The 261049-nt window shown below is 32.4% G+C and overlaps 3 protein-coding genes and 3 long non-coding RNA genes across 11 annotated transcripts; 2 read left to right on the top strand and 4 right to left on the bottom strand.

The window, feature by feature from the left end:
- Positions 1 to 8422: 8422 nt before the first annotated feature.
- On the bottom strand, positions 8423 to 18748 carry LOC143071231 (uncharacterized). Its single transcript, XM_076245412.1, has 3 exons — positions 18616 to 18748; positions 8916 to 9267; positions 8423 to 8601 (listed from the first exon to the last, which is right to left on the bottom strand). The coding sequence occupies exons 2-3, from the start codon at positions 9249 to 9251 to the stop codon at positions 8590 to 8592; spliced, it is 348 nt and encodes a 115-aa protein (XP_076101527.1). The 5' UTR covers positions 9252 to 9267; positions 18616 to 18748; the 3' UTR covers positions 8423 to 8589.
- Positions 18749 to 27609: 8861 nt separating this feature from the next.
- Positions 27610 to 29424, bottom strand: LOC143071230 (uncharacterized). The gene is made up of 3 exons (XM_076245411.1): positions 29268 to 29424; positions 28242 to 28593; positions 27610 to 27785 (listed from the first exon to the last, which is right to left on the bottom strand). The coding sequence occupies exons 2-3, from the start codon at positions 28575 to 28577 to the stop codon at positions 27774 to 27776; spliced, it is 348 nt and encodes a 115-aa protein (XP_076101526.1). The 5' UTR covers positions 28578 to 28593; positions 29268 to 29424; the 3' UTR covers positions 27610 to 27773.
- A 28030-nt stretch (positions 29425 to 57454) lies between these two features.
- Positions 57455 to 69462, bottom strand: LOC143070470 (uncharacterized). Its single transcript, XR_012976535.1, has 3 exons — positions 69297 to 69462; positions 63606 to 63675; positions 57455 to 57829 (listed from the first exon to the last, which is right to left on the bottom strand). It is a non-coding gene; the product is annotated as an uncharacterized LOC143070470 (long non-coding RNA).
- Positions 69463 to 82672: 13210 nt separating this feature from the next.
- Positions 82673 to 87415, top strand: LOC143071243 (uncharacterized). Its single transcript, XR_012976832.1, has 3 exons — positions 82673 to 82823; positions 84781 to 84967; positions 87178 to 87415. It is a non-coding gene; the product is annotated as an uncharacterized LOC143071243 (long non-coding RNA).
- A 23196-nt stretch (positions 87416 to 110611) lies between these two features.
- Positions 110612 to 259310, top strand: LOC143071239 (vitamin D3 receptor-like). 6 transcript variants are annotated; one of them, XM_076245433.1, is made up of 6 exons: positions 110612 to 110825; positions 150379 to 150425; positions 213147 to 213184; positions 248771 to 248984; positions 253999 to 254180; positions 255034 to 259310. In XM_076245433.1, exons 1-6 carry the CDS (start codon positions 110789 to 110791, stop codon positions 255830 to 255832), a joined length of 1317 nt encoding a protein of 438 aa, XP_076101548.1. In that variant the 5' UTR covers positions 110612 to 110788; the 3' UTR covers positions 255833 to 259310. The 6 variants fall into 6 exon arrangements, with proteins under 6 accessions (XP_076101548.1, XP_076101549.1, XP_076101551.1 ...); XM_076245434.1 differs by lacking the exons at positions 110612 to 110825; positions 150379 to 150425 and adding an exon at positions 164848 to 164966; XM_076245436.1 differs by lacking the exons at positions 110612 to 110825; positions 150379 to 150425 and adding an exon at positions 178318 to 178504.
- LOC143071242 (uncharacterized) lies at positions 180189 to 233264 on the bottom strand. Its single transcript, XR_012976831.1, has 5 exons — positions 233084 to 233264; positions 220359 to 220474; positions 204490 to 204589; positions 195211 to 195380; positions 180189 to 180479 (listed from the first exon to the last, which is right to left on the bottom strand). It is a non-coding gene; the product is annotated as an uncharacterized LOC143071242 (long non-coding RNA).
- Positions 259311 to 261049: the final 1739 nt, after the last annotated feature.

Below are 261049 nucleotides of genomic sequence, written 5' to 3'. Positions count from 1 at the left end.
GGTCTGAATGGGGAAATTTAATATTATGCCTAGTTGTAGAGAGAATGCCACTCTTTGAGGAGTTCATAGTTGGTCTACTGAAAGGCAAAGTTTCTGCTCCTATCCAATAATTCCTCGTTTTCCAATGCATGGCATTTTCAAATTTCCAGACCTTCGTCCTGTACAACACCTATTACAGGACTAAGCTCCCTGTTGTGTTTATTGTAAACTAGAACACACCCGCGAAATCGCGGGCATTCAAAGCGTAGTTTAAAGTATGTAAAGTGTTGTTGGAAGAATTTTGTAAAATATTTAATGACTGGAGAATTTCAGCAAAAGTATCATAAGTCATAGGTTATTGGGGACAGGAAAATGTTTTTTTTTTTTTATCCCTCCTCCTTTATTTCCAATATTCCCATTTTTTGGTTTTCTATCAATTTCAATATGAACATATATTTAGTATGTTATGAACATTCAAGTAAGGAGACTGTAATTCAGTGGTTGCTGTTTGTTTATGTGTTACATATTTGTTTTTCGTTAATTTTTTTGTACATAAATAAGGCCGCTAGTTTTCTGGTTTGAATTGTTTTACATTGTCAGTTCGGGGCCTTTTAAAGCTGAGTATGGGCTTTGCTCGTTGTTGAAGGTCGTATGGTAACCTATAATTGTTAATATCTGTGTCATATTGGAGTTTTCTATCAATTTCAATATGAACATACATTTAGCATGTTATGAACATTCAAGTAAGGAGCCTGTAATTCAGTGGTTGTTGTTTGTTTATGTGTTACATATTTGTTTTTCGTTCATTTTTTTGTACATAAATTAGGCTGCTAGTTTTCTGGTTTGAATTGTTTTACATTGTCAGTTCGGGGCCTTTTAAAGCTGAGTATGGGCTTTGCTCGTTGTTGAAGGTCGTACGGTAACCTATAATTGTTAATATCTGTGTCATATTGGTCTCTTGTGGAGAGTTGTCTCAACATGGCAATCATACCACATCTTCTTTTTTTGTAATCAATGATTTTTGTAAAAGATTTAATGACTGGAGAATTTCAGAAAAGGTATCAAAAGTTCACATGAATATTTTTAGCGCTTATCTGTATATTATGAACATTCATTACTATATAAATATAGTGTATTTACTTTCAATTCTAAGTTTACTAATCGATCCATACTGGTCATTGATATAGTATACAGACCCTCTCTATTTAATAAACTCTGTGACTGCCGTGGATAGTAAACTTGAAAATGATAGCAGATAGAATTCTGAAAATACACTTTATTCTTTGTATATGTACGTTCAAAGTATATAGAAAAACGCAAACCGGAAGTCTAATCTTACTTAAAATTTCGTCCAATGACGGGACAATATCCGGATGCCTTTTTTCTCGTTTTTCTCCAAAAATAACTCAATCTGAATAATCATATGAATGGATGACAAATGGCACTATGCACTGTACCTATAGGACACAGAGGCGTGTTGATCAATTAATTGTGGAAAGAAGAGAAGCGACACCCAAAATGAGGTCTTCTCGTTTAATAGTATAGATAATCAATTTGTTTTTTGTTTTTTTTTTGTTCTAAACTTGCATAAATATTTTACACTGGATGTTTAAAAATCAATCTATCAAATAGCTTCCAGTAGTTTTGAGTACTCTCAGATCTACATGTACGTGTAATGACCACAATTATTCAAATTCCTAAGCAGGTAGGGATTTTACAGTAGAGCGGGATATAAAGAAATATGAATTTCTTGAATTTTTAATTTTAAAGTTAGTATGAACAGAACAGAACTTTTGCATTAGGTATCGACTATGTGTGTATGTGTTTGTGTGGCTAGGGTGAAGGTTTAAGAATCAAAATATTGATGGTTGGTGTCTTTCTAGCCAAAAGGATAGTGTTATTATATAGTAATATCAGTGTTTACGTGCACGTGCCTATCTTTTTAATGAAGGATCGTCAATATGTACTATTTAAACGTATATATCGATCATAACGGAATAGATTTGAAAATACCAAACAGGGTGTACTGCTTAATTAAAGGGATACGCGGATCTATGCTGGGCAGTACATATTGTAAATATTTTTTTTTTAATATTTGATTTTCCAATTGTACTGCGTTATTTAATTCACCATTCAAATGTTATGGCAGAGACATATATTATAATAATAATATTGTATTATATGTCTCTGGTTATGGTAAATTATTCTTAATTCTTCAAACTTTTCATCATGTATATTATAATTATCATGATTAAATAACCAGAAAATTGAATATTTTTGTGTATAAAATTTTCCAGCCAAAACGCTGAAATCCGTTTTCCGTCGGGGGGCTTCGCCCACCTGAACCCCCTACCAGGCCTCTGCCGATTTGTGCCTACAGTTGAATGAATACCTAGCTACGCCCCTGACATCAATATTGCAACCACCACAGAACAACTCAAATTTTTGTTTGTTCACTCAACTTGTTGCTGAAACCATATGTCTAGTGAAACTCAATTTGATCAGAATGGTCCCCTATGAGCTTATTTAGAAATGTGTTGAAAGTGTTCTCTTTTTAGATTCAGGTCTGTTTGTTTTTGAAGTGATTTTTGTTTGTATGCTAATTCAAATGATATTTTCATGTATATATTATATTAATTTATTTTGCTCAATAAATTATGTTAATTTATTTGTATTTGGTTTTTCAATTAGAAGAAAAATTGCTCACATTCCTCAACATTCATATATATATATTCATCTAGAATATTTTACCGAAGTTACTTTCATACAGGAAAAATTACTGCAAGCACCACCAATGTCCTCAGCCGTGGCCATCTGACATCATGAGTTTCGACCCCTAGCTCAGTACATTCTCAGGATGGGGAGGGGGTCTACAGTGATAGTGGTGATCAATCACTGCTCACTGGTGGTAGGGTTCCGTCTCTCTTCGTCCATATCCAGAAAGACGCTTTCTCTGCTGCTTGGCCCAATTTCTGGAATTGCTGCTCTTCTATGCCAATCAGTCACTCCTACTGCAGAAAACAATATCAACACTGACTTTGCAGGGAAGCCTCTGCAGCCAAACTCATTAGTAAAGTTCCATGTCTGCCATCCTCTATTTCTGCCAACAGTCCATCATACTTTGTCCCCTTTCTTTCATTGGCTTCACCACATCTCTCCTCCCAGGGAACTGTCAGCAGTCTACAATTGCTACTTTTCTACTGCCGGATGACCACACAAACTCAGTGGATCTTGATAGGTTTGTTTCTAGTGTATTTTGCATCTTTCCTCTTTTCTCTTAAGTAAGTCCCCGGAGTACATGGTTGTGTCGTCATGTATATCTCCCCTGTTTAAAAGCGATATTGCAGCCTGATAGTACATGTTACATAAATTAACTTATTGTATGAATTTATGTTTGGCAATAGGTTGAATGATTATCATCATATTTCAGGAAATAAGCTTGTTGTGGCTTGTCAGCCAATTTCAGGCCTTAACCTTATGCCTAGGATTTACTGACTTAATGCCTAATTACATTGGCGCTTTTTCTTTTGGCAGTGGCTATTTGACCGGCACCGGCAAAATAGCAAATATGCTATTTAGCCGGCTCTAATTAAATTATATCTCACTGGAATTAATAGGTAAGAATAATAATTAAATATCAAATTTTATATTTAAAAACTTTTGTTATGTACTATTACTCATATAAACACTTTTATTACGAAAATTATGAAAAGGAACATTTTGTTCAGCTGTGGAAAAGGGATGCACCTACCATCAAAACCATGAAATGTCGAGCACCAAACAGAAACATGAATGAAAAATTAGTATATGGGCAATTGAAATTATGTTGTGTACAAGGAGGAAAAGATCACAAGAGTGCATCCTCGGGTAAGTGTATGATTTAAAGGTAATAAGTTGGCAACCATATAAGTAAAATATATATAGGATAAAAGATTTGAAACAGGGTATAGATGATACGAAGGGTTGATTGGTTGTTGATTACTTAATGTCCAGTGGCAAATATTTCATGCATGTTCAGGACGATGATACTATGGATATTGTTAGAACAAAAGCAGGAGGGCAATTTAAATCATATAACATGTATAAGTAAAATATATATAGGATAAAAGATTTGAAACAGAGTATAAAGATAAAGGTAAAGATATTTTATTTCCTAATCATAGGGCTCATAACAAGCATGTAATCACATAAAGTAAAAAAAAGTATAGAAGATACTAGGAGTTGATTGATTGTTGATCACTTAATGTCCAGTGGCAAATATGTCATGCATGTTCAGGACGATGATACTATGGATATTGTTATAAACCAGAATTTATTTAAGTTCTTACCAAGACAGCGGCAATTATCTGGCGAAGAGAGAAAAGATGTTGAAACTATGCTTAAAGTGAAGGCTAACAAGAAAATGGCCCAAAGAAAAAGATAGTGTTGAAATCTTCACAACATAAAATCAGAAATGAAAAAGAAGTCTACATCTGAGAAGACGGACTTAGAACAAATGTATGACATTCTATCTTCGAGCTGTTCTGAATCAGTAGTCGAATGAACACAACAAGCTGCAAGCAATATTTTTTCAAGACAGACACATGAGGATTGCATTTGATAGTTACCCGAAAGTAATACCGGTAGATGCTACTTATAAGACAAATAGTCTAAGAATGCCACGCTACTTAATAATCAATGTAGACGGGAATGGACAAAGTGAAATAGTTGATATATGTTCTTGCTTAAAGAGGAGGAGGAATTTATACTTTCACTAGTTATTGAACAATTCAAACTAAAGAACAAAAACTGGGAAAATATACAAATTATATTAATAACTGACAAAGACATGACCAAAAGGAATGTATTGGGGAAAGCTATACCTCAGGCTAAGCTGCAGTAGTGTTTGTTTCATGTTTTACGGAATTTTAGACGAGAAGTTTCAATCAAAAAATTGGTGATAACAGTTCCAAGGTGAGAAAATTAAAGCATTAAAAATCATGCAGAAGATAGTCTACTCAAAATCAGAGGATGAATATCAATCTTTTTACAAAGAACTTTGTGAAGAACAGTGGCGGATCCAGAAATTTTCATAAGTGGGGGCCCACTGACTGACCTAAGAGGGGCCCACTCCAGTCACGCTTCAGTGATTCCCTATATAAGCAACCAAATTTTTTCCCAAAAAGGGGGGCCAAAAGAGGACTGTTTCAGCATTCTCTAATGATTCACCTGAATATAAATATCAAGAGTTGGTGACACCATTTGCTTGGGCATATATCCTGAAACAGTTTTCACTCAGGTCTGATGTAAAACTGGAGCAGAAAGAGAGTGATGATAGAGAAATTATATGTTTTCAAGCTTTTAATTAATATTATAAAGTTATGAATTATTTATTTATGAACATCTTCAATATTTTATTTTTCACTGTACTGTATTTTTAATGCTTGATATTGTGATAAAATGATTTTAAATTATTATTAAGATTTTTTATTCTCTACTAATCACATCAATGAACAGTTTTATTCAGTGCCGGCTAAATAGCAAATTTGCTATTTTGCCGGTGCCGGTCAAATAGTAAATTTGCTATTTAGCCGGTGCCGGTCAAATAGCCACTGCCTTTTCTTTTCCCTGGACGCTTTTTCTTTTCCCGGGCGCTTTTTATTAGGACCGGATCTGGTATTGTTTTTTTTTTTTTTTTTTTGTATTATTGCCAATGAGACAACTATAATTATATCCAACAGGGTTCGATATGTAGCGGATTAATAGATCACCACATGGTATTTAACAATGAACAAACCTATACCGTAAAATCCGTAAAGTCAACTGTAAAATGCGCCGAAATGACACAATGTGAAACTATTAAAAAAAAAGACTTTCTAATATGACAAAACAATAAATGAAGGGAAAAATTGTGACAGTCTGCAACCAACGACAACCGTTGAATTTTAGGCTTCTGACTTATTACAAGCATACATGTTATAATTATAGAAGTTTGCGAGCGCTCCGATCTTCTCTAAACCTTGGGTGGTAGTGTAACAGGCTTACAGCAGAACATATTAACAAACTGTAATAATCAGTTGGAAATGGCTTCACACATAAAATCGACACAAATACAACTTATGAATGAATGAATTTTACCAGAGACATATATACACATACATATATGTCTCTGATTTTACATAAAGAAAAAGACACGAAGAGCCAATCTAAGAGTACAAATATATATACTAAGGTACTGGTGAGTTCACTTGGTTCATTTACAACTGATTGACCATTACAAGATTGATATATATTGGTCATCAAATGGTTTTATGACACATTTAATCATTGCTATCACCAGAGGCAGTCATATATATCGCCAATAAATATCATTAATAATCATAACACGTTCTCTTTATTAATATCTACATGGCGATTTCGTGACAAACAGGATCCCGAATTTTGAAGGAAACAATATATCTTAGTCTGCGGTTTTCGTGTATTGTAATAGATTGGATGGTTGGTGTCAACGTATATTTAACGGTTCGAAAGAGAAAAACTTTCGTGAACTATTATAACTTGAAATACTACACGATCAACCATACGAAGATGCATATTTTGGCTGTCGACGTATTATGGTAGACGTTGTCTCCACGTCTCACACTGAAGTCATACATAAATCTGTGAACATGACTTGCTATTTTTTCTTACGCATTAAATTGCAGAACTTTGATTTTAAAATGAATTTCGTTTTCTTCGTTCTAAAGTTGGGAATTTATGAAATTTCTTTTTTAAAAGCATCTTAATACGTTACACACAATATAAAAGTAAAAACATGAAAATCGAATATTTCAATAAAAGTAAAACAGCTGTACCATGACGGTGCAATTTCGACATTATAAAGTATTTTGAAATAGTTCCGAATCGAAAAAAGTGAAATTAAACAAAAACGTTTCAGATATAAAATTAGGTCATCTTAAAAGGAGTAGGTCCGGTAAGGACCGATTTCGGCCTCAAATTTCAGGTTCATCTGACGAAAAATTATGACCACTTTTTAAACACTTAAGTGTCTATTTCATTTGAATCAATTAGTTTATGTGAAAGATTTTAACTGATTTAGTCATTTAAAACGATCCGATTCGAGCTCAAATATGAAAAATCTCCCAAATATGCCGCAAAATGTCACTTTTCAGATGGTTTTTGTCAAAAATGAAAGTGGCCGCATCCGTGTTCATCCTCAACCTTTATATATGTTATGTATTATCATAAAATACAACTTACATTTCAATATTAAGGATGAACACGAATGCGGCCACTTTCGTTTTACACGAAAACCGTCTAAAATTTAACTAAAATGCTAAAATTGTGAAGATTTCAGTAATTTAGCATGACTTAATGGTGCTAGCACCCAATATACGTGCATTGTATTGTCGAAAACAGCCCATATTTATGTAACAAAAGCATTCTACTGTCCAATAAATAACTAAAAGTTTACATTTTAACAATTTTGTAAAACTGCTATATTTTGGGGCCAAAAAAGGGTCTTACTGGACCTACTCCTTTGAAAATTACATTTTTAGGCATACGCAAATAAGTACAAGTTGAAACAAGGTAAGGGTTGACTGGCCCTTCAGACCACAATTCCAGTTTTTGATAATTTGGCGGTGTTTGAAGTACACATATACGTAGTTGTAGGTCCACGATTTATATAAAAAAAGGGGATAGAAAGTCTAAGAAAATCTATACATTAATAATATAGTTAGCTCTCTAGGAGCACCCGGTTTCCCCTCCCTCCTTAATCATCATCTGGTGCGTGATATTGATATCGTCTCCCATGAAAGAGTCCTTCAGACTAGCATTGCTGAATAAGCAAAAAAAATAATTGATAAAGGGAATCCTTCGATTTTAAAACGTTAGTAAAATTGAGGACAAAACATTGAATCGAGTTCAATCCTTGAAAGATTGAAAAGTTTCTGAATACCAGATCAAAGATTGAAACTATCTTCTACTGGAATGTAGAACTGCGTTTACCAAGCTTTATTTCATAACATCATTTACTGAATGAATACCTCTGCTAGTTATTCTGATATATAGCACAGGAATAGTGGAGAAAAAACTAATACATTTGTTACTGAACACAGTAACTTGTCTCTGTTTTAAAAAGACTATATTTATGTTAGTTGGACTCTATTGGAGGTCTCTGTTTGATAGTTATCTCATTGGACAAGACAGCCTGTCACGTGATAGTGTTACTATTTGGAAAACAAAGACACTCTATCGGCAATGTACTACATGTTCGCTTGATAAAATTAAATAAATATGATTACATGAATTTGCATAAACAAATAAATGAGACAACAACCAAACAAGATAACAAGACCAAGAAAAACATCGAAATATTAACATAAATCTGCAATCGTATACATATGTGTTAACTGTGTGTCAAGCTCCCGGCTAGGTAAATTAAAAAAGATAAAACCATTCGAAGGTTGTAAATGTTTTATTTACAATGACAAGTGTAATGATAAATGAAAGTGTTCATATCGGTCTTTTGTCACGTCTTTGGCATTTGGTCGGTTTTCATTTGTTTTCCCTAGTGCTGGCTTTTTGGTTTGTGGAATTCATATTTTAACCAGTAAGTGCAGTATTTGTCTAGTACCCTCCCTGTAAAGAGAAAAATACATGTGTGTTAATAACAATAAGTGCGAGTATGCCTTACAAACTTGATATAAAACACTGTTAATACTTATGAAATAAATAAAATCTAGAGATTTACGTTCTTCTAATCTCTTCTCATTTCAATTATTATTAAATGAAAATATCCAGATGATTTAAGCATTAAAAACTGTGATTATTCATAGAATCTACCTAAATTATTAGATCGTTTTCTGCTAAAAAGAAAAGTAATTTAATTTCATCGAGTTCTTATATATCAGTCTTAAGGGTCAAATTGGTGTAATGAAATATATTATGTTTACCTTTCCGTATCCTTTTCCGTAACCACCTCCGTATCCGCCTCCGTATCCACCTCCGTATCCACCTCCGTAACCACCGAATCCACCTCCGTATCCGCCTCCGTATCCACCAAGTCCTCCGTATCCGCCTCCATAACTTCCGATTCCTCCGTATCCACCTCCGTATCCACCTAGACCTCCGTATCCTCCTCCGTATCCACCAAAGCCTCCATATCCACCTCCGTATCCCCCACCATAACCTCCGAATCCACCTCCGTATCCTTTACCGTAACCACCTTTGTAGTAGGTGCAGTTAGCAACAGCCACCAAAAGTGCGAGGAGAACGAATCCTTTGATCATTGTGAAAAATTAACTGCTGAAAAAATAAAAAAACAAGAAAATATAGCCCATAACATTGACTGCGATACAAGTTCTTTAATATTTTATACGTACACAGGGTCAGGTTTACAAAGGGTATTTTAATAAATACTTTGAAAGGGAGGGGGACGGGACTTTAATTTTCGGTCGGAATGGACAGGAAACCGGTTTATTAAGGTGGCTCGGCCCTTTACCAATGCGCATATTTTAACGCATGTTTCTTACGACGAGTGCCTTGGAAACGGTCGCTTTAAGGGGTCTTCTCAAAAATAGCTTTGACGACCTTGAAACGCGGGCGTGTATGAAAGCACCCTTGACGATGTAAACAAGTGACGCTAAACGTTCTTCAAAACAGGAAATACGAACGGTCAGAAATTCACAGTGCTTTCTTCATTTTTCGCATAAAAGTTTAAAAGGAGAAAAATATACATGATTTAAGCATAACATTAAAAAAAAAGAATATATAAATACTGACAAAGTCACATGTATGACGTCGACGGTATTTGGTGCCGCTTCGCTCCCAAAACGCATTCTCATCTTACACGGTCGCCTCTTGGGTCCGTTCGTACCATATTTTGAATTCACTTAAATACCAGTTGAATTAAATGATGTCGTGGATATTTATTTTTGAAAATGTTTTGCCAATGACGCAATGATTAACTGTAAACAAATGATAGCGATGTAAACAACTTCATGTCATCGTACAGCTTTCAAAAACAGGTAAACTTGTGACCCGTATCAGAGACATATATGTGTATATATGTCTCTGCCCGTATAGTATGGGTTAAAACATCGGGGCGGGTTTGTTATCATGATATAATCCGTTTGGCGTTTTATAACAGTTTGTTTCTGTCATAAATATATTTAAAACTTGAAATATCTTTATTTCCAGGGGCGGATGCAGGAATTTTCGAAAGGGGGGGTGCTAACCCAGGGCAAAGGGGGGTGCAGGGGGGGGTGCAAAACATATGTCCCGATACAAATGCATTGATCGGCAAAAATAAAGGGGGGGGTGCGCACCCCCGGAACCCCCCCCCCCCCCCCCCCCCCTGGATCCGCCACTGAATTTCCAAGTATTTTTAGGAGTTTATTCCCGAGTATGCGATATATTTTTCCACTGCAAAATTTTGATAATTATAGTTATACCAAAACAAATTTGAACATGTCAATTTTCTAACAGACTTAATATATTTGTTCAGGGGCCAGCTGAAGGACGCCTCCGGGTGCGGGAATTTCTCGCTACATTGAAGACCTGTTGGTGACCGTCTGCTGTTGTTTTTTATTTGGTCGGGTTGTTGTCTCTTTGACACATTCCCCATTTCCATTCTCAATTTTATTAATACTTAACATTTTCATTTAAAGATATGTTTACCTGCACGAAAATCATCTGATAATTTTTCTCGTATCACAATTCCATGATTTCCGGAACACTAGACTTAGTCCTATAATCTAAGACATCGGGACCAATGTTTTCTATTTTTATGATACTTTTCTATTACTTATTTTGTGAATTGTTATTTTGTTGATTTGCAATTTTCTGTTGTATCTATCAATATGTCAACCGAGTTCATATTAAAAAAAAAAGAAATATCAGCATTAAAACTAAAATAATTGAATCAGAGCACTGAATGTTATTAAAATAGACTAATGGATCCAGCAACGATCAATCGGGCGGATCCAGTCATTTTAAAAGGGGGTTCCCAACCCAGGACAAAAAGGGGGTGTTCCAACTATATTTCCCCATTCAAAGGCATTGATCGTCCAAAAAAGGGGGAACCCGGAACCCTCCCCCTGGATCCATCACTGTCAAAAGTAAACGGGACTGGCCTAGTATTCCGACCTTATATATCGGTCTATGATATAATTCCTAAATACTGCATGCTTTGCGGAGAACCGCAAAATTTTTGGTTTCACCATGTCGGGATTTTGCTAGGACATACACCCGCATCGTGCCGGGCAGTCTCAAACACTACTAAAGACTTTATATATAAAAAAAAATCTATACTACTACTAGGTTCAGGAAAAGTTTGGATTGTAATTTAAAAGCTACTCCCTGAAGAACGCTATCTTAGCCGGTGATGTTGGCAAACTTTAACTTTAATCTTAATTTTTGAAATGCTTTTTTAAAAGGTAAGCTAATAAGGAAAGTTCTTGATTAAAACAAATGATCACAAATATAGTTGAGTGATGTCAATGCGGCAAAAAAATGTGAATGACAATTTTGTTTGTGAACACTGATTTGATCTTACCGTGGCAAAGAAATGCATAACTAATCATCGATCTATGCGTGATGATAAAAGGAGATAATGTTTTTTTTTATTTATAATATTGAATTTTAAATATGAACTTTGGTGGATAGTTGTTTTATTGGCAATCATACCACATCTGCTTATTTTCATATCGTATGGTTAACATAGAAATATGACTAATCTGACAGATGACCCCTTGATTATACAGGGTGTTCAAACAGCTGGATGTATACATACGAAGCCTCGTAGGGTAAAAAGGGGGAATTTTGCCTACACATGCACCAAGCGTAATTGTCCATTCGGTTTTTTTTATGGCAGTCCATAAATCTAGCTCCCGTCTTACTTTGCATAACTTTCATAATTGATACTTATCTGCATGTTCTCATCCGTATTATGCTTGAAATACTTGCCAGTGATCATTCAGTATGCACAACTTTAATTTTCATTATGTGCAGTCATATAAAAAAAACGTAATTTCTGGGACTTTTATTTGTTTGACTATGTGGTATATCAGTTTATAGTAATTGTTGAAGTCCGTACGGGGACATAATTGTTATCTTCTATGTAAATTGGTCTCTGGTGAAGAGTTGCATCATAAACAATGACACCCCATCTTCCTATTTCTATACCCTACACAAGGAAGTGGCGCAGGGTATAACATTTTTGACCCGTCCGTCCGTCCATCAGCCAGTCTATCAGTCCTGTTTCTTGTCATCACAACTCCTCTCAAACCGCCCAACAAAATTTCAGAAAACCTTTTTAGATAATAAGGACATACTATGCAGATGTGCATATCGACAAGAAATTATGATTCAAACTTTTTCTAGGAGTTATGCCCCTTTGAACTTATTTCCTTCAATATACTACTGCAAGTTTGTCATCGCATCTCCTCTCAAACCGCACAATAAAATTTTATGAAACCTTTTTAGATAAGGACATACTATTTAGATATACATATTTTTTTTTCTAGGAGTAAGGCCCCTTTGAACCTATTTGCTTCAATATACTACTGCAACAGTTTTTCACTGCATCTCCTCTCAAACCGCACAACAGAATTTCATAAAACCTTTTTAGATAATAAGGACATACCATGTAGATGTGCATATCGACAGGAAATTACGAATTATTTTTCTAGGAGTTATGCCCCTTTGAACTTATTTGCTGCAGTATACAACTGCAAACAGCTTGTCATCGAAACTCCTCTGAAACCACACAACAGAATTTCATGAAACTTTGTAGATAATAAGGACATACTATGTAGATGTGCATATCAACAGGAAATTATCGTGATTTAATTTTTTTTTCTTAGTTATTTTATTTCTCTAGTGGCAATGTGGGGACTGACTGCCAAAGCGGGGCTGGCTTCAGTTATTTGCAATATAATCCACCAATTAGCCCCCACCCTATGTCGGACTCTGTAACAATCATGCCATCAACCAAATATTTTGAAACATATTTAGAATTCAAGAAACAGACAAGTCCATGAAAATGAGGTTAAGTTCAGATAAACCCTGCAAGACAGACATATTTGTTATTCATTTATTATTTTGTACATAAATCACCCATTAGTTTTCTCATTTTAAATGTTTTAAATTGTTCATTTGTCATTTTGAGATCTTTAAAACCAACTATGCAGAATATGTTTTACTCATTGTTGAAGTCCATATGGTGACCTACAGGTATAGTTATTTCTGTGTTATTTGGTCTGTTGTGTCTCATTTACAATCATATCACATCCTCTCATTTGATATTTTAATTTGTGATAAGACATTTAATAATCATTTTATACACCAAATATACATGAAGATGACCTATTGATTACACAATATTGACTACTACATGTACCTATTAGTATTTATTATTTTTGAGTATATGTCCGACATGCTGACGACGGACAGTCAATGGTATACCATAATATGTCCTGAAAACTGGTGTTAAAAAAAAGGCTCAACTAAATCAAATTTTTGAAACGTGATTGATTTTATTCCTCTAATATCTATGAGATCAAATTTATAAAACATCTATTAACATAATTAATTTCAATGTACTAGTATACATGTACGAATTGTTGCCATTTATACATCATGTACATGTACAATCATTAGCTGATCAGCTCTATATTTTCTTTATTTTTATTCTCCTTCACTGTTTTATTTATAAGAGTAGACTCATATATATGATCTGTATTCATCATTGGGACAGGTAGCTATATATATAGGTGAAGTAGGTCCTTTTGATTATATTTTTTAAAAAGGATTTTGACAGCACTAAAGCATATACATGTAGTTCCAATTTATAGTTGATCTTAGCTCCTTAAAAGGATTGTGGCAACATATATTGCATATATACATGTAGAATGTTGTTCTTAAGTTTCAGCACTTTACGCATAGCTTCCGGTTGCAAGACTAGAATATGATACTGGCTTCTCATGAAATTCTGTCAGTACTTTGCCAATAGTTTCCAAGTAAAGTTGAACATTCCAAGCTCACTCCTTCCATTTGCAATGTACATGTACAAATGTACTTGCAGCCTGAAATTAAATATCAGAGTAATTCTGTCAGAAAATCAACAATTATTGACATTCAAAAGCATATAGATGTAGACTAGTTCATAATGGTAATGTGTCCATGGGACACAGATGAGCAGCCGCTTGCATATAAAGGATGAAAAGGGTGACACCACCCAAATTTGTACTTGATCTGAGTGTTGTTGTAGTAAGCATTGCATTTAAGTTTCAGAACATTTGGATGAAGCAAACTTGTGTTAAAGAAAGGAACAAAATTTCAGCATTTTTTTAATTTGTAAAGGGGCATAACTCTAGAAAAGTAAAAGCGACCCCACCAAAAATTCAAACTTCATGTGTGTTTGTTGGTACAATGTAGTAAGCATATATATATGCAATAATTGTGTATTAGTTTCATAACGTTGGTAGAGGCAAACTGAAATTGGAGAACAGAAACCAAATTTGGGAGGTACATGCAAGTTTGATAAGACTGACAATGCAAGGGTAACCTTAAAAGAACTAAAATGGTCTAAATTAATATGTGTTTATTTGATAATAGGTTCGTTTTCATTTATTTTTGTTTTCCCTTGAGAAAACATAAAATATTTTTTTATAATTTAATTTGGTTGAATATACATGTACATTTGTATATCGAATTTCTGAACAGAAAATAATGAAAATGAGACACAAAAAAAATATAACCAAAAAATAAACCTGTGATAATACTGCTTCTATTGGTACCAGGATGCTTAAAATCAATCCAAAATTATTTTTTTTTGAAAAAATGTATACACCTATAGTTGTTTTAATGTCTGTGTCATTTTGGTCTTTTGTGGATAGCATACCTGTCAACTCACCCGTTTTTTGCGGGTGACACCCGTTATTTTCACCTCTCACCCGGGAGTTTTTCTTTACCCGGCGGGTCCCGGGAATTTCTAACATTACCCGTTTCACCCGGATTTCTGACCGGAATTGTTTCCGGTATTTAGAAGTAATACGACCTTCGGTTTTATCGGTCTTTTTCGATGTAACCAAAAGTCAAAATGTAGGACTGTTGTTTACCTGAGCTACGTAACGATATGAAGAGACAACAAAGCTACAAGATGAGTTCAGTGACTATCAGTTGACCCCATTAGATGAACTTCCACTTTGCACTTCCCCTGAAACTGACATTGGTACATTTTGGGGAGAAATGTCCAAGTTGCATGACATTTTTATTAACAAGCCAAAATTTTTTGTTTTGTCAAAACTTGCTAAAACATTACTGGTTTTGCCAAACAGCAATGCAGACAGTGAGAGGGCATTTTCTTTAGTAAAGAAAATAGCTACAGAGTTTAGGGCTGATCTTAATAAGGATACACTGTGTGCTCTTCTTTCTTGTGAAATGAATACACATTTGCATTGCTATGAACTGAAACAAAGTGCAGTTCTTTTAAAGAATGCCAAGTCTACTACTATGGAATATAACAATAGTCTGAAATAAACTTGTATACATGTTCTAACTGTTTCATATACATATTGACTATATAAATTATATGTAAACATATTTTTGTTCTTCAATTGAGCCTGCAAAATGTCGTACGCGTTATGACCTGAGATTTTTTTTCTCAATGCAGGTCATGACCTGACTTTTCATTTTCAGAGGTTGACAGGTATGGGATAGTTGTCTCATTGGCAATTGTACCACATCTTCTTTTTTATATTATATACAATATATATGAACAGCTAAAAATCTCAAGTGACAAATACTTATGGCCGCATTCTGTACATGTTTAACCCTGATACTTCTATTACTAGACCTTAAGACATTTTTGTATACCTAACAGAATAAGGGGGGGGGGGGGGGGGGGTTAATGGTAAACAAATTGTGATTGATAAAGATGAATCCTTCGTTTGCCTCCTACTGTAGGGTTCATCATTTACAAATCAGCCTAGGCCAATTATATCATATTCTCAAGAAAATAAAGAAGTCAATCAAACCCCAGACCTTAATAGAGGGGTGGACAGGGGTAAGGAGACAGGGGAATGAGGGATCAGGGAAAAGGGGGTATCTTTGAAATATATTTTGTCTTGGGGCAAGGAGATGGAAGAATTGAAGTAAAAAGGAGGGGGGGTTTAGAGTAAAATGGGAAGGGAAATATAGTTGGGGTCAAGGAGTAGAAACTGTCCCGATGGAAGTTATGGGGTACCCCACATACATATGACCCTAGTCCGAGATTTCTCTGACGTCCAACGGTTGTTTTGCCAGACAAGCTGGGGCTAATCTCGGACTAATATGAACCTAACTTGGCTACGAAATAAGTTATTAAAAATGATGATTAAAAAAGACTAATTCATTGACACTAACCATTGCTAACGGTAGCGTAAAAATGACAGTAGATGTCATCCCTTCCTCTTCGGCCGTTTGCACACGGATATTTTGCAAAACTGGCCAGACATGTTTACAACTTGTCTGTAAAAGGTAAAATAAACACATAAATAAGATACCAGCTATAACGATCTATAATATTAAACATGGAACAGAAATTGAGCCCGTGCAAGGTTTCAGCCGCAGTGATTTTCAACAGTAGTGAGTATTTTGAGACAACCCCCAAGTTTGTATTTTTCGTTATACTGATAACATTTGGCTGCCTAATATATCGAAATCTATGTTTTCTTATGTAATAACTCTACCTTCATCGTTGTATATTCGCCACAATGTCTGTTATGCATGTACATGGTCGTATTCATCAATATAGTATGCTGCTCGGCAATGGCGACCTTGAAATTCCTCTGGTCCGATAATGGCGCCAAATTAGAGGGAAGCAACTCGCGCCAGACAAAATTACCGTATTTCACCAAAATAATCAAAATTTCACTTTTTGATAACAAACAGTAATACGATAACCACATTTATATTCAGCAATCGTTTATTGATATAATTACAAACATTATTTTATTAAAGCCATCAATAAAGAATTCACAATTAAGTAATTAATGGAGTGCAATGAAATCAGACCTTATGGGGTAGAGGGGTTAAACAAAAGCTCGTAACTTTTTTAAAAGCCTGGTGACCCCGATTTTATTTTACCTTAAAATGTTCGAAAAGTTCATAGCTTTGACATATCTGTTTTTAAAAAAAATCTACCGGGGAAATTTTACGAAAAATCGATTAAACCAATATTTTTTGCCTTAAACTAAAATTAGAAAATGCAAAATTTAGACATTAATCTGAAAATAAAAGGATTTTTAAGTCAAAAACAACCAAGGGAAAGGTTTACATTTCAAATTCTACTGTTTTTTCACATAAAAATCATACTGACTTGGTTTTAAAAGTCTTTGAATTTGATGTAACGGTTATTGTTGGAAGGGTGGGCATGTTTGGAAATAGGGTCAAAATCGCACATTTCGCTTCAATTTGAGGAGAAAACGAGCCTGGTGACCCCCTTTTTTCTTTGCATTTTTGGATTCAGCATAAAAAAATCTACAGAATATGTGAAAATAAAAAAATTCTACCGGGGGTCACTATTGGGGTGAGCCACCTTAAGGGTCCGGTTTACCCAGGTTTTACTGTAAATAGTAACAAGACTTAAGTTTAAATTGTTTAAGTTTATGTCACAGACAGAAGTTTAAATTTATATCACAGAAATTTCAAACTGCAGAAAATGGAAAAAGCTACTTTAAAAACCTGTATGTCATATGTGAATAATGAAAAGACAACATTACACAAGCAAGTTTGATTTACATTTAGGTGCAACTCAACAGAGGTACAGTGAATATACAAATTAACGAATGTACTCAAGATTGCTTGTACTGAAGTATCCGTGCACAAAAAGGCAATTGCATTTTTATATTAGAACTTTATTTCAGAACTAAAGTGATGCATTGTTTAACGTATTTGCGAAATTTTGTCAATAAGACAATACATTTTTTAACATTTATAAAAATAAACACACACATCTCTTTGCATCATTCTATTTAATGTTTAAAGAATCAAACAAAGTTTCTGTTCATTTATAATAAACACACCAGGCGCGGATCCAGCCATTTTAAAAGGGGTTCCCAACCCAAAGTAAAGGGGAGGTCCAACTGTATGCTCCCTCTCAAAATGCGTTGATTGGCAAAAAAAAAGGGGGGGTTCCATCCCCGGAACCCCCTGGATCCGCCACTGAACACACTGATAGTTTTAGTACATGAATATGGGCAGCTTATATATTTATCAAGACAACTTAAATTCTTCAGAAATTGAACAGAAAGAAAATTGAATAATGACGAATTTAATAAATAATAACTTTTCTTTATAGATTGCAGTTAAACAAGAAATAATTCGATTTCAGATTTTTAAAAAGTTAATGAAAACCTCGTATGTGAATGGATTTGTCAAGTAACATGCAATAATTATGCTGTAGTGTTCTGTTGGTGGCTTAGATACTCAGTTTCACCCTAAAAAGCTACAAGTTATAATGCACGTTTCTTTCGTGCAGTTTTCCCATAAGAATTTTTTGTTCTGTTTTTAAACTATAATTATTGATAGAGCCTTACCATTACAAACGGTAAAAAAATTGATGCTACAACAATAAAAATTGACCAAGAGATATATATTAAGAAAACTTACCTTTAGTCTAGATATACTTTCTGCGGAAGGCGAACGCTGAATGTTCAAATCATAATTGTGACTTCTTTATATAGCAAGTCCGAAAGAAGAACATTGACTGATGATTGATGTGTACTCGTGCGACGGACTTACCTAATCAGCTTGTAAACAACATCGTCCTGAGTAATTGTCTGGGACATTAAATGTCGAAATTAATTGTTTGTCCATCATCATCTATCATAATTTCACGTCAATAAAATATTAATTTCAATACAAAGAAATGATCATATCCTTTTGTTAACCGACCCTTCTCATTTAAAATAACTTATATGCATTACACAGTTGCAAGGGTTCCGCGGAACCTAGTGTCTCGCTTTCTTTTGTTGTTCTCTATGTTATCAATGTGATAGGGGAATGCTCATAGAGATTTACATTTAATGAAATAAAACGTTTGAAAAGTATGAAAAAATATGCTTGTAAAAAACGGATACAGTATACTTCTGTCCAAGTTTGGTAAAAATCCAGGATGGTTTATGAATCTCATAAATGATTTAAAAAAATAACTACAGACTGTATGTAATATCAACTGGAAGAAAAGTCCATTTATAAGTGATAATAGTACCTATGCAAAAGTAGCTGTGTAAACAAGCTTCTGTCCAAGTTTTATTCAAATCCAGGATAATTTAAGAAAGTTATTAAAAAATGCAAACTTTAACCACAGATTGAATGTAATGGTAACTGGTAAAGTCCATTTATAAGTAGGATTTTTTTTACAAAATTTATTTCTGGATACTATTTTATGATCATAAATAATCTTCTGTCCAAGTTTGGTAAAAATCCATGAGAGTTTAAGAAAGTTATTAAAATTTCAAAACCAGACAACGACGACGAGGACGACACCGACGACGGAATATAGGATCGCAAATGTCTTGCTTTTGCGACAAAAGTTGCAGGCTCCACAACAATTATAGACAAAGACAATATCTTATTTAAGTCTCACCTCTTCATAATCATTATATAAAACATATAAATAGTTAATAAAACAATTTCATAAAACATACAAGAGCCCACTCTAAAAATAGTTATGAGAGACTAAAATGTATATTGCATTATTTACACTAAAATTAGCTATATAAAATACTTTTTCTTTTCAGTAAAATGTCATTGCAGATTTTGGCAGTATAAAAGTACATATTTTCATCTATGAATAAAAAATTTAATTTATCGTCATCAGACAATTGCATAAAATTAACATTGAATAGAGATGCTTAATAAAACTAATAACAACGCAGATCTTCATACACAGGATAATTCATTAATACATGTTTTTCATCTTCAATTAAAAGATTTTCATTACAAATGCTGTCAGTATAACAAATTCTATTTTCAACTAAAAGACCTTCATAACTTCAAGTCCTAATTTTCAAAGGAACAGTACCACTTCTAAATTTGGCATATGCACTCCTATATTTACCAGGTATGTTTTTTAATAAATAATTCTCTTCACCAAATTCATTTTCAAACAGTCTGTAAGTACGTAGTTTACTACGCTCGTTTGACATTAAATCAACATACCGGTCATTGCTCTTTAAATCTATTTAACAGATATTCTCAATATTTTTTATAACATGTTTATCAATAATTGAATTAGTGTTATAAAAATGTTTCATATCAACTTCTTTAAACTTTGTGTGTACTCTGAAATTCCAAACTTTTTTGACCATTTTATTATTACACATTTTCATAAATCTACTATAAGTTGTCCATTGTTTTACAATACAAAGGCATCCAACCCATATCACCATATTGGGCTAAATTAGGTGTGTACTTTCCAACACCCATAAAAAACCGCATTGCCCTATTTTTTACAGCATTTATACATGAATATACTTTACTTTATTGATTTTTGTGTTGACCTTATGCTCAGACCGGAGCGAAGAGGATAAGTAAGTAAGTATACTTTACTTTATACCATATTGCAGCACCATATTGCAGCACCATATTCAATAACAGACATAACAAGAGTGTCGAAAAGCTTAGTAAAAGTAGAATATTCAAAACCACCATTTGCTTTGCATTTAGCAATTAGCAAACGGCCTAATGATCTGCTGGGTGATTTTGCCACAATTTTCGCAATCTCGTTATAACCCAAAAACTCATTTAATGATAAACCAAGATACATATATTTTGATACAATATCTACCTTGTTTCCGTTCAACATAATTTCAAAATTTGTTTGTGTCCCAGATTGTGTTCTTAAATGAACAATTTTAACTTGTCCATATTTACAACTAAGTCATTTACATTACACCATATACTTAAAACATCTAATATTCTTTGAAGGACGTTTTCATTTTCGGCTAATAATACTACATCATCTGCATATAATATTATACAAATCAATTCACCATTTATATTTATACCAATATCTAATCTCTTAATGTCATCAACTAAGTTATTTATGAGATATTATATAATAACTGCGATAATAGGCAGCCTGGTTTTAGGCCAGAATTTACTCCAAATCAATCAGTCAAATTGCCATTTATCTTGACACAGCATTTAACATTATAATAGAAAGAATGTAAAGCATTTAACATTATAATAGAAAGAATGTAAAGCATTGAACATTATAATAGAAAGAATGTAACGCATTGAACATTATATTAGAAAGGTAGAAACTTAAATAAGCATATGTGATCAGCAAGACAGGATCTATAATTAAGACATCATGCATGGGTGAACTCGTCCGACGACTCCTTAATAGATTTTTTGTCCTTTTATAACATTTATTTGTCGCATTTTGCTTAAGATGATATAAATAGATAAATAGATATAGGAAGATGTGGTATGAGTGCTAATGAGACAACTCTCCATCCAAGTCTGTCACAATTCATAAAAGTAAACCATTATAGGTCAATGTACGGCCTTTAACACGAAGCCTTGGCTCACACCGAACAGCAAGCTAAAAAGGACCCCCAAATTACCAGTGTAAAACCATTCAAACGGGAAAACCAACGATCTAATATATATAAATAGTCAGTTTAAATCCCAGAAATGATCAGCAAGTCGAGATCTACTAACAAGTCAAATCTTGCCGATATCGTTAATAGACTGTCACTCTTACAAGAGTGATTGCCCCTAAATGAGGATATGTTTTATCCTCTTATGTGTTTTGAGCAAATACTAAAGAAATTATATAGAAACTAAACGGTATAAATGATCAGCATTTCATTATCAACAAAACAGATTTTTTTCTCTTAGTTGTATCCAATGTTGAAGAGCGTCCTTTGTTGAATATGCACATGTACCTACTGTGAACGACACGGGCTCTTTAGAGCCTCTAGTCTAGTTGACTTTTGTTGTCTAGAAATAGGATAGAAAAATAAGTAACAAAACGATATTTCGTCCCAGGAGTAGATTGCCAGAGAGCTCTGTGTTTGGCAAACTTTAAACCTTTCGGAATTATGGGTCTTCAATGCACTTCAATTTGGTACTTTATTTAGCCTTTTTAACTTTTTTTATTCAAGCGTCACTGATGCGTCTTATGTAGACGAAACTCACGTCTGGCGTACAGAACTTAATCCCAGTATCTATATTTGATAGGTTAAGCCTCGGTCACACCTTACCGGATAGCTCGAACGGACGCCTAACGGATAACGTTTTTTTCAATCCGTTCATGTCCGTTAGACGTTCGTTCTTATCCGTTAGACGTCCGTCCATATCCGTTGCATGTCCGTTAAGCGTACGTTTTATCCGTCGGCGTCCGTTCTGTCCGGTGGAAAATTTTGAGCATGTTCAAAACTTTGAACGGACGTCCAACGGATAAAATGTCCGTTGAACGGACGTTAGGCGTCCGTTTTGTACGGTACTCGTCCGTTTCGTTTCCGTTTTGTATCCGTTACGTGTCCGTTATACATCCGTTGGTGGTCTGGAAGATAAATTCACCAACGGACTTCTACCGGACGTTTAACGGATAAAACGGATGTTGAACGGATGAGAAACGGATTTCTACCGGACGTATAACAGATAAAACGGATGATGAACGGATCTGAAACGGATAAATGCAAATTGAACATTTCGCGTCAGAAATGCCAATTATTGGTATGTCAGATTTCTTAAGGTTCATGAATTCTTATTATTCATAATCGATCTTAGAGTATAGGCACGTCTTCACAATCAAGCAGTTCTTATTCAGGCCAGACACTGCCCTTTGGCGGCATTTTGAAGAATAAACCAAAACCAGTTACTCAGAAACATTTTGAATATAATGCGATTTACATGTATTATTATTGTCGCCTTTGATTTTTCCGTATATCTTGTTCATCCGTTTTATCAGGTACGCTTCCGTTAGGTGTCCGTTTTATGCGGTACTCATCCGTTGGATGTACGTTCGACATCCGTTCTGTACGGTTCGTGTCCGTTTCTCGTACGTTGAATATCAGGTGTGTGTCCGTTGTGCATCCGTTACACGTCCGTTTTATTCGGTCAGTACATCAACGGACTCCCAACGAATAACAATTTTGTCAACGGACAACTTTTATTTTCATCCGTTAGGCGTCCGTTCGTGCTATCCGGTAAGGTGTGACCGAGGCTTTAAGAGTAGGGACCACAATCTATGTGGTTTTGGTATGATTGTCTACCATTTGAATCTCCGTGGAGCTCACTTCATGCCTTGTTTAGAATGCTGAATAGTTTCAGTTTAGTTTAGTTTAGTGTTTATGTAACTCAGTACTATATATAGATATACGAAGATGTGGTGTGAGTGCCAATGAGAGAACTCTCCATCCAAGTCACAATTTATAAAAGTAAACCATTATAGGTGTAAGTACGGTCTTCAACACGGAGCCTTTGGCTTACATCGAACAGCAAGCTATAAAGGGCCCGCAAAATTAGTAGACTTGTAAAACCATTCAAACGTGATAACCAACGGTCTAATCCATATAAAAAACAAAAAAACGAGAAACACTTATGGACCACATCAACAAACGACAACTTCTGAACATAAGACTCCTGACTTAGGACAGGTGCAAACAATTGCAGCGAGTTTAAACGCTTTAATGGTACCAATCCTTCCGAATGACTTTTTTCAGAAAACAGTAGTGTAACATCACAACATAGAAAGACACACTATGAAATATCAATTGAAATGGCTTAACTAAATCAAAAGACATATTAACACAAGTGAATATACACTGACCGAATAAATTTGATCTATGATACAATGTGAATACAAAATCCAAATAAACTATATAGATTGTAGGCTTATTTGTCTGTCGAAACTACACAAACTTAAAAACGCTTTGATAGAACTTGATTTATAATTTTTTTTTTCGAAATGAAGTATGTAGTTCATACATTTTAAAGAAGAATCTGGTATTTCCCCCATCTTTCTCCCGTTTACATCCATTTATCTGTTTGATAAGACTTAGTGTTACCAGGACAAAATCTTATTTAAGACATTTTTATCTGTCACCTGATGACGACCTTGTTAGCTTTGCCGGTGTGCTGAGAAGGGTGTGTAACTATATCTTAACAGTCAACATATCCGACTTTTTCATTTGTCAAACAGTCTATTTTCCGACACCTCCTTTAGTCGACAGCCCAAAAGTTGACCAACAAGACTGTTTTGGCTTATCAACCCCTTTTTCTAGATTTTTTTGACGACAGGCAAAACAATAGTGTCTTTTTCATTTTTATCTTTAAATGGGGAATAATTTCCATATGACGAGCCTTTAAATATCTCCAGCAAATTAACCCAGTGGATAAATTGGCGAACTCATCACTTTATCTTCAAATATGTCGAGCAAATGCAATTTATAAAGAGACAATCACATTGCAATGACAACAATTTCTAACTTGGTACAGACGCAAAATTGTTTTCGGAAGAATGAAAATAGTTTTGTTCGAGGTTGTCATGTGAAAACAGGATTCCTGTAAAGACAAAACACACACACACACACATACAGAAAGTAGAACAGCCTGAGGGTTAATGAACACACACACACACACACACACACACACACACACACACACACACACACACACACACACACACACACACACACACACACACACTAAATTAACCTGAATGTACTAATAATCAATTCCTCCAAAAGTACTCTAACATCAATTGACAGTACCGAAGGACAAGCAAACCAAATATTAACGAGGAATGCTTGAAGTTCAGGATGTAAATACTGATAAAGAACTGCAAATTTAGAAATTATTGCGATGATTTTATAAATGCGAAAAATGCAAAATTAATATTTTACAGCGGAGAAAAAAGTAAAAGAAATGACACTGACTGTGATGCTTAAGGTAAAAATAACTGCCATGTCATTGCTGGTTCTAGTGAGGATTTTAATAGCGTTTTTCAATAAGATAAAATTGAGAATGGAAATGGGGAATGTGTCAAAGAGACAACAACCCGACCAAATAAAAAACAACAGCAGAGGGTCACCAACAGGTCTTCAATGTAGCGAGAAATTCCCGCACCCGGAGGCGTCCTTCAGCTGGCCCCTAAACAAATATATACTAGTCCAGTGATAATGAACGCCATACTAATTTCCAAATTGTACACAAGAAACTAAAATTAAAATAATACAAGACTAACAAAGGCCAGAGGCGCCTGACTTGGGACAGGCGCAAAAATGCGGTGGGGTTAAACATGTTTATGAGATCTCAACCCTCCCCCTATACCTCTAACCAATGTAGAAAAGTAAACAAGAGCTTATTTTAATCTTCAGACGGACTCCCCGTGCATGACTGCTTGCATCCGAGACCTGCATATCCTACTTGTGTTTCATTCAAGATATGACTGCATTATTATTGTTGGTTCTAAAGAATATTTTAATGCTTTTGTACATTGATGATTATACCAAGCTTTGTCCTCATAAATGCTTGTATCCAAAGATCACTGGGCTTTGATTTATTCAAAATTGAATCCCTATTATTGCTTCATGCAAAACATGACTGTCTCATCATTGCTTGTTCGTGGGAAAATGTTTTTTTTTCTTCAAAATTGAATCTTCATATTCTTTTGATGTCTCATGCAAACTACCACTGCATTGCTACTGTTTATTCATTAGAACAAGACTTTAATAGAATGTTTACGCTAATGTTAAACTATAGACCCCAATTGCTCAGCCCCATTGATCCCTTGACCTTTATTTATACAGACTTGAAACATGACGAGTCAGACAATATGACTGCCTACTGCTGGTTCTTGAATGTTATTTTAAGCCCTTCCTCTAAAGCCTATATTAAAACTTAACGTTAACCTCAAGTTCTTAGACCCCATGCATAGACATATTGACCACCCATGAGAAAGAAAAAAATCATGGATCACCATGTATACAAATAATACACTTTTATCCTTTAGCACTTAACAGGGGTTCAATAGATTCCTGACTATATACCGGTACTATGGAATATAGAATGAGGAGATGTGGTATAATTGCCAACTGACGCAGATCACAACCAACTACAAAATGTATATATATACAATAAGATAAGAATTTAATTAATCTAATCAAGAACCCATAAAGGGCATCATTTTACAACAATATGCCCAATATGATAGGGAGGAAACAGAAACCTAATTACATACTACAACGTTATGGACAGGATCAGAGCCTAACACAAAATGTGTCTTGTATAACTAATATATCAAATCTCATAATAATAAAAATGTTTTATATATTTTGTTTACATCTGGATTTTATTTCTAAACCTTTAAAGAATAATGTAACTTCGTTGGTAAATGCTCATTTGTGAACAGCCAGAAATATTTTTTATCCATAGGTAGTTCTTTAAAATTAGGACAAGAAGTGTTTACTATATCAAATAATAATTTCCTCTGTTCATTATATAAAGGACAATTTACTGTAAAATGCGTCTCATCTTCAATAGCTTCATACCTATGTATTTTTACTATATCTATCTTTCTCAATTCTAATATCATGAGCACTTATTCTCATTTTACATATATATAGCTCTTCTTATATTAAAATCTTTAATTGATAATACTGTATATATCTCTCAGTGGCGGATTCAGAAATTTTCTTCAGGGGGCCGGGGGAGGGGGCTCTTCCTGACTGCATAAGAGGGATCCCGCTCCAGTAATGCCTCAGTGATTCCCTATATAATCAAAGAAATTTTTCCCATTAAAAGGGGGCGGACAAACTTCCCCCTCATCCCTAAGTCCGCCTCAGAATTCACAGAACGGTCTTAAACAATGAGTACATACCATATCGCATAGTCAGCTATAAAATCCCTGACAAGACAAAATGTGAAATAATTCAACTTGACTAAAAACCGACGGGCCGATTTATGAAATAAACGGCAAAAGAAGACAGTCAGCAACCAAAGACAACCACTGAATGTTAGGCTCCTGACTTTGAACAGGCACTCATATAATAGGGCGGTGTTAAACATTTCTGTGAGCTCTGAAATTTTCTCTTAACCTGTGATAGCAGTATAACAGCAGAAAATATAAACAAACTCAGTGTAAAAATCAGTTTGAACATTAACTAAATTTTATCATCGGTACAAGGACATCATTCATAAAATATAAATCAACATGTATACATATTATACGTTCCGGTATTTCACGTCTAATATGTAATGGTAATATTATTTTCAAAGTACAAACATATCCTCATTCACCTCAAAAGCTAACCAAACCTTTAAACAGACTTATTCAAACGATACTGTTGTCAGGTCATTGAAGCAAGTATTTGTATAGTGACAAACTATTGAATTGAAATTAAATATGGAGGCAGTTGTTTATCCCATATAATTAAAAGATTTGCATAAAAGAATAGATGTGGGCTTGCGTCAATGAGACAACTACAAAACAATCCAAGACAAGACCAAGAAAAAACCTGAATTCCATCTGAGGCTTCTGAAACATATGTGTTTAAAATTGTCCTATTTTCAATTATACACACATATTCATACTATATGTCAAGCACCAGTCTATGTAATTCAAAAATAATATATAACCATTCGAAAGTTGTAAACGTTTTATTTACAATGACAAATGCAATGATAAATGAAAGTGTTCATGTCGGTTTTATGTCACGTATTTGGCATTTGGTCTGTTTTCAATTGTTTCCCCATGTCCTGGCTTTGGGTTTGGAATTCATATTTTAACAAATAAGTTCCCTCCTTGTCTAGTAAAGTCCCTGCAAAAAGAAAGATACACGGGTGTCAATGATAACAATAGCTGCGAGAATGCTTTACAAAATTGATATAATATACTGTTAAAGTAATAATTAAAGAAAAAAAAAAAGAAAATGTCAGGTTTGTATTCTTCTCCAATTTCAAATATTTTGGTATATCCAACTGATTAAAGCATCCTAAAAATAGAATTATTGCTAAAATAAAAAAAAAATAACCTACCGTATCCCATATCTCATGGAAAGACTTAAACTGCGATATTCTTCAAAACAAAAAGACTCAATGAATTTGATATACAAAACGCCAAAAAAATACAATAAGACGGCTTTTCATTATACGGTTTTGATTAATACTTATCTTAATGAAACATTGTATAGAGATTTTCATCGTTTTACAACGAAAAGTTATATAGATTCATGGAGCTCTTATATTTTATATATAATAACATGTGTTATTTTTACCTTTCCGTATCCTTTTCCATAACCACCTCCGTATCCGCCTCCGTAACCACCGAATCCACCTCCGTATCCACCTCCGTATCCGCCTCCGTAACCACCTAGTCCTCCGTATCCACCTCCGTAACCTCCGTATCCACCTCCATAACCTCCGTATCCACCTCCGTATCCACCTAGTCCTCCGTATCCTCCTCCGTATCCACCAATGCCTCCATATCTACCTCCGTATCCACCACCATAACCTCCGAATCCACCTCCGTATCCTTTACCGTAACCACCCTTGTAGTAGGTGCAGTTGGCAACAGCCACCAAAAGTGCGAGGAGAACGAATCCTTTGATCATTGTGAAAAATTAACTACTGAAAAAAATAAAAACAGGAAAATTTAGCCACTAAAATTGAGTGTGGTCTCACATTAACTTATGCATATTAAGGTTGCTTGTACTAAAGTATCCGTGTAAAGAAAGGCAATTTTAATTTTGGAACTAAAGTGATGAAAACGTTTTTATGAACTCAGCCTTATGAAATGTCAATCAGATTCCACCTAAATATTTTTGACATTTACATTTTATTTAGAACAGAACAGAACAGAAGAATCGAATCGAATCGAATCGAATAATCAAATCAAATAAAATCCTTATTGAATATGTAGTCATTAATGCTTCTATTAATTAAAAATATACACAATGAGTTTTTTAGTTTTAATACGGATTGCTTAAATTACATTCAGCTAGAAGCTTTAAACCTCAAGAAATGGAACAGAAAGAAAATTAGATAATAACGAATTAATAGATAAATAATAAATAGTGTAACTGTTGCTAAGACAATCAGAAACTTCACATAGAGCTAAATTTACTGTACATTATTCTTACATCGCAATTTTCTAAAAAGAATTGTCGTTTTTTTTTTTTTTTTTTTCGTGCTTTGAAAATTCCAATTAAATTATTGATAAAGCTTTACCTTAACAAAAAGTAATTTTACTACGGAGAAATTTGCCTTTGACAATGTTATAGATATACAAGAAGAAAACTTACCTTGAGTCTAGATATACTTTCAATGGTAGGTGAACGCTGAATGTTCAAATGATAATTGTGACTTCTTTATATAGCAAGTCCGAAAGAAGAACATTGACTGATGATTGATGTGTACTCGTGCGACGGACTTACCTAATCAGCTTGTAAACAACATCGTCCTGAGTAATTGTCTGAGACATTAAATGTCTAATTTAATTGTTCGTCCATCATCATCCATCTTAATTCATGTCAATAAAATATTAATTTCCACACAAAAAATGATCATATCCTTTGTTACTCGACCCTTCATATTTTTGGTAAATTGATATTAAATTTCGGTTGTTTCCCCTGTATGACTATTGACCTCTTTATTTGGATTGATTATTTCCTTCTTTAACCATTGTTAGACCCACGCAATCTTTTCTGGTTCCTTATGTATTTCTTTTTTTTTAAATAGTTTCCTAAAAATAGAAGGCATTGACATGACTTTCTTCTAAACACTCATTTTTGTTCAGCTGTTTTTAACCAGTATTGTAAATTTCATACCATAATAAGTGGACTCTTTTAAAACTTAATGTATTTACATTGAAGTCTGTCCAAATATCACATTTTATACCATTTGATAAAGAAGTGTAAGATATTTTAGGAGGTACTATTTTTCTAAAATTATGCTACTTTTGTTTATTATTTTTTTATATTTTGTTTTTGCTAATGGTATATATACAACTCGTCTAAACACAGCCATGTATCACCATCATTGATGGCGATCCGATGGACACATCTGTTGTAAAGTTGTCACTGACTCAGACGTACTATATATATATAGAAAAGAAGATGTGCTTTGATTGCCAATGAAACAACCCTCCATAATAGACCCAAATGACACAGATATTAACAACTAGTAGTTTACTTTTATGTAAAAAAAATGTACTTGATATGTACAATATATAATTGAAACCTGATGAGTAATCCTAAAATTTTTACTCCGACAGTACTTGAAACTGCAAGATTAAATTGATATTAAATTTCGGATATATTTTGGATATATTATTAAAAACAAACTAACCAATCTTTACATACACAGTTTGAATTCATCGAGATTTTTTTTAAATGAATTTATATATTTACTTTCATACAATGTAAATATGTAATCTTGCATTAAAAGCATTGTCTGGATAATATCTATCTATATATGTAAGTTAACTACGTTATAGGCATGACAGTTTATACAGACAAAGAAAGGAAATGATGTCAAAAATGTCTTTGCACGAAAACATAAAAACATAATTCGTGCTGTGCACAAAAGGTAAAGATAATATAAAAAAAACATTTATCACTAAATCTGATTTAAGAATTGAGACTTGAAAATTCTTTCATCCCCGTAAAGAGAGAACTGTCAGTTTCAAATCGAGGTACTAAGTAATCAAAGTTTGGAACAACATACATTCATTTATCTTATCATAGTTTCTTTATATATGTTGACTTTAGAAATCATTTGACATAATCCATCATGGTTAGTTCTCTTCAGTCTCTTCTGTAGCAAAACTTCACAGATGGCATTACTGAAAATTCATAAATAAAAAAATTATTCTGAACTATATTTAATAGGACTGAACTTGGACAAAGAACCGGGATTACCGTTTCATCATAAACCTTCGTATTCGACAAGGATATCATGTGTAACCTATATTAAATGATAGCTGCTCTTTAATTTTACTTTTTTTTGTTCGTTCGACGAAGGTAGAACAATTCAAGATCTGTCACTCTTTCCCTTTTAGAAAACCATTACAATACAGCAGGAACAGATATATATATACTGTTCCCAGAATACATATATTAGTTTTGTGAAATGGATATTTATTTTTCTGTTTCTCTGTATGGTAGGTAAATTGTTTATTAAAATGACATATGTAAATCAACATAAATATATATGTTTGTACAAAATATATTCCGACATACAAAATACACCCGGCCCTATGGACCAATGTCTTATGATATGATGATAAACAGAAATTAGTGTTTTCATTTACAAATAATAATATGATTCGTAGCTGTGCCAAAGCGTGTAATCTTATTTTAAATAGACGTAGAAAAGTCTTATACTGTAAATCGCTCGTGTGACCCTTTAACCAGAACTCCTACGTCGTTCGGGTTAATCAGGGTCACCCAAGTTGTGCAGATTAAATCCAATATACCGACTTGCTTGGTCAATAACTATAGTAAACTGTTTGTTTTCTAAGGAAAAGTGATGCTGCTTAGTATGTAGCTATTTTCCTTTAATTGTTCACCATTACAAATCATAGGTACTTGGGGACAGGACACTTTTTTTTTGCCCTCCCCCTTTTTTCCAAAATAATTTTTTTTTTTTTTTGGTTTTCCATTCATTTCAATTATTTTCGTGTTTTACATTACAATATAAACATAAATATACTAAAAATAACTTGTATTTGCTATTTATTATCAATTAGAGCTCTCTATAATAATCAGTGATCGCAGTGGATAGTAAATTACTATCCACTGCGATCACTGATTACTAAAATTGGAATTGACTTTTACTGTAAAACATGAAAATAATTGAAAAAGGGGGAGGGCAAAACCAAATTGTCCTATCCCCAAGTACCTATGTTACAAAAAAAAAATAAAAATCACAAAAATACTGAACTCCGATGAAATTCAAATCGGAAAGTCCCTAATCAAATGGCAAAATCAAAAGCTTAAACACATCAAACGAATGGTAGAAACTGTATAAGTTGCCAAAGTTATTAAATGTACCTCTAGTGTGATGCATCCATATATTGGACATTAATTGTTATGAAAACAACATAATTATACATATATCAAAGACTGTTGAATTTAATGATCGTAAATAATAACTAATGACCTGTCAAGTTCACATTTCATTTGAACGATTAGAAGTCAATGACCTTTCTTGCACTTTTCTCAAACGAAAGGACATCCCACTGAACACTGAACCTTTTAGACTTATTTATTCAAGCCCTAAAAATGGAGAGTTCACTATCCAAAGGACCCAAAATATAGCAGTTTTACAACATAGTTGAAATGTAAACTTTCAGCTATTTATTGGAAAGTAGAATACTTCTGTTACATAAATGTGGGCTTTTCTTTACCATAAATTGCCCATGTATCGGTTACTAGCATCATCAAGTCAAGCAAAATTACGGTAATCTTCACAATATTATCATTTGAGCTAATTTTTAGACGGTTTCCGTCTTAAACCGGAGTCACAAATTGGCCTATAGACTGGCGTGCACCAAATGTAGAGAAAGTTGACAAAGTCGGTATACGTTAGTTGCATGCCAGAGGAACGCTTTAGGCAATCGTTAAACGCGCGTTGTATAAGTTTGAAGTACGTCGAAATACGAAGGTATACGCTTGGTAAGCGCTACAACTCGAAGAATTTTTTATGCAGGAGAGGTCTGGTCTGATTATTTGTAGCATCTGAAATTTGCCCTCTAAGATGGCTCATTTTATGTTTATGTTGGGGAGTTGCTGTCTCGTGGACGTCTTCTTTACTCATATTAATGTGTGATTGGAGTGTTTGGTCAGAACCTATTAAATTAAACCATCAACTATAAAATGATATCCTTTTGTGACCGTGTTAGATGACCGTGTCTCATGTCATTTACGATATATCTTTCAGTTAAATTTACAAACATGACTTGGATTTTCCTATTGTGAATCTGCCTTTTATTTATAAAGAGAGTCAGAAGATACCATGGGGGCATTAAAAATCCGATGGATATAGATAAACGGACAACGCCATGGCAAAATCAAAAGACGAAAAAAAACTTAATAAAACATGACGACTGAGGAACACGGCCTCTATCTAAATATGTGGTGATCTCCGATGATTTGAAAGAGCGAGTAAATCAAGCTGTACTGTGAAAACAAGCTGTGGTGCTCATTGTGAGTACACTTTTGCGATAAGTCTCATCTGGGGATGCAGTGGTGGATCCAGAACCTTTCATAAGGTGGGCTGCTCCCGTCATGCTTTGAACAGTGATTCCCGATATATTCAGTCAAATTTTCCACACCAAACTGGGACCGGGCATGCAGGGTCCCCTGGATTCGCCTATTCGTTGTCATAGTCCAGGAAAGATCCGGTATTGTGGTGAACGACAATTTTAACATATCCATGGTAATTGGTGACACAGATATCAAATTTCAGCCAAGCTTCATTTAAACTGTTGATATTATACTAAGTAGTGCATGTTACGGCTATAAAGCTTCTAGCGTTTTTTTACTACACATAACGATAATTAAGATCAATGTTAAACTTCCGACCTATTTCCATAAATATTGTCTGCATATTTAAAATTACCCAGTCAGTGAGGTTACATCTTAAAAAAAATAAAATTGAAATGGGGAATGTGTCTAAGAGAAACAACCCGACCATAGAGCAGACAACAGCCGAAGGCCACCAATGGATGTTTTAATAACTCAAGCAGTTTCCTTAGAAAGGGTGATCATCTTGAACCATTCCAAAGTTAGAGGATCAACTTCACATAGGGGTCCTCATTATAGAAATGTTCCATCAGCATTTGTCTATTTAAAGCCGACAACTAGCGCGAACAGAAAAAGTGGAAAACATAATTATAAGAAAGAAAAGTGACGTGGAATAAAAATGTGCCATAATATTTGATATCTGATTTTCCGTTTCTTTAAAACTTAAACGCAAAACATGAATTTCAAAAATGAGAAGCAATGTGAGAATTTCGACTGTATTAATCTCCTATACTGCTCGAAGAAGTCTTATAATTTATTACCTGTAACTGACACAGATTGGTTTTCTAAGTCATTTTCTTTCAAGGCATGTTTATGCTCCAAATTCTGAATCCTTTGTAAAAGATTTCGTTCATTTTCTTTAAGTTTTCGTAACTCCTGGTTCTGAAATGTAATTACGTTTTCGAGTTCACTCAACTTTTCCAAGACCGTTCCTATTGAAACCGTGTCATCTTTTGCATAGGCCTGGTAAAAAGATAAAGCAAACAACTCTAAAATAAATAACAACATTACTGTAACAGAATTCTAGAAGTACATGATCTAGAATACACAATTGGCGACCTGACACAATAGATAAGATGAAAATCGTTAGAATTGGGTTAAGTACTTACTATGTTAGTGTGGAACTCTCTCAAGTTGATATTCTGTATGTGCTCGTCCCACAGGCACTTGTCTCAGAAAAAATTCCTATATGCGTGTTATCATGATTTTAATAAGGTACGTATATAGGAAAAAAATTCTGAGACAAGTGCCTGTGGCTCGTCCCCAGTCGGGAACACGTTATTTCAGTGGTTGTCGTTGGTTTATGTCTGTTACATACGTTTTTTCTAACATTGTTTTGATATAGATTATGCCGTAAGGTTTCTTATTGTTTTTTCTTCATATTTTTCGTATCAGGGCTATTTACTTAAAACTGACTATACGGTAGGATTGCCACATGCATTTTTCTAAGAATTATTCCCCCTTATATACCTTATTGTGTTAACTTAAAGTATATTAGGGGGGTGTTCGGAGACAAGTGTCTGTGCAGATTCCCTATTTCCTTGACGTCGTTTGGCATCACTATATATATGTAACAGACAGCAGAGTCAAAGCGTAACTACAAATTGGCCGAAATCATTTCATGCTCACTACAATGATTTTTTTTTATCACATCCATGTATTTTTGTGCACGTCAGTACTATTAATTTAAGATTTACTCTGTATTTCACATTTCTATCGGTATCTATTTTCATGACTGAGTGCTTGTGCATAATGAAAATAAATCAATGATGCACACGTCTTATACGTTCAGGTATTTCACATCCAATCTATTATGGCAATATTCTATACAAAGCACAAAATGTTGTCAGTCACCTTTAAATTGCATCGGAAATAAACACATCTATTATAAAATAATTTGTTTGCATAATACGATACCGTGGTTATGTTCTTCTCATATATTTTATGGTGGTATGATACCACTCCCTTACGGGAGGGATTGTTATGAAACGCCATGACTGCCTTATGTTGATGATCAGCATTATATGCAGTGGTCACACCATTATATGAAGTGGTCACCAGAGGCGGAGGGGGCAGGGGGCCCGGCCCCCCTTTTTGAGAAAAAACAATTGATTGCTTATATAGAGAATCACTGAAGCGTGACGAGATCGGGCCCCCTCGTAGGCAGTCAGTTGTCCCCCACTTATGAAAACTTCTCGATCCGCCACTGGTCACACCAGTATATGCAGAGCTCACAACATTATATGCAGTGGTCCCAACATTATACCCAGTGATCACAACATTATATGCTGTGGTCCCAACATTATTTGCAGTGGTCCCGACATTATATGCAGTGGTCCCAACATTATATGCATTGGTCGCAACATTATATGCAGTGGTCACAACATTATATGTAGTGGTCCCAACATTATATGCAGTGGTCCCAACATGATATGCATTGATTCCAACATTACTATATGTAGTGGTCTCAACATTATCATGACGTTTTTTGTTGATGAAGATGATGATCAGTGATGGTGGTCAGGGGCGGATCCAGTCATTTTGAAAGGGGTCACAACCCAGGATAAAGGGGGGGGTCCAACCACGTGTCCTCATTTAAATGCATTGATCGTCCAAAAAAGGGGGGTTCCAACCCCCTTCTGGATCCGCCAATGGTGGTAGTTCATATTAAGTAAAAAAAAATTGTGAAGAGTCATAAGCAGGATAAAGCGTAAACAAAAAATCTTACTATACCTATTCTAACAGCCTGATTTATAACCATATATTTCAGGTGCTTATTTATTGAAATGTTACAAAAATCTAAGAAGTGGTGGATTCTAGGAAAGTTCATTGCATACAGGAAAATTAAAAATGGGTCCAAAATTTTTTGGCAGACTGCCAGTCTTTACAGGACAGGCAATTTACGGCCCTATAATGCATACTGCATATAATGCTGGGGCCACTGCATATAATTCTGATCATCAACATGCGTTCCATAATATTTATCAAGAAACTATCTACTTTCATTTAGTTAGATGCATGTACACTTTTGTTATTAGTTACCTGTCTATTCTGTCATATATATTGTATTTGATTTGTAATTTGTCCTCATGTAACATATATTTTGTGTCTTAGTGAAAATAAGGAATTAAATTGAATCAAGAGACGTATACGTAAAACACTCCGGACAATAACTTTAGTTTACATGAATGGATCTCTTTGAAATTCAATCAGAAGGTTCAATACCACAAAAGGAAGGTTGGGGTTGATTTTGGGGGTGATGGTCCACCCGTTTAGGAATTAGGGACCAAAACAAGCATTTTTCTACTTTCAGGATAATAACTTGTCTATGAGTATTTCAATTGCTCTGAAATTGTTCCACAATGTTTGATACCACAAGTAGAAGGCTTGGATTCATTTTGAGGGTTATGGTGCCAACAGTTTAGGAATTCAGGGTCAAAAAGGGGTCAAAAACAGACAGTATCAAACTTGAATATTGTGTCCAAATTTGGACCAACTGTTCAGGGTTCAACCTCTGCGGTCGTATCAGGCTGAGCTCAGCAAAGCATTTTATTATAGTTTGTTCTTATGTTGTACTATTTCACCATTGTCAAAGGTTAGGGAGGGATTTGATCCCCTTAACATGTTTATTTACCTTGCGACATTCGGTATCGTTGTATGTGCCTGTCCCAAGTCAGCAGTCTGTAATTCAGTGGTTGTTATTTGTTGATGTGTTATATATTTGTTTTCTCTTAATTTTTTTGTAAATAGATTAGGCTGTTTACTTAGTTTTTCTCTTGTGTGAATTGTTTTACATTTGTCATTCTGGGGCCTTTTATAGCTGTCTATGCGGTATGGGCTTTGCTCGTTATTGAAGGTTGTACAGTGACCTATAGCCCAACTTGGCAAGTCAAAGTGGACTGCAGTTCTTAAACAGTTTACTTAACATTCACAGTTCTTACTTGATAGCTGTTCATAAGCATTCAGTTTACAAATTCAAGGCAATGATTAATTTGCATATAGGCATTCATATAGCATTCCATAGCTGTTTTTTTGGCAGTTTATTTATCCTTCACAGTTATTTAGCAGTTATTGTTGACAAAAAATTTAAATGAGATATCCAAAAACTGATGTCATATTTGAATATTCATGAGAACTGCTACTCTCACAAACATTGCTATACTTTTCAGAAGCACATAGGGATGGATGGACATGTGCATCTTTCCTCACTCAATATACCGCTCTTTATAGCAGGGGTATTAACATAGGTTTTGTCAAATTAATTTTATTTATGAGCCTATTCACACACAAAAAATATAAACAAGTCTAAATTGAAACAAATTTCAAACATGATTGTGTTGGATAAAAACCACAATTTTTATACGACTTTATGTGTGCATGCAAAACAAATTTCTTGGCAGAGGGGTCTAAATACAGCACAAACAACATTTTCCAAAAGACCAAAAAAGTGAAAAAGTATATTTTAACAAAATGCATTTGACTAGCAGGTTGAACAACTCATGTTCTTAAACCCTGCTGACTGCCATTTGCAATTGCCAAATAAACAGCTCACTAGATGTAATAAAATTGATTTAATCAAACAGAAAACAGAAAACAATAAACTTGAGGAAAAGATGGTATACATATACGCACATCTGGCATATTAAATTATAAGCCTGGTACCTTTGATAACTATATATATAACCTTAACTTCTTACCCTCAAATATATAGGCCGTCTATGCAGTATGGGCTTTGCTCATTGTTGAAGGCCGTACGGTGACCCTATACTTAATTTCTGTGTCATTTTGGTCTCTTGTGGAGAGTTGTCTCATTGGCAATCATACATCTTTTTTATATTAACAAACAAATGTTTGAATTGTTTTACATTTGTCATTTCATTGCCTTTTATAGCTGACTATTCAGTATGGGTTTAGCTTTTTGTTGAGGCTGTACCGTGACCTATGGTTGTTTATTTTAGTGTCATTTGGTCTCTTGTGGACAGTTGAGCCTAAATGGCAATTATACCACATCTAATTATTACCAATAACTCAGACAGCTTGAATGACATAGGATCTTAAATTAGTCTTTTTTCCACAAAAAACATTTAACCTTTAAATCCTTAAAGAAAAACACAACACAGACTTATGTTTGTTGACTAGCTCGAGATCAGCAACTGCATATTGTGAGCTGCCATTTAATAAGACAAATTATCAATATAAACATACACTATACAATATGAACTCAATAACTTGTACCAGTACTAGAGAAATAATCTCATGTCAACCTTTTGCATTTGAATAACTATACGTACACCCTATACATTCAGATCTATTATAAGGCATAAATGAATACAATATATATAGTGTTGCTGATAGCCCAGCAAGCAAGGTGGACAACGGGATTATTAAATAATTACATACATGTGTCTTAATATATATATATATATATATATATATATTTATAAGTACGTCTGAGTCAGTGCAACTCTACAACAGATTTATCCATCGATCACCAGCAATGATGGTGATACATGACTGTGTACATTATGTATATACAACTCTTCTAAACATCAACCCAACAATGTTAGATCTGTAAATTTGCTTTCGCAAATTGTTTTGTTCTTCCCTCACCGGGATTCGAACCCATGCTACTAAGATATCGTGACTCATAATCTCCTGCACTGTAGCCATCCCGCTAGACCACACAACCACCTGGGCTTCACAAAAGATAAAGCTTTAGGTGGCCGTGTGTTACCTTTCCTCGTCAGTTTTAATCTAGCGTCGTACTACAGTACATGATACACAAGGCATGGAGATGTTATTGTTACAGATCAGCTCAATTATCTATAGTAAAGGATCTTACAAATTAATGCAAGATACAGTCACAGAAAATAATTATATTTATAAGTACATCTGAGTCAGTGACAACTCTACAACAGATTTATCCATCGGATCACCAGCAATGATGGTGATACATGGCTGTGTACATTATGTTTATCTAAACATCAACTTAACAATGTTAGATCTGTAAATTTGCTTTTGCAAATTTTTTTGTTCTTCCCTCGCCGGGATTCGAACCTATGCTACTGAGATATCGTGACACCTAATGTCTACAGTGCAGGCGATTAGGTGTCACGATATCTCAGTAGCATGGGTTCGGATCCCGGCGAGGGAAGAAAAAAATTTGCGAAAGCAAATTTACAGATCTAACATTGTTAAGTTGATGTTTAGACAAGTTGTATATATATAATGTACACAGCCATGTATCACCATCACTGCTGGTGATCCGATGGATAAATCTGTTATAGAGTTGTCACTGTCTCAGACGTACTTTTAAATATAATTATTTTCTGTGACTGTATCTTGCATTAATTTGTAGGATCCTTTAATATACATAATTGAGCTGATCTGTAACAATAACATCTTCATGCCTTATATATCATGTACTGTAGTACGACGCTAGATTAAAACTGACGAGGAAAGGTAACACACGTGACGGCCACCGAAAGCTTTATTTTTTTGTGAAGTCCAGGTGGTTGTGGGGTCTAGCGGGACGGCTACAGTGCAGGCGATTAGGTGTCACGATATCTCAGTAGCATGGGTTCGAATCCTGGCGAGGGAAGAACAAAAAAAATTGCGAAAGCAAAATTACAAATCTTACATTGTTGGGTTGATGCTTAGACGAGTTGTATATATATATTTATATAAACATATGAAAAAAGCAATAACCACAATTACTACTAATAACAAAAACATTGAAATATTCTATTAGGTACAACTTAGCTAGAAAAAGTAAACCTTGTACGAACAAGAGATATAATATGGTTGACATGAATGTAAACTGAATAACTGAACAAATGAATAACTCAATCATGAACGACCTCGGCGGCCAGGAACAACCAAACAAACCCAATAATGGGAAACTGGAAACCTGGGTCCGACCCAAGGGTCCGGAAACAGTCATATATGCTCCGACCCAATGCGACAAGTCATCTCACGAGAAATACTCGGCAGTGTATTGTTTTGAAAAATATATAAATGCATGTATCAAAGTATATTCATAATATGAATGGAACTTGAATGTTGCCGTCTGCAGCGGGCTAGAAAGTGATAATCTCAGGAAAAAATTTCCCGTTATAATGTTAGTCATGTGTCTTATACCTACTGACGTGAACTTAAAAAAATACTACGCTAGTACCCTATATACAATAATTTCTCCCTTTACTACGAAATATGAGAAATTATACATATTCCAGTATGTTCTGTGGCGGACCAGGAAACCCTATTTTAGGAAACCTGTGTCCTTTTGCCAATGCTAGTGAAACTCTATTGTTTGACCTCACTAGGTAAATGAGAAAAAGAAAAAATAGTTTTGTTTGTAAATATGTAAGTAAAAAAGAAATCTTGTCATTAGGACTACAGCTATAAAATATTTGGTACAAAAAAGTCGAAATACGATTATGTTTGTATATATACTAGCCATTCCACCTACATAAAATTAATCTAATATCAAAATACAAAATTATGCAAATCTTTGTTCTTTAAACATCCCTAAAAATACAATGTTCAAAGTTCAAACTAGAACTAAAATACATAAAGATGTCACTCTACAACCCAAATATTTTGGTGCTAAAATTCCTACGCCTACATGTACATGTATTACACATGCGCAATTCCTGTTATACTTAAATTTATGCCTAGGAAATTATCATACATACAATATACATGAACACAGCTCATAAGCATAAAAATATACACATAAAGAAAATCATTATACATGTAATGATAATTAATGAAATAATTGTTAACTGTGTTTAAAACGAGATAAAATCAATGTAGTGGAAAAATGTTGGAAACCTGTTTTGAAACTATTTGCTTGGAAGAACTGTCTCAGGAGGTATACGTTGGACAGTATAAAAAAGGAGAACTATTCAAAACAAAATACACAATCACATGTAAATATATAAGTTAGAGTATATAAAAAGAAAGTCAACACTCTGGGTAGAAAGTGAACGTTTTCAAACTATTTCCAACCATAAGTCTATGAAACACAAGCAAAATTTAATTATAAAATATATCATGCTACAAAATACCTAAATAACAGCTAATCTGCTTCCACTATATTAAAAATAAATGGGGTCAATGCCTCCATAGGGACACAGATGATGCCCCCACTAGCATATAACGTTATAAAGGGACATAACTCAAGAACTGTAAAAGTGAAGCTGCCAAAATTTGAACTTAATCTGAGTTTAGTGGTAATAGGCAATGTATATATACATTTCATTAAATTTAGTTGAGACAAACTTAAATTAAGAGAACAGAAACGAAAACATTCAGGAATTTTTCCATATGTAAAGGGGCATAACCCTAGAATGGTAATCAAAGTGCTTGCAAGCACAGTGAATGGTAAAGATTGTTTTAATTTACCTATCTTTTAGGGGGAGGTTTTGCATTTACAAAAATTGTAGACAAACAAAGTGAAAACTGTAGAGCTTCAACATTCTGACACCAGGGAGTCCTTATGATGTCAGTTTTAAGATATTGAAATTGTGATGATTTGTTTCTACCAAAGTAAAAGAGTATTTTTATATCCAAACAATAACTAAAATAGCAAAAAGTTTGAATTGTTTGTAAACACACCACTGTTGGAGAAAACTAGTGTATCTTTTTGGTTGGTGTTCAATAGTGTGAAGAAAAGAAGTTCAAGCCTCAAAAGCCAAGTTTCTGGAAATCCATTTTTTTATACATGACCCGAAGACTAAAAATAAAAATCCTCTTTTTGTCAAGTAAACAAATGGGAAAACTTTGAATTCATTCTAAAATTATTAATCCTTTCACTGCTGGTACACTTTTTTTTTCTTTTTCTTTTCAAGATTTTCTAATCTAAAGCTTACTAGGAAACGTACATAAAAATAATGAATTTATCATGTCAAATCTGCAATTTGAATTCAAACTGAAAATTGCCAACTTTTTTCTTCATTTATTTAAAACAATTTTTTTAAAGTTTATAATTCAAAATTGTTAAAAGAAATATTAAGGGTTTCCATTTTCACTTAAACTACTTCATAACAAAATAATTTCTAGTAAAATCTATTTGGTGCCATGAGTAATTATTCTATTTCAAGGATATCATGATTTTTCAAGACCACAAATATTAATTAACAAACTGATATGATTGCAAAGTCTGTTCTTATAAATAACCGATTATTCTGCCCCATCCTCTGACAATTTAATCTGAAAAAAAAATAATTTATTGTATTTTACATTTAAATAAAATTTATTGAAAATAAAAAACACAGTTTGCTTACAAGTTATTTATTCACTTAGTCAATTTAAATATGTAATAATACAGGTACCTTAATTTGCTACTTTTATAGATGAGTGGTCAAATTTCAGACATTTTATACTAGACATTTCAGTTTCTTGGATCTTTCCATCAAATGGAAAGACGTACTTTCTTTTTTGTAAATAAAGACAAACACAAGGGGAGTTTTGAAATTAAAAAAAAATAATACTTGAATAGCATCTCTACATATTAAGTGTGTTTTAAGTTCAATTTGTGAAACAATTCTTTTGAAATAATTCATTTTTATTATATTTTCACGATTTCAGTAAAAAAACCCATCATTTTTAGATGCATATTTATCTAATTTAAAATATATCACTGGTGATTTCTTCAAATTAGCACAAATGATCTTAATACAGGATTCTAGTAAAAAAAACATTATTATTGGCTGTATATTTATCGTATTTAGAAAATTCCATCAGTGATTTCTTCAAATTGGCACAAATAATCTTTAGACATATTCAAGCCTAATGTAATTTTTAAAAAGAGGGTCCATGAATTCATTTTCATGTTAAATCAGTAAAAAAAATGGGTCTTTTCCTGATATGTAACTATTTGACATGGCTAAAAGTAACATTTGACATTAGCGACATCATTACCTCCCCTGTTACTGTATCCTATGCCCTTGATAGCAAACTTATATCAGCCTCTCTATAGATCTTGAGGAACCTTAGCTATCAAAAAGTTAAAAGTAAGTAAAGTTATCGTTTAAAGGAGCAGAAACTAAAATTAATAAAATATTTTACCCTTATAACAATACTTGAGCGTGTGTTGTAGTAATTTATTAGAATGATCTACTAAATGGTGGCGTGATAATTTGCACGTCACAATTTTTAATCAAATTTTGCAGCGGTACTGCTTCCAATTAGCTTCCTTCAGAGTTAATTGCCTCTTATTGGGACCGCTCTGCCAGGGGTACTGCTTCTAATTAGCTTTTGCAGACAGAGGTATATATGTACTGCTTCCAGCTAGCTTCGCAACAAGACAGAGGGTGTGCTCCCAATTAGCTTCACTAAGAGGTACATGCTTCCAATTGGCTTCGCTCAGACAACCATACTACTTCCAGTGTTGTTATGGTACGGATTTGCAAGTCTATACTACTTCTATTGTTGAAATGGTACATAATTGCTTTTAATTGTTGCCAAATTTGCAAAAACATATTTTATTTAACATTCTTAATCCAGTTTAATGTCATACCTACTTTCACTCTCTATTTGTAATTTCTTCTTATGGTGACAAATTGCGAAGAACACATTATCACTTGGGAATTTTGTACTCTTCTGTAGTTTTAATCCTGATGAGGGTTCGGTAGGAACCAAAACTTGTCTATCTTATTAAATAAGACAACCTTTCCATTAGTTGATTACTGTATACCCCTATCTCTTATATTTAATTTTTTTGATAAAAGAAACAATTGTTCATCATTTTATAAGGACTTTCTTAACAGTTATCCCATTTGCAGAGGACATGGGGCATTGACCAGCATATTAACTGTTCTGCTAAGTTTAAAACAAGGTGTTTGATGAATCAAGTTTGATTTAGGCCTTTTTAAAAACTTGAAGCCGATTATTTAATAACTCTCATTTATCATATATGTTTGTCACCAATGTATGAGCAGAACCAAATTATATGAAATATGAAAAGGCTGAAATCTAAAGATTTTATCATAGCTGTTATGTGGTGGTTCTTTTTTTAAGGGAAAGCAGTTTGCTTCTCAGTTTCAAAATAATGAACTTTTCAAAACACTAGTTTATGTTGATAGATGAATAATAAAGGAATCAAAAGAGCAAAAATAATTTAAAGGTCAATGTGCTCATTTCCGAGATACAAACAATTGAATTTTTTGCGGGTAAAAAATTCTCTTTTTTGAGGGTAAAAAATTCTCTCTTGACTTATCATTGCTTTAACATTGACAAGTTTACGTTTTAATGAGACTTTAACAGATGGCTTATCATTATACATGTTAAAGATTTATAAATAGAAAAATGGGGGTCAATTTTTTTTTAAGACTTCAAATGAATAAAACCAGAGAATTCTGAAAATCTGACAAATATCCCAAAACATGACAAGCGAACTTCCTTAATTTCATACATAAAAAAATGTGCTATCAGATTTCAGTTTACTTCTTCAAATTGTATTGAAATCCCTCCTTTACAACGAAATATTTCCAGTAAAATTCCTACACTGGCACAAGTTCTTTTTAATAAGTAATAAAGGGAGATAATCACAAATTCTGATAACCAAGTTGATATTATCCCATTTCACCTTATATTAATAGGGGGCTTGTTATTTTATGCATTACATAAAATGAAATTAAAAGGGTATTTGGGGGGGGGGGGGGGGTGTGCTTCTAAAAAATTGTAATTTTGTCCATCAAATTAAAATTTATGAAGCAATTTTGCCATAAATAATTCTTTCAGGATGGAAATGTTGCAATAGCATACCACACAGTTAGGAAATGGTCAAAGGCGATGCAAGACTAAAAATAAGTTGAGGTCAATTTAGGCTGTAACACATATTTACATATAAAATTGCATATAGAAGGTATTGGAAAGAGAAATTTGTTTCTTTTTGGTTATTTCTATGCTTACTTGACATGATACAAAAAATCTAAGTGCAATAAGACTCTTGCATTGAACTTTTTTTGCAGACAGGGTACTTTAATCTTTAACCTTTATTGAAAAGCACTTTACGCCCATATGGGCCAATGGCTTAAAACATGATACATAATATACAGTTTACATATATAAAGCAATGAAAATTAACAATGGAGACACTTTGAACTATAAGCCTTGTCTTTCTTTAAATCAATATACTACAAGAGATTTTAAATCATGTTAAGGACTCCCTGCCCTCAGTCTTAGTGACTTTTTTAAAAAGGAGCCTAATTTGCAAGTGTCCTGTTTTGTTTCAGGATTGAGGATATGTTTTAATTTATCTATATCATTTAAGTTATTATATTTATTTTTTCATTTAAAAATTCTTTTCTTAATTGTTCATTTATTTTACATTTAAAATGAAACTCATGATGTAGTACATCACAATGTGTACATAGTCTTAAATCTCTGGGAATTTTCCTGTATCTACCAGTTTTTATTAATAAACAGTGGTCACTTATTCGAAATTTACTAATTAGTTGTCTATATTCAAAATTTTGAGAAAGTAGGTATGGTTCAAAGTTATAGCTTTTCTTTATTTTTTTAAAAAGTTGGAGTTTGCTATTCTCTTGTAAATTTAATATTTTATCATTATATAAATTTTCATAGGAGTTTTCTAAATTTTGTTTGTATATTAACCTATTATTTTTATCTTTATTTTGGTTAACAATTTCTAAATCATTTTGACTTCTGACATGATTTACATATGAGTACCAAGAATAAATGCCAGCATTATGTAAAGTTTTTGCCAAATTTAGTGTCTCTTTTAGTAAGGGGCTAGTTTCTTAAATGCAAATTTTATTTTCATTTTTCAGTGGAAATTCCAAAAACTTGCATGTAATTTTATTCTCAACAGGCATATATTTGAACCACTAACTATCCTACAGAAGAAGAAAGTTTCATATGAAAGGAAACGGGTACATTTATCTTTGAAAAGTGCTTTTTTTACAGACTTAAAGTTAACTCTTTAAGATGGAATTCAACTAACTCAATTTTGATGTACATAGCTCCTTATCAGGGAATTTGCAGAATCTACATTTACTGATCAGGGAATTTGCTGAATCTACAATTACTGAACTCATCTCTTAGGCCAAAGAACAGTTATTTTAATGTGCATTTCTTTTACTGTAGACAATAAACACAAATAAAATAAATTACACTTGTTTTGAAATTTTTTAAGGTGTAGTGCACTACTTATGGGACAAATTATATCAAAATTATAGAAAAGGCTATCAGCTCTAACTCAAAATATGGACAATTATATGTTAAGGTGGTCTGTAATTCAATAATATACAAAATTTATCATTACATTAAGTACATATTGTACACAAATTATTGTTTTACAGAAACTATATTATTTTACATTCCCTGAAAGTAATAAAGGTGTTTCATCAATATTCTCCTGTTTTTTGGACTTGTCAAAAATTCAGCCAAAAATGCTTAGCATAACTCAATGCATGAAAAGTTTAAAGGATGCTTTGTTAAACGTACTGCTCAAATTACAGAAGAGAATGTCTAAGTTATATTGGTAAACTTGCACTAAAGAAACTTCTAGTATGAGGCGTTAAGGTGCATTACCTCCCCTTCACAATGTTAAACTTATGATCAATTACAACTGAGTCGAGTACCTGTAGCAATAGGCTTGATTTTTAGTCAAGGTAGTAAATAAGGACTACGTACATATTGCTACATGTAATCTCTTGAATGTATCATTACACCAATTTTGAAAATAATATTTTTGATTTCCATATAAAACCATTGCCATACTTAAATTATTTACAATATTTTTGTTTACAATATTTTTGTTATTTTTAGATTCTCCATTCTTAACCAATCTGTTGAGCCACAAGTAAAAAAAATCCATAGCATTTAATGGTAGAGAGAAAAAGAAAGTTGTGTGAAAATTCAAAACACAATACACTAACCTTAATTAAAACTTCCACTTGTGTTGAAAATGGAGAATCTTTACATTTATTATTTTAGAATTTATCAACTACATTCTTTCTCTTGTTTATGCAAGATTTGTATGAACCGTTCATATTGGAAACTGTTCGGTAGAGTTAGAAAGACCCCAAAGGGAAATATGGTCACTCTTGGTCTTCTGCAGACTGGCAGTAAAATCCTTGCAAGAGAAAGGCGTCTGTTTGGTAGTGCAGGATATACAAATTGGCAGTCATGTCCAGTGTCAGAATGGGGATGTTAAATCTGATGTCTTGTGAAGAGAGAGTGCCACGCTGTCAACATATTAAGAACCTTCACAACATCTCTAAGGAGTATGGAGAATTAATCACATAATTATATCCTTCAGCCACAGTAATACTTATCTGAAAAAGAAATACACTTTTCAATTTTCTGTCATATTTTAAGAAACTGAAATAGGCAAAAAATAGCAAACTGGGAATAACAATTAAAGCAGAGAAACTTTTCAAAATAATATAAGTTATCTACGTTCATATCCGTAGATAATGATATTTTAACACCCTGAAGTACCTCAGTACACCATGAGTCGTAGCCGAAGTGTGTACAGGGTACTGAAGGGTGTTAAAATATTCATATCTACGGATATGAACGTAGATAACGAATTTATCCCTGGTCAGTCCGAATCGGGTGAGTTTTATGAAAATTTGGGTACAAAGTGTAACGTGAAAACAACGTTTTTTTCAATATCTAAAAAAGTTTAATTGAAATTTGGAAATTTTACATATTTTTTACAGGGTGTAGGGTACTACCTTTGGTAGAACCCTACAGGTAGTCAAATATAAGACGTTTTTAATACGGAGACAGAGAAACTGGATTGAGTCAAATTTGGCGCTCAATGTTGTGAAAGTTACGTCATAGATAGTATGCCGTCAACGTGGGTCATTTGCATAGCTGGGTCAGTAGTCCCATTCCTTGAAAATGTGGCAGTCAAGTGATTCATTTAATGAAATGAGTGTAAATGATTGGCATAATAGGACAAAATCGTTAATGAATTAAATATTTAATTACAAACATCATGGATAATCTACAGAATTCAATATTTCACAAGGAGCAATAATGGAACTAAGGAAAACTTGCGTAAAGTTTCCCGGGGTAATGGTTAGCAACGTCCGGGGATATGGGTTAGCAACACCCAGGGGCTATGGGTTTTGTAACGACGTGCGTTAACCAATCAAAATCCTAGATATATACTAAGCCGGGGATAATGATTTTTCCCTTCCTAAAACTTGACAGGTCATTCCAGAAAATATTAAATTGTAAAAAGATTATACAAATCACATGGGAGTTTATACATGATCTTAAATAGAAAATTTTTTAAATCTATAAAAATTATTAGTCCTTTTTTACTTTTAAAAGTCAACTCTAATAGCCATTTCCAAGATCAATCTGTAGGTACAAGCTGGAATGCTAGCCTGAAAAATAAAATGCTTAGTCATTGAAAATAGTAAAAAAGGAATCACTGTTGGTATACTTTATATGTACATTATATATAAAAATATATAAAAATAGATATACAACATTTTAAGGCAGTTGGCTTCTCAGTTTCAAAATAATTAACTTTTCAAAACACTAAAATAAAATTGAGAATGGATATCAAATATATTGATAGGGGATTAATAAAGGAATCAAAAGAGCAAAAAAATATATAGGTCATCGTGCTTGTTTTCGAGATATTAGCCATTGAAATTTTGGCAGGAAAATGTTCTCTCTTGACTTTTTATTATTTACAAGTTAAAGTCCTCAAAAACTATTAAAAAATAATTAAAATGTTATAAGATTTTAACAGACAGAAAAATGGGGGTCACCAGGCTTAATTTGTTAATGCATTCAAATGGATAAAACTAGAGGATTCTGAAAATCTGACCAAAATTCCAAAACATGACAAGCAAGCTTCCTTACGGTAAAAGAAGATGCAGAGAACATAATGTGACAACATCCCAACAACACCTAACAAATACGACACTCTTTCCAACATCTGCAACCTCAAAGAGTGAGAATCCCTCTCAGCCTTGACAGCTTAGGGGGACATTTTGTGTTAATGACATTTTGAAGTTAAATATATGACCTGTACACTAACTTATCTACAAAACCAGTGGCGGATCCAGAACTTTTCATAAGGGAGGGGGGGGGGGGGGGGGGGGGGGCACTGACTGACCTAAAAGTGGGGCATTCCAGTCAAGCTTCAGTGATTCCCTGTATAATCAACCAAATTTTTCCCACCAAAATTGGATCGGCCTATGAAAACACCAATAAAACCAGGCAAAGATCTCTACCTAGTTGAAGTTGACATAGCAAAAAAAAATTTCAATGACCGGTACTATTAAATCAAATGTTAAACAACTGACCAAAAGTTTTCAAGCCCAGTCAGTGATAGCTGATTGTTTCTTTTTATTGACAGTATGATAAAATTTGTTTAAATAGAGGAATTATACGTACTTGTATTTAATAAGATATCTTATACCACAAGTCTTACTCCCCTTCATGAAAACATTGGCACTGTTTTATAACCTAAACAGGAATTAAAATTGACACAAATTATATATTTGACAAATTTGTTAAATTGCCAGCCTAAACTTTTATTAATCTATTCTAAATTCTGATTGCGTAATAGTGAGTTATCTCCCACTGAAAGAAACATTCTTGCTGTTTATTGTACTAGTCTCCCTTTAGGTGAAAAATCTATCAGGATTAACTTTTCATGGTATAAAATTCTATTCGTGTACCAGAAAAACATTTATCAAACTAATAAATATCTTATTTTTGTGTTGTAAACGTGCAAAATATCAAAATATGTTGCCTTACAGATAATCCTTATAGACTTTATCACATTTTTCCTGATAACGTACAGAATTAATTGGTTTGAATATACTTGCATTATTTCTTTCATGACAAAGCCTCGGACTTGGTTGAAGATCTAAGTTAACATCTTCCATGGAGTTGTTACTCATCTGCCATCTGGACTGAAACTTGGACTGGCCAGCTTCTTGAACAAAAACTAAAATTATAAATTAGATTATATTATTAAGACTGCTGTTGGTCAATATAAATGAAATAGACATTCCTTCATGCTTCATATCCTGACCTGCATCAATAGAGCCATTTTGAGCGTCTTATTTGGTGAACAATTGTAATTTTGTTGGTACTTCATTTTGTGGTTTAGCCAAAGCCTGCATACAAGTCTTCACAATGACATCAGTGTGATCAATTCAAAATTTTAGAACCTTTAGTCAACAACAAAAAGCCATTTGACCTCTTTCAACTTTAAGCCTAGTGCACGTTTCTATCCTGTTAACTTGTTTTATGATGATAAAATTTGTTTAAATAGACGAATTATATACGTACTTATATTTAAGATATCGTATACCACAAGTCTTACTCCCCTTCATGAAAACATTGACACTGTTTTATAACCTAAAAAGGAATTAAAATTGACACAAATTATATATTTGACAAATTTGTTAAATTGCCAGCCTAAACTTTTATTAATCTATTCTGTATTCTGATTGCGTAATAGTGAGTTATCTCCCACTAAAAGAAACATTCTTGCTGTTTATTGTACTAGTCTCCCTTGAAGTGAAAAGTTCTGTCAGGATTTACTTTTCACTGGTATAAAATTTTATTCGTCTACCGGAAAAACATTTATCAAACTAATAAACATCTATTTTTGTTTGTTGTAAATGTGCAAAATAACAAAAATGTGTGTTGCCTTATCGCTTATCCTCATAGACTTTATCACATTTTTCCTGATAATGTACAGAATTAATTGGCTTGAATATACTTGCATTATTTCTTTCATGACAAAGCCTCAGACTTGTTTGAAGATCAATGTAATAATTAATCTTCATTCCAGCTGCTATCCTTGCTGCTTTATTGCTTACACGGCAAAGCCTCGGACTTGGTTGAAGATCTAAGTTAACATCTTCCATGGAGTTGCTACTCATCTGCCATCTGGACTGAAACTTGGACTGGCCGGCTTCTTGAACAAAAACTAAAATTATAAATTAGATTATATTTATAAGACTGCTGTTGGCCAATATAAATGAAATAGATATTCCTTCAAGCTTCATATCCTGACCTGCATCAATGGAGCCATTTTTCAGAGTCTTATTTGGTGAACAATTGTAATTTTGTTGGTACTTCATTTCATGGTTTAGCCAAAGCCTGCATACAAGTCTTTACAATGACATCAGTGTGATCAATTCAAAATTTTAGAACCTAAGTCAACAACAAAAAAACATTTGACCTCTTACAACTTTAAGCACAGTGCATGTTTTTTCCCTGTTAACTTATTTTATGATGATAAAATTTGTTTAAAAAGACGAATTATATACGTACTTGTATTTAAGATATCTTATACCACTAGTCTTACTCCCCTTTATGAAAACATTGGCACTCTTTTATAACCTAAACAGGAATTAAAATTGACACAAATTATATATTTGACAAATTTGTTAAATTGCCAGCCTAAACTCTTATTAATCTATTCTGTATTCTGATTGCGTAATAGTGAGTTATCTCCTGATGAAAGAAACATTCTTGCTGTTTATTGTACTAGTCTCCTTCGAAGTAAAAATTCTATCAGGATTTACTTTTCATGGCATTAAATTTTATTTGTGTATACCGGAAAAACATTTATCAAACTGATAAATATCTTTTTTTGTGTTGTAAATGTGCAAAATAACAAAAATGTGTATTGCCTTATAGATAATCCTTATAGATTTTATCACATTTTTCCTGATAATGTACAGAATTAATTGACTTGAATATACTTGCATTATTTCTTTCATGAAAAAGCCTCAGACTTGTTTGAAGATCAATGTAATAATTAATCTTCATTCCAGCTGCTATCCTTGCTGCTTTACTGCTTACATGGCAAAGCCTAGGCCTTGGTTGAAGATCTAAGTAAACATCTTCCATGGAGTTGCTACTCATCTGCCATCTGGACTGAAACTTGGACCTTCCTTTAAGCTTCTTATCCAGATCTGTGTCAATGATGCAATTTTCTGTGTCTTTGCTCTTTTTGCCATTTTTTAACCATTTTCATTTTAACTTTTTTAGCAGTAATATGAAGACTGTTTAATGATAACATCATTAATTCTGAAATTAATGTTTGCAGATAATTATCAGAATGTGGTGGCTAACCAAAACAATCTGATGAATACATTTTGAACAAACAATCTAAACAAAGTCATATTTTCCCAATTAAAATGTAAATAAATATGTAAATAAATATCCAAATTGTCAATATTAAGTCTATTTGTTGTAATAATTAAATTAGAAATTAATGTCATGCATGTTTTATTTCAAATCCTAAATTGGGGGGATCAGTCTATTTACAAATACAATAATTCTTTTAGAATTATATTTCATTAGAGAATAAATTTGAACAAGATATTATCGACAATTTTTTAATAAAATTTCAAGTGGTCTTTCAAAGGAAAAACTGATTTTTATTACCTAAACTTTTTTAAAAAATAGTTTAAATACAATTGTTATGACCAAATACTTACATCATCATTATCTGGTATCTAAAATGAAACCCTCTTTCTCCAGGTGTAGGACTGAACTTTCATCTAGGCTCATCCATCTGTAATACAAACTTAAATCATCTTAATATTTATGAGACAACATTTAGTAAATTGAAAAAAAATATATACTTAACTCTGTGGACAACGTGTCCATCGGGAAAAAACACCATACACCTATAGAAAAAAGAAAGAAAAAAACACCATCCTGGACGCCACCTAGAGGAAACCTGGGCAAAAGGCATACAAACATGCACACAATCTTATCTTAACATACCAGCTGTCCGTTGGATCCTTTGACCCCACCTAGAAGAAACTTGGACAAAAAGGCATACAAACATACACACAATCTTATCTTAACATACCTGTCCGTTGGATCCTTTGACGCCACCTAGAAGAAACTTGGACAAAGAGGCATACAAACATACACACAATCTTATCTTAACATACCTGTCCGTTGGATCCTTTAACGCCACCTAGAAGAAACTTGGACAAAAAGGAATACAAACATAAACACAATCTTATCTTAACATACTTGTCCGTCCAATCCTTTGACGCCACCTAGAGGAAATTTGGACAAAAACAAATACTAACATACACACAAACTTATCTTAACATACCTGTCCGTCCGATCCTTTGATGCCATCTAGAGGAAATTTGGACAAAAAGACATACAAACATGCACACAATCTTATCTTAACATACCTGCTGTTTGATCCTTTGACGCCACCTAGAGGAAATTCAGACAAAAAGGCATACAAACACACAATCTTATCTTAACATACCTGTCCGTCCTATCCTTTGACGCCACCTAGAGAAAACTTGGACAAAAAGGCATATAAACACACAATCTTATCTTAACATACCTGTCCGTCCGATCCTTTGACGCCATCTAGAGGAAATTTGGACAAAAATGCATACAATCACACAATCTTATCTTAACATACCTTTCCGTTGGATCCTTTGACGCCACCTAGAAGAAACTTGGACAAAAAGGCATACAAACATACACAAAATGTTAGCTTAACATACCTGCTGACTAATCCTTTGACACCACCTAGATGAAATTTGGAGAAAAAGGCATACAAACACACAATCTTATCTTAACATACCTGCTGTCTGATCCTTTGATGCCACCTAGAGAAAATTTGGACAAAAAGGCATACAAACACACTATCTTATCTTAACATACCTGTCCGTCCTATCCTTTGACGCCACCTAGAGGAAACTTGGACAAAAAGGCATATAAACACACAATCTTATCTTAACATACCTGTCCATCCGATCCTTTGACGCCATCTAGAGGAAATTTGGACAAAAATGCATACAAACACACAATCTTATCTTAACATACCTTTCCGTTGGATCCTTTGACGCCACCTAGAAGAAACTTGGACAAAAAGGCATACAAACATACACAAAATCTTATCTTAACATACCTGCTGTCTGATCCTTTGATGCCACCTAGAGGAATTTGGACAAAAAGGCATACAAACACACTATCTTATCTTAACATACCTGCTGTCTAATCCTTTGACGCCACCTAGAGGAAATTTGGAGAAAAAGGCATACAAACACACAATCTTATCTTAACATACCTGCTGTCTGATCCTTTGATGCCACCTAGAGGAAACTTGGACAAAAAGGCATATAAACACACAATCTTATCTTAACATACCTGTCCGTCCTATCCTGTGACGCCACCTAGAGGAAACTTGGACAAAAAGGCATATAAACACACAATCTTATCTTAACATACCTGTCCGTCCGATCCTTTGACGCCATCTAGAGGAAATTTGGACAAAAATGCATACAAACACACAATCTTATCTTAACATACCTTTCCGTTGGATCCTTTGACGCCACCTAGAAGAAACTTGGACAAAAAGGCATACAAACATAAACACAATCTTATCTTAACATACCTGCTGTCTGATCCTTTGATGTCACCTAGAGGAAATTTGGACAAAAAGGCATACAAACACACAATCTTATCTTAACATACCTGCTGTCTGATCCTTTGACACCACCTAGAGGAAATTTGGACAAAAAAGGCATACAAACACACAATCTTATCTTAACATACCTGTCCGTCTGATCCTTTGACGCCACCTAGAGGAAATTTGGACAAAAAAGGCATACAAACACACAATCCTATCTTAACATACCTGTCCGTCTGATCCTTTGACGCCACCTAGAGGAAATTTGGACAAAAAGGCATACAATCTTAACATACCTGTCCGTCCGATCCTTTGATGCCACCTAGAGGAAAGTTGGACAAAAAGGCATACAAACATGCACACAATCTTATATTAACATACCTGCTGTTGGATCCTTTGATGCCACCTACAGGAAATTAAGACAAAAAGGCATACAAACACAATCTTATCTTAACATACCTGTCCGTCCTATCCTGTGACGCCACCTAGAGGAAACTTGGACAAAAAGGCATATAAACACACAATCTTATCTTAACATACCTGTCCGTCCAATCCTTTGACGCCATCTAGAGGAAATTTGGACAAAAATGCATACAAACACACAATCTTATCTTAACATACCTTTCCGTTGGATCCTTTGACGCCAACTAGAAGAAACTTGGACAAAAAGGCATACAAACAAACACAATCTTATCTTAACATACCTGCTGCCTAATCCTTTGACACCACCTAGATGAAATTTGGAGAAAAAGGCATACAAACATCTTATCTTAACATACCTGCTGTCTGATCCTTTGATGTCACCTAGAGGAAATTTGGACAAAAAGGCATACAAACACACAATCTTATCTTAACATACCTGCTGTCTGATCCTTTGACACCACCTAGAGGAAATTTGGACAAAAAAGGCATACAAACACACAATCTTATCTTAACATACCTGTCCGTCTGATCCTTTGACGCCACCTAGAGGAAATTTGGACAAAAAAGGCATACAAACACACAATCCTATCTTAACATACCTGTCCGTCTGATCCTTTGACGCCACCTAGAGGAAATTTGGACAAAAAGGCATACAAACACACAATCCTATCTTAACATACCTGTCCGTCCGATCCTTTGATGCCACCTAGAGGAAAGTTGGACAAAAAGGCATACAAACATGCACACAATCTTATATTAACATACCTGCTGTTGGATTCTTTGATGCCACCTACAGGAAATTAAGACAAAAAGGCATACAAACACAATCTTATCTTAACATACCTGTCCGTCCTATCCTTTGACGCCACCTAGAGGAAACTTGGACGAAAAGGCATATAAATACACAATCTTATCTTAACATACCTGTCTGTCTGATCCTTTGACGCCACCTAGAGGAAATTTGGACAAAAATGCATACAAACATACAATCTTATCTTAACATACCTTTCCGTTGGATCCTTTGACAGCACCTAGAGGAAACTTGGACAAAAAGGCATACAAACAGTCACACAATCTTATCTTAACGTACCTGTCCGTTAGATCCTTTGACGCCACCTAGAAGAAACTTGGACAAAAAGGCATACAAACATACACACAATCTTATCTTAATATACCTGCTGTCTGATCCTTTGAGGCCATCTAGAGGAAATTTGGAGAAAAAGGCATAAAAACACACAATCTTATCTTAACATACCTGCTGTCTGATCCTTTGACGCCACCTAGAGGAAATTTGGACAAAAAGGCAAACCAACACACAATCTTATCTTAACATACCTGCCGTCTGATCCTTTGATGCCACCTAGAGGAAATTTGGACAAAAAGGCATACAAACACACAATCTTATCTTAACAAACCTGTCCGTCCGATCCTTTGACGCCACCTAGAGGAAATTTGGACAAAAAAGCATACAGAAACTTGGACAAAAAGGCATACAAACATACACACAATCTTATCTTAACATACCTGTCTGTTGGATCCTTTGACGCCACCTAGGAGAAACTGGGACAAAAACGCATACAAACATACACAATCTTATCTTAACATACCTGTCCGTCTGACACTTGATGGCACCTTGAGGAAACTTGGACAAAAAGGCATAAAACATGCACACAATCTTATCTTAACATACCTACTGTCTGGTCCTTTGACGCCACCTAGAGGAGATTTGGACAAAAAGGCATACAAACACACAATCCTATCATAACATACCTGTCTGTCCGATCCTTTGACGCCACCTAGAGGAAATTTGCATTAAAAGGCATACAAACACACAATCTTATCTTATCATACCTGTCCGTCCGATCCTTTGACGCCACCTAGAAGAAATTTGGACAAAAAGGCATACAAACATGCACACAATCTTATCTTAACAGCTGTTGGATCCTTCGACGCCACCTAGAGGAAATCAAGACAAAAAGGCATACAAACACACAATCTTATCTTAACATACCTGTCCATCCTATCCTTTGACGCCACCTAGAGGAAACCTGGGCAAAAAGGCATACAAACACACAATCTTATCTTAACATACCTGTCCGTCTGATCCTATGACGCCACCTAGAGGAAATTTGGACAAAAATGAATACAAACACACAATCTTATCTTAACATACCTGTCCGTTGGATCCTTTGACGGCACCTAGAGGAAACTTGGACAAAAAGGCATACAACCATGCACACAATCTTATCTTAACATACCTGTCCGTTGGATCCTTTGACGCCGCCTAGAAGAAACTTGGACAAAAAGGCATACAACCATGCACACAATCTTATCTTAACATACCTGTCCGTTGGATCCTTTGACGCCGCCTAGAAGAAACTAGGACAAAAACGCATACAAACATACACACAATCTTATCTTAACATACCTGTCCGTCCAATCCTTTGATGCCACCTAGAGGAAACTTGGACAAAAAGGCATACAAACATGCACACAATCTTATCTTAACATACCTGTCGGTCTGATCTTTTGATGCCACCTAGAGGAAACTTGGACCAAAAGGCATACAAACACACAATCTTATCTTAACATACCTGTCCATCCGATCCTTGAACGCCACCTAGAGGAAACTTGGACAAAAAGACATACAAACATGCACACAATCCTATCAAAACTTACCTCACTGTCTGATCCTGGACATCACCTAAAACATAAAATGAAATAGATAACCATACTTCACTTATAATTCTTTAAAGTAACCCATAGAAAATGGAAATAAAAAAGAAAGAAATACACCTATAGAAAATAGAAAGAAAAAACACCATACATATGAAAACATAAAAATGAAATATACTGAGCCAAAAAAGTTTAGCAACACTTTTTTTTCATTTTTTTTTTGGTTGTTTCTGGATTTTTTTTTTATTAAACATCATTGATATAATCCTTAGTTTTACCTGAACAGTCATACTTTTTGCCAGGTGATTGATTTCATGCCATTTCAGCGTTGCATGTGTAATTGATGTTTTACCGTCTGTACCTGTACTTTTAAAACAAAATTTATGTCAACATGTGGTAAGTTTCGTCTGGCCACAAGAGTAGTGCATTGACTAAGGGTAGCTGCTGGTGTTCCTGCCAATCCTTTATTGATGAACTTAGAACATGGCAGAGAAATTGATTTTGAATAACACTATACTCATTTCCGCATGTTGACCCTCCCGCACTCCATACAAAAAATATCCTAATGAATATGAGTGTTAAACATTCATGTTGCTTCTGACATGTCATTCCATTTTTTTATTATCATTTTTTAATAAAATAAAATTTCATATTTTTGTTGCTGTACATTTTTGGCTCAGTATAGATAAACATACATCACTTTCGATTCTTTGAAGTTACCTATGCTATATATTTTCTATAGGCTATAAAAAATATAAAGAAACTTAAAATCCAATTGTTCAGAGAACAATTGCAGATCTTTCCACAAGTAAGGATAATTTTAATAGTATTCTTAAAATTTTAATTGGATTACCTCCCAAACACTAGCAAATTTACCTCATGATATCGGGATATAGGTATTTAGTCAGATCTTTACACGTACTTGTGATTTGTTTAAAAGCGGTTTTTTTGTTTAAAAACAAACGAAGAAATGTCGAAATGTTCAGAACTTAATTAAATCTGTATTTGGGTAAGATGGTGCAGCATATGATTTTTATTGCTTCTTACACTTTGAGAAGCGAATAATCTTTAGCTACTTTATTTAAATATTGTGTAAAAATGTTAATTATGAGCTATGAAAGTCAAGTGGCTCGAGCATTTATCTGAGGAAGTTTTAAAAAATTGCAAAGAAATATTTTACAGTGGGTTAGCTTTCATTAGTCTTCACTGTTTATAGAATTAACAACTTTTTATTATATTTATAATTAAGAATGATGACATCATTGAAGGTGGATCACGATTGCACGTGCAATTTTATTATATTGATGTGCCATTTGTATGTAAGAGTGAAATTCCGTTGTATTATGTGCCAATTCGAAACAGTTATGCGAGTATTGTCTTCCTATAACAGGTTCATTATTTTATAATTAAGTTTAGGTTTCTGATATAATTTTGAATAATTACAAAATGTATCAATTCTATATATTTCAGTTTTTGTTATTGGGGAATCAAGAACATTGGTGTACGAATGTCATTTCATAAATTTGAAACGTTTAAAATGATAACATACCAATATAAAGAACCGCTTATCATTTTTGAAAAAGACTATAAATCAAAATCAAATTATTGATCGTCCCTTCATGATAGATTGATTGGGAAATGAACCAGAGTTATCTAATGGTAATCACAGAGAGGGACTAGCAAGCAATTTTAAATTGAATCTTATTTAAGGTTAAAACAATTTTCCACTATAAACAAATGTTACTTTATACAAAAATAAGGACTTAATTAGCTAAATCTACAAATTTTATTAGATATTATGAATTTTTATAACAATAGATTAATATGCTACTTACACTGCTTTTAAAGTTTAAGTTGTCTTTTAACCAGAAAAAACCCTTGTCCCCCCTTTTTTGCCCCTTATTGCTTAATGATTTGTTCCATTACCCCTATAACCATCCTTTGTAGTATGGAAACTTGTGGTATCATTTCAGAGAGATTTATACACTTTTAAAAAGATAAGTTATTGATTGAAAACTACCACTAGCGGCTCTTGAGAGCCAGTGTCGCTCACCTTGGATCTATGTGAATATCAAACAAGGGACACAGATGGATTCATGACAAAATTGTGTTTTGGTGATGGTGATGTGTTTGTAGATCTTACTTTATTGAAAATTCTTGCCTCTTAAAATTTTCTTTATCTATAATAAAATTGGCCCTTTAGTAACAGAGGAAAATATTTTGTAATAATTAACAAAATTACCGGTAATGAAAATTGTTGAAAATAGACTATAAAGGGCAATAACTCCTTAAGGGGTCATCTGACTATTTTGGTCATGTTGACTTATTTCTACATCTTACTTTGCTGAACACTATTATATTATATATTATTATTAAACATAGATATTGATTTTTTTAACAATTTAATTCCCTGTCAGATTTGCTCTAAATGCTTTGGTGTCAGAGTTATAAGCCAAAATCTACATTTTACCCCTATGTTCTATTTTTAGCCATGGCAGCCATCTTGGTTAGTTGGCTGTGTCACCGCACACATTTTTTAAACTAGATACCCTAATTATGATTGTGGTTAAGATTGGTTAAATTTGGCCCCGTAGTTGCAGAGGAATTTTTGTGAAAGATTACAAAAATTTACGAAAAATTGGTAAAAAATTACTATAAAGAGCAATAACTCCTTAAGTGGTCAACTGACCATTTAAGTCATGTTGACTTATTTGTAGATCTTTCTTTTCTGAACATAATTGATGTTTGTAGTTTATATCTATCTATAATAATATTCAAGATAATAAATCAAAAACGGCAAAATTTCAGTAAAATTACCAATTCAGGGGCAGTAACCCAACAAGCCCTTGTCCAATTCAACTGAAAATTTCAGGGCAGATAGATCTTGACCTGATAAACAATTTTAATCCATGTAAGTTTGCCTTAAATGCTTTGGTTTCAGAGTTATAAGACAAAATCTACATTTTACCCCTATGTTCTATTCTTAGCCATGGCAGCCATCTTGGTTGGTTGGCCGGGTCACCAGACATACTTTTTAAACTAGATACCCTAATGATGACTGTGGCCAAGTTTGGTTAAATTTGGCCAAGTAGTTTTAGAAGAAGATATTTGTAAAAGCTAATGAAGCTGGACGACACCGGACGCCAAGTGATGAGAAAAGCTCACTTTGACCTTTGGGCCAGGTTAGCTAAAAATGCTTATTTGGGCCCCTTTTTGGCCCCTAACTTATTGAAACCCTTCGAGCAAGAACCCAAAAAACTCAATTCCAGCCTTTCCTTTGTAGTAAGAAACCTTGTAGTATAATTTCAGAGAGATCCATACATGATACACTTATTGTCTGTAAACTAGAAAAATGCTTCTTTTTGGCCCTTTTTTGGCCTCTTATTCCTAAATGTTTAGGGATATTAACCCCAGACTGACACCAAACATTCCCTTCATTATATGGAATCTTGTAGTACAATGTCAGAGAGATCCATACAATTAAACATAAGTTATTGTCCTGAAACTTCAAAAATGCTTGTTTTGGCCCCTTTTTGGCCCTTAATTCCTTGACTGTTTGCCCCATAACCCTAACAAGAAATCCCAACCTTCTACTAAATAGTATGAACATTATGATACAATTTCAGAGTAATTGAAATACTTATACACAACTTATTGTCCTGAAACAAGATAAATGTATGTTTTTGGTCCCAAAAATCAATCCCAACCTTCCTTTTGTGGTTATAAACATTGTGTTACATTTTAGTGATTTCCATGTACTTATACTAAAGTTATTATCTGGAAACCATCCGTCTTTGGACGCCACTGACGACGACGACGACGTGATACCAATATACGACCGCAAAATTTTTTGCAGTCGTATAAAACTTTTACCACAGAGTGAATGTAATGTTTCCTTGCAGAAAAACTTAAGTCCATTTATAAGTAAATGGGAAAAACAGGATATTTTTTTTACCAAAATTTACTTCTGGATACATGTACTATCTTATGACCACAAACAAGCTTCTGTCAAAGTTTGGTAGAAATCCAGGATAGTTTTAGAAAGTTATTAAAATTTCAACAAGAGTGCACACCCTGAAATGTCTCGCCTTATTTACTAATCATTGATATTATGTTGACAGTTCTAAGTATAAAGCTTTAGTACAACTGTCCTATAAACTTAACTTTAACCAGGACAAGAGTGCACACGCTGAAATGTCTTGCCTTCTTTACTAATCATTGATGATAGTCCTAAATATAAAGCTTTATTACAACTGTCACATAAACTTAACCAAGAAAACTAAACATTGACCAACGAACCATGAAAATGAGGTCAAGGTCAGATGAACCATGCCAGGCAGCTAACAATTCTTCCATACAACAAATATAGTTGACCTATTACTTATTGTTTAAGAAAAACAGTCTGACCAAAACACAAAAACTGAACACTGAGCAATAAACTGTGAAAATGAGGTCAAGGTCAAATAAAACCTGTGTGACTGACATAATGATCATACAATATTTCCATACACCAAATATAGTTGACCTATTGCATATAGTATAAGAAAAAAAGACCAAACTCAAAAACGTAACTGTGACCAATGAATCATGTAAATTTGAGGTCAAGGTGAGATGAAACAAGCAAGCTAGACATGTACACCTTACAATAATTCCATACACCAAATATAGTAGACCTATTGCATACAGTATAAGAAAAACAGACCAAAACACAAAAACTTAACTATAACCACTGAACCATGAAAATGAGGTCAAGGTCAGATGACACCTGCCAGTTGGACATGTACACCTTACAGTCCTTCCATACACTGAATATACTAGACCTTTAATTGCTTATAGTATCTGAGATATGGACTTACCACCAAAGCTTAGCCTTGTTCACTGATCCATGAAATGAGGTCAAGGTCATAGTGAAAACTATCTGACTGGCATGAGGACCTTGCAAGGTACGCACAAACCAAATATAGTTATCTCATTACTTATAATAAGGGAGAATTCAAAATTACAAAAAAGTAGTCACTGAACCATGAAAATGAGGTCAAGGACATTGGACATGTGACTGACGGAAACTTCGTAACATGAGGCATCCATATACAAAGTATGAAGCATCCAGATCTTCCCCCTTCTAAAATACAAAATTTTTAAGAAGTTATTTAACGCCACTGCCTCCACAGCCACCTGATCACTATCCCTATGTTGCAGGCTGACTTATGTGTAAATCCTAAAACCAAATTTCAGAAATTCTTGTATTGTAGTTCCTGAGAAAAAAGTGGCGCAAATTTTCAACTTGGCTATTAGGTGTAAAATGATACACGTGTTCGGTAAACAGGAAGTTGCTTAGAGATGAATCTGAAAAGGCATCACTTGGTATAGCTGATATTTACCCCCAAACAATATTTCAGAAATCCTTGTATTGTAGTTCCTGAGAAAAATGAGATGAAAAATATTCATGGGACGGAAGGACTGATGAACTGATGACCGGATCGACAGACAGAGGTAAAACAGTATTACCTACCCCCACCTCCCCTCCTTTTTCAAAAGGGGGAGGGGGGTAAAATGAGTTGTAAAATGTTGATTTCAAGTTATTAGAACATATATTATAGACATTGGGTAACTATAAAGAATTGTATAACTGTATAATATAAATTATAAAATACATTTCATTCGAGTATAAATTTGAAAAAGAAATTTTGGACTAATTTGTAATGATTTTTAAAGCTGCTTCTCCAACTGATTTGAAAACTATTTTTATTATCAAACAAATTTTAACATAGTTTCAAATACAATTGTAATGAGCAAATACTTACATCATTATCTGGCAACTAAAATGAAATCGTCTGCCTGTAGGTGACTGAACTTTCATCTGGGCTCATCCATCTGTAATACAAAATAAAATTATTCTTATATGTACAGAAAACAGTTAGTAATTGAAATAAAAATATACTTAAATCAAAGTATTATGAAGATATCCAAATTGAAAATCAGAAACTTTTCTTTTGTTCTGTTAGACTAAATTAGAGAAAAGATTTCCAATTGTCAATGGTTAGAAAAATTCAGAGTTGACTGCCAAGAGCGCATGATAAGCTGAACGCTTTTTAAAGAATAAAGTTCCATAAGTCCTCAATGTTATAAATTAAAAAAAAAAGAATTAAAGGAGGTTTAATTTAATAGGTAGAAACCTGTCACCAAATTTCATGAAAACTGCTAAAAGCACTTGAGTTATTGTCTGAAAAACGGGAAAATCCCAAATTTTTTATAAATAAAATCTCGTGACTTTTAATATAAAACACAAAATTTAAAATTTATAAAGATTGAAAGAATTAATGCAAATTGGTTAAAGCATTTGAGAGTTAATGTTGGACAAGGTATACCATAATATGTTCCCTGAAATATGAGTAAACAGTCCAACGAGAATTCAAATGATCTAAAATAAAAGTTTTGACATTCATGCATGGCCCATAATTCACAACTTTCAGGAAGTGATATTACAATGAAAGATGACCTGAATATCACTCGGGTAACAAACTTTTAGAAAACATGATATGCTGAAGGCCACAACAAATTAATTTCTAGTTCTTCTTACACTTATCAAAAAAAAGGGTAGCAAGAGAGCGAAAGTTTGTTGGTTTTTTTTTCTTCAAAATTTCATTACGTCTTGGCAGGCTAAAGATTTTTTTTATAGCGACCAATATTATTTTTGAAATATTTAAAAAATAAAATCTATGAAAAATATTTTATGCCACCTACTAACCTCTCAGAGAGATAACGTTTTATAAGCAAGGGTTTTTAATCCACAGAGTTCTGAACTCTGTACACAATGCATCATATTTAACATTCATGGGGGGGGGGGATTTAATAGAAATCAGATCTTTATGTATATGGGATATATTGATCTGTGTTGAAGGTCATACTATGTGTGAACTGTATTGGTTACAAACCTCAACAAATTTGGTCTCTGGTGAAAGTTTGTCTCACTTTCACAATCATACAAATTATTTTTAAAAGATTTAGTACATTGTCAGTTGGATTGATGTGCTACTTCAATTACCACAAACACTTTCTTATCAATTTCCATGCTTTATAACTTTGTAATGATACTAAAAAATATAAATTAAAGTTTGGAGGAAAAAAATTTTCAGATGAACCATGCCAGACAGACATGTACAGCTGACAATTCTTCCATACAACAAATATAGTTGAGGGCCCTCATGGGGTTTTTGATTATGTGATTACTTGGCCGTTTTTTTAATGATTATTTGATTATTAAGCCAAATATTTCATGATTATTTGATTACCTAGGACTGTATTTTTAGTTTATGATTATTTGATTACTAAAGATAAGCAAATATTTAATGATTATGTGATTATATTGGCAAAAAAATGGTGATTATGTGATTACTAGGACCCCCCATGAGGGGCCTCATAGTTAATTGACCTATTGCTTATACATGAAGTTCATGAAAAACAGACCAAAACACAAAAACTTAACAAAGAGCAATAAACCATGAAAAAGAGGTCAAGGTCAGATGAACCATGCCAGACAGACATGAACAGCTGACAATTCTTCCATACAACGAATATAGTTAATCGACCTATTGCTTATACATGAAGTTCATGAAAAACAGACCAAAACACAAAAACTTAACAATGAGCAATAAACCATGAAAAAGAGGTCAAGGTCAGATGAACCATGCCAGACAGACATGTACAACTGACAATTCTTCCATACAACAAATATAGTTAATCCACCTATTGCTTATACATGAAGTTCATGAAAAACAGACCAAAGCACAAAAACTTTACAATGAGCAATAAACCATGAAAAAGAGGTCAAGGTCAGATGAACCATGCCAGACAGGCATGTACAGCTAACAATTATTCCATACAACAAACATAATTGACCTATTGCTTATAGTTTAAGAAAAACAGATCAAAACACAAAAACTTAACAATGAGCAATGGACTGTGAACATGAGGTCAAGGTCAAATAAAAAATGTGCGACTGACATATAGATCATAATATTTCCATACACCAAATATAGTTGACCAATTGCATATAGTATTAGAAAAAAAAGACCAAAACTCAAAAACTTAACTTTGACCACTGAACCATGAAAATGAGGTCAAGGTCATGACACCTGCCAGCTAGACATGTACACCTTACAATTATTCCATACACCAAATGTAGTAGACCTATTGCAAACAGTATAAGAAACTGAACCATGAAAATGACGTCAAGGTCAGATGTTACCTGCCTGAGTTGGACATGTACACCTTACAGTCCTTTCATACATTGAATATGCAACACCTTTTGCTTATAGTATCGGAGATGAGGACTTGACCATCAAAACTTCATCTTCTTCACTGATCCATGAAATGAGGTCAAGGTCAAGTGAAAACTGTCTGACGGGCATGAGGACCTTGGAAGGTACGCACATACCAAATATAGTTATCCTATTACTTATAATAAGAGATAATTTAACATTAGGCAAAAATCTTAACTTTTTATTACACTAGTCACTGAATCATAGAGATTAGGTCAAGGACATTGGACATGTGACTGACAGAAACTTCGTAACATGAGGCATCCATATACAAAGTATGAAGCATCCAAGTCTTCCACCTTCTAAAATATAAAGCTTATTAAGAAGTTAGCTAATGCCACCACCGGATCGCTCACCCCGGCACTATCCCTGTCGAGCTTTCTGCAACAAAAGTTGCAGGCTCGACAAAAACAAGAATGTGCCAAAAGTACATCATTTTCCATGTTCAGTGGACCGTGAAATTGGGGTCAAAACTTTTAATTTGGCATTAAATATAATATCAAAGGTAACCTGTGTACTAAGTTTCAAGTTGATTGGACTTCAACTTCATCAAAAACTACCTTGACCAAAACCTTTAACCTGAAGCGGGACAGATGGATAGATGAACGGAAGGACAAACGAAAAGACGGACGAAGAAAACGGACGCACAGACCAGGAAACATAATGCCCTCCACTATTGTAGGTGGTGCATAAAAAAAGTTAACAAATATAATAGTATCATTGAGGTTCCACTCCAATGCATTGCACTGCCATCATAGGGATTATCTCTTCATCCATATTATATTGTCATCAACACATTGCAAAATCTTCCAAATTATTCAGAGGCGTCAGTGCTTAATATAGTGCCAAATTGTGGACTTCCACTAAGCCTTTAAACATATTGCATTATCAGTCTGATTAAAATTTTGGTTTTATATATTTGAAGACACAGGTTTCTTTTATAAAAATAAGTACTTTTTTCTGAACAGAAACTGCAGCTGTATAAATATGTTGACTCTTACTGAAATTCAGGTGGTTTATTATCAGACAAGAGGAATTTCTTTCGGGAAAGTGTTTACTTTTGTGAAATATAAAATAATTTGAGTTTTAATAAGGCAAGGATTTTTAATTTATTGGTTTATTGATAGACTTTCATGCAGAAATTTCATTCTTTTTTTATTTTTCATTTAAAATTTCTGTCATGAAGGCATGTAAAATAAACTTATCTAGTTCTCCTGAAAAGTTATTTTTGTTGATGACCTGTGCCTTGACATTTTTGTAATTAAAATTGTTCCTTTTCATCTGTTCATTAGGTTAAATTTATAATTTCATAACTATAGCTTGCTTGGCATTTTTAGATAACAGAAATCATATGGAAAAAAAACATGCCAAGTTAATTAATTCAAAATAATGCTTAGCTTACATCACATATTGTGCATGTAGCACATTTCCATAGTGACCATAAAATATGATTTTGTTGTAGCATTCATGTTTTTTGCAGGACCTACACAAATTAATATACAGGTTGCCACCCCCAGGTGGAGATAACCCTTAAATTTGGGACAGTCCATCAGTCAATGGGGTGACATTTTACTAAAAGTTGAAGAAAAACTTAAAAGAGGAAAATTTTTGGACATGTTTTGACCATATAATACCAGATCCAGAACTTATCATAAAGGGGGACTGCTGACCGTCCTAAGGGGGGGGGGGGGACTCCAGTGTTGCTTCAGTGAATCCCTATACAATCAACCAAATCTTTCGAAATGATTAATAACTAGATATCATTGAGATGGGAGCCATCTCTGGGCGCCGCTGTGAATAATGTGCATTAAAAAATTGTATCTTTACCATAGGACATGGGTTTGTCAACTGAAATCAAAGTTTTTGACCTTGACCTTTGACCTAGGAAGTTGTAACTAAATTATGACACACCCTTTGGTGTTGGTTTATAAACATGTCAAGTATAAACTTTGAAATGATAACGGTTCTCAAGATATAGAGCGGACATGATCTTTACCATAGGACATGGGGTTGTCAACTGAAACCAAAGTTTTGACCTTGACCTTTGACCTATGAAGTTGCACATAAATTATGACACACCCTTTGGTGTTGGTTTATATACATGTCAAGTATAAACTTTGAAATGATAACGGTTCTCAAGATATAGAGCGGACACGATCTTTACCATAGGACATGGGGTTGTCAACTGAAACCAAAGTTTTTGACCTTGACCTTTGACCTAGGAAGTTGTACATAAATTATGACATACCCTCTGATATTGGTTTATATACATTTCAGGTATAAACTTTAAAATGATAACGGTTCTCAAGATATAGAGCGGACACAATCTTTACCATAGGACATGGGGTTGTCAACTGAAACCAAAGTTTTTGACCTTGAACTTTGCCCTAGGCAGTCGTTCATAAATTATGACACACCCTCTGGTGTTGGTTCATATACATGTCAAGTATAAACTTTGAAATCATAACGGTTCTCAAGATATAGAGCGGACACGATCTTCACCACAGGACACAGGGTTGTCAACTGAAACCAAAGTTTTTTTACCTTGACCTTTGACCTAGGAAGTTGTACATACATAATGACACGCCCTCTGGTGGTGGTTAATAAACATGTAAAGTATAAAGTATGAAATCATAATGGTTCTCTAGATATGGAGCGGACACAAAGTTAAAGTGTTACGGACAAACGGACGGACGGACAGACTGATCACTATAGGGCGACCCGCCTAAAGGCGGGGCCCTAATTAATAGTTGTCAGTACAACAAAAATGATAGACTCAACTATACAATCCTGTCAAGCACTGAATATGGTTTATACTACATAATACTTTATAGACCTGTTTTTTTTTATTATTTCTATTTATTTCTATGGCATGTTATTTCAACTCGATTTACACCAACAACAAAAAAAAAACTCGATTTACACCAACAACAAAAAAAAAACACGCAGGCCGTGCGGGTCGAGTAGACCCGCCAGGGAAAATATAGTAGTGTAACAAATTGAAAGCAGATTACTGAATTATGAAATTTGAATGTTAAATCTTCTTTATGGATTGTCTTTTTATAAACTCGTTTTCAACAGCCACCAAAATAAACTTGACATTTTGTGCAAAACTTCTATTACTATTCCATTAATTTGTTAACATATTTTCATTAAAGAAAGAATAAAACTTACCTTATGCAAGAGACTTTTCAACCAAAGTGATATGTATCCTAAGTGAACAGCCTGTTTCGTGTAACTAGTAATTCAAAATGAATTCAATGATAAAGTGTTCACAAATTAGAAAAAAAGAACTATTCCGCCAAATCATATAGTGCCCAAAAACATAGCCGTGAGGCATTTTGTCTAATGAACCATGAAGCCTAAATACTATACAGTATTGTGAAATCTGTTCAAGTTAAAAGCACAAGTTTAACCTTTCTGTAGCCATATCAAAAATATACGCCAACTTCTGTTAAGCTGAGTTCACACATTCACGAACTGCCGTCCTTGGCAGAACCATTCCCGATTAAAATTTAGTAAAAGTCTGATCAAGATCCTATGAATCGTGGATGGAAATTCAAACTTTAATTAAAATTTGTAAAAAAAATAATTTAATCACGACAACAATCAGATATTGTCCAGGAAGCGTCGATATTCAACCGTTTCCAAACGAGTGTATCCCGATAATCCCGTTCTAAATCCGCTTATCTTATCTTATCTTATTGTAATCTAGTCTATTGTAATCTGACTAGACAAAATCGGCTGAGTTTCCCCGAATGTTACGGGACGCACCTAACTTTCGGGGTGCTTTGCCGAACTATTCGGACCCTTCCCAGTGGCGGATCCAGGGGGGGGGGGGGGTTCCGGGGGTTTGAACCCCCCTTTTTTTGGCCGATCAATGCATTTGAATGGGAGCATATAGTTGGAACCCCCCTTCCCTTTTACCCTAGGTTGGGAACCCCCCCCCCCCCTTTTTAAAATGGCTGGATCCGCCACTGCTTCCCGACCAGTAGGAATCCGCTACGAACTAAAACGACTGCGTTCAGACAATAATAGGACATTTCCAGATAATTGAGGATACTAATCCGACTTTTTTCACTTTTCGTGTCGTATCGCTGTCTGATCTCAAACGGGAGCAATAATCGGTAATGTGTGAACCCCTCATTAGGTTGGGGTTTTTTTTGGTGATTTTTAGGTGCACATTGTTTTCTTCATCAGTATCAATTAGTGTTCTAGTTTGCAGAAAAACAGCATTTTGAACCATTCCAAGACTGTATTATGAGGTTTTCAGTCCTGAAATGGTCATGTAGGCTGTTCCCTGTTCCACAGAGTAGCAGCTGCAAATTAAAAACTTTTCTTACCCAAACTGTGTAGTTTTTACATGTGTTATATCCAGTATCTTATTATATCTGAAAGAATATTTAAATTACTATATTTTACATTTAATAGATCATGTAGGTACTAATTCATTAACTATATTAAAAGTTTCCATTACCATTGATATTTGTCTGTTAATATGCAGAGAAGGCATCTTAACCTTTTCAAGCAACTGATGATATGAGCTTGAATGGTCTTCGTACACAAACCTCAGTGCTATTTCTTGCTCTTTTTATTTTTGTAATTTTTATTGTTACAGAATTGCCATGCCAAAGGATAGAACCCTGAACCCCTTTATGAATGTAAGCCTAACTGCTAAGAATACTATTAATTTTAATTTGTTGTTTCCTGTTTTTGAAATAAGATTTAAGAAGTGAAATAGAATGAAAAAAGACACCATATATAGACACCATATATAATATGGTGATGATTTATCAAGCAGAATTTCATGTGGTAGACAATCAAAGACCTTCGAAAAGTCCCCTAGAACAGCAGCTATATACTGGTTGTTATCTAACGCTGCACGCTTACCTTCTGGCAGTCGTAACAACTCAGTGTGGTCTGACATCCGTGAATGGCCAGGTCTAAAAGCACACAGATAAGTGAGATGAAAAATATTTTCCAAAAAATTACCAAGTTGAATTTTACACACCTTTTCATAAATTTTAGAAAAAAATGGAAGAACGCTGACAGGCTTTTTATTGTCTTTGTCAAGTTGGTTGTTGTTGTTGTTTTTTTTTTTTTGTAGTGCTGTAATTTGAGCCTGCTTGAGTCTTTCAGGTAATACACCAGTTTCTGAAAATAGCTTTATCAATGTTGTTAACTGCGGCACGATTAAAGGTTTACAATATTTCACTACGTTCTTTTGCATGGACATCAAGTTGGTTACTTATTCCCTATTCCCTATTCGTTACTTATTCCCTATTCCTTATTCGTTACCTATTCGTTATTTATTCCTTATTCGTTTCCTATTCGTTATTTATTCCTTATTCGTTTCCTATTCGTTATTTATTCCTTATTCGTTACCTATTCGTTATTTATTCCTTATTCGTTTCCTATTCGTTACTTATTCCTTATTCCTTATTCGTTACTTATTCGATTTTTGATATCCTTCGGCCCCTTTTTAATTGTTTATATTCTTATCTCTGGTTATAGTTCTAAATTTGTTGAGGTAAAATTACCTTTTTATGATACAGGGTATCAGTCGAGCGCTAAAACGGGTACATATGTTCGATTAGGGTTATTTCACCTCTAAGAACCGACAGTTACCACCAGAGACACAAAAATATTTCTTTTTTAAAGTGTAACGCATAATACACATTTTATAAGCAAATGAGGAACGAATAAGTAACAGAGTATCAGTGTGGCACTGAAACGGGTACATATGCGCTAATTATGTTTTTTTCACCTCAGAGAACACATAATTACCGCCAGAGATATGAAAGCAATCGATAATCGATTTATTTCAAGGTGCAACGTATACCACGCGTATTAAAAGCGAATAAGGAACGAATAAGTAACAGGGTATCAGTCGAGCGCTGGAACGGGTACATATGTTCTATTAGGGTTATTTCACCTCTAAGAATCGGCAGTAACCACCAGAGACACGAAAATATTTCTTTTTAAAATTGGAACGTATAACACACGTTTTATAAGGGAGTAAGTAACAGGATAACAGTGTAGCGCTGAAACGGGTACATAGGCGCTAATAGGGGTTTTCCCCTCTTAGAAAACATAGGTACCACCAGTGACAAGAAAACCATTGAAAATCATTTTCTCAAAGGTGCAACGTATAACAAACTTATGAGACGCGAATAAGAAACGAATAAGTAACAGGGTAACAGTCGAGGTACATACGCGCTTATAGGGTTAAATCACTCCTTAGAACCCAAATTTACCACCAGTGACAAGAACACAATTGAAAATCATTTTCTAAAAGGTGTAACGTATAAAACGCGTGTTAAAAACAAGCCTTAGGTATTAGTCAAGCTCCGAAACGTCGTACACCCCGCTAACATGTTTTATAGCTGACCATGCGGTATGGGCTTTGCTTATTGTTGAAGGCCGTATCGTGACCTATAGTTGTTAATTTCTGTGTCATTTTGGTCTATTGTGGGGAGTTGTCTCATTGGCGATCATACCACATCTTCATTTTTATACAAGCGCTAAAAGGTGATTTCACATCTTCGAACCAAGAACCAGATCTTCAAACATACGAATATAAAACATTTAAAAGGTAGAACGTATAAAAATCAAATAAGAAACAAATAAGTATCGAACATAAAGCAACAGGATCGGTTGAGCACAAACACATTTAAATAGGTCATAAAAAGGTCATTTTACCTCAACAAATTTAGAACTATAACCAGAGATGATCAGAGATAAGAATATAAACAATTAAAAAGGGGGAAGGATATAAAAAATCGAATAAGTAACGAATAAGGAATAAGTAACGAATAGGAAACGAATAAGGAATAAGTAACGAATAGGGAATAGGGAATAAGTAACGAATAGGGAATAGGGAATAAGTAACCAACTTGACGTCAATCAGCGGCATAAAAATTTGTCATCCAGCTCAAGCGTGTGTCTTCCGTATACCTATACGCTACACGCACGTTATACATACGCCATTTAACGCGCTAAAATTTTGTTTATATGGCTAACGATATGTGCATCTAGCCACTTGACCAGTTGACCAGTTGACGACTTGCATATATATTTGATCAAGTTGCACATTTATTATCAAGTTCGACTGAATTTTATTTAAAGGCTTTTTAATAAGGCACTGGCTACGGTTACATGGAAATGTAACAATAATAAAAATATTATTGTTACATCGGAGACTAATTGCCGGAATGCAAAGTTGGGCAAGGAACCGATTAATTACGAATGTAACAATAATTATTGAGGCTACGGTTACATTGTGTTATTGTTACATGAAAAACAGCAATGTACGCTAAATTTATTAAATTTAAATCTTCTTTAGCTGTGTTGCTTAATTCTTTCATATGTACTAATTAATACTTGTAATAATGATAATTAATAAGTATTATTATTATACAAATGATGTTTAAGTAGTTTTGGATGAAAAACTTGGGATGCGTTTGAAACGAAAATGAAACAATATCAAGACACAAATTTCATACAGCTCTATAGCTATAGCTCTATACAAAAGCAACTCTAAAAAATTAATACATCAACTGAAGCAAAGTTTGTTAATTGCTAAGTTGGATACTGAAATCTGAGGTAAACCTAACATCCGTAATGGACGGCAATGCAATCATATTGAAAGACAACATGAAACTACACCACATGCTTTCAACCAAAAGATCGGATGAGAATATCAACATTGCGAGAGTAAAATAGTATTTCTCACCGAAAGCATGGCAAACATTAAAGACCGACCGTGCAAGGGCTGTATAGCCAGTCAAGGTCGTTAAAAACTTCCATTTGTAACATTAAAGATTTCCTGATCTTCTAAAAGGAATATCGCAGAATTGAATTGCACGGTATGCGATACAGACGTTCACAGCGGAGGGTAGGAGGGGTCCTGATCCCGAAATCCCGGGCTTAAAAACATGAAGTCCCGAGGTCCCGAATTAAAAAAAAAATAAATTCCGACATCCCGAAAGATCAATCTCGATATCCCGAGCTTAAAAAAACACCCGATCCCGCATCCCGAAAAAGGTCCTGCCCCCTTATTACTGGTGTGTGATGGCTGCTTGGAGTGGATTCGTCAAAATGATGTGTCGGACTTAAACATGCTCCAAAAACCACTTACTGGATATTTATAAACTGTCATTGTAAATAAAAAAAATAAAGACATTGTATGTATTGTAAATATAAAATAAATGTCTTAAACTTTTATTATTTAGTACATATTACAAGTCCCCATCGTACATTGCTGTTTTTCATGTAACAATAACGCTATGTAACCGTAGCCTCAATAGTTATTGTTACATTCGTAATTAATCAGGTCCTCATCCAACCATGCATTCCGGCATTTAGTCTCCAATGTAACAATAATATTTTTATTATTGTTACATTTCCATGTAACCGTAGCCAGTGCCTTTTAATAATGTCAGATTTGAAAGAAATACATGTGAAGTATATGTAACAAATCTTTTAGTTCAACACAGAATGTTAAAAGACATATAATTGAAAGTGATGATCAATAAGTTGGTAAGCTTTAATTAGTTGGAAAAAAACGTTATAAAATATAATAAAATGTATAATTGTGTACAATAAATTTGTCAAATTTGATACTCATTTAGTCATTGTGAAGGGCATGCATATAATCATTCGCCAACAATAAAGAAATCAAAATTAAGATTGAATATTTTTATACAATGTAATAAAATTATGTGTACATGTGTTAATTACAGTGCTAGTGGAATGTGTATCACCAGCACAATAGTCAGAACTTCTGTGTTGGCGCCATGATTTAGGGGCATAAAGAGTTACACTAGTCCGTCTGTCACGAACGTCCCATAAAAACGGGTTACACTCTTCTTACTTTAATTTGCCTCAACCAAATACTACAAAACTTATACACAATATATAAAAGAAGCTGGTGCATGAGTGCCAATGAGAACTCTCCACAAGAGATTAAATGACACAGAAATTAACAATTATACAATGTAGCCTAGGTCACCACACGGTCTTCAACAATGAGCAAGGTTCATACCGCAAAGTCGGCTATTAAAGGCACCGACATGACAACGTAAAACAATTCAAACGAGAAAACAAACGGACTAATTTATGTACAAAAAATAAACGAAAAACAAGATAGGCACGTGCATATAAAATAAGGCGGGGTTAAACATGTAAGAGGGATCCCAACCCTCCCCCTTATGTGTCATGAGTGCCAATGAGAACTCCCCACGAAAGACCAGATGACACAAACACTAACAACTATAGGTCATATACAGCTTTCAACAATGAGCAAAGTCAATACCGCATATAGTCAGCAATAAAAGGCACTGAAATGACATTGTAAAACAATATTCAAACGAGAAAATAAACGAACAAATTTATGTACAAGAAATGAACGAAAAACAAGTATGTTACACTTAAAAACGACATTCATTGAATTACAGGCTCCTGACTTACCACAGACACATACATACCGAATAAGGCGGGGTTGAACATGTAAGCGGGATCCCCACCTCAACACAAAATCAAATTTGAAATTTTTAAGTGTCACTTTTACCGTTCAAGAGTTATCATGTCCCTTTAAAAACATAAGAAGTGCTGACTCTTTCGTTTCCTTTCTCATAAATAAGTCTGACTCAATCAAATGTTAGTATTCACATTACCCCATAACACAGATCTATTTAGTTCGATATTGGGTCCCGATGGCGTCACTGTTCATGAGTGTTTAGATGTAAAAAGTTGTGGTACGAGTACCAATGATACAAATGTGAACCCGGAGCCTTGAGATAGGAAAACTGCTAAATCTATTGTTTCCGTTCTTTAACTTTAATTTGCCTCAACCAAATGATTTGAAACTTATTCACAATACTTATGGTCACAAAACGGTCAAAATTAAGCGAATACTGCATCTATATGTGAAAGTTTACTCATTGTTTTCACAAGCAGGGGCATCTGTGGTTAATAGACATATTCTACATTTATTTCAGTAATCAGCTTATTTACTTCCATTGAATTCTTCTTTAAATAGACTTAACTTGCGCATTTTTTTTTCAGGATCTCGGTGCAGTTTGGTAACAGACAGTGATATTTCAAGTTGAATGTGACCAACTTAACAAAGTGTTTCACTAGATTGAGCTCTCTGTCTAAGTGTACTTTAAAGGTTCTTAGCCTTGAGTTCAGTTTATTGATATGCGTATACCTTCTGTGTGAATTTTTATGATGTAAAAGCAGACTATCCATACCTACATGTCCATGAAATGAAATCTAAGGTAAAATGATTGAAACATTTTGCATTATCTATCACAACTGGCAGCACACGATGCTACTGAAGCAGTAAATTTTCTTACTTGATATTCGCGGAAATTAAAGGATTTAGTTTCATCTGAACCAAACATTCTTAAAAATTGAGAATGGAAATGTGGAATGTGTAAAAGAGACAGTAACCATGTCAAAAGAGCAGAAAGCAGTCAAAGGCAACTAATGGGTCCTCATAGCTGACTATGCGGTATGGGCTTTGCTCATTGTTGAAGGCCGTACGGTGACCTATAATTGTTAATGTCTGTGTCATTTTGGTCTTTTGTGGATAGTTGTCTCAATGGCAATCATACCACATCTTCTTTTTTTATATCTTCAACAAAGCGAGAAAATCCCTCGCCCAGAGGCGGGCTTCAGATGGCCCTTAACAAAATGTGTACCAGTTCAAACTCCAAATTATAAAATAAACTTACAATTAAAAACATACAAGACTAACAAAAACCAGAGACTCCTGACTTGACGTCAAGGTAATCATACCAAGAGACACATCCAATATGCAAAGGTCAAGAGTCAAAAAGTCATAGTCTGGTCAAGAGATCCTTGTCAAAAAAAAAAAAAAAAAAAAAAAACACACACAGCGGATTTTGAGAAAAGGGTCATCGTGGTACATAAAACTAACAATATATCTATATATCTAATATATCTAAGAAGATGTGGTACGAGTGCCAATCATACAGTTAATTCTCCATTTAATTCAAACAAAATATACAAGTTTTACATTGACCGCAAAGGTCAAGCTCACATGAAGTTTCTCGTGCCAATAGACTCATCATCTTATGACAATACATCTACATACCACATATTCAGAAGCAGGGTCAATTGAAAATTATATTTTGAGGTCAAGGTAATATACCGAGGAATACACTGCAACGTGATGACACACCCAACGTGCATACATGTAGGTCAGGAGTCAAAAAGTCAAAGTCTGATCAAATGTTCCATGTAAAAAATACACACAGCAGTCTTGCACGAAAGCTCATCATGGTACACGTAACAATGTCTTGTGTCATGATGCACTACACATGCAAAATATAGAAAACTTAGGGCAGAGACAGAAATACAAGACACATAACTAAACTCAATTGAATGGTACTTTTATTGCAGGTCACTACATTGCCTTCAACAAAGAATATAAACTCTCGCAACAATGCAAAGTTAAACCCGTCTTTCACTAAAGTTTGAGCAGGATTCTTTGCAACGATTATCTTACCACATATAATTGAGAATCGAGTCGTGCAGTTATGTCAATAAAGTAAAACGGTAAGATTAGACATTAAAACACTAAAAACTAGGGTTTAACATTAATTTTTAACCCAACCATATGATAGTACTATGGTAAACTTATGGAAACACATCATACAGTCATGAAATTGAATATTTGAAATAGTACGACCAGAACAATACAAGACAGAGTTGTAAACAAAAGAAAGTAATGATACATATCGAATTTTTGATCCCAATGCACAAATTAGGAACCGTAGTTTTCATTCAATTTATTTATCTAAAATGTACGCTTGGGTTAAACAATGGAAATTTACACTGTATATTTATATAAACGATCAATCTTGTAAATAAATAAATAAATAATCTTTATTTCAAGAGGATGATCCCATTAGTTAAAACTAATCTTCCTGAGAGTCCTCAAAATAATAATAACATATTTATAAGTACATAGAGTATTATAAAGTTATATTATACACAATATACAACTGTATTTAAATAATAATGAAAAAGCATATTAATTTGCACAATTGATGAAAAATTTGTAACATTTTGTTTTAAAAGATACAAGTGTATTACTCATTTTTATTTCATTTGGTAAACTGTTCCATATTTGAGAACCTGAATATGTAAATGTTTTCTTTAAAAAAATTGTTTTTGGTTTTGGAAGATTTAATAGTTTTTCATCAGCTGAACGTAAGTTATAATTTTGATTATCAGTAAAATGAAAATTTTCTTGTAAATAGTTAGGAACCATACCATTTAATGATTTAAATACAAGTATTACCTTTTGGTATTGAATGCGTTTTTCCATATTTAACCAGTGTAAACTATTAAACAATAAACTGGATGATGTCATTATGTCAGCTTCTACTATAACCCTAGCAGATTTCTTTAATAACTTATTAAGTTTATTTATTCCACTTTCACAACAGCTTCCCCATATATTGCAACAATAATCAAATAATGGCAGAATATAAGCATTAAAATAGATAATACGTATATGCATAGGTAAATATTTTCTTATCTTTTGTAATAAATTGATTCTGTTTGATATAGTACATGACATTTTATCTATCTGCTGATTCCAACTTAGGTTTTTGCAATATATAAACCAAGAAGTTTTTCACAATCTACATTTTCTATTTGTTCATTTGAAATATTGATATCTAAACTGTTTCCAGTTGAACAAAGCCTTTGTTTTGAACCAATAATCATTGATTTACACTTTTTGGCATTTCATTTCATACAATTTTGCAAACACCAGTTTTCAATTACATGAATATCATTTGGAAGGTTAGGAGTTAACTGAAGTAAATTATTACCTTTACAATGTAATGTAGAATCATCTGCATATAAATCTATTAATGAATGTTCTATATTAAGTGATAAATCATTGATATATAAAATAAATAACAGAGGGCCCAGGATAGAACCTTGTGGTACCCCAGTTTTTATGCATTTAGTATTAGACATGACGTTATTGACCTTAACTTGTTGGCTTCGTTCAAACAAGTAAGACTTAAACCAGTCTAGTGTACAATTTGAAACATTATAGTATTCAAGTTTTTTCAATAAAATTATGTGATTAACCAGATCAAAAGCTTTCTTTAAATCTAAAAATATAACTCCGTTTATCTCTCTAGAAAATCGTTCGACTTTAACTAAAACGTATGCGGGTGTGTTTGTAACATACACCCCATAATAGAACGTCCAAGACACGACCCGTACGCGTCTCAGATACGTTCAAGAAACTTTTTCCCTTCGTAGCGTGCATTCCATCTACGTTAGACATGCAAACGCCAGACATACGCAACCATACGTTTGACTTTCTTTAACGCCCGATAAACGCTTAGGTACGCTTCTCGTACGCCAGATATACGCTTTAAGCTCGTTGTGCTCACGTTACAGATATGATTGACAGGTTGAATGCATCTAAAATTACTAGCATTTTGGCAGCGTACATGATTTTTTAACACGCCCGGTGTACGTAGTAGGTACTATACGCTGATGTGTGACGCCGGTATTAAATGGAAGTGGCCGCATTTGTGTTTAGTCTAAAATGTAAATGCAAGTTGTAGTTGATGATAATACACAACATATATAAAGGTTGAGACTGAACACAAATGCGTTCACTTTCATTTTTGACAAAAAAACGTTTGAAAAGTGACATTTTCTGGCATATTTGATAGACTTTTCATATTCAAGCTTGAATTAGAGCGTCTTTAATGACTAAATCAGATCAAATCTTTCGTATACAGTAATTGAATCGAGTGAAGTAGACACTAACGTGTTTAAAAAGTGTCCAAAATCTTTCATCAGATGTACCTGAAAATTTGGGCCAAAATTAGCCCTTACGGGATCTACTCACAATCCAATGAGGATCATTAATAAAAATATCACGTTTTGTATTTATAACTGTCACATTTCAATATAGCATGAAACTTAATCTATATTAGTCCAGTAAAATAAAACATATGCTATTACTGTATAAAGTTCATATTATTTTTGAAAAAAAGAATATTTTTGCTGATTTTTAATCAAAATTGATCGTGAATGATCATTCAACACACTATTTTGATCATGAAAGACAAGGCATGACCTGGTAAAAGAAATGTTGTTTTCTGATTTAAGTCTTTTTTCAACATATTTTTACCATGGCAGATTTTCTTTGTTCATAATTGATCTACATTTTTGTACGTGCACTTTTGTTTGAAGCGTGTTATTACTTACTTCAAACAAGAATTAATGGTTTCATTTTTTGGTGATATATATATACACCCATATTTAGACCTGATATAATCTAAGAGGCAATGATACAAAACAAACAAACAAACAAACACATATTTTTATTTGCCAATCACGGCGCCCAAAATGAGCAGAATAATTACAATATAATTTTCAAACATAATGTGAAGTAAATTAAAAATAGGTTAAACAAAATACATAATATGATTGATTTTGATTTAATTGATTGATATAAAATATTAAAGCAAATGAAGTAGGCAATTTGTAATAATAAAAATATATAATATAATATGACCAAGTGTCTGTTACTCTAGTCCCTTTATTGGACAGCACACCTCATACATTACGGTATACTAATAATTTATCAAATGTAAAAGAAATAACTTATGTAAATGCAAATTTGATCACACATATCATTCTATATCTTTATATAGAGAAATCTAATTTAATATTGTATTAAATCTATTTTAATATTGTATTTCTGTTTATATTTAAAACCTCTAATAATTGACAAATTATTATCAAAATGTTTTTATCTTCGTTTCCCATTAGCCAAATAAAAAGAGATTTGTTATCAAATGTAATATACAATGCTGACGGCATCAACGAATGAGTGAAGCAAGTCTCATACGGGACTGAGTTTTACTGTGCGTATTGTTTGTTTTTTTTCTACATTTGCTATAAGTTATGGGGAGGGTTGATATCTCACAAAACATGTATAATCAACCAAATTTTTTCTTACCTGTCCGCAGTCTTGAACTTCTGTATTTTGTCTTGTATTTAAAGGAAGATCAAAAATATTTTGGTTCATTTATATTGTGACAAACGAGCTGATTTCAACTGCTATACTTGAGAGTTTTAAATCGTAATCAGTGACTAAGCAAAATGATAATGAGCCAGCCCGGGTTTTGTGAAAGAACGTCTCGTCCTTTTTCTCCTTTGGAAAGACATTGAAGCATGTTTTTTTTTTCTCTTTATTTTTACAAAAATCAACAACGTATTTTCTCTTTACACTGCGCATAAAAGTTAATGGAAGACAATCGTCTTAAACCGGTAATGAAAGAAAACGATGATAGTCCGTCGGAAGGGGACGATAAATGGCTGACCCGTGTGAAAAGAGCCATATCTCTTGCACGTTAAAAGACACCCTTGCAGATTTTGAAAAAGAGCAGGCTAATGCCGCTACAAGGCAGCACTTGCACCCGCAAAGTGGAAAGGGATTAATATAAGTTGCAAAACTTGTTTCCCAATCCACTATAAATGAATATGTTCAAACAAGGATTTGTATAGTAACTATACAAATCCTTGGTTCAAACTAATGGAAGATTATGGAAATATGCTGCTTCTGCGATGTGAATTGTGATATTGTAAAATAAATCAAATGAACGATTTAAGCTAGTTAACTAGCATGGTGTGGTGTGGATCAATTTTGTAGCACATATACTTAGATATCCCAAAACATTTATTCGAAAAATGCAAACATATATGGATTCGTTATTATTCGTTGGATACCAATTTTCGTGGATTTCGTTGGTAAAGCTGAACCACGAAATTAAATGTTCAAAGAATGACAAATTTCCTTTATGCAATCTACGCAAAACCGGTGACGAAATTAAATACAAATGAACATTCACGTTTTCCTTAATCCATGAAAACTGGTACCAACAAAAATAAGTGCATCCACAGTAAAACACGTACAAAAAGTTCTAGTATCAGTTTATATATGTTACTTTTTAAAAAAGTTTTTAGAGACTGTAAAGAATATAAATTTTAATCTGCACGTTTTGTATAAATGTTCAAAAAAGAACTAGTTGTATAGAGATTTCTTATTGAAGTGACGGTATGTTTCTATATTTTGTTTATTATTAATTTCTTTATTTCTATTTTCATCTTAATTAAGACCGGCAAAATAGCAAAACTCTGTATAAATCGCTATTTTTCCGGAGCCTGAAAAATAGCCAGTGACCACTGCCTTTCACGAATGATGATGTTGGGAGTTTTTCGACATTTATCAATGGCAAATTAGAGTTATCTCTCTTTATACAACTGACTGATTCTTTAATCCAATTTTAATAAGAGCATTTGGCTTCAGTATGAGAGTTTTCTGTGAAAGTGTGAGCGAATCGGATCTTTCCTTTTTGTTTGATTTTATGCTGCAATTTGGCCTTTTAATGCTGTTTTTAAAAGTTCATATTTGAGATTTCTCTGGGTGAGCTCGAAATATATACCAGGATTATTTCCCGCCATTTCTGAAATCCACATGAAGATGTCTGGCGACCTGAGAGAAACAACACATTCGTCATTACTTAAGCCAAAATGTTTACAATACACTTGTTTACAACACACTTAATACTATAAACCTATGTAAATCATAAACTACATGTTAATCATTATATATGCAGAGTAAGTAATGTGATCACAAGTAAATAAGCCTTGAGAAATCAGGGGAGGTAATTATGACATTGTATATCTTGAACATTTTACCTCCAAAATGGGACATTGATTAAAAAGGATACAAAAACTTGATAAGGGAGCTACCATTTGATTTTTATGGGGTTGAGGGCTAGGATGAAATTTGAAAAAAAGGAGTTTTAAGTTAAAAAAAAAATGGCAGAATGAGCAACTTGGCAAAAAAAGACAAAACAGGATGACTATTTATGTCAAAAAAGGTCAGGATAAACTAAGAAAAAAGAGGCAGGACCGAAAAGAGTGAAAAATAAAAAGGTAGGACAGAGATTTCAACTAAAAAAAAGGCAGGACAAAATTTTTCAACCTAGCCCCCCCTAAAAATCAAATGGTAGCTCCCTAAAGGCCAAACTCGAAAGCACCAGAAAATTTTCCCTGCTTTCTAATATGTTATAATACAGGAGTCGGTTTCACAAAAAAATTTACGACTAAGATTGGTCTTAAGTCGTGAGTTTTTTTGTGAAATAGACTCCAGATTAATAGTCATAAGGGAGCAATCATTTTACTTCTAGGGTTACTGTATGATTCAATGGTCTAATGTCAGCAGGATTGCATATATATAAAAAAGAAGATGTGGTATGATTGCCAATGAGACAACTATCCACAAAAGACCAAAATGACACAGACATTAACAACTATAGGTCACCGTACGGCCTTCAACAATGAGCAAAGCCCATACCGCATAGTCAGCTATAAAAGGCCCCGATAAGACAATGTAAAACAATTCAAACGAGAAAACTATCGGCCTTATTTATGTAAAAAAATGAACGAAAAACAAATATGTAACACATAAACAAATGACAACCACTGAATTACAGGCTCCTGACTTGGGACAGGCACATACACTTTTTCCCATGAAAGTGGGCATGAAGCTGGATTCAGGAATCAGTTTCTTAAAAAAAAACTAACTATTAAGATTTATCATAACTAAGTATTTTTGTGAAATTGATGGACAGAATATTTTTTTATTATTAACCGCTTGGACAAGGATTTTTATAGTAAAAACTATACAATGACATGAATACACCTTATATTTGTCCGCTATTACTGGACATGACACAAATTCCCGTAAAATTTTGACGTCATAATAGAATGGAAAAGGGATTGTTGAATGACGTCAAAAGTTCAAGCAGGACTGATTCTCGGGGTCAAGCGGTAATAGCGATAATGTGTATGGCTAGGCTTGGCATAAATATGTATTTCATTGAAAAAAAGAAACCTTTACCTAATAGTAAACCTTGGACAGAGTTGTACAACATCACAACATAAGAAAGACTATAAAAATCAGTTGAAAAAGGCTTTACTTAATATCACAATGATTCAAATCGCTAAAACAACAAACAAAAACAGTAAAGACACAAAGGGAAGTTCTGAGAGTACTCATAGTAGTTACTGGAAGGTCTGAGAGTACTCATAGTAGTTACTGGAAGGTCTGAGAGTACTCATAGTAGTTACTGGAAAGTCTGAGAGTACTCATAGTAGTTACTGGAAAGTCTGAGAGTACTCATAGTAGTTACTGGAGCTACTTCAAAGGGAAGGTCTGAGAGTACTCATAGTAGTTACTGGAGACACAAAGGGAAGGTCTGAGAGTACTCATAGTAGTTACTGGAAAGCTACTCATAGTAGTTACTGGAAAGTCTGAGAGTACTCATAGTAGTTACTGGAAAGTCTGAGAGTACTCATAGTAGTTACTGGAAACACAAAGGGAAGGTCTGAGAGTACTCATAGTAGTTACTGGAGACACAAAGGGAAGGTCTGAGAGTACTCATAGTAGTTACTGGAAAGCTACTCATAGTAGTTACTGGAAAGTCTGAGAGTACTCATAGTAGTTACTGGAAAGCTACTTCAAAGACCATTGTATTTATAAAAAACTTGAACCATATTAATTTTTCAGAGTTTGTCGTAAAAGATTTAACAGTCACTTGATGGTGTGTAGATATGAATTGTTGGTAAAAGAAAGAGCTCTCATCTTATCATTCCATATGATGAAAACTTCAATGATGAGAAGATGATGCTGATTAGATACAAAGATCAAAGGTCCATAGTTCTGAAAAGTTTCTTTCCTAACCTACATGATCCAGGTAAGACTAACTGTCTAATTGATGAGGATAAAAGTTCTGCTGCCTTCAATGCAATTACGCAATCACAATTTTCTCTCGGACAACACTATTAAATCATTGTGGTCCTATGACTAGTGCAGTTGATCAATGTTTGTCAAGTCATCTAGGAGAACTAACCTGGACAAAAAAATGTGGAATGTAAGATCGTAGAATAACAATATGTCCCCTCTTTTCCATACCAAAACCTATAACCAATAAGATTTTTAAAACTGAAGATCAGTACCCAACATGGTCCCCTAATGGCATTTTGATGCATGGCTGTTGCACATCTAGAGGAAAGATTATGAAGAAGGTGTGGTGCAAAAGTTCCTTTAACAATTAAAACATTGGCAATGATTTTTGTGTTGGTATGACACATGTTTCCTGAATAAGCTTCCATCAGGTAGACATGAGACCAAAATATTTTAAAAATGAGATTGCAAAATTGTAAAACCCAGAAAAACATGAATGTACCCAAATTGTACCCATTTTGATAGTTGTTTCACCTATGTTAATTTATGATCCATACCAAAGTTTCCATTCTGTGTTTATTTTTTAGATGTTTCAAACTTTCCTGATTAACTATTCTACAGTTCCACCAATTTGATTTTACGTCCATATTGAATCATAGAAGAATGGGTCTAGACTGATTTCCAAACAATCCATGATTCTGTAATGAGGAACAGCAGTACCCAAATTGCATCCATGCTTAAATTCACGTACATCCTTAAAAATAGAATATTAGATGTTTTGTTATATTTCTAATTCTTCAAATATTTAGAACAAATTAACATTAGTTCATGCTGTCAATTCATTTTTAACCGGATTTTTGTGACAAAAATGTCGGTTATTGATTTTGGGATGTACGGCGGGCGGGCGGGCGGGCGTCAATCAAATGTTGTCCGTGCATTAACTCATGAACCGTTCAACCAAAGCTTTTAAAATTTTAATATGTTGTTACTGACAACTAAATGAAGGTCAAGTTTAATAATGGCGATTTTGACTTTTACCGTTCAGGAGTTATGGTTCTTGAAAGATTGAAAAATGGAGTTTCCAGTCGTGTCCGTGCATTTACGCATGAACTTCTACCTAAGCTTCCCAAATTTTAATATGTTGTTACTGATGACAAAATGGAGGTCAAGTTCAATAATGACGATTTTGACTTTTACCGTTCAGGAGTTATGGTTCTTGAAAGATTGAAAAATGGTGTTTCCAGTCGTGTCCGTGCATTTTCTCATGAACCATTCAACCAAAGCTTTTTAAATTTTAATATGTTGTTACTGATGGCAAATTAGAGGTCAAGTTCAATAATGACGATTTTGACTTTTACCGTTCAGGAGTTATGGTTCTTGAAAGATTGTGAAATGGCGTTTCCATTCACGTTGTTGCATTTACTCATGAACCATTCAATCTAAGCTTTTCAAATTTTAAGATGTTAATACTGATGACAAAATGGAGGTCAAATTTGATATTGACGATTTTCACTTTCACCATTCATCAGTAATGGTTCTTGTGATATTGCCAGGACACAAATAAATATTTATAAATCCGGTTTGCTGTCGTTGTGACAGCCTCTTGTTTTTTTTAAATTGATGCTCGTAACATATTATATTTGTTCTTTTAAAAAAAAAAAGAATGTTTTGTGGACATTTCATCATCGTTTCCGTAGATTTGACTTTTTCCAGTGAAGAATTTACCTGTTGATCTTAGTGTGAATGTTTTGTGTTATTTAGATATATTAACCTACTTGAAAGACTAGCATAATGTCAAATTATAAAAATTACAATTTCTTTTGTTCAGTCCTTTTCCTTTTAGAAAATTGTGCACTTTTGTTCAATATAAAAAACGGTATCCAATTGAAATAGGAGGGCTACCAGTGTGCTCTTTTAAAAATACAACTAAAAGAGATATGAGATTTTTCACTTTATTCAAACCTAATTGGAACTCAAAAGCTATGATATTTAAGAATTAAACATAAGGGCAATGGGGCCTTTTCAAGCTTCCAAAGAGCAGAAATATAAAATTACAATTAGAGTTATCTCTCTTTGTTTATACATGTAACACATTGAAATGATATTAATTTAAGCAGAAAAATATTTCTATTACAAATGATAAAAACATGAAGGTATCTGTAGGATAGGTATGATTGATGCTGTTGTTTACATTCACTGAGAAATTGATTTTTTTTACAGTTCTATGCAAAAAGGAATGGTTTGTGATTGTATACCAGCTTTTGATGAGAAAAGAAGAGTGTTTTATGTAAAGAGATGGGTCTGTCTGGCAAAGTATTGAATATAATGTATTAAGAACTATTGTACATGTACCTAGAAGTTCTAGATAGTGTCAATCTTACCAGATAACGCTGGTTGTAATCTGTTGTCAGTGTTATATATGTTTACATTCATATACATATAATTGATGCTGTTGATCCTAAAAGAAATTATGTTGTTTTTATTGCGATCTTTATACAGAAAAATTTGAATGGAAAAAAGAATTCCCAATAATTTTTTGAAAATCATGCACCTAATAGTGACCACACTGAATGCTAAATCAAGTAATATTTTATTGTTTTTTTTTTCCCAATTTGATTATAGACCATGTATTATTAGATTCATTAACCAAAACTGATTGCCTTTCTACGAAGGGTTATCAATTGTATACCAGAATGACAAAAACAGTAAGGTACATTTTTATTGTCTGAATATTATTGGAAAATGTTTGTAAGCTTTGGTGTATTTTATGATTTTATGATTTTTTGAGAATTAGTGTCTTGTAAGTTTTGCTATTTTTAACTTTAATGTGTAACCAACATCTTAAAACAGGGTACCTAACCTTTTTCAGACTAAAAAACTAACTAACCCAGGCTGTAGCAAAAAACGTTTGAACAGTTTTAGGCAAACCAAGTTTTAAACATTTCTTTGACTTGTTCAGTAAGGCTGGTTTCAAAAAGACAAATTTCAAAAATGGATTATCTAAATGACCTTTGTCTGCAATATATTGCCATCTTTGATTTTATTCCGTTGTTTATTTCAGGTAGAGGGGAACTTTGTTTTAGGTAGAGGAGAAAGATGGATCAGGTAGGATTTTTACTTTTGTTATATTTATCAATTATATAAATATTTTAGTTAATCTGGCCAAAGGCTAGTTAATCTGACCAAAGGCTAGTTTAAACTTTTGCTATCACTTGCATCCATTGTCTGGCCTCAATAAACTTTTCAAAGATCTTCTTTATAACCAATTGAAGAAAACATTGATATGATTGATCCCTAGGGTGCGTTGAATTGATGATTTTATTTCAATTCAGCAACAAACATGGCCACCATTGCTGAAAATATAACAAAACCATAAATGCAAGTAATTGTCTGATATCTTGAAACAAATTTTTTTTTACTTTGCATGAACCTGATGTTAGTATATGCAGAAAATAATAGAAAACATTTCTGTCAAAAACTTTGGTTTTAGTGAACATCATTCGTGCTTTTAGAGGCATCATCACTTCCATTCAATGTTGAGCAAATGGTTGGAAAACTATGATGCTATATTGCACGAATTATTCAGCAAATTGAATTCTCATAATTGACAATCAGCTGTCATTAGAGAATTGGTATTAAGTACCTACTGAACAAACAATATTTCTAGTTTATCCTGCATAATGGCGATCACTAAGACGCTTGGTGAACGTTAATAGTGCAGGGATACAGGCGATCCCCTCTATATGGTAAATGACGTCATAAAGGCGTGCATTATTAACGAGTTTTTCCCGGTGACTGACAAACTCGAAAGTGGTCTAGTGGATGCTGTGTTTTATGTTGCATTTTTTTAACTGCTTAAACTGTTAATCTTATACATTAAGATTAAATGTGTAGAGACACGTTAACAACTTATGTATTTCTTATTAGATCTAAACTATAGCATAGAGATATGTTATTTGCCATGTTACCATTGTCACAATAATTTTTGTAAGAACAGTTATTTCAGACCATAAATAGTTTTAAAATGGTAAATATTAGTTTTCCAAAAGTGTTTGATTGTTCAAAATTTGTTTGATATAAAATCTAAGGGAGATAACTCGTGTCTCTTTTTGACAAGTATTCTGGAGTAGATAACATCTTGTTAAGCACTGTCAAACATATTACATCACACATCAGAATTACTATAGCTATGATTCATCTGGTTGATTTGACACAGCATATTATATATTATTGAAAGAAAAGGCAGTAAAAATGTATTTCAGTCTAGTGTACTAGTTGTAGGATTCTCATATTTGAGGGGCGTTACCCCTAAAGACGTGAGACAACTACATCTGATTTACATAGAAGATATTAAAGAGCAATTAGTTTTGATAAAACAGGAATAGCGTCATATAATGTTCATATATACTTGATAGAACATTAATGCAGTAAAGTTTTTTTTATGGTATTTTCCTAAAGAAAGAAAAATCCATATATACTTTTATTATATTATTTATGAATAAATGGAAAAATGCCTAACTTGCAGAATGTTGGAGATACCCCAACCCATAGAGTGGATGGTCTGATACAATGAAATTGTTTCTTTATCTGACTGTCCACAACTTAAACTCCAACAACTTAAACTCATTTTCTTCTAATTGTGTCTTTTATAAGGAATGATTTAATATTGAGTTGCACTTAGGGGATTTCATCATCTTTTTTGTTGCTCCCTCAAATACCTTATATCATATACTAAAGAGCATTAAAATGGCACTTATTAGCTCACCTGGCCGAAAGGCCAAGTGAGCTTTTGTCATCACTTGGCGTCCGGCGTCCGTCGTCATTGCGTCGTCCGTCGTCGTGGTCCGGCGTTAACTTTTACAAAAATCTTTTCCTCTGAAACTACTGGGCCAAATTCAACCAAACTTGGCCACAATCATCATTGGGGTATCTAGTTTAAAAAATGTGTCCGGTGACCCGGCCAACCAACCAAGATGGCCACCATGGCTAAAAATAGAACATAGGGGTAAAATGCAGTTTTTGGCTTATAACTCAAAAACCAAAGCATTTAGAGCAAATCTGACAGGGTAATATTGTTCATCAGGTCAAGATCTATCTGCCCTGAAATTTTCAGATGAATCGAACATTTCGTTGTTGGGTTGCTGCCCCTGAAATGGTAATTTTAAGAAAATTTTGCTGTTTTTGGTTATTATCTTGAATATTATTATAGATAGAGATAAACTGTAAACAGCAATAATGTTCAGCAAAGTAAGATATACAAATAAGTCAACATGACCAAAATGGTCAGTTGACCACTTTAGGAGTTATTGCCCTTTATAGTCAATTTTTAACCATTTTTCGTAAATCTTAGTAATCTTTTAGAAAAATCTTCTCCTCTGAAACTACTGGGCCAAAATTAACCAAACTTGGCCATAATCATCATTGGGGTATCTAGTTTAAAAAATGTGTCCGGTGACCCGGCCAACCAACCAAGATGGCCGCCATGGCTAAAAATAGAACATAGGGGTAAAATGCAGTTTTTGGCTTATAACTCAAAAACCAAAGCATTTAGAGCAAATCTGACATCGGGTAAAATTGTTCATCAGGTCAAGATCTATCTGCCCTGAAATTTTCAGATGAATCGGACATTCCGTTGTTGGGTTGCTGCCCCTGAAATGGTAATTTTAAGGAAATTTTGCTGTTTTTGGTTATTATCTTGAATATTATTATAGATAGAGATAAACTGTAACAGCAATAATGTTCAGCAAAGTAAGATATACAAATAAGTCAACTTTACCAAAATGGTCAGTTGACCACTTTAGGAGTTATTGCCCTTTATAGTCAATTTTTAACCATTTTTCGTAAATCTTAGTAATCTTTTAGAAAAATCTTCTCCTCTGAAACTACTGGGCCAAAGGAGTAGGGGCATTAAGGCCTGGTTTTGGCCCAAGAAAATAAAATGTTTGATAACTTTTTTAAATTGGCACATAATCTTTAGAAATGCATAGGGTCAAGAATTATAAATGAAAAACATTAAGATTCTTATGTGATGACGTCACAATTACGTCATAATATGTACTGTTTTCACAAAAACGATGAAAATTCAGAATTTATGCAGTTTTCTATCTTTATTTCTGTTGTGGAAACATCGTGCGCAGCCAAGAAACAACAAAATAATTTAACTGAAGCTTTATTATTACTATTGACAAAATCTCACCAAATATAAAGTTGTTTCTTGGGTGCGCACATACTTTTCCAATCGAAAATATACTCAAAAATTTGATGAAAAACAAGGAAAATCACAAAATTTTACAAAATATGCAAATTAAGGGTTGATTTGTTGCCATGGTAACTTGTTCAATGTCCAAAATTATTTTGTTTTTCTGAATACCTTCTACCTGAGATACTTTTCAGTAATTCAAAAATATGTATGATAATTTTTAAATTTGCAGTAATTTTTGGCCAAATAAGGGCCTTATTGCCCCTACTCCTTTAACCAAACTTAGCCATATTCATCATTGAGCTCAAAAACCAAAGCATTAAGAGCAAATCTGACAGGAAGTAAAATTGTTGATCAGGTCACGATCTATCTGCCCTGGAATTTTCAGATGAATCAGAAAATCGGTTGTTAGGTTGCTGCCCCTGAATTGGTAATTTGAGGAAATTTTGCTGTTTTTTTGTTATTATCTTGAATATTATTATAGATAGAGATAAACTGTAAACAGCAAAAATGTACAGCAAAGTAAGAACTAAAAATAAGTCAGTATGACCAAAATAGTCAATTGACCCCCTAAGGAGTTATTGCCCTTCATAGTCAATTTTTAACAATTTTCTTAAAATTTGAAGATTTTCAATAACATTTTCCACAGAAAGTACTGTTATAGAGAGAGATAATTGTAAGCAGCAAGAATGTTTAGTAAAGTAAGATCTACAAACACATCACCATCACCAAAACACAATTTTGTCATGAATCCATCTGTGTCCATTGTTTAATATTCACATAGACCAAGGTGAGCGACACAGGCTCTTTAGAGCCTCTAGTTTTTATTTCTCTCAATTTTAAATTTGCAGTTCAGGTAGTAGCTGTGCCAGGTTCTCAGAAATGTTTTGATGTATCAATAACAGTTTGATATTTGTGATCCTCTTCTATACTGTTCTGTGGGATTTTTGTAGATTGAGGATTATTTCCATTTTCATGAGTTTGCATACATTCTTAAAGAAAATTGTAATTCTTTGAATATTTAGCTTTGTGGTTCACCTGTACCCAGGACCTGTATCACAACAAGAGTGCACACGCTGAAATGTCTCGCCTTCTATACTAATCATTGATATTATGTTGACAGTCCTAAGTATAAAGCTAAGCTTTATTACAACTGTCACATAAACTTAACATTAACCAAGATAACTAAACAAAGACCAATGAACCTTGAAAATGAGGTCAAGGTCAGATGAACCATGCCAGGCAGACTTTACAGCTAACAATGCTTCTATACAACATATATAGTTGACCCATTACTTATAGTTTAAGAAAAATAGACCAAAACACAAAAACTTAACACTGTGCAATGAACCAGGAAAATGAGGTCACGGTCAAATAAAACCTGCGCGACTGACATAAAGATCATAAAATATTTCCATACACCAAATATAGTTGACCTATGGCATTTAGTATTAGATAAAAAGACCAAAACTCAAAAACTTAACTTTGACCACTGAACCATGAAAATGAGGTCAAGGTCACATGACATCTGCCCGCTAGACATGTACACCTTACAATCATTCCATACAACAAATATAGTAGACCTATTGCATATAGTATGAGAAAAACAGACCATTACACAAAAATTTAACTATAACCACTGAACCATGAAAATGAGGTCAAGGTCAGATGACACCTGCCAGTTGGACATGTACACCTTACAGTCCTTCCATACACTGAATATACTAGCCCTATTGCTTATAGTATCTGAAATATGGACTTGACCACCAAAACTTAACCTTGTTCACTGATCCATGAAAAGTGGTCAAGGTCAAGTGAAAACTGTCTGACAGACATGAGGACCTTGCAAGTACACACATATCAAATATAGTTATCCTATTACCGGTACTTATAATAAGAGAGAATTCAACATTACAAAAAAATTGAACTTTTTTTCAAGTGGTCACTGAACCATGAAAATGAGGTCAAGGACATTGGACATGTGACTGACGGAAACTTCGTAACATGAAACATCTATATACAAAGTATGAAGCATCCAGGTCTTCCACCTTCTAAAATATAAAGCTTTAAAGAAGTGAGCTAACACCGCTGCCGCCGGATCACTATCCCTATGTCGAGCTTTCTGCAACAAAAGTTGCAGGCTCGACAAAAATGAATATCCCAAATTATAAAGAATCCATAGAAGTACAACTCCATGATATTCCCTGATTCATATTGCTATAATTGAAGGCTGGTTTGGCTCAATAAACTACACATATTATAGTGTGTTGACAATATAAAATGTACATGTCAATATAACACAGCTACTGTCCATTTATCATGCTTGATATCAAAATGGTGCTCACAATATTCAAAAGAGTACCATTAACAGAACACTAATGTTAAAACAACTGATTCATTTTTAGCTCACCTGGCCCAAAGGGCCAAGTGAGCTTTTCTCATCACTTTGCGTCCGTCGTCCGTCGTTGTCTGTTACTTTTACAAAAATCTTCTCCTCTAAAACTACTTGGTCAAATTTAACCAAACTTGGCCACAATCATCCTTGGGGTATTTAGTTAAAAAAAATGTGTCCGATGAGCTGGCCATCAAACCAAGATGGCCGCCATGGCTAAAAATAGAACGCCGGGGTAAAATGTATATTTTGGCTTATATCTTTAAAACCAAAGCATTTAGAGCAAATCTGACATGGGGTAAAATTGTTGATCAGGTCAAGATCTATCTGCCCTGAAATTTTCAGACGAATCGGACAACCTGTTGTTGGGTTGCTGCCCCTGAATTGGTAATTTTAAGGAAATTTTGCAGTATTTTGTTATTATCTTGAATACTATTATAGATAGAGATAAACCGTAAACAGCAATAATGTTCAGCAAAATTAGACCTACAAATAAGTCAAACATGACCGTAATTGTCAGTCAACCCCTTAAGGAGTTATTGCCCTTTATAAAATTGAGAAAGGAAATGGTGAATATGTCAAAGCGACAACCACCCGACCATAGAGCAAACAACAGCCGAAGGCAACCAATGGGTCTTCAATGTAGCGAGGATTCCCGCACCCGTAGGTGTCCTTCAGCTGGCCCCTAAAATATGCATAATAGTACAGTGATAATGGACGTCATACTAAACTCCGAATTATACACAAGAAACTAAAATTTAAAATCATACAAGACTAACAAAGGCCAGAGGCTCCTGACTTGGGACAGGCGCAAAATTGCGGCGGGGTTAAACATGTTTATGAGATCTCAACCCTCCCCCTATACCTCTAGCCAATGTAGAAAAGTAAAAGAATAACAATACGCACATTAAAATTCAGTTCAAGAGAAGTCCGAGTCTGATGTCAAAAGATGTAACAAAAGAAAATAAATAAAATGACAATAATACATAAATAACAACAGACTACTAGCAGTTAACTGACAAGCCAGCTCCAGACCTCAATTAAACTGATTGAAAGATTATGTCTTCATCATATGAATATCAGGTACAATCCCTCCCGTTAGGGGTTTAGTATCATACTATCATAAAATATATGAGAAGAACATAACCCGTGTCATGCCAACAACTGTTTTTTTAGAAATAAATGTGTTTAGTTTCGATGCAAAGACCCTATCAGTGAATCAATGTTAAAGCCAAAATATGCAATCTTTAATGACCTGACAACAGTATCGTAACTATATCCCCTTTTAATAAGTCTATTTAAAGGTTTTGTTAGTTTCTGAGGAGAATACTGACATTTTTGTGCTTTATAAAGAATATTTCCATAAAATTTTGGATGTGAAATACCTGAAGGTATAAGATGTCTGCATGTTGAGTTATATTTACGAATTATTTCCTTATACCGGTGATAAAATTTAGTAAATGTTTTGACCAGTTTGTGATATCGAAAACCCTGGTGTAATAATTTTTCAGTAATACATAAATTTCTCTCGCTAAAATCTAATACATTGTTACATACACGAGCGAATCGTACAAGTTGAGATATATAAACACCATAAGATGGTGACAAGGGAATGTCACCATCTAAAAATTGATAATTAACAATAGGAAATGAAAAATCATCTCTTTTATCATAAATTTTTGTATTAAATTATAGTCAATTTTAACAACTTTTTCGTCATTTTTTGTAACTTGTACAAAAATCTTCTTCTCTGAAACTACTGGGCCAAATTTAAACTAACTTGGCCACAATCATAATTGTGGTATATAGTTTTAAAAATGTGTCTGATGACCCCACCTACCAAACAAAATGGCTGACATGGCTAAAATTAGAACATAGTGGTAAAATGAGTTTTTGCATTATATCTTTAAAACTAAGACATTTAGGGCAAATCTTTCAAGATTTAAATGTCCATAAGAATAAGATCTATCCCCTCACAAATTTTCAACCCGTTGTTGGGTTGCTGCCCTTAAATTGGTAATTTTAAGAAAATTTTGCAGTTTTTGGTTTTTATCTTGAATACTATTATAGATAGAGATAAACTGTTAACAGCAATAATGTTCAGCAAAGTAAGATCTACAAATAAGCTAACATGACCAAAATTGTCAGAGAACCCCTTAAGGAGTTATTGTCCTTTATAGTCAATATTGAACAACTTTTTGTCATTTTTGTAACTTGTACAAAAATCTTCTTTTCTAAAACTATGGGCCAAATTAAACCAAACTTGGCCACAATCATTACTAGGGTATCTATTTTGAAAAAGAGTCTAATGACCCCACCTACTAACCAAGATGGCCGACATCAGTAAATACAGTAACAGGTGAGCTACACAGGCTCTTGAGAGCCTCTAGTTTGTTATTATCTTGAATATTATTATAGATAGAGATAAACTGTAAACAGCAATAATGTACAGCAAAGTAAGACCTAAAAATAAGTCAACATGACCAAAATGGTCAATTGACCCCCTAAGGAGTTATTGTCCTTTAGGCCAATTTAAATTAATTGATAGATTTTCATCCCCGCCCGCCCCGATTTTTTTTATTTTTGAAAAAATTACGATTTCCGGATTTCGTTCATTTCGGTTACCGGTAACCGTCGATAATTTCGTTTCATGTAAAACTTCCTGTTTCAAATTTCGGTTATCGTATTCTTACTGAATGATTAAGTCGATATATTCTGCTGATCTATGATGACAACATCATTTACCGAGAATAGAGATTGAATTCGAGAAGGGCGTGAAATATTCGGGTTACGAGTAATACGCTGTGTCCAAGAACGCAAATCGCCGTATGTCAGAAATGACACAAATGTTTGTGAGTAAAACACCTTGGATTTGTTTTATTTATACAATGACTTTGTGTCAAGAAATTTGGACTGTGAATGAAACCCAAAAGCGTAAAAATCGTGGAACACATTTGACTGGAATAAAGAATTTGACATAAGCATGAACTTTTTAGATTGGTGTCAGACCGTATATTGAGTTCAGAAAATCAACAAAAATACGCATTTTTAAGTTATTAATTTCTAGCAAACTCTTAGATTTAACTTTAGCCATGCCTTTCGATTATTTTGTAGAAAAACAGCAAACATCCTGTACCCACGATAGAGTCATTAAACAACTTTATGTTCTACATTGTATTAATTATATTTGCATCTTGCATATTTAAAAGGACCAACCCTATTATTTCAACACTGTTTGAGTTTTCATTTTATTCTGTACTTATCGTACTCGTGTTGCATACCAATGCACTTGCTTCATTTTATAAGGACAACAAAACATTGCTTAGAAAGCAAAATACACTTGATTTAGGTAGTCCAACTGAAAAGAGCATTTCTCCACATTTCTGATGTTTACTATAAAATAGGTTTCTAAAGCGGCAATTACATGTATAATAGTGGTTGCTATAAATCAGAGATATATTATTTACGAATTTGAAAAAGCGGCACCAGCATATGGAGTATATGTGTCTCAATTGATACATTACTTTAGAGCTTAAGCTCAACGTACATTGATTTTGTTGAACGAGGAATACTGCTTTCTCAAAAGTTGATAAGACAGGACTAAGAATCAATCAAATTAAGGTCATCGCTCAAGCAATTTTATGGTCGCAATCATGAGCTGATTGGCCATCATTACAAAACTGTGTCAGAAATCATATCTCAGTGATATTTTTCCTCAGTCATAACAACCTTCCGTCATTACCGAACTGAACAAAGAAATAACATGACGGGTGCCGTATACAGTGCAGGAAATGCTTACCCTTCCAGAGCACCTGATTTCACACCTGGTTTTTTTAATAGTGGAGTTGTTGTTTCCTACTTATTATTTGTAACTGTTGATGTAAATGTCTTTTGGTTTCATGAGTCTTTGGTTACTCATTGGTTTTGATTGTTATTGTCTTATACACGATACCTTATGGATGTATTTACATGATATAAGCTTATTATTACACTTGCATATATGAATAACACGTGACAAGAAGTTTTCAAATGAAATAAAATTTAAAAAATAAAATCCTCCCACTGCCCCATTTTTTTCAAAAATTTGGATGAAAATCTACTAATTAATTTTAGTTGGCCTTATAGTCAATTTTTAACAATTTTCATAAAATTTGTGAATTTTTACTAACATTTTCCACTGAAACTACTGGGCCAAGTAGCAGCAAGAATGTTGAGTACAAACACATCACCATCACCAAAACACAATTTTGTCATGAATCCATCTGCGTCCTTTGTTTAATATTCACATAGACCTAGGTGAGCGACACAGGCTCTTAAGAGCCTCTAGTTACGGATATTTTGTTGCTTCTGAATTTTTTAAACCTTTTCTTTATATTCTATAACCTCTAGGCTAGGTTTTGCTTAAAAAATATCTAAACTATAAAAAAATAATTGATTCGTTTTCATTTTTCAGCACTCAAATGTTTAATTATTTAATTATAGCTTAATTGGGTGTTTGACATGATTATAGGCGTGTTATGTATTTGATAAACATCAAAGGTTGTGTTAAAAGCTGTGTAGACAAGCTTTTTCCTAAAGCTAATACTTCCTAACAGTCAATAATTCATAATAAATATGACCTTTTATACTATTATCTTTTGTAGATTTGGTTAATTACAAAATGGATGAGTTTTTTATGCCCCACCTACGATAGTAGAGGGGCATTATGTTTTCTGGTCTGTGCGTCCGTTCGTCCGTCCGTTCGTTCGTCCGTCCGTTCGTTCGTCCGTTCGTCCGTTCGTCCGTCTGTCCCGCTTCAGGTTAAAGTTTTTGGTCGAGGGAGTTTTTGATGAAGTTGAAGTCCAATCGACTTCAAACTTGGTACACATGTTCCCTATGATATGATCTTTCTAATTTTAATGCCAAATTAGAGATTTCACCCCAATTTTACGGTTCACTGATAGAAAATGATAGTGCAAATTTCAGGTTAAAGTTTTTGGCTTCAGGTTAAAGTTTTTGGTCAAGGTAGTTTTTGATGAAGTTGAAGTCCAATCAACTTGAAACTTAGTATACATGTGCCCTATGATATGATCTTTCTAATTTAAATGCCAAATTAGAGTTTTGACCCCAATTTTACGGTTCACTGAACATAGAAAATGATAGTGCAAATTTCAGGTTAAAGTTTTTGGCTTCAGGTTAAAGTTTTTGGTCAAGGTAGTTTTTGATGAAGTTGAAGTCCAATCAACTTGAAACTTAGTATACATGTGCCCTATGATATGATCTTTCTAATTTAAATGCCAAATTAGAGTTTTGACCCAAATTTTACGGTTCACTGAACATAGAAAATGATAGTGCAAATTTCAGGTTAAAGTTTTTGGTCAAGGTAGTTTTTGATGAAGTTGAAGTCCATTCAACTTGAAACTTAGTATACATGTGCCCTATGATATGATCTTTCTAATTTAAATGCCAAATTAGAGTTTTGACCCCAATTTTACGATTCACTGAACATAGAAAATGATAGTGCAAATTTCAGGTTAAAGTTTTTGGTCAAGGTAGTTTTTGATAAAGTAGAAGTCCAATCAACTTGAAACTTAGTATACATGTTCCCTTTGATAAGATCATTCTAATTTTAATGCCAAATTAGAGAATTTATTCCAATTTCACAGTCCTTTAAACATAGAAAATGATAGTGTGAGTGGGGCATCCGTGTACTGTGGACACATTCTTGTTTAATGACAAATGAACCTGGTCATAAAACATGTAGAAAATGTAATTCATGTTATATGCGAGGTCTCTAAATATTTATTCTTAATATAAACTCCATTGAGCATAAACGAACAAAAAATTCATAAATCATAGTAAATTTTAAAGTGATTTGATATGAATGATGAATTTTTCCCTCCATTTCAGATAACACCATAAATTCTTTATATAATTAAATTATCATAAATTTTACATAACAGGGTTTTTAAATCTTTTTATTTTCTTATTACTGAGAATAACTTGTCATGCAGAACCTTATATGCAAAAATAAATTTAGAATGATAAAACACTAAAAATATCAATTGAGATATAAAATGTTCTCTATGAGGAAAAAACAAACTTGGGCAATGCAAAATTAGATATTGCTGTAAGAAATCATATTGTTTTTGGTCATAGTGTAAAGTACATTATCACTGAATTAGTATATATATTTGTTTAGGGGACAGCTGAAGGACGCCTCCAGGTTCGGGAATTTCTCGCTGCATTGAAGACCTGTTGGTGACCTTCTGCTGTTGTCTGTTCTATGGTCGAGTTGTTGTCTCATTCCCAATTTCCATTCTCAGTTTTACAATCTTATATTTTAAATCTTAATAGCAGATTGTATTTTTAGCTCACCTGGCCCAAAGGGCCAAGTGAGCTTTTCTCATCACTTTGCGTCCGGCGTCCGTCGTCGTCCGGCGTTAGCTTTTACAAAAATCTTCTCCTCTGAAACTACTGGGCCAAATCAAACCAAACTTGGCCAAAATCATCATTGGGGTATCTAGTTTAAAAAATGTGTGGCGTGACCCGGTCAACCAACCAAGATGGCCGCCACAGCTAAAAATAGAACATAGGGGTAAAATGCAGTTTTTGGCTTATAACTCAAAAACCAAAGCATTTAGAGCAAATCTGACATGGGGGGTAAAAATGTTTATCAGGTCAAGATCTATCTGCCCTGAAATTTTCAGATGAATCGGTCAATCGGTTGTTGGGTTGCTGCCCCTGAATTGGTAATTTTGAGGAAATTTTGCTGTTTTTGGTTATTATCTTGAATATTATTATAGATAGAGATAAACTGTAAACAGCAATAATGTTCAGCAAAGTAAGATCTACAAATAAGTTAACATGACCAAAATGGTCAGTTGACCCGTTTAGGAGTTATTGCCCTTTATAGTCAATTTTTAACCATTTTTCGTTAATTAAAGTAACCTTTTACAAAAATCTTCTCCTCTGAAACTACTGGGCCAAATTAATCCAAACTTGGCCACAATCATCTTTGGGGTATCTAGTTTAAAAAATGTGTGGCATGACCTGGTCAACCAACCAAGATGGCCACCACGGCTAAAAATAGAACAAAGGGGTAAAATGCAGTTTTTGGCTTATAACTCAAAAACCAAAGCATTTTGAGGAAATCTGACATGGGATAAAAATGTTTATCAGGTCAAGATCTATCTGCCCTGAAATTTTCAGATGAATCGGTCAATCGGTTGTTGGGTTGCTGCCCCTGAATTGGTAATTTTGAGGAAATTTTGCTGTTTTTGGTTATTATCTTGAATATTATTATAGATAGAGATAAACTGTAAACAGCAATAATGTTTAGCAAAGTAAGATCTACAAATAAGTCAACATGACCAAAATGGTCAGTTGACCCGTTTAGGAGTTATTGCCCTTTATAGTCAATTTTTAACCATTTTTCGTAAATTAAAGTAATCTTTTACAAAAATCTTCTCCTCTGAAACTGCTGGGCCAAATTAATCCAAACTTGGCCACAATCATCTTTGGGGTATCTAGTTTAAAAAATTGGTGGCGTGACCTGGTCAACCAACCAAGATGGCCGCCACCGCTAAAAATAGAACATAGGGGTAAAATGCAGTTTTTGGCTTATAACTCAAAAACCAAAGCATTTTGAGGAAATCTGACATGGGATAAAAATGTTTATCAGGTCAAGATCTATCTGCCCTGAAATTTTCAGATGAATCGGTCAATTGGTTGTTGGGTTGCTGCCCCTGAGTTGGTAATTTTGAGGAAATTTTGCTGTTTTTGGTTATTATCTTGAATATTATTATAGATAAAGATAAATTGTAAAACAGCAATAATGTTCAGCAAAGTAAAATCTACAAATAAGTCAAATGACCTAAATGGTCAATTGACCCCTTAAGGAGTTATTGCCCTTTATAGTCAATTTTTAACAATTTTCATTAATTTGGTAAATTTATGTAAATTTTTACCAAATATAGTTCTCTGTTACTAATGGGCAAAGTTCATTATAGATATAATTGTAAGAAGCAAAATCGTTCAGTAAAGTAAGAACTTCAAACACATCACCATCACCAAAATACAATTTTGTCATGAATCCATTTGTGTCCTTTGTTTGATATGCACATAGACCAAGTTGAGCGACACAGGCTCTTTAGAGCCTCTAGTTATACATGAACTTTAGTAAACATAATACAGAGTATATATGTTAATAAGGTCATATGAAAAATTTGGAAATTTCTATTTAATATAACTGCCAAAAGAACTAACTTTGACTATTTAAAATTGTATCTAGTTTGGAATTGTAACCAACTAACTTTCTATTGTGCTAATTATGAATAAGATTGATAAATAAAGAAATAATTGATTAATTTTTTTTAAATAAGTCTGATCTCTTTCATTAAAATGTAGAATGTTCCTGCATATAATAAATTGTGATTAAATTGAGATTTTTTTTAAAAAGAAAAAATTCTAGAATTTGAATTTTTTTTTTATACTTCTTAATAGAATATTTGAAGCATATAGTTCCTACATTAATTATCCAATATACCATGTGTAGCCAAAACAATTGGTTTCTTAATAATACCATAAGATTCTTTTGACCTAAATGGCCTTATTAAGAATTCTCACCTTAAAATAAAAGATGTGTTTTATTTTGACTGGGTTGGTTGCTGCCAATCAAAAATTAAAGAAATATCTGTATTCAAAGTTATTGGTTTTCAAAATTTGTAAATGGAGTATCCTATGAATAAAAACCTTTATGTTTTATGAAAAATTAATAATAGACATGCAAATCAATTCCAAGTTTTTATTTTCAGCATTATTTAAAATGGAGAGATCCGTTTGCGCCAAAAATGTGTCCTATTGCGCCACAACTTTTTTTTTTTCCAATGCTACTTTGCGCCACCTGTTCTAAAAATACATGGTATCATTTGCGCCAAAATTAAAACATACTATTGTGCCAATTAGAAGAAAAATGACTTCCCTCATCCTTTATTTGGACTTGGAACCGGCAGTATACACTGCAAATGTTTCCTTTTCTGAAACATACTTTCTTCTTACTGATGCTGCATAGGTATGTACTTCCCAATGTAATGTATGTAGTAGCATGTAACTTCACTACATTGTCCAAAAAGACAAACATTGCAGGATGAAATGAATAAAACAGTTCATTCTAATTCCTGTGGAATGCTTCTGCTCCATTACTGGTATGTCTTGCGGTAGATAACAGTTTTAGCCCATACAGACGGTGGGGACAAAGCATTGTGTCATCAACATATGTGGCTAAAACATAATGAGCAAAAGCTTCTAGTTTCTTCTCTTTTGACATATCTTGTATTAAATACTCAGCAAAGTAATAAGTTTTCTTCTCTCTCTGTACATGGACTGTCTAATGCATTTTAAGTCATTTCTCTCCAGATGCTCATCCTGATGGTGAAATATCTCCAAACATATCATACTTTTTAAGTCAAAAATAAGAACAAATATATATTAATCATAAACAATTAAATTTTGGACGTAACGCGTCTTCTGATTGGCTGACATTATTTTGTTATGAGCCCATAGACATAATATAGTCATGGGACCGTGACTTCATCAACGTTTTTTCATGGTTTTCTACGGTTTAAAATGGAATTTAGAATTAAATTATAAAAAATGACTGTAATATTTTTTCTGTCTATTTGAAATAACATAAAAAATGTGGTGCACACTGTTAAATAACCCGCTACGCGCGTTATTTTGTGTGCACCAAATTTTTTATGTTATTTCTTCATAGACAGAAAAAATATTACAGCCATTCCTTAGATATTTTTATGATAGATATGTGAACAGGTAAATTGGCGCAAATGAGTTCTGAATATTGGCGCAATTTATACATTTGGAAAACAAAATTTGGCGCAAATGATACCCCTGAAAAACAGTAATTGGCGCAAAAGGACTGTTGCCATTTAAAGTATGGCTATTGAATTTTATAGTCAGGAGTTCTAAAAAATCCAAATCAGCAGCATTGATGATATGTAATTTATTTTGATAAAAACCCTTGACATTGTTAGACCTTACTTAAATATTATCATCAAATACTATAAAGATTTCATTTCCAACATTGAAGCTTCTGTTTTTCATGTCCTGGTTTTTAATTGCTAACAAACATTTTATGGGTCATTCTCAAAAAATGTCCAAATTCAAAACCAGAAGATTTATAAAAATGATAAGCAAGTCTAAGATAAAAAAATGACTTTAATTAGAACTCTAACTTCTGCAAAACATGAAAATACAACTTAACATCAACATGAACAATAACTTTTTTGTAAAAATATCATAAAACATACCCTTGCTGCTTGCAAGTGTCCATGGAGTTACCGATTAAGAAAGCACTGATATTTAAAATTGGTCAATTTCAGATTATGTGTAAAGTCAAAATAATAGCCTGAGTATCCAATATATGTGTTATCAAATTACGTCCACCTTATCCTAAGTTCCAAAGAAGTGAATTTTTCACTTTCATACACTAGGTAGAGGCATAGTAAAAAACAACTTTGTTATTTTTCTCTTAAATCTACTTTGCAGGATCAATTTCATTTGTTTAATATCCCATTGTGTAAATATTATTACTAATATCATTTGAGAATCTTCTTGAATAAGTTTATTTGCAATGAATTAAATATTTAAAAGTAAAAGAGGATGGTAACACAAAGGACAAAATATAACAACAATGACATAAATAGTATCATCAATGACATTTTCAGCTAAAAAACCGTTATTTATCAAAAGGAAAGAAAAAGTGTTATAAAGAAGGTATCTGTCAAAGAGGATTTTAACATAAACTTGGTTATTCTATGATTGTCAGAAATTTCTTAAGATTATTCACTTTAAAACATCATATCAGTAGGACCGGTAACTCCAAGGACGTACCAAAAATAGATGAAATACTTTTCTTGTAAAAGAAATTTGAAAAAAATGAAATATTAAGAATTTATAAATTTGCAATAAAGAAAATCAGTATGTCTTTTTGGTCCCTCATTTTATGCTTAATTTGACTAAATTAAGAATGCACAATACCAAGTCAAATGTTTAGTTTTCTGAGAGCACTTTCCCACAATTGATTGTCTACAAAATACTTTTGTCCTACAAGTCTTGGTTCAGGAATGACTCCTATGATCTTATCCATACCGTACCAACATTTATCTCGAACTGCGAGTGGCCAATAAAACGTACTCGTTCTTAAAGTCTTTCCTAATCTATGCATACAAGTGACATATACTTCAGCTTCATCACAATCTATTACTCTGCCAGGATATGGCTTATTGTCATATTCAACGAGAACATAACGATCGACTAGGTAATGGGGTGTTACATCATTTGGATCAAAATTCTCAATAGTATCCTTTTCCTCCATTTCAATATCTTTCAAAGCTGCTACAAAATGATTTGGAACCCAGTTTTTCTCATTCATATCTGTTCTTGTTGATGTCCACATTACATAAGCTGTTTCAATGCCTATGTTTTGTCTAGGTAGGATTAACCTATGAAGATCCTTGCGAACATTTGGATTGCCTAGCATAGGATACACAGAAAATAATGGTCTGCACAAAATACTTGAAAGTGAAAACAGTTGCCAGATTCCCATATAAGACCTGTTCTTTGTAATTTTCATTACTTCCTGTTTGTATACCATTTCCACTTTTCGCAAAGATAGTCTTTCATTTGGAATATACTCATCTGAGTACATGGCATAAGTCTTTGACAAAGCGTTGTTTGTATATGAATTATCTGTACCCCGTTTAAGATAATCTTGGTCTAGGTAGCAATCCTTGAAAATAGTCTGTTCAATAATCATTCTGACCCGAATCTCTTCTGCTCTTTTCTGGTCACCAAAGGCAAATACACTGCCTGTATAAGGTAGACAATTACCATCAGCTCCAATCCTAACAGGAGTCAATTCAAGTAATTCCTTCTGAGAAATATCCCTTGGAAATATTTGAAGAGAATCCTCATCAACACTGATGCCTGTATTCAAAATAGATGGAAAATAGTTGTAATCTATGTTGAACTGTTGTCTTTCTATCTCGTTCTGTATCTTGGTGCACATTTTGTGTACATCAGTAAAAGTTGTACAACTTGCCAAATTATTTAAAGTCTTTAAGAAGAATGCTTCTCTGGTACTAGAATCTGAATCTTTAGGGACATATTCATCAGGTTCTTGATGATCACAGGTTTTTTTATATTTTGTTTTAGCTTCTTTATCTTCTTCACTCTTTTTCGAACCACTTTCTTCTGGAATTAGCCCTCTCAAATTGCTGTCTTCTCTATCTTTTTCTTGGACATGTTTGCTATTTACTATTAATACTGCTTTTTTCCAATTATGTCCATATTCCGAACAACTCTCAACACATGTGCAGCTGACATCTCTGTACCAAATTTCCCCACATATTGACGTTCTTATCTGATGCAATTTGAATGTTCCAGGTACAGCTTTTAGATTCTGAGATGCTAGTAGATGTGTTTTTTCTGCAATATGTTCTTTTACAACTTCATACAGCATCGCCAAGGATTCTTGCTCTTGAATTCTCTCCACAAAAGACTTTGCACTTGTGATGTCCTTTCCACGTAAAACTAAATCGTTTGCTGTTCTCTTTAGTGTGCCACCAACACCATCAGGGACCCCTTTCCCATGTCCACTCTCATGAAAATTCCAAGTAGCCTGTAATCCTCGTTTTGACATTTCCTTTGATAACAGAAAAAAGTTACCTTTCTGACGGTACTGGCTGCATGGGCCATCACTGAAGAAATGTAGTGTGTCTACATTTTTGTTCTCATTTATAATTCTATCTAAAATCGGATCAAGAAATGCCCAGATAGCACTTGGATTGTGGTCTAGGCAATCCGAAACTCCGCAAAACGTTTGGGTTCTTCCTTTAGTGTAATACACACCTGTGTGCAAAGTGATTTGTTGCTTGGATGCACCGAAATGCATACTTTGAATTTCTATTGAAAGCTTGCAAAGGAAGTTCTCAGCAAAATCAATGTGTATTAAAACTTCATTTTCTTTTAAGTTTTCTTTCATTTTCCTGTAGTGATTGAATTGGTTGGTGATATTGAAGGTGTGGACTTTGAATCTTTGCATTTCACTCGAAAATGTGTCTATCAAACAATCTATACTGTCAGTTACCTTTTCCTTAACTGTTAGTGTGACTTCTTTCTCTTGATTATTTATAAGTCGGGTTTCCTTCTTTGTTTTCCACTGAAACCATTCAGTATTTATAGTACTATCAGTTTCTGATTGAAGAATGACATCTTTGCATTCCATACATCTTCCGTACATGCAATCCATTTTGTTAATGTCACAGGCAAACATCTTAACGATCTCTTGTAGTCTTTTCGATGGGAGACAGTTTAAACCGTGAAGAGAATTGACAAGAAATTGCATGTTTTCGTGGTATTTGCATGCGCATGTTTCTCTATCTGAATCCTTCGGTGGTTGAACCCAAAATGGGCGCATTCTGCAGAACGTTGGATAACTGATCTTTATATCTGTATTTTCAAGGATAAATCTTTCGTGAATAATCTCAATACTTTCGGTCATAACTCGTCTTTGCTTCTTTATTCCATTCTTTGTTACCGTATCCTTGATTCCTGGTGTGATTCTACTTATGTCATCTCTTTCATAGAATGAGCAGACTCTGTCTGTCAACCTTTTACTTAGTGAGCCTTTCTTTTGACGTTGTCTGCCTGCTGTAAATCTAAATTCATTAACTGCTTCTGTAATGATTTTGTATTTTCTCATTAGCTTGCCCCGTATAATCTGTGATAGTGCCTGCTTTCCTTTGTTCTTTGATCTGTACTTATTCATTAGTTCTGCATTTAATGTGTATTGGAACTGTAGTGCTTTCTTTGCTTGATTTTTCATTAATCTCCTTTTAGCTCTGGATCCTTCACCTTTTTCAGTAGACCAATGTCTTAGAAGTTTTCTGGCTTTTGACCTTGGAGTGTCTTGACCTGTTGGTGTATTCAAAGAGGATTTCCGTTTCAATCTTAACAGGCGCATCTGAAGCCTATGTGCAAGTCGTTTTTGCTTTGCAATTTCCAACTTTAGCTGGTCATTGTCCCTGTAGCACTTTGCCATCAATCTTTTCTTCCTGCGTGTACTGTGATGTTCTGGAGGGATTTGTTCTAGAGCTGGTTGTGGTGAAGAAGGCGGTGTAAGAATGGTGTGATTACTTTTCTTTCTTTTTCTTTGTTTTGATTTTATTTTCCTCCATTCTTTTCTCTGCTTCCTTTGTTCTCGTGGTGTCATTTCAATGATGCGTTTGCGCTTTCCAACACCTATGTCACTTTGATATTTTGATTTACATCTTGCAAGGAATTCTGCTCTTCTGTTGGGGTCACTGTCTCTCTTTTCTCTATAACGACGTTGTTTTTCTGCGTTCGTCAACGGCATGATGCTCTGTAAAATAATTTAGATAGATAAGATGCAAAATAAATGATAATTTACAAAATGCATCATGAGAAAAACGTAAAATCATATCAAATTTCGAATTCAATAAACATACAAAAAGATTATTTTTTTAATCTGTTTTTTTCCCTGGTGTTACTATTCTTTTTGATGTTTGTGGTTGTATTATTCTCTACCGAACATGTATAGAAATGTGTTATTAATTATGAGTTTAGGTTACCTATTTACTCAATATATTTCTTATTTATAAATGTACTTTTTTTCGTTCTTGACGCTTTATTGTTGTTTATGTGTCCAGTGTGTTACCATTATTTTCCCTGGTGTTACTTTCTCACTGATTTTATAATAGTGCATACGTTTTGTATTGTTTACATATATCATGACTAACACTCGTCTGTTTTGGTTTTATATAAAATCGAAAAATGTTATAAAATTCTTTTATATCATCTTTTTCATAGGTTTAATTAAACATTTGTTCCTTCACATAACCGATTCTGTCCATTATGTTACTTATTTTTAGGTAACATAATGGACAGTAACACCAAGGATATATTTACGGGAAAACATTACCAATTGGAAAATTACTGCTCCCCAGTCACAAAATAAAATCTCATGTGCAACGTATTTTCATAAGCATTTCACTTGTCTATCATTTTAGTTTATGCTTATTTATAAGACAACCTTTTTTTAATAACATCATGGACCTAAAAAATACTTATGGTGAAGTCAATACAAACCTAAACACTGAATGTCTTTGTATTATACACAATTGTCGTCTGCTTTTGTCACAAGATGTCTGCAAAGGAAGTTGTCTTCAGGGATCCATCATTAAAGAAGAGTTGTTGTAAGGTACATAACTCTTACACATTCTAAATTGTATTTGGTAACAACAAGGACATGGCAGATGGCACCTTTGATTTTTAATATTTTTTTCATTTTTTTGTAATTCTTATTGAGATATATGTTCACATTTGTAATTAACAAAAACATTTGTGATGTAAAACTAGTAAAAACTTTGCATTTTACTTCACAAGAAAGTTGAATTCATTACAGTAAGTGCTTTCAATGGCGAAATCACATGCAAAATAAGAGCAATCTGGAGGTATTGAAGAATATTTTTTTCCTTATAATCATACCCACAAACATTGAACTGCCGTTTCTGAATCTAATTTGCGTCACCATTCACAGTACAGTACATGAAACTTGTTTATATTGTATATTTTTATTGGAGTCTTTCGTACACAAGTATTTGGACAAAATTTGAGAATGACCCTTATTCTTCATCAAGTAACTATAAAGATTCAGTTTAAATTCCCTGCATTCTTTGTCCCCTTTCTTAGCCCTTGGTAGGGGCCTCAGTGGCTGAGTGGTCTTAAGTAGTCTAACTACTGTATCACTAGCCAGTCAATACTAAGGTTGGGAATTCAAATACCTCACAAGACAGGTAGACTCAAATCTTAATTAACTACGATTCACTTGAGAGTTATCCTACAGAAGGTTATGGTTCTCTCCAGGCACCAATAAAAATTAATCCCAACAAAATAGCACAGTAGAGTTGAAAGTGGTGTTAAGCACTAACCAATCAATCAACCAATCAATCTTAGCTTTTGGTATGTTTTAAGGATGCATGAAATTAGAGGTTGGATGGTTTCTGATCTGATATTTATTATTTGCCAAGACACCAGAACTTTTTGTGCATATTTCTAGTAGGATATAGGTTGCATAATTTTAGGGAACCAGTAAATTATTTGTTTAATATTTTCCAATTGGGGAAATTTCATGTTATTTTTAAGTACGCAATTTGTCAATTCAATCCAGTGTTACTTAAAGCTCAGATGTTACCAAGGAAATGTATCTTGGAAATATATGTCATGTTGATGCTAAAAATGAATTGTGACGTCTGCTGGAGAAAAAAAATGGCTAAATCAGTGAATGACAATTGTATATGTCAATATATGTATAAGCAGAAAATGTTTTTAGCAAATTGATTAAGTTTAAATTAAGACCAAATGAACATGTTAAAAAAACAACAGTTGAGCTATTGAGAAATTTAATTTTCCCCAAATATTTTATTTTATTTAAAAGAAAAAACAGATAAAACCTTGCAAAGTAGAAAACTGCAAGTAGATTCTTATTTTGATTTTGATTTGTCTAGTAAATGTTACTAGATAATAAATACCTTTTAAATATTTTATAATTTCTTAGACATTTCATGCTTCTTATCAAAATGTATGGGCATACAATAAATTAAATAGTTCTGCCAATAAAAACCATAATTGGAAAGTTTATGGGTGATGAATGGCTTTTAGACTTTATAAAAGTTTGTATTAAATTGATATTATCTTTATCATTGGAAATAAAAGTATGTTAATACACCTACCAGTTTTTTTTGTAAATTTATACTTAGTTTTAATAGTTTTGTTGGCAACACATAGGGGTTATACTCATTTACTTATGAAAAGAAATGTATTTAACCCATCCCTATACAAAAAGGTAATCTGTATCATTACTATACAGTAACACAGTACAAAATGACATTGATGGTCTCAACGTTTTATCAATTTATCACAAAAATGTAGACTGGGGAATTTTGTTTTTTTCTCTCTTTTCTCTCTTCAAAATTCTTACCTTGAAATTGTAGGAAAAAACCGAGTGAGAGAAAAGTTGTTTATTTGTGGGAATTTTGTGTGCGGTGTTTTTGACAGTGTTTTCTCAGGCTGGGACAAGGATATATTTAACTGTTTGGCACTATTATCTTTGATGTGAATCGTGCCAGCTGATATTGTTCCTTTCATTGTTTTGGGTATAAATGTGTTGTGTATCTGAGATGGAGTGTGCACTTTCAGGTAAGGGAGCAGTAAGGAACGCACATTGTGATTCTAATCAACCTCTTAATTTATATATTGTAAATTATTTGTAAACACTTTTTCTACTTCTGTTATTTATTTATTTACTATAATAAACACCTGATAGTGTATAAGTGATTAATCTATTGTTGTAGTGATAACAATGCTTGGACTATATTTGTAACTTAAGACAGTTTTATTTAGAAAAAGTGGGGGGTATTTTTGCATAAGAAAGGCAAACATTAATTCAATTTGACAAAGTTAAAAGAAATTGAATTTTTGTAAAAAGGTTACATTATTTCCCCCCTTTTTGACACACATTTAATTGCATAAATTCCATTTACTCCACCAAAGCTAGAGATAATACATCAAGACATTTGTTATAGATTTGAAAGTATGTGCCAAATAAAAGAATGTTTTACTTATGATAAATGTTCCTACTTAATTATATGTGAGAGTTTGTTGTGTAAACTGCTTTGCTTTATAAATAAGTGAAGTTTACGACTGCATGTTGTATATCCTTAGGTCTACATGGAAATATTGCTTTGATTATAAAACACGGAAATATGCATGTTGATAAATAGTGGAAGATGCTTTTATTTATTTAAGGAGGGCACTTTAAGGGTGGTGGAGAAATATTAATTAAGGAAATCATTGAGGGGGTTGGGGTAGGGGGGTATGTAGCATTGTTGTGGAGCAAAGGAATGTTTCTAAATTTGCCATGAATTAATTTAAAGAAAATTCTTGATAGAGACACTTTCTCTCGTTATGAGTATATTCTATATGATTTTTCTTTATATTTTCTGTAGTCATTAAGGTTTTTATTTGAAACAGTAAGTTGTCTGGCCTTGGGGAAGAGATTCCAGGGTGTCATGGCATCCCTAGGTTCGCAGCTGTTAATGAAAACAGCATGTTACATTCCAACATTAGCGTGGAAAGAATCATGTTAGAAAAACATATTATTACATTTATATTGCTTTATTGTGTTAACATTTTATAATGGTATTTTGTTTCCTTTCAACTTCGTTAATTATAATGATATTTACCCAATATTAGTTCCATAAATAAGAAAACAAGAATTTCAAAATTGAAAAAAAAATGTTCATTTAATATCACAACCTTAACAAAGGGAACCAGAAATATAGCTAGGTTTCTATGGATATTGTCAGCTAAGTACATTATAGTTAATTTTCTAAGTTATATCATATTAAAAATCTTGGAAAATGGCATTAAAAACTAAAATATAGTTTTAACATATTTGCATTCATGTTCATTTATTAAATTGTTTTAAGGAAGTAAGAAATTATTAAACAAGACTTTTCTCAGCATAAACATATCTACAAATCATGGTAATATGATGAATAGAGCTTGGAAAGCCTTATTGATTTCATTAGCCTTTTATCTAAAGATGTGAGTTTGATTCTCGGAGATGAATTTAGTTTCGATTCAATTCTGTTTAAATTTAAGCATAACATGCTCATCAGTACAAGAATAAAATCACTACCATACATAACTTCACATGGGAGTGTGACTGAGAAGCCTAAGTTGTTGGTCTACTGTATCACTAGCCTGTAACCACTGAGTTTGTGAGTTCTAACCCTGCTTTGGCAGGTGCTTTTGAATCCAATCCTAATTGAAAAGTATTATCAGTTTTCCTGCCAAAGATGATTCTCTCCTAGTATTCCAGCTACAGGCCTTTACCAATAAAAACTAACAACTAGGATATGGCTATTAGTGCTCAACTCCAACAATTAATCTTTCAGTATATCATCACAAAACAACAGAGAAGCATATAAATATCAGTTCTTGTTCACTAGCAGTTAAGTCCTACAATTAAATTATTTATACATGAATCTACCACATATACCACAAATCTTTGATATTTTCAGAGCTTAGCCTAGACAAAATGGACACCTATTCAAATAGAGGTTTATAAATTGCCTCCTAAATAATTTGTAACATTCACATTGTAATAAAAAATGGAACTCATCTTGAATTGCAAGCAGCTAAAGTACAAAGAGTACTTTTTCTACCTGACCAATTTACTGTAACACAATGTCTATACTTCTACAAATAATTTACATGACAACAGTCTCAGAAGACTAGGGGTTGAGAGAAGTCAAAAATGTACATGTTAATTATGTTATGTTCAGTTAGTCTGTTTATTTACATTGCATACACTATATTTATATACATATTAATTGTTCATTCAATCTTTCAATTCATTTAACAGTGTCTAGAATAGATTTTGGATTGATTTGTTGGAAGTTGCTTGCCTTTGTCTTGAGCTTAGAGGTTGATTTTCTTAGATAATTATACCTCTGCTTTGAAAAAAGGGGGGTATACTGTTTTACCTCTGTCTGTCTATCCCATGAATATTTTCGTCGCATTTTTCTCAGGAACTACAATGCCAGGATTTCTGAAATTTGTTTTCACGCTTTATATAAGTCAGTTATACCGTGTGATGCGTTTTCAGATTCATCACTCAACAACTTCCTGTTTACCGAACACTTGTATCATTTTACACATGATGGCCAAGTTGAAAATTTTTGTCACATTTTTCTCAGGAACTACAATGCCAAGATTTCTGAAATTTGGTTTCAGGCTAAATGTAAGTCAGACATACCGTGTGATGCGTTTTCAGATTCATCACTCGACAACTTCCTGTTTACCGGACACTTGTATCAATTTACACATGATGGCCAAGTTGAAAATTATTGTTGTATTGTTCTCAGGAACTACAATGCCAGGATTTCTGAAATTTGGTATCAAACTTTATATAAGTCTGCCATATCGTGTGATGCGTTTTCAGATTCATCATGTAACAACTTCCTGTTTACCGAACACTTGCATCATTTTACACATGATGGCCAGGTTGAAAAGTTTCGTCACATTTTTCTCAGGAACTACAATGCCAGGATTTCTGAAATTATGTTTCACACTTTTTATAAGTCAGCAGTACTGTGTGATGGGTTTTCATATTCATCCCTCGACAACTTCCTGTTTACCGAACACTTACATATTTTCACACTATTAACAGTATCCACTTGCGGCGGGGGTATCATCAGTGAGCAGTTTCACTTGTTTCATTTGTTTCTTTAGATTTTGTTACCCTCTGTGTAAAGCTTAGACTTGGTTCTTTGGACTGATTTTGTCACTCATGTCTAGAGCTTAGATCTTTGTTCTCTGTGTTGATTTCTTTATCCCTTGTGTAAAGCTGAAAGATCGGGGTTGATTTCGTTATCCTTTGTCTAAAGCTTAGATCTGGGTTCTCTGAATAAAATTTTTTACGTGGAATACTGGCTATTGCGTTTCAAGAAGTCATACATCTGCCAGCAATACAGGATATAAGAAGGCTCTGCTTTCTTTTAGAAAAAATTCTATAAGCCATTCATTAGGGGCCAACTTATGAATTGGCAATAATCAGCTAGTGCATGTGTGCATCTGCTCTTGAAATTTTAAACCCCTTTGAGTAAAGTGATGAAACTTAGAGGGATTATTCCCCACTACAAGAAGGTTTGTCACATTCAAGGTAAAAAACCTTTCAATAAAATCATGTTACAAATGCTGGTTCAACTCTGTATATATGTGCAAACATAGTTTCAGCTCTAACAAAGAAATTTGAAAGTGAATTTTGTCGTGATTATTTGACCCTTCTAGAAGACCCTCAATAAAGAAGGTGTTTCACTTTCATGGATGTAAAAAGATTATAAATGATCAAACTCAAAAATCTGTTGGATTTGGGACACTCTCCAACATATACATGTACACATGTGTAAAGATACATTGAAGGTCAAGGTCACAAAAAATTAAACTGTATCTTCTCTGTACTACAAAAGGTATCATTAATTCATATTATTGGGATTCAAATAAAGATGAACATAAAAGCTGAATATTACTAAAAGTATTAATGCATTAATTAAAATTTGTCTTCTCTGAGAATAAACTATGGTTAATGGGAATAATCTTCAAAACTATTGAAATAGCACCACTATTTACTTATTTAAATGTGGTGGGGCACTTCATGATGGCTCCCATCACAATCCTCCCATTGACAATTAAAACAACTGAGATTTTCAGTGTATTACTATGATCTGCTTTGGCTATATTTTATATGATATACCAGTTTAAAAAAAATTAAACCCTTCAAGAGTTTCCAGTTGCTAACAGACTCTAGCAGGTGAAGCACTTGGAGCAGATTATTTATGTACAAAAACCCAATAAAAATATACAAATCATACAAATCTACAAAGGAATTTGTTCAATTTATTTTAAGAATTTTTTTATTTCAAAACAAACTGATAAATCACAAAAAGTGTTATCTGAATGTAGTGCACAAAAACTTGTACTTTAGTAAAAAAGAGTTGTCTGTTTTAATCTTCATACTGAGTAGCATTCTTACCCATAAACTTCTTTTTTTTTCTCTTTGGGGGGTGGGGGTGTCACCATACTAGTTGCAAATTAGCTGGTCATTGAAGTCACCATAATAATGGCAAATTATCAGGTCTTTGTGGTCACCATACTTGTAATGGCAAATTATCATGCCATTGTCATCATAATAATGGTTAACTATCATGTCATTGTCAACTGTGCATTGGCAAATTATCAGGTCATTGTGGTCACCATACTAATGGCAAATTATCAAGTCATTGTAGTCACCATCCTAATGGCAAATTATCATGTCATTGTCACCATACTACTGGCAAGTAATGTTATCATAAGCATCCTACTTATAGCAAACTATCAGGTTACTGTAGTCATAATTTAAATGGCAAATGATCATGTCATACTAGTCATCTTTCTCATGACAAATTACTATGTCAATGTTGTCATCATACTAATGGCAAATCATGTCATGTAGTTATCATACTAAAGGCAAATTATGTCAATTTAGTCATTATGGTAATGACAAATTATGTAAATGTTGTCATCATACTAAAGGCAAATTATGTGAATGTAGTCACCATACTAATGGAAAATTATCAATGAATTAATTGTGCTACAGGCAAATGATCATGTCATTATATCATTATAATCATCACACTATTGACAAATTATCAACAATGCAATTTGTCATGTCATTGTAGTCATGTTAAAGGCAATTTGTCATGTCATTGTAGTCATGTTAAAGGCAATTTGTCATGTCATTGTAGTCATGTTAAAGGCAATTTGTCATGTCATTGTAGTCAGCATGTTAAAGGCAATTAGTCATGTCATTGTAGTCATGTTAAAGGCAATTTGTCATGTTATGGAACCATCATACTTATGGGATGGTTATTCATACTACTGGAAGTGTTCTTATTTCACATTATCTTATTGTATGAGTGGGACATGGTGCTTATGACTTTGACCAGCAGGCACACACAATTAAGCTCTTGTTGAACAGATAAAATGGAAATAACAATACAAGATTGAAAGGTGGTAAATGTAAGAGTGATTGGGGAGATAAGAATTAGTTGATGGCCTAAAATACTGCATGATTTTAATGAGCTGAATACCTTGTTCATTCAAAACTTTATAAGGAACTTGAGTAAAAAAAAAACAACATTAAAGACACCACACTTATAAATTGAGTGGCAGCCACAAGTTTAATCTACAAAAGTCATCATCATCAGTGGTGCTAAAGTCCAAAATGTTAGAGGCTTAAAAAAGTAGGAAGTTGAAGAGCGTTTCTGAGCTTAAAGTAAATTAAACTTTTTGACACCATCTCTTTGTTTTCAAGGTTATCTACTGGAAGACTTTTAGGTACATCTTTATCAAGAACATGTTCTATAAATAATGCATTCCAAGTTAAAAAGTTAAAAACTTCACAGTTGATCTGAATATTTGAAAGTTAAGAAGAGTTTTAAAATGCATTAAACATATTTAATGAGGTTTTTTTTATAAGAGATTTGCCAGGGGAGCTGATATGATTTCATCTGGCTGTAGGTATTAATGTACTTTCTGTCAATGTTTAAATAGAGAGGGTTGACAAGGGGTAAAAGGATTTAAAATTTTAAATGACTGAAATAATCTGTCTGGGATTTTGTTTGTTATTTGGTTTACTGTACAAAAAGGTGCAGCTACAAAATTAAGATATTTATGTATTTGGTAAATCAAACTTTTCTTTCTATATTCTACTTTTGGTTTTGGATAGTTTTGATGTGTTTAAGATCAAACTTTAAGCACCTCCATCCACAAACAAATCTTTTAAGATGTAATTTTTGTTTTTTATGCCCCACCTACGATAGAAGAGGGGCACTATGTTTTCTGATCTGTACCTCCGTCTGTCCGTCCGTTCGTCTGTCCGTTCATCCCACTTCAGGTTAAAGTTTTTGGTCAAGGTAGTTTTTGATGAAGTTGAGGTCCAATCAACTTGCAACTTAGTAAACTTGCTCCCATGATATGATCTTTCCAATATTGATGCCAAATCAAAGTTTTGATCCCAATTTTACGGTTCACTGAACATAAAAAATGATAGTGGGAGTGGGGCATCTGTGTACTATGGACACATTCTTGTTTATAACAAATAGAAAGCTTTCTGACTTGAATGTTAAGTTTGCTGAAAGTTTTGTTTTCTAGGACTTAGTGTGATTGATTTCAAAAATATTGTCTACTGTCATCTAATTTTTTTTCGTAAGAGTGGAAATAGCAACACTTTACAAGAAATTCATCAATATTCATTCTATTTGATAAAATTTCAAATTTATTTGCCTCACTTTTCATCTTAAAATTGGAGTCCAAATAGGGTTCTTACAGCACCTAATTGTTATGCAATCTCTGTCCTCAAATTCACATGGACTTTTCTAACTCTACCTAGATGTGTTTACCTGCAAATCAGCTGTTTTCGATTATATCAAATACATGTAGGAGCTGGTCCTTTTAAAAGGGGGGGGGGGGCACTGACTGCCTAAGAGGGTGTGGGGGGGGGGAGCTGCTCCAGTCATGCTTCCCTGGGTTCCCTGGAATACCTTCTAATCCGCCTCTGGAATTCACATGGACTTCTCTGACTCCACCTAGATGTTCCTGTAAATCAGCTGTTTTTGATTATATCAAATACATGTAGGCAGATCCTGTTCCTTTTGTCAAGTGTTGTAATGTAATGTAATGGGTGATTTAATGCTGGGTAATTTGTTACATAAATAACAACATTATCAGACATTATATATTACACATCATAAATAGTCGTTGATTAAGCATTTAACAGTTTCTGATGAAAAGATATTTATATCTTTATTATTAAGTGCATATAATGTACCTATAAAAGAGAGCTTCACAGATTTGAACAGAACAGGTCTGATTGAAGAGTGTCCTTGACCTTTTTGGTCTGAGTTATCCTTTGTTCTATTTTTGGCAACAGAATATATTGACATTTCACAGATTTGAGACACATGGCTTAGATAATCTGTTGGAAGTAAATGAATGAAATATGAGGCTCAACAGGAGTTTGGTAAACAGTAATTAAAAACTATTTTCTGCTTTATTTTTTTTTCTCAAGAAGTTGTAATCATCAACTGTTTGTAATACTTGTAGATACATTCAGTCTTAGGTAGCAAAATTAATTGTTCTTGTAGGGCCTACTTTCATTGTGATATCAAATGACTCATTGACAAACGGAAATTGCATATACATGTACATGTATATATGAATAAAAATAGATCATATGGGTGAAGTAGTAACTGGAGGCTCCAAGGTGTCTGTATTGTATAATTGGCTTCCATTATATTTTGATATGACTATCTTTGAAAGATGGAGCTATACTTGTTAATAATTACTTATGTTTTCAAAAAATGATAAAAATACAAAACCTGATGTATTTAAAAGTATATGTTAAGTTACAATTTGTATTTAAATTATATTTCTGTTTTTTCCATCTTTTTTTTTAAAACATTTTCTGATTGTAGAGTTATATACATTTATGGATACAAAAGATATAATCTTCAAATTTTATATTTTGCAATTTTATGATAAATATAGGAAAATTAAATAATAGCTTACAAATTGATTATAAACTTGCGTTTGTTTATGATATTGTGTCCAATATTGCCATTTGAACACTTCTATTATTCTTTTGTTTCTCTTAAATGTCAATAACATTGTTCTCTGACAGTTGAAAGGACTTAGAAAATGCCGAAGAACTCTTTTGAAACTAGATTAAAAAGATGGACAAGATATCCAACATAAAGGCTATGCTTGATGGATTATCTCTTCAAACAAAATTCTGTATCAAGAAAACTTATGTCATCTACAACAATTGCATTATCCATATCAGCACTCGACTATTTGATGAAACTTTAGCAGAAAACTTATTTTCATGAAATCTAAGAAAGTTCAACATCTGTAATAAGGTCAAAAGTAGGTCAATCAAAATAGGACTAGATATTGGAGAAATGAGCGAATGTCTGTAAATAGTTTAAATGGCTAAAGTTTGATCCACGTAAAATCATGCAGTTTTAAAAACTACTATCCATACACTATTATCAGCTCAATATCTGTGAAGACATGGTAAATCACAGAAAAAGTGGTTTTCAAAGTTTACTGAACATTATACATTTATTTCCCGATCCTGAGGGAGATATGAAGATTTGTTCACCCAAGAATATTCATATATCACGAGGGCTTTGCCCGAGGGAAATGTGATTTTTCGAGGGTGAACAAATCTTCACATCTCTCGAAGCTTAGGGAAATGAATGTTTTATTCCACTGCCTATGCTTCGTTTACTTACTGAATATACTATATTAATGTGTATACGTTTGTTTTCTTATCTGCTTGTTTTAATAGCTAAACACGGCATAAACAGTCCGGATCAAAAGTAAATTAATAGTCTTTTTATTTTAACGCTTGAATAAATTTAAACACAGTAATGACTTATCTAACGCTATTTTAATTAAACGACTTTCAAAACGGTATGCACATTAACCGAGCGTAACGTCATATTACGAGGTCCCGATCTACAGAGGGGAATATGATGTTTTCAGAGGGGAATATGATACTCATAGGGGAATATGAAGTTTTGTTCGACGTCACGTGTGATAGTTTCAACCAATCAAATGTTGATTTCACCATCAAAATCAACATGCAGTGGAATAAAATATTTTGTCAAAAGCATTGGTCAGTAAATGTGTATTGTATAACAATGATAAATAATCAGCTATTGAAGTATTTACAGGGAAAGCTAGAAAAAAAAACACTTCAGTTCCACATATTCTATGTATAAGAAAATATAAGCTCTGTTGTTTTTTGGTCTTCATTCACTTGAAATTTGAGTGAGTCATATAAAATTTGAAATAACTCACAAGATAATAAAATGTGTGATTTACATTTAAGAAAATGCAGTACAAACATTTAAAATTCTAGATCAGTATCTGCCAGTCGTGTGCATGTTTGATAGCAGTTGAGGATGAATTAAATTTGAATTAATAATGATGAGGAATGCATATTTAGTTTCCACGGTATTTTATAGTTTACTGGATGAATAATTGTCTGTTTTACATTCACTTGTATATCATGCTTTTAAATATGAATTAAATATGTCAGTTTCATGTAAAGATTGCTATTGAAATGGTTGTTAATGTACTTGATATAATATAAATTAGTTCTCCTTGATGAACCATGTAAATGAAGAAGATATATATTATATGATCACTGTAAGATCAGATTATAATAGGCCAATAAATACCGCTTTTATACCTATCCATAAATTTAAACTTCTGAAATTTGACAGAGGGTGTTTATATGCTTCTTGAATATCTACAATATCAAATGTTACATCCTTGGATATCAGTCCACAAGTTCTTTTGTGTAACTGTTCTTGGATATCAGTCCACAAGTTCTTTTGTGTAACTGTTCTTGGATATCAGTCCACAAGTTCTTTTGTGTAACTGTTCTTGGATATCAGTCCACAAGTTCTTTTGTGTAACTGTTCTTGGATATCAGTCCACAAGTTCTTTTGTGTAACTGTTCTTGGATATCAGTCCACAAGTTCTTTTATGTAACTGTTCTTGGATATCAGTCCACAAGTTCTTTTATGTAACAGTCTTGAATAATCAGTCCACAGAGTTCTGACGGGAATTTGTCTTGAAATATATATGTTTTTATTGATAGAAATGAATGTAGGAATTTGTGAAACTATTTTGAATAAATTGGTCATCACTCCTGTAGACCAGACTGCAGACTGGATTTTCATTTTTGGAAAAACAAAGTTTTGAAATTTAGTCCAGAGAGAAGCCAATAGACCATAGTCTCTTTTAATCAGAAAATGTTTGATTACAAAAATAACAAATTTATAAAGACATTAAAGGGATGTGTGATAATAAAGAAATTTATTAGGTGACTTAAGAAATAATTCATGGGGGCTTAATTATATCATGATTTTACCATGGGTTGGCACTTTATGACAAATATTTTACGCTGAGCGATAGCGAGGGGTAAAATATCGGCATAAAGGGACAACCCCTGATAAAATCACAATATATTCAAGCCCCCATGAATTATTTTGATTCTAATATGACAAATATGGCAATTCTTTTGGATTGAAGCACTCTAGGTGGAGGCAATTATTTGCCATTCCCATAAATAAACGTACTAATAAATTGGCGTAATATATTCAAATTTTACCATGGGTCTGCTCAAAGCGTTTGAAGGACATCATGTTAGAATTTGTAATATTTCATGCACACATTTCTGGAAAAATGGCTGATGGGAGCTAAGCACAATGGTTTTCATAAGTTATGTTGTACAAATGCATAGATTGTGGTTTATTGACTCTGCTCAATATGGTCATGATAGGAGCCATCTTCAACTTGAAGTGTGTTGCTACATTTTGCTCCTTTTTGAGGACTCTAATGTGACTTTGAGTTGAAGATTCTTTTAGTTTTGGGTTTTCAAGTTTCAATGTGACTTTGAGATTAAGAACAGCATGTTTTGGGTTTTTCAAGTGTGTGTAGTAACTTTGTGTCATTAATTGATATTACCTAATCCTTAATTTTCTCAGCATTATATTTTGATGTTTGTTTATCAGTGTTTATCTTTTGTTAGTCTGTCACCTTTCAGGTTTTCCATCATCTAGTTCATTCTTAAAAATATTTTGATTCATTGACTTTGATATTTGCAAAACTTACATGTTAAAGTGTTAATATTTTAATTTCAACATTTTCATTATTAAAATTACAAATCTCTGTGATAATAGTTTATTTCTGTATCCAGGATTATAAAGTGTCAATAATTATTTTAACAAGCATTCCGTGAGTATTGCATGGCAATAAATAGTCCCCTTAGTACAGGTTAAATATTCATTGTATTGGAACAAAATTATAACTAGATCTATGACTTGTCATGGTGCAAACTATATAACAAATATCAAGTCAATATCTTCAAGCATGATGAAAAAAAGTGTTGGAATCTGATTATTTAAGTGAATAAGTCCAAAGTGGAAAGACCAATACTCTGCACAAAATCATTAGACTGGAACAAAATTCAAACTTGATCTGTAACTTGTCTTGATAAAACTATATACTAATTTTCAAATCAATATCTTCAAGCATGACGAAAAAAAAAGTGAAGAAAACTGACTGTTGAGTGAATTTTCAAAGTCAAAGGACCTTAAATCTGCACAAAATTATCAGACCAGAACAAAATTCAAACTTGATCTGTAACTTGTCATGATACAATACACCAAATATCAAATCAATATCTCAAGCATGAGGGGAAAAAAAGTGTGGAAATCTGATTTGCCGGGATGATGGATGGACAGACAGACAGACGAAGTGCAAACCTAAAGTCCCCTTCGACATTATTAGGGGACTAATAAATACTTGTTCAACTTTCCTTTGTTTGACATTATTAAAGTCATATGACACGAGTGAGAGGTGAAAAAAAATGTTTATCCAATTCTTGAACCGCATGTATATATCATAAACTTAGTCCTTAGAGGAGGGTTACGCTCAGGTCACTATGTATACGGAAAATATGTTGGCGATTGCTTCCTGGAATCTGGAAGGAAGCAATTAAAAATAAGTAAACTTCTTCTAAATGTGGACAAATTAAAGAATTTTTCTCAGAAAAAAGTATATGTACATAAGTTGTAAGAAAACTATCCATTTAGTTATAAAAAACATATGCATATTTTGAGGTTTCTTCTGACTTTAAAGTCATAACATTTGAATGTATCATTTTAGTTATTTTTATTAAAAAAGGCCAAATGTGAAATTTATTATTTTTCACCAGAAATTTAATTATAAAAATAGATTTGTTTAGCAAGTCCTTTTAGTAATATGATTTTAAAGGTCAGTAAATAGTTCAGACCTTTAGGACTGAAGACTGTCAGCATATTGTTATTATAGTCTTAATTATGAAGTCATGAAAGTCTATTTTCATATTTTGCTATGAATCCTACCTATGATGTGCTAAAAGGTGTTGCCATTTTATTTTGGGGGCTGGACTTCTGCTTGAGACCTAATTTTGTCATGGAATCATCACTGCTGGCAAGAAATGTTATTTACTCTTGAAATTCAAATTCAGCTTCCGAATAAAGTCAAAATAAATCGTTTGTCTCAGTTTTGTATTTATAAGCTGATATATATATATTTTCTCCCCTTAATAAAACTGTTTAAGATACATTGTTTTTTACAAATATCATTTGCCATCAATGACAGTTATAAAGCAGATGAAAAGTCTTGAAATATTATTCTTTTTCCAATAATGGAGGATAACAAGGAAGTCATACAGTAACCATAACAACCAAAATGTCATATTAACCTTTCATTGATATTACTATGCTTTTGGAGTTTTTATAGATAATTTAAAAAAAAAAAAAAAAAAAAAAAGACTAAAAAACAGCAAAAATTTCAGGTCAAGGTAAATTTCTCTGACTTCCTGGTTTGTGATTTATTGAAAGAAAAAAAAAAAAACTAATGAGAGATTTTCTGTCATAAAATAATGACATTGTATTTCCCAGAAGTATTTTATAAGTTAACTTTTATAGAAGTCATTTGATTATTATCTGTCAGAGCCTTAATGTATGACCTATATTATGAGTAAGAATTTAGAAAATAAAATCAGTATAAAGTTAAGACCTTTTTTTAATCTTTTATGAGTGTGATTGTGTCACTGGAAAGATTTTGATGGCAGATTTATCTTTAGTAGTCTTTGTTAAAAGAGAAAATAAGATGAAAAGGCCAAGGCCGTGACTACCATTGAGGCAAGTGATGCAAATGTGCCTCACTAAAATTTCAACACTGATTTTTTTTTATGGTAATAAAATATGAAATATTATAGTAATTTGTTTCGTCTCAACCTTAATTTCTATGACTGGTCACCACTCCCTTTAAATTATTCTTCCTGGAGATAATTCAGCATCTCAATGCCCTCAATGGGTGACATTTCTCAATTACATTAACCTAGTAATGATAATCATCATGAACTCTGGTAAGAAACAGGCTCTTGCAGAAAAAGGAAAAGCAATACTGAAGGTAAAGACGGAATAATTCTAGTAAACAAATGTTATTTGTGATCACAACCGGGGTTGAGAGTCTGAGTATTGCATATAACTTCATTGTAACTAATGCAAAAACTTGAAATAGACTGAGAAATCAAGTTCTTGGAATCTCTAGGGAGCATATTCTCTGTTTCATCAACTTTACTTGTTCTCTTTTCAGATAAACAAAATATAAATAATATGAAACATGCATGAAAAAGTTTGTATCCATGTTTCTTTAACCTTAAAATTAACATCGCATATACAAATTTGACATTATTGAGGAACGGTACGTAGGACCATTAAAACAGGATTTTTTTCTAATTCGGGACTACAGAATTTCTTGTCTTTATATACAAAATTTCGGGATCAGATACCCAAAACCCTGACCCCTAAATTTATTGATTCTGGAACTAAATTAACTTGCCTCTGAATATTTCAAGAAATAATTTGAAATCACGGACCTACAGGTAAACGGCGAAAACTCCAGTCCAATTCCCCTGTACCCATATCATACTAGTCAACTAACTCTAGATAGAATCATATACATGTATCTTATCTTATTCTATCCCTAGTTTGTTTACTCTTTGTCAGCATTAAAGCGAGTTTAATGTTTTGTGATAGAACTTGTACTACTACAGCTAAAAACACACAATGCCCAGGACATGCTGAAATGACTGAAAACATTGGAAATGGCATGCATGAGTTGCGAGAGATTGTGTGGGCTTGCCATGCTCCATTTTCATTGCAATAAGGATGTCAGCAGACCAAATATTCTGAAACGATTTGACGAAACTCGCCGCCTGGCCATAGACAAATTGACAAACTCTACTGAATCGATGTTTGTTAGAATGTTCTGGCGACAGACTCAAATTGATATTTGGATGTTTACCTGACATATAAATTTAAATAAAGTTTTTTGTTAAAAATTTGGTGCTAGTAAATGTCATCAGATATGAAAAATTTATTTAAAAAGTGTCCAAATCTTAAACATTGTCAAACCCTTTAGAAATGCCTAGAATGCAGGATTTTGCACCATTCATTCCATACCCCCCAAAAAATATTTTTGCCTCGCTTCGCTTGGCTCAATTATTTTGCCTCACTTAAATAATATGTCTAGTTACGGCCTTGAAGGCCTTTGTTAAAATAGTGAAATCCTCTTAATTCTTTTCAAATTAATTGGGTTATTGAAAAACGAATAAGATTGTTTTAGCTAGACACACTTAAACAGAAATATCAAGATGCTTAAATTTACATCTTTACCTAAAATTGCCATTTTATACACATTTTGCCAAAATCAAAGATGGTATGCATCTTTGCTTTCAAGAGTTTGGATCTGGCCCAATCCTCTTCACCCTTGATTGATTGAGGGGCCAGATTGTAACCTTTGGCTAGGGAAGATGAATGAGCCAAGGCCTTTCTTGTATTTTTAGCTCACCTGGCCCGAAGGGCCAAGTGAGCTTTTCCCATCACTTTGCGTCCGTTGTCCGTCGTCCGTCGTCCTTCGTCGTTAACTTTTACACAAATTAAATCAAACTTGGCCACAATCATCATTGGGGTATCTAGTTTAAAAAATATGTCTGGTGACCCGGCCATCGAACCAAGATGGCTGCCATGGCTAAAAATAGAACATAGGGGGAAAATGCAGTTTTTGGCTTATAACTCAAAAACCAAAGCATTTAGAGCAAATCTGACAGGATAAAATTGTTTATCAGGTCAAGATCTATCTGCCCTGAAATTTTCAGATGAATCGCACAACCTGTTGTTGGGTTGCTGCCCCTGAATCGGTAATTTTAAGGAAATTTTGCTGTTTTTTGTTATTATCTTGAATATTATTATAGATAGAGATAAACTGTAAACAGCAATAATGTTCAGCAAAGTAAGATTTACAAATAAGTCACGTGACCGAAATGGTCAGTTGACCCATTTAGGAGTTAATGCCCTTTATAGTCAATTTTTAACCATTTTTCATAAATCTTGGTTATCTTTTACAAAAGTCTTCTCTGAAACTACTGGGTCAAATTAATCCAAACTTGGCCACAATCATCTTTTGGGTGTCTTGTTTAAAAAATGTGTCCGGTGACCCAGCCATCAAATCAAGATGGCCGCCACTGCTAAAAATAGAACAGAGGGGTAAAATGCAGTTTTTGGCTTATAACTCAAAAACCAAAGCATTTAGAGCAAATCTGATTGGGTGAAAATGTTTGTCAGGTAAAGTAGATGAATCGGACAACCTGTTGTTGGGTTGCTGCCCCTGAATCTGTAATTTTAAGGAAATTTTGCTGTTTTTGGTTATTATCTTGAATATTATTATAGATAGAGATAAACTATTAACAGCAATAATGTTCAGCAAAGTAAGATTTACAAATAAGTCAACATGACCGAAATGGTCAATTGACCCCCTAAGGAGTTATTGTCCTTTATAGTCAATTTTAAACAATTTTCATAACATTTGTAAATTTTTATTAACATTTTCCACTGAAACTACTGGGCCAAGTTCATTATAGATAGAGATAATTGTAAGCCTCAAAACTGTTTAGTAAAGTTAGATGTACAAACACATCACCATCACCAATACACAATTTTGTCATGAATCCATCTGCTTCCTTTGTTTAATATTCACATAGACCAAGGTGAGCGACACAGGCTCTTTACAAGCCTCTAGTTTTTTTTGCCTACATTGAAGTATCCTTGCAGCAACTTAAAGGCCTGTTATGTGGTCTGATGCAATGCAACATTTCTCCCCCTATCCAACAAATATAGTCTTTTTTTCAGTTTCAGATGAAATTCTTGTCTCTTCATCCAGATTGAACCATTTTAGAGAACCTACCTGTCAGATTTATTGTTAATTTGTTTTTGTTCTGCAATATGCATGAAAAATATATATATATATATATGGAAACAAATAACATTGCTTCAAAATAACATTGGTTAAATCTGGATCTAGTCTATTCATAACAAATAACTATAGTATCATTAATCCAATAATTAAACATCATATTTCAAGGTTTTCTTCAAATGTGTTCTTCAAGACTCATAACTTCATATATATATATTTGTTTCAAAGTATGTCAAATAAATGTAAGATTTAAAATTGAAAAGGGGGCAACATGCCGAAACTTAAGTCATTTATAGATATATAGGCAAAACAAGAATTCTACCAAAAACCAAAAAAAATTGCAAACATTTTTTCATTATTAGAATTTCAGCTTATTCCAATGATGGTAAATGAATTGGTAAATGTAAACCAAATTGTTTACGAAGGGTAGACACAAATCGACATTTTTACATCTGCAAAAGAGGTAAAACTTCTTTTTTTTTTTGCTGAATAATTTGAAAGAAATTATTAACAAGATTCTCTGGTATGAATTTTTTTAACTAGGAGAACTCAGAGAGTGACAAATATAAGTATATAACTGCAACATAAGCTAATTTAATTCCTGAAAAAATACATATTTTAAAGTTTCTTCTCACTATTGTGTATTTATTAAGTAATCTGACATCCTTCCAGAATTAGGTATGACTTGAGAAACATGTTAAAATGTTCATTTCATCTGTCATAAAAGATTAATGTTACTGAGGGCAGAGGTCATCCATGAGTTGGGCAATGATAGAAATATCTGCTAAAGTTATAAAGCAGTGTTTATCGTCAGAATACCATGAAATGAAGTTTTAATGTTTTCTGTTCAGTTTTGTCAATATTGCTTTCAGCTTTTGTTGAGGTTAGGTAGATAGGAGGTTAGCTTCTAAAAATGGGTTCAATGAGAAGAAGGGAGTTGTAAACAATGTTGTCATTTTTATACGACCGCAAAAATTTTAATTTTTTGGTCGTATATTGCTATCAAGTTGGCGTCGTCGTCTGCGTCGTTGTCGTCGTCGTCGTCGTCCAAATACTTTTAGTTTTCGCACTCTAACTTTAGTAAAAGTGAATAGAAATCAATGAAATTTTAACACAAGGTTTCTGACCACAAAAGGAAGGTTGGGATTGATTTTGGAAGTTTTGGTCCCAACATTTTAGGAATTAGGGGCCAAAAAGGGCCCAAATAAGCATTTTCTTGGTTTTCGCACTATAACTTTAGTTTAAGTGAATAGAAATCTATGAAATTTTGACACAAGGTTTATGACCACAAAAGGAAGGTTGGGATTGATTTTGGGAGTTTGGTTCCTACAGTTTAGGAATTAAGGGCCAAAAAAGGGCCCAAATAAGCATTATTCTTGGTTTTCGCACAATAACTTTAGTATAAGTAAATAGAAATCAATGAAATTTTAACACAAGGTTTATGACCACAAAAGGAAGGTTGGGATTGATTTTTGGAGTTGAGGTCACAACAGTTTATGAATTAGGGGCCAAAAAGGGGCCCAAATAAGCATTATTTTTGGTTTTTGCACCATAACTTTAGTATAAGTAAATAGAAATCTATGAAATTTAAATACAAGGTTTATGACCATAAAAGGAAGGTTGGGTTTGATTTTGGGAGTTTTGGTCCTAACAGTTTAGGAATAAGGGGCCCAAAGGGTCCAAAATTGAACTTTGTGTGATTTCATCAAAAATTGAATAATTGGGGTTCTTTGATATGCCGAATCTAACTATGTATGTAGATTCTTAATTTTTGGTCCCGTTTTCAAATTGGTCTACATTAAGGTCCAAAGGGTCCAAAATTAAACTTAGTTTGATTTTAACAAAAATTGAATCCTTGGGGTTCTTTGATATGCTGAATTTAAAAATGTACTTAGATTTTTGTCGAGCCTGCAACTTTTGTTGCAGAAAGCTCGACATAGGGATAGTGATCCGGCGGCGGCGGCGGCGGCTACGGCGGCGGCGGCGTTAGCTCACTTCTTAAAAGCTTTATATTTTAGAAGGTGGAAGACCTGGATGCTTCATACTTTGTATATAGATGCTTCATGTTACGAAGTTTCCGTCAGTCACATGTCCAATGTCCTTGACCTCATTTTCATGGTTCAGTGACCACTTGAAAAAAAAGTTCAAATTTTTTGTAATGTTGAATTCTCTCTTATTATAAGTAATAGGATAACTATATTTGATATGTGGGTACCTTGCAAGGTCCTCGTGTCTGTCAGACAGTTTTCACTTGACCTCGACCTCATTTCATGGATCAGTGAACAAGGTTAAGTTTTGGTGGTCAAGTCCATATCTCAGATACTATAAGCAATAGGGCTAGTATATTCGGTGTATGGAAGGACTATAAGGTGTACATGTCCAACTGGCAGGTGTCATCTGACCTTGACCTCATTTTCATGGTTCAGTGGTGATAGTTAAATTTTTATGTTTTGGTCTGTTTTTCTCATACCATATGCAATAGGTCTACTATATTTGTTGTATGGAATGATTGTTAAGTGTACATGTCTAGCGGGCAGATGTCATGTGACCTTGACCTCATTTTCATGGTTCAGTGGTCAAAGTTAAGTTTTTGAGTTTTGGTCTTTTTATCTAATGCTATATGCCATAGGTCAACTATATTTGGTGTATGGAAATATTTTATGATCTTTATGTCAGTCGAGCAGGTTTTATTTAACCGTGACCTCATTTTCACGGTTCATTGCACAGTGTTAAGTTTTTGTGTTTTGGTCTATTTTTCTTAAACTATAAGTAATGTGTCAACTATATATGTTGTATAGAAGCATTGTTAGCTGTACCTGTCTGCCTGGCATGGTTCATCTGACCTGGACCTCTTTTTCAAGGTTCATTGGACTTGGTTTAGTTATCTTGGTTAATGTTAAGTTTATGTGACAGTTGTAATAAAGCTTAGCTTTATACTTAGGACTATCAACATAATATCAATGATTAGTATAGAAGGCGAGACATTTCAGCGTGTGCACTCTTGTTAATTATTGGCCTAGTTTTCAAGTTGGTCCAAATGGGGGTCCAAAATTAAACTTTGTTTGATTTCATCAAAAATTGAATAAATGGGTTCTTTGATATGCCAAATCTAACTGTGTATGTAGATTCTTAATTTTTGGTCCAGTTTTCAAATTGGTCTACATTAAGGTCCAAAGGGTCCAAAATTAAACTAAGTTTGATTTTAACAAAAATTAAATTCTTGGGCTTATTTGATATGCTTTATCTAAATATGTACTTTGATTTTTGATTATGGGCCCAGTTTTCAAGTTGGTCCAAATCAGGATTCCATATCAAGTATTGTGCAATAGCAAGAATTTTTCAATTGCACAGTATTGCTCAATAGCAAGAAATATCTAATTGCACAATATTGTGCAATAGCAATTAATTTTCAATTGGAGTTATCTTTCTTTGTATAGAATAGTAGTTGATAATATATGTTGAAAATTTGCCAGACATGACTATGATGTCATTTTCTATTTTTATTTGCCAATAACTTTATGTAAATAACTTCATTGGAAATTTACCAATATAAAATGTTGCTGATGAAGTTTTTTTATTGTTTTATACAATAAACAATGTATATTCACTTTTACTACCAACCAATCTTTACCATTCAGTGATAACAAGCACTTTATTTTACATTTTAATATTTTATGACGTATTTAAAGAGTAGTTATTGTTGCAAACTCCATTAGAAATTTGAATTGATATCAGTTTTGGAAAAAGGGAAACGGGGATGTGAAAAAAAGGGGGGGGTAAATTTTTCTCATTTCAGATTTCATAAGTAAAAAGAAAATTTCTTCAAACATTTTTTTGAGAGGATTAATATTCAACAGCATAGTGAATTGCTCAAAGGAAAAAAAAAACTTTTAAGTTCATTAGACCACAATCATTCTGTGTCAGAAACCTATGCTGTGTCAACTATTTAATTTTAGATTTAAAAAGTTTGAAGAAGAAATCTTTAATTGATTTGTAAAATCTTGACAATTGTTTTGTGTAAAAAAAACCCCATGTAATGTCAAAAATTTGATCACAATCCAAATTCAGAGCTGTATCACGCTTGAATGTTTTGTCCATACTTGCCCCAACTGTTCAGGGTTCGACCTCTGCGGTCGTATAAAGCTGCGCCCTGCAGAGCACCTGGTTTAGCTTGATTTTTCTCGATATGGGTGTTTAACATAACTATTAACACTATTGGCTATTTGATATGGGTGTTTAACATAACTATTAACACTATTGGCTATTTGATATGGGTGTTTAACATAACTATTAACACTATTGGCTATTTGATATGGGTGTTTAACATAACTATTAACACTATTGGCTATTTGATATGGGTGTTTAACATAACTATTAACACTATTGGCTATTTGATATGGGTGTTTAACATAACTATTAACACTATTGGCTATTTGATATTATGTGTTTAACATAACTATTAACACTATTGGCTATGTGATATGGGTGTTTAACATAACTATTAACACTATTGGCTATTTGATATGGGTGTTTAACATAACTATTAACACTATTGGCTATTTGATGGCTGTCAGTTGAAGAGAATTAATCGCAGGAAAACTGACATTCCAAGTCAATTTAGATTGAATTCTAATGCTACATGCAGGATTAGAACTCGTGCGCTCAGTGCTGACAGGCTCGTGATAGTTGAACAAATTTGACCACTCTGCCACTCAGACCACTCTGCCACTCAGACCACTCTTTGCTCCTTGACATATATGTTGCCATTAGAAATCAACCTTAATCTGAATGATTGGTTGTTTTCTGTTCTTTAGTCAAGTTGTTGTCTCTTTGAACCATTCCCATTTCTATTCTCTATTTTATTTGTTATCTGCAGTCACCCTGGTCGTTGTATACTTTTCTAATAGAACAACGTATTTTACAGCCCTTGTTATGAAGATGTTGGTAAATAGGATATATTTGTGTGAATCACCTCGGTAATATAAATCTGACTGACAAGACATTGATTCCTTACACCTGCTTCATGTTTACATACTTTTTGTCATATATTGTGCTTTATTGTGTGTACTTTCATTAACTCCATGACGTAATTTAGAAGGGGGCTCAGTAACATGTGTGCAAAGAGTTGAAAATAACAAGAATTATTTAGACAAAGAATATTTTACCCCAGTTGTACTTGATGAAAGTTTTTGAAAAATATTGAGAAATATATGTTTTTTATGCCCCACCTACGATAGTGGAGGGCATTATTATACCCCATGCAACAAAGTTGCGGAGGGTATAATGTTTTTGACCCGTCCGTCAGTCCGTCAGTCCTGTTTCTTGTCATCGCAACTCCTCTCAAACCACACAACAGAATTTCACGAAACCTTTTCAGATAATAAGGACATACTATGTAGTTGTGTATATCGACGGGAAATTGCGATTCAATTTTTTTTCTAGGAGTTACGCCCCTTTGAACTTATTTACTTTAATGTACTACTGCAACAGTTTGTCATCGCAACTCCTCTCAAACCACACAACAGAATTTCACGAAACCTTTTCAGATAATAAGGACATACTATGTAGTTGTGTATATCGACGGGAAATTGCGATTCAATTTTTTTTCTAGGAGTTACGCCCCTTTGAACTTATTTACTTTATTGTACTACTGCAACAGTTTGTCATCGCAACTCCTCTCAAACCACACAACAGAATTTCACGAAACCTTTTCAGATAATAAGGACATACTATGTAGTTGTGCATATCGACGGGAAATTGCGATTCAATTTTTTTTCTAGGAGTTACGCCCCTTTGAACTTATTTACTTAATGTACTACTGCAACAGTTTGTCATCGCAACTCCTCTCAAACCACACAATAGAATTTCACGAAATCTTTTTATATGAAAAGGACATATTTTGTAGTTGTGCATATCGACGGGAAATTGCGATTCAATTTTTTTCTAGGAGTTACGCCCCTTTGAACTTGTTTACTTTAATGTACTACTGCAACAGTTTGTCATCGCAACTCCTCTCAAACCACACAACAGAATTTCACGAAACCTTTTCAGATAATAAGGACATACTATGTAGTTGTGCATATCGACGGGAAATTACGATTCAATTTTATTTCTAGGAGTTACGCCCCTTTGAACTTATTTGCTTCAATGTACTACTGCAACAGTTTGTCATCGCAACTCCTCTGAAACTACACAACAGAATTTCATGAAACCTTTTCAGATAATAAGGACATACTATGTAGTTGTGCATATCGACGGGAAATTACGATTCAATTTTATTTCTAGGAGTTACGCCCCTTTGAACTTATTTGCCTCACTATACTGTTGACTCCTCTTGCTTGGAATTTATGTACTACTGCAATAGTTTGTCATCACAACTACTCTCAAACCATACAACAGAATTTCACGAAACCTTTTCAGATAATAAGGACATACTATGTAGATGTGCATATCGACTGGAAATTATGATTCAATTTTTTTTCTAGGAGTTACGCTCCTTTGATCTTATTTGCTTTAATGTACTTCTGCAACAGTTTGTCATCGCAACTCCTCTGAAACCACACAACAGAATTTCATGAAACTTTGTACATAATAAGGACATACTATGTAGATGTGCATATTGACAGGAAATTATGATTCAGTCTTTTTTTTTTATACAATTTTCTTGTCTTACACTTATTTTATTTCTCCAATGACAATGTGGGGACGTGGGGTATGTGAGCGTGCTCACTAAGGTTCTTTAATGTTTTCTGCTCTGTACGTCAGTCCGTTCATCCCGCTTCAGGTAGTTTTTGATGAAGCGAAAGTCCAATCAACTTGAAACTTAGTACACATGCACCTTAGGATATGATCTTTCTAATTTTAAAGCCAAATCAGACTTTTGACCCCAATTTCACAGTCCACTGAACATAGAAAATGAAAGTGTGAGTTTGAGGTTAAACTTTTTGGTCAAGGTAGTTTTTGATGAAGTTGAAGTCCAATCAACTTGAAACTATGGACACATTCTTGTTGAGTAATGTTTTTTAATGCATACTCTTTCTGAAAACCAGAGGAAAGCAAAATTTAAATTTAGTTGACAATTTGATTGGTGAGCATCCTTAATATCCATAAACCATACAACAAACATGATTCATGAGCGTCTCATGATTATTTTATACATGAAATCAGTTGTGAAATCATCAAAAATAAAACAATGATAAAAAAATTGATTAAAACATATTGAGAGAAAGGGAAGGAACATATGCTTCTTCTGGTGTAAATTACTGGAGACAACTAAACAATTATTTATTAATTGTATGTAAATTGGATTTATCCTCTTGTCAATCATATGACCTTTGATAGATAAAATAACCTTTTATTTATTTCCTGCAATAAAACATTTTATATGCTTGAAATAGGAAGAAATTTTCTCCAAAGTGTACAATGATAAACAATTTTTAGAATTTGGCTTCTCAGAAATGACCAAAATACATGTATTTGTTTACCAATTCTTGCAAGGCAATGAATGGTATTTGGTATGCTGATGTATTATCAGGTGCACATTGTATTTCCATGGAGATTATTTGCCAAGATCTGCCGTAAATACCAAATTTGATGATAAATAAAAACATTTAGATATGTGTTGATATATTGACCTTTAGAGGTGTCTTGTGGGTTCACACCAATTATTAATTTCTTCTTCTGTTACAAATCATGATGTATTGTTTTATGTGTACATGTTATGCTGCCCATCAAGGGCCCTTGATTGGAATAATAAATATTCTTCTTCTTCTTTGGAGGCAATCCACAAAAAAATAACCTGTAGCTATAGTGTACATGTTCATTCTAATTATATATTTTTTTATTTGATTTTTCATAGGCAAAACATTTCATCTAAAAAAACTACATCTCTTTTTTAATATATTTTAAATGAATAGAAAGAATTTTATTAGAGGGAGCAACATTATTTTTTAAATATTTCAAAGATATAATGGACTGAAATTTATTTAAAGGAGAGATGGAAAAAAAAGCACTTTAATTGAATTTTAATGGTTTTATATCACTCAAATCTTATGCCCTAAGACAATTGTATATTGTTATGCGTTTACTTTTCTACATTAGCTAAAGGTATAGGGGTAGAGTTGAGATCTCATGAACATGTTTAACCCCGCCGCAATGTTGCGTCTGTCCCAAGTCCGGAGCCTCTGGCCTTTGTTAGTCTTGTATGATTTTAATTTTAGTTTCTTGTGTATAATTCGGAGTTTAATATGCCGTCCATTATCACTGAACTAGTATACATATTTTTTAAGGGGCCAGCTGAAGGATGTCTCCGGGTGCTGGAGTTTCTCGCTACATTGAAGACCCATTGGTGGCCTTCAGCTGTTGTCTGCTCTATGGTCGGGTTGTTGCTTTGACACATTCCCCATTTCCTTTCTCAATTTTATGATTCAATCTTTGACACATGAACTAGACATCAACTAAATATTTTTATGGAGATTGGTGTGCAGTCCTTAATTAATGTAGCTTTTCCAATTTCCTAATTGTACTGCAAAGCATGACACCTCCAGATATGAATGGGATGCAATACTATAAACAGTGAACAATTTAGACATCTATATATAGATTTGACCATTGGTTTTCATGTTTGAATGGTTTTACACCAGTAATTTTTGGGGCCCTCTATAGCTTGCTGTTCAGTGTGAGCCAAAGCTCGGTGTTGAAGGCTGTACCTTGACCTATAATGGTTTACTTTTATAAATTGTTACTTGGAGGGAGAGTTGTCTCATTGGCACTCATATCACATCTTCCTATATCTACTATCTGTAATAATGATGCTTTGTAGTTTATATTTAAACATGTGTATATACACTAGAGTTGAATGATGCTTAAGATAGTCTTCAAAGTGCTTGACCCTTACATAGCAAATATATTACCACCCTCCATTAACTGTGCCAGTGAAGTAATCCTTTAGCTCAGCTGATCGGTACCTCAATGTGCAAGGGTTTCAGGTTTTAAGATCCTGATGAATACCACCCTCCATTAACTGCCAGTGAAATAATCCTTTAGATCAGTTGATTGGTGCCTCAATGTGCAAGGGGTTCAGGGTTTAAGATCCTGATGAATACCACCCTCCATTAACTGTGCCAGTGAAGTAATCCTTTAGATCAGCTGATTGGTGCCTCAATGTGCAAGGGGTTCAGGGTTTAAGATAATGTTGTGTACAGTTGTGATTTAAAAGTTAAATTATGCTATACAGTTATGAAAGTGGTGTTCAACTAGAAAACCCCAAGATGTGTAGATATCATCATTACAGTGGCCTCATCATAGTTTAATGATGTTTGAGGTGGGGGGAGGGGAGAGTATAGTGGTTCATCTCCTTACCAAGTAAATATATTACTGCCCTTAGTTACTGTGGAAAACCCTGTTAGCTCAGTTGGTACATCAGTGGCTTACTGTATCAGTACCATTGTAATTTTGGAAACTTAAATCATGCTCTCTGTTGACAACATGTAGATGTTAAAAATACCAAAATGAAAATAAATGCTTTTATGTTTAAGTACTTGTGTAAATATATAAGAAGATACATTAAAAGGTATAACAGGAATTATGACATTTAATTTATTACATACCATAACAACACCAATGCCCTTTTCCTAAAAAATAACCCAAAACAAGACGCACAAACAACAACAACTGGTCTAGATATAGCACAACATTTTGTTGGGTTAAACAATAAATGTTGGAATGATGAATTGTAGTTTCACTAAAGTGATAATATATTTTTTTAACGTTGTAAATGTTTTTAGCACCTTCTGTTGCATGTATAAGATAAACATGCTCTTTGGCCAGTTTCAATATGTAAATGACAATTGATTGTTTTTAAAATAACTTTCACAAGATACTCAATAATTTACTAAACAAAACAATCCTTATACAATATGTACAAGCATATATCCATTTTTTTGTGTGCAAAATATGGCAATGGTACAATTTTGAGTTTAGAAATTACATTGGCACAATACACATATGAGGGGCCTGATATGGGGGGGGGTCTCATCAGGATTCACAAGTCGCTTTTTTTGTCGATCACGATTCACATTAAATAAATTTCCATGATCACGGATCACGAAAATAGATAAAAAAAAATCTGTAGAAAAACAGATCACGATAGCGAAAATGCACCGATCATGAAGAACGAAAATAACCCATCAGGCCCCTCACATATGACTAAGGTTCAGTTTACTTTTACTGATATTTCAGTATGAACTAACACTGCTTAATTGGGTGAGTATTCGTGATACTTTTCTTATTTTCCAGAATTCAAACAAGTCCTTATTTAGAATAGCAGAGGATAAAGATGTCGGAGTTCTGTTTATTATGAAAAACAAAAATAACATAACACTTGGTAATCAAATGATACCATGCCAGCCTCATTTAGTACTATTGTTTAATGAGATTGAGATGAAGGTGTGAAAAATTTACTTGTGGATTTTACCCACTTTTTGCATTTTTTCTGGCCTGCACTGAAAGTTGCAGAAATTGAGATATAGGGATTGCATTTCCACCTCTGGCTCTGACATCAACAAATGTTAAGTTTTCTGCTTAAGTTAGTTTGATTGGAACTACTGGTGACAGATCATTAATATTTACTATACAGTTACATTACTATCAGTACATATCATTTTGATGACTATCTTGAGACCCTGCCCCCTAGGACACGCTCCAATGACTGAATTAATATAGAATTTTCGATGTTAAGTTTTCTGCTTAAGTTAGTTTGATAGGAACTACTGGTGACAGATCATTGATTTTTGTATTTTCTATGAGTACATTTCAGTTTGACCACTATTTTGAGGCCCTGCTTCCTATGATATTGTCTAGTGACTTTGAATTATTACGCAATTTTCATTGATTGATGATAGGTTTTGTGGGCTGGCTATCTTTTTGGATATTGCAGATGAGTGAACTTGAATTACAGATTTGGATTCAGCCTTACTCAAACTGTGATGTTGTTGCTGGTTTGGACTCTGGGGCCACTTCAATTCTTAAATGATAGGGAATGCCGCTGGGTTTCTGTAACACCACCCTTTTCATATAATTTAAGATTGCAAAAATGTATGTATACCTTTTCATATATTGCGTAGGTAAAAATATACCCTTTTCCCATATTGTTTGGGTTTCTTTTGGTGTGTAATGTAACTTTGGAATATCAAAGTGCTAAAAGAGAGAAAATTGGTTGTTGAGAACACAGCCGGGAACACCAAGACAGATGACAAACGAAGTTATAAAAACTTAATTAACCTTATCATATATTTCTGACCTATTCACATACTTTTTAGCTTCAAAAGGTGACCTATTCCAGTGGTACCTCCTATCACTTTGTATATAGGAAGTGGACCCCGAGGGTTTTGAGTTTTTTGAGTGTTTGGGGTTTATTAAACATCTATTTGTACCTAGAATTCTTTCAAAACGCAGATTTTAGTTGGTAATTTCTCTCCTGGTCAGAAGATCTAACCTGTTAATCATGCTTAATAATCTGTAATATTGTATAACACCTATAAAAATGTTCTTCTATCCCAAGGAACATGTACATGTAGTATACATAATGCCTTTTTCAAAAAGACATTTACACACCTGAGGTGTCAATATCTACACACCTACTGATATATTATCATAGATCAAGCATTTTGAAGATGAGGTCAATTGAGGAGTTTTTTAAAGAAGTCAAATCATACTGTTTAATTTACGTTCTAAATAAGTAGAATTAGTTGCAATAGAATTATGGTAGATTTTTTAAATTTGGTGATCAGGACTGGGACTGTCCTCTGGTAAATATGCAAAGGATGCTATAAAATAAATTTGCACACATAGGTCGAATTTTCGACACAAGTCACTTACTATTCTAGAGTTGTGCCCCTTTTATAACTTGGAAAGTTGCAAATATTTTCGTTTCCACTCTCTCAGTGCAAATTTTTTTTAAACTCATCCACAATGCTTTGAACCAAATCTCGCTAAGTTTAAATTTGGGCTCTCAAAAGTATTTTCATGTATTATAAGCAAGCTTGAGCATAGGCATTCATTTCCTCAGACACATTCTTTTTTTTATTATTAAGTATTAAATCAAATTTGGATGAAATAAAGAGTAAGTGTAGTACAAAGATTTTTTGACAGAACATATTATACTTTTAGTAACAACTAGATGCTCCAAAGAGCCTATGTTACTCACCTTATTCTACTTTGGTTTTGGAAATCATGTAAAAATAGATTAAAAACAGATAACCTTATATTGATTGAGGCCAAATTTTAATATTGGCCTCCTAATTTTATAAAAGTAGCAAAACTCGATCAGCACCTTATAAGGAACATTTATGCCATGTTTTGTTTCATTCCATTCAATGTACCATTTGTATGTATTTCCCATAGGGTCTTATGTTAAACTAAGTCCCCTCTAGCAGCCATCTTGGAAGATGGATCAGCTACAAAGTAACAACACTTGATCAGTGGCAGCTCATAAGGAACGTTCATGCCATGTTTGGTTTCAATTCATTCAGTGGTTCTCTAGAAGAAGACATTTGTTTTGTATTGTCCAGAGGGTCCTATGTTAAACATAGTCATCTACTGGTAACCATCTTGGAAAATTGATCATCTTCATAGTTACTACAACACTTGGTCAGCATTTCATAAGGAACGTTCGTGTCAAGTTTGGTTTCATTTCATTCAGTGGTTCTCTAGAAGAAGACATTTGTATTGTATTGTCCAGAGGGTCCTATGTTAAATTAAGTCCCCCCTAGTGACCATCTTGGATGATGGATCCGCTTCAAAGTAACAACACTTGGTCAGCACCTCATAAGGAACATTCATGCCATGTTTGGTTTTATTCCATTCAGTGGTTCTCTGAAAAAATACCATTTGTATTGTATTGTCTAGAGGGTCCTATGTAAAATTTAGTCACCTGCTGGCAGCCATCTTGGATGATGGATCATGTTCAAAGTAACTACAACACTTGGTCAGCATTTCGTAACGAACATTCATACTATGTTTGGTTTTATTTCATTCAATGGTTCTCTAGAAGAAGACATTTGTATTTTATTGTCCAGAGGGTCCTATGTTAAACTAAGTCACCTGCTGGCAGCTTTCTTGGAAGATGGATCGTCTTCAAAGTAACTACAACACTGGGACAGCACCTCATAAGGAACATTCATGCTATGTTTGGTTTCATTCCATTCAGTGGTTCTCTAGAAGAAGTTCAACGTCTAAACATTTAACAAAGACAACAACAGTTAAGGAGGCGGTAGGCGAAGTCTGTGTTTTATACGTGTTTACAAATAAAACTAGAAGGACTAGAGGCGGGTATGAGAAAATCAGCAAAAAATTTAACATTTGTTTTTTCATTACAAATTTTATTTTATACACTATTAGTTATTACTTTATAATATGGTACAAAAATCACCCAGACAAATCGATTTGGTTTGGCCACAGATGACTTTAAAAATGTAGATATCATTGAAAAAGCTCCAAATTATCTCCCTCTGGTGCAAAAATGTAATTTTTTGACGTTTAAATTGAAATATCTTTTTTAGCTCATCAGTGACCTATATTTTTTATTATTGTTTCAAAAAAGGTGTACATAAACTAAATAATTGTAAAATTTGATCGATTTCTGTAATTTAATTTGTATATTACCAACATTTCTCCTATTAGTTCAACAGAAAAAAAGGACATTAACAAATATGTATGCTTCTTTGGGAGCCAGATTGTGAGCTTAAATGAATGGTGACCCCATATTTTTTATTTTACATTTCTATAAGGTATAAGATAAAGTTTAATCATAGAAAAAAAATAGCAAAATCCTATATTTGAAAAAAAAATTGATTTAGACCCGCGAGCCCCCTTAACAGATGGCATGTGAGCTAAAAAGGATTTAAAGAATTTTTGAACAATAATTAAGTAATTAATAATTAACCCTTCCAGAGCACCCTAGACAACCCTAGTTTTTGATGGGGTTCGTGTTGCTTATTTCTTTAGTTTTCTATGTTGTGTCATGTGTACTATTGTTTGTTTTCATTTTTAGCCATGGCATTGTCAGTTTATTTTCGATTGATGAGCTGTGGTATCTTTTGTCCCTCTTTTAAGTAGAATGATTTTAATGATACACTGTGATTCTATATCATACATGGCAATGATAAAAGATGTAGGTGTTATTGGTCCTTTTGTTTTTTCTTTCATTTTGAATTCAAACATCATACATGACCATATTTGGTACTAACATTGAATGAAATATATAGGTGTGAAATAGTAGCACTTACCTAGTATATATAAAAATTACACTTTAGTCAATATTAAACTTTTCTCACTTTCTATGGACATGGGTAAGTTGTTTTTTCTGTTAGCTGTTTTTATACTTACAAGAATTTCTAATAAAGATAGGTCTTAGCTTTTTAAAATGCTTCTTATGAGTTTTTTGCTTCTAAACACAATTTTAATATCTAAGCTTAAACAACTTTTTGCAGGGTATGATTCTTTGCTAGCAATTTAGTATATTTTAATGTTTGTTACTTTTAGGAGGATAAATTCATAAAATTAACAAAATTAACAAGTTTTGTCAATATTTTAACCTTCAGGCTTAATTCTATAAATAGTGGAATTATTATATATGGTCAATTTCATATAATAAAATTTACTTCACTTTGATGACATACTATTAAGGGGAATAAACAGCAGTATCTTAAATTTACTGCTGACAAGCAGTTTTCAACAAGTAAGATTTTTCAGAGATTTAAAGTTTCATAAAATTCAAATGTTCCTGTTTGCATTGCAGATATTCAATTGAATAACATATATCAGATTATTTTCACATAATGTTTATTTTCACTTATTGTGGCAGATAACTGAAATTAGTAAAAAAAAATGTTTGGTACATTATAATATATAATAAAAAGTTTCTACATCTTTGAATGAAGATCTTTTTTTTCTTGTCAATTTTTACAACTTTTGAAATGCAATCATTTCAGTATCTGCCAAAATATTTAATCTGGAATTAAGAATCTTCGAAAAATAAAAATAAAACGCCTTAAATTTTCATATGCTTTCTTGCCCCTAAATCATAAATTTTTAGAACTGTGAAAAACAGGCTATACAGTATCAGGATATTACTTTAAGATACATGTACAATTTTGTCACTTAAAAACAGGAACTACCCTTGTACATTGAAATCCTTCACTTGGTCTATGCTACGTTTACACTTAAGAATACAAGGAATTCAAGATTCACTTTTTTTTATACATAGACCCACTTTTAACAGAGTAATATGAATTTGACACAAAAAATAACTGAGAAATTATAGTTGATTTTGGTCGTAGCTTTGGAAGATACCGGTGAGCTATGAATTTAGATGTCCAAGGAAGTATAAAATGAATTGTCTATATAGACAATAGACAATATTTTATTCGCACAAACACATTTACATTAAATGGTTATGGCATACAAAATTAAAACAATAAACTGACAATAGTTAAATTGATTATAACTATATTAGAGTGACAGTGGTATTCACAGCGAAGAAGAAAAAGGCTATAAATATCAACAGTTTCCACATTGTTAATGTTCATGAACAATTATAAAAATGAACACAAACAAAAATTAGGTTGCATATTAAAAAAAAGTTATACAGATGTTCTTAATAAAAGACCATCATTAATATACTTTATGGTGATTTTTATAATGACTGGTAGACTGCTATTTATGATTTAGTGTTATAGTGGACTGCAATTTAATAAAATTGAAATTAAGATTTTTATTAATATTTTGTATATAGGTATACCTTAATGATTTATAGCATGGACAGATTGAGAAGAAATGGTATTCATCCTCAATTTCTTGTCTGTTACAGGATAAGCAAATGCGTTTATTTCTTTCAATGTTGGTATAACGCCCTCTTTCAATTGCTAGGGAATGCGCACTTAGTTTAAATTTACTGAAAACTGATCGGTCGGTTTTGAATTTACATATATCAATATATGGGGGCCTTTTTCTAATTCTTTTAGTATGACAAAAGAAATTTAATTTTTCACATTTATTGATAGAACAATTCATAATTTGATAAGCCTGGTCATAGATTCTTTGTTGGATACTATTTATGTGATATTTTAAATTAAAAGTATTAAAAGTGAGATGACCAAAACCTAATTTATTTAACCAGTCTTTTACAATGTTAACCCATTTACTAAGCTTGTATGCAAGAAACTTAAATTCAAACCGCAAAACCAAATATTAACAAAATATAATTCTTATTTAGTCCAAAAAATTTAGTACCCACAAAAATAGATATATCCTCAGTAGAACATAGTAAAAAGACACACACATTTCCTAAAGCTGACCTTCCCAATGAAGACACACACATTTCCTAAAGCTGACCTTCCCAATGAAGACACACGCATTTCCTAAAGCTGACCTTCCCAAGGACACACACATTTCCTAAAGCTGACTTTCCCAAGAAGAAATTTGCCTTATTATTCTTACTATGGACAGTAGAAATTAGTTCTTAACCAATATAAGTTGGAAAATAAACTCACTAAAACACAGAAATCCTTCCTATCGAATTTGTTCAACAGAATATTTATCTATTGTAGTCCTGAAATTAGCACTTTTTGGGTAAACCCTTGTTGACATGACTCATTGAATATTACAAGGTACAATAGAGTATTGGACTATTTTCATATTACCAACTTTTTACTTTGAATGATCTAATTGTTCTACAGGTTACCTTTCTGTGGTAGGACATCCTAGTACTTGGTCTTAGTAAGAGCAATGAAAAAAAAGTAAAATCAAACATACAATTGGTGTAATTTGAGGGGAAAATTTACTGTTTTCTGATGATTTTGTCATATGAAGGAGTTAAATCCCCCTAAATTGTACTGATGAAAGCTTAATTTTACTTCTTTCCCTTGCTCTTACATGCCTTGGTACCAGGATGTTCTACTACAGAAGAGGTAATCTGTCAAAAAATTTATAATTCGGAGTCATAAGTCAGAAATATGGAAAGAGTCTATTGACTTGAATATTAACATCAGCAAACCTGCATTGAAGAAGAAAATCTCAGGTCATAACCTGTTATGAATTTTATTCAGCTGAATTTATGCATTAATGGGATAAATTGAAAAATTTCAAAAACATGTTAACATAGTTAAGAATAAACTGGGAATAGAAGTTGATAAAGGAATATTATAAAAAAAATACGCATTTAAAGATGAAAAAAAATAATTTTCAAATATTATTTTTTTCATTGTCCTTAGTAGAAAAATAATAGAAAGTAATATTGTGATATGTATTTGAATTCAATTTGCTTTAAATGGGATCTTTTAACAATAAAACATAAGCTTAAAGGGGCACTAGCTGTCAAATTTATGTTCACCGATTTAATTCAACATGTCATATTTTATCAATAACAATGTAAAATATTCATCCAAACTATTAAAAGTCTAAAATAAATAATAAACACGGCACGAGCATGAAAATACGTAGGTTCGTTTCATGTGTATTTTAGTCCAGACACCATTTAATTAATTATCGAGCGATATCTAAAGTCATGCGATGTCCATATAAGCAATGTAAACATAAATATAGATATAGATAGATTAAGCAAACTCGTGCTGTTGGATTATTCTAGGTCTATTTAATTTCATTTTATAGATGAAAAATAAATATGTATGTTTGTGGATTGAATCAGTCAAGCAAATGATTTACCTTTGTTTTACTTTCAATGTTGACATTCTTTTCCTTTAAATAACTTTACACATACAATTCACATGTTATCCATCTCAAGCTCAAGGGGTTAAATTGAAGTTCACATGAATACGAACTTGCCAGTGAATAATTCAAAATCAATGTTTTTTAGCTTATTTTGACAAAATTGATCCATACTGGCTGCTAAAAGCGTACTATTACTTCACTATTTGCATTTCATTATTGATTGAGCAAATAAAAAAAGATATTAGACTTTTTATACATCTTGTAGCTAGTGCCCCTTTAAGGTGTATATTGTGGAAGATGACAAAAAGTGGGAAGTAACTCAATTTTACAGTTAGCACAGCTGGTATAACTTTCTGTCCATGAATTATGATTTTGCCTGTATGTTTAGGGAAATTCACTTTAGAAATCAATCAAAAGGCTCAAGAATCTGGGTGAAAATGGCCAATTTTTAGAAATTCAGGGTGAATTACCAACCGAGTGAGTATTTAAAAAATTGGGGATGGGGTGGTGGGGAGTGTTTGAAATAAATGGGTGTTATCTGCAGGATACAGGTCAGTTGACAGGTATGCACCAATGTATAGCAAATCAAGGCCAAAGGCTTTAATTAATGCTCGGAGTATCCAATATACATTTAAAACTATATAAAGGATGACAGGATTGCATTATAAAAAAGGTCAGCAAACAAGCTCGGACTGCCCTGAAAATATAAGAAAAACTAAATTTATCTACTCTAAACAGAAAATCTAACATTCTAACCATTTCAGAAAATCTAACAAACTATATCTACTCTTAACATTTCAATAAATCTTGACAACCTGTTTTGAAGTTGTTTCCCTTAAAATGTAGATTTTACCTAGTCAACATCTATCCTTTACTGTGGAAACATTGTGGTCTAACCAAGTACCAGAACAGTCCTTGCTCTTTACTAAAAGAGGGGCGAAAGATACCAAAGGGACAGTCAAACTCATAAATCTAAAACAAACTGACAACGCCATGGCTAAAAATGAAAAAGACAAACAAACAACAGCACACACGACACAACATAAAAAACTAAAGAATAAACAACATGAACCCCAGTCCAGAAAGCAGTATAAGGTCAAAGTACAAAAACACTGAAGTGAGGAAATATTTATTTGTGGTGAAATCAGCACATGCACATGGTATAGTGTCTGATAATTTGACCTTCTAAGGTGTAAATTAAGTGTCAAATGTTTTTAACAAGGTAAATGTTTCCACATAAAGGGCATTCTTATACAGTTGCTTTGCCACAAAACACTAATTTGAATATATTGCTTATTCTACATTGCATTGGTAAATAACACTTAATTTGCAAGTAGCTTCAAATATAAAAAAAAAAGCCATGCCAGACCTGCCAACTATCCCAATTTATGGGGGATATCCCCTGTTAGAGGTGTTGACCTTAATTTTGAAATTCTTTTAATTATCTTATAAACACCTCAGAACAGGCTTTCAAATGAGTTTAAAAAAAAGCACATACATACTCATTCAAACAATATAATAGTGTATACTTATTGACTGGGTATGAATGGAATAGTAAGTTTATTGTCCCGAGGTGCAACTATTGCCCTGAGGCGTAGCCGAGGGCAATAGTTGTATCCAAGTGGACAATAAACTTAACTATTTCACGAATATCCAGTCAGTAAGTGTTTTATTATATTGAAGAGTCAACAGATAATAAATGGTGGTGATCAATCAACTATCGTAATATAAAAAAACAGAAACCCAGCCATATTGTTTATCGTTTACTTAGTTAATATTCCTAAATGCTAAGGCAACATCATGCACTGACGTCAACCCTATATACAATAGATAAAACGTGATGTCGTTACTCCCGCGGTACTTTTAAAATCCTCCAATCCCATGGCTGCATTTAAAATTTCGCTAAATATAATGACGCTTGCGGTCAAATAGTTTCACCCAGGTCCAATAGTTGGAAATTTTTTACCGGTCCTATAGTTCAAAGCCTGTAAATTGAAAAATAGTGAAAATATTGTGTACTTATTTTATATAGAAAATGATAACTGAGGTATAATAATAATAAATTATAAACCATATATATGACAAGCTGCTTATGAAAGGAGATGAAATATACTAGCTACCTTGCATAAAGCTTGAGGCAAGCATTTGTCAATAAATGACAGAAATTAATATTGCTTTAATTTACAGAGGGAATGCTTGTATGACTGTTGCATTGAAAATATGCTGCAATGGATTAAAGTTATAAAACCATAAATGGTACTTTTACCTTAAATGAGCACACAGAGCCCCATGTTTTGGTAAAGATTGCATGAACTGAAGTTATCTCCCTTTGTCCAGAATTGTAGTTGCATGCTTTATACAATGCAATATTTAATTTGACTTTCCATTGATAAATAAATGCAATCTTTACCCTTCAGTGCTAACAAGCACTTTGATTTTCTTTTTGTGTTGTAATACACTACATCAAAATTGAAATAAAAAAGGAATGTGGGGTATATGCATCAGTGAATCCCCACAAACAGCCAAAATATCTTAAGGTCAACACACAGTCTTCAGCCATAGTAAGGTGTTTTATACAGTATTTCCTGGTCTAAATGGTTGGAGTTTTAAAAATGGATTGAATTAAAGATAGACTTTAAAAAACCTTTGTTTCTATTAATTGAAAATGACTTTAGTTAAATATGTTGGCCAGAATCAATTTGCGGCAATTACAGTTTTGAAAAGGTATTAATTGCAACACTATATTTTTCTGATGGTATTAATTGCTCCAATAAACGGATTTAAATTGCGCCATACTTACCAGTTTACATTATTTTTTATACGTACATGTATATCATACTATAATTGACCTATTATTCACTTTAGATTGAATTTGACACTGTCACATCAAAATTAAGAAAAATTTTCAGTTCTAGAATAGTTTTTCATATGTAAAGATTTCTGATATATCCTTTTAGAGTCTGATCAAGGAAAACCTGTCATTTTTGTTGAAGTACACTGATTCTGTCAGAGAGAAATAGAGAATTAAGATAGAGATGCATAGTTAAGTCGAGTTGTGCTAGTCGTTCACATTAAAATAAATGAAACTACATTGTAATACTCAGAAACTAGAAAGACAGATTTTGAGAACTGCATTCAAACAAAAAGCAACTGATATGTTATCTGAGCGACCTGATAAAATAATTAATTCAGAGCTCTTTAAAATTGACAAAGAATGTTTAAAAAAGAAATTTAAGAAAGATTTTGAGCGAGGATGGAAGTCAATCATTTAATTGATAATATGTATAGTAAAAATAAATATATGCATGAAATTGGTCAATTACATGATTAATTAGGGCCCCGCCAAAGGCGGGTCCCCTATAGTGATCAGTCTGTCCGTCCGTAACACTTTGTGTCCGCTCCATATCTAGAGAACCATTATGATTTCATACTTAATACTTTACATGTTTATTAACCACCACCAGAGGGCGTGTCATGATGTATGTACAACTTCCTAGGTCAAAGGTCAAGGTCAAAAAACTTTGGTTTCAGTTGACAACCCTGTGTCCTGTGGTGAAGATCGTGTCCGCTCTATATCTTGAGAACCGTTATGATTTCAAAGTTTATACTTGACATGTATATGAACCAACACCAGAGGGTGTGTCATAATTTATGAACGACTGCCTAGGGCAAAGTTCAAGGTCAAAAACTTTGGTTTCAGTTGACAACCCCATATCCTATGGTAAAGATTGTGTCCGCTCTATATCTTGAGAACCGTTATCATTTCAAAGTTTATACTTGACATGTATATAAACCAACACCAAAAGGGTGTGTCATAATTTATGTGCAACTTCCTAGGTCAAAGGTTAAGGTCAAAAACTTTGGTTTCAGTTGACAACCCCATGTCCTATGGTAAAGATCGTGTCCGCTTTATATCTTGAGAACCGTTATCATTTCAAAGTTTATACTTGATATGTTTATAAACCAATACCAAAGGGTGTGTCATAATTTATTTACAACTCAGGGATCTCCATGGCCTGTTTAACGATGGCGCCCCGCCATCGTTCAAATGTCTTGCGCCATCGTCAAATGACTCGCCCCATCGTTAAATTGTCTTGCGCCATCGTTAAATTGTCTTCCGCCATCGTTCAAAACTTCATTTTTTGTAGCCCGACGCCATTTTTTTATCAATTATAATCAAATGCATGTAATTGCATAACCCTTAGGCTTTTTATGTTATAATCCAACACAGTTCTAACGCCTGAGGGATATCCGGATTAAGATCGCTAATCACTTGTACCTGAGCTTGTACAGGTAGATCAACAAACCAGACAGGAGAATACTATCTGAGGATAGACGATCCATTTGTCGAATTAATCAACTAAGTTTCAGCAAATGATTATGATAATTTAGATTAAATAAATAAATGAATAATCCAGTTACAAAGAAAACAGTTTAACAAGTCGAACACGTGCTTTATTTTGACTTACGCAATCAGCATCCCCCTTTTTTAAGAAATACAAAATAAGACGCAAAACAGTAAATATTATTTCATCGCAAATAACTCGAGTACTGCTGTAACGATAATTTAAAATTACTTTAAAGTTTAAAAGTAAAAACTTATAAATATTTCCTGTAAAGAAATATCGTATCGTAATTCCGAATTCATTTCGTATATTACAATCAAATTGATACATCCGCGTTTCCGGTTTCTATTCAGACTAGAATGATGCATGTTGCACAGCATCAATTTGTCAGATAAAGTCATTAAAAACCTTTTCATTTGCTTTACAAATCTCTTTAACCTTTTACATAACACGTACAAATCGTTTTGTTGTTGCTGCAAATCAGCCATACCGGTAATGGGTTCTGAATTTGACTGTGTCCATGAAAAATAAACTCCACATCATATGATTTTTAACCCCCATAACAATTACCAAAAATACAAGAAATCTACATGGGGACCTTCATGACAGCTTTTGGTCATTCTAGACTAAGGGGGGGGGGCATGAAGACTTGGCATTTGAATGGTTAAAAACGGCAATAAATGAACATATTGATACTTCTAATTCTATAATGAAAATTCAAATAAATATAATTTAGATAAGCAATGATTAAGCATGTTCACCATTCCTTGTATGGAGGGATAAAATACTTCCGATCGCGCTACACTGTACAGCGTAGACACGGTTTGTAATGGTGAAAGTTCCTCCATGGTTCAATTTTCATCCATGGAGATCCCTGCAACTTCCTAGGTCAAAGGTCAAGGTCAAAAACTTTGATTTCAGTTGACAAACCCATGTCCTATGGTAAAGATACAATTTTTTAATGCACATTATTCACAGCGGGGCCCACAGAGATGGCTCCCATCTCAATGATATCTAGTTATTGGCGCAAATGATAGCTTTTATTCTTAAATTGATGTGGGGCTGAGGTAGCATTGGCGCAAAAAGATAACCCAATATGTCAGTAAATTGCTACATGACAACTACATACTGAAAGAAACGATTGTTTGATTTTTTTTAATAGCGTTTATTTTTTATTTTTTTATTAGATACAGACCTTGAACTGCAGGCAGCTGCCCTTGGTCTTGATGGAGTGGTGAGTATTGCCTTAAAGTTTATTTCTAAAAAAGAAGGTTTTTTTTTGGCTGTGATGGAACTTTATATATTGTAATTTTTGTTTACTTTTCTTTTAGATTAATGTTGTGGTTCAATAATTTATTATTAGCTCCTCATTGCAACCTTTCTATTGCTAACAAAGTGAGCAAAGGAGTAGAGGTCAAAAGGTCCTTATTTTGACCAAACATCGTCAAATTCAATGGTTACCATACATAACTAAATTTGTCAAAACAATGCTAAAATAAATAAAAAAAGGTATTAAAAGATAACTTCTGAAGGGTATGATCAAATCCTACAAAAGTTCATCTGGTAAAAGTTCATGATGAGGTCTATTGATGGTTCAAATTTGGTATTGATAACTCCGATAGAAGCGGTAGGAGGGTGTGCCAAAAAAATACTGCAAGAAAAAAAAAGAAAAAAACATTAGAAAAACAATAGGGTCTTTCCTCGCCTAGAGAAAAGACCTTAAGAAATAAAATTTAGATTTCACACATTTATATATCTCTATGAAAATTTACTGAATTTTGTTATATAATGGGAATTGGCCTGAAACTCCTGGAGTCTGAACTTAATCAAGCACTGGTAGATATCAAAATGTTTGATCATTTATTATAGTAATATGATTAGAGTTGTCTCCCTTTCACAGTTGTTCAGAATATAATCATTGATCTGTACTGTAGCATGTCAAATGCAAATTCTATTTATTGGATTTTTCTCTGATGTAGCTGTTAATCAAAGGGTAAATTGCATTGAACAATAAAGAAGTTGTTGAAATCAACAGATAGTATTTTATAGTCATGTTACTGGATAGTTTTATTGTCATGGTTGGAAACTGGAACTTCCATAGATTTATCTCCTATATGTTTTTTAATGTGACCTATTTTCTATCTGGTCTTTGATCATTTATTGTTTGAATAACTTCATTCTCTACTTATTAAGGGCAATAAATTATTTACATAACATATTTTCATCTTAAATAACAATATAAAAAAGATCAATTTCATGAATTCCTATTGGTTTGAACCCTGAATGCTTAAAATGTATTTTTAATGATTGAATTTTTTTAACCTTGTTAAATTTGGATGTATACAAAATTTCAATCCTGGTATCTATGATGAGTTTATTGTAGACTATAGTGTAAATGACTTCTTTTCACTTATATTTTATTTTGTGTTCAGCCTTTTCTATTTGACTTGTGTATTCATGTAGAAGTCAAGTTCGACATTTTGCCCGTTATTTTTCTTCTTGCAAAAGTCGCGTTGATTAATCACTTATTATGAACACTAGCTGGTTTACAATAATCTGTTCTGGTTTTATGTTTTAATATAAAAATATGGATATGTGTTATGAGATGCACATATCCACAGAAGACCACAGAACTATACTGGTCACCTAATATGGCCTTAAAAATGGACAATACAATATTCCACAAGCAGTCTGCGACGTTAACCACTAGCCCGATGCCCCAGACTAGTAATTTTCAGCTCGGACTAGTAAATTTTATTTATCGCTAGCCCGACCAGACTAATAAGAAATATAACGTCCTTTCTATGTTATTTGAAATTTTAACATATTTGAAGTTCAAATTGACAAGTAATGCAGAAAAGATCGTCAAGTCAATGTGTTGCGAAGTCTAAACTATCGAGATCGATAATTGTACATGTATTTATCCCGAGGAAGTGAAGAGAAACGAAAACCAGTCGCATTAGTTCCGGTTACTAGGTCTGTCTTATAACCAGTAGAAAGTGGACCAACACGGACACATTAAATTTTTTGCAAATGTAAAATCCTTAAAATTAGCTTAAAAAAATATTTTTCAACCAGCTTAAACCCTTACAGGTATGCTCAAAATGCAGGATTTTGCATCTAAGATTTCAAAAAAAATTTTGGGGGGCAATGGCCCCCCACCCCCCGCGCGACCCTCACCGGTGTCGGACTAGTGGAAATTATTGAGGACTAGTAAACTTAAATATTTACTACCCTCAAAAGTTTTGGGTGCAGACTGCACAAGTAAGTTATAAAAGGCCCAAAAGAACAAAATGTGGAACAATTCAAAACAGGTTTATACATGTACTTTATGTAGTCATGCAGAATGGTTTTTGCTCATTATTGAAGGCCGTTCTTCACTTGGGTGGAGAGATTTCTCATTATCAAGCATACCACATCTTATTTTTATATTTTTACTGTAAACAGTTTGTTTTTTAGTTTTCATGTTAACTTACTGAAATAGAAATAAGAGACCTGAAAGGAAATCTTCAGTAATATATACGAAGGAAAATTACAAATTCATCAAAAAAGCAAATTTAGATTGAATTGTTGGTTGTGTTGATATAGATACAAGAATAAATTCAATTACTTTGAATTAAAAAAAATATTACTAAGTTAACATGTTTACATCGGCAGACTTACAGTTAAGTGACCTGTAGATGTTACATCCTGGTTCTTTGTTCTCAGTACATATAGTTGTCTCTTTAGCAATCATACTAGTCTCTGCAGTTTGATATAGATTTTTTGTTAGGTTGTCTTGATTTTACATATTTTGATTACTTTTGTCAATTTTCACAGTTGACAAATGTCTGAAGAGATCAACGACCACTAGATAATTCATTTGTAACTAAAAAAAAAACTTATATAACATACAGTGTTGTACCTCTATTAGAATTAAGATATTGAATATACATTCCTGCCTGTGGTGGTTAGGTTATATTTTTTTGAAGAAATAATAAGAAAAAAAACATGTCAGTATTTATATGTTTCCCACATTGAGTAATGAGGAAATTTGTCGTTCACTCTTTTCCCATTCAATAACCTATTTGTTAGCCTTGACCAAAACATTTGAAATTTTGATTATTGGTGTTGTATTATGCAAGGTTAAGCTTAACTTAAACAACTTTCCATGTAGATCATCCTTATAATGATTGACTATGTGAAAAAATGCATATTTGTGGTTATCAATAACATAAGTTAACCAAGACCCAAATTATATAAAATTTAGAACATATATTTGTAACCACTAATTGCAAGTCAAGGTTTAACCATGATACAAATGTAGTGTATTGCTGTTCCTCAATGTGTCAACCACCAATTCAAAATCTCTATCTATTCAAATTAATTTTGCAATTTTCACAGCTTTCTTAAAAATTAACCTTGATTTAACTTCATAGAAACCAGGCATATCCTGAATTGTACATGTATCGCCTTTCTACATGCCAATTTTCAACTCACTCACTCATGTTAAGAGTTCTTCTTAGAAAGAACTGCCTTTCGGATGTCATGTACTACTCAAAATAACCTGTGGAATTCTTGAAATTTTACATTGATAAAATTTGGAGGGCATTAATCCTAAATTTTTAATGCAAATTCATAGACAAGTAAATTTTCGCTCAAAATGGTCTCAATATATTACTTTTTCACCGAAAGTTTCATTTCTGCAAATCTGTTAGTTAGTTTAAGAAAACAATGGCATCAAAAGTACAATTTCGTGTCAGAATTGGGCTACATTTACATCCATTCTAAATTAAAGGGAGTGAATCGGTAGTCTGACACCTCAAGAATCATGAGTGATATGCATGATGCAATAGCAACCAAAACAAGGCAGAAATTTAGTTGACTACATTAAGTTAAAAGAGAACAAATTGTTATTGTTATAAAGAACATCAGTGGAGTTAATTTGGAACATTATTCAATCATTTTTAACTGTTAAATGATACCATTGCATGGTAATGCTGAAAATATGTAAAAATATATCTGCAATAATGTTAAATGAGTAATTGTTTCCCTTGCAACACTTTGCGGAGGACATAGACATACTGGGTGTCTATCCCTCTGGTCTTGTTGGCTCTCTTACATCTACAATTTTAGACAGATTTTTATGAAACTTGTATCATTGGTTTGTACGGTACCAGCAATACCTTGGAAAAGTTAGAAAACTAGTGCCAATCAATTATTTTGAAAAGATTTATGCTTCCCGGAACTAGTATGTATATGGAAAATTGCATTGTAAGCACTCAGTGTAGACATTTGATTTATGCCTTTTCATCTTTAAAATTAGGTTTTCTGAGGCTAACAAGATGATATTCAAAGTACCTTTTTTTTTAATTGTCAATTTTGACCTTTACTGTCTTAAGAGTTATATCCCTTAATTATTGCATCTTGATTTTTGGATTTTCTGAGGGATTTTCTGCAGGATATTATATTTTCCACATTACAATTATTGAAATATTAACACAAGGTAATGGCATTCAGATATTTTATATTTTCATTCTTCTTGATTTCAATAATTAAACCATGTCTCCCATTGCATTTAGATCAAAAGTAAAAATAAAAATTTATTAATAAGAAAATATCAATTTGGTGATGAAACTTTCAGTTTCTATTTTTTGTTTGATAAAGGTCAGATGCATTTCATAAACATTGGATATATTACAACTGAAATTTGGCTCTTATTGGTGAAAATGTTGTTCTTTCACATATTACTTAAAAAAACTATTGGAATACAATGTATTTGGTAAGAACAATTTTGGTCAAATTAAATTTTAAGTTTGATAATTTCAAAGAATTGTTTTGCTGTTTTGCCGTTTTGTTCAAAATGATGTTTTCTTTATTGGGAAAAGTTTATTTTATTAATCAAACTAATTTATATCTGAATTGACGGAAGAAAATGGGGGTTTATAAATGGTATCATTTACTGACTTAAGAATTTCTTTAAGATGTGATTTGTTGTTGAACATTTAAGGAGTTCCGTGTACTTTAGAATAGATATGTCAAAGTCTGTACAGACTTCAATTACTTTTTAAATTTCGTCTTGGATTTACTTGATCGCGACCTACATTGATGATGGAATTATAAAAAATATAACGCTGCAAGACGGAAAAAAGACACGTATTCAATAAATGTTGATTGTATTAACATTTGAAATTCACCAAGAGGAAATGAAGTGAATTGAAATACTTGTTGGTGCCAAACAGGATATTGGAAAGACATTAAGGCAATGTATTTAAAAACTGCTTCGTTAACTTCTAAAATGGATGAAATAATGATTAAATTTCCAGGTAAAATACATATTATTTCATCATAAAGACACCTTAAGAAAAATAGAAATGAAAAAGTATTGATAAAATACAACTAAAACTCTTTATTAAGGTTTGCTATAATAGTAAATTTGTATGTACTGTTATAATATTCTGTGTATGAATCATGATATTTTAGTTGATTAAAATGCCTTTTTAGCTCACCTGGCACAAAGAGCCTGAGCTATTGCTATCACTTGTCATCTGTAGTTGTACACTTTTTCAAAGATCTTCTCCTCTGAAACAACTGAACCAATTTTAACCAATAATCCTTATGATATCGAATATAGAGTAAAGTGTTTTTGCCCCAACTGTGGCTTATATCTGGAAATTAAAGCAGTTTCAGCAATTTGACATTTGGTTTATAAGATCTACATATCAAAATCTATTTGTTGCAATATATTTCAGATGAATCAGATAAACCTTTTAGGGGTTACATATATTATTCTTTAAACAGTAGTTTTTTTCATTTATGGTTATCTTTGAAAATTATTACAGATATACAGAGAAATCTTAATTAAACAGCAAAATTGTTCAGCAAATTAAGACCTACAAATTAGTCATATGACTAGAATTGCAAAGATGATTTTTGCCAGATGTATTAGTTTTTTGCAGAAACTATGATAAATAGAGAGAAAATTTACGTTAACAAAAATATTCAGCTAAGTAAGACCTACATATAAGTTAATGTCAGAAATCATCAATTGATCTTTTATAGGAGTTATTGCCCTTGGAAGATGATTTATTTTTTTTCAGTTGTTTGCAGAAACTATGTGAGAAACTTTAAATGTATTGATATACATCAAAAAGAAAAATAATCATTGATGCAAGATCTATAAAAGAAATTCTAGGTGAGCGTTTCAGGCCCTAAGAAGCCTCTTGTTCATCTTTGCCTGTTATTTGTATGCAGTTGAAGACTATGTTGAACTCTAGATATCTTATTGTTTTTCATGTGTCATTGGGCTAATGTCTCATGAACATATCAGATTTTACCTCTTTTAACTTAGAGGATTTTTTGGAAACTATAGATCATTCGACTTCTTACAATAGTTAAATTTGTCTTAAGGTCACTGCCGCTACTGATAGACTGAAATTTGGACAATATTTTGGTTTCTTAATCTTCTCTTTTTACTATGTGTCCAAATATAACCAAGGATTTTCTCACTGTTTTGAAGACCTATTAGTGGCCTTTGGCTATTTACAACTCTTTGGTTGTGTTGTTGTCTCTTTGACACGTTCCCCATTTATAAATTCTCAATTTTATTATGTTGTTATTGTTTCATTTAATAGAGAAGAACCGACCCAAAAGCAATATACTGTGGATTATTTTATTTTTGTGGGTACCAATTTTCATGTGAGGAAAACTTGCATATTCGTGGATTTTTACATTTAAGTTTGCATACATTCCTTTAGAAAATTTATATTTGGTTGAACATTTGAATTGGTGGTTACCCTGTTCCCACGAAATCCAATGACTGAATCCACAGTACTGCTATAATGATTACCTCAATTTCTAATGTCTGGTCACACTCTTATTGTCCCAGCTATGTGATGATACCAAGGCATTCTCAACCTCAAATCAAAGGGGATCCCACTTTTAAAATATAAATGTCAGTTTTTTGTTGTCCCATTGGTGACTGTTTTACTGTATATATTCTAGTTTACCTGCTGGGAGTGCCAATAAAGGTTTGGCACAGGGGACCATGCCCCACCTCCTCACATGCAAATATCTCTACAACTATTCAAATTGGTGTTATGTAAATATATTTTTATAAAGTTATAGGGTGTCTGAAAAGGAAATTGACTTGCAGTTCCATTGATGTGTACCCCATTACATTACATTTCAAATATTTGATAAAAATCATTGTGACCTTCTAACTGTCTGAATAGTTTTTTTAGTTGATCTACCTGTATAGAGTACATCAGATATATACACTGTGTTAGCATTCCAAAACCTCTTTGTCCACTCACTCTATTGGGATGTGTTATAGTGTGTAAGCTATTGTTACTCACTAAAGGTCATTGCCTTGATAGTAACAATAGAGCCAGAAAATTTATTCACAAAAGTATGATTTTTTTCTTTCTTGCATTGTTGGCTAATTGATTTTCAAGAAATATTGATGCTGTGTATTATGACAGAATCTACTTGATGACAGTTGTAGATCGTTTGAAGTTTTCGGCAGGAAGCCAGCGTTATGTTAAACCCATTGGTATCCAATGAGGCGTTCTGATGCTCTTATTTCACTGTTATCAGAACCTGTGACTAGCATTGAATCTTATCTGTTGATATATTTTCTGGCTACCGATTGATTTTTCTACGTTGATTATGCATTATGTGATGTCCTTACCCGTCAATAATCAGAAAAAGACTAATTGGAGAAGGTTGTTAGAGGATAAAAGTGCTAACGGCCAAGTGTTGTTGGTTCCGAGGACAGCATTTTAAAATAGCAGCTGATTTTATGACATTCTGATCAGACATGAAAACACAATTCAAAAAATTGTCACTTCCAAAATACATAGGAAAAAAATGTCATTAAAAAGATGGAATTCCATTGAAAAAAATAAGAGATAAAATAAACATTTATATATTTTAGAATTAAAAGCAGTAGACGGTGAATTTATTGTTGTGTCGATTTGTTCTGTTGATAAATGAGATTGATTTGTGTGTACTCTTACACCTCCGCGTATTTTATCTGTCACTAACAGATCAGTATAGATAACCATGTAAATGTCTTTATTAGCCATATATGGACATAGTCATTATTACTGTTTTCAAAACAGCTTCTTGGATCATTTGTCTGTTTGAATAGATTTTTTATTAAAATTTGTTTTAAATGACTGCAGGTTTTAAGTCTAGCTGGTCTGATATAAATAACATTGAACAGTGCATGGGAAGTAAAAAGTTAGAATGTTTTGAAATAAAAAAACATTTTACAATTATTTCAGTTGATTACACCCAAATATTAATACATTTATTGTATATGTATATAACTAATGAAAAGGAAATGAAATCAAAATGTGGAAAATATATATTTGTCCAAGAATAAATATTTATTCTCCTTTGTTTATGTCAGTCTGTTTTATACTACTGGATATTGACAAAAACACAGTTTTTAAATAGTTCATGTAAATTTACTGTCCTGGTTTGGGATATTCTGAAATATAATCAAGGTTTATTTCATTTTTTTTTTTTATTTTTTATTTTTTTTTTTTTTTTAAATAAGTTCAAATATATGAATTTATGATTTTTTTATGTTACATAATTCAGTTTAATTCATGGATTTTGTTGAATAATGATCCTTACAAAAAAATTGTTATTTTGAAAATCTACAAGGACCTTAAAGTAAAATAAACTCAAATAGTTAAGTTTTAGAAACCAGAATATAAAGCAGGATTTAGTAGATGTAAGCAATCAATGATTTTCACTTTCAGAAAACGAAAATAATTTAAGTCTGTGGAAATAAGTTCTTTAAAATATTGTCTAATTATACCTATTTTTACTGCACTGTGATCTATTTCATTCATTTTCATGTTTGACTGTCCATCTTCACATACAAAATGACATTTAATAGTGTTTTTATTACTAGGTTATTTTATCCATGCTTTTCTTGTCAAGAAATTCTAGAATTCTGTCACATTTACTGATTTCATGATAATTTAATGTATTGTTGTATAGGTTTGACATTTTTGACACTGATATATCTAATTTCCTGCTTTTACAAAAAGATGACCCCTCAACCTAGTTGGACTATCTATAAAAGGTAATGAACTGTAGACAAAATCCAAATGAATCCTTATACTAAATTTTGAAATTCATTTGAAATCAAATTTTTCATTTTTTATGCAGTTTTGCACATTAGGTATTTTATGAAGGCTTAATTGATTTATTTACTGAAATCTTATGTATTGAATGTCATTTATGTGGTTTTTCATGTCATGTCTTTTTTAAAAAACACACTGAATAAATATAAACGATTTTTTATAATACAGATTTCTTATCAACAGGTTTCATAATAAAATCACAATTGTCTAAAATTACTGTAATTATAAGCATAAAGAAATCAATAATTAATTACAAGCTTTTCGTGCTTGATATGCCAAATCGGAAGTCTATCATTGTAAAAATCTAAAAGCAAACTAAATTACCAACTTTAGAAAAGCTTTAATTGTTCAATTTTTAATATAGGAAAATTATAGATTTGAGGCTCCTAAATATTTTTTCTGGGTATATCGCTCATGAAATATGAATAAGAGGAGATGTATTACTGGGTGTAAATAATGGTCACTGAGACAGCAACCCAACGAAAATAATTCATATAGATACCGTAGCATTATACAGTTATCAACAATACACAGGTGCTAAAAATATATTAAGCTCTAGTACATCATTACAAACTCAATTGCTTATTAAATCAGGCGTTTTTTGAACCACTGTTAGGCTAGACAATTTAAAACTACATTTTCAGGCTCCTGCTTTTGTTAACTTAGTTCTTTTATGAAAAGATAAGTAATCAGATTTAGATTGCCAAAACCATTATGGGCTATATATAGGTTACCATTTTTATGCTCCACCTAGGGGCATTATGTTTTTCGGTCTGTGCATCTGTTCTTTGGTTGTCCATCCATCCATTCATCAGTTGTCCCGCTTCAGGTTTAAGTTTTTGGATAAAGTTTAAGTTAGAGGCAGTTTTTGATGAATTTGAAATCCAATCAACATGAAACTTAGTACACATGTTCCCTATGATATGATCTTTCTAATTGTAATGCCAAATTAAAGTTTTGACTCCAATTTCATAGTCCACTGACCATAGAAAATGATGGTGCGAGTTGGGCATGCATGTTCTCTGGACACATTCTTGTTAAACCTCTGCTCTTATCAAATTTTGGGACCCTATATTGAAGAAGTTACATCTCCTCAGAAATATCAGTTATGTCAATTTTACAAGAAAATATGGATGAACAATCTCTTTAGCAGCAATTTGGAGTAGGTTCAGTAAGAACTCTTTTTGGCCCCAAAATAAAACAGTTTTACAAAAGTATGAAAATGTAATCTTTTAGCTATTTACTGGAAAGTAGAATGCTTCCTCTACATAAATATAGACTGTTTTTGACTTTACAATGCACATATATCGAGTACTAGCATTATTAAATCATGCTAATTTACTGAAATCTTCACAATTTGAGCATTTTAGTTCAATTTTAGACGGTTTCCGTCTAAAATGAAGGTGGCCGCATTCATGTTTATCAATAATATTGAAATGTCAGTTGTATTTGATCATAATACATGACATATACAAAGGTTGAGGATGAACAGGGATGCAGCCACTTTCATTTTTGACATAAACCATCTGAAAAGTGACGATCTTTTGGCATATTTGATAGATTTTTCATATTTAAGCTTGAATCAGCGCGTTTTTAATGACTAAATCAGTGAAAATATTCTACATAAACTAATTGAATCAATTTAAATAGACACTTCAGTGTTTAAAAAGTGTTCAAAATCTTTCGTTCGATGAACCTGAAATTTGAGGTCAAAATCAGCCCTTACCGGACCTTAACTCCTTTAGTTGCAGAATGTTGAGAAATGGTACATACAAAAAGTTTTCCAACAGAATTGTTCTATAATCTTATGTTTGTCAAATAATGCAGCATTCTTTTAGATGACACTTATTTTCCTCCAATGTTTTAAGATTCTGTTTGGATAAGATGTATATATGTAGACAGTGTGTCTATGTAGCCACTACAACAAGTCAATAGAAATAATTGGTTCAAAAATATTACATAACATAGCTTCCTTTGAAAAAAAAATCCAGTTTATATTAATGTTTGTGCATAATAATATTTTACACCTTGCATTTAAGTGGTATGTTCTTATCAGTACATGCTGAGGAAATGACAACTTTAAATTTATTTTTGTGAAAATATTGAGACTTCTTTATTGCTTAGCATTCCTATAAAATCTGTCATATTCCACCTGCAATGCTGCTAAAATCATGTAATTTTATTTTTATAATTTATATTCTAATTCCAGTGAGGGAAGAACAAAACAAAATTCTGCAAATTTGTAGATTTATCATTGTTGTGGTGCTATTTAGATAAAGTTGAGAAAGGAAATTGGGAATATGTCAAAAGAGAGAATGATCCGACCAAAGAGCAGACAACAGCCGAAGGCCACAAATGGGTCTTCAACGCAGTGAGAAAATCCAGCAGCCGGAGGTGGTCCTCAGCTGGCCCCTAAATAAAATTTTGTACTAATTCAGTAAAAATAAAATCACACTTAAAACCCCCAAAAAACATATAAATGAACTAAAATAAACAAAACATTCAAGACTAACAAATGTCAGTGGCTCCTGACTTTGGACATGCGCAAAAATGTGGCAGGGTTAAACATGTTTTGTGAGGTCTCAACCCAAGTCCTGCTGTATTATAGTTAAGTGCAGAATAGCAGAAAAACACAATCTTATGCAATGCTTATGCTTATTACTATTTTACCATAAAAGAGGGGCAAAAGATACCAGAGGGACAGTCAAACTCATAGATCAAAAATGAACTGACAAAATCTGGCTAAAAAAAGACAGACAAACAGGCAAATAATAGTACACAAGACACAATATAGAAAACAAAAGACTATAAGCAACAGGGACCCCATCAAAAACTATGGGTGATCACAAGTGCTCAGGAAAGGTAAGCAGATCCTGCTCCACGTGTGGCACCCGTCATGTTGCTCATGTTATTACAAACCTTGTAAATAGTCTTTAATTCGGTAGGTCTCGTTCTTGAAAAATTAATGCAAATAATATAGACCTTAAATTCCATACCACTTGCTATAAAATTTCTGTAAATGAAATCCAGGGGCGGATTTAGGCGGGGGCGTGGCGGGCGTGCGCCCCCCCTAAAATTTGCAAAGCATGGGTTGACTTCAACATATTTAAGTATTAGAAGACTTAGAGACCATTCAATCTTTTTTAACATTCAAAGTATATAAAACAGTCAGTTAAACAGAATCAACGTTATTACTAATCAACTGACCTACGCTTTATTAAAGTTCTATAAATAACTTCAAAGGAAGGTGTCAAACGCGGAACTGCGTTTGATGACAAATATAATAGGTTTTTAGCAGTTAAAGTAAAAACAAATGTTACATTGTATTTGCGGTTTTTATAATCAATTTGTTTGATAATCGAAGTTCCAAAACATCCCTTACTCACTTTCACAATTTCATCATGACATGGTCAAGAAAACAGTGAGATTCTTTTATTATATCCCGGCGTAATGAAAGATAGAAATACTGTTTCAAGCGAAAGGTTAGTTTATTAATTTGTTTCTCTGTGTCTATATTTATTTCTCACTTGCAAACTAAATATTAAGCCGAATTCTCTACCGTATTACTGTATGCTTGGAATCCCAAGAAAATAAATATAACTGCGTAAATGCATCTCATTCTGGTTTTAGTTGTTTGTGGCGAACAAAGTGAAGTCTGGCACGACCTCCGAAAATCATAAATGTAAAAAACAGATAGTATGAAAGGACAATTAAAAATCGCTGGTAAAAGTAGAAATTTTCGTTTGAAAATTATATTGGTCAGGTGAGCAATTGTGATCTGTCTCGTCTCACTTTGCGTCCGTCTGTCCGCCCGTCTATCTGTAGATTGTTGTCAGGTGTGGATTAAGGCGGTTTCAGCTTGAAACTTTAATTTCTCGCTAATTTTACCACACAATAGTTCGAGATATCTACATTTCACCCCTTTAGAAGAATATTTCAATAGTTTTACCTAAAAAAAACCTCCAAAAATTTTTCGCCTCGCTCCGCTCGGCAAAAATAAATGTTTGCGCCCCCCTAACTGGAAATTCTGGATCCGCCCCTGAAATCATCCTTCTATTTTGTGGAAATATCATCTTTGACGGTATGAAGACCCCAACTATATTATATTCACTGCGATATAGCCTTTTTGAGCTGATGAACATCAATGAACCAACTAATGAAAATAAATTCAAGACATGGGTTGTTTTTTAATGGGAAACCCCATTACCCTTTATCTTTCTAAGACTATATTGAATTCAACAAATTATTGTTCCTTTCTTTCCTTCTGATAAGAAGCAAAATGGCTGCATCTTCTGATGACACAGTTTCTAGAAACCTACATCGATATTGAGTCATTGACATCAAATCCAGTAAACGAAAATGCTTCGTCTATGAAGTTCTCTGACCTATAAGAAGGTAGAAGGTAGAGTTACCTTTCCTTGGTAAGATCATGTTAATTACTATTTTATGTTACCTGTAAATTTAAAAGGACATCAGTCGGAGATTAAATATATTTAAATGTTAAAACTATCAAGTTTTCTATCATATCATTTTACAAAAAACTAAATTGTATTTTTCATTTTGTAAAGGTAGTTTTTCCACAAGTTAATTGTTAGATTAACCTTTCAAAAAGCATGGGTGTTAGTTTTCTCGGTCTCGGTCTATTCACAAAGAAAAAGTAAATTTTGATTTTGATTTGATCAATAAGAGCTGCTCACATAAGTTTTCTTAATTCATGCAAATACGGTGAAATTTACCATTTTCTTTTATAAATTATATAAAGTCTGTTTAAATTAAGTCCAGGTGTATAATTTTCCGTGCAACTTTTATTTGCCAACTTTTGAAGATATTTTTAAAGTTTACAGATGAGTTCTGTATTACTAAAATGCAAAAAAGTTTGATAAACATTTATAAAAAAGTTTGGAAAAACCTGTTGACACAAAATTAGGGATTTATTTAAGGATGATCTTGAAGTAAATAAAACCTTTAGATCAACTTAATTCATGCATTGATGTTATTGTAGACTTATTTTTCAAATTTTAGAGATTATCTTTTTAATATATTTTGTCAACAAACAACTAAATCAGACCAATAACTAAAGGATATATTGCTAAATGGTACCCCAAAAGATAGCACTAAAACTCCTTGAAATTTTTATGTAAGATTTTTTTTCACCAGTCTCTTTCAATGTTTTTTTAAAAAAACAAAAAACCTGTCATATTGCAGAGCGACATTATAAAACACTGTGTTTTATAGAAGTTCTACATGTGAAACTTTCATATAATTTATTTTCCATTTAGTTATTACTATTTCACTGCAAAAGTACAGACAGTTTAAAATATTTCTTTCAATTTAGAAAAAAGATCCCCTTTTGAAGGCCTCACCATTACTATATTCACAATGAAACGCAGGTTACATCATGTTTGTATAATAATAACAGATAACTATTATAGCCCCTTCATTATGATATCTTTATAAAATGCATCAATAATTTTATAGCAGTAATACACAGTATTTCCTATTAGCCTATTATTTTATGCCTAAGTTCAGAGTTGAACGGTTTGAAGTGTATATGGGGGTGGGATTTAATCATTTACATTTAGGAATACACACCAGATGACATGTTTAGTTTGTTTTCTAAACAAATAGAGGTATGTAAAACGTGTATTGATTCAAATTTTGTACTACAAATAGTGAAAATAATGTCATTACTAAGTGTGCATAATTGTTTATCAAGAAAAAATGGCTAGCTCTGATTGATTCAACTGTTAAATATTCTTCTTTTGCTGGTGGCTATAAAATTTCCTGTGAACAGTGGGGAGTCTAAATGATCTTTAGGAATTTGTTTACTGATTTACATTTTGTTTATATCACTTATTTATCATACATATTATGTTTAAGGCATCTGTATATTATAATATTTACATGGACATTAAATTTGAAAATTATTTAAGTTGAAAATTTAAATATTTCCGTGAGTCCTATAACGTATATCATAATGGATTTTAAGTAGATGTATTTGTTCATTGCCAACCAAGTGTTTAAAATCTTTTGTTTATATAGATCTGAGATAGACTTTATAGACACCTTTGTAAACGTTCAACAAGTGTATTTTGCAAGGATCATTTCCTTGGATAATTAAAATGAAATGAAAGAAGAAGGCATAGCTGATTTACAAATGTATTTGATATGATCATAAAACTATGTAAAATATAAGCATACAAAATTGAGCTCCTGACAACATATTTGATACTTCAATTTTTTGTGCTGATAAGAGCATTTTTATTTAAAGAGTTATTGCTTTTCTAAATTAGGTATTCTGTATTTTGGCTTACAGTAAGATTTTTTAGGGGACTTTCATTTGTATAAAATTTGTATGATTTATTATCCATATAAATTGATACAGTTATAAATTATTGGTTGATTATTTAGGAAATAAATGAAGCACAACTGGAGGGGATGCCCTCTTATGCAGTCAGTGCCCCCCTCCCCTTATATAAATTTCTGGATCCGCCACTGAGTTCCCTTTGTATCATTTGTTTTGTTTAGAATTTCTACCTATGGCTTAAGGATTTCCTTAACATTTTTAGATCTGGGAGATCTCTTTCCACAACATGTAGAAAAATAGAATGTTATCATTTGTCTAATCAAATACAGTAGTATCATTTTACTGGTTATATCAAATATAAAATTCATTTGGGAGAAGATGGCTCGGTCTATTGATGGAATATCATCCTCCTGTAAATAACGTACATTCTGAAATAGAATAAAATGGCCTTCATGTCAGTTTACATGTAGGAAAATTGAGTTTAGGCTGCTCACCTCTGAGAATTTGTTTTTTGTTCCTAGAGACTCAGTTCTACAATTTTATCCCTATTTGACGGTGGTGTAATTTATTGATGAGTTTCTAATGTGATTAGGATATCAGACTTTCAGTATTGAATACAGATCTTTTTTCACCAATTGATGGAATATGATGAATACACAATGGTTAACAATAGAAAAATAGAAACTCTTGTCAGCTGTCAGTAAAAAAATGGAGACCAAGAGATAAAGAAAAAAAAATGTGTTGGCTAAAGCAGGCAATTACATCTAATATCTTGTTTGAGCTTTCACAGCTTAAACTATAGTATTGCTATTTCTACAGGTCTACAGAGACTTAAGTTGTGTTCCACAACATTTCTACTTTTATATGATTTTGGACTGATGGCACCATTTTTGAGTTAATTGAAAGCCCTTATTTATCACTGTATATCTGTTTTAGCTCTATATCACATTTGTTTTATGCATGGTGACCTGACAAAAGGTCATTGTAGTCGCAAAATCTCTTAGGCGCTGAAGTTCGTTGCTATTTACAAAAATCTGTAGCACTGAAGTTCATAGTAATTAACAACAACAATAATTCTTTTTTTATGTGTTGTACAGTTTGTTATTTTACTAATATTTCCTGAGGTTCTCATTGTAGAAGGCATGAACAAATAGATTTTCATAGAATAATGTTGACCTTAGTTACTTCTGTATTATACCTTTGAGAAACTTATGGCCAACAGAACTTTCCTAGTAGGTGATTGAAATGACATTTTGCCTTGAACATGATAAAGCAGGACTGTTTATAACTGTCTGGCTATCTAAACTTTTGTGTATTGAGAATGTTTTATCCATGTTGGATATTTAGGGAGAGGGTCTGTGTTGAGTTTATCAAAGACCATTTAAAAAAATCATTTAATCTTTGTTTGTTTTTGATATATTTAGGTTGTTGGGTTGCTGTCTAATTGGAGTTTAACCCTTATCTGCTTTTATTAATACTACTGAATTAAAATGTGTTGGACTTTGAAATTAATAGTACATTTCTTCATATGATACTATTAGATAGTCTGCTAAAGTGTCAGCCAGACTTTTATCAGTCTTTACAAATAATACCAATCATGATATTTAATAAATAGCTCATAAATTATACTTATAATTGAGTACTTACTGTAGACGTTTTACCTACATGCTTAAAGGTGATAATCTCAGAAAAACTTATTAGTTCTCTTTATATAAATAAATTCACCAGAACTTAGATTTGTGTTTAATAAAAACAGGCTATTTATCATGTTTATTGATTTTAGTTCTTTGACTTGATGTAATCAGAAATGTATATTTTTTATTTAGTCCAAACTTTTCTTGTAAACGAAGAAGAGGGGGGTTTGATCGACCTTGACTACCCATGTGACGATTTAAGGGTCTTATATGGTGAAATGTTGTGTATACATCAATGAGACGGCAAAGTCCTTGATATGTTAGTACAATATCTGACCTTTCTAAAGGCAAAACAAAGTGAAAAACAAATGTTCAATAAAATCAACAACAATTAGCACTGTACTGAACTGGCTTTGTAATATTTTAAAAAAGTTACAGTTGAGTTTTCAGTGCTAAACCTTAAACTTCTTGGTGCTACAAATCAAATAAGGTAGTTTTGAAGTTTGGTTCTTGGTATTTTTCATTATCAAAACAAAAGTTTATCTTCATCATGAGAAAGAAAAAGAAATCAGGTGATTAAGTTTGGATGATATTTTTTTTTTATTTAAGGTCAAATTTTGTGAAGAACTGGGGGCATTGTAGACTATGTAAGCATCATGGTATTGCTGAATAATTCTATTTTGTATCAATGTTGTTTGTATAATCCCGCAGTCTTTCCCTAGTGACATTATCTTCTTTAAATAGACATGCATTTGAAAGGTGGAAAGAAGACATTGCGCCCCACTTTTCAGATAACATTTGAAGATGTCTTTAACATTTATCTTTAAACTGTATACTGGCATGTAAAAGGTTAACTGTGTTCATCTTGGTTACATCTTTCCTGAATCTTTTGTTTGCTCTTTTAAATATGTCTTTATTTTGGTACAGATTTTTGTTCACCACTCCACAGCATGTTCTTTGCCATACATACATTATGTGTTTGAAGACCCTAGATTTTATAATATGCCATCAAAACATGTTGTGATCTTTAATTATTCTTCATACCCTGCTGATATATTTGAGACCATGTGTAATTAATCTGTTATTGACAAAATATTGTCTCCATAATATCATTTTGTGGGAAAATTATGGACTGTCTTATATCTAGTTGCATTAATGGAATCCTATATCGGTTTTCTTCATGACTTTATGGTTGGGATTTATTATAACCTAATTCACAGCATTGTAGACCCTTCATTTTTCATTAAGGAACGTAATCTCTATAGATATATATATATATATGTAGCCACTGAATTTGTTTTATCTTTTAAGAACACACAATTGGGAAGTTTTCAGTTGAAGGTAACTAAACCCTTAAACAAATATTTTCCTTCCTACCATACTACTAGTTTGTTACTGATTAAACTAATATAAGGTCTATTGAATATATTCTTTGTTTCAATGGTTACAAAAAAGGTTGTTTAAAGGAAATTAAAAGCAAAACTTTCATTATTTCTATGGAATAGTTCCAATATCTTTCTGTATATTACAAATGATAATCAAGAATCACCTGATGTTACAATGTATTGTCATTTCTTTCTACAAGTAGTTCATTTACAGTTATCACTTATCACTGGGGTGGTTAATTCCAACTCTGCTTCAGCATGGCGAGTACCACTCCTGAATTGACTATGATAAATCTTATCCTATTTGGAAATCTGTGCTGGTTGACCCGAGAATCTGCCCTGCTTGAACTTTTGACGTCATACAACAATCACTTTTCCCTTGTGGCATCAGATATTTTGTATTATGATATCAGAATTCATGATAACCTTTGTGATGTCCACTAATGGCCGACATATAGCGATAAAGTGTATTGTCAGGGTTCCCTCCAAGTCACAAGCTTCCTCCATCAATAAAAACTGGCTGACATGATTAAGCCTAGTATGTTGAATGTGGCATTAAACACGACCAAATCAATCAGTCAAACTTTTAAGAGATAATCCACTTTTCCAGTAGAGTAAAGTAAAAAAAACTTACAGAATACACTCATAACTAATACTACCTGCTAAGTACTGTACACTTCCATGTGTCCAAATAGTACTTTTAGGATACAAAAATAACATGTCTATGTGTAAGGTCTGTGGTTTTTAATGGGAATTTGTACAGAGCCAAACATTGTCCATAAATTCTTAGTTGTTGTGGGATAATTAGGTGTTCAGAAATGTACAGTTTACAATAAAGTAACAATGCCTTATTTTATGATTCTCTTTCTAGATTCCGTAATAAGTAAAAATCATCTTCTTTGCATTGATTTTTTTTTCCTTGAACAGATTTTTTTTTGTGTATATCTCACAATTATAAGAAGATAATTTGCCAATATTACTTACGAGTGACCCATGTCAACCTATTTTCGTTTTCTTTACATTGTCCAGTATTGACTTAAAATCCCTATATAACTCTGTTTTTTGTATAAGTTCTATAAAAACATGTAGTTTAATTGATAAGAAAGGAAAAGCCAGCGAGGTAAATACTTATTGTATCACAGATGTCGACCTGGACTAGGAATTTTTTACACAGATGTAAATTCCTTACATTTTTACTTCAATTCAGCATCAATTTGTATAATAGTGAAGAAGGGTCAGATATTTTAGTCAGATGTTAAAAATGGAAGAGCCTTTAATGATGCTGCCTAATATTCTACGAGACTATGACAGAGTAAGCTTATTTTTTAGTTCCCCATCCTGGAAATAGGTGATTATATACATTAGTTTTTGTTTTTATACCTTTGTTTTGAAATTTTTGATATTTCAAATATCCTGTTATTACCGTTAATAGGAAAAATATTTTCAAAATTGTATCATTGTGACTACAAAGTATATGTAAGAAACAGTACAGATATTGTAAACACATAAGGATTTATATATTGATGAAGATGGAATTCAAGAATGATTTGAACCACAAGTTTTATTATAAAAAAGAGTGTGTATTTAAATAGTCAGTGAAGTCATCATGAAGTAGCAAACTTTTCTCTGATGAGGGAAAATATATATGCTTTGGAAATTCTGTGTACCTAAGGTAACTTTTCACCCTTAAAAAAAAAAAAAAAAATAGGTAGCCATGAGATATAATGAATCTGTAGTTGTTTATTATCAAAATTAGGGCAAGGAAAGTCTGTTAGGCTATCTATTCTACACAGTTATAGAATTTGAGCTTATCCATTTGTGAGGCTCCTCTTTGGGATTACCTTATAATTATATATTGATAGATTATTTTTCCAAGGTCTTTATATATTACTGATTGTTATATTTTCCTAATATGAAATAATTTGCTCAAATTGATGCGTTTTGATGACATAATAGATAAATATTTTGGAATGTACAGTAAAACCTGTTTTATTAGAGTTACTGTTATAATGAACCAGAAAACCTGTCTAAACACACTTATTGTGTCATATTCTTTGGAAATTTAACCTGTGTAAAGAAACCAAGCACCTGTGTTATTTGAATTAGTCGTGAAGGGATAGGGTGAGCTAGATAGTCATGAATTGATAGTCTAACGCCTGGAAGGGGTAGGGTGAGCTAGATAGTCATGAATTGATAGTCTAACGCATGGAAGGGGTAGGGTGAGCTAGATAGTCATGAATTGATAGTCTAACGCATGGAAGGGGTAGGGTGAGCTAGATAGTCATGAATTGATAGTCTAACGCATGGAAGGGGTAGGGTGAGCTAGATAGTCATGAATTGATAGCCTAACGCCCGGAAGGGGTAGGGTGAGCTAGATAGTCATGAATTGATAGCCTAACGCCCGGAAGGGGTAGGGTGAGCTAGATAGTCATGAATTGATAGCCTAACGCCCGGAAGGGGTAGGGTGAGCTAGATAGTCATGAATTGATAGCCTAACGCCCGGAAGGGGTAGGGTGAGCTAGATAGTCATGAATTGATAGTCTAACATCTGGAAGGGGTAGGGTGAGCTAGATAGTCATGAATTGATAGCCTAACGCCTGGAAGGGGTAGGGTGAGCTAGATAGTCATGAATTGATAGTCTAATGCCTGGAAGGGGTAGGGTGAGCTAGATAGTCATGAATTGATTGTCTAACGCATGGAAGGGGTAGGGTGAGCTAGATAGTCATGAATTGATAGTCTAACGCATGGAAGGGGTAGGGTGAGCTAGATAGTCATGAATTGATTGTCTAACGCATGGAAGGGGTAGGGTGAGCTAGATAGTCATGAATTGATAGTCTAACGCATGGAAGGGGTAGGGTGAGCTAGATAGTCATGAATTGATAGTCTAACGCCTGGAAGGGGTAGGGTGAGCTAGATAGTCATGAATTGATAGTCTAACGCATGGAAGGGGTAGGGTGAGCTAGATAGTCATGAATTGATAGTCTAACGCCTGGAAGGGGTAGGGTGAGCTAGATAGTCATGAATTGATAGTCTAATGCCTGGAAGGGGTAGGGTGAGCTAGATAGTCATGAATTGATAGTCTAACGCCTGGAAGGGGTAGGGTGAGCTAGATAGTCATGAATTGATAGTCTAACGCCTGGAAGGGGTAGGGTGAGCTAGATAGTCATGAATTTATAGTCTAACGCATGGAAGGGGTAGGGTGAGCTAGATAGTCATGAATTGATAGTCTAATGCCTGGAAGGGGTAGGGTGAGCTAGATAGTCATGAATTGATTGTCTAACGCATGGAAGGGGTAGGGTGAGCTAGATAGTCATGAATTGATTGTCTAAGGCCTGGAAGAGGTAGGGTGAGCTAGATAGTCATGAATTGATTGTCTAACGCCTGAAGGGATAGGGTGAGCTAGATAGTCATGAATTGATAGTCTAGCGCATGGAAGGGGTAGGGTGAGCTAGATAGTCATGAATTGATAGTCTAATGCCTGGAAGGGGTAGGGTGAGCTAGATTGTCATGAATTGATAGTCTAACGCCTGGAAGGGGTAGGGTGAGCTAGAAAGTCATGAATTGATAGTCTAACGCATGGAAGGGGTAGGGTGAGCTAGATAGTCATGAATTGAAAGTCTAACGCCTGGAAAGGGGTAGGGTGAGCTAGATAGTCATGAATTGATAGTCTAACGCCTGGAAGGGGTAGGGTGAGCTAGATAGTCATGAATTGATAGTCTAATGTCTGGAAGGGGTAGGGTGAGCTAGATAGTCATGAATTGATAGTCTAATGCCTGGAAGGGGTAGGGTGAGCTAGATAGTCATGAATTGATTGTCTAACGCCTGGAAAGGGGTAGGGTGAGCTAGATAGTCATGAATTGATGTCTAACGTCTGGAAGGGGTAGGGTGAGCTAGATAGTCATGAATTGATAGTCTAACGCCTGAAGGGGTAGGGTGAGCTAGATAGTCATGAATTGATAGTCTAATGCCTGGAAGGGGTAGGGTGAGCTAGATTGTCATGAATTGATAGCCTAACGCCTGGAAGGGGTAGGGTGAGCTAGATAGTCATGAATTGATAGTCTAACGCCTGAAGGGGTAGGGTGAGCTAGATAGTCATGAATTGATAGTCTAATGCCTGGAAGGGGTAGGGTGAGCTAGATAGTCATGAATTGATTGTCTAACGCCTGGAAAGGGGTAGGGTGAGCTAGATAGTCATGAATTGATAGTCTAACGCCTGAAGGGGTAGGGTGAGCTAGATAGTCATGAATTGATAGTCTAATGCCTGGAAGGGGTAGGGTGAGCTAGATTGTCATGAATTGATAGCCTAACGTCTGGAAGGGGTAGGGTGAGCTAGATAGTCATGAATTGATAGTCTAACGCCTGGAAGGGGTAGGGTGAGCTAGATAGTCATGAATTGATATTCTAACACCTGGAAGGGGTAGTGTGAGCTAGATTGTCATGAATTGAAAGTCTAACGCCTGGAAGGGGTAGGGTGAGCTAGATAGTCATGAATTGATATTCTAACACCTGGAAGGGGTAGGGTGAGCTAGATAGTCATGAATTGATAGTCTAACGCCTGGAAGGGGTAGGGTGAGCTAGATAGTCATGTATTGATAGTCTAACGTCTGGAAGGGGTAGGGTGAGCTAGATAGTCATGAATTGAAAGTCTAACGTCTGGAGGGGTAGTGTGAGCTAGATAGTCATGAATTGATAGTCTAACGCCTGGAAGGGGTAGGGTGAGCTAGATAGTCATGAATTGATAGTCTAAGGCCTGGAAGGGGTAGGGTGAGCTAGATAGTCATGAATTGAAAGTCTAACGTCTGGAAGGGGTAGGGTGAGCTAGATAGTCATGAATTGAAAGTCTAACGTCTGGAAGGGGTAGTGTGAGCTAGATAGTCATGAATTGATAGTCTAACGCCTGGAAGGGGTAGGGTGAGCTAGATAGTCATGAATTGATAGTCTAACGCCTGGAAGGGGTAGGGTGAGCTAGATAGTCATGAATTGATAGTCTAACGCCTGGAAGGGGTAGGGTGAGCTAGATAGTCATGAATTGAAAGTCTAACGTCTGGAAGGGGTAGTGTGAGCTAGATAGTCATGAATTGAAAGTCTAACGCCTGGAAGGGGTAGGGTGAGCTAGATAGTCATGAATTGATAGTCTAACGCCTGGAAGGGGTAGGGTGAGCTAGATAGTCATGAATTGATAGCCTAACGCATGGAAGGGGTAGGGTGAGCTAGATAGTCATGAATTGATAGTCTAACGCCTGGAAGGGGTAGGGTGAGCTAGATAGTCATGAATTGATAGTCTAACGCCTGGAAGGGGTAGGGTGAGCTAGATAGTCATGAATTGATAGTCTAACGCCTGGAAGGGGTAGGGTGAGCTAGATAGTCATGAATTGATAGTCTAACGCCTGGAAGGGGTAGGGTGAGCTAGATAGTCATGAATTGATATTCTAACACCTGGAAGGGGTAGGGTGAGCTAGATAGTCATGAATTGATAGTCTAACGCCTGGAAGGGGTAGGGTGAGCTAGATTGTCATGAATTGATAGTCTAACGCATGGAAGGGGTAGGGTGAGCTAGATAGTCATGAATTGATAGTCTAACGCCTGAAGGGGTAGGGTGAGCTAGATAGTCATGAATTGATAGTCTAATGTCTGGAAGGGGTAGGGTGAGCTAGATTGTCATGAATTAATAGCCTAATGCCTGGAAGGGGTAGGGTGAGCTAGATAGTCATGAATTGATAGTCTAACGTAGTATGACTTTATCAAAGACTTTATCATGTAGAAACTAATTTGTCCAAATTGTTTGAAAAAAAAACCAAAAATACAAATATATATTCATATTTTTATTAAATAAGATGCATTCTTACATTAATTCTGTCACATAATATCTCGTTACACATTACACACTAATTTATTCACTGAAACAATGTCTAGCTAGAGGAAAGGATATCCATCACTTTCAAGGTAAATGTTTTCTACATTTAAATTACAATAAGATTTAGAACTACCTGGCCATTTTGACCTATGTGACACACCGAAAAACATTATCCTTACAAATTTAATTACAAACATTACTAAACATAATCTGTAGTAATTAATATATATAACATGTTAGACTTATATAAATGGACTGAACTAACAAAATCTTACAATCAGTTATATATATAAAATAAAACAAAATTTGACAGAAAGGTTGAGTGTTGTTTGATTATGTTGTTGATGGTGCAGCTTATAATTGGGGTTTTATTGGATATGATCCTACTGGGAAACTTAGATGACTGTTGATAGCATGTCAGGAAAAATACATTTTAGAAGTCAGATAAATATTTGAAAAAAAATGTTGAATAAAATAAGGCCGTTAGTTTTCTCGTTTGAATTGTTTTACATTGTCTTATCGGGGCCTTTTATAGCTGACTATGCGGTATGGGCTTTGCTCATTGTTGAAGGCCGTACGGTGACCTATAGTTGTTAATGGCTGTGTCAATTTGGTCTCTTGTGGACAGTTGTCTCATTGGCAATCATACCACATCTTCTTTTTTATATTGTTGTTAAATTCTCCTCCGTTGGTGGAATTATCATAGACATGCATGAAGGGGGTTCAACAGATACTGACTTGCTGTATTGTTTACACTATTCTAATACAATATAAAAAGCCTGCAAGGTGTATTACATACACATTTCAGTACAAATATGTCATAGCTTAAGTTCAACTAAGTTATCTGGAAAGGTTTCAAAAAAGAAAGTTTTAAATCAAAATGAATAATGTTTTATGGAACATGAAAAAAAAAATATAATAAAGATAATATGATGCTAATTAGATTGGAATACTTCTGTCAAAATCTAATTTTATTGGGTGTTCTTTGGTCTTTTATTGGTATCCCAAATATTTCTTAGATGCATGTACCACTTGATTTAAAAAATGAAATCATCCAGCGTCTTTTAATACCATGTGACATATGTTGTATGACTTGATGGATTTTAATATACTTACTAACTGCTTTTACATATTCTTAGGTGAACTTTATCCTATTGGATTATGATCCTTCTGGCAAAGAAACTTTTCACACAGAACAAAAGATTTTCGCACTACACATAATGCAGATGCAGGTCTAGAATTTTTAAAGAGATGGGCTCAAAAACTAGGCAACTTCAAGAGTAGAACATGTAAAAAGCCTATTCATCAAACTGTTTTTTTATACCCCTGCTGTAGAAGAGGGGGCATTAGGTTTAACCCTCGACTGAAATTGGTTTTTGTTCTCTTACTTAGTTTGCATCAACCAAATGTTATGAAATCATACACGATGCTGATTACCACAAAACACAGATCAAGTAGGAATTTTGGTGGGGTCACTTTTACCGTTCTAGTTTACATTATTTTTATGAAAGATATGATAATAAAAAAAGGGATTTTCTTCTATTTATATATTCAATAGTTATTCAAATATTTGTATTTCTTTTTTTACATGTAAGTGTACATTTGATTTTGTTTGATTTAAAAAGAAACTAAGTCATATTACCTGGAGATAGTTCATGTTAATTCTTAAATAGAAGTTTCGCTCGTTAAATTCATGCTTCTGCCCTCCCATGTTTTGAATCTTAATTTCTCTAGAGAATTTAATAAAAGGACAGTTTCACTCTACTTCACCATCCCTTTTCTGGTTCTTGGACTATGTTTCCCTATTAATTTTCGTTATTAAACCTGTTGTTCATTCAGATTCCCTCTGTATAAAAAGATATAAATGTTAAAAAAAAATATTTGAAATTCAAGAGTGTGGTATTGTGTTAAACTTAATTTGGGAAGAAATAACCTGATCTAATTGTTAATTTTCCCTATAAAATATTTGTTATTTTGACCATAAATAATGTTCAGACTTTGTAAGGAGCCACACAAAATATTTCCACAATTTATGACCAACATGGGCCCCATGTGATCTGTCAAGATATTCCATAATCGTTTTTGTTTATTGTTTTTTCTTTATATTCTACATTTTTTTAACCAAAGATTCTAACTGGACTAGTAGAAAAACAATGGTGGTTACAAATTGACTAGACACAGGAGGTTGTAAATTACTCTTTTATGATTAGGAGGATTGTTAATTGTTGCTAAAAAAAAATTCTACACATTATTCATTTCTTTTTATACTATTTTACTTTTTTCCTAAACAATATTTATTTCTTTTTATGCTATTTTACTTCCTCCGTCTAAATGTTCTGAAATAATAAACACTTGAAAAACACCTCTTCAATTATCTTCATTTTGAATACACAGAAAAACTGAATTTAAAAGAAATGTGTTTTTCTGTGTGGGATTTATCAACCATATTTAGTGGAAATAATTAATCCTAAATTAGTTTGGTCTCCACCAAAATCGTTACATGTAAATGTTAACTTTCATCATCTGTGACTTAGTGTCTACCCTAACAGGTTTTTATGAGTGCTGTTAAAGAAGATACATTTTTGGTCAGACAATGAACATTTTTCAATATAGCTTTCTTTTCAAAGTATATAAAAAAAAATTAACTACCTATCAACCATCAATTTTTAATGATGGAGGCAGCTGAATTAATATTTTTAAACATTTTATTACAGTTTTTGCCTAAAGCTACACATGTGTTTTATGGGGTAAAATAGACGTCATGTAACATTGTTCAAACAAATTATTTATATTATATACACAAAGGTGAATATAATGAAAACATGACTGATGTCTGAAACTGTAGAAATACCCTTTTTTTGATAATTTTTAAGTACATGTAGGAAACAAGGAAGAATAAAGCAGACATTGACTGTCATTGAAATATAACACTGTCATACATCAATGCATTCCGTTCTATAAGGAATCAGTAATACTTACGGGTGCGGGAATTCTCGCTACATTGAAGACCCATTGGTTGCCTTCGGCTGTTGTTTGCTCTATGGTCGGGTGGTTGTCGCTTTGACATATTCACCATTTCCTTTCTCAATTTTATACTATTAGAAAAAGGAATTACTGTAAATTCAGAAATTTTTGAAATATTTTTCTACTATGAATAAGTGTACTGATCTCAATAATTTTTGAATATCTGGTAGTTTAAAAGGAAGAATATATTTGAAAGAATCTTTGTCACTCAATCTACATGAACTTTTAATTTTTTTCAATTTGTTGCAATTTAAAAATAAATTTTACATTGATTCATGTGATTGAGATTTTTCAAACTTTATGTTCAAGTATTATTACACGTAAATTTTTGGTTAAATGTAACAGAATCTATATATTACAAAAATTTCATTGCCATAATTATGGTTATAATGTATTTAATTTAATGTGATCAAAGGTTTGTCTAAGGATCTTGTCATACCTGAGGGGCCGACATACAAATGTGTTTGATTAAAGAGAGGATCAGGTCACTCTAAGGTGAACTTTTCTATTACTCTTTTGAGAATTTCCCCATAAGTATTTGTGTATATATAAGTATGCAAACAGTGTAGAAATCTCGGTAACGTTTTTAGTGTCTGTGTTGACCTCTTAAAATAACAACACGTTACAATAGCCCAAATAGGTGCCAATGTCTTCTTCAATTATAGTCCTATTCACTCCGTGTGACATATAACAATATAGCTTGTCTTGTCAGATTTTAAATTAGAGACACAGTGCGATAAAAGTTTTTAAATGTGATCAATACTAGAGTGGTTCGTATTTCAGGTGATCTAGGGTTTATTCAGTGTTTTATCTAGACTTGGTATTATGAACCGTTGGCAAATATATTGTATGTAGTGAAAACTGTATTTCACATCTTTAGTGGATTATATACTAGTATGTGAACTTGACACTTAATATTTGTTCAGAAATAAAACCAGTCGTGGATTTCGCAGCTAAATTTGAGGTATGTGTGTTCTTATTGAATATTCAGTCTTGTACATGTATAAACAAATATCCATTGGCAGTTGTACTAAATGATTTAAATTTGACTTCGTCTGTTTAATAGGGTCGCATATCTTAGAAATGTCTGATTTGAAAATAGTAATGAAACTTAGTTCTTCTCCTTTTATATTAAATAGAAAATATAGATATATTTTAAACATTAAATCAACATATCACTTTAAAACTATCCATGCTCTGCACAGTCTCACTATGTCTCATTAGTTAGGGTAACTGAACTATTTTGAACAGTAGACTAGAATTTGTATTTAAATTGAATATATTCAAGTTAGTACAGGATGACATTCATTCTCATTACTGAAATATGTTCAGTCTTTTTAAATTGTTTTAAATGGTGATCCTACAATCTAATTTAAAGTCGCTTTATACTTCCTTCTAAGGGAAATTGATAATAATCAGAAATGCAGCCTGAGTGAGGATGTTCTTGATTGTGGGTAAAAAAGGGTGGATGTAGGGTCCATGACTCTCTAGTCAAACTTCTATCTGAAATCTGGACTTTTATCATATTTGTTTTTTTGTGAGGGGTGATCCAAAACCCCTTGCTATATGTATGATATTGATGGTTTGTGGCTTTAATTAACAGTTATGTCCAGCATCTTGTTATATATTTCTTACTCGAGTCACTGACCAGAATAGAATACTAGTATTTGATAAAAAGAAAATCATTTGATATGATTGATGTGCACATAATACATGTTTCTGGAATAACATTCCATAATATGATTACCTGGCAAAATGTTCGGAAAACTAAAAATTGTTTGTTTGTGAGTACTTGAACTTATTAAAGGTCACGTTCTTAACAAAAAGGCAGAACTAAATAAAGTCAACTACATGTATGGTAAATAGGGTTTCCATATCATATTCTGAAAATTCATTGTCTATGGTCAAATTTAGTAGATAAACTAAGTCCTTTCTAAAACACTATACATTGTTAAGGGAAGATTTTGGTTTCAACTTCACAAATCTGCAATTAAGAAATTAAAAAGTTTAGGATAACACTTGAAAAATTTCCTGCATTGCGATGAGTATTTAGATAAGAACCATAGCAATACTTTATTTGGCCTTAGCTTGATTCACCTACAGAGGGATTAAGTCCATTACATAAAATGTCCATAGTAATTTTGTCGTTGTTGGCAGGCATGCATGATGGTCTTTAAATACATACTATTTCTTCTTACAACTTGAAAGGCTTCCTTCAAACATTTACTATTAAATAAATTAAATGTGTTTTTTATGAGTTTTGTAAACCATGTGTTTAGCTACAGTCAATAGTTTTTGAGATTTTTTTAACAAAGAATTGCTGAGCTGGTTTCAAAGAAATGATAAAAACCTTCTCAAAGTTTTCAGACATATTAATAGATACATAAACTATGATTTGTAATTAATGGCTAATTTATTGCTGCTTCCCAACTTATAGCTGTGATTCGCCTTGTCATAAAAATGATTTCTTGCCAATATAAATAAAAAATAACATATATTATGTGTATAAATTATGTCTTTCAGTAGTTCACCTATATTTTACTCCCTGATTTGAATTTTGAAATAGACCGCTTTGAGCCATTGTATACTATAGGAAATTTAATCCAGCTTTTTAGTTAATAAATGTGTTATATAACACTGGATGGTACAGGAATATTTAAATCTTTAATGAAGTAGGTATTAAGTATGACAAGTATGGTCAAATTTGATCTATGTACATATGGTAGTATATGGTTGTCAGTTGGTTTCCTTGTGTTCAGATTGACTAAACGTTTCTATGACTAAAACTTGCGAAGATCCACACTAGAATTTCAAAACTGTTTACCCTTTTTGAAACATACACACTGTTTAGATGGTTTTCTGTACACTTGCATTGTGACCTTATCTCAGCTTTAACATTTTGACCTTTGCCTCAGCCTCAACTCTTCCAGTGTCTATTCCTACAATGACAAAGGTGTTGAAATATATTAAAAATATTTTAACTTTTCAACCTTAAGATTACTGTATGAAGTGTCTTTATATTGATTTGATACTTGTTTAGTCGGGACAATTAAATTAGGTAAGCTTTATATAGTAAATCTAAGATGATCAGTTGAATCCAATAAATGACCATACATTTTAGAGTAAAAAGGCAAGTAAAATACTAAATACTTATTCAGTGATGATGTAATTGTAAAATAATACACCTTTTCATGAAAATATGGTAATATGATTGTGTCAGAAGATAGTCATCTTGGTGTCATATCATAAAAGGTTCCTAATTCTATCATGAATTTGTCAACAGAATTTACTTGAGTTTTCTTAGCTTAGTGCATGTGTTTTCTGCTGTGCAGAAATACTGACTTCCCTTTATTCAGAAGAAAGGTCATTCCTTTAACAGAAAGAAAGGTCATACCAATATTAGGAAAGGTACATTAATTGTCAAGAAAGGTCAAACCATTAATAGGAAAAGGTGTATTAATGGGAAGAAAGCTTTTACCAAACTTCCTGGTCAGAAGCTCAGACTTGTCTTCTACAACCAATCATGTACTTAAAAGTAAACTGTTTGGAAGAGGAAGACAGTTACTATCCATTGGTGTTATCTGTTCTATAGTGAAAGGTTGGTTATATGGACTTATTGGTCAAGCAGAGATTCTGTAGAACTTGATTAAACTTGCTTACCTGGATTAAAAGGATTTGAAAGCCAAATTTTAAGCAATTTTAAACTAATTTGCCTTCTCAAGTAGAGAAAATATGGTGAAAATTTGCTCTCTATATCTGCATTTGAACTTGGAGTTCACAGTTAATATTTTAGGTCACACTTACTTTAGTTATCATAATCACCTGAACAAGGTATTGAAGGACATATTCAAAACTAACCTTTTAAAGAAGGGATTGACCTTTTTTTTTTAAATGTCTTACAAAGTTTTGATTTTGATTATTACAACATTAAGACCCTCAAGCTCAAACTGTTTAATGTTAAGGATGGAACTGTCACATTGCTTCAACTAAATTGTTTTTTTTTTTAAGCAAAGTCATTATTGGCCATAGCTGAGCTCAGTCCTGTATTTAAGTAAGGAGTTTGAAGGGATTAAAAAATATTGGTTGATTAAAACTGATAAGTTTGACAAATTCTTCTGTGTGTGCAATGTATATATGTTTGCATTTTGTTTGATTTCTCATGATGAGGGCATCAGGGAAGATTAGTTATATAGCTAACTGTGTAACCCTCTTAAAATAAAGTATTGTTGTTGTTGTTGTTGTGCTAAAACATTGTTTATTGGAATGCAACTATTTACAGCTTGTTTTGATACACTCATCAGGGACACACTATGTATTTTTTCAAAAGGGGAGGGGGGGCTAATTTTAGAAGAAAATGTTTTAGATTTTATTTGAACAATATTATTCAAAACATCATATTATATCATGAGATTTTATTTTTTGCTGATTAAAAGGGGTTTTAGCCTGCTCTACAACCTATTCTGGATTTGCAACTGCCAATGAAAGGCATTGGTCTGATAAGTTGCATCTAATTTACACGATTATATTGTGGTGGTTCCCAAAAAATATGTTCTTGTGTGGTGATGTCATCATGTATTTTGCTTCATGTTATCACAAAAACGAAGAGGAAAAGTAGGAAATCTGGAAAGTAAAAAACTGGCTAACAGAGAGAACGTAAATCATGCACACATTGGTCTACAAAGAATGGGCAGAAATAATTAATCACATTGTTAATGCAAAATGGTATATTTTAGTAAGTTAGGAGGGGAATCTTCCAGCAAATTGACATTATTTAATGGTAAAGAACAATGGCAGATACCAGGGGTTGGGTTGAGGAGGTCTTTGGATTGGAACCCCATATTTTTGGACAATCAATGCATTTGAATTGGGACGTATAGTTGGCACCTCCCTTTATCTTGGGTTGGGGACGTGTATAGTTGGAAACCCCCTTTTAAAAATGGCTAGGTCCACCCCTGAAGAATAATAAATGCAGGTAATGACCAATTAGATTTATGGCTTGATGGTGTTAATACAATTATATAGTTCTCATCACATCTTTTGTCAAATTAGCCTATTATAAATCAGTGTTAAAGCAGTGGTTATAATCTGACCAGTCAACATTTCTATAATGAGCAGATTGTCTGAATCAAGCAGTAATACTTACACCTCTTATATATATATATACATGTATATTCTTTGTTCTACTAAGGTTGACAAAATTTTAGATATTTAAATAAATTTGCTAATGAGACAATTTTACCAGAGACCAAATGACATACAAACTTAACATTTATAGGTCACTGTACGGCCTCAATTCAAATATATGTGTTTTGCAGAAATGAGAACACATGTGAATGTTTGTAACATTTTTGAAATAAACATTAAGATTTGCCAAACTGCTTTGTGTTTAAGTTGATAAGGAAAGTTAACTTAAAATGTTTATCATATAAATGTTGATAAGCTTCCAGGTGATGAAAATATTTCTCAATTAATACCAACCATTTTACAACTAATTAATAATAGTGGTGTGCTTTGGGATTGATAAATGGAAATATAAAGGTTGTTTTTATGACACCGTCTGTGGTCATTAATGCTCAGAAAAGGTTAAGGTTATTTAAGTACTGGTCTTTTTATTTGAAAAATATTTATTAAAGAAATCTGATTTAGTTTATTAAAGAAATAGCACTGAAACACATGTAAGTGAAAGACTGTAAAGGTTTTAAATATGTTTATTTGCTCATTTTTTTTTTCTCTTAAAATTTTTTTCAAACCTTAACAATTTTTATGTTTATATTTTAAAATTCTTGTGAACAAGATAATTTAAAAGTAAGAATGGCTGAATGATGAATTTAACTACTTTCAAGGGTTTTAATCTAAAATTGCTTTTTTTCCCCCTTCTTGTTTTTAAAAAAAACATTTGCATTTTAACATCGTACAAATGTGGAACCATTTGATATAAAGATTGCTTATTGTTGAAGGCCTTATGGTGACCTATAGTTTATGATAGTTGAGTTTTGGTGGAGAGTTGTTTCATTGGCAATTACACTATATCTTCTTATTTTTATAACTGAAACTTTTGGGTTTTAAGTTGAGCTTTCTTTGTTTTTTTGATTTTTCATATTTATTTATTTTTTTTACCAAAAATGAACAACAACTTCATTGTAAATTGTCATTGCTTCTTTGATCTGGAGCTTAAATAATTAGATAAAGGTAATCATGGCCATGGTACATGTACTAGGTACTAGGTGATTATAATGTTAGGGCTAACCATTTCAAGTCTTGGTGCATGTTATAGATGATTTTTCTTTTTCTTTCAAGATGCTGCTTCAATAGAGAACAGCATCTACTCCCTTAATATATAAAGAGCGCATTTGTTTCTAACCTAAACGATGTAAACGATTACACGCGTAGTCGTTTAATCCATTTGTTTCTTACAGTTTTTGGTCAACGTTGACATCGTTCACATAAACGATGTACGCGCAAAATAGTGGCGTAGTCGTTGATCGTTTATCGTTGAGACGTGTAAACGATACATTTGTTTCTGCATCTGTCGTTTAAATAATTACGAGCACGTGTTGTTTTCATAAAGTCCTGGTTATTTATTTCCCGCACTTTTACCTGTTTGTTTACAGTGCGTGAGTGTAATCTATTTCTGTCTGACTACGCGGGGTCGATAAAGTTTATAAACGATGTTTTTGTTTCTAGCAGCTTAACGTTTACTAAACGATAGTCATCGATGACAAAATTTCGGGTTAGAAACAAATGCACTCAAAATAACTTAAAGAATAATATGGTATTTTTTTAATCCTGAAATACTTGTCAAATGTTATAGCCTCACTATGCATCAAAACATTTCTTCAGACCAGATCAATGCTGATTCTCAATTGAATGTAAAATGATACATGATTTACATGTACATTTACTTTTTACCAACATATCTTACAAGGTAGAATATTCATGTTCATCATTAATGTCCCCAGAGGCAGTACCTTGATTAACTTCAAAAGGGGGCACTTGCTAAGATTTACAAATCAGTCACAGGTTAAAAAAAGTATGGCGTCTTGTCAGTGCTATTTACCTCCAAAGAGGAATTCAGAGGATATAAACTCTGTTAGATCAATCACAACACTTAAACCATAGTAAATGTAGAAAAAATTGCATTTTAATAACCTGATATTCAGGGGAGATAAGCCATTTTAGCATTAAACAACAAAGAATCCAATATTGTGCTTAAATATTATTGAAATTCAACAAAGACGTTATAAACGTCCTAAACTTTCACAGGTGTTGCATATAAATATTCATCTGTTATTGAATTCAATTGAAAAAAGTCATTGGTTCGTATGATGTGCATTTGAAGATAAATTCCAAATGGAAGGTATCTTGAACAAAATATTGTCGTACAAGTTAACGGGAGTCGTTTGGTACAGGTATCAGCTGTTTACAGGTAGGTTTGACAAACTCAAATGGAATCATAGCTGTAATCATAAGTTACATATAATGTTTTTTTTCTCTCTTTTCCTTCTCTTGCAGAATACATTATTGTCACTCAAACAAAATACAAATGGTTGTTAGTACATTGAAGGTAGTTTTTCATTGTTAATAGGAAAAAAAGACTAACTAATGTATTGAATTATAAGGTATAAAGTTCATCATCAATACTGATTGGTTTTTTGTAAAATCTATTAAAAGAACCTTGTGGGTGTTACTGGGAATTATAGTGCAGGTTGAACCAGATTATACTGTAATATTGCCCAACCTTCAACCTGCATGACATTCATTTTAGTTCAATTATTTTGGGAGTAAATGTTGGTAATGACTCTAATGGGGAGTACATTTTCAAACAGCTAAACAGGCATAACTGTGGGTTCTTATTGTACCACAGCCTATTAGAGTGCTGAAATGGATTCTTCTGGTCAGTCTGTCTGTTTTGTTTATCCACTCATATTTCAGTCACACTTTTCTCAGGCGCTACTGAACAGAATAACTTCATATTTGGTCTACAGCTTGATAATGATGTGTTGTAGTATATGAGGACTTCAGATCTATATAAAAGATACTTACTTTTTGTTTGTTAATACTTATATCAGTGGGGTTACACTTAGCATAACAATGCTTGCCTTCTTGTTACATTTTACATAGACTAACAAATGTCCATTAGAAAGGTGTTAAGCATAGCTGCAAATGTTCTTTGCACCAAGAGACACATGTATTTATGCAGACATAGCTGCATATGTATCCAACCTGTACAGCAAAATTGGTGATAGGGTTTCCTTTGGCAAGAGAAGAGTAAGTACTTCCTGTTATCTGCTGTATGGCGGGTTGTTGTCTCATTGACATGCTCTTCATTTCCATTATCAATTTTATTCATTATTCAGATGGCAAAGTAATACCAAGTAATTAAATTTAAGAAGCAATATTCTTTGAAATTTGGTACAGAATATGTAACAAACAAGGTTTGAACCATGCTGCCAAAATGAGAATTATGACTTAGGCCAACTAAAATTAATTAGTAGATTTTCATCCAAATTTTTGAAAAACATGGGGCGGGTGGGAGGATTTTATTTTTTAAATTTTATTTCAGATGAAACCCTTGTCACAAGTTCTTCATACCGCAGGGTATATGCTAGTGGAAAACAAGCTTGTATAATGTATATACATGTTGTATAAGGAATCTGACACTATTTTTTAAACTCTTAAATAAAAATCCCTGATTGGCAACCACTGTTATACATGTAATTGCCGCTTTAGAAACCTATTTATAGTATACATCAAAGGGAAGAGAAATGCTCTCTTCAGTTGGACTAGACCTACACCAAATGTATTTTGCTTTCTAAGCAATGGTTTGTAGTCCACATAAAATCAATAAAATGTATTGGTACAATTGTATGCAACACAAGTATTATGAGTACAAAATAAAATGTAAACTCAGTGTGGAAAGTAATTATGTGATGTGAAACATGAACTTAACCAAAAAGTAGTTTTTTAATGACTAAATTGAGGGTATTGGGACAGTTACAGAGGGTGTTTGCTGTTTGTCAACAAAAACAACAGCCATGGGTAAATATAAGGGAATTAAAATGCGTGTTTGTCGACTTTTTTTTCTCGGTAGATGTTGTCATAATAGAGCAGCAGAATATGTCGACTCAATTATATCGTTATTAGATTACTCGGAGAAATACAAAAACGAAATTTGAAACAGGAAGTGTTGAATGAAACGAAATCATCGATGGTTCCCGGTAACGGACAAGATAAAATCCGGAAATCGTATTTTTGTTAAATAAAAAAAATCGGGGCGGGACGATTTCAGAGGGGCGGGCGGGGATGAAAATCTAGCAATTAATTTTAATTGGCCTTATATGGTTTCACCATGTCAGACATGTGTCTTTTTTTGTGAAGAAATGGTGGTTTCACACCATATACTTCACAATTGGATTGGTTTCAAAAGCTATTTGGTCCAGTAAAACATTCTTCTCAACTGGACTAGACTCTTTTTTACAGGACATTTAAATTTATAATTTGAACAAAATTTAAAAACCTTCCTTGTATTTATAGGATTTTAATGAAAATTCCATTGTAATTATGTTTTAATCAAAATAAAATAATCTTGATGTTTCACATCTATCACATAAACATGGAAGATTTTAACCATCTTGTCTTGATATGGTAAAATGAAACTTTAAATATGACTATTGTGTTGAGAAAAGATGTTTTAATCTTTCTTTTGTAATCTTTCCTTGTATCACTTTGAGTCATCATTTAAAAGATTTTGTTACCTATTTAGCCAAAAATGCCATTGACAATTTGTATGCGTGTTTACCTTGACAGTATTTTAGGTGTATTTTTTCTGCTTTACTATTCAGATAAAGTGACAAGTATTTTATAAATGTGTAATTTATTTCTTGTCTGTGTTAGTACATGGACAGGATGCTTTCCTTAAAGTGGTAATTACATCCTATAAAATCTACGAGTTATTTCTTGTCAAAATGTATTGTAAACTTGAAGTTCTAATCTGTCAGGCATACTTTTTTCTCATGCCCTCCCATATAAGTAGCATGGTCATTTGTTGCCCCCATTACTGTCTAACCAACAGGTTCTAATAAGTATCTCAAGTAATTTGGCCTTATTGTATTGTTTAATAATAACAAAAATAGGGGGGATATAACACATTACTGTAAGCCAATTAACACAAACTTTGTTTCAGATTGAAATATGACCATTTATATTTGGTCATTAAGTACTAATTTAGGTACAGCACTTGAAGGGGTTGGAGGTTGAGGGGTTATTTTTTACTATTGAACATATTTATATTGTGTCATTAGATCAAGTTTATTTGTTCAGTGTATGTTTACTGGTTTTGTTAATATGTCTTTCTGTTGAAGTTTTCAATTGATATTTTATAGTGTCTTTCTATGTTGTAAAGTCATACTACGGTTTCAGGTTGAGTGAGGCTTGGTGCCTGTTAAAATGTTTTAAACTCGCTGCATTTGTTTGCAACTGTCTTAAGACAGGACCTATTGTTCATTGGTTATCATTTGTCGATGTGGTTCTTAAAGAGTTCCTCGTTTCTTGTTTTTCTTATATAGATTATACAGTGGGTTTTCCTTTTTGAATGATTTTACACTAGTCATTTTGAGGGCACTTAAAGGTTGCTGTTCTTAGTGTGACCCAAGGCTCTATGTTGAAGGCTGTACTTTAATCTATCATGGTTTACTTTTACAAATTGTGACTTGGATGGAGAGATATCTCATTGGCACTCAAACCACATATTCTTGTATCTATATAAGGAAATCATTAATTCATTAATTTTGAAACAGTTGAACTAGCTAATGTCAGAATTCCTACAAATCAAATTTCTCTAATCAGAATTAATGTTAAAGGTCCTTATGCCCCTTAAATAAGCCCTGCACAAAAAATCAAATGTTATTCTCCCTGACTGTAACTGTATCCCGATTCTATTTATAGCAGTATCTAAACAAATTCTGTAAAGATTATTAAATCATAGCCAATTACAAAATGTGTATATAAATTATATCTTATTTATTTACATTTTCTTAAGTGTGTGTTGAAATGTGACTAGTTGTGTGTTATAAACTATGATTATACATCAAGTGTAGTAATTTACATGACGGTTATGTCTGATCAATTTCAACAGGGCTATTGATGCGTTTACAAGCTGTAATTTTTCTCACCTTAATCGCCATTATCATAAATGAAGTGTTTTTTTCAAAACAGCTTGACAAGTTACAATTTACATTGGTCATGGTCGCTTGACTTTTAAAATCCTTAAAATATCTTTGCTGCCGCATGGATTAACATGATTATACTCTAATAGGTTTCATCCAAAGAAACATACAACTTGTAATTAAATCAAACTTTTGAAATCAGTTTTAAAATCTTGTTAGTATTCCTAAGCATGTAACAAAATTTAAAGTTGTATGCAAGTTAGATCTTGGTAAATTTAATTTGAATTTATTTGGTTAGTTCTCTAAAGGCTTATTGACTACGCACGTCATCATAAATGCTGTTTCCTGAAGCCTTTCAGTTCTACATCTTTAATATCTTGTAAAGCAAGACTAGTCGTATTACAATTTTTTTTTTCTGAAGGAATTAAATGTCTGAAGTTTTTATAAATATATAAAAAAAACACATTATGACGTCTTAAATGGAATCGTGGAACAATGGTTTTGACATTTAATTACATATCTGTTTATATGGATTCTCAAAAGAACAATTTATTGATATGACAGTGCTGATACAACAAGATAAAACATTTATACACTAATTATACCTTATATAAGTATCCTGCATTTTGATTGGTTGATATCTAGTGTATTTTTGGTGATCAGCAACATAATTATGCTGTGATATTAAACCCTAATGTTGTAGCATTTCTCCACAGCCATCCGAATTGTGTCAAATAGAATCAAAGAATACCTTATAAATTTAGCCATTCTTTGACAAGCATGAATACCATGAAGAAGAAACTAATGTCAACAATAATGTCATCTTAACTACAAACAATGATGCTCTTGAAAAGGAGTGAAATAATTCCATAAAACGTACTATGAAAGTTAATTTATTCAATTACAACTCCTTTCAGAACCACCAAACATCGATGTATCTAAGTCACTCAAAAGTAACCTCATTTTATTTCTAAGGTTACCTTATTCATCTTAATTAATCAACTTAATGTTTTAAAAAGATAATGAACAACCTTTAATATTTTGTAAATAAAATTTTCATTAATTGTGTATTGCAATTACCATGTACAGGCCAGGAAAAGCCATGTATATCAATATTTCTTTACCACTACAACTGTCTTATAAAATACAAAACTGAAAAGCAATATTTGGCATAGGTGGGTCCAGAAGGGGGTCTTGGAGGTGGGCCCCCTTTTGAGGAAAATATTTTGTTGCTTTTTTAGGGAATCACTTTAGCATGACTGGAGTTGCCCCCTCCCTTTTAGGTCAGTCAATGGGTCCCCCCCCCTATAAAAAGTTCTAGATCTGCACTGTATAGGTCAGTGTGATCTTTTTTACACCCTAGAGGGATAAAATGTTTTATATTCATGTCCAATCCTTAGAAACCTACAGTAGTGTATTAATGATTTTCATTACAACAGTTTTCTAGCAGAGAATATCACATTATTGAAGCAAAAATTGAGTCACTATAACCTACTTTGCACTCATGAATAGGTTTGGTTTTGCTAAAATTTTCACTCACCATTGCAGTCATCCAATTAAATACAACATTTGAGTAAGTATGACTGGTTACCTTGATAATTATTTTAATTTATCTTCTGGTGTTGTTTAAGATGTTTTTTGGTAATATTTGAATGAGCTTCTGATAGCTTTGGAACAGGAGCGCACCATTATTTGAAAATGTGTAATAGTTTAGACTTGAAGAGTATCAATTACAAAAAATAAAAACTTCTCAAAAATAGTTGATTGGTACTGTATGTTACAACATTTAAAAGTAATCATTGAACATTGAATGATGTAAGAGCTACAGTATGTCTATATATGTAACTTTCAGTAGACCATTGACCAAGCTCTTCACTATAAGGGTTTCAGCCTTGTGAAGTTATCAAAAATGAGTCCTTGGCTGTTAAAAGTACTTGACTTTTTTATAGATGTAAATAATAGGTCTTTCCAATAAACAACATTAGTAATGGATAATCTATGAAATTTAAATGTAAATGCATGTAGTAAATTCAGTGGTTAAGGAATATTAATAACTTTGTTAAAAGGCGATACTGAAGTTTCACTTGTTATAAATAGGCATAAATCATTTAAAAGTTCATGTGCTAAGATTTCGAATCAGTCAGGATTTTAACTGATTTCATTTGTACTTTATATCAGTGAATTGCAGTACATGTGTCTGTCTATATACAAAAAAGTAACAACAAAAAACATATAGAGATCTACATTAGTTCTATGAAAACAGATACAGGAAATTTATTTACTATTTGTCAAATTGTAAATAGCCTTAAGTAAAGACAAAGTTTTGAACCAATTAAAAACACTATAACTGCCATCAATACTAAGTTTGGAGGGAAATATCCGCTAGCTAAATGAATGTCAGTGGCCTTGAAATGGAGGGAAACACCAACTAGCTAAATGAATGTCAGTGGCCTAATAATGGAGGAAAACACAGACTGGCTAAATAAAGGTTATTGGCCATGTAATGGATTGAAACACCAACTGACTTAATGAACGTCATTGGCCTTGTGATTGAGGGAAACGCCAACAAGCTAAATGAATGTCAGTGGCCTAATAATGGAGGAAAACCCCAACTAACTTAATGAATGTCAGTGGCCTTGAAATGGAGGGAAACACCAACTAGCTAAATGAATGTCAGTGGCCTAATAATGGAGGAAAACACAGACTGGCTAAATAAAGGTTATTGGCCATGTAATGGATTGAAACACCAACTGACTTAATGAACGTCATTGGCCTTGATATTGAGAGAAACACCAACTAGCTAAATGAATATCAGTTGCCTTGTAATTGAGGAAAACACCGACTAGCTAATTGAATGCTATTGGCCTGATAATAGAGGAAAACACTGACTAGCAAAATGAATGTCATTGGCCTTGAAATGGAGGAAAACACCAACTTACTTAATAATGAATGCCATTGGCCTTGAAATGGAGGGAAACACCAACTAGCTAAATGAATGTCAGTGGCCTTGTAATGGAGGAAACTGTAAATGTTATTGGCCATGTTATTGAGGGAAACACCAACTAACAAAATGAATGTCAGTCAGGCGTGTAGCTCCCTATACGCTAACACAACACGCAGTTGCGTGCACATCGATTCAGCATGCAAAAAAAAAAATGGCAAAATAAAAATTTTTAGATTAAATGATAAAGGAAACACCTATGTTGTCACTTTTTAATTGATGAAATATCATTAAATAACGGCATTTGGTTTCAAAATAAAAGTGTTATTGGAGATTATGACAAAATCGAACAGCAACTTGTATCTTTTACAAGATTTGAATTTGTAATACTCAGTCTAAGACATGTAGTTTTTGGAGCACATTTTACAGTGTACGGTTCATCGGTTTGGAATGAGATGTACCAATCGGCATTAGAATTATCAGAACCCTTCGATATCGTTGAAAATATGCCGAGGCGATGTGGTCGACAGACTACCAGAGCCAATCACCCTGTAAACACGCCAAAACAGTATTGGAAAGTCTCATTATTTTTTGCGTATGTTGAAAACAAATGTATGATCAACAATGAACGACTACAGTCACTAGCATTGCTGCATATTCATTGGTATTTCAGTGTGAATATTGACAATTAAAGTAATAGAGAAGTTTGTTTCTGCCTTGACCCGAAGAGCAGATTTTGGACAATTTTGAGTAAATTCTGTATCACAAATATGTGTTGTTTATGTATTACTCTATTCAGAAGATTTTTTAATAGTTTTACATTCATAATTTTTTTATAAGTCCTATCTACATATAGCTCCTCTTTTAACCGTCCTATGACAGAAAACTGGAAAAGAAAACATTTTTCTGCATAAAAGGGTCCCAAAAATTTTTTAGTTGCTTGCACATTGTTTCTTTCTAGCTACGCCCCTGTCAGTGGCCATGTAATGGAGGGAAATACCAATTAGCTAATTGAAAGTCATTGGCCTTGTAATGTAGGGAAACACCAACAAGCTAAATGAATGCCATTGGCCTTGTAATGGAGGGAAATACCCATTAGCTAATTGAAAGTCATTGGCCTTGTAATGTAGGGAAACACCAACAAGCTAAATGAATGCCATTGGCCTTGTAATGGAGGGTACACTAGCAAACTAAATAAATGTCATTCGCCTTATAATGGAGGGAAACTGTTAAAACACCAACAAGCTAAATGAATGGCACTAACTTTATAATGAAGGGGACACCACAGGCCTTGTAATAAAGAGGACACCAACAAGCTAAATGAATGGCACTAGCTTTATAATGAAGGGACACCACAGGCCTTGTAATAAAGAGGACACCAACAAGCTAAATGAATGCCACTAACTTTATAATGAAGGGGACACCACAGGCCTTGTAATAAAGAGGACACTAACAAGCTAAATGAATGCCACTATCTTTATAATGAAGGGGACACCACAGGCCTTGTAATGAAGAGGACACCAACAAGCTAAATGAATGCCACTAACTTTATAATGAAGGGGACACCACAGGCCTTGAAATAAAGAGGACACCAACAAGCTAAATGAATGCCACTAGCTTTATAATGAAGGGAACACCACAGGCCTTGTAATAATTAAGACACCAACACGCTAAATGAATGCCACTAGCTTTATAATGAAGGGAACACCACAGGCCTTGTAATAATTAAGACACCAACAAGATAAATTAATGTCACTGCCTTTATAATGGAGGGGACACCAACAAGCTAAATGAATGCCACTAGGTTTATAATGAAGGGGACACCACAGGCCTTGTAATAAAGAGGACACCAACAAGCTAAATGAATGGCACTAGCTTTATAATGAAGGGGACACCACAGGCCTTGTAATAAAGAGGACACCAACAAGCTAAATGAATGCCACTAGGTTTATAATGAAGGGGACACCACAGGCCTTGTAATAAAGAGGACACCAACAAGCTAAATGAATGGCACTAGCTTTATAATGAAGGGGACACCACAGGCCTTGTAATAAAGAGGACACCAACAAGCTAAATGAATGCCACTAACTTTATAATGGAGGGGACACCACAGGCCTTGTAATAAAGAGGACACTAACAAGCTAAATGAATGCCACTATCTTTATAATGAAGGGGACACCACAGGCCTTGTAATGAAGAGGACACCAACAAGCTAAATGAATGCCACTAACTTTATAATGAAGGGGACACCACAGGCCTTGAAATAAAGAGGACACCAACAAGCTAAATGAATGCCACTAGCTTTATAATGAAGGGAACACCACAGGCCTTGTAATAATTAAGACACCAACACGCTAAATGAATGCCACTAGCTTTATAATGAAGGGAACACCACAGGCCTTGTAATAATTAAGACACCAACAAGATAAATTAATGTCACTGCCTTTATAATGGAGGGAACACCACAGGCCTTGTAATAATTAAGACACCAACAAGATAAATTAATGTCACTGCCTTTATAATGGAGGGGACACCAACAAGCTAAATGAATGTCACTTGCTTTGTAACGAATGGAACACCACGGGGCCTTGTAATAATTAAGACACCAACAAGCTAAATTAATGTCACTGCCTTTATAATGGAGGGGACACCAACAAGCTAAAGGAATGTCATTGGCCTTGTAATGAATCCCAAAACATGCCCTCGTCTAACCCAGGTAGTATACCTATACTTGATGAATAAGTTATCTGTACTTAGTAAAGTTTAGGACAGTCTGGCACCTTATATTTCAATGCTAAAACTACCTGGATGATTGAGACATAGCATATCTGTATGAAAAATTAGATATAAGTGAAAAAATTTGAAGAATGTTATGCAATATAAACCAGCACTTTTAAGTTGATGAAAAAAATGATTTTATTGCATGCTAATACCATGACTGTTTTCATTATCATATTTCCCAGATCACTTACTGTTAAAAGATTTCAGTTTAAATAAGACAGCATGACCTACAGTATATCAGGCTTCAATGATTAATGATATGGTTCATTGAGCAGAGTTTTAGATTTATAAATATAGTCTTGTTTTTGTAACATATATTGAAACTAGAAAAATCCATAGACAAGGTTAATAAGTAGACTTGATTTGGTAACATATTTTAAAACATGAAAAATCTATAGAAGATAAATTTACAATTTATTTTCTAGTTTCACATTGTCTTATTTAAGAGTGCGGGAACGGTGAGAGAAATCACAATGTTGCCTAAGAAGCAACTGACACTTCTGATTGTGTAAAAAGTTAACCCCAGAAATCGCTGTTGTTTAGAATTAACTTGTTAAACAGTGAAGTAAATCACTTCTTGTGTCACTGTTTTTGTGAAACCTGGCAATACCATGTATATTGAATCAAATTTGTCAAAGTAACTATACATGTGACTTTAGACTTGACAAATTATTATATTAAACAGATAAGAAAACTAAACAGCTTATTCTACAAACTGTATAATATTCTTGGACTAAGCTTTACCAATAGATTTAATATTACCCATTTTGGAATAGCTCTCACCTAAATTATGATTTTTTTTCACCTAGGCTTCATTGTTATAGGTTCATTTGGCATTTTCAACTCTGCCTCAGATCTGGAGGTTCATTTGTATGACAGTTATAAAAGTACTGCGTCTTCTAAAGTACTTTTAAGTGGGATGTACTATTGTCTTTTGTGTTGGCTGATGAAGGCTGCAAAGAATACATATAGTGAGTAATAATTGTTATTCACCCCAAATTATTGGTAAAAACTTCAAACACTCAAAATACTATTTAGCAGAATCAGTACTTTTCCTTAGCAATATTCAGTTCAAATATTACTCGTCTTAGGTCCTCAGCAAACAAACAAACAAATAGACTTGATCACTCTATCATTTTGTGGTTGTCTATGATTACATACTACAAAGTTATAGACAATGAGTATAATAGTTGATTTTTTGTCATTAGATTTGGCAGTTCTGTTGTCAAATTAAAGTAATAATGTGTACGGTACTTAAGACCTGGTGTCTTGACTGACACTTTGCACTTATTTTATGTGGGAACGGTAGATAGTGTACCTGAAAAATGCTGGATTATGATATTTACTCGAAACTGATTGACCTCAGTATGATATTCTACAGGATACTAGTCTTCAAATAGAATATTATGTACCTAGCACAACAAAGATGTAACATAACTTGCAGTGATATAATTTTTCGTTTGGTTACAATCCAAACAAAACATTCAAGTCTTTGGTATGAGATCCCACTGTTTTTAAATTAAAATCTATTCCACGCTAGATCACTTCTGCTTTTCATATGTTAATTTCAGTCTGGAGGATCCTGTTAAATATGTTTCGTTATGATGGGCACATTATATATTTTGAAAACGATTGATGTTTTCTTAATTACTGATAAAACATTTGTATTCTAATATTAGAACCAGATTTTCAATTATATATAAATGTTTTGTATTGTTTTCCCAAATGTATGCTTTTGAGCAGCCAACTCCCCTAGGAAGAAGTTGTAACTATTGAAGGAGCTTTTTTGATTTGTGATGTTGACTTTTAATATTGATTCGTTTTTCACAATAAATAGATTGACATAATAACCAATGTATTTATATTTTACTGGTGTCAATGGCCTGTTAAGGGAAGACAAATATCTGGTAGAGAAAGGTAATTGGTCCTTATTTAGAATTGTGAGAAAGTGGCGGAGAAATTGAGTGTGACACTGTATAATGATTAGGGATGGCAACAAGTATTCATGTACTTAAAAACTCCTAAGGAAGATTGAGGTTAATGAAAAAATGCTTAATTTGCTGTTTCCACACTCTTATTCACCAATACTGCAACCAAATGTTCTGACCCTTTAATACCCAATGTATATTACCACCAAACAGTCAGCTATCGTGTTTGAATTTGGCGGGTCTCACTTTTTACCATTCTTGAGTTATAATATACCCTTTTGAAAATTAAAAAAAATGGTAAATTTGCCATTTCCACACTTGAACATCAGACAACATACAAAAACAAATGCCATTAAGTTTCAAAGAGATCAAACGTCAGAAATTGACTTGTACATTATTACAAGTTGGACCTGATCTAGGCCCCACGGACATTCTCTTCTTTAATATATTTTAACATTTAGATTTGATAGTTGCACCTTTTGACCATTTCTTGTTTTCCATATATTTTGTCTTGTCACCACTTTGCAGCAGTTATTTTGTTGTTAACATCTCGTTGACATTCAATTACTCAAAGAAACTGTTATTAGGTTCAAAAGTCTATTCCAATAATTTGGCTTTGAATAAGACGTTTCACAGGAGAAAACATTTCAAATTACAAAATGTGTGTGCATCTTTTTGATGTTATTTATATGTTAAAAGTGTTTGTTCTACATATTACCCTGCAGATAAAGGGAGAGCAAAACGGTGGAAAACTTGCTGTCATATTTTCATAAATATAATTCATAACCTTCCAGGGAAATGAATTCTCTATGGTTTTGATGTATAGGAGATAATCTTAGGATTATGAAGGGGAACCATGAAGGGTTTTAATACTCGTTGACACACATTTATGTAAAAGTTCAAATTTCAAAACCAGACATCTGTCAGAAAAAGATAAAAAATGTTATGTTAGAGAAACAAAAAAAGTCTGAAGACTTCCAAGTTTGAATTATGCAATGCTTTTAACTGATTTAGAGGTTTCATTTTCTGTATAAATAGATAAGGGATATACTTTTTCTCACATTCAATGCTTCCATTTATCAATAAATTGATGAAAAATAAGTAAAGTTATGATGGAAAAGCTTATGTTATACAATACAGTATAGAAATTAGTTTTTAATCTTTCAATAATTGCATGTTACATTTATATAAATGTATTATTTTTTTCAGTAGTGAATTAGACACTAGAAACACCGATTTACTGAATTGATGTCATTTTGAGTTGTTTTATAAGCTGATCAATATATATTAGCCATTTGTATAATGTTGTGGACACACAAAGGTGATACTTAATTTAGTCTTCATTATAGAAGTCTATGTGTTGAAAGCGTGGTAATATTTCCTAATAGATAATAATATGCACAGTCTTTTAAGAATCATTCAATGTTAACCAATGTCCTCATCAGAAGGCCATCCTTTTAATATGGCAAAATGTATACTCAAATCAGTGTTTAAGAGAGCATTTGAAATAACATTACAAAGCAAGTGTTTTTACCATATTTTGAGCTTTATTTCGATTCAAAAAAGAAAAGAAGTGAAGTTGGTAGTGGTGTTTAGTTGTATCTTTTAAGATTAATTGATTGACCCTTTAGTGTTTAATGCCTCTTTCAGCACTTATGGCTATTTTTTAGCATCCAGATATTTTGGGGAAGATGATGGAAGCTTAAATACCCGATTAAGATCCCTGACCTTAGGCAGGAAAACTAGTAAACCTGGTCAAATGATATTTGAGGGAATTCAGCTGCCATGTGCGGGGCTCATACTCACAACCTCAGCCGTGTTTAAAGGCTAGTTACACAGTTGATGAACTACTTAGATCACTGGCCACCAAGGACCCTCAATATAACTATATAATAATACCCATTTATTTCTGTTAATTTCAGTACACATTTATTTAATTGGTTCATCATGTCACTAGAAAAGTCATGCTTTAAATTAACAATATTGTTACTCATTGATCTTGTACTATAGATGTGTATGCTTTATCGCCAGTATTTACTTTAAAAAGTTTAGTTTTCAAGGTTTTTGACAGATAGAACAATATGTTAATCATTGATTTACCTTTGTTTACCTTATGTGTCTAATCTGTATATCAAAAGTTATCTTATCATAAAGGATTCCTGTCTGATAGGTTCATCTCAGTACATATACCTATTTAATATTGGTCACTCTAATCTGGACATGGGCTGTTTAGTAAGCATGTTGACCTATTTCTCACATTTTGGAGATTAACTTTCTATTAGGACATATTGAACATTTCCTAAAATGGGTTGCAACACCCCCCTCTCTCCTTTTTTTTTTTTTTACAGTTAATGCATTTGAATGGGGACATATTGTTGGAATCCTCCCCCTTTTATCCTGTGTTGGGAACCCCCCTTTTAAAAATCATTTGCTATTAAACTTGGAAACAGATAATCATAAAGCCACACTGACCCATTTATTTGTGTTAGTCAGGGTTTCTTTTATTTTTAAGTTTGAGAGAAGAGATACTTTTAGGTAATTTATAACCATTTTTACATAATATTTTAAGGATTGTCCAACATGTTGAATCATTTTCATCAATTTGACTTGTTGAATCACTCATTATTTAGAGATGGCTGTTTTGATGACATTTTAAACCATTTGTCAAAATTGGGATTTAGGAAGTGGGTATTTTTTTTTGTACATTTACTGGTTTTTTTAGGATGAGGGGTTTCATTACAGTTTTTTTTTTTGGGAGGGTGTCTTTTTATACACAATTTCTTTAATGGAACCTTTTGGTCTGTTGCACTTTTAGTTGTAAATGACTGTTGATATGTAGTTATTTATTGTACTGTTTGAACAGTACATTTTGATTAGATGAGTTTAGTGATATCCACTCCCATATACAGTAATGTGACAGTCCATCAAACTGATGTCTAGGGTCTTGCTTCACAGAAGCTAAGATATATCTCTGTAATCAAGTTTCCCAAAAAAATATTGATAAGTTCTATTTACCTTCATTAAAATAGATTTTTTAACAGAATTTTTTTTAAAATAGTTGTATAAGAATTGTATAACATTGCATAAAAATGATTTGATACTTTGCGCCAGAATCCAAGTTTGCTTATAGGTAGATACCATACTGAGAGAATGATAAATAGTTGAAATATTCCATTCAATTTTTTAGTACCATTTTAAATGTTAATTTTTTACACATTTTTGTTTTATATTTAAGTTTCAGATTTTACCAAACATTATTGGTAAATCTCCCTGTTTTCTTTAGAACTATTATGCTACCAAGATTTAGTCTTTTGTAAAATGCAACAAAATCATTGGTTCACTTATATATTGTGTCAGTTGAAAGCTGTGACTTCAAATCTTTTAACAATGTTAGCTAAGAACCCTCCTATTTTAAGCCTCAATAAAAATTGATTTAGTGAATCATCCAAACAGAAAAAGCAATTTGTTTATGTTTAGAAACAGGTAAAAATACATTTGATCATACCTACAGGTATCTAGAGTTAACATTTAATGCTGGCATTCTCGTTTTATACTCAAAACTTTCATCGTACAACTGGAAAATCGTAATCTATTTTGTTAAAGGCAAAAAATTATAATTTTCTGGTCGATTTAATGACTTCTGTAATGATAGAAATGAGCATACACACCAGTTATACAAAACATGCATCATTTTATTACTTTATAATATCTATCTCTTTTAATACGTAGATTTTTTTTCACAAAGGTATGTGTTACTGGGTTTATTTGAGTAAAGTGTTTTTGTGTACTTGGCAACAAAGTTCAAATTTTTATTCCTTTGTATTCCACAGAAGATTCAAATACTATGGTTACCATATATATGGGGTAGTACGTTCAATTCAAAAACAGCTGTTTGGAAGAAAGAAAAATTGTGTGTCCCCACTTGATTTGTTACTTCACTACTGTAGGACAACTAAACCTCTTTCAGGGGTGAAAGCTCCATCTAGTCTCATTGAAATTGATTTAAAAAAAAAAAGGGTCAAGATTGGTCCTTCCAGAAAATCTGATGGTCCTCCAAAAAGGAATGAGTGATCGCTATTATTTCTCTTGCAAAATACCAAAATTGTGTCTGTCTTTTGAAAAAGTTTGAGGGTCAAAACCTATGCCTACCACTTTTCTCAAGAACTCTGCATTGTATATGGTGAATATTGTTGTTTTTAAAGTACAAAGTCTGCATGTAGAAGACCTCAGCCAGTGACAATAGTCAATAATAGATATGATCAACAGGCATCAGATTGTTTTGAGTTTTTTTTTCATAGAGAGCTTTCCTTATGGCGAACCTTATGGCGAACCGTTTGCCTACTCATAGATATCCTTTCAATAAAAAATATTAAAATTAAAGATTTTTTTTTATAATTTGACTAAATCGTGTTAAAATAAAGATAAAAATTTCCTGATTCATCACAGTAAATCTGTCCTCTTAAAACAAAAAAAAAATCATTTAAAAAAAAGACAGGAAACATCTGTTGACCTTGACCCTATTAAGTAACTTCGATATAATCAGCAAAAACATGTATGAAAGTCTCAGATAAAACCATACTTTATTGAATTATACATGTCATTTTACATGTGTTACAATAAAGATTTCCTTTCTTTTTTGTCTCATTCAAATAAATTCTTCATCTCTGCATGCTTTAATGATATATTATACAAAACACTGTAAATGTCAGAAGTATTATGTAAATTTACAATAAAAACTGCAGTGTGATAATTAACTGTAAGGTCCTCATTAATCTACCGCAAGTAATTACCATTACCGGTAAGTCACTAATGGGGAATTGAAAGGTCTATAAATATACAGAGAATAGTTACTTCAATTACTGATATAATACCATTGTTAGGATAAGGTTGAATAAGGGAACTGTACAATATGGGTATTATAAGGATATGGAAGTGAGTTGATACAGCTTGTTTGTAAGGGCTATAGTATAGGAGTTAATACATTGTGGTTGTAAGAAGGGTTCAGCTAGGGAGTAAATGAAGTGAGTTCATTGTAAAGGGCTAGGGTAGGGAGTTTACATTGTGGATATTTTAATCCAATGAAAGTGTGTTCAGAATAAATACAGGGTAGGGAATTAATACAGTGGTCATCAACTGGGAAAGGGAGTTGATAATGGCTACTTTTTGATAGTGAGGGGAATGTAAAGATGGATATTATGGAGCTAAATATGTCATAAAAGTATACTTTTTATACAATAATCATTCTGAACATTGGCTGCAAGGTTGGAATGCAGATTTTCCCAATATCATGAAATTAAATATTTGTGAACATGCAAGTATTCCTCAATCCACAACAATTGATACCCACGAAAATAAATGAATCCAGTGCAATCCACAGTTTAAGATGAACCTCAGATGTCCAGAGATTTAATTGGTACTTGTTGAAGAAAGGATTGGTGACATCTCTGATTCAATCAACATTTCAGATGAATTATTGTATCATTCTTCACTCCGTCATTATTCTGGCTCATTTATGATATTACTCTAGATATTATTCCACAACAATTTATTAAACACGATTTAATCACTTTCATTTTCATGCCTCACTTTGAATTGTCACAATTAATCACACTGAACGTTTTAAATTAATCTATTTAGCAGACGCCATGCATTTTGTTACTTATTGAAGTCAGATAAAATGTTTAACCTTTTTTACAATTTTATTTCTATTTTGCTTTTTGGCATTTATAGGAAAATCTGCTACAAAATTGAATTGTTTTCCGATGCATAAAAGAAGAAATTTCTATGACATAGGTGATAGGCTCTTTTATGTTAATGTTCTTGGTTTCTGCTGATTGTTAATCTTTTCATCTAAATAGCCTGATGTCAAAAAGTTTAACTTGTTTTTCAGGAATTGATTTTTATTTTCTAGTCTGTTATAGAGATTTATGTGTTTTCTGTTATTAATTTAGCAGACATAAATTCCAGAAATGGAAAATGAACGATATCAGTATGCTGTCTACCGCACAATATACCCACATTACTATCTACTAAGAAAGTTGTTTATCACAAGAAGTGGGAACCTATATCAATATACTCTATATGTATCCAAGTTGTGATTTTAAAGTTGAGGGTTTGAAAAAAGTTCTCAGTCGAAAATCTTTATTTTCCTTTAAAAATTTGTCTACTATCATAAATAATCTACCCTTAAGGCATACATATGCGTTTTCACTGAAATTAGATTTAATTTTTTGCTTTTCATCTTTTTCATCTCCAAAACATTTTAAAGTCTTGGACAGTTAATCACTTTAACATTTTAATTCTTTTGATTGTATGCTATATTGTGTTAAATGATATTGGTCAGAATTCCTGTATGCAAAGCATGCATCTGGCTCATGGTATAACAATGAGATACCAGCATGAAAATTGATACAGATTTATTACCCAAACATTATTTATCTACAGAGAGTTGTAGAGTTCTTTCCCTTTATATTATAAAGAGCTATTTCCTGTTGTAAGTAAAGAATGTGGGACATCAACATTTCACCTTTGAACTGACTTATTTTTTGAACAATTCATAATGAATTGATTGAGATTTAGAAGGATAATGAAAGAGAATGATGTAAGTTAATTACTGTTATTCTACCTGTACTTTTTACCTGTGTAACAGGTGAAATAACCTCTACATAGGCCATTACCTTTGTGGCTAATCTAAATGTAGTTTTTACTACAAAATGTGTGTTTTCAATGTGTAATTTAACACTATCTTTAACACAAACATTACTGCATTTCACATCACTGAACATACACATGGAATTCTTTTTAATGTACAATTCTATCATTTGATATTGCTCTACAACCAAAACATTTGATCAATCAGATATAAATAGAACAGAAAACCAATAGTTTTGCATTTTATGATGTTAGCCTGTCCTAAAATGTTCATAAAATAAAAACCCATTAACATGTTATTTACAAATGTATTTATAGATAAAAAAAAATCTAGCTGTTTTGGGGTTGTTTTTTTTTCAGTTTGGTTAAGTAACCCTCAAGTTATCCCTATGAAAATTGAGGGCATATTAAAAGAAGGAAAATTTGACAGGTTAAATGAATTTATAGCATGTTTTCATGTTGTGTAGAATCAATTAATTTAAAGTAATTAATTAGTGTGAAGAAGTGTGTTAGCTCAAAGACATATACATGAATTAATCATATAATAGCTGCACCTGGATTCAGGACATATAAATGATATTTCTGAATTTTAATGTCTCTTTTCACAGCACCAACAACTTGTACTAGACCCAGCTTCAACGAAGTACTTAAAAAAAATTAATTTCAAAGTCAATATTGTACATTAAATTAACACAAGATACTAAAATATTGCAAAATGAAAAAATAATAATATTATATCCTCTCTAAATGACCATCTAGTAGAATGATCATACTAAGTATTACAACTCAACTTCTTAAATAACTAACACTTAATTTTGTAGTCATTCAATTGGTATCAAATTAGCAACTATAAACCAATCAAAAATAAAAAAAAAACAGTTTCTTAAGAAATAGAAACTTTCATTGCGGAAATCCCCCTCCATCAAATGAAGAATTTTTACACATATATATTTGACTTTTTATTTGTGATTATTTTAAAACAAAAACCAACGTAGTTAGAAACATTGATGGTTTCCAGAGAAAATGTCAGCCAGTTACAAGAATTCAGATTGGGAAAATTTAACAGTATCAATTTTATACCCCAAGATACAACAATGTTTTCGTTTTGGTTTTTCCTAATGTAAAACTCAGACAAACCACCTTTCATCCATAGATAATGATACAAGGAGAAAAATACACCTTTTTCCCTTTGAAATTTAATTTTCCAGTAAAGATCGACAAATGTAAACACCAACAGTGAGTAGAGAGATATGTGGGCCAAGTAAGATTGAGCACTTGTTTACATATTTAATCTTTTCTTTGTATCTATGTTTACATTCTGTGTGTGTATTGTATAGAAGTCAGATATTCCATTTAATCAATATAGATACACACCAATTAGTTGAATCAGGTGTATTCATACTTGTCTGAAGTTGTGGAACTCCCCCATAGACAGGGCAGACTTGTTCCATTGATATAATACAGCCCATACCTGAATATTTACCTCAACTTTTTCTGTGCTGTTTGTTTTATTTTTCCATTGTCATTGATTATGGTGTTTTACATGTGGTGGGCCATTGCCTGTGGGACACTTCCTCTGAGTACTTTAAAAAAGAAAAGAAAACACTATCATAATGGCTTTATGAATTGTTAAGAATTTTAAATCAATTATATAATTATCACAAGACAGAATAGTAGATTCAACCATTTTATTATAAACATAATTTAACTCAACTGTTGTAAATTATTGTAATTTTGAAATTGAGTAGGAAATTTAATTTTGCTGAAAATCCTTTCATCATGTTCCTATATATACTACATTAGTTTCGACTACAGTCATATTATTCCTACACATTGCACATGTATTAAGATACGATTTACAAACACATTATAGTGATTGTTTTAGCATGAAAGTAAGACACATGTTGCTCACAACATAGATTTTTTTCTTTGTATTTTACTTTCATCTTTTACCAATCTGTATGGGGAGAAACTTTAATTGAAAAATCATGTGTATTTCTTTTGTCCTTAACTTTGGTTCTTATATGTTATCTACAGCTATCCTTAGGGTTATTATATGTAGATTCTCACCACACCTCTCTTGTTAATGCTGGTTGCCGTTTAAGGCCCCAAATACTTCAAATATATATTTTGCTCAGTCCAGGTCTTTTGAATGAATTAGTATTCAGATTCCTTATTAGGCCAGTTATAGTCATTAGTGTTAACTTATTTAACCCCATAGTCCTTAAAATACACTTTTCTTAGGATCAAGGGATATTTATACTTTCTATATTTATCCTACATGTTTATTTGAAATCTATGCATTTTAAAATAACCCGGGTGTACTTTAAAAAGAATTGTGTTATTTTTGGTATGTGATAATAGCACACACTTTTACCATGCAAGTCAAGATAACAAGTTTTTGCCGAATGTCTCAGCTTTTTCACATATGTTAAACCAAGTATTATTTCTTAACTAAATACTTAGAATACAGAAAGGATGAAATATGAATAGATTATAATGCATGAATTGGTTATTATCGGTATTCATAAATGTAAAATCTTTGTTATTTATGATACATTTTCTGAACCTTATACACCTTTATTACTTTACTAAGTCAACTTGTTTTAAATCTTGGCACCTATAATGATAATCCTACCTTGACCTTTAATTGTACTAAATGACTATAGCTATAGTATTTATTGTGAGGTGAATGTTTATGACAGGATCATGATGAGTAAAGTTGTATAGCTATTTAAACTTTCTTTGTTCTTCTTCTAAGTACTATCCAGTTTAAGGGGAAAGGGATTCTCAGCTTAGGATTCAAGGGGGGAAGGGAATTTCAAGTTCATTAAGATTCAAGGGGGAAGGTGAGCAGACAGTAGATTCTATGAATAAAAAATATCATTTTAGCCCTAAAATCATCAAAAAATATCTTTCCCATTATGGGTATTTGCCGCCCCTTACTCCTGCTATCTAGTTAGTGGTATATGTTGTAAAGATTAACATGGTATACTGTAAAGATAAACTCAACAAAGGTTAGTGTTTGAATGCACATTTTGTAACATTTTTCCATGCCTGTATCCAGGACGTCGTATGTAAACAACTATCGGTCATCATTCTGCCTTTAACAATGAACAAAACCCATACATCATAGTAAGCTACAAAATGACAAATGTAAAAACAATTCAAATGAGAAAAATTAGAAAGCCTGATTTGTGACAAAACAATAAATTTTAAAAAGAAATATGTTGTGCATCAACCAACAATTGTCTAAGTCAAACTTCATAGTTTCCCCTGCAATTAAAAAAAAGAACCAGGACAGAAAATGCATATACATAAAGTTAGCAATCAAAGTCATGGTCTTCACAGGCTTCCAACTATTCAAAGTCACATGACTAGATTTAGAATTTTTGTAATTAAAATACACAGCAACGATGAAACATTGCAAGGGCTTCAAACAAAGCCTTACATTGAATTAAAAACAGAATTGTAGACAGCTGAATCGTGAAACAGATGCCAAATTATTTCTTATTTTAATTATTAAGATCTTACAATTTATATTGCAGAATACATACTTCATTATGTAAAGTAAATGTGTTTCATGTTGTCTATCATGCAATTTAAGCTTGGGAAATATTTTTATGTTGATCATCATGCAAAACTGTCATGAAGTAGATACTGTGCATCTAACTGAATAACAAACTGTACAAGAAAAAAATGTCATTCACATCTGCAGTGAGACTGACTGTGAGTAATGGTTCAAAAATTGACAAACCTTTGAAAACCATTTTTTGAAAAATATTTATTTCAAACTTATTTCAAAATGCAAAGTGATAAATTTTTGAAATGGATATAAAAAACTTAACTACATAAGTTCAGACACACCTGCAGCCAGGGTGCTTCGTGGGACAAATCCTCATGAAAACAAAATATACTTTTAAAGACTATTAGTCTTCAGATTATTATTGAAGTTGGACCATTAAAGTCAGAGTATCATGACCCCAGATACCCCCCTTAGAGGCTTCCTAGCTACAAGGCTAACAAAAAACATTCTGTTCTAGTGAAGTATTTGTATCGAATATTTATTTGTTCTACTTTTATGGCCATTGTAATGTTTTGAACATTATTCTTAGCATGTTTTTACAGTACATTTTCACACTTGAGAGACTTTAATGATTTGTCCCATCACAAAAATAGTCACAAAAACCATAAACTTCACAAATTCTTAGACAACATTTAAGATTTTTTCACCCTTATGAATATTCATAATAAAATAACACATTTTTTTTATCATGCCCTTTTTCTGTCAGTAAACACATGATTAGGTTAGATTACTATTATCAAATATTTTGCTCCTATACATATGTAGATGACCAAGTAAGCATGGGACACATGTTAAAAAAGGGAATGATTAAACCTTGATATGTTTTTGTCAGTATTCAATCAATTAGTAACAATAATATGAGAATACAGACTTGTGACTAATTCAATTATTTTAAGAATATTGAATACAGTCCAGCAAGCATATTGAATTGATGAATTAGACCATGCTTCAGTTAACCTAATACTCCAGTGTACAATGCTCTAATGATTCTTTAAATATATTGCTTTTTTATTCCATTTTTCTTTATGATTGAAGTGGTATTTTAGAAGTTTTTTTTTCCACAAATTATTTCTCAAAAGATAATTACTACATTTGTAAGTGGCAGTACTTCAAAAGAAAAAAATGTAAATGACTCAGTTAAATACTAAACACATTGTATTTATTTGTAAATTGAAACCATAGAGCAGATAATACTTTTTGCTAGGGTAGAATATAGACCACTATAATCTTCATAGTGTTATATTAGTATGTTAAAACAGCTGACCACTAGATGGTCATTATCGGTTTCATATCAATCAACGAACAGATGCTTTGTAAATACTATGAAGTACATGTATAGGTAGAATTGATTTTTTATGTTCATTATATCTGTATCTTGAAAAGATATTTGTTAAGAAGAGTGATAACAATCATTATGGTTAATACTGTATCATTTATTGTGTCTTAGTGAACATTGCTCATGATTGCTGTTGAGGTTTCTAGGAGAGCGTTTCAAAAGAAGGTACAAAATATTAACGTTTCTAGAAATTAACTGTTATAAATTTTTTTTTTTTTTTTTTATTTATAAACGAAAATATTTCCCCCATGCAAAGCTCTATTTCTTGTCCAGATTTGCCTATATTTTGTCTTTTATCAGCTTTTCAACATTTTTTTAAGGTTTTGATTTTTCTAAAAACAAAATAAAAAAAATGGCCTTATGAATTTTTTGTTAGGAAACAGTACTTCATTGTATTAAGTATAAATCTATTTCCATCATTGTGTAGTAAATGATGATGAATTCCAGTTTTTATTTGTTTTGAAAATGATGTAATATTATCTTGGGTTTGTTGGCTTGTGCTCTTAGTGCTTGTGTTTTTGTTCTCTAACACAATATTAGATTTGAAGACTTCATATATGCTGTTAACTGTGTTTTGAGTTGTCTCAGAATTTATCATTTTACTTGTCAGAATTGAGACTAACATATTGATTTATAAACATTGCTGACAGTCCTCTTTTCTCATTTCTTTGAATGTCAATTTTCACTGCAATTTTTTCTCAGAAATTGGATTTAAAAAATGTAACAGTGCAATGCCCTTGTTAAATAAGTCAGAGATACTTTTACATGTTTAGTAAAATAGGTTAATCCATGCTGGTGATAAATGAATTTTATGATCATATGCTGTGTAGAGAATTGCCTAACAATTTATAAAATTTATAAAGTATTGGAATTGTCAATGAATCTTATACACAATGCTTATTTAATACTACAAAACACAGATGAAGTTTCAATTTTATTGACGACCCTTAAATTGTTCTAGAGTTATGCCCCTTTTCAAATTGAAAAATAGCACAATTTTTGTTTCCGTTTTCCAACTTTAATTTGCCTCAATGAAGCGTTATGAAACTTATTAATACACAATGCTCTCAAAGTGTAGATCAAGTACACATTTTTGTAGCATCACTTTTATTGTTCTTGAGTTATGTCCCTTTATAACGTTTATAATATGTAAGTTGGAGCATCATTTGTGTCACATGGACACATTCCCCATTTTTATTTTATTCAATTTGAAGCTATCTTGTTTAATGGATTTTGAAAACAAACCTCCCTAACAAAAAAAAGTAAGTCAGATATTTTGTGAATGACCCATCTGGGGCATTGGATTTATTGAATAGTGGTGTCACGTTGTCAAACTTTTACCTTTATTTACCTTTTATTTTGAAGTTAATTAAAAAAATACAGTAGTAAAGTTAATTTGAATGCCAAGCACATGTCTTTTACCATTAACATGTTTAAGATCAGTTCCACAAAATGATGATCACTTGCCTGTAAATTACTTTTCACAAGCAATTTAATGTAAGAAAGAGAGAGATTCAACTGTAATTAGGTTGTTATCATGTGTTGTCAACAATCTGATCCTAAGATTAATTTAGAACAGTGATAATTAAATGTAGAACATAACTTTACTTCACCTCGAAGTGTATGCATAAATTATGAAAAACATGAAACTTTGCCATTATATTTAATACTCCCCTATATAAATGTACATGTAGTTGACCATTTATTTTATTTGATAATTTGCCTTCATTAAGATAAAGTGTCAGAACATCTTTTGATTTAAAACTTTTTTATGTATACATGTAGTTGTATTCTCAGGAACAGGTAAGTCCTGCCAACCTTTGTGATTTATGGGAACTTTAACCCCAATGAGATGTGTTGACCTGAATTTTGATTTTTTTTATTTTTTAAATTCAACACCAGGGTCCTTGGTCATAAAACTTTACTCAGAACTCGGAGTACAAAAATCATGCTCAAAACACCAAATCCTGTATTTTGATTGGTTGATTTCTGAGTCTGAGTTCAAAAATCGTGCTCGAAAGTTTTATGACCGCAAGCTCGATTGCAAGGCCTTAAAACAGACATGCAAATGAGTTAAAAGGGTATTTAAGGACATACATACTCATTTAAACAATATTGCAGTAATATAAAGCACTTATTTAAAAATTGGCAGTTATGGGACTGAATGTACTTTTATTGAATGAATATGATTGCAAGTTTGACAATTTTCTTAGAAGTTGTCTTGCTTTTAGATTCTCTGATATTGAATTTAGGTTGCAGTTTGAAACTAGTGGTGATTTTTCAGTCAATTAATTGCACATGACATGACTGGCATATGAAGTTTAATTAACCTCATAATGCTGACAATAGAACTTAATATATCATTGTATATAAAAATGAGACAACTATCCAACAGAGTCCAAATCGTGTGGGTGTAAGCAATTATTGGTCACAGTATGACCTTCTATGATGAGCAAAACTGTAAAGTCAGCTATAATTAAAGCTGATCAACAATAACGGTCACAGTATGGTGTTCTATGATGAGCAAAAGCGATACTTACAGTATAGTCAGCTATCAAAGGCTTGACATGAAAATATTTGCAATTATACAAATGAGAAAACCAACAACCTGATTATAATTACAAAACAATACAAGAAAAAAACAAATATGATAGACAATGTAAAAATAACCAACCACTTATAACAGGCTCCAGTAGCAGACAAATATGTCCACTTTTAAAAAAATAGGCAAGGAGGCCTGACCAGAGATTATTCAATGTGAGGACATTACTTAAACCACAAATAATATTTATTTATTTGATACAAGGATAATTTGGATCAGTTATTTTATTTAAAAGATTCCATATTTGAGTAAATGTTTCATTTGGGAAAAAAAGTTTGGATAAATAAGTTTTCTCTGTAACAAAAAAAAAAAACTAACTAAAAGGACCTTTCATTTGAAGAAAAAGTTCTAGATAGATAAGTTTTCTCTGTAACCAGAAAAACTTACTAATGGTCTTCTTAAAACAACCACAGATATTTTTTAAATAGTTCTTCATTTACAAAAGGTATGTTTTTTTCCAAGATAGCAGAACTCATTGTCTCCAGGGGTTAAGGGGTCACAAGATGTAACAGTTGTGTAACACTTTCAAGTTCAGTTAGTTTACATCTGTGTTTATACCATTGCTTTTTCACATATTTGACACACAAATAAAAATTGTTACAAATTGTTGAAGCGATAACATTTTTTTTTCTTGTACAAATGTAGTAATCATAGGACAAAAATTGAAGATAGATATAACAATACATTTGATACTGCTTAGTCTTCTGTATCAGTCTTTAAAATGGACTATTTTGATGGGTACTACAATACTTATAATGATATTGATATGTGGGAGACGGTTGGTTTCCGTATGCAAGATGAGTACAATGAGGATGCTTATTTTAGGGTAGGTTTTTATCTATGTCCAAAGTTATTTGATATATTATAGAATGCAGAATTAAAAATCCTGAAAATTGGAGACGTTCCATGATGTATAACAAAGCTTGTACTCTGTTAAGTCAAATGCTGCATTAGTATTACAAAGTTTGTACCCTATTAAGCATCCAATTTCATTGTCCACCTAAAGCCATGAAATCCTGGCAAATATGGGTGCCCACACGTTAAATGTATCCACAGTATATTTTTGGTATGGTTTTGTCAAGTTGTTGTCTCATTTGCATATTCCCCACATCTCCTTTTATTATTATGTTTGACTGTTTAAATACTGACAGCATATATTAGCTTTGAAATTTTATGAATGAGTGAAAAAACACTGAAGTCCTTGAAGTATTGTTTTTAACTCATCCTTACTCATGCAGTAAAGGTTGAATTTCTTTCATTGCAACATCTTGTTAACTCCTGCTGACAAATTTCTATGTTTTGTTATTTGCTTTATTTTTCATTGCTTGAAATTAAGCTCCAAATCGTCTAGTTCAGGGTATTATACAGAATGGGTGTTGCTTTAGTATTGTAACCAGCCAAATGTCATCTTTCATGTTTGCAACAGTTATTTTGTAAAACACATGTTTGGCTTTGCTGTACTTTGCAGAGACTTAAAATGCAGGTTCAAACCTTTTAATTATATGAAGTTCAGGAGGTACCATGTTTGATTGTCAATAAGACAACTGTTGGGCTCTCTACAGCGATCAACAATGAGCAAAAATGAATATGAGTAATAGATATGATCTGATGTTACAGCATCAAGATTCAGAGGAGGGAGGAATCTATTTAGAAACCGTTTTCCTATATCCTTAGTTATTAAGGGAAAGAGCTGCAACAATACTGCATTTAAGGAATAGTTAAAATCTGGTCTCTGCTACTCTTATTCATGCAACTTACTGGTATTGAACTAAAATCTTACTTTCCACCATATAATATATATTGCTTATGTCATATGTACAGTCAGTTGGAAGGTATTAAACTGAAAATATTTTACAGCGAAAATTTTACATATGTTGTGATGAGGATGTTAATTTCAAGACTGATTATATTTCTTTAAAAACAAATTGGGTTATGCCAACATATAAGATCTACTGATGATGAATGATTAATCCTGACTGGTTTCTCATTTATTTTCTCTTTTTAGAAATCAGTAACTTAGTGCCTATAAAACATAACATAATTATACAGTATCTTTTACACAGTTTTGAAGTTAAAAATATTCTCATTTGATTTCATTGTACGATGGTCATTGCTTCAGTTTTAAAAAAGAATTTAGATTACACAGAACACAATTTTAGATGATCTGCTTTTGTTCACAATTCACAATATATTGCTCTAACAACATAAACAGTGAGTTTACTGTGGTAATTTAGTGACATTTGGTGAAATCGAAAAAGCATCCTTTTTTTCTATATATAAGCCAAAAGATGGTGGTACCTGTTCAGATGTAATATGCCTACACAGTAGTTCTGATTGGCTTACTGAGTGTTGAAAAGGAAGCAGGAAAAAAAGTTACTTACATCCTTGAAATGTTATCTTATATTTCTATTCATAACGAAATTGTACACACCTAATTGTAGATATTTGAGAATATATTTTATTGTACACACCTAATTATAGATATTTGAGAATATAATTTACCATGTTGTGAAGCTTAGTTGATAAAATATATCATTTTGAAAAATCAGTACAAATACACCTGATTAATGTATTTGAAGTAATGATTATTACATGTTTTTTTATTTTTATTTTCAGTATCTCTATGACGAGGCGGCCAAAATGGAGAATTTGAGGTAAGTGTTTTTATTTTACCTACATTCAGCTATCAATACCTATTCTATTTTGTCTAGCGGGAAACAAGTTTTTGTACTGCAGTCAAAAGACATCAAGTGTGATACTCAGATATCATAGAGAGTAGAAACAGGGAATATATCAAAAGACAACAACCCAACTATAGAGCTAAAACAAGCCAACGGCCACCAATGGGTCTTCAACAGAGGGAGAAAATCCTGCACCCTGAGTCAGTCTTCAGCTGGCCCCTAAACAAAAATGTACTATTTGTCACACTTAACTCTAAATATATAAATGAACCAAAATTAAATGAATATGCAAGACTTACAAAGGCATAGATTTGAGATAGAACACCAATGACCAATGACAGAATGATTCCATTGAAGATAATTTTATTAGCTTTATCATTATACAACACCTTCAATACATAAATAGTGCTTCTAATAAAACACAGATGTTCCAATCCTATTCATTAAAAAGTTTGATATGGTTTCATTGTTTCATTCAGGTTATTAGCTGGAGATATTACATCATCATGGTAGAAAAATTAAACTTTTATATAACATATAAATAAAATGAGTGATTATAGTTTGACAACCAACAGGTTGTATGACTTCATTCGTTTCCATAAGAATATGACAGCCTATCCTTGTTCTATAGAATTTGTCTGCAGTTCTATAAAGCACTCCCAGGGTAAACAGACCTGTTAATGTCAGTTCTTATAGATACACCATAGGTGGCCTGTAGGAAACATATTAAACATTACAGTTTTACCCATTAAATCCAATTTCACTGTGGTAATGAATTAGAAAGCATATCAATTTTCCTTTTGTTGAATAAAAATTGAATTTGTCTATTTATCAAAAAGAAAAGCTATCAAGCAGCTTTTTTCACTTTTACCTTTTTCTAGTCCAGTAAGGAAATGGAGAAAAAGCATGCCTTATTAGACAGACATTATTCCAAACTGTTTTAACAATCTTCAGAAAACCTAACTGCAGTCTATAATTATATAAGTTGTCATGGTTTTGAGAATTATCCATTATATGGTTTCACTTGATTTTGTTATATTTTTTTTTATGGAAATGGATATCAATATCAAAGGAAATATAGATATAGTGCAACTAAGGCAAATATGCTTTTATGGCCTAGGGTGAAAACAGGACAAAGCTTTTGATAATTTATATATCCACACATTTTATACAATTTTAAGTCAATAATTTGAGTTAGAATACAACTGTTTGAAATGACAGCTACGAGCAAGTCAACTGAACCAATGAATTATTTTACTGCCACCCAACATAGTTTTTAAGATAATCTGTAAATACCAAAAAAAATAAGTTTAAATAAAAAGAACACAAACTTATCAAAATTGCCAGACTGTTGGATGTGAACAGCAGCCCTGATAAGTTCCATAACACCATAGGTATATGATTGCCAGATAATGATTAAAGAATTTATGTGTCTGTTGATTTCAATATAAAGGATAATATGACATGCAAGAATATAATCTGTTTCATAACTTATCACAGGTCATGCAACAATAAACAATGTTTGAAGGATACAGGCCATGCAACAACAAACAATGCTTAGGGATACTTGAAAATAAGGATAGGGAAATAAAAGTAAAAGAACAAAAAATAGAATGGTACAGGCCTGTAGCCAGAAATTTCCAAGGGGGGGTTATTTGGACCCACGAACTCGACTTTAACAGTCATAATTCGAACAGAACATTGACTTTAACAGTGCTTATTTGTTTTCAAGGGGGGTTCATCTGAACCCCTAGAACCCCCCTGGCTACGGTATGATGGTAGGAAATGGAATTGTATTTAGAGACAGAATATGAAAAAAAAATATGTTGGTTTTCTGTAACTTCAAAAAAAAGGATCACTCAGCAAATTAAGCTTTGTTTTTGTTTTGTTTTTATCTGCAAACCCATGATATAGCCTTATAAAAAAGAAGATGTGGTATGATTGCCAATGAGACAACTGTCCACAAGTGACCAAAATGACACGGACATTAACAACTACAGGTCACCGTACGGCCTTCAACAATGAACAAGGCCCATACCACATAGTCGGCTATAAAAGGCCCCGATATGACAATGTAAAACAATTCAAATGAGAAAACAAACGGCCTTATTTAAATAAAAAAATGAACGAAAAACGAATATGTAACACAAAAACAAACGACAACCACTGAATCACAGGCTCCTGACTTGGGACAGGCACATACATAAATAATGTGGCGGGGTTAAACATGTATCTGCTTCTGGGATCAGATCTGCTTCATCTGGCATTAAATTTACCTTAATTTCCAGTCTAGTGGCTATTTGTCATTTGTTTTTGTCATTAAGATATGTTTTTATATGTTGACAAATTTTCGGTTCAAAAAAAATTGCTTACAAGAATAACTGATGTCTGATTTTCTATGAAAAAAGGGGACAGCTGGGCTATGATTTAAAACAATATATAGTTGTTTTCTCTGTCTTCCTTTAGATACCATCAATTTTCCTGGCAACTCTTGGCACAGTTTATGGACATTTTTGTTGAAACACTGTTAGAGTCTAGACTTGTACCCTTAAGCAATATTAATAGTCCAGAAATTTTTCGAAATGGTCTATGTAAATTATTTTTCCAAATCAAACTATTTTATTCTAAGTACCTACTGACTCATTTTTTTTTTTCTGACAGGGGCAGATATTTTGGTCTAATGTAAAATACAGACATTAATTATAATTTATGATCTGATCATCAGTTTGAGAAATTTTTATAGTCCAGGGAACGAAGTGTGATATGTAGAAATCATTCACAGTAATGACTGTGAACATATATTTTAATTTAGGACACTTGAAAAGAAATGACCAATGGACAAATTTTTCCAAGTGGGCAGGATGATTATTTGTCCACTCAAGATAATATTATCAGCTATATCACATACGACACCTATAAAAGTGCTTGTAGGTTATAAAGGTTTAGGTCAGTGACTTATTTAAATGTGATCTGACCATAAATAAATTTACCAAGATGAATGCCTTGAAGAGACTATACATTAATGGATGGTGTCAATTTAGCCGTTAAAACATTGCATAAATTGTCCAAACAATTACTTAAAGGAGTTCCTTGTCTTGTTTTTTGTGCTTCATTTATAGCAATGATGATGAATTCTCTTGGTCATTTTTTCTGGCACTCTTTATTGGATTTTTATGATATATTAAGTTAGTGGGACACTGTCTTAGTGCCACTACAATTATAGATGTAACATAGATTATTGTGATTGGCAGGAATATTTAAATCTAGGAAATTGTAACCATTTGTGCTGACATGAATTGTCAATGATATGGTTATATTTATAAATTTACTGTTTACAAAATATTGAATTTTTTGAAATACATTGTACAAAGGCTTTTCTACCTCAGGCATAGATTACCTTAGCCCTATTTGGCAAAACTTTTAGGAATTTTGGTCCTCAATGCTCTTCAACTTCGTACTTTATTTGGCCTTTTTTTTTAACTTTTTGGGATTCGAACGTCACTGATGAGTCTTTTGTAGACGAAACGCGCGTCTGGCATAAATATTAAATTTAGTCCTGGTTTCTATGATGAGTTTATTGATAGATATGTTATACCCAAGGGTGTAACAAAATGACATTTAGAAGAAGCTAAATTAAGAATTTTGTGGTCTTTTTTTGGAATTGTCACATATATTTTGTGGCTTTACAAATAATTGAAATACCTGAAGAAAAGAATATCTTTGCTTTTATAAAACATTATTTGTTTATGGCAAACTACCAAAAAAACCCTGAAATAATATTTTTTGTCTGCTTCTAAGTTGGAAGTATATAACTATATACTGTTTTAATTTTTAGCAAATTATATTTGATTTATTCAAGCAAAGGTGAGGTTAGTTTACAGCAAACATTTATAGACAAATAATCATTGACTTTTAAACTTATAGATTTTTTATTTGAAAGCCGTTAAAAAAACAATAAGTAATATATTGATTCCCTAACTGTTGAAGATCGTTGACGTCCTTGACACAATTTGTTTCCCACTTATGTAAGATCTTCATACCATGTAAAAAAATTTATACAAAATATAGCAAGTGCTGGTCAATTGAACAGTCAAGGAATTTTGCTCTTATTTTATTATACATATATTTGGAATGGAAAATATTGCCAAGATACAGTATGCGTTTCTTGTATTAGCAATATTAACCTTCTTATTCAGTACCAATGTACAGCCTAGTACTAATGAGTCAACGCCAATCTAATATAGTCTGTTATAGTCTACAGAAACACAGTGATAGATAGCATTAACCTTTATGTCTTAAAGGGTCATCACTAAGTCAAAATATGATCACATTACCAGTAGGGAGCTTATTTAGGATTATAGACAAACTAAGCATTTTCTAGAAAAAAGATGAATTATTTTTTATAACAATCTTGTTTCCTGTATAAATCCATGACATAGTTTGTCATGTTCTAAATTTGGAAATATCCTGATATGTTGATTATTAGGTTTCAGTTATAACTGTAATCAATAAAGGCTTTATTTCATTATCATAGTTTGACATATGCAATACAAATTGAATTTTCACTGTGAAAATATGAAATCTAGCAGCTAATTTCTGTGTGATTTTTTTTCTTTGTTAATTCATATCATTTTGATTAGTTCTTTGTGTATAAGAACATTTCTGTGTTAAGGCAGACAGAGTTATCTCTCTTTGGAAATCATTTGAAATCATATACTTGCAGATTCTTTTATTTTTAAAGGAATACAGAATTTGGTAAAACTATATGTATTTTGAAATTTTATTAAGAATCTGCTTTCTTAAAACATGTTTAAAGGATGGATGTACTGTAAACTTTGCAATCTAAGTATATACAAAGGCTATTTAATTTCATTTCTTTGAAAGTCCTCTGCAGACTTTTTCATACACAAAAATTATGTCTCAAAATTTGTATTTAAGTTGACAGAATGTCATATTTCAACAAAATTAGTAAAAAAAACATTAATTGCTACTGTAAGTACTGTACAATATAGCTCTTACATAAAAATTAGGAGGTTGTGAAAAGTGACCAAAACATCAACCAATATTATAATGTATCATTGGTGTAACTATCACTTATGTGACAGGGCAAAATGTAAAGGAAGGATGCTATTGGTGTAACTATCACTTATGTGACAGGGCAAAATGTAAAGGAGGGATGCTTATAGGTGATATATGAAAGTACAGATTTGACAAACATTGAAGCATAATGATTAGGAATGGACAAGGTTCCTGAATCCAGTCAGCAACTGGACAATAAACTGAAATGAAAACTTAATGAATACTTTTTTTGCAAGAAGCATATACATGCTATGGCAAACAAAAATATATACAATTTATGACAAACAAAAGAACAAATTGATCTATGGAATTTTTTTATCATCTTACTCATTTTAAAACAAATAATATATATATGTACTATGTTTCACTTACGTTACATGCCAGGAGATTCTTGTTAAAATGTTTAATTTTTAAGTTTCAAAGATACCTCTGTTTAATTTAGCAATGATATTTCCTTTTATATTTTCTAAACAGAAAGTTGGAATTTATATTAATGAGGTCTGCTTCAATCTTTTAAACTATATGCTATTAAAATATTTCAGTAGTATTATTATACACCTGGGCTTGCAGTCAAATTTTGTTTTAGCACAATTATTATTCTCAGATTCTTAAACCAACCAATCAAAAATACTCTTTTTTTGTTTCAAGCGCAAATGCTATGCTTCGAGTACAAAATGTACTGGGTAGAAAAACCTCGTCTTATTTTGCTCATGAGTATATTTTTGTCTTCCTGATTTAGATACTGTTTTTTTCTTTGTGTATATAGTTTCCATTTAGTCAGGTTGTCTGCAACCGAACAATTGATCTTTATTTAGCTGCATTTTTTTATTGACAAAACTTTTTATATTATAATGATTTCATTTTTTGTATTTTTTCAATGCAATGAAATCAAAATCAATAGTAAAAGGGGAATAACTCATAATTTACCAATAAAAAAGTTACACATGTTACATCTACTGAGAAATGTTACATCTAAAAAAAAAAAATTACAAATTACTGTTCAAGTAAAAAGTTTAAGGTCTTTACTCTTTTTTTTTTTACATATTTTTTATAAGAATTGTTTTTGCTAGTTCAATGACATTAACAGTATGTTGTAAGTAATACCATCAATCAAAGAAGTACCAAGGTGACCTCTAATGTTTACAAATACTATAATACAACGTAAATTGGCCTCCTGTGTATAACCAAACAATTTCTTACTTTGCTATTTTGTGTGTATTTTTTTATGTTAAAACGCAGAGCTGTATTTGATATTTTAAGTGTAATTTTCATATAAATGCAGATTAATAAAAGTTACAAATCATAACATATGCAAACATTGATTAAATGCATATAATATGCAAATTAGGGTATAATAGAATATGCATGTCATGTATTTCTAGTGTCATTAATAATTATTGACTTATAATTACTTGATGGAAATACAAAGCACTTTTAGGTAGGAAGAGATTTGATGGCAGAATATGGTGTGGAAGCTTTTTATTTGAGACATGGATACAGAAGGTCTAATAAATTCCAAATATACTGAAAAGTCATTCCAATCTACTTGTTAAAAATATTGAAGGCAAATGTTTATTATCTCATCACTCCTCTGTCTTGTAAATACTTAATGCTTTTTTTAATTATAAGACTTTGAAAAAAAATTGTATTGTTATTTGAGTGGAGATTTCATACTGCCTATGCATCTCATTCGAACGCAGTACATATTGCCTCTTTGGACCATGAAGTAATTTTAGGAAAGAAATGATGCTTTTTTTATTTTTTAATATTGTACAATTCCGAATATTCAATGGCATGTCTGCTCCATATCCTAAATATCTTTTTTGCAAGTATGAATGATAACTTGCACACATTTTTTTAAGAGAAAGACATCAACAATTTTATGAGTTGTACCTCATGATTATGAAAATTAATTACAATTAGTTTTGACTCTGACAGATGATGCAAAACATAGCTGTACAATGATTTAAGAAAAAGTGGATGAACTTTAAGTACTTCTAAGGGAGATAAATCTGTAAGTCTTCATCTACACAGGGGAGATAACTATTATTTATCATGACATTCTTACCTGTATCAAGAAATGTGCAGGACTCATTCTCTCATTTATCTTCAGCCAGACTATTCTTTAATTTCTTTAAACCAGTTGGAGATTTTTTCCAACAGTTCATCAAAAAATCATTTCACCTTCAAGTATAAAATAATTAACATTTAATGTCATGTAAAATGCACTTAAAGAGTTTTGTTTTTTAAGATAAATCAAGTAGATGCTTCAGGGTTAACATACATCTCATTATATAAAGGTTTCTCTGCACTTTATGAAAAATGAATATTAAATATATCATTATAACTCCTGGAGGTGTGATGTACTTTCAAAAGTTGATGGACTTGTTCATTTATATTATAAGTATATGCTCTAAGCCATTAAATTACAATAAAAAAAGTAATGATGCTTGTTTTATGTCCTGTACTTTTAAAAAGATTGTAGAAGATTCTGTACTAAAGTAGCGGTAACAAGGAACTAATAACTTTTGTCATTTAACTTGCTGATTGTATGAGAGCCAAGTTTATGTTTTTCTTTTCTTTTTTTAAAAAGAAGATATTTTGCCTCCACACTTATTTTTGGTTATTTGGAAACTAATCATTTGTATTCTAAATTTGGGGGATATGAAAATAATTTTGTTTTGTATGCTTAGAATATGAATTAAATCTGCCTTTGAGCGTAATGAATACTTGTCAGAAAATATTGGAATCTTTGAAGATTTGCTTTAAATCTGTCTGGCTGCTGAGAACCTATAAGAGTATGAGATACCTTATAGACCTCATCAATGGTCAATGGTATTAAGATTGACCTCATCAATGGTCAAATGGTATTAAGATAGACCTCATCAATGGTCAATGGTATTAAGATTGACCTTTATCATGAATAGATAAATTCATATCATTAGCTTATGTTCTTTTAAGATGGCCTTTCACTGCAAAATGCAGACTTTATGGGTGTAACGATCAAAGGGAGGTAAACCTTGGAATTCACCAATTGATTTCTAAGAGGTTACACAGTTCTCTGTACTAAATAGATTGTACAGTCATTTGTTTATGTCTTCTGCTGAACCAATTTTTCTGATCCAGACAAATGACTCTTTTATTAACTTAGAATCATGAAAAATAGTTATAAAATTCCCTGAATTGAATAAATGTGATGTAATATTATGATTGAATATAAACACTGAGGAAGTCATTGTGTAATAGGTCTGCTGTAAAAATATAATGATGATGATAAGGAAAAAAATACAAAATGTCATCCATGTTTTTGTTACATTTATCTTATTTAAGCCAAAGGCTCTCTGTAAATGTTTCAAAATAAGTTTCATCTTTGTTTTTGTAGATATTAAAATACCGATAATTGAATGACTGCACAATAACAGTTGTTGATGTTTAAGAAAATCAATTTATATTCTTCAGTTTGGCATTTTGTCATAAGTTCCCAAGTGCAAGCCATGTGTACCAAATAAACCTTTTTTTGCATAACTCATTTTAGAATGATACATATTTTGTATTCTAATGTAGTGCTTTGAGTACAAATAAATTTATCGCCCATCTTTCTTTTTTACGGCTGTCAGTTACTTATTATCATGACAGTAAAGATAATTGCCACTTTAGAGGAAGAAGCAGGTTTTACTTTATGTCTGCATCATAGGATATCAACAACTGTTAAAAGTATGTCAAAAAGACCTTGGAGACAAAAGTAAAAAGTTAACTTGTGTACCCTGTCAACAATTTTAGTGAATACACGCCCACTTAAATTTATTAAAGTAATTATCATATTACATAATGTATTATAAATGATATGAATCTTGATGTATTTTCTCATTTTGAATGGAAGAAATGTAAAATAACCCAAATCATAAGCCAACCTTCATGATCAGGTTTCGATATGAACTGAGTCCATTTAATTTGAGGTCTCTCGGTAAATAGTTTGTTAAGTTTGTATCTTCCGCCTCTTTTTTACACAATATATAATGTAACAGTTTGTCTTTCATTAAGTTAAGAAGTGAAGTTAAATGAACTATTGAATAAAAGATAGAAGTATTAAGCTAAAGTGTTCTTATGTTTGGGTTCAGCATTATTTTACATGTATGTATGTGTTGATTCTATACCTAATTAGTATTTATCTATGTGTGTGTGTTCAGTCTATAACAATATGTATCACAGGGTTGCTGGCATAGACAACTTATGAAGATGTGTTACTGAAAAGTAGAATCCTGAGAAGTGTTTATAAGGTTAATTAGGGTCCCGCCACAGGCGGTCCCCTATAGTGATCAGTCTGTCCGTCCGTCCGTAACACTTTGTGTCCGCTTCATATCTAGAGAACCATTATGATTTCATACTTTATACTTTACATGTTTATTAACCACCACCAGAGGGCGTGTCATGATGTATGTACAACTTCCTAGGTCAAAGGTCAAGGTCAAAAAACTTTGGTTTCAGTTGACAACCCTGTGTCCTGTGGTGAAGATCGTGTCCGCTTTATATCTTGAGAACTATTATGATTTCAAAGTTTATACTTGACATGTATATGAACCAACACCAGAGGGTGTGTCATAATTTATGAACGACTGCCTAGGGCATAGTTCAAGGTCAAAAACTTTGGTTTCAGTTGACAACCCCATGTCCTATGGTAAAGATTGTGTTCGCTCTATATCTTGAGAACCGTTATCATTTCAAAGTTTATACTTGACATGTTTATAAACCAACACCAAAGGGTGTGTCATAATTTATTTACAACTTCATAGGTCAAAGGTCAAGGTCAAAAACTTTGATTTCAGTTGACAAACCCATGTCCTATGGTAAAGATACAATTTTTTAATGCACATTATTCACAGCGGGGCCCACAGAGATGGCTCCCATCTCAATGATATCTAGTTAATTGTCTCATCCAAACTAAGGCAAATAAAATATGTAAACTGATTTCATCTGTACATTTACAAATTAATAGAATGTGTTTATAATGCAAAAACAAGAATAGGGTCTGATTACATAGTTTAAATTTGACACTTTTATTCTTCTTTAAAAGTTCTAAAAACCATTCATTTACAAAAATAACTTTTGGAGGCTTATTCTCAATAAAAACATGCATTAATTCCAAATTGTACAGTTCTTATTACAAGTTGTGATCTATAAAACTATAGCTGAAGTTCAATACTTTCTATATAAATATGTCAAACGTAGGATTAATCCATCAATATACATCCAGCTATGTTGTTCTATTGATTTTCACTATTTTAAATTAGATTTGAAAAACCCTTTGCTGCAATGCATTCAGCAAGAGATTTTGATGATCAATTACTGAAGCATATTTATATAAATACTGAAAGATGACTCTCCCCTTGATTTCCATAGGAAGACCTTTCTAGTTATCTTACTGTGCAGAAGTTACTGATAACTTGCTTTTTAACAGACTGGTCAAATCTCCTCCTACCTGTTTGAAAAAATCAGTGGTTACAAATTTGGATAGCGTTAGCCTTTGAAATGGGTGTGCAAACATTTTACTGTGAAGGTGCTATACACAATTCACATTGTTTATTTTTTGTCCAGATAACTCAGCTTCTGTTGTGTGGAACTATTGCATCACCCACCACCATCTCCCCCTCCCTACCCCCTTGCCCTCAAAAAGTCTGTAATATACTGCCATGCCATTGTAAGTCTTTTTATCTGTTACATTGTTTTTGAAAATTATTTGATATTTTATTTTGAGTTTTAAATCTATCGAGAAGTACTTCCTGTTTGCTGATTCTTTGAACTATTATTTTATGCACATAGCATGACTTTTTTGCTACCAGGTACATAATTTAATAAGTATCTTCTGTATTAAGGTTTGATATTTGATCAGGAACCTTTAGTGTGGAGCTAAACAATTTTCAGTTATGCCAGGCAGTCACATCCTGTTTTAGGATATTCATTTCAAATTTTTATTACCATTTATTCACTGATAATGACATTTTTTGTTCTTGTATTAATAACAAAATGGATATACTTTTTATGACATCGCATGCCATTTCTTTTTATATAGGTGTTTAATTTTTTGTGTCACACACATTCTTTTGAAGTTGTGGTCGAAATTTGGATGCTCAATTTCAAACTGGGCTGACGAGTGCTAGTCCCTATATGTACTTATTTGACGAACAATAACATTAATTGTTAAGTATTCCTAGTTGATATGTGGTATGGCAAAATTTCTTCCCTGTATGATGTTATGTGTTTGAATTGTCAAATAACCCCTTCATGAAGTTCAAATGCTAATTAGGTTTATTTAATGATTTTAAGTAAAACAATAGTAAATCACAGCTGTTATCTTCTTTGTAGGCCTCGTTATTGAAGTCACAGCAGTTATCTTCTTTGTTGGACTTGTTATTTTAAGTCACAGCTGTTATCTTTTATGTAGGACTTGTTATTTTAAGTCACAGCTGTTATCTTTTATGTAGGACTTGTTATTTTAAGTCACAGCTGTTATCTTTTATGTAGGACTTGTTATTTTATGTTTTTATGGCCATGCATGAAATATTAGACCCTGATTACATAAGCAAAAGGGGGGCTTTATTTGTATGAATTGGTTAGTTTCTAATAATCAAAGCTTCTCCTAGAATGTTAACAAATAAGCTATATATTTAATTTAAGTTCAGTTTTCTGCAGTTGTTACAGATTCTTTTTTTTAGTTCATTTGATCAATGAATAGCATTCAAACAGATGGTATTATTTATTACTTAATACTAGTTTACTACATTTTGCAAAGGAGGGCAAACATTAAATTTTAGCCAGTTATCATTATTTTGTGGTTTTGTTTAAATTCTACAATCAAATGGATGTATATTTTATTAGCTGAAAATAGTAATAGAAAATAGCTGATGAGGAGTAATCACTTGGTTGAGGGAAAATAACATGTCAGAATTAAAAAAATATTCAAAAATTTGTCAGTAAAGTAAGACTCATTCTCTTCTTCTTTCTAATAATAATGTTAATATTACTAGTACCAGAAGAACCTTTCAAAAGATAATGTCTCTTTAGTAATGCTTAAGGCAACACACATATTTGGAAGTCCAAAATCTGATACAAAGGTTAAAGAGCTGATAAAACCAAAACAGATCAAAAGTAAAGTTAAACCACAGAAACAATCAGAGCTGTGTTGAGGGAGATACATTATGTAATCAAAATGAATTAACAAATCTAACAACAGCTAATTTCAGTAAAATATTTGTCTGTAAATAACTAACACTGGTCCCAAAGGCTGAAGGATCTTGCAATATTTATTAGAACAGTAAATTGAAAACAGTTGTTATACTTTCAGCTGATTTTTTTCTCTTAATTGTTAGGTTGCTGTCTCATTTGGTATTTTTTTACCCCAGTCATCCCCCTTTATTGATATAAAAATAATATAATAATATAATTGAAATTCTGTTTTATTCACAAATTAACATAACAACTACCAATTAAAGAAAGATAACTGTTGGATTATTGTTTAAATTGATTTTATGTTTTTATTAATATCGACAGGTTACATTTGATCCTTCAATAGGAAAAAGATCTTATTAAATTAAGTAGGTTAAGTATGAACAGTTTTTGTTAAAACATGTCAAAATTTCACCACAGTTGTCAAACATGGGTGTTTGCACCAAGTCACCTTTCACCATCTTACATTAAATCATTTCTATCATATACTTGGCAAGATTTGCAAGCAATTTTGATAGAATGTAAATTAAGTGGAATAGATAATAGAAAAAGAAAGATTTAAATTGTGCCAATAAAATGTTTTAAATCATAAAATGCAGTTAATTTCATTGCCGTGCTATATGATTTAATGTTTGCACTAACTGACATTTAACCACAAACTCTATCCACATGCTGTGTGTTTTTTAAAATAGAATATTTTGGGTTGATACCAAGGCCATTTGATATTTAACAATGAGGAATGCTTTTGGATATAATTATTTTGGGTGATTTAGTTATAATACTATAATGAAGTACAATTTGTTGGCTTTCATGTCATCAAAACACAAAAGGGTTATCATCAAGACTGATTGTTAGGTCTATTATATGTAAATACGCCATTATTTATCCTTACAAGGTGAAGAACAGAGAAAATACAGGTAAAAAGAGGAATGACCGAAATTCTTATCAGTTGAACATATCCTGTCATTTCTATTATGAAGACACTTGATTTAATGTACAAGTTAAGCAATTATGTTTGTGAGGAAATACAATATAAGACCTGTAAGGTCTACTAACAAAATTTATGAGATGTCTTGGGAACAGAAGAAAAAGTATAATTTTTTGCCTAGTCATAATTTATCAAAGTCTGACCATATAAGCAAATCCTGGCAGAAAGAACAATTTACTGTATAAGTGTTAAATGCACATTCCTAATTGACCTATATTAGTGATAGCTTTTAGATTACAACAATGAGCAAGGGAACATATTACAACAAAGAGCAAAACTCTCGGCTCTGGGAATATAAACCTTTAGCTGGGAATGTCATTTGCCCTGTCTGAGAACTGAATAAAATTAGATGTGGTATGATACTATCCACCTGAGACCATTTACGTGGAATTTAAATATTTATAAGCCACTGTACCTCCTTCAACAGAAAGCAAAACTTGTACTGAATACTCAGTTTTAAACCCTGACACGACAAAATGTTCAACATATATATGTGATGCATTTGTTCTTTGGCCATGTAAGGTTTTTGCCCTAAAACCTCAAAAACTAACATAGTATTTAAGTGCTGTTTTCACATTATCAAATATTTCTCAAAGTTTGGGTCATGACAAAATTTAAGAGAATTCTTATTGCAAAAGGCAGGTCAAGTTTTATGTGAATCTAGATTATAAGATAACTTCATCAGGCCCGTAAAAAAAGTGCAAAATTAACAAAAAAGTAGTGATGGGATGTTTTAGGGAGAGATTATCCTATTTAAAAATCATTTATATTAACAAAATTGAATTGCACTTTTCCGTATCTAATTTAACTAACTACCAGAATAAGATTGAATTACTAGAAACATGGCAATAATAGCCAACATCATTACCCTAGGTAGATAATCTCAACTATACAACATTACTAGGGTTGTTACGGATCATTCAAACATTAAGTACGAGGTTAGATATTCAGAGTACAAGTTCACTTTACATAGAAGTGGGTTGCCATTCACCTGATGTATAAAACTTAAGATATTCACAGATTTGAAGTTCGTTTTACATAAATGTGTGTTGGCATTTGCCCGTTGAATGAAACTTGCATGATACTGAATATAAAATAAGGTGATGTGGTATGATTTCTAATGAGACGAACTTACAACAAAGGGCAAAGGACTAAGATGTCAACAGATAACTGTACAGCCTTCAACAATGAGAAAATATCCTTATTTTACTTGCTTATTTCTCATGGCCAGCAAATGGCTAGAGTTTTGATGAAGTGTTTAGTACTAAATTTGCATGAAGTTCATTAAAATTAAGAATATCATCCGTAGAATAGTATATTCTATTAGGAATACATAGAGGTGCAGGGTAGGTGTCTTTGAGACATTATTGGGTTATTGCAAAGCACAAATTTACCAAGAGATTTTCAAAAGCTTTAGTCCAGTATTAAAACTTTTTGACACACCATTAGGATGAATTAATTATTTAACCAATTAAGTATACATTATTTTCATTTTCCGTACAAAATATTTATATTGTGTCTAAAACATTTGATTAAACTAAATATAACTGATATGTACATGAATGTTTAGACATAACAATAATTGGGTGGTGTGTAATTCAACATGTCCACATGTCTGATGATTTACCTGTCTGTTGCACATACATGAACAATGCCAACTAAACACAGAAATTCTACGACTAACAAATTTTATATGTTCATATTAGACAAAATGCACACAACTAAACACATCAAAAACAACCAACAAAGTATGATTTATAGAAATAGTATGTGGTATGATTGCCAATTTGTTAGATAAATCTTCACCTGAGAGACCAAATGATGCATTTCATTATTATACCTTCAACAGTGAGCACAACCAGCTATAAAAGACCCCAAAATGACAAATGTATAATAAAATGTTCAAAACAAATAACAAATACGTTATACATGTACAACCAACAAACAACAACCACTAAATTGCAAGTTCCTGACTTTGAACTGGCACCCACAGAATGTGGCAAGGGTTAAACAATTATATTATGTTCATAATTGAATATACACAACTCAATGCAACAACACAAATTAAACATGTCCAGAATTGACTTATATCAGAAATTAATTAGTGAAAGAAGATGATGACCTTAGTCTACATAATGTATATGCTGTTATTACAATTCTCTAATTTACAGGTTGTTTTGTGTGACAAGATTACATTTTTAAATTACATTTATTGACACTATTCTATCACACCGTTGAAGTCTCCACATCTGTTGCCATAGTAACAGATGATAATGGAGAGACCAAGACAATCGGAAAATTCTTCCATCAAAAACTATTTTGTACTTCTCCAGGGAAAGTCTTTTTATGGGTAGGACATTTTTAAGTAGTTTTAATGAAGGTTAATTTTGTTATTTTGTAAAATGCACATTAGCATCTGTTGCAGTGCAATCTGTTCATCTTACAACAATAAGATGGTTTGTACAGTAAATTTAATATTTATTTTCTTTAGTCAAGCTTTAATAGAATTTGAACTATTTGTAAAGTTAAAGAAATATTTTGCTTGCTAAATTCTGCACATTAAATATTGTGCAGCGTTGATTGTGGTTCTGTAGACTTTGCTGCGCTTTAAAATGACACCCACTGTGTAATTTGACATTCTATGGATATATTTGGAATTACAGGAATTAAGCAAATACTTATTTAATGCTCCTTCATTAGTGCACAAGCTGTTTTCAATCAGAATGGTGCAGGAACAATTTGCATGCAATTATGTTGAATTGAGGCGAAATGAATGTACATTATTAACAAAGCTTAAGAGTACATTTATAATGTCAATTTCAATTGTCATTATCAATTTTTCATTGTTGATTGGCAGTTTTCATGTTGCAGACTTCCTGCACATGATTGCCATAAAAGTATCATCCTGTTTTGCATAAGGTGCACTTTTTAATTTGACTTAAGTGTAAATATGGTGAAAGTTCATTTGATCGTTATTTGCCATCAGTAACCTCCAACATTTCAAAATAATGCATCTGTTGAATGCCTCAACTTGCTGATAATGCTATTTTTAGCAATTATTTTCTTAAATGGCGCTTTTAATAAAGTTTTTTATGGAAAAATTGCTGTTGTCTTATAATAATACTGTACTTTCGTCCTTGTGATTTTGCAGAATTTTTTATATGAAAATAAAATAAATTTCTGGTCTTTACTCAGGCCAAATAAAAAAGTATGTGTGGTTCCAGTTACATCTTAAATAAGTTAGGTTAGGTAGGAAGGGATTTTTTTTTATTTTATGTTTTTTTTTACATTGAGTCTATAGAAGCAACACTCTGACTTTAACAGTGCTTAATGAAAAATGACAATAAAATCTTTAGGGTAGGCTATTTTAAAGCCGAAAAAGTAGGGACGGTAGGGTTACTGGAACCACACATATATTTTTATTTGGCCTCAATAACTTTTGAATTTGTGCTTGCATGAAATTTATTCATAATGCTTTCCAGGAGAAAAATATGCAAATGATATAACAACCAATCACAGAAAGCCAGCTACTTTTATCTTTTTGTCATGTTCCATAAACAAATTGCTATGCCCATATAACTTTATTTAGTACATTGTAAGGTGTTGGCTCCCTCTGAAAAAGTTGTAGTAAGATGTGCCATATATCATATAAATTTTGGATAGCATAATATAAAATGAAAATACCGCTTTTAGATTTGATGTGATGAATGTTTCATCAGAAATGCTTGAATCCAAAGCTTCAGGGATCTAAAAATACTTATATACTTGGTAAGCTATATGGCAAAAGGGAGTTTTACATGACTGTATGTTGCTTTCAATGTGTCTTTTTGGTTAATTTTTTTTGGGGGGGGGGAGGGAGGATAAGTTTGCTTACAGTCTTATTTCCATTTAACACACATCTCTTTTTATTCATAACTCAATTAGGAAAATTAAGATTTGGTTATATATAATCAGATTTAAAAGAATTTTAACTATGATGGTCAATGACTAAGAAAGTACAGTTCAAGATGTAATGTCCTGCTGTAAGAAGACTCAATGATGGTAGATGAATATGACCACTATGTGATTAAATGCATTCCTGAATTTTTAACATATTTGAAAATTAATCAGTGCATATATTAAATTTCTGTATGACAACTATTATCTCCAGCAACATATACACAATTGAACTTTTTACAGGAATGTTGTGGGGTGTTAACAAAATACACAATGCTTCCTGTATTGTCATATAAATGGCAACCTACATAAAACTTTTCATATAGTTTCCTTAAATAATTGCCTTTGGGATTAACTTGGATGATCACCAAGGATAGTTGACTTCAATGACTACTTTAGGTATTGCACAGGGGTTGAAGATTTTTCCTCAATCATTGTCATATGGGTCGACAAGCAAGTGAATTGGTGCCTGTAAAGTTTACATGTTGGACTAGATAATATCAACAACATTGTCTAATTGTTTGAGCCACTGATTTATTAAGCAGGGGTGATATGCATGTGCAAATAAACTCATCATAGATACCAGGACTAAATTTAGTATATATGCCAGACGTGCGTTTCGTCTACAAAAGACTCATCAGTGACACTTGAATCCAAAAAAGTTAAAAAGGCCAAATAAAACACTTTTTTTTTAATAGCTAAATAGACAATGGCCATTACAATTACCCCATGATATTTTTTCACAGGCAGGGGCAAAATGGAAAGTTTTTCATGATCTGTCGTGAGTCCTGCTTAAATTTGAATGTATCAATATTGCTTAAAAGGTATTATATTTTTTATCTGACTGTGACAACACAATTAAAGCTAAGTCTATCTTTATCTCCCTTGTGGAGAGTTGTCTCATTGGCAATCATATCACACCTTCTTATTTTAATATGCACAAAAAAATTGACATAATTTATCAAAGTTGTAGACTATAATAGACATTTATACTATGGTCACTTGTTCAGAAATACTGCAAAAGTTGTGAAAAGATATTAGTCATTACACAAATGAAACTGTAACACTGGGGTTTTAGAAGAGTTTGAAGTACTTTTAGAAAAAGCTGGGTTTGAAGTGGATTGTGGAATAAAAGTCAAGGGAAATTTGCTGAATCTCTTAAAAACTGTACCACATAACCAGTTGTAGAATTTGTTAATAATGATATGCAATCATAATATGTACAAAGACAGTACATTATAAGCATACTTTGATACTCTGCTCCAAAAAATCACTTGTAAAAGTTTTTCTATCATAATATCTGCCTCTCAGGATGCCTGTCCAATTGTACTAGATTAATCTATAAATATATAAAGTCAAGTGTTTTGCACGGAGATGGGCAAAGTCATGGTCGTCTCTGTATGTACTTCTTACATAGAATACAATAAAAACAAAAAAGTTTATGATATTTCCTCCTCTCATTTTATGGAACAAGATAAACCAGATTAGGATTTGAATTTTTTAAAGTGGTAGCTATTTTATGAAACCTCTTTAAAGTTGGTCTTAAATTTGATGCAATACAAATTGTGGAAACTTTAAAACAGTCTGGTACTGGATTGATTGCTCTTTGCTTATAATCCAGTGGCAAATATTTCAAAATCATTCTGAACAATAAATTGCATTATTTGAAGGGAACTTAAATGCATTTGGAAACTGCCTCATCTGCCATTTTTCATGTGTATTAGGAACAGCATAGCTCAGATGTTTGCTCTTTAAAAGATGAAGCATAAATATTGTCATGACTTATTTCATACAAAACTGCCCCTCCCCCTATTTCCGCATTCCCTTTATTTTATGCTTGTTATTATACAACTAAATTTAGAACAAAATGACCTTTGAATTTCCCAGAAATAGTAAACACCCACAGTACTTTTGAATATTTTAAAAAGTTTAATGGTATTATAAGCATAAATATACAAAACTATCATGAAATATAGATTTACCATTTGTGTTCTTTTATTTATGCAGATGTAACAGTTGTACCAATGTAATATTTTTCTTCAAATGTTAGTTTTTAATTTGAAAAGTGATTTATTGAGAAAAATTAAATAATGAATGAAGAAAAAAACATATTAAAAAGATAAAGAAAACTCTATGAAACCAGAAAAATAAGAATAACAAAATAAAAATAGATGAACCCTGCATAGGTTTTGAACAAAAAGTTGCTTTAAAGAAATATTTAATATAGGTTTACTCTTTTCAAGTTCATATTAATTTTGTGTGATGGGAAGATTTTAATCATGAAGTTTCTCCGTCAGCTATAACTTGGAGTATTAATTTCTCCGTCAGCTATAACTTGGAGTATTAATTTAAGAAATAATGTATATAGATTTTGCATTAAAGAAACAGTTTTAACTTTTTTAAAATTAAATGCAATATCTTTATATAAAAGTAAAATCAATAATCTAATATTATTATTAATTGATAAATATCCCTTATTTATGAAATAAATAAATATTTTTCTAAACCACAACATATTAAAAAAATGTTTGTTTATATTATTTATGTTTATTAATATCAGCTGGACTTGGTGACCTATGTGTGGTGTAAATATTTAAACAATGACCATTGGCATATTGCCATCGGGTAGAAAAAGATTATATACTTACCTTTATTCATCAGGTAACATGAATCGGATGTCTAAACAGCGACTGTCTTTTTTTGTCATTGCAAATGCAAATTTTTTGAATTTTGATATCCTTCATCAATATAATCAAGAACCAATAACTGATTTGACAGATTAGAAAATTAAGATATCTCAATGTAAAAACCTACAGGTTTACCATGTCCTTAAATGTCCTGGGGGCGGAGTTTACATGTCATTTATAGCTTTTACATCATTTGATTGGTGAACGGGAGAGAAATGCACCAAACGACCCAGTCTACATGCTATGTTTACTAAAACAGTTATAGAATACTGCATAAACCCCATTTATGAGTGAAGTGTGAACCTAAGTGAACTGTGTCCTAGTTAAATGTGTGTTTCTACACCACATTTATTTTTTACTCACACATTAACAATGACATCGGTGAAGATAATAGTGTTAAGAGAAAACTTTAATTAATTGTGAGAAGACATTGACTTTTTATCCAATGTGGAGGATTACAACAAGTTATTGTTAACAAAGGAAGTCGATCTATATATCTAACATTATGTTTACGGATTACAATGGGCATGGACACGGTCCTATTCATCACGGCCACCCTGGACACCATCCAGGCCACCATCACATGGCGGGGTACGGACCACCACCCCCTCCCCCTCCTCATCATCACCAGGCCCAGTACTCTCAGTATATGAGACCAAGGGTTGATCAGACAAGCGATGTTTTTACTTGTTTGTTCGGTGACTTGTTTGTAAAGTGGTAAGTGTCAGTATGATTGATCTTCACCTTCTTGTTAAATTTCTCTTTTAAATTTATGTAAATTTTAATTGTTTTTTGTGTTAAAATTCAGGATTAGTTTTTATAACTTTTTTGATGATCACGCATTTATGTAATAAATATGTTTCAATAGAGGATACAGTTAATTAAAGATATTGACATATCGTGTGGCATGAAACATATTGCTTATTGTAAATAATAAATGCAGTAATTTTCTAATTTAAAGTAATTTATTTATTTTCCCAATATTTAATAATCTTGTTTTCATTCTATCAATTGATTACTAATATGAATATTTCATAACTGAATCATATGTTTTTGATATTTTGGTTATAATCGTCCTGCGCCATCTTTAAATCTTTTGTATAAATAAGGATTTACCTTTTAACAAATTTCAAATGTTAAACGTACTATAAATTTTAAAATTTCACATTTTGAAATTGAATAGAAATATTTATTATATTTGCAGATTTTATAGCTCAAAAGGTCATCTTGGGAAATGGAAAATTATTTGTAACTTATACTGCTTATCTCATTACAAATTTACCCTCACTATTTACGAGTATATTCAGATTGTTGGTAAAGAATTTAAATTTTCAATAATAAAATTTAATACATGCAGTTGTCTTAATAAAGATGCCTTTGTCCTGTATGTTAACATGTTTTATCAATATTGACATGAATAATCAAATTAAAACCTCGAGTCTGGAGCCACATGAACAATAAGGTTGAAACAGAGCTATTAAAGTTCACAAGAACCTCAAATAAAAAGTTAGGAACATTCAGAAACTTACCATTGTTGTAAAAGTAGATAAATAAATGTACTTTCTAAACATTGTCCCAAATGAAATTCTGTAGCAAATCAAATTTTTAATTTGTCTGTAATTTGACAATATTACTAAAAGGAGTGAGTTAAAAAATACAGAAAAGTCTCTGAGTAGATTAAGTATTATGAACAAAGTTTAGAACATAGGATTGGTGTTTAGATTAACTTCCAATTAAACATATATAACGCCTTGTTTTCTCCAGTAATGGATTCACCTCAAAAGTACAAATCTATGAATTTCTCATTTTCTGGTGAAATCTGTTCTTCACATAAAATTTAAACCTATTAACCCACACAAACCCCTGACTGCTAATGGCACAATTAGTATTAGAATATAATAACAATTTTTAGAAAGAATGTAGAAAAAAACACAATTGATTTTTTTTTCCTGCTAAAAGTTGACCTTTTCAAATGCTGTTTTTATTTTAAATAGCATTAACATCATAATCAATATTGTATTCAAATGTAATGTTGCCATTTTTGGAATAAACTTTTGCACTTTTATTTTATAGCAGAATTAATAAGTTTGTTAGATAATGCAGCTGATTTTTTTCAAGACTAAAAGACAATCCCTTTGTATGTTTTATAATAGGGACAGATAGATTTGAATTGATGTCATTTAGTGAAACAATGGAAGAAAAAGACATGATTAGAATTTGAATTGTATTCTTGACTTTATCTGCAGTCTATAGATGCATAATATGTATATATGTTCTAGGTCTTCATTCTGTTATTGTTATTCCAGACTTATCCACTGAAAACCTACAGTTTATCAGACGGTTAACTTGATGGGCTGCTATCTCATCCTTATTATTCACCCTATGTCTCCTTTAATTCCTTGCAGTAAATTAGCTTTTTATAGCTTGATAAGCAGTTTTGGTTTTGCTCATTGTTGAAGGTTGTACAGTGACCTTTAGTTGCTAACTTCCATGTTATTTGCTCTCTTGTGGGAAGATGTCTGATTGGCAATCATGACACTCCTTATTTTTATGATCTTTTATTCCTCCCCTTCCAATGTTGGAACCACAGTCTTGTTCTGCTTAAATAACTTAGGCTTTTGTTTCAATAGGTGTTATCTTCTTGTTGGTTTGAAAAGGGTGAAGGAGAGGAATTAAAATATAAGCCACTTTCAACAAGTGCAACTTTTCAATGAACCCAATGCTAGAAACTTGGTGAACTTGGTAACATTTGTGAAATTGATATGCTTTAGTAACTTATTAATTGTGAAAACAAGTTTTTCAACAATTAAAATTACAAGCGGAGATAATTTTATGCAAAGAAGTTCAAATAAATGATGGCAAATGTTACAAGAAGTTGTACCATATGCAGTGATTAAGTTACATGTAGAAAATGCAACAATATTGCCAACAAAGGGCAGATAACTATGTTTTAGTAAAAAAAAATCGTTTTCACATCCTGTTTTAAACATAAAAAGAAAATTTGTCAGCCTGGAAAAGGATGTTTAGCATTTTTATTATCAATGCTCAGTAGTGAATACATTTTACATACAAAGTCCATCGACCATGTAAATCCGACCGTGTATTGTTTTAGCCTAGAGGGACATGAGATGGCGACTTACTACACATTTTACACTCTTATATTTGACAAGTTTACCATGTACCTCACCTTATACACATTAACATATGACAATCTCTATTTATCATTGGAATAAATACACAAATATAAAAATAGCTGACCCCTACAAAAATCAATGCTCCCATAAATGAGAGCTGTAAAAAGACAACAGTTGTATTCATATTTGAAACAAAAAAGTGTTAACATTGAAATAATAGATCAAAAATTTAAAAAAGAAAATAGTACCTAACAGGAAAAGGATACTTGTATCAAAAAATAAGGAAAAGCTTTAATACACTTGATACAAGATTAGTATACCAGTTTTTAGTTGTTCTGAATATGAATAGAAAATATTGAGGGATGGTTTGAAGATCAAATGTTTTTGGTAAATCTTTATTTTTAGTTATCTACAAGATACAGAGGTGTTTTATTGTATCATTTCAAGTTACAGTTTACTCGTCACAAAACGTGTGGCTAATTTTTTTTCCATGATTACTTGAGCAGAAAATGACTAAACTGTACCAACGTCAGCAGTCAAGTATTGAAAAACAGATGATGTCATTAAAAATATGTCAAGGGTATTTAATTTATCACCAATGAAATTAAATCATAATTTTTTTCATTTATAACATTGGTAATTTTATGGAAGAAGATTTCATTGAAATGTGAAATATAAAAATATTTTTAACAATAGAATTCTCATATTGATGTTTCTTGAATTGGCTATTTTAATACCACAACAACCATTAAAATCCATATATAAAATGATGTTTCTCACATTTAGAAGTATTCAATAAAAAATTAGAGCCAAAAGTCATAAAAATAGTCAATTCATAACATAAGTTAGTACTCTCTTATTACTGTACTGAATAATTATTTTCAATGAAGTTTTCTTACATGTGTTTTTCTCTTTCGCTATTGAAAAAGACATGATCTTTGGTCTATTTACATGAGTAGGCAGAGACTGAGATAAGTGGGACTTTGCAGGTGCTGATTGTATGGAGGTGTTGTCCAAGAATTGGCTCAAAGTAAAAAGTGCTAATTTGAGGTGGTTAATACACAGCCAAATGTATAGTTATAAAAATATATTTCAAGGGCTGATTTTGTGGAGGTGTTGTCAAATTCTTTGCTCTTATTAAGTGCTAATTTTGAGTGGTGTTCACGTCCAAAAGTTAACGTAGAATAGTATCTTTCAGGTGTCGATTTTTTTTTTTGGGGGGGGGGGGGTGAACTCCCACTTGTTAACCTAGCAGAATTTATCTTATACCTTTTGAAGAAAAAGCATTGAATTCAAAATGTTAAAGGTTTTAGTGTTGATGATTTTGAGATATGGTTACCACAGAGATGGTTAGTGGAGAATACTGAGTATATCAAATCTAATTATTAGTCTTGTTATAGAGTAATGCTTTAAAAACGAGTATTATTTGTCAGAAAAATAGAACTTAATTATTTGGCATTTTTGTAAAAAAATCATCAGTCTTTCCTGTTTCTAATTGTTTTGTTTTTATTGGAATCTATCAAGTGCATGCAGTCAAATTAGAATATTAACCAAAATGTCTGTCTATACTACCTTTCCTTTAAACATTTATGTGTTCTTTCATCATCATTATACACTCCCTCCGTGCTTTTATCATTTAAAAAAATTAAACAATTTTGCCATTTTTAGGGCAAATTATCTATTTTCACACTCTCTCAGCCTTGAAATCTCTTTGATTATTTTATATTTGCATATATACAAATGTATTGCATTAAACACTTTGTCCATATCCTACTAGCTTTTTAGCCAAAATTAATATGAATTTTGAATGCATATACTTGATCATAAAACCCCATTTATATAAAGGGCCCAGATCATGTGATTTTTGTAATTTTTTTTGTTTCCTGTATATGTCCAGGTTTTTTTTTTAGTTTTCTATTTTGCTTAGTCTAACAAGCTATGGTTTGTTAAATTTCTGGCTTGGTCTAACAAGCTATGGTTTGTTAAATTTCTGGCTTGGTCTAACAAGCTATGGTTAGTTAAATTTCTGGCTTGATATGCAGGCTGATGCACATAAAAAAAATATTCATATCAAAACTTTATCCCTATTAACTCTTTTTTCGTGTTAAATTAAAATTGAAGAAATGATTTTTACAGTTTTTATCTAACGTATTTCATGCTCAAGTTAAATACATATATTAATATAGCATGTATTTGATATTTATAATAGTATCGGTTATAATCCTAAGAAACGTAAATGGCCGCCAGGAAACGATAAAGGTGTAGCTGAAAGCTCGGCTTTGACAATCTCTGATGTAGAAACGTATCAATGAAAATTGAAAGTTAATCCTCTTACAGAGCAATCACCATGAAGCATAAGCTTGAAGCCTTTATACTCTGGTAGGAATTTTTGGTCTAAGCTCAGTCAGAGGTCTTAACAGATAAAATCAACCTCTTTCTATAAGACTGGATGAAAAAGTGTCTTTTTGTCAATAAGTATTGAAACTTTTCCTCCCAGGTTATCAAGATATTTTTGAAAATCAATCAGAAAAACAAACTGTCATAATGATCTTTAGTTCAGTTATGTAGGCACACTATGTAAATGAGATGACTCTGGCAGTGAGCATTCCATCAATATGTTAATGTTATTTTCAGCAAGATTTAACAAATATCATAATCTTTACAAAAGAAGTTTTTTCGTGTGGAAGTAATAGAAGGAATGTCTACCATTTTTGTATGACATCAGAAAATTTCAGAATTTCTCATTTGATATAAATAAATCCGACTATGATTAATGAGTAGAATGAATACATCTCAATAAACCATGACATATTACGGAACTGATTATATCTTTATTTTATAGATACATGTATTTTATAGCCTTTAGGTTAGTGAAGACCCAAATTCTTGACAAAATTTGAAGGGTTTCATCCTGGTAAAATAAAGTAAAGTGACTGACTGGACACGGCCAAACAGTTTTTTTTTGGTCTGTCACACAAAGTATAATTGTTAGCTCACATGACCCTCAGGGCTATGGGGAGCTATTCTCATTACTTTGTGTCCATCTTCTGTTATAGTTAAGTTGACGCCATTGTCTGTAAACCTTTGCAACAATTGTCTCCTCAGAAACAACTGGGTCGATTGGAACTAAACTTGACCACGATCAACATTGGGGTATTCAGTTTAGATATGTGTTCAAGGACCCTGCCTACCAATTTAAATGGCTGATATGGCTAAAAATAGAACATAGAAAAAATGGTCAGCAAAACGAGATAAGATAAAAAAAGATATCTTAGTCATGCATCATTATACAAGTCTTTTAAATGTTAGAAATGTGAGCCTCATCAGCTCTTTAGAGCCTCTAAGTTTGAAATCACTTAAATTTTTCTGCTGCTGCTGAACGGTCAGGACCCCAAGGTCAACAGTAAGCAGTGGAATTCAATACTTCTTGGGGATATAAATTTATTCAATGCATTTGTGAAGATTAGTATAGTAAGACTTGACACAAATATAAACAAAGTTGGCCTAGTGGGATGTGAACTGTTCCTCTCATCTTTAGGCAACAGATTGTGAGTTCTTCACATTTCATACTTAATAATAATAAATCTGCCTGTAGGGAATATCAATAATTTATAAAGTTGGTAAATCCTTCTTACAGATTTGTCTCGGCCTAATAGCCTCAATTTAAGCTTTAAATTTTCTTTTTTACAAATTAAAAGACTGGCTCTTACATCAGATTAAAAAGCGTAGGACATCTATTATTTGGAATAAATGCTGATTCTTTTTTAACATAAACTGGCATGAAACAGGCAGACAATTTTTAATCATTTACATTTTTTCACAATAACAGCTAATTTGAATTTCTGTTTCGCTTATGCAGAATGAATTTCATGAGAAATAAATCATTTCTCTTAATGCCTATGTTAAAAAAATTATCAATAGAGAATAAATGAAATTTTCAATAAATTAAGCGATGGGGAAATATTTTGCTTCCGTTACCGAAGGTATTTTCAAATCTTCATTGATTTTGTATAGGAGATTTTAATGGGTTCCCTTTTCAGTAAAACAAGTGAGCATATGCTTGCGATATGTTTTAATTTGATAATCAAGTTATATGAAATCGGCTGTTCAATTTCCATATTTAGCTACAAAAATTTAATAATGCAATTGCATGTCTTAAATTAATCTAGTTCTGTGATAGAGTGTTGGCAAGTTATTAAATTATTTTTACTCAAATTTGCAAACCTCATAAAAGAAGTTAATACAATAGAAAGATACAGAAAATCTTTAAAGTAAAAAACAAAAAAAGGTGAATTCTCTTGAAAATATCAGTTGATTGACCTGCTTTCCATATTCTATATAATTAGAAAAAAATTACAAAGCCATTTATAGAAATCCAAAATTAGAGATATGTTGTATGTTAAAGAGACATTAACCCAACCACAAATGTATCAGAAGGGCAATTACATTTTAAACAATTCATTTGTCTTGTAGACTGTGTCTTTTATCAGAAAAATAATAATTATAATTATTACAAATGCCCCTGTTACTGTAACTCTGTGGTTGTGGCATATTTTGAGCTAATATTTGGTTTTTAGGTGTATAATAATGAGTTACAGGTTGACCTTGGATTTTATTAGTTTTCAATGAACTTCTTTATTTTTGATAGCTGTATTTCACATTTAATTTAGTTTTACATATTGGGGTTATTATTTGGGACACTTACTATTCTTGATTATATGGGTAAAACAAACTCATGATTTCATAAACAAAGATTTACATAAACTTACCCCGGAGTTCTAAAAAATCATAACTTATAAACTGTCTGAGTTTGAAAAGTTTTATTCATATAATTAAGTGGAAAGACATCTTTCAAGACAAGTCACCTCTTTTTAATTAGACATATGACAATTCAAAGTGTTCCCTAATTAAAGCTCTTTCTCCAATATCAGTCTGAGAGAGATATCAGTGAGAGCAATCGTGTTACTTTTCATGGGCATTGTTAAGTATTTCATTGACAAGCTTTGTAAGGTTACTCCGATAGGGTTTTGCTTTCAAGTACAGTATTCACTGCGAGATCCTATCAGTGACCAGAATGACAGGTCTATGGTGTTGATATTGTCGACTTAATTTCTACAGCTTTTATAAACAAGGAACATAAATTGACTGACAGTATAATTTGGTATTATTATGGAGTCATACAGCTGACATCGCATTCAGATATATGTCCATTGTATTGCGGCGTAGGTCATCAAGTACGTTGGCCAGTCAGGCATGAAAAAATACAAGTAGAATCGTAAGGTGATCAAAAATCCATTACATTCCTATATTCTTTCGCCCTATGTATCTAAATAAATATTTATGCGTCTTTTATTGGTAATATTGATGGTGTTTCAAGAACTTTTCAATTTAAATGTACGTGAGGTGTCATCTTAAACACTATCTACGATAACAAAATTTCCATTTTAGCACTAAAGGTTAAGAAATTGACAAAAAAAGGCGAGATGTTAGCGAGTGAAGCGCGATTTATTTCAAATCATTACCCATCTCATTATATGCTATGATCTGGAGGCAGAACAGAGGTTAAATATGGACACATTTTATCAACATATACTTTGCTATGACAACACTTTACAAGGTATTAACCTGCATTCCTTCTTGAGAGTAAAAAGCAGTATAGGTCCTTTAAAGATGTTTCAAGTTGAAGAGGAATATTTTACCAAAGTTTTCAAGATTTTTATGAAAATGTTCATTTTTTTTTTTTCGGTCTTTGTTCCTTCACCATTAGTCATGCCTAAGATTTCAAAGATCAGGTCACTGAAAAAAATGATTATCAAAGAATATTTTCAGTGACCTGACAAAGAGAAATTGAAACAAGTACATTTCCTTTAACTAGTTTTACATTTACAATCAGGTTCATGTAATATCTGAACGGACTTTATACTAAAAAAACATCACAGAAAAAATGGGTTGTAAAATGGATAATTTACAACGAATAAAGATTTAACTGGGTGATAGGCAGACAATTCATGTAAAAAATAGGCTATGTAAAGTACATGATATCTACTTGTATTAGAACATTACACAATGTACTGGAGGTCGTACTGGAGGTCATTCTGTATTGGATGAAAGACCAGGATGTTGGAGCTATATCAGGAAGCTTTACTGTTCACTAGTTCCTATTTAATGAACTTTAAGGAGAAGCATCAGAAGACATCATAGCTCTTGGCCTGATCTTGGTTGACTTTATCGGACATATAGTATAGATTTTTTTTATAACAGTGCTTGGTAATGTTGACTTTATACAAATGCAAACAATTTATTTGAAGTATCTTAAGGGTGTTTAGTATACAAATAGAGTGTATGAAATCGATAGATTGTGTAAAAGGAAGGGAAATAAAAAGCTTGTGTAATGACTAACAATATGTTTACGTCAGCTGTTCAGAACAAATTTGTAAAACCTTTCCTGGATGTTTGATGAAATGATACAGTTTTCAAAGAATGTTCAAAAAGATATAGGTCAGCTAATATTTGTCAAAATAAGGACATCTGAGTGGGTTAAGATATGACCAGTAACACAAAAGTGACATGACCTATAGATTTTCTTTGGATGATTTACATGTTGAAAGTATATGATTTTGTTTTGCTGTTCCAATGAAAGTCAATAACTTTTTCATCATTAGATATTGTCTTGTGTTTATTTTCCCCCTGTTTTCTTTTTCTTTTGGACTCATTTTATAATATGTAAATATGGATTCACCATAGAATACAAATATTTGATTTAAGACATTTAACACAGTAGTAGGCCTCAAATCATAAAATTTGAAATCAGCATTAATCAACAAATCTTACTTTGATTCAGGAATTCTAAAGGTGGATTTAATTAAATAACATATGTTAAACAAATTGATTTCAAAAGAGAAACAGATGCACATGGCTTGGACAATTTTTCCACCATTCCTAGATTCCTCATATGATAAAACACAAACAATACATAATGTCCCTTTGTTTTGTATGATTTTCTTCAACACATTAAAAAGTAAATAAATTTTTTGATTGTATTCAGCAAAACTCAATTATTTCTTGTGCATTGTTCAGTATCCTTAAATAAATATAAATATACGATCAGAATTCAAGTTACGACAAAATTAGTATTGGGCGGAACAGGGACGATTGTATAGTTTAAAGATCTTTATTGCAAAACACCTTCAACAGATCAGCAAAAATTACCATAATATTGTAGTAAAGTATATAGCCTGAAAAATGTACCGAGTAACCTATCCCGCCATTCTACCAGGTAAACAGGATGAATCATACCATGGTGGTTTTAGCATACCAATACTTCACTGTGGTCAGAATAACTTGATATTACAATAGTCCCTCTGATAGCACGATTAATTTTCACATTTGGGTAGTTTTCATCAATATCATTTACAATAAACCTTGCTGCCAATCACACAATAACTAGATTTTTCCTGGGACAAAACAGAACTTTTGTAATAGATTAAGAACTCAAAGGAAACTATTTGAGATAAGATATGTTTTGGCAGGAGTATAAATGACATATGTACTTATATAAAACAATGGTGATCATTGCTTTCATAAATATACTGTAAGTTGTGGTCCATATACATTCATTTCCTCACGTAAAGTAAGTGCCAAAGATCATTATCATGTGATCAATTAGTACCTTTGAACTGTGGGTAAACTGTTTTAACATTTCTTTAGGGTCAGTATTTTGTTTGTAAAAAAAAAAAAAAGTTGCTAAAAAAGTATATACCAGCTGTAAATAGATATAGCATCTTTGCAGTTTATTTTAAACATGTTAAATGAGATGAATAAAATTAGTCAATCATTGCATGGTCATTCCTTTGTACTTACACTTATTGTCAAGTGTGATTTTCTATCTTTTTACATTCATGTGTGCTGTTTTACATATTAGGCAATTACTTTTTTATACAGCCTGAAATGATGGTCAGTTGGAGGGTAAATACAAACTGTAGGGGAATATTTCCAACTTATCAGTTTCAAAATCTTTCATATAACTAATCAAAGTGGTGGTGCCACTCTCTAAAATGAAGTGGCACCAACTTAAATTTAATAGAAATGAAATCAAATACAATTCATATTAAAACACCTTAATTGTCATACTGAAATTCAATAGGTAAGATTTGGGTTCATAAAGAACTTTTTTTTTCTTGTATACAAGGCGTCAGATATCTCACAGGAAAGATCTTCTGATTATGATATCACAATGTGCATAAAAGAACTCCAGTTATATTTGGTTCTGTAATTAAAATCTAAAGAATTGGTAAAAAAAACATTGCCGCAGGTATTAGAATACCAAGTGTTATCATACTACAGTTGTTAGAATATTTTATTTGAAATGAAGAATTTGATAGTGAAATGAGTTATTTAATAAAGCTATGTAATTCACTTGTCAAAATAGACATGTACATTGTTAAAGTTTTAATGAATGTCAAATATGATTTACATGTAGATTGGTGTTTTGATCAAGTTTCATAAAAACAATTTTAAAGTCTAAATATCAAATGAAAAATTGTGATTTTAAGGTAAAAAAAAATAATTAAAAGACTTTCCAGTAAAGTACAATTGTCTGCCAATGTCTTTGTCTAAAAGTTTACACAATTTTGAAAAATGAAAACTAAAATGAAACATTGCAGTGATAATCTTCATATCTTAGCCTATCAGTTAAAAATGTTTCTAAATGAGTGTATTTGTACCAGTCAAAATTAAAGTTCAAAAATATAATACACTGTATAATACAAATAAGTATAGTACAGCACAATACAAAAATATATAAATTATAAAAAAAAATTATTTATTTAAGGTCAGATGTGTCAAAGTCTGTTATTATAAATGAGTAATTATTTATTTGACTTTTAAGTTCAAAATAGTGTTTTCAACAGCTTTGCAAAAAACTGCAAATAAAGTGTTGACCGTTTTATATATAAATAAGGTAAAGAAATGTCAAGCCTTATACGGTATGGAAATATCAGGATTTTAAAAGTAAGATTGATGTCTCTTTAAAGTCTGTCAGAGATTGAGATATTTGAAATCTGTGACTTAAAAGTGTTCTTTTACTCAATAGTTTCACTTCAAACTTAAAATCGCTCATACATCAATGGGTTATCTCCCTTTAGGTTATTGATTAACCTCATCTCACAACAGTTGAAAAGTAAATCTGTACTAAGAACTATAAGAAGTTTATTTTTTACTTTGTTGTTAGTACTGTACTTCTTATTTTTGAAATTGTTGTCTTGTCCATTCTTTCTGAAAAAGCCAGATACCCACCAATCTCAGCCCCTACAAGTCATAAAAACGGTTGCCAGCTGCCCCAGAAAGTCAAACCAAGGGCTGTCAGTGGCCCCAGCAAGTCATGAAAAGGGCTGTCAGTGGCATCTGATGGCAAATCATACAGAAGGCTGTCAGAGCAGGGAAAAAACCCAGATCTAAATGTATTAGGCTGCGTGTTTAACATCCTTATTTTTAAAACAAACAATTTGTATATTTTATTATTAAATCAATTTGCACAGAGCTTAACTTGTGCTGTATTAACTCATTTGCCATCTGTTTTTCGAGGTCATGTTGCTCTATCATCCAAGTTTTACAGAATACTGCTAATTTGTCTAAGCTGATAATTTCTAAGGATATTTTCTTGTATTTTCACATGCTTAGTCAAAAGCTTTACTTTTTTCTTGCCAATTAGATGGTGTTTGTGTTTTTATCCTGATTAGAAAATGGTATTCATATGTGTTGGCATATAATACAACTCTCATGGATCAACGAAGCCCCTCTTATTTTCCATATTAATATCACCAATTATATTTTATGATTATTTCAAAACCATATGTTGAAGCTATAGATTTCTGCACAGCAGGAATTTTTTTGTTATTAGATATTGTTCAGGTCTGCTTTATGAATTTGTTGAAGCAGAAGTCTTCACATCTTTTAATTGATCATAATATAAAAAGTTTAGTTTCCTGGTTTTAATGGAATCATCTTTATCTTAATTGTTTTTGTCTGTTTCTTAAAAAAGTTGAAAACTTATTTTTCCTTTTCTTGTGAAATATATACAAAAGCCTGTATATATCTGAAAGAAGAAAAAAGTTAATAAAAGAAAGTAAATAAAATTCTTTGATGGGATCTCTTGGACAAAGTAATTCTTGGTGGAATCGGCTGTTATGTCGGGTTGTTGTCTATATGACATATTCACCATTTCCATTCTCAATTTTATTTATGAAAACTTATAAGTAAGAATCATTTTGTTCAAATTTGTTTCCATGGATAATCTTACCCTTCCTACAAGGCATAGCAAAACCACAAAAGCCACACATTATTCTTAGTTTTTCTTGTAACCGCAATGCTTTGCAATAGTAGTGGCATGAAACCACATGGAATAGAAACTTCAATTAATCATAACTTTCTAAAATTGAGGTCATTTTTAAGCAAAGTTGATCCATACACCCTTTGGTATCCAAGTCCATAAAGTATGTGACCGTATGCTATCATTACCAAGTTGTTTTTAAACTTTTATGATCAAACCAGTCCCCTGTAATAATGTTAAGAATATACATAAAAAGAATGCCCTGTTACCTTCTTAACAATTCCAGATTTGTTGGACCATTTACCAAAAACATTGTTATATCATTATTCTGCTTAAAATAGCCAGTAAATGAAACTGGTTCCCATTTGACTTCAATACATAGAAATGATAATGACATAAGGAAATACTTGCAACAATTTAATAACTAAAACACAATCTCATTTTACACTACTTCTTTGCAATGAAGCTTCATAAAAAAACTTTAAAAAGAAGACATCTTGCTCCCAAGAATGTTTATTGGAATCAGGTGTAGATGTGTATAACAGAAAAAGTAATTTATTTGTTCTAATGGAATCGTTATCTACCAGATGTGCCTACAAAAATCTACTGCAATTACATAAATGCTACTTTCATGTGAAAAGCAATTTAGTAAAGAAATTTAACTTTGTACTAGGTGAACTCTTTCAATTCTTGCCAATAAATAGAAAAAAAGAGAACATTTTGTCAGTTTAATAGAAGTCATCAACATTTTAGTCAGAAATGGATAATACTAAAAGTCAATAAAATATATATATAGACATCAATGTACAATTTGTTAGATAAATGCAAACAGGATGTATTAGAAAAGAAAATGTGTTAAATATTCTGTATTTTGTTTTTCGTTATATCAGTCACATTGTACTTTAAACGTGGTAAATCACTGAACGGGGAGTGTAAACTTGTATTAATATTTCTACCAATAGTTGTGGCTTTAATTGAAGTAGGACAGAGGGTCACTCGGTACATTTTCTGTATGGCTTGTTTATTAAAAGGGAGATAACTTCAGGTCTTTATTTATAAACATTCATGTAGAAAAATAATTTCACATATCAATCAGCGCCAGAAATCAATATGTATAAAGGTGGTAAAGATGATATTGATTTCCTCATTCTGTAATCAAGTAACTTAAAAATCATCAGGTTTCTAAAATAAAAAGTTAGAAGTTGTCAACTGAAACCGTTCAATTAATTTAACAATTCCTTTGACTAATAGCTATTTCAAGCCTCAGAACATATATAACTGAACTTTTTTACCAAGTCAAATTGACTATTTCATTGACTTATTTGACAATAAATGTACATTATTTGATTTTGGACGGTTGATTCACAAGTAGATACCAAGGATACAAACAAAGACCAAAAGTCTTAAGAAAAACAGTTATAACCATGGCCAAGAAAGACAAACAAAAGTTTACATAGCATTACACACAAAACTCATTTAATTGAGCAACACAAACCCAACTTAAAACCAGGGGTGCACTCTGTCGTGCCTCAGAAGGGTCAGAAGTTCATGTTCCAATAGTGACACCAACACCAAATTATAATGTTTTGTCTCGGTGTGAACAAAATTGAATTGGTTTAACTTCATTGGTGGAATACTGGACTGGTATACTGTCAACTGGTATCCTACTCCATCTGTTGACATTTCTTGAGAGTTCACACCTACCTATTCTTGGTTATAGATTTATAATTATTACATTTCTTCTCAAACAAATTTAACTAAACCCAATTTTTCATTCCTTGCTTGATATGTCAGTATTTAACATCTTTAGGTGGTAAGGTTTCAATTATATTTTTTTATTATTTATACATGCCCTAAAATTATTACATGCATTTCTTTCATACAGTAAGCTAGTTTATATCATTCTTAAAAAAACAATTCTTTTCATTTTTAATGTTTTTAATTTCCATTTTCTAGTATACAAAAGCATTTTATCAGAAAATACATGTATTTTTTTATGTTTCTATTTTTTCCTAATATTTCTATATTGGAGTGTCATTTATGTTTCTGTTTTTTCTTGTTTTAGGGTGTTTAAGGGTGTTTTCATTTATTTACAGTTTACAGTTAACCAAAAGATTTTAAATGGCTGCTAATAAACTTGAAAAGATTTATGTAATATTTGACTCAATGTCTCCCTCTCTTTTACAGTTTTGAAGACTCAAATAGCAATGGGGTGCCCTCCATGGCCAATGTCTACCGTCCAATGGATATATCACCAGACATGGGTTCACAGAAGTCAAGAAAGAACAAAGAAGACAAGTACTGTGGGGTGTGTGGAGACAAAGCCCTGGGTTACAACTTTGACGCCATATCATGTGAATCTTGTAAAGCTTTCTTCAGAAGAAATGCTCCGAAGGGTTTGGTAAGTTAACATTATCATAGATATAAGAAGATGTGGTATGAGTTCCAATGAGACAACTCTCCATCCAAGTCATAATTTATATAAAAGTAAACCATTAATATAGGCTAATGTAAGGTCTTCAACATGGAGCCTTGGCTTGCAACGAACAGCAAGCTATAAAGAACCCATATATATGTCTCCCTTGCCTTCTGGCAGATAAAGGTACTTGAATGGAGAAAAATCCTTACTGATAAGTTTTGGTGTGAAATTCATCAAACGTTTTCAACCTAGGTTTCCACATTCAAGTCGCTACTGGCAATATTTTTCAGTCACTTTGGCTCTTGAAACGATTATTACAGAGCTTATTTCATCCTGGATTTTATTGTTAAAAAAAAAGTTCAATAAAAAAAAGTATTTTCAAAATGTTTATCAGGATTGTTCTTAAGCGGTATTTTCAACCCATGGCACCCATCATTCAACTTCTCTTTTTTGTAAAGAATGGAAATAGAAGTTAGGAAAATAAATTAGTGCCACAATCTTGTGTGAAATTGTTTTGATATTGAAGTATAGCATCTGTAATATCATGACTTCTATGGTATTAAATGTTATATTATATTGAGAACTATACTTTAAATGTAGTTTACTCAAAAACACATAACGTCATATTGTATCGGCAAATGATTTTATGAAATCTATTATTATTGAGATGAGAAGGTTAAGTTCTGCTATAAGTACAATTGAACATTTAATATGTTAGAGGGGGATACTATTAGAAGTAGTAGTTTTTGTTGTCACTCTAAGATTAATATTTAGATAATCTCAACTCTGATTCTAAAAATCACATGCAGAAAAGCGATTAGGACAGTTACAGGTAATCATATGCTTTTATTTAAAAGTTAACAATGGAAATTTTTTTTTTATAACGATTGAGTAAATATTACGTGAATATTTCTTGATAGCTACAATTGTGAATAAAAAATGAAGTCTGTAGAACGTCAATATTTGTCGTTCATTTCAAGAACAATTTGGTCTCTTGCAAAGCTTATTTTTTGCTTAAAAAGATAATCAAGTTTCTTTGATCTTCAAAACATTTAAGAAAATTGAATCGTAAATTTAGAAGTAGTCATGGATAAAGAACATTATTTTAGAAGTCGTATATTGCTTAATGTGTACAATGCAATGAATAAATTATAAGAATTTACATAGAACTTAAACAAAAACATTTCAAACTCATCTAAATCGTCTTCCATGAAAAGCTTACAAACTAGAGATAAAGCACACAAAATTAAGTTTGGCAATGTGCGATAAAAACTTAAGCAAATAAAGTGGATCAAATGAGGAAATACAAAGGCAGGTTGACTGCAAATTTGATAAGTAAATTCCTTAAAAGTTTGAACATGAAAAATTTGAGAATGGAATGAGGAATGTGTCAAAGAGACAACAACCCAACCAAAAAGCAGAAAACAGCCGAAGGCCATCATTGGGTCTCATCAACACAGTATGAGAAACCTTCCACCCGGGAAACAGATCTATCTTTTTTACCAAAACAGCTGCTGAATTTTTGAGTAATGTAAATTTTATTGTCATGTGTTTCTATAAACGATATAAAAAATAATAACAGCTTTCTCAAAGTTTTACATGTTTGATAATTGTAATTATAAGATCAGGTAGCTAAAATTCAAATATTTAAGAAGTTCCAGGTTTGCGGTTTGACTTTTTTGGTTGTAAATCTCAATATATTCCTCACAAAAGTAAAGCGTTCAATATCATCTAAATGACAAATAAAATTTTGGATTGAAGGTATTAATACCCAATATTATCTTATTATTAACCTACTAATGTCTTTTGTCAGGGTACTTTTACTTCTGTATAATGAGTGGTCTTTTTATTCGGTAAATTTAAGCTTGCTTGATGGAATATGTTAAATAAATAGGAGAATGACCTGGCAATGATCTTGGCATTTCTGTGGACAACAATCTACAGGTGCTGATGTTGTATGTTAATTTCAATATAAATCGGCTAGTTTTCAAGGTGCTAAAGTTCAAAATGTCAACAATTTTCAAACTAAGATTGACTAATTTAATTCTGAACTCAAAATGTAATAAAAAAAATATTAAGCAAGCTGCATTTTACTCTATTGCACTTTAATATAAAATCTATTAACACACTTTATTAAATTCTTTTGGAAAAGACTCGGCCATACGGTCATCAACCATAAATACATGTACTTTTGAAAAAGACTTGGCCTTACCATCATAAGCTTTTGAGTACATGTGCCATTATCGTATGTAGACTCAAAATTCAACCAATCAGAATGCTGGATTTGGTGTTTTGAGCAGAAACTGTGTACTCTGTGTTCTGAGTAAAATTTTATGACCATGATCCCAGCTACTTGTCTGAAAAACATGTGCATATCAAAGTCTTCCATATTGTTTTGTTTTTTACAATTTCAAACAGTGTTTTCAGTTATTTGTTTAAAGCAAGTGAAGTGTGTTGATGGAATCAGCTGATTATTTACATCTGAATAGACTCTGAGATGTCTAATTACTGTATGATGTAATTTTTAGTGTTGTGTATCAGTATTGTGAAGCAACTTATAAATGATTGGTCAGAAGTTCACTTGACCTTAATGATTGTTCAGAAGTTCACTTGACCTCAATGTTTGTTCAGAAGTTCACTTGACCTTAATGAGTGTTCAGAAGTTCACTTGACCTTAATGATTGTTCAGAAGTTCACTTGACCTCAATGTTTGTTCAGAAGTTCACTTGACCTTAATGATTGTTCAGAAGTTCACTTGACCTTAATGATTGTTCAGAAGTTCACTTGACCTTCATTTACTCAGTGATATTAATAATAAATTAAATAAACAAAGTTGAAACTGCATAATTATGGTGTGTATAGTTTCAAATCGAAACCAGATTTCTAAACAAATTAAACTTTTTTATCTTTGACAATTTGCAGATCATTTAGGACCATAGGTCTACATCATAGGTCATACCATATTGATCACTATGGCTCTGCAGCTAGATCAGCTAGTAAAGTTTATATTCAAGTCTTGTAGTTAAAAATTTTGTGATTTTAATCAAAAGTTGGCAAAGAGATTTTAGTCCAGAGGGTCTAGAATATGTATCTTGAAGGGGGAAATGTCCCTAATTTGGGTAGTTTCGAAAATTTCAAAGATTTTAGGCATACAAACTTAAAAGAGCTACTGAATTATAAGTGGATTCAAAATTAACCTCATTTCCAAAGATTTGTATCATTGCTGTTGACACAACATTAATTAAGTCTGCTTTGGCCTAGTAACCTCTATGCACCCTACTAGTGGGTCAAAGCATATTTATCATTCCGAAGACTTTAAAGGAAAAATAAAATGCATGTTGACTACATTGAGAATATGTAAATATATCTTTTTGTAGTCTATGAAATTAACATAATGTTACATGAAAAGTGATAAAAATCATATAAAAAAGAACTACATTAATATAGATTGAGTGTCACACGAATGCAATTTTAAAGATTACCAATAACTTCATTAATATGGTCATGATGATTTTTTCCTGATTTATAATATTTGCATGTATTACATGCTTGAACTGTTATGATAAAAATGGAATAGTTGGAAAGTATTCTACACAGTATTGATAATTCTATGAAAGTTTCAATCATACACAATTAGAATGAAAGTTGTAATTATCTCCGACTGTGTTGACTACAGAATCGATACTAGCTGTAGTCATTAAATACCAATCTTGGTGATTCTCTGATATAATTAATAAGTTTTTAACTGGAATTATGAATTAGTATTTTCTGTATAAGCACGAGGCAATGAACATTGTAACGATTTTTTATGTGTATAAATGTTAAAGTTAATTCAGGATCAGTGGGCAAGCAGATTTTACAACGAGAATGCATAAAATAAATGAATTTGAAATGTTAATGCACAGTGTTGATTTAAATGTGTTGACACCTGTCATTTCCATGTATGATTGATTAGAAAAAACCATGCAGTGTACTAGGCTGTTTGTGTCTGCCAAAACATTACCACAATTGCATGAAGAAAATTATATTTTAATGGAAAATTTATCATTATATTTCTTGATTACACAGTGCAGGATACCATTAAAGTACAAAGTACCTTTCTAAATTAATGGGCCATCTCAACGCATTACACAATGCACTTTCTTATATCATAAACTTATATTTTACTCAATGTTTTCTCGTCCTTTTAAGGGAAAGTGGTACGAATATGAACAAGTGTCATTAATTCTGTCAAACATGTTGCTTATTTTCACATTGAGAGCAGTTTTCATATGATATCTTGAGGTTCACATGTAGGTGTAAGTGATCCGTCAAATATGCTTATGGCAAAAAAAATCTCAGATTTGGTAATAGTGTTTTAAATTGAGATCCATGTATATGTTTCCAATTAAAACTGTATGACTCATAATTCCTCATTCTGTTTCTATAACAGTTAACACATTGATAGCATTTAACCTTTTTTGGCAGTAATTTTCAAACATTATATATCTATCTATGACTGTTGTATAAAAAAAAAAACATCAGCACAAACACAGATGACATCAGCACAGAAGTGTGAAAGTTGTTGACACAACAATTTGGAAGGTTCATGATTTTTTTATTTCAAAGTACATCAGGGACTTGTACATGTATGATAACTGGACTAAAATCCAGCTGCAAAACATGAAATACATGTATATTTGACATTGACACATAGTTGAAACAAAATAATATATGCATTGAATGTGTTTGTTTCATGTCATGTCTACCACATACTGACAATACCAAGTTTGTCATTGGTATACTGTAAGTCTTCATATTTTGCCTTCCAACTGTTTTAATTTGAGTACCAATGAAGGGTCTTATGTACCAGTAGATGAAACATACATATTTCAAACCAAAATATATGCCTGGTATTCTTGATGAGTTTTAACATTGATATACATTTCATTTTTGGAATCATAAATGAAGGCATGGTAAGATTAAATAATTGAATCATTTTATTTTCTATTTGTAGGATTACTTTAAATGTCCATATGAAGAGAAATGTAAAATGGATGTGTCAAACAGACGATTCTGTAAAAGATGCCGATTGAGAAAATGCTTTGAGATTGGTATGAGAAAAGAGTACATATTAACGGAAGAAGAAAAAATTAGAAAGAGACAAAGAATTGAAGAGAATAGGTACAATCAGAAATTGTAAGAGTTAAGGAACTTTATAGATCTACAGCAAAACCTAAATATACTTCTTCATTGGATTTATATCTTTATAATAATAATAATGTTGGTGCATAGTTTTCCCATCTCTAGATCCAAATTAAAAATATTCTGGTCTTTGAATTTGAAAGACATTTGTCACAGGATTTTACTCATAATAATTACCGTAGAGATGCCTAAAGACAAGTCATGACAATATGATTAGGTTTTGCTGTAGATTGCCTACATCTTATGAATTAGATTACATAACTGATTTGCTGTAAATTGCTTTATGTTGTAGTATACACATCTGTTTAACTGTTGATAATTATTTTACTGTATATGACATTAGATTATTTCAGTCAAAAATAAAATCACAAAAATATTGAACACCGAGGAAAACTCAAAATGGAAATTCCCTAACCAAATGGCAAAATCAAAAGCTTAAACACATCAAAAGAATGGATAACAACTGTCATATTCCTACGTGGTACAGGCACTTTCTGATGTAAAAAATCATGGATTAAAGGTTTTACAACTATCATATAAAACAAATCATGACTTCCATACACAGCTATAACAGCTATAATATAAAACAATTTATGATGGCCATACTAAGATGTAATATAGCAAAAAACATCATGACTTCCATACACAGATACAAAATGTTATAAAAATCATAAATCCGATATAACGTTAAAATGTTGTTTTTTTTAAATCTGCACACAATCATCATACATAAAACAGAATTTGAATTTATTTCTCTTTTGATTAATTTTCTGTGAGAATTCAGATACATGGATGTAATTTGGTGTTTTGTTACTGTGTACTTACTTTTCTGCCTTTTTTGTTACAGAAAAATGAGGGATGATACATCACAAGTTAGCCCTCAGTCTGGTGTTGTCAGCTCTACGCAGTTTAAAATGAGATCACTAGAACCTGAAGAGGAATATCTGATTGGTGAGGTTGTATCTGCATACAGACAGTCCCTGGAAGTATGTATGGAACCCCCAGTAAGGAAAGAAGGACCATCGTTTGGAGACCTAGTTAATATTGCAGAGCTGAGCGTACGTCGAGTAATAGACATGGCCAAGAAGATAAAGTCATTCAAGGCCTTGTCCCAGCTAGATCAGATCAGCTTACTAAAAGGTGGTAGTATTGAACTACTGATCTTACGCTCGGTAATAACATTTGATAAGGAAAAACAGCAGTGGCTTGACCCGCTGGATAACTCCGATCATGCTATGACCACAGAACAGATGAGGTTAGCTGAAGGTCCCAACTTGTTCGAGGAACACATGAAATTCACAAAGCAACTTGCCATAGACTTGAAAGCAGATGAAACAATGCTCATGCTGCTTCTAGTTATTTCGTTATTCTCACCCGATCGGCCAAATGTTACAGACAAGTCATACATTTCACAAGAACAGGATAAATATGCTCTGTTACTGTTACGCTACCTAGAATCTAGGTATCCCCCTCATTTTGTACGCAGTATTTATCCCAAGCTGCTGATGAAATTGACAGACATTAGGAATTTGAATGAAGAGCACTCGCATGTGCTTCTGAAAGTAAATCCAGAAGTTATACAGCCACTTATGAAAGAAGTCTTAGATCTTAACTTAAATCCAAATGAGTTGCCACAAAAATCTTGATATGCCACATTTTAGTCAATGAAATTGACATTGTTCTCTATGTGTTGCATGAGTTACTCCTATCTAGGAGAACTAAAAATATGTGTCGAGTGACATGCTGCCACTCAAGTGAAGACTATTTGTCACTTGTAGTTAACTAACTGTTGTGTTGATACAGAGAAGTGATGAAAAATGAGTATAAATTTTTAAAGTTGTAATAATATCAATTTTTTACGAGAAATATTGAGAATTCAGGTAGTACAAGAAGAGAGGAAAATTCAAATTATAACGAAGAATAATTGTTAATTTATATACCGGTGCATGTTAATAACAAATTTCGTAAATTGATGTTAATTAGTTGAATAAATATTTGAGTTATTTAGGTGTTGAAAATTGCGAACGTAAAAAAGATAATATTCAGAAAAAATGAAGAAAGAAGATATTATAACCATATGTTCAAATTATTTTAAATAGAAATCAATACAGATCAGTCTGGATTCAATTATCGATCAGTCAGGTTAGTCCATGGACATATGCAATATTTGAAATCAAAACTTGTAAACAAAAATCAAATTTGAGGTCACAAGTAACTCAAGAATATTTTTGAAAAAAAAGCATGAATTTCCTAAATTTCCAAGATATAATTTCCTCAGATATTCTAGAAGTCCTTCTCTGAAATGGTCAAAGAAAGTTGGTGCCTTTTCTTATTAAATAATTCATCGAGCAATACATTGTGATAAGGGAGCTAATTATAGCTTACTACATTGTATGAGCTGATATGTCTCTTTTCATTGGTCTTCGGTTCAGATATTAATCCCAAGATTTCTGTCATTTAAGGTGACATTAAAATATATTTCTTTATTTCATTTTGTAGATACACAAATATATATATTGTATATAACTATATATCAGATTGTCATTTTGTAGTAGGGCAGGGAAGAGGTCGCAATGTGATTGCTTTTGACAGGGGTGTGTCAGGGAGGTTGTATTTATTTCTGCATCCAAGAGTGCATATCTTTTTGTTAAAGGAATTTAAATAAATTGACAAAAATATAATATTGTGTCTTTGTGAATTTGAGAATATAATTAATATAAGTTCTTTGAGTGTAATACAAGTATTTTTTTATTAACCATTTGTTTGACAGTCATTTTGTTTAATCTTACAATGTAAAATGTCAAGAGTATGTCATAAGAGTGAAGCTTTTAACTTTCGAGAAAACTGAAATTTCGCTTTCATTTCTTTTAAAAGTTTCACATCATAGTGAATATTCGAGAAAAATAATCTGTTATCTTTTTGACTTGAAGATTTTGTCCTATTTGGCTGTTGCAATAACATTTGTGTCAGGTGTATAATTTAACAGATTTAATTTTATCTTTGTAAAAATGTCTTTTCTTTCTCATCAATGAGACAATACTAGGATTGAAAGAAATTTGTAGCAGCCATATTGTTTTGTCTATTTATACCTTCCTTGTTAGAATTTAATTTTTGTTTCTTTTTAAATGTTAAAAGATTTAAGAATGACTGTAAAACAGATACAATCTATGACTAACTATTTCGTGTAACTTTAGTGCTATATTTGTTTCTATGTGATTGTTTTTGTGATAGTTAATATTTTTTAACACAAAAGATGGAATGTAGAATTGAATAGTGAATACATACATATAAAGATGAAAAACTGTATAATTGATATGTACGCCAAAAGATTGGCTACATAGATTCTTGGCCGTGTACTTGACCACATTCTGTCTTGCCAATGATTTTAGAGAAGGGCAACCTGTATGAACTCTGAATTTATGTATGAGTGATCTTACACAGTATTAATTCACTCACATATAATGCAGAAATTTGTAAAAACTTCACAAAATGTTTTAATACTAAATTAAAAGTGAAAGAAAAGGCTTTCATCATTGCTTTTTCATACTTTTGATTTTTTGTTAAGATGCATGGTTTCTAACTTCTTTCTTGAACAGGTTAATTGTCCTTGGTTGATTGTTATAAGATAACAAGTCAGAAAATATTAACTGAAAATATTTGATTTTTTGGGACTAGAAGTTTTGACCAGTTATGATTTCAAACAAGCTTATATATACATAGATGTCAATTTAAGAAAGTCTATACTGTACCATAAAACAATAATGTCAGTGCTATGTGATTTTGAAGTGCTAGATAATTATTTTGTGTTAAGTATTTTGTTAATGTCTTTAAAAAAAAAGTGCAGCTTTTAACTGTAATATATTCAGGTGGTATGTAATTTGAGAGGAATTATTATTTTCACCTGGATCTCAATAACATTTCTGATTTTAGAAAGAAAGAATTTATTTTTAACTCTCTATTTTTATAAATAGAATTACTATTTTGTTTTTCATATCTTTTACTTTCTATATATTGTCAGATTCTATTTCTTAAAAAAACATATTTTTTAACCATGCATGAAAACAGTCTTAACATCTATTTAACTAATATCAATGAAGATGTGTCGTAGCTCATCATGAAAACAAATCATACTTTTTTATTTTGTTTTAAGGATGCTTTATCTTTTTCTATAATCTTGGAAAATTTTGAAAAAAAAAATTTGTTGATATTGTTTCTGTAAAAATTGTTCATGATGATATAAAAATGTCGACTAACTGTTGTCATATGTACATTGATCACATTGGTGTAAATGTAAAGATTTGATTGGTCAGTATTGATTATTGACAACTTTACCTCAATTGTGATTGGTCAGAATAAACTCAATTTTTTTGTTGGTAAACCATCACACTCATTAGTTTGAGTTTTGTTTTAAACCTTAAAAGATCTTTATGAAGTAGCAAGTTATAGGCTACTTCTTTCTAACACAGGTTTGAGTTGGGTCAAGATTAACAATTGTAAAATACACATCAGAAAGACATAAGGCTCCTTAAATTGATCTCAAGCCACATTCGTCTTATTGTGATCAAGTCCTGTGCCATATATATTTGTTATTATGTTTTCTTTTATTTGTTAATGGAGTACATTTATTCTCGCCCCAACTCTTATAGAAAAAAATTGGATATTCTATTCTTTTAGATTTTTTCTCATAAAAATACATAAGTAAAAAGACTTAGTTTAGAAATTGTGAATATAGTTTGAAAGAGGGATGAAATTCTTACATAAGGATAAATTATGGGTAATAGTTAAAACCATTTTGAGAAAATTACATTTTATTTAATAACAAGAAATATTTCTTTTATCTTTTTAAGAAGAACAGGCTAAAATAGGAGAGATATAAAAATTTGGAGCAATGCATTATTGAAGTAGCAAAGTTTTGACAGATCTTTTAAGGTTTATAACATTTACTAGTCAGCTTAGATGTATTATATTTCAGTTTACTGACTAGTTTTCAAGGGCAGATAATAAATGGCTCGACGGTGGACTGGTTTCCAGTCTGGTTGCTATATATGCGCGGTAGATATTTTTGCTATGAGATCCCAGATCATTTATATGTAGCCTGGTCAATAAACAATTTATGTCCTGTTATTTTGTTTATATTTATCAGCCAGTGCAATTTGAGAAAAGAATAGATATTCTAACCCATAAAATACTAGTGTATTTATTATAGTATTAAACACCTTATTAGAGGAATTATTTGGTGTATAAACTAGACCGATTCACTCACAAAAAGAAAATCTGAATTATATGATAAAATAAATGGACTGATTATATTCAAAACATTACACGCACAAAAATTATGATTTTCAGCAACGTAAAATAACAACTGACTTTAGACAGGCACATACAGAATGTGAGATTTAAACATGTCTCACCAACACTCTTCAAATTTAGGACAGTGATATAACAGCACAACATAAGAGCCAAATATAAAATCAGTTGATAAGGAAATAACCCAGCAGAGCGATATAAAGCACAAAAACAACTAACAAAAACATAAACATAAAGTACTGATCTGAGAGTACTCAGTTACTAAAAACTAGTTCAAACTTATAACAACTAATAACAAATCATCGAAGACTTAGATATCAAACTGTACACATTCAACTTATGATTGATTTGGGTTTTTAGTTCAGTTCAATTACAGTACAATATTAATATGAGCATATAATAATTCAGAAAATATAATACTATGGATCGGGGAGCATTATAATAACTGTTAGTATAATAGTCCCAGGATGAATTAAGTATAAAGACATCAATAACAGTTAGCTAACAAGAATGTGTCCAAAGTACATGGATGCCCCACTTACACTATCCTTTTCCATGTTCCATGGACCGTGAAATTGGGTAATAATCTAATTTGGCATTAAAATTAGAAAGATCATATCATAAGCAACAAGTGTACTAAGTTTCAAGTTGATTGGACTTCAGCTTCATCAAAAACTACCTTGACCAAAAACTTTAACCTGGACGGACGAACGGAGCCACAGACCAGAAAACATAATGCCCCTCTACTATCGTAGGTGGGGCATAAAAATATAACCTTGTACAATGCAAAAAATATAGGTTTCACAGATAAGGTACAGCCTAATTTCCAAACAAAATCTTTGTATTTATGTAAGAAATTTGTGGTTAAGAAATTCTTGACTTAATTATTTACCATTGATACATAGATTACATTAACTTAAATTTAGGTTTGGATATATTAACACTGTATGTTGAAAGTCTTTTGCTTATTAATGCTACATCCTTGTCTGGTTTGGATATACTGAGATCCTAATACCTTATTAATGCTACATCCTTATGTGGTTTGGATATACTGAGATCCTATTACCTTATTAATGCTACATCCTTGTGTGGTTTGGATATACTGAGATCCTAATACCTTATTAATGCTACATCCTTGTGTGGTTTGGATATACTGAGATCCTATTACTTTTTTAATGCTACATCCTTGTGTGGTTTGGATATACTGAGATCCTATTACCTTATTAATGCTACATCCTTGTGTGGTTTGGATATACTGAGATCCTATTACCTTATTAATGCTACATCCTTGTGTGGTTTGGATATACTGAGATCCTATTACCTTATTAAAGCTGTAGTCTTGATTGGCAAAATTGACAACAGAAGGGTTTTGTTTCTTTTGTATGTTGCAACAATGCAGAAAAGTAGATTTTTTGTCTTGCATATGTTATAGTTTTTGTTAGATAATTTATTTTAAGAGGGTGTTGTGAGTCAATTAAACTTAAGAAGGTGTTGCCTTTTAGCTCCAACCTGATGATTTGACTAAAATGTTATTTCTTGTCTTGGCTTGCAGTTGT

This window comes from Mytilus galloprovincialis, chromosome 4, assembly GCF_965363235.1.
Source record: "Mytilus galloprovincialis chromosome 4, xbMytGall1.hap1.1, whole genome shotgun sequence".
In the NCBI taxonomy this organism is placed as follows: domain Eukaryota; kingdom Metazoa; phylum Mollusca; class Bivalvia; order Mytilida; family Mytilidae; genus Mytilus; species Mytilus galloprovincialis.
This window is presented reverse-complemented; position numbering and strand designations above follow the sequence as displayed.

Bases quoted from the DNA above. Each gene is read 5' to 3' on its own strand.
- LOC143071231 (XM_076245412.1), bottom strand. From the start codon at position 9,251: ATGATCAAAGGATTCGTTCTCCTCGCACTTTTGGTGGCTGTTGCTAAC.
- LOC143071230 (XM_076245411.1), bottom strand. From the start codon at position 28,577: ATGATCAAAGGATTCGTTCTCCTCGCACTTTTGGTGGCTGTTGCCAAC.
- LOC143071239 (XM_076245430.1), top strand. From the start codon at position 233,628: ATGTTTACGGATTACAATGGGCATGGACACGGTCCTATTCATCACGGC. The intron at 248,985-253,998 runs GTAAGTTAACAT...TTCTATTTGTAG, and splicing joins GAAATGCTCCGAAGGGTTTG to GATTACTTTAAATGTCCATA. The intron at 254,181-255,033 runs GTAAGAGTTAAG...TTTTTGTTACAG, and splicing joins AATAGGTACAATCAGAAATT to AAAAATGAGGGATGATACAT.